Below are 226,687 nucleotides of genomic sequence, written 5' to 3'. Positions count from 1 at the left end.
CTGAGCAGACAGCGTTTATAGTTAAGGAAATGGTATATTAATATAAGGGAGACATTATACATCACTGCAGATACCTGACCTTTAATTATGCTAAAAATGTCACACTTGTCTTCTTGCTTCAACATTAAAGGCCCCATATATTTTGTTTTTATTTCAAAGTGAAGTGTTCAAATTAACAGGCCCTTTCGACCCCTGAGCCTATGCCACCCAGTTGTACCCAACTGAAGTACCTTTTGAAGGGTGGGAGGAAACCGGAGCATCCGGAGGAACTGGATCACCAGTGCTGTAACAGCTATCTGCTACGATAACCGCAAAGTAATATTCATTTTTTAAAAAATACTTATAATTCTTTTTCCCATCAGAGTCAAAACATCATGTACTAGAGGGTGCTTTTAAGTTGAAGGGGAAGGTTTTTCACACAGAGTGGCGGGTGCCTGGAACAGGCCGCCAGGAGTAGTGGTGGAAGCAGATACTTTATTAGTGTTTACATGGCTTTAGGATAGACACATGAATGTGGAGAGAATAAAGGGGATCTGGGTCATGTGCAAGCAGCAGAGTTTTAGTTTAGTTTTGGGCCATGTTTGGCACAGACATTGTGGACTGAAGGATCTGTACCATGCTGCATTCTTCCATGCTAAAAATGTAGACAGAAAATACAATATACTTAGGGAAGATTTCTCTTTACGTTTATTTACCATCAGACCAATACATCCATGGCACCATGAAGCCGATATATTGCAGGGCCTATTTATATGCATATTATTTGTATTGCTGGTCTGTGGTCGAGTTCGCTTGATTCGAAATTGGTTTCTCATTTCGGTTTCCATTTCCTGGAGGTGACGCAAAGTAAATAATGTGTCCTATAGCAACACAAGAACTGCAGCCCCCAACACCCTCCCTCTTGCTCCCTCCTCCCATATCCACCTTATGACCTGTGCCCCTTGCCCTGCCTCTCTCCTCACCATTTTATTCGGGTGCCTGCCTACGTATTGATCAGACCTTGATGAAGGCCTCAGGCCCAAAACATTGGTTATGTATCTTTATCTTCACAAAGAACACCCAATGGCACAAGGACGGCTCCTTCCCCTCCGCCGTCAGATTTCTGAATGGACAATGAACCATAGACACCACCTAATTTTTCTTGTTTCTGGACTAATTTATTTTTTTATGTGTCATCTTATAGCAATATTTGCTCTGTGATTCTATTGCAAAACAACATATTTCATGGCAATAAATTCTCATTGTGATTCTGTTGAGTTTCCCTAGCATTGTGTTTTTACTAACAATCACAGCATCTGCAGACACTTGTGTTTCACAAGAGCTGCTGGATTCTTTTGTGCACAAGGAGACACTGAAGGGCCTCAGTGGGTCAGGTATGGTCAGTGATGGTCAGTCGACATTTGGGGTTGAGACCCTTCATTGGGACTAAATGGAATACTCCCATTTCCCAGCAGCACAACTCATCCAGGTGTAAATCAGTGGAGAAGTTGTGTAGGGTGGTAATCCAGAGGTTAGGACATATTTGGATGGCGGTGACACAACTGATAGAGCTGCTACCTCACAGTGCCAGAGACCCAGATATGATCCTGACCTCTGGTGCTGTCTTTGTGGAGTTTGCATGTTTTTCCTGTCACACAGTGGGATTTCTCTGGGTGCTCCTAGTTTCCTCTCACATCCCAAAGATATGAATGTTGGTAGGTTAATTGGGAAATTGCCCGTGCTTGTAGAATCTGGAGGATGTTGGTGAGAATGTGAGGAGAATATACTGTAAATTGGGATTAATCTGGGATTAGTACAAATGGGTCATTGATGGTTGCCATTCACCAGGAGGATTAAGAGCCTGTCTCTGTGCTTCTATCTCTCTATGATCCTCATTGCTCTCACCATTCTCCCACAAACATATGTCTTTTACTCAGGGAATTGTGGGTGTCTGGAATGCCTTGCCAGGGATAGTGGTTGAGGCTGAAACATTAGGGGAATTTAAGAGACTCTGAGATAGTCATATGGATGGAAGAAAAATATAGAGAATCATGGGGTTTGGAGGGTTTCACATATTTTTTATATCAGGAATATACTGTATGGGTCAGCATAACATTGAAGGCTGAAAGGCTGTACTGTGCTGCAATGTCTAGGTTCGATGTTCTATGAACTGTGCATATGTATTGTTTGTATGTGTTGTGACAGATTATATCATGTTTTATATTGTTTATAGATATGTTTTTGAAGGAGACTTAGTGTAGGTCACAAAGCAGATCTCATTTAAAATTCCAGAACTTTGCTCAAGCCAGACAGTCCAGGCTCTGAGAGCCTTTGCAAAGACAATAAAACAGGAAGACTGCTTTGCTAAAGAATTTCAAAAGCAGGTGTAAGTGGATTATTGCTTTGAAAGCAACAGTTTGGGTCTGGTTCCAGAGAGAGAGAGAAACTGGTTTCTGCCATCATGACAAGCTGACAGGTTGTTGAAACCCCTTGTGGTCCATACAAGAGGAAATGGCTGGCTGGAGTGTTTCATCTGAAATAAGGGAAACAAGAGAAACTCTGTGGTGACCTGGAGAAGAAGAGGCTATCATTTGGAAAACCCTGACGGGGCAAGTTTCTTTGGCAAGACACTGAAGTGGCTGATCGGAGGGAATCAGTTTGTGTGTGTCCAACGAGCAACAAATCTCTCTCTGAAATCAACAAGAACCTTCCTAAGTGGTAACTATTTAAGCACGAGAGCTTGGTGAAAATTCATAAATGTTAAATTCTGTGCACAGTGTAAGAATTACCTGATACCGATGAACTTGGAGGAGTGACAAGTGAGATTGGACTAAGAATCAAAGAACTTTTCTGAACTTAGAATTAGAAGGGGGTTAAGTTAATAGTAATAAGTTAAAATTTGATCCTGTTTACATGTTTATAGATAATTAAAAATGACTTTTGCTTAAATAACCCTTTGTCTTGGTGAATTTCTATTGCTGCTTGGTTTTGGGGTCCTCTGAGCCCGTAACAGTGTGTTTGCTGTGTTTTACACTGAGGACCGGAGATTGTTGTTTTGTCAGGTTGTACGGGTCAATCAAATGATAAATAAGCTTGAACCTGGCATATCTCTCTTTAGCCTCATCCATTGCCAGGGTGGGGCTAAATGTAAATTTAAGGAACAATATATTATATTCCTCCTGGGTATCCTTAGCCCTATGGCATGAAGATTATATTTCCTATGTCAAATTCAAGCTCAAGTTCATTGTCATTTGATTGCACAAGTACAATGCGACCAAACAGCGTTCTCCGATCCTCAATGCAAAATACACAAGCACACAACAAGACTTAACGCACATACAGACAAACAATACATATGCAGGGCAAGTATTCATACATACAAATAAATAAACACATGGTTAGTGTGAGCAGTTCCTTTGGTGGTTCCCACAGCCTGTGGGAAGTAGTTTCTCAGCCTGGCAGTTCAGGCTCCTGGTACTCCTGTATGTCTTTCTCAACAGGAGTAGATGAAAGATGCTGCAGGAGGGGTGATCGGAGTCCTCAATGATTTTTTGAGTCCATCACGTCAATAGGAATCCTCTTTGCCACCCTATGGACCTGTGGATTAACCTCTGATCCAATACTCTACATCACATAATGATACAGCTGGCTAGGATGCTCTTGATAGAGCATCAGTAGTTGACAGGATGGTGGCCGGTGGCCTTGCCCACCTCAGACTTCTCAGGAAGTGCAGATGCTGTTGAATCTTCCTGACAAGTGAGGAAATGTGTGTCCAGAAAAGGTAATTTCTTAAGTGGACTCTGAGGAATTTTGTGAACCTTATACTCTCTCCACAGCTGAGCTACTAATGTTTAGTGGAGGGTGGTCATCCCTGGTGCTCCTGAATTCCACAATCATTCATTTTGTCTTGTCCACATTAAGATTCAGGTTATTCTTGCACCATTTCATGAGATTTTCCATCTCTTCTCTGTAGTGTGACTCATCGGTGTTGCTGAAGAGGCCGACGACTGCCGTGGTCATCTGATTGCCATACACAATTTGGCGGCAGCATTTTCTGCATGAGTATTTCAAAAGTCTTATTTAGAAAGCACCCTGGAAATGCCTTGCAAAAACATTTATTCCAAGTTGCAGTAACTTAAGCCCCTTTCACACTTGTAAGTTATCCCAGGAATTAACTGCCAATTGGCCTTTAAAGTATCTAGTGTGAAAGCAAAATCAGCTCAACGCCAGCATCAGATGAAGTCACCTTATGCCGGGGATTGATGGCCTCGACCCCTCGTGCAATCCCCGGCGTCTACAGACACTGGCATTGCAATCAGGCAAGTGTGAAGTTTTTGCGTGGGTGCAGGAACATGAAGGTCATGTTTTGGGCAGTGTCATAGAGCAAATTGGTGTTTCCAGAATCTTAATGCAATTGACATACAATAGAATGACTGCATAAATCTCACATACTATAACCATATAACCATTTACGGAGCGGAAACAGGCCATGTTGGCCTTTCGAGTCTGCACCGGTTCACTGATTTTGTGCGCCCTCTTCAGGCATTGGTCCCGGTAGATCTTCATCAAAATTCAGTTATCATGTTATAACTTTTGGGGTTTTTTTTGCATAATACCAGATTTTTCCTGTTCATGAAACAATTGCACCAGCCTACTGTAGCCTCAAAATCTTCACTGAGGTCTGAGTGCAACTTGGCCCACTGCAGTGCAAATGATCTTATTTTATTTCAGATGACTATGTTCACATACCCATTCTGGAACAAGATTTTCCAACTCTGGCCAGCGAGTGATTCCTTTTCTCAAAGAACATTCCCTTTTGGTATTTTTTTTCCTAACATCTCTTCTTTCTTCCTCCAACCTCTGATCCAACTTTTCATCCACATCAAATTTCATTGAAGTAGCCCAGTTGTTGGTCTTATCATTAAAGCTCTTAACTCTTCGTGGAAGTTGGAAATATTTGAATCACATGGGATTCTGTGGTTTTATTAAACAGTCAGCTTTATTTAATCTACACATGATCATGTAACATAAAATAAATTACACAAAACCATCTTAAATACATGGCAAGCTAATACCATACTTTAGAGAAGGTTTAGAAATTTTGAATACCTTTTTCATTAAAGTAATTTGCATTCCCAATGAGAGCATTGAATTCCCAGACTTAAGCTGTTCTCTCTTCTTTCCCATAAAATTCGAATAAACCAAGTTGTTTCCTGTACACTTATTTTTAATTTCAGTGGAATGCTTTCAATTCACCAAGCTACATCCTTTGTAATACATTTCCCCCGTGACCTGCATGGGTTTCCTCAGTATGATGTGGTTCCCTCCCATGTCCCAAAGATGTTTGTTAGTTAATTGGTCACATGGGTGTATCTGGGTGGCACATGTTCATGGGCCGGAATTGCCTGTATCTCTAATCCTTTTTAAAAAAACACATTAAAACAATTGAGCTGAGAGCAATGCGGTGTGGATTGTAGATAATAGGGAACACTGGTTGGGAAATGTCAGCAGTATGGGTGGGCAGGTTATCTTTGTGGGCCTCCCCGGGATTGCCACCCTAGGTTCCCCATGTGCATCACCCACAATTCCCTGTTAAACCATGGAATATCGCTGGAATTAACATTGCCAATTTTCAAAGGTTGTCTGAATTTTATATTCTTTAATACTCTTGAAACAAATAAGGGGAGAAAGGTGATTTTTCATTAATTGTTGCAAAAATATCATAAAGGTAGAGGAATTGCCTGCTGACTCTATAGTATAGAGCCAAAAAAACTGAAAAAAATTCTGAAAAGCGTTGGAAATCCTTCTCAGAACCTTAATTGAAGCTACTGATAATTATCCCCAGCAAGAGGATACTATTCTTTGCTAAACCTCCATTGTTATATGAACGGGAGGGTCCATTTAACAATGGCTGTATTGAGCAGTATCATTGCAATGTCACATGATGTGTTGGCATTAAAATGGAAAGCATTTCTACAGACTAGGCGAATATTGAGAGGAACAGCTCAGATGAAATTTTCCATTCAGCGGCACATTGGTGTCTTGTGGGTTCCTGTAAATAAGATCCTGCTAATTCTACAGGAAGCATCATGTGGAGGAAGGACAGTCACTTATAATGCAAAGTGCAATAAAACCTCAATTTCAGTTTGCTCTGCAGATTTGTTATCAAAACTGAAATTTGATTTCAGTGGCTGATACCCAAAAATATTTCCTGTTGACCAATATTCGTCCAAACTTATGGGACTGACTGGAGTGCATTATGAGGAACTAGTATGGATTTGATGGGGTGAATGGCCTCCTTCTCAGTAGAGACAATGTTATGATTCTAACTGCTAACCACAGGCAGCACGATTAACGTAGTGGTTAGCGAAACGCTGTTGCAGCGCCAGCCACCAGGATTCAAATCCGGCACTGTCTGTAAGGAATTTGTACCTTCTTCCCGTGACTGCATGGGTCTCTGCTGGGTGCTCCAGTTTCCTCCCACCTTTAAAAAAAAAGTACTGGGTGGTAGGTCAATTAGGTATAATTTGGCCACAAGAGCTCGTAATAAAATTAAAAAGGAATTCTTTTAGTCACATGATCTCTTCTCAAACTGCTGGCAAGTGTAATAGATACAGATGCCAGTCATGCAATCTCATGTTGAAGAGACATACTTTGAAAAGACAGAAAATCAATTCAACCCAAAATTACCAAGAATTACTCTGAATATTACATCTGCACAGCACCCAGCGGGCAAATATAAAGGTAACTAAAATAGGTTCTGTTTTGCCTTTCTCTTTAATAATTCTATTTATGAGGACATGAAGTTGGTGTAAAATAAAGGGCTGCTTAACTGGGTGATGCAAGATGTCATGTGAGAATTGGTAACCAATTTAAACCTTTCCATCATAAGATAGACCATTATGCAATGCAGTTCTACAAAACAGGTCATGCAGATTCTTACTTTAAGGCAAATAATGAAAAGTTACAACAGGCAGTTCAACTGCACCTGAATAATAAACAATAAATAAATTAATGGGAGCACGACAAAGTCCTTGACAGGAATGATCCATCGGCTTCAAGTGTGGCATTAGTATTGGGCAGTGCTGAAACCGATGTTCCCAACTATACTGTGACCAGCCTGTCTCTGGTTGCTTTGCAGCCGGGTTTGCAATGTTTTCAACCAAGTCTTTTTATTGCTCATCTCATCCAGCCTCAGCTCCTCGGTCATGAACAGATACGAGTTGATTGCATCCCGCAGACCCTCACTGACGGGTAACTCTTCGTCAGACTTTCTGTTGTTGTCTATCAACATGGAACTGGAAGAGAGAAGATGGGCCGTGAGCAGTTGGGCAAGGAAGGAACATTACACTGGACAAGGAGGTTTTTGCTTCCTGAACACTTTTGGTTGTATCTTATGAATTTTGAGCTGCTGATCATGAAATTCGCATTAAAATTTTCCTTTCTTAAATTATTTTTTAGATATAACCTATTTCGGTGATTTCCTGTCAGATTCTAAATCTACTTAAAGCATTCAAAATCAGTAAGCACAACGTGCCATTAAAAATTAATTTTCTGCATTTGCACTTGGACTTCTTAAGGTTTCACTAGGACATTGCGACATGGAAAAGTGGTATCAGGGCAACCGAATCCATCACTGCCGGTCGACCATTGTTGGACACTGACATGAGGGGCATCAGATGCTGAGTACAAATGAAAATCAGCAGCAAAACATTTTTAGGTCAGTTGAACTAATGCAATGTGTCAGAATCATTATGCGATTAAACATGTTAAATTCAAGAAAAGTTAATTGAATGTTTCTCCTACTTCCTACAAGATACAGCAAATCTGAAATTATCTTTGTGTTCAGCTTGAAGTTCTCGATCACAAACCCCAATCCTTTTTCAGGAAGCAAACCTTTGAAAAGAAAAAGTGCTGTCCAGTGTTATTGTACAGGGCTACACTGGAAATGCAGCAGAATATAAGAAACGGAAGCAGGAGTTGGCCGTTCAGCCCATTGCTCGCGATCCTATCAATCAGATCAAAGCTGATCCTTTCATTCAAGCCAATTTCCCCATGTCTTCGTACTCCCTTGACAAACTCAAGGACTTAGTTTGCATAACCTTCTAGAAGTATAGACCACCAAGGCTTTAGTTATTTACCAAAGGAAATGTCTTTTCAAGGAGCATGTAACTTTGATTTCATTATTTTAGCCTGATGAGTATTAGAGAAGCATAGTCAGCTTAGGGATAGTCAGCATAGCTTTGTGAAAGAAAGGTCATACATATGGATTTTAGTAAGGCATTTGACAATGTTCCTCTTGGTAGACATTCAGAAAGTCGTGAGGCATGGGATTCAAGGAACCTTGGCTTTATGGATTCAGAATTGGCTTGCCTGCAGAGAGTAGAGGTTAGTAGTAGATGGAACGTATTCTGCCTGGAGTTCAGTGACAAGTTGAGTTCTGCAGTGATTTGTTCTGGGACCCCTGTTCTTTGTGATTTTTATAAGGGACCTGGACGAAGAATTAGATGGATGGGTCAGTAAGTTGGCAGAAGACGTGAAGGTTGTTGTGGATAGTGTAGAAGGTTGCTGTGGGTTACAACAGGATATGGACAGGATGCAGAGTTGGGTGGAGAAGTGGCAGAGGGAGTTCCATCTGGATAAGTGTGAGGTGATGCATTTTGGAAGGTCAAACTTGAAGGCAGAGTATATGGTTAAACGCTTCATAGAACAGAGATGCTTGGGGTCCAGATCCATAGATCTCTCAAGGTGGCTGGACAGGTTGATAGGGTAACTAAGAAGCTTATGGTATACTGGGATTCATTAGTAGGAGGATTGAGTTCAAGGATTGAGAGGTAATCTTGAAGCTCTATAAAATTCTGGTTAGACCACACTTGGAATACTGTGTTCCGTTCTGGTTACCTCATTACAGGAAGGATGTAGAAACTATGGAGAGGGTGAAGTGGAGATTTACCAGGATGTTGCATGGACTGGAGAATGTATCTTATTTGTAACATTTAACAGAGCTCAGGCTTTTCTCCTTGGAGTGAAGAAGGATGCGAGGTCTATAAGATTATGAGACTCCATACATAAGGTGGACATCCAACACTTTTTTCCCAGTAGCAAATATCTGAGGACATCTGCATAAGGTGAGGTGAGTAAAGTTTAAGGGAGACATCAGGTGGTAGGTGCCTAGAATGCATTGTTAGGTGCGGCGGTGGAGGCTGGTACAACAGGGACATTTAACAGGGACAGGCATATGATGCATGAAAAAGAGAGGGTTATAGGTGTGAGGAAGGGGAGGTTTATATAGGTCGGCACAACATTGTGGGCCATAGGGGTTGTACTGTGCTGTAATGGTCTATGTTGTATGATGCATGAAGCTTTGGTGCATTCAGTTTTGTGCTTTAACAAAGAATGCAGAGCAGTTCAGAGAATCTTTACTGTGTGGATCCTGGAATGAAAGGATAATCTTCTGACAAATCATTGAGCTGCAACCTGGGGATGTCTTATTGCAGCATGTAAGGGCCTGAGGAAACTTGACAGGATACAAGCCAGAGAGGGAGGGTTTGGTGGTGATCTGGGCCAAACACAAGCAAATGGGCTCAGATGGTCAACTTGGTCAGTATGGATGAGATGGGCCATTTTATGCAGTAATATTAGTGCAGCATTTGGGACCTGAGAACCCACCCCAGGTTTTTCCTGGAACATTACAACAGGATCTTTCTCATCCACCTGAGAGTAAACAGGGCCTCAGTTTAACACCTCATCCAAAAGACCACAGCTCTAACAGGTCAGCACTCCTTCTGTATTGCACTGGAGCTCCAGTGTAGGTTTAAGACTTCCCCACACACTCCTGCACCACTCCATTATCTCTTCTGACTATGATTGATTATTCTTTCCTTGTCTGTGAAGAGCTCTCAGATATTTTGCCTTCAGGAAAGCCTATGCTGATGAGGGCCATCACTTTTAATGTGCATGTCTTTTATACCTGTCCATCTGGCTCCAGTTCAGCTGAGGCCTTGGCACCACAATGGGCTCTGGGTGACGCTGGATGATAACTTGCCCCTGGATATGACACGGCTCCTTCAAAGTGCAGCAGAGTCCTTCATCAGATTCTACAGGGAGGAGTAGAGAGAATGGGGTATCAGTAACAGGCAGAGAGATAAAGACATAAAGTCATGCAACCATCCTTGCCATACACAATTAACATATTGGCAAGAAGGCAGGTCAGCACTTCAGGTTAAAGCCTCTCCTTTCCCAATCGTGAAGCAGAGTTTAAACACAAAATGCTTCCCTCCACAGATGCCGCCTGACCATTGAGTTCCTCTAGAAATTTGTTTTTTTTTTTGTGTTGAAATAGTTTGTAAGAAAAGTACCTGAGTAATAGTCCACCATGTCGTGCAGAGAAGGGACGGTGAGTCGAGGTGAGATGTAGAACCAGCCATTAGGCAAGCGATTGATGCGGTAGTGTTTGATTGAATCCCAGGATGCAACATTGGATCGTCTTACAGACAATGAGTAGAAACCTGTGGAAACAAGGGGGGGCAGCACATCACCATTTTGAAGAATATGTAGACATGGAATGACTTTCATAATGCATATATATGTATTCCCTTCTAATTCTTAATCCGAAACAGGAAAGCATTACAGTTAAGTGCAATGGAAGCAGGAGATATGGAGGGAAACTCCATCTGTACATGCAGAGGTAAGTACAACTAGTGTCTGGCGAGGGACATAAACCCAGGAGACTCTAAGAACCATCAGCACACACAAACATCTTTGGGAATTTTTACTTTGACTGGATCGTGATTCACAGTGAATATTACTCCCCTTTAGAGCAGCCATTCTCAACCTTTTTTTTTTGGCTATGGCCCCCTTCAGACTCTGCTCAAAATTTATGTGTCTCCCCCCCCCCCCCCCCCGCCCCCATCCCTGTGAAGCATTCAGGTTGAGTTGGTTTCTAAAGTACTGTATTTAGAACCATAGAAAATTACAGCACAGAAAGCAGGCCCTTTGGCCCTTTAGTCTGTGCCGAGCTATTATTCTACCTAGTGCCACTGACCTTCACACAGTCCATACCCCGCCATTCCCCTCCCATCCACGTATCGGTCCATTTTTTTTTTAATGTGAAAATTGAGCCCACATTCACCACTTCAGCTGGCAGCTCATTCCACCCTCTGTGAGAGGAAATCTCCCCCATTGTTCCCTTTCAAGTTTTCCTCTTTCATCCTTAACCCATGACTTCTCTCCTACTGACTAAATTAAAAACATTAAAAAATATGTAATGATTTAGTCCGTGGACCCCCTTAAATATGGTGCGGCTGCAGGGAATGGCTGCTTTAGAGAGTCACAAAAATAAATCGTTCTAATCAAATACACTCTAATTTCAAAGCTTAGCTTCCATTGAAAAAAGACAAGGCCTTGCTTTCCTGCTGATTGCTTATGTAGGGAACCATGGCCGAGACCACACTTCAAGAAGTAAAGGATGCCATGAAACATCTTAAGTTGAACGTGACTTAATTTCAAGATGAGGCATCCCTCCCAAATTGAAATGACACCACCGCTGTAATCAAAGGGTTAACAGATTGTCTCAGGCACCTCGAGAGACAAATTGAAGCACCTTGAAGCTACAAGAGGGGCTGATGAGGGAAGGGGGGTCTGATGGAACAGTTTCCTGTCACCCGCTCTATGTAACATGAGTTTACTCATGCCACCACCTGTTCGGCAGCTTGTGGTCACACAGGTGCTGTCTTTCAGTACTGATAAAGATCTAGCAACTGGCTTCTGCACTGGTAAGAAGCTTTGATCTGGTTCCCTCCTTTTATCTATCACTACTAGGGTTAAATGCCTTTATGTGTTCAAGATTTGCACCTCTCTCAGTTTATATTTTGCTGATTCTTAATTATTCTCATTTCTTAAGGCAATTACTGCACCACATTTATCAAAGTGTGGTAAGAATTACCCATAAGGAACATACTGACAATTACTAATGGCTTAGGTTTTATATTGCTTAACATGCAGCTGCTTTGTAAAGCAGTAGAGTGAATGCAGTGACCAACACCTTCTAAGTATTATTTACTGTTATGTGCTCTTGATGTCCAAAGGTAAAATCATAGGTTCATGCACCACTTTATCCATACTGTCTGCATAAATCCTATTGCTTTATACCTGTCCTATCTAGGTACCTGTCCAACACCTCCACCACCTCTTCTGGAAGCTCGTTCCAGTTGACTACCCTCTTGTGTGGAAAAAACCTTTAGATTTGGGGTGACATGGTTGGCGTAGCAGTTATTGTAACATTGTTCCTGCACCAGTGACCAGGACTGGGGTTTGATCACACACTATCTCTAAGGAGCTTGTACGTCCTCCCCATGTCTGTGTGGATTTTCTCTGGGTACTCTGGTTTCCAGAGTACCAGGGGGTGTAATGAGTGCTACAGGCTCTTGGGCCAAAAGGACCTATTGTATGTCTAGATTTCCTTTAGAATTATCACCTCTCACCTTAAACCCATGCCTTCCAGTTCCATTCTCCCCTGTCCAAGGAATAAGATCCTGACTATCTCCTCTATCTATGCCTCTCATTGTGTTTTAACCCACTCTGAGGTTACCCCTCAGCCTTCTACATTCCAGTAAGACTAAACTCACCAATCCAACAATTATGTGGAGTCTCAGTCAATTCTACAAAATAAGAATTCTTCCAGAGCAACTTGTGTATGTGTGTATAGGGCTTATTCTGCAGACACAGAGGGCTAGCTCTGTGCAACTGGACAGTTAACAGATGAAGTAGACGAAGGAATTTTGTTTGGGATGGCACCAATAGAGCAACACTATTCCAGTGCCAGCAACCCGAGATCAAATCCGTCGCTGTACGTTTGTACGTTCTCCCCGTGTCTGTGTGGGTTTCCTCCCACCCTCCAAAACCTATGGAGGTTGTAGGTTAAGTGGCGCATTTTGGGAGGTATGGGCTTGTGGACCAGAAGGGCCTGTTATTGTGATGTACGTCTAAATTTAATTTGAAATGTAATTTTTTTTCCTGATGCGGTGAAGTATATGTCCACAGTGAGGCTGACCACAACAGTGTGACATACATGATTAATTCAAAGCAAGGTTCACAAGCTGAGTTATTTCCAGATATTCTGCCTCAGAAAGAAGGTAGCCACAAGATGATTTTATCCAAAATTAAGTAAATGGGACAGCTCAAATACATATACATAAATTATATAATTGTCCTTCCTGCAGATAAATCTGATATAAATTTCCAGTTGCAATTTTGATTAAAAAGTGAACTAACAGAGACGTATGATTTAGTATAATTCTGTTCTGATTATTTGCTGTCCCTTGTCGGTAAAGATATATTACCAATGTTTCGGGCCTGAGCCCTCGTTTATATATCTTTATCTCCTTTGGAGTTCCTCCAGTGTTTTTACTACTACAATCACAGCTTCTGCAAACTTCCATATTTCACATTTGTTCTTCCTTATTGCCTCATTTTCTCCAAGGCTCTTACCACAAACTTTCTACACCAGCCCCCTTTCTAATGAGGTTGGGCCTTCGACAATTCATTGGTCAGAGCCACACAGATTGCTTTTGGTAGATGAGGTTGGAGAATGGGCAAGCAGCAGGATCAACCAATTTCTTCCCGAACAGCAGTCTTGAGCAGCCCTGCTCGCTTTCCTAATGACAGAAATGCCAAGGTCACTCAGGTGAGATGCTCATTTCTCTTCTACTGCTTACCTTTCCTGGTTTGACTTTCTCTGATCATGAAGGCGCCAGACTGGTTACTGGGTAACAAAAGCAACTCCTCTGCCTTTTCTCTGCTGATGCCTTCAAACAACCACCTTCAGACAGCAGGGGTGGGAGGGAGGGGGGGAGGAGAAACAAAGCAATAATAAAAAAGAACAAAGTGAGACGGGTCAAAGTGGTTCCACAACTTCTGTAAATTCCCCACGCTCACACTCAGGTTTGATGCAATACAAATAATGTGTTAGCCCCTACTGGGGCATGTCTTGCCCTCCCTTACACCTCAGTGTTAGATGACAGGGAGTAAGCGGAGTTGCAAAATGTCTGGCTGTGTTCCTGAGGTTAAATTACTGGACCAGTAACCTAAAGCTAGAAGTTCAAATCTCAACAAGGCTGCTATAATATTTGAATTCAGTTAAATAATCTGACTTCTAAAAAAAAATTACCATAACAATGAACATATTAGTGGATAGTTGCTACAAATTCTATTTCAGGGGAAGAAGACAGTGAGCTTCAGCCCCCATCTAATAGGAGCAGGAGTTGATCACCTGACCTGATGAGCCTGCCCACCATTCAATAAGATCATGGAGGATCTGGCTATGGACTCAGCTCCACTTTCCTGTCTGTTCCCCGTAACCCTAAATTTCCCTGTTCCTCCTCTGATTCCCTCGAATCGGCGTTCCCAGGATGTTGGCTTCCTTGCTAAGGGAAGCAGATACTTCTTACATCTCCCTGGGTCTTCCTCAAAATAGCAGCATGGGATTCTTTTTGCCTAATGCATCCTTAATTCAACATTCCATCCAAAAGATGACATGGCATTCAAGTGTGAGCCTGAGAATGGATTCGTGTCTCTGGAGTTGACACTTGAAAGTGAAAGATTAAAATAAAATAATCTTTGTTGAACCATAGGACCTACAGTGGAAACTGAAGGGGACAACTGCTACTGATGTTAGTGTTGGCACGTCCCTAATTAACAAAAGGATTCATTTGAAAACTGCTGTCAACGAGATGGTACAAGTATTACTGTAGCCTACAACATAGAAAACTACAGCACAGTACAGGCCCTTTCGCTCCTCGATGTTTTGCCGACCCATATATATTTACCAAAAAGAATCCAAACCCTCCCTCCTTCATAACCGTCTATTTCTCTTTCATCATGTGCCTGTCTATGAGTCTCTAAATGCCCCTATTGTTCCAGCCTCCACCATCACCCCTGGCAATGCATCAACTCTGTGCTACCCCTGATGTCTTCCCTAAACTTCCCTCCCTTCACTTCGTACAGAAGTCCTCCAGTGTTAGATGAGGAAAGGATTAGATTATTTATTTACCTGTGATACACTTTTGCCACGTAATTATAAGGAATGTGACATTCTTTGCCAGTTACCATGGACACCACTTTCCACCAATCTCCTTCCCTTCGGGTTTAGAGAAAAGAAAATCATTTGCAGGTAATAATTTGCGCATTAATAAGCATGACTTTTAGACAAGACTACAAAAAATGCAGTGGCAGATCCATTATCCGTCTTCCTTGTTTCCAGAATTTTTAAATAAACAAGTGTATAAAATAATTTAAAGAAGATGAAATAAATAGAACATTTCCATTAAGGCCCGATGACTTTTATTCAGGATTAATTACAGTGACTGGGGTTCAAATCCCACGCTGTCTGCAAAGAGTTTGTACATTCTCCCTGTGTCTGCATGGGTTTCCTCCAGATGCTCCAGTTTCTTCCCACCCTCCAAAAACATAAGGGGATTGTAGGTTAATTGGGGTAGCATGGGCTTGTGGGCTGGAAGGGCCTTTTACTGTGCTGTTTTTTAAAAATTATTAACAGGCATAATCGCTGCCACACATAACACCACAGGGTAGAATGAGTGAAATGGTGGGTGGATCAGCAGGAAATCCTTGCTGATTCTTTAATGATTAGTGTCCATGAAACTTAGAGGGGTACGGAAAGAAAGGAACCATTTGGATGTCAACCACAGATTTCATTCCCGTGGAGATCCTAAGTGTGGGTTCCTGCCGTTCATCTGTAGGATTAATTAAATTTCTGTTTGGGATATTAAATAACAGGTAACAGTTTAACAAAATTATTTATTTGGGTATTTGGAAGTTGAACCCAATGTGACAAAGTATCTGCCAGCCACACATGGAGGAATACTTACTCATGAATGACGTTCAGCCTCTCACCCACATTAATAATGGGTTGACTATCAGATGATGAGGGATAATTATACAATGCGACTGCCACCATAACTTGGCTCATATCTAGAAAGAGAAAACATTGTTTTGAAAAGATTGGGATGTTTTCTTTTCTCCGGAGAACTCAGAATGAAGATAAGTGCCTACCACATTGAAACAAAATGGCTTGCCTCACACAAAGCAGACAACAAAAGGATTCTGGGAATAAATGGAGGCAAAGATGTTGCAGGGATTAACACAAAATAAATATTTGCTGCTGTTGTCACTGTGCTGATACAACCATTAGACTGTCGGTGACTGCCTGCGCCTGTCCGCGCTCCTGCACTGCCTACTTCAGGGGGCAGCCCACTGTCCCTGCAGGGAGGTAACCTGGGAGACTGGTTCCACCTACTCCCTGCCAATCATCGGCCCCACGTAAAAGCTGACGCCATCCCTTGGGCAGGAGCAGAGCACCTGGAGCCAGAAGGGATGCAGAACCTGTGTGCAGGTTTTAAGCTAATTAAAGCATGTAGTAGAGCCTTTCGTTGTTTGTACCTGTTTGTTTGCACTGCAGCACACCAAAGTCACCACCAATATTTTATCCCTCTTTATTTGCAATAATGCGTTGCATTTCTAAACTGAATGGAATTGTTGACACACAAGAGACTCCAGGAGCTGGGATCTGAAGCAAAAACGATTTTGAACTCAGTGGCCGAACAGCATCAGTGGGAAGGAAAGAATTGTTTACATTTTGGGTCAGTCCCATGCAGCAAGTAGTGCAAAAGGAGCACCGAAGTCTCTCGAAAACTTCCGCGGAGTGTATTCTAGCCGGTTGCATCACTGTCTGGTACGGAAGCACCACTGCTCAGGACAAGAAAAAAACTCCAGAGGGTTGTTAACTTGAACTGTGACATTACAGGCACCAGACTTCACTCCATCTTCAGCAAGAGGTTCTGTCTTAAGAAAACAGCCTCTATCCTCAAGGACCCCCGCCACCCTGGCTACCTTCAGGGAAAAGGGTACAAGAGCCTGAAGACAAGCACTCAGTGGTACAAGCACAGCTCCTTCCCCACTGCCACCAGATTCCTGAATGAACAATGAACCACAGACACTGCCTCACTTTGACTTTTTAATATTTATTTTGTAAGGTGGTTTCTAGAAATGTTTGCACTGTGACGCTGCCGCAAAAACAACAAATTTTGTGACATTTTCATAACAATGAATTCTGATAGTAACAAATTAACAAAATGTGACAAGAGATCAGGGAGTGGTGTATGCTAGTCAAATAGTGCAGGGTACAGTCATAAAAGAGAGTGTAAGGGCACCATCTTTTGTCAGTGTGAGATTCGTCTAAGGTCTGATAACAGCAGGAAGGAAGCTGTCCTTCGACATGGAAGTTCAAGTTCTCAAGTTCATGTGTCTTTGGCCAGATGGAAAGTTTAACTGTGCAGAAATTCAATGCAAGCTACAATGATCTAAAGGACCTGCTGTTGCATCATTAATTTGCAATTCAACATAGCTGTCTGTCTGGCTGCATTGAGTATTTTGAGAAGTAGAGGGGACATTTTGAGACCTCTCTCAACAAAATGGTTATATGGTTAATGATTCTGTTATAGCGATTGCATCAATTAACATATGTGGTTCCAGCGAATAACTGTGGGAACTACATATAAGAATTGAGCACCATATCAACAATACACAATTTAGAAACCAAAAAAAGCCATCTATAAGATAAATGAGAGGGCCATTTCACAACTAAGATTGAGATAGTTGGTGATCTGTGACTTATATCCATCTACTTGTCAGATTTAAAATTAGCACTCCACTCGTCATCAGTTGCCATTTTCAAGTGAGTTTCCAAACTTCTCACACAACATGTATGTGGAACTTTGTTCCCGAAACCCTGACTCTAATTTTTACACTGTGCCACCAGGATGTGACAATCTAACCCAAGCTGATAGGTCAGCCGAGTTTCCCAATTTGGGCACATTACAGGAGTCAACACATTGAAGTCTCCAATATCCTTGTCCTAGGAGATCAGCCATATTTCTTCCAAAAGTAAACTTTATTCACAATAAAAAAAAATATACAATGGAAAAGAATTCTAAATCTTTTCACATTCTTAGTCACATATTCATTTGTGTGTGTGTGCATATACACACATTATATATTGTTACAGTAACAGTGTTAACTGTTTTATTACAGTAAAATCCCTAGTATCTGGCACCTATGGGAATTGTTAGATGCCGGATGTGAATTTTCTGGTTGCTTGAGATTGTGTGTTGCATGATTAGCGAACTGACCACTGATGGCACTAATTTTGACCTTTCGTGTTTTTTTAATCTATTTATTTCCCTCGATTATTTTTGCTGATTGCTTGAGGTTGTTGGTCATTTGAATTTCAGATAATGGAGATTTTACTGTTATGTTGCCACTGCAACTTTGAATCAATTGGTCTCATCTTATCAGTGACATTTCCTTTGTTTTATCCATCCATTGCCCTGCTCTGCAACTGAAACAATGTGCTTTCCCTCTGGTCAGTTCTGACCAAGTGTCTCAGACCAGAAATGTGACATGATCCCCCTCCACAGCTGCTTCCTGACCTGATGAGCATTTCCAGCCTTCTTTGTTTTACTTCATTTCTTACCTGTTGAGGGTTGGTTCTCCGGACTTGATGGAATCACTGGATTGGTGAAACACTGTGATTTGCTTGGCCTACTGCCCATGCCTTCTTGAGATGTTTATCAGTGTATTAAATTGATGAGGCTGCAAAGTAAGGACCAGAGGGTAAGTGTATACAATTCAGCAAGAAAGCTCTTCAGATGAGGCAAGTGTAAGTCTGTCGGTGGGAGTCAATCCCCTCCCCACTGCATTCCTCATCCCAGCTTTCTGTTCACAGTATTGTCACCTATACATTGACTCTGTTTTCACTGACTCAGGAAATCCAACCCTGTTCTTATTCTCTACTCACCCCTTCCTTCAAGCATAAGATACGTTGAGTTTGAAATCACGCACCTCCAGACTCAATGACAATTTCTTTCCTGTTGTAAGCAGACCCTTGAATGGACCTCCCAGTGGTAATAAGACTGTTCCTTGTGTTGTTTCACTTATACATTTCTCTGTACCATGCACTTTTGTTCTGTTGTAGCTCTATGTTTTCATTCTTGCACTACCTACTGTCTACGTAGTGGTTGACTTGAGTGGAGAACATGCGAAACCCAGTGCGCGTGACTACAAACAATTCAACTGAACACTGAAAAAATCCATCACAGATTGGGGGACACATCACGCCCCACACACACCTTCCCTCAAATGTTTTTAACAAGAATATCATGAATATTTTGCTGCCTCATCCATACTCAAAATATATGACCACCAATAGGAGCATTTAGACAAGCACTAAAACCATAGTATGGCTCAGGAACAGGCCCTTCACCCCTCACTGTCTATGCCAACCATTAATTTAAATTAATTTGATCTATGTGCACATGCTCTATGTCCTTCCTTTCTTTGTCTTTTCATGTGCTTGTCTAAAAGGCTCTTAACCATTGCTATTATATCTCCTTCCACCACTTGTCTAGGCAGATGGTTCCAGTCTCTGCATTAAGAACTTGCCTCGTAAATCTAACGTTCTTCCTCCCACCTTAAAACAATGCCCTCTTAGTTTTGGAATCTTCCACCCTGGGAAAAAGACTCTGCATGTCCAACTCTCCTGGCTGTATATCAGGTCACCCTCAACCTCCTGAGGAAAAAATCCATTGTCCAGCCTCTCTTTATTGCTAATACTTTTGAATTCCTGGTGAACCTCACTGCATCATCTGCAAAGCCTCCACATGCTTCTTGTAGTGCGGCAACCAGAACTGTACACAGTACTCCAAATGTGGCTCGACCAAAGTTGTATCCTGCTGTGACGTGGCACCCCCACCTCTATACTCAACACCACGGCCAATGAAGGCAAGCATGCTGCACGCCTTCTTTATCATCCTGTTTCCTTGTGTTGTAACTTTCAGGGAGTTCTGTACTTGCACTCCAAGCTCTCTCTCTACATCGCTGCCAACGGGCAGCACGGGTCAGTACAATGCTATTATTGTGCCAGGGACCAGGATTCAAATTTGCCATTGTCTGTAAGGAGTTTGTACATTCTCCGCATGTCTAAACGAGTTTTCTCTGGACTCTCCGGTTTCCTCCCACCTACACGTGTTGTAGGTTAATTGGGTGTATATGAGCAGCACTTGCCCATGAGCCAGAAGGGCCTGTTACCACGCTGTATATCTAAATTTATATACAAAATTTCTAACTGTTTACTTTCCTCTTGCATTTGATCTCTCAAAGTGCCGCACCTCACACTTGCCTGGATTAAACAGTGCAGTAGGCAGGTAGGTTACCCCTCCATAAATTTTCATCTGCGAAGCCAAGCCAAAGAAAGAAGAGGCAGGTGGGAAGATGTCGTCACAGATTGAACTGTTGCAGGTGTGACCACATCCATAGGTCTAGCCCCAAGTGGCTGGTAAACCCTCAACCTTAGGATGTGAAGCACAAAGTTCAGGCCTGACACTAAATAGGCCAAAGACCTCTATCCTATAGAGGTTTCTGAGAGAGATCAGCTCATAGCTGTGAGACAGACCAACCAAGGCACACACTGTATTTGTCAGAAGGCACATTTGCACAGATAACGATTACAAAAAAATGACATAGGAAATTATCTACACAGTCTTGCAGCCGCAGGATAAAGGAGAAGTTGGATTAGTATGTAATGGGGAGAGGAACTTGCAGCTCGTGTGTGAGGGATGCAGGGAATGAGGAAGCCTAAACACGAGACCTCTATCTCTACTATTAATCGATATATTTGGGTCTTCCATTCTAAGTAGCAAGGGACAGAAAGGAAACCTAGCATTTCAGAGGGATGTTTTTGAGCTTGCAATATGACTGCTTTTAAAATTTATTCTGTTCTTTAATCAATGGTGAGAAATAAAAGTCAACCTGTGAAAATATTTTCTTTCTCTGTTCCTTTTATGTATCTTTTATGACATGTAACCATTTGCACAGGTTATGGAGGAAATATCTAACCACAGCTTATTGTTCAACCAGACCAAGTTTCCAACCGCAAAGTTGCACACTATCTCAGCTCTGACAGGTGCAATAATAGCAGCCAAGGGGGGTGGGGGGAGGTCTCCCCATTGCTTGTATTAGCATGCATGCCCTCCTGTTCCCTAAAGCCCCACCTGCTGTTAGCAGCACTGCTAAATGGGAGTGCGGAGAGACTCCTGTACTCTGGATAATTTGGTCTCCTTCTGCAGGTCAGTAGTGAATGAGAACAAAGTAAAGCTCAGCTGCTTCTGTCACCATGGGCATTGAAGCCTCTCGATGAATTGTTGGCTCACCATTCTAACCCATCTCAATCCAAGTGGGGGCAGAGCACAGACTAAGGAAAATATTAACAAGTCTTGGTTTGGAGTGAATTTACACAAAGGGCATTCACCTATTCATTTCTTGAAGGAAACATAGCTGGTGTAACTGAGGGGTGAGGATGGATCATCCCATTAATTTTCCCCTGTTGAATTGTTTAATGCCAAGAAACTGACTAGGGAGCAGGTTCCATAAAAGGGAAATACCGTAAATGTAGTATGTGAGGGAGAAAGAATCATGTAGATGTGATTTGATCAGGCCACATGGGGCTTAAACGCTGGACCTGCATCTGTGCAACAAGTCTATAGAAGCCTCATAAAGACAGCCAACATCACAAAGGATCCCCGTCACCCTGGTCACAACCTCCTCTTGTTGCTACCTTCAGGCAGAAGGTACAGAAGCCTGAAGTCCAGCACCTCTACATTCAAGAACAATTTTCCCCCAACACCCATCAGGCTCTTGAACCTCACCTTACTACCTTAACCCTAAACTTCTCCAGAACCAGCAAAAAATATCTGCATTATTGAAATATCGTTTTTTTAATTGCGCTAACTGCAAATGAAAATATTTATTCATCTATACTTTCATATTAAATATCTTGGCATTTTGTGGTAACTTTATTTGTACTATTGTTGTTACCTGCTTGCTGCAGCTTGGCTTTAATGCCAATCAACGAAAGGTACAGAGCAGAATATTCTTCTCAGCTCAGTGAGGAAGGAGTGAAACAAATGGCAGCAGATGCTGTGAATGTAATAGAAACACAGAAATGTTGGAGGAACTCAGAAGATCTCAAACGTCCAAAGGAGGTGAAGATATATAACCGATGTTTCAGGCCTTAGCCCTTCCTCAAGCTATGAATAAAAAGCAGACAGGCTCCTGAATTAAAAGCCTGTGGAGAATTAAAGGAAGGGCAGAGGGAGAACAGACCAACAAGACAGAATATGTTAATTGGATATGGATAGGCGGACAGGAGAGAAGAAAGGTGAGGCATGATTGGGGAGAGGGTTGGATCTGAGGATGAAGAGCTGGGAGAATGGAAACAGAGAGAGAGAGAGAGAGAGAGAGAGAGAGAGAGAGAGAGAGAGAGGAGAGAGAGAGAGAGAGAAATGGGACATGGGGATAGATTTGGGGGGGGGGGGGGGTGGTAGGGAAATCAACATTAATGCCAATCTGGTTGGAAGGTGCTGAGACAATATTTGAGGTCTTGTTGCACAGTGAGGAACGAAGCAGTTTATCGAAGCAAGGCAAGCACGCTTCAGAAGAAGAACATATGAAAGAGCTATGGAGCCTCCAACTTAATAAGGGAATGAAGCCCCAGATAGTGTTTGTTACCCCAGACATCTTTCTTCACCTTTTTTGATGTGACCTATGTGCTTTTAAGTGGACAAGTCAAGCCTTTAGGTACTGAAAGGCCATGCTGCTTTCCCCTGAGGGAAATTTTACACATGTTTCTGCAAGTTTCGAATAATCAAGTTTATTCATTGTAATATGACATCAATAAGTCAAGTTTCTGAATTATTAGCAGAGGTTAATGTACAGAGACTAAGCTCACGAAATGCTTTGCCCTCATCTCTGCCGTTTTAACCAAATGCTTTCCCCATGCACTGCCCAAGTTGCACAACACGACATGAGCAGATACTAAATATGCTGGTTCCCAGCAAGCTCTGAGAGGTTTAGAATGTGAATGAGAGTTTATTGTCATATACAATGTCCAAATGCACCAAAATTCATTGTTGCTGTAAGATACACCAGCAACAATGGTAAAAAGAGATTTCCACAAGATGTCAACACACTAAAAGAGATCATAAATATAAAAGGACAGATAAATAAATATTCACGGTGGCAGTTAGTACAAGGAAATTTAGTGATGGTTTGGAAGTGACAATGGAAGGAGGGTATTCCAATAGAAAGGCAAATTAATTTCAAGCGACAAAACTCCATTTCTGTGACAGTTGCCAATCACTGGATTTTATTGCACGAAAGACATTGCAAATCGTTATTTAGCAAGAGCATCAAAGAACATTTAACTGGCAGCATTCTTGATCCAGTAACAAGGTCAAGAACCCAGAGTGACCTGCCAAAATTGTAATGACTTTGCAAAAGAGGCTTACGAAATTCACTACCTTGATGTCATGCAAGGCTTTGCTTTAAAAAGATAAACGAACTCGGGTTAGGACATCCGTGTGACATCGCAAAAAATGGAACAAAAAAAAAGACACATTTCCCCTCGTTCAGCATTTCTTCACAGGAGCCTCCGGAGTGGAAAATATTTCACAAAAAGGTCACACCGTTGGCGACGCAGGGGGAAGATGAGATTTTGCCCCATTTATTGAAGGGCTCACATGTGGAGTTCAACCTCAGGGTTATTGACTGGACCGACCCAGCCAGCGTTGCTCCAGCCCACGGTGGGCAACATAAGTCACACATTCCACCAGTAGTTTCATTCTTGATCAAGGGGAATTGCCTCTTGAGAATCCAGGTGCCCTCAACCCCTCTCTGTTCCAACATTTCAAATGTGAATCCTCCTAATGACAATATTGGGTTTTTTAGAAGCCCCCAATGCTAGAGAAACTCAGCAATGTACTTTATAAAGAGCCCTGGGTTATGAATCTCTTTCTTCGCTGCTCTTGTTTTTGACTTCCACTTCAGTCACGGTGTCCAAGCCAAACATCCTCGCTTTGGGAGCGCAGGCAGGGTCGGGGGTAGGAGGGAGACGGGTCGCGGATCCCACGGGGAAAGGACAGGCAGCAGCGGCGCGACGCCAAATACTTACAGCATTGCAGCTCCCGGGGTTGAAGCAAGGGCTCCCTCCCACCAGATTTGTCCCTTTCCGAACCTCTGCTCCGTCCAATACGACGCCAAAGCGGCTTCTGCTGACGGAGGGGCTGGGACGAGCCTTGCGAACGGAGCAGCCCAAGTCACCTCTCAGGGCGAGTGATGACGTGCCCAGCCCCAGCAATAAAATGCTACATGTGTTCTAGCTCTCGTGACGGGGGTTCCTGTTCACGCCTGTTGTTTGCATAACACCCCTATCGAACTGTGTAACGGAATGTTCACACTACATCACAAACCCCTACAGTAAACAAATTGGATTACCCAACCGATGTTTTGGGCTTTTTTTTTGTTTGGAGGTAACACTATTTTTTTCTTCATCTGCTCCCGGGACTGATGCCTGGCTCTTGCAAATTTCTACCTTGGAGAGCATCCTGACTGTCTGGTATGGGAGGTGTCTGTGCCCAGGACAGGAACAGGCTACAGGGAGTTGTGAACTCGGCCAGCACCGTCATGGGCTTCACTCCACTGAGGACATCTACAAGAGATGGTGTCTTGACAGCAGCATCTACCATCAAGGGCCTTCAACAGCCAGGCCATAAACTCTTCCCACTGCTACTATCTGGAAGGAGGTACAGGAGCCTAAAGAAGCACACCCAAAGGAACCAAACATCTTCTTCCCCTCCACCATGAGATTTCTGAATGGACAATGAACCACAGATACTAACTCACTTCTCACTGCCACTATCAGGAATAGGTACAGGAGCCTAAAGATGCACACTGTCAGACTCTGGCTTTACCCTACCCTCAATTTGGTCTAGGTGTCGTCTGAGTCCAGCGTGCTCATTGAATGAAGAGATAGGAGAAGGTATTCGGTTTCACAATCAGTTTATTACATAGTACAAGAATAAAGCTTAACAGAGCTCTGGTTCAGTCGTCAGTTCATAGGTCACCTGCTCGGTGAGCTATTCCCCCAGACTCTCTCTTACCGTCCAGTCTCTTCTGTTTATATAGATCAACATTGTTACACTGAACAAGAGTTGGCTTTCTCTGATAGGCTCCTTGCCTAAGATTTATCTCAAGCAATTTCCTGCTCTGCAATGATATATGGTGTAGACCTCCTATCTTAATCCCCAAGACCAGAACATTCTGTTGTTTTAATCAACACCTTCCATGTATCCTTATGACTCCTCATTCCTACGCAAGTGGTTTATTTATTTTATTTGTCTCTGACATTCTCAGTCATGGTACTATTATCACTTATCCTTGCAATACACTTATCTTCCTGTCCCCCTGGCCTGTTTCAGAATAAATCACTGTCCCAATAGTTCCTCTAACCTCATCCTGTCTAACTTCTCCTATCTGCTATCCTGTTACTCCCATGTGTGTTTTTGATGTTTTCTCTCCGGTCTTGTGCTTTACAATTAGGAGTGTAACCTTGGGGATGAAAGCATTCTCTCTCTTTGTATTTGGAGGCAGCAACTTCTACACATACTATAATCAGCCAACTTTTCTTCATACTGTTTTTTCTTTGGCTTGGCTTCGCGGACGAAGATTTATGGAGGGGGTAAAAAGTCCACGTCAGCTGCAGGCTCGTTTGTGGCTGACAAGTCCGATGCGGGACAGGCAGACACGGTTGCAGCGGTTGCAGGGGAAAATTGGTTGGTTGGGGTTGGGTGTTGGGTTTTTCCTCCTTTGCCTTTAGTCAGTGAGGTGGGCTCTGCGGTCTTCTTCAAAGGAGGTTGCTGCCCGCCAAACTGTGAGGCGCCAAGATGCACGGTTTGAGGCGTTATCAGCCCACTGGCGGTGGTCAATGTGGCAGGCACCAAGAGATTTCTTTAGGCAGTCCTTGTACCTTTTCTTTGGTGCACCTCTGTCACGGTGGCCAGTGGAGAGCTCGCCATATAACACGATCTTGGGAAGGCGATGGTCCTCCATTCTGGAGACGTGACCCATCCAGCGCAGCTGGATCTTCAGCAGCGTGGTCTCGATGCTGTCGACCTCTGCCATCTCGAGTACTTCGACGTTAGGGATGAAAGCGCTCCAATGGATGTTGAGGATGGAGCGGAGACAACGCTGGTGGAAGCGTTCTAGGAGCCGTAGGTGGTGCCGGTAGAGGACCCATGATTCGGAGCCGAACAGGAGTGTGGGTATGACAACGGCTCTGTATACGCTTATCTTTGTGAGGTTTTTCAGTTGGTTGTTTTTCCAGACTCTTTTGTGTAGTCTTCCAAAGGCGCTATTTGCCTTGGCGAGTCTGTTGTCTATCTCGTTGTCGATCCTTGCATCTGATGAAATGGTGCAGCCGAGATAGGTAAACTGGTTGACCGTTTTGAGTTTTGTGTGCCCGATGGAGATGTGGGGGGGCTGGTAGTCATGGTGGGGAGCTGGCTGATGGAGGACCTCAGTTTTCTTCAGGCTGACTTCCAGGCCAAACATTTTGGCAGTTTCCGCAAAGCAGGACGTCAAGTGCTGAAGAGCTGGCTCTGAATGGGCAACTAAAGCGGCATCGTCTGCAAAGAGTAGTTCACGGACAAGTTTCTCTTGTGTCTTGGTGTGAGCTTGCAGGCGCCTCAGATTGAAGAGACTGCCATCCGTGCAGTACCGGATGTAAACAGCGTCTTCATTGCTGAGGTCTTTCATGGCTTGGTTCAGCATCATGCTGAAGAAGATTGAAAAGAGGGTTGGTGCGAGAACACAGCCTTGCTTCACGCCATTGTTAATGGAGAAGGGTTCAGAGAGCTCATTGCTGTATCTGACCCGACCTTGTTGGTTTACTGTGGCTGTTATTTAATTGCATTAATATTTCCCTTAAACCATATAATTGAAGTAAATAGTAAGTTGTTACATAGTAATGGATTAATGAATACATAATGAATAGTACATAGGCATTTTTTTTTAAATTTTTCACACCATAAATCACATTAGCCATGATATACACTATTTCTTTTTCACACGTATACAGTGACTTTTTCTCCCCCCCCCCTTTCCTCCCAAACCACCCCCCCACCCCCCCACTCTCATCCATTTTAGGTATACAATCTAGGTTGCATTAAGCCAGTCAGACAATGTTGTCATTCAACAAAATTACACCAGAAATTCTACTGAGTCCATTCTTTTCTTTCCTTCTCCTTCCATCAACTTAGGTAATGTTTGTCCCCGGTAGGTTTTCGCTATTGTATTTAATGTAAGGCTCCTATACTTGTTCGAATATTTCAATATTATTTCTTAACCTATATGTTATTTTTTCTAATGGAATACATTTATTCATTTAAATTTAGTAGCTTCTTCCTTTTAATTTGGTTATGTATTCCATTAATATTTAAAGACATATAGTTCAGCGTAGCCCTTTTATATTTTGTTTATCTTCTTTCCGTTTTTCCATCATTACCTTTCCTCCTTTTCCATTTCTGTTTTCTTATTTTCAACTCTTTATAAGACAACATTCCTACAACATCCAACATTTTCCTTATACTCCTATTTCTATCTTATTTATCCCCAATCTCCCCTTCACCTCCTGAGTTGTCCTTTATCCCTTGTCGGACAACCACATCTCCCCTCTCCATTTGGATTTGCGAATCCACTCGCAAGCGTCAACTGATTTTGCAGTGACCGCTATTTCCCCCCACCCCGCCTCCCCCAGAAAAGATTTCACTTTTCATATGTCACAAAGGTCACTCTTTTAATTCCCTCCTTATTCTCTCTATTCCATTACCTTCCCTTATTAATTCTTGTCTATACTATCTATATTTTCCTCTAAGTACAGATACATTCATGTATGCTCATTGTCTCTATTCACTCTTATACCTCTTTACCCGCATACATATCAATCGTGATCATTTTTACTCTCATTACCAGTCTTCATCCCTCAGTCTATTTTTGTCTTTACCCACATACATATCAATCGTGATCATTTTAACTCTCATTACCCGTCTTCCTCCCTCAGTCATTTTTGTAATTGTTCTGCAAATTTTCGTGCTTCTTCTGGATCCGAGAATAGTCTGTTTTGTTGTCCTGGAATAAATATTTTCAATACCGCTGGGTGCTTTAGTATAAATTTATACCCTTTCTTCCATAAAATCGCCTTTGCTGTATTGAACTCTTTTCTCTTCTTTAGGAGTTCAAAACTTATATCTGGATAAATGAAGATTTTTGGTTTGTTGCCCTCTCTTACTTTTTCCATTGTCTTCTCCAGTACTTTTTCTCTTGTAGTATATCTTAGGAATTTTACTACAATAGATCTTGGTTTTTGTTGTGGTTGTGGTTTAGAGGCCAATACTCTATGTGCCCTTTCTATTTCCATTTCTTGCTGTAGTTCTGGACATCCTAGGGTCTTAGGGATCCACTCTTTTATAAACTCCCTCATATTCTTGCCTTCTTCATCTTCCTTAAGGCCCACTATCTTTATGTTATTTCTTCTGTTATGGTTTTCCATTGTATCTATTTTTTGAGCTAGTAGTTCTTGTGTTTCTTTAGTTTTTTTATTAGATTTCTCCAATTTCTTTTTTAAGTCTTCTACCTCCATTTCTGCTGCTACTGCCCGCTCTTCCATCTTGTCCATTTTCTTTCCCATTTCTGTTAAGGTCATCTCCATTTTATTTATTTTCTCTTCTGTGTTACCAATGAGTTACTTTAGTAGATTGTGTCTAGCCAATGTATTAAATATATTGCATTACTCTACTTTGTACGCAGAATCTTTGCCCCTACATAATCACCACCTTTGCTGTCTATTCATCAAGATGTGGAGGGTGTGGCAGGATCTTTTAGTCATAGCTTGTTAGATCTCCAAACAATCAGGAGCTCAGCAACACTAACCATGTTGATTGGAAGGTCCTTCCAGAGGTACAGTGCTGCCAGAGCTCACTGAAGTGCCACTCCATCATCTCATGGGGTCGCTCTGAGGCAACTCCGGGTGATGGACCCCCCCCCCCCAAGCCGGAGCACTATTCTTGACATATAAGGTACCTGCTTCTTCCACTTCCAGTCATCCTCCTTTCTCGACCTACCATTCACTCTCAATTATACAACACCAAATACAATATGGCGGACACCAAGGTCAGGTCTCACGAGACCTCCTTGTCACTGTTTTTGGTGTGTGCCGGCACCTAAAAAATTAGCACTGCACCCCTGGGTCCTTCTACCACTAGGCATTGAGGGTCTAGACCAGTGGTTCTCTATCCTTTTCTTTCCACTCACATACCATTTTAAGTATTCCCTATGCCATAGGTGCTCTGTGGTTAGTAAGGGATTACTTAAGCAGAATCCCTAAAGTAATGTGAGGGGAAAGAAAAATTTTGAAAACCACTGTTTTAAACGTACCCAATTGACTCGTTATATGCATAGTTTCATAACTCCAAAGGAAATGGGCCAGTGAGAATTTATCTCAAGCAAAATATTTCAGTAACAATTGGGTCTAGAGCAGTGATTCTCAACCTTCCCTTCCCACTCACATACCACCTTAAGTAATCCCTTACTAATCGCAGAGCACTGATGGCATAGGGATTACTTAAAGTGGTATGTGAGTGGAAAGAAAAAGGTTGAGAGCCACTGGTCCAGACTCTCAAACATGAGAAACGAACCATTCAGGTGGTAATAGTGCTCTGAGTACAGAAAGCACTCACACAATGTTTTCGACAACTAATAACATTATGATTGAATAGCTTTACGAATGTAAAAGGAGCCATGCAGTTTGTTTTTGTATTTCCTCTATGTATTTCTCTGAATAAAATTTTTACTTTGATAAAATACCCTTCATGCAGAATACTTACCAATGCTAATGGCCAGAATAAGGAAGATCTTCAGAAAGAAGCAGAAAGGGAAAATTTAGCCTTTGGGTGTGCTGAATACAGCTGGTATGAGTAATACAGTGGAAAGAGAAGTTTTCTGGAGCACATGTTCCTCTTGGCTAGGTTGAGGGAGGAGCTGCTTGATGCAATGGAAAAGAGAAGTTATCATAGATTTTTTATTTTATTTGGGGGTATGGGGAAAAGTGCTCATCCTCCGACACTGGCATGTGTACCCATATAATTGTAACAAGATTGTGGTTAGTGACTTGAATGTTAAAAATGCGGCTTATATAGCAGATCTAGGAGGTTGATATCTTGCATGGAAGAGTGTTGCACAGGAACCGGGACTTTAACCCTTGTTGTCACACAGTACCGAAGTAGGCCTTTCAGCCCATCATGTCCATGTTGGCTCTTTCACCCAGCTACACCATTTGACTACATGAGGACCATGTCCTTCTGTGTCTTGCCCATTTATATTTCTGTCTAAATGTCCCTTAACCATTATTAAATGGGCATCATTCCACCAGAACCAGAATCAGAATTTATTCTCGCGACGTGACAAAATTTGTTGCTTTTTGGCAGCATCACTGTGCAAACATTTACAAAATAAATGAAAATAGTGCAAGAAAAAGAAAAAGTTAAAAGTAAAGCAGTGTCCGTGGTTCATAGATCATTCAGGGATCTGATGGCAGAGGGGAAGAAGCTGTCCTCGTGCCACTGAGTGTCTGTCTTCAGGCTCCTGTATCTTTTTCCCAATGGTAGCAGAGTGAAGAGGGCATGGCCTGGGTGATGGGGGTCTTTGAGGTTTGAGGCTGCTTTCTTCAGACTCTGCCTCATGTAGAAGTCCTTGATGGAGTGAAGACTGGTGTCAGTGATGCTGCAGGCCGAGTTAACAACCCTCTGGAGTTTTTTTTTCCTGTCCTGAGCATTGACATCTCCATATCAGTCAGGATGCCCATGATCAAATAAAACTTTCCTGCTTGCATTTGATACATATCCCTCTATTCACTTACTACTTGTGTATCTATCAAAAAGCATCTTAAACATTACTATAATGTCTGCCTCCACTACTACTCCTGGCAATCTGTTCACCACCCCTCCCAACACCCCCCCCCCCCCGCGTGTGTGTGTAGAAAAACTTCCACACATATTCTCCTCCAATCTTAAATCTATGTCCTCTTTTATGTGACATATTTATCATGGAAAAAATATTCTGATCCCATTCATCCACTTCTTACTTCCCTTTGTCCCTGCCACTTCTCCTTCACTCAAGCCCATCAACTACTACTTGCCCTTCAATTCTTCTGCCACTCACCCACCCTAAGGGATAATGTTCAGCAACCAATTAAACCACCAATTCCACATCACTGATGGACTAACTTATCAATGTCCCTCATGATTCTATAAACTCCTATCAGCCTCTGAGGCTGCAGGGGAAAACAACGTGTTTGTCCCGCCTCTCCCCATAACTCATACCCACCAACCCAGACACCATCCTGGGAAGGTCACCGTGCTCCTCCCTCTATTCCTCCCCGTCCCACCATTTTGTCTGGGTGCCTATCTACATTTTGCTCATAACTTGATGAGGGGCTCAAGCCCAAAATGTTGGTTATGTATCTTTATCTTTGCTACATAAAGGACACTGTTTGCCCTGCTGAGTTTCTCCAGCACTGGGTTTTTACTTCAGTCACGGAGTCTGCCGACTTTCATATTTGACTACCATCCTGGAAAGTGCCAGGAACAAACATGCATCATTTTTAAATGGATTGAGGTTTCCTGAAATGGTTGAAAACATGTTGCCAATCCAGTAAAAGGGTGACGGATATTTTGAGTTTGTAAGATAATTCAGGACACAGAAATGAAAACTACTGGACCTTTCTGCTGTATTTTATTTCTACTGACGTCGATCAGTGCAGGTAGGAGGCTGGTTTAATGTCTCACCCGAGAAAAAATGTTACTACTGACAAGATCTGAAGTCTTGATACTGGACAAGGAAAGTGGCCTTGATTTATTTGCTCAGAGTTCTGAAGTGGGAACCCAAGGGTTGGGATGCTGTAGTAATGTGTGACTCACTTCCTGACTGCCCAAGACGTTCCAACTCAACACAAGCACCAGCCAGGAATTTGATGAAATATTCTCAGCTTGTCTGGACCACAAGCAGCCCACACTACCCATTACCTGAAACATTCGTTCCCTCCACCACTCTAATTGCAGTGAGAGTATCCTCCACAAAATGCACTGTGGCAACTCACCAACGTTTGGCTGGGCCTAAACCTCTCCATGTGAGGCGCTGCCTCAAGAAGGCAGCCAACATCATAAAGGACCCATCACCCTGGTCACAACCTCTTATCGCTGATAACTTCAAGTAAAAGGGGCAGAAGCCTGAAGTCCGATGCCTCTAGTTCCCAGAACAGTTTATATCTGACAGCTATCAGACTCCTGAATGTCCCCTTTCTGCCCTAACCACAAACACCTCTAGGACCACCAAAAGATCTGGCTTCACTATTGAAAAATCACTTTTTATTCTTGCACCAACTAAAAATGTGAGTATTTATCTATCCATTCTTTTATGCTTCTTTTCTCTTTTTCTATCTTGAATTGTACTTATGAATATAACTATAAACTCTCATTACTCAATACAATTGTTTAATATGTTTATATTTATCCCCACTAAGCCATTTCAACTCATCCTTTCACAGATATTCCCTGTGTTCTATACTTCTGTCCTGAAAATCCAGTTGCATCTCCTTCCTTTCCAGTTCTGATGAAGGGTTTTCAGAACCAAACCATTGGCAGTTTGTCTTTCCACAAATACTGACTGACCTTTTGCTTTTCTAGCATTGGCTGTCTGTGATTCGAAATGTTGCAAGTGGGTTAGTGACAATGGTAATTGGGTTTATGGTATTTCTGGTAATACCATTTGGCTAATTCACAGCTTTTCTTGCAACAGAGTCTTTCACATCCTCATGTGGAGCCAGTCGGATGGTACAGTACTTAAGCCAGCAGGGCAATCTTCTCTACTGCAGCCACACTTATGCAATCAGGCCTATGGCATGGGATGTGTGCTTTCACCCTTCTGATTCAGAGCAAACAAGGTGACCACACTGATGGGTCTAACTCAAGGCTATTCCTTCCTTCACAGGATGAGGGCATTGCAGGCAAAGGCAGCATTCATTGCACCTGGGCTGAATGGTTTGCCAGGCCATTTCAAAGTCAACCATATTGCTGAGAACCTGGAGATCAATCAGCTGCAGGGGCAGATTTCCTTCACAAGACGTCATTAATGAACTGGATGGGTTTTTACCACAGTCGGAGACTTTATTCCCTGGAGTGTAGATGATTGAGGGGAAATTTGATAGTTATATAAAGTTCTGAGGGGTATAAATGGAGTAAATGCAAGCAGGCTTTTCCCACTGAGGTTAGGTGAGACAAAAACTAGAGGACATGGGTTAACGGTGAAAGGTGTGATGTTTAGGGGGAATTTCTGCACGTTGTGAAAGTGGTGAGAGCGAGGAACGAGCTGCCAGCTGAAGTGGTGAATGCAGGCTCCACTTTGACATTTAAAAAATTTTTTGACAGGTTCATGGATGGGAGTGGTCAATGGACTTGGGTGCAGGTCAATGAGACTAGCCAGAATAATTCGACACAGATTAGATGGGACAAAGGGCCTGTTTGTGTGTTATAGTGTTCTACTGTTTCAATGGCTTTATTGTCCCTGCTACTTATACCATATTTTTAAATAAAAATACTGACTTTTTTTGATAAACTGAATTTAAATTTAGGTTATTAGCCTAGTAATGTAATCACTATGCTACCATAATCTTTAGTTACATTTCAACTAATCCCCAGATAAGTTACTTATTCTGCCACACTGGCTTTCGAAATAACTTTAATTGTTTCTACTCTGATTAACACCCCATGACCGTTTGGCCCATCATACCCATGTTGGCTCTAATAAAGATGTGGGGACTCATTCTGGCTTTCAGTTTTAGTCTCATGGCACATCTAGTGTCTAGTTCGATAATTTATAAACATGATGAGAGTTCCTACCTCCAAAATTCTTTCAGAGTTGCATACTTCATTGGATGAAGCAGAAGTTTCCTCCTCTCCCCTGCAAACCTCATACCAAATAACTTAGTTCCTTGCTCTCTGGTTAGTCAACTCAGTGGCAGTTTCCTCTAGCCTTTTCCAATTTATATCCACTTCAATTAAATCTTCCCTCATCAACCTCTGTTCTAAAAAAGACAGACATTACATCTCCAATCCTAGCAATATTCTTGGAAACCTTCTATGAACCCCGTCATGCTGCACCTTCTTGATGCTAATTGATCTTTCTTTCATTGTACTCCTACCCTCTTTCAATGTGCTCTTTGCTGTTGATGCACCATCTATAATCACAATAGACTGGAGTGGTGAAACTGATAGGCTTTTATTAACCATAGACTGGAACAGCCGTCTATCGCATTGATTGATCAAAGCAGAGTGAACTGGGGAGCATGCAAAGGGCTATGGGTAGGATCAGTCTCAGGAGGTGTGTCCAGCTGGCAGTAGCCAATCATAGCATTACAGAGGTTTACCACAGCTGTGAGAGATCATCTGTCACTCTGCTTGCCCAAGAACCTTAGGTATTCTGTAACAAATAAATGTACACTTAAAATTGAGGTCCGTCAAGACTTGTCAAGTCCTTCCTGTTACAAGGTTCAAGGTTCATTTTATTGTCATGTTAAATTGTAACATATGCAGTCGTTCCTCGACTTGTGTCTGGGTTACCATCTGGAAGTGTGGATCATTATAGGTGAAATATACTCATCCATGATCCCGACACCCGACCACGGATCCTCACCCCAGCTGCCCACTCACTAGGGCTCCCAACACCTGAATGCCCACCTATCTGAGACCCTGGCGTCCCGTCCACGGATCCTTACTATCCCAACGAACTGACCACAGACTCTCTCCCAACTCCTTGCTGCCTGCCCATCCAAGCTCCCGATGCCCCGATTGCAGATCCTCGCCCCGGCTGCCCACCTACTACTGGAGGTCCCAACGCCCCAACTGCGTAACTGCAGACACTCGCCACAGTGAATCCCGAGCACCAGAGTTCCTGGAACTCACACGTATCTGTGAATGGACGTTATTCAATCGGGCGTACGTCAAGGTATGGCTGTACTTTAACATTTGGCTCCTCCAGCCTCCGCAGCCACACAGACTCCTGTTCGATCCATCGGCAGTCCGAGCTCCAGATCCAAACCTTTCACATGATCAGAAAGCTTTCCGTGGCCAAGGCCCTTTGGGAGCCCTCAGCATCCTCTCAAATCCCAGTTAATTAATCAGAATAATGAGCAGTTCTCGAGCATGACTTAACTAATATTTTATACAGTTTTAGCATGACCTTCCTACTCTTCTACTCTTATCTATTTTACTTTGTTTACCCTCACTGGTTTCTGTTTGCATTTTTGCTTTTAGAAGACACTCTCTCCACATTGCTGTCTGACCTGTACAGGACAGAACCTGACCCTTCAGCTCAACACCTCAATGCTAACCTTTTCGCCTTTCTACATTAATCCCATTTGTCCACATTAGGATCATGTCTTTCTATATCTTCCTTGTTTAAGCGTCTGCCTAAATGTCGAAGGTTCCCCGTTGAGAATGTCTGCTTTAGAAACTGACACAGCAACAGGTTTCCATTGATGTAAATATCTCAGATGAGCAGAACAGAGACACAAGAGTCATGGACCTGAGCAGCATGAAACAGGCCTAACTCATTCATAATTTCCAGGTTGGCATTCTGGGCTACAAGCCCGCATTTGGTCCATATGATTCTAAAGCCCTTCCTGTCCATAAACCTGTCCAAATTCCGTTGATCAAATTGATTTATCAGATTATGAGGCATAGATAGGGTGGACAGCCAGCACCTTTACCCCAGGGTGACAATACCACAGGGCATCTATTTAAGATGAGTGGAAGAAAGTTTAGGGGAGTCCTCAGAGGTAAGATTTTTACACAGAGAATAGTGGAGGCCTGGAATGCTTTGCCAGGAGCAGTGATGGAGGCTGGTACAATTGGAACATTTAAAAGAGTCTTCGTTTGACACAAGGATGCAAGAAAAATAAAGGGTCATAGGTGTGAGGTAGGGAAGGGTTAGATTGTGTGGAGTAGGTTTATATAGGTGGCCCAAAAGCCATGTTCTTTTTAAAGTTCACATTTATTGACATCATATATAACCCTAAGATTCTTTTACCTGCGAGCCAGGCAGAATTTCTACTTTTATTTTTCTGTGCTGTAATGTTCTACATTCTATGTTTTAAATCAAGTGATTAGCAAGAGAATAAAGTAGCAAGCCAAGATGATATTGGACAGCATATCTGTCCCCTTTCTCTCTGCCCTTGAGGGAACAGAAAGAAGCTAGAGAGGGACTCAGTGGGTCAGAGAAATGGATGGTTAATGTTTTGGGTTGAGACTCCTGCTCTTGTCCTGTTTCTTTCCTTCATCAGTTTGATGTCAGTTTATCTGGATCTGTTAGTGTACCAGAATAATAGAAGAAGGGTTTGAATGAGGGACCTGCTGATGCAGACCTAACTCAAGAATGGCCATAATGAACCAGAGCAAACCTGTTAAACTGGAAATATTTGCATAAAAGCCATTCAAGGGTAAGAAAATCGCCCTTTGCTGGTAAAGCACAGCACAGCACAATGGTTTATCAGAGTTTACACCCAACTCAAACTGATCTAATGGAAATGGTCATGTATATTAGACTTCCAATCTGTGTCCATGGACCTCTAAAAATTAGGGACTAGTTAGAAAAGATAGTTTGGAAGGCCTGAGGAGATTTCCTTTACTATCCAAGGCACAGAAGATAAGAAACACATGTCAGGACCAGCCATTCTCAATCGATCCCTATGGCACCCCTCTCCGAGAGCATCAGCACATTTAAGTAAAAGTCTTTTCACCTCACAAAACATTTTTTTTTACACACAGGAGAGAAGTATGGAAGAAACCAATACTTGACTGCTTCACAGGGAAGGAGGCCCATAAACCTTGAGCAGAATCCTGCAAGGGAGGGTGGAGGACGGGGGGGGGGGGGGGGGGGGGTTAGGGTTAGCAGAGAAAAAGGTTGAGATTGACTGGTCAATGACTGAACTATCATGAGCTATGTTGGCAGAATATGTAAATGTTGATGTTATCATTGCTACATGAGCAGACAGCAATTGGAAGAGAACTTCAACTAAATTACTTCATCCTGTTTAAGCCCCTGATTCCTTGTCAGTTTCTTAAAGCCTGTATTGGGATGAAGTCACCAAGACACAGAGTTAATGATATTTCACTCAATCAAAGAGCATTCGGCATCTGGAAGGCTCTAATATAAGAGTACAACCCAAAGGACTCATTCCCCACACTTAACCCCCACAGAAATATCACAGCGATCTTTCTGATTCATATATTATTTCCTTAATTGGAAAATATTAATTTACTGATAGTTTAATCTACTCAGTGGAACAACATAAAAGATTGAAGCTTTTACAGAGCAGCAGAGAGAAATGTGATTGAATCTACCCTCCTCTGACACAACCTCTACGCTCTTAGCTCAGTGACTCATACAATCGCCTTCGAATTAGAAGGTTGTGGTATCAAATCCCTTTCCAGGGACCTGAACATGAACTGATCATGTTCCAGATGAGGTGACAAACTGAAGTCAGGCATCTTCAGCTGTGTCTATGCTACAACTTCTGAAGGAAATCCCAAGATTAATTGCTGGTGCAAGAAATAAAGTGCAAGAGGAACTGATACATCAAAGTGACCTCTACTCCTCACCAAACATCACGGACAAGCAGATGTGGGGAATCGGAACCATGAGTCAAAATGTCATAGAGCACCAAACAGGCCCTTCTGGGTTAGTCCCACTTTTCTGCATTTCACCCATGACCTTCTAAAGTTCATTACCATCTGACTATACATGTACAACCAGATGAAACAGCACAGGGCACACACATACAGCACATAATATCACATATGTACATAAAAACATAATTTCAAATAAATATTTTAGGATGATTTATCCAATTACAGAATACTGTTCCGCAATCTCACAGACTGCAGGAAGAAGCTGGCAGTCCTGATTTTGAAGCTCCTTCTTGATGGTAGTGGGTCAAAAATATTGTGTGTTGGATGGAAAGGGTCTTCTACAATTGTTTGAGCCCTAATTAAGCAATGCTCTTGGTGAATGTAGTCAATAGAGGAAAGGGAGACCCCACTGATTTTCTCAGTTGTTTTGATGATCCTCTGTATTGACTCCCGCTCCGATGGTTTGCAGCTACCTTCCCACACAGTGGTGCAGCCAGGCAAGACCCTCTGGAAGAAGCTCCTGTAAAACATTGTCCTAGCCATATATCTGTCCAAATGTGAACATCATGTTGTACTCGCTTCTGTAATTTCCTCTGGCAGCTCGTTCCAGATACGGACCACCCTCTGATTTCACTCTCAAACCCCTCTTACGTCTTCCCCTCTCACCTAAAAGCTACACCCTCTCCTAAAATCGTCCCCCTGGGGAAAAACTCAGGGATTGAGGAGGAACGATGGGGGGCCGGGCAGATTCTTTGCTAGCCTTTGAATGGCATGTAAAATGGTAATGACCATGAGTTTATTGGACAATGTACATGCACACCATAGGTTTCACTTGCTGCAGCCAAATGGATACTTGTTAAAAAAATCAATAGCGTACATAATTGAATTAAAGAGATAATAATGACTCAGCGTCATGTTCAGGATAGCGGTTAGCGCAACGCTATTACAGTACCAACTACCCGGGTTCACATCTGGCATTGTTTGTAAGGAGTTTGTACGTTCTACCCGTGTCTGCGAGCTGGAGAAACAATGTACTTTATATGGTGGACTTTATTACTGTTTAATCTGCTGAATTTCTCCAGCAGTGCTTTGTTTTTACTTCATCCCCAGGTTTTGAAGACTTTCATGTTTTACTTCTGCTGCTCTGCATAAATGTGTTGCAACAATTAACGGTGATTAATTTCATCCAACTCATTCACATCAGACAAAAGGAAGAAATTAAGCATTAAAAGCCACAAAAGGAAAATCTCAGTGCATTTTGATTTCTTTTAAGCCATTCGTGCTTTCTCGAGCATGTGATCTGGAAAAGAATGAGCAATTTCCAGAGGACGCTGGGTGAGCCCACGGTATTTGGTGACAAGAAGGTTGGAGCCACCACTAATGAAAACATTGCTTTTCTTCTTTTTTTCTTCAACAGATTTAAGCTAAGAGGGGAAAGATTTAAAAGGGACCTGAGGAGTGACTTTTTCACTCCAAGGGTGATGGGTGTGTGGAACAAACTGCCAGAAGAAATGGTAGAGGCTGGGACATAGATAGAAAAGGTTTACAGGGATATGGGCCAAAAATAGCCAAATGGGACCTGAACTTGGCTGGCATGGATAAGTCAGGCCAACGGGCCCTTTTCTATGCTGTATGATAGTAAGTCAAATGGTACACTGATACCCAGCCAGATTTCTATTCTCTTTCTGGTCCCTGTATTACCTTAGCCTCTTCCTTCACTCAAGGCTGAAAAGTGGGAACAATATTACTTGCATGGAACATGAGGATGATGTGCAGGCTGCCTTCGGGAGAATGAATCCAAGGAAAGCATCAGGTCCGGACGGAGTATCCAGCTGAGCATTAAAAATCTGTACTGACTAACTCGCCGATGTATTCAAGGATATCTTCAATATCTCCCTCCCAGCTACCTTGGATTGCAATCTTATATTTAAGCCTTCCAGTGCCAGGACCTGTTTGCTGGTGAAACAGCATTGTGCTAACTGTGCAACCCCCTTTACAAATACAATACAAATATATCTAAATTAATTAATAAATTAAAATTAGTTTAAAAAAAAGTAACCTCCTTCAGACAACCATTTTGTGGGCAGTGCTTGAGAGGGCAAGATAGGTGCCATTACATCGAGAGGGAGAGGGTGTAGCATGGATGTTGAATGGCCTTTTCCTCATGGGTCTGAAGGCAAGAGAGGGGCTGATGTAACAAGCATTTCCAATAGGCAAAGAAAGTGGGACAAGGAACAATAATAAATCTAAATTTGAATTATAGCACAGTACAGAACCTTTGTTTGGCCCACAATGTTGTGCCATCCTATATAAACTTACAACAAAATAAACCCTCCCTACCCTGTAACCGTCTATTTTTCTTTCATCCATGGGCCAGCCTAAGGGTCTTCTAAATGCTCCTAATGTTTCAGCCTCCACCACCACCCCTGGCAATGCATTCCAGGCATCCACAATCCTCTGTGTAGAAAACCTACCTCTGACATCTCCCTAAGCTTTCCTCCCCTCACTTTGTACAGATGTCTCTGGTGTTTGTTACTCTCGCCCTGGGGAAACGGTGTTGTCTATCCACTCTATCTATGCCTTTTATCATCTTGCAGACAAGATTATTCCTCTCCAAGTCACATACCATCCTGAATTGGAAGTTAACACTGGGGCTAACTCCCTGCTTAACTGTTCTGTGAGACCAGTTACACCAGAAGAACTGCAGCTGTTCAAGAAGGTGGTTCAACATCAACCACTGAAGGACAATTAAGAATGGATGTTACTTGATACCCTTGCCTGTGGCCACATTCTGAAATAAATAAAACGTGCAGGCCTAGAAACAAGCCCTATTATTTTCGGGACACCTGCCTCCTGTCAAGGGCACTTCTCATTGTTGAGAGCTGGATATGACCTGTTGGGAGATGTAGCACCTCTTCTATTAGTTGGTGTGACCACTGACACACATAGGGTAGTGGTGGAGATGGAGTTCCATGGGCTGTCCTCAGATCTCTTCGAGGGCCTGTGCTCTACATGGGAAAACATTAGATGCAGTCTGGGAGATTGCTTTGTTGAGCACCTTCACTCTGTCCTCATCAGTGACAGAGCTTGCCCAGTGGCCAACCATTTCAATTCTGAACCCCTCTCCCATAGCCTCATGTATTGTCAAAGAAAGACCACCCATAAAATGGAAGAGCAACACTTAATTTTCCATCTGGGCACTTTCCAACTGGATGGCACTAACATTGACCTCTGGTTTCTGCTAGCCTACTCTCTGTTTCCCCTCCCTTCCTATTCCCTTTGTCTTCTATCATTTTAGCTCTTCACCCCTTCCCTCTCCATTCACAGAGCCATCTCCCTCCACCTGCTTTCTGTTGTACCCACCCTCACATCCACCTATAACCTCCTTCATTTTGGACTGCTTCTCCTCCCCATTTTGTTCAGACACCTGGCTACCTTGATGAAGGACTCAAGCCTGAAATGCTGGGTATGTATCTTTATTTTTGCTCTATAAAGTACACTGTTCACCTGGCTGTTGGTTAGAGTCCTGAAGATGAATTGTCCAGTCCTGGTGATACCAGGCCAGGCTTGGAGAGTTAGCGCCATCAGTCATCTGGAAACTCTTATCTTTCTGTACTGTAAGTGAAGACAGAAACTATAATGCAGCAATAGCTCAATGTTTTGGGGTCTGACAATGGAAATACAGCTCTCTGTTAGTCATGAATAATAAACCTTGTGCCCTCTTTCCTCTGTCACCCACTTCCCACAGCAATTGAAGATTTAGTAAGTAATTTTTTCCTGTCAGTAGCTTATTTAAAATTAACTTGGTTCAAAGTAAAGAGTCGAACATTGTACTTCATATTTAGATCAAATGATTTCAGTGGGATTTTCCAAATCTGCCTCAAGGAATGGATAAAATCAGAGGATGGCTATTTAGGATCTGTCGGTTTCGAGGAATAATGAGGCTCTGGTAAAAAAGTGATGGAAACACAACTTATGGGTTTCCTTCTCACTTTCCACCACGGTGTGGGTGTTGCTTCTTTTGCTCATCTTCCATTACCCTGTTTATTCTTGCACCCAAACCGCATGCATCACATGGCAACTCCAACTCATAGTTTTCAAAACAACCAGAAGTTTCACTTGCATCCATGATCTAACCTTAACTCCTTACTCCATGTCAAATTTCAGCAGCCGATGCAATGGAAAAATCTGGAAGGAATTGTGCACAATATTGCTCCATCCCTAGGATTGATCTCAGCTCTGCAATCAGGCCCTTGAAGAAATCCGAGGACAGCCCAAGGGACTCTATCTCAACCACTGTCCTGTGTATACCAGGGGCCACATCAACCAATGAAGAGGTGCTCCATTCCCTCAGTAAAGGTCAAAACCAGCCCACAAAAATGAGAGGTGACCTTGAGGAGAGGCAGGTGTCCCAAAAATAAAAGGGCTTGCTTGTCGGACGTGCACATCTATTCATTGCCAGGCGATGGTGTGTGGATGATGGTCTCTCCTTTACTCTTCATTAGTTCACTTTGGGTGTGATGATGGGCATTGTCCTTGAGAAGAATACACTGCCCCCTGTTGGCAAAATCTTGCATTTAGCTCATGGACCACATTTGCAACGTTGGAGCATCTTTTGTATCTCTGCAGGTGACAATAGATTATCTTTGTAGCATAAGCCATCACTAGCACCACCTCTTTATTTGGTTCAATATCACATTTTGAAAGGTTTTTTTTCTCTTGTACCAGCTCGGGGTCTTTTACCACATCATTACGCTTCAGAAATGGAGGAGAGTATTGAAGACCATGCCACACAACAGTGCTATCAATTGGTGTCACCATCTCCTGCATTGACATAGCAATGAAATCCTGGAGAAGTTCCGATCAGTGTTCAGATGTATTGTCAGAGTACATACATGACATCACATGCATTGACCAAGTTTTCAATCAGAAAATCAGATAGCAGCCATGGATGGAAAGGGTCAGTCAACGTTGAGTCGAAACCCTTATCTTGGTAAAGGGTTTTGACCTGAAGTACAATTTGACCATCCATACGCATGGATGCTGTGTGACCTTCTGAGCTCCTCCTTAATTTCTTCATTTGCTGAAGATTCCAGTTTCTGCAGATTTGGTGCTTTTATAATGCAGCAATTCTCAATCTTTTTTTTTGGCTATGATCCCTGCTGGAAGTTTATGTCCCCCATTCCCTGTGACAAAGTCATGTTTAGTTGGTTTCTTCTGTACTTCTCTCCAACCGACAACGTAAGAACAATTTTTGATTTCAAGCCATGTTCTCCACTCCCCCCCCCCCCACAAATGTGCTAAGGGGAGGTTCCATGGCACCTAGTGAGAATGTCTGCTCGAATGCATTGACATAAACTGATATCATAGTGCCCCTCTCTGAGAGTGACTTCCCAGGATGGAAAAATAAATGGTTGTTGTTGACAATTGATCTGGAACTGATTGCTACTTGTAGAAAATAATAGGAAAATTTCACCACCAGTTGAAGTTTTTCAAATAACTTTCAAAACCCCATCTCTAATTTTTAAAACCAGACCAGGGTAGATGGTTTCTCTCTATCCCATCTTTGAGACATTGTACCTTGGGTTAAATCATCCCTTAATCAGCTGATCCCAAGGACTACAGCCCCAGTTTGTGGAACCACTTAATCCATTTTATCTAGTTATACTTTCTGTAAGCCAACAGTTCTCTCCTTAGGTGGCTTCCTTGGGGAATTGTGTGCTGTCTGGTGCTATTGCCACCTCAGGGCCAGTATTCTCTTTGCCTTTTACTTCTGGTGCAAGTCCACATTGCTTTGAATGATTGGCATTCATGGAAGCTTGCATTTCTGTGAACCTGATGCAATTCCAATGAAGGATCATTGATCCCAAATATAAACTATCACTCTCCACAGACAGCACTGACCAGGGCATCTTCTACTTTGGTTTGAGATAAACACCCAATTAACCTGTAACCCCCAGTACATTTCAAACGGTGGGAGGAAACTGAAGCCAATGGGATTCAAACCCCAGTCCCGATCGCTGGCGCGGTAAAGGTGCTGTGCTAACCACTAGGCCAACCGTGCTGCCTGCAGGTTTTATTTTGTACATTTTTCTCCCTGAACTGCCATTGGTTCAAATTCTTTACCTTTTAGAATTCATGCCCAATCCAAGGTGAATGACCTCACATTTCACCTCCATAAAACTCCCCCATTCATTTAATCCATGATCCTCTATATTCCAGGAATAAAAATGTGCCATGAGAACCCTGTCATTATTCCCCTCTCTTGCCACTCTCCTTTACAGCCATGGATGAAGGCCTCTGCAGCCTCTTGCCCTTTCAGTGCTGCCCGACACAAGGTGGACCAGCACCTCATCATTCAGTGGGCACACTGCAGACCTCTGGGCACCATATTGAATTCTACAACTTCAGATAACTCGATTCCTTTATCTGTAACAGTTGACAATCTAGGATATTGGCTCAGTTTCTTCTCTTAATTCTTTTCCTCTGGGAGTGGAGGACGTGGCCAGCCACACCTTGTGCTCTGCACTTCACACTACTTATGTCAAGTTCACACCCGCTAACTGCTCCTATTCACTCACCCCCTTCTTCTTCCCCATCTCCTTCCCTCTAGTTCTGTCTCTCCCTCTTCTTTTTCACACCCCCCCCCCCCACCAACCCATCACCTTTCACAGAGCCAAAATCAATTCTCACCTTTCAACACCTTTTGGCTGCTGGTCTGGACTCCTTCCCCACCCATTCTTCCCCCTCTTTAATTCAAACACCTGCCAGCTTTTTGCTTTTACCTTGAAGACGGGCTCAGGCTCAGAACACCGGTAATACACCTTTACCTCCTTCGGCTGCTGCAAGACCTGCTGAATCCCTCCTGCATTTCTGTTTTTAAACAACAATCTCAGCATCTGCAGAATTTCGTGTTGCTCCCCATTCCTTCATTGATCAGGTAACCTTGCTGACAGCTTAGATCAACACTTCCCCCTACCCTTTTTGTTGCAGCTTAACAGGTTTCTGGTGTCTTCTCAGTTCTGACAGTCGGTTTCTCTTCCCACACGTGGCCCGAGTGCCTCCAGTATTTTCTGATTTTATTCTCGTTATTCAACCCTTGGGATACCCGGGTATATGGCAACAAATCTACAATGGAATCCCTCTGTTAACCTATCAATTCTGAAGAGCATTACACAAAAGAATCTACAGCTGGTTTGGTTTCTGACATTGAAACTTCCAAGTAATATTTTGTCAAGCTACCTCTCCGTTCTAATTAAATCAGAATCTACAGCATTTGACAAGTTTCCTCAGGTTAGGCTGATCCAGAAAATACAAATTCATGGATCTATGGTGAATTGATGGTGTGGATTGGGTAATTTGCTGGCAATAGAAGCCAGAGGCTAGTGGTGGGTTGGTGTTATCCTGCCTGGTACCCCATGACTAAAGGTGTTCGGCAGGGATTGATGTCAATTTAATTTAGGGATAGAGCACTGTCACAGGCTCTTCCAGCCCATGAGCCTCTGCCACCCAAATTAACCTACAAACCATATACATATTTTTTTGGAGGGTGGGAAGAAATCGGAGCACTCAGAGGAAACCCAAGCAGACACGAAGAGAGCGCACAAGCTCCTTACAGACCGCACTGGATTCAAACTGGTTTGTTCACTCTATAAATAACATTGCCGCCCTGCTGGGTCCTGTGGGTGTTTGGACCCATGTTGTTTGTGATGTAAACAAATGGCTTGGGTGAAAGTAGATGGATGAGAAGGTTTGCAGATAATATCAAGATTGGTGGAGTTGTAGGACAGTGTAGAAGGCTATCAAAGAATACAACAGGATGTAGTTACAGGTATGTGCAGAGAAATGGCAGATGGAGTTTAATGGGTCAAATGCAAGTGGTCAAATGGCAGGGGTCTTCAAAGCTCGGATGTGTAGAGAGTCCTAATGGTCCAGGTCCATAGCTCATTGCTCAGTAGATAGGGTGGTCCAGCAGGATTTGGTATGCTTGCCTTCACTGAGCAGGGCATTGAGTACAAAAGGAAGTCCTTTTGCAGCTAATATTAACATTTGGAATACTGTGTCCAGTTTCCAGTCACTCCAATAACAGGAGGGATGCAAAGCCTTTGAAGAGGGTTCAGTAGAGATTTACCAGCATGTTTCCCCTAGATTAGAGGATACGGGTCATGCGAAGTGGTTGGATAAACTTGGGTTGGTTTATCTGGAGTGGAGAAGCAACCCGATAGAGGTGAATAAAGTCATAAGAGCCATTGTCAGTCAGAATCTCCCCCCCACCCCCCCCACCAAGTAAAAGCATCACACATTTGAGGACACGCATTGAAGGTGAGGAGGAGATAGTTAATGGAGATATCAGCTACAACTTTTTTTTTAAACAGACTGCCATAAGTAGTGGTGGAAGCAGATACAATAGTAGCCTTTAAGAGACTGCCAGATACACACAGGAACTTGAAGAGGACAGAGAAATATCCATCAAGCAAAAGTCATTTTAGTTTGATTTGAGCATCATGTTCAGCTCCAACATGTGGGTCGAAGGGCTGTTTTATATTCTCCATGTGTGATCTTTGGGTTGATGCAAACTTTTCAAGGTTCGATTAGTCTTCTTGATGATCATTTGTATCTGGCATTTGAAGGAAGTTTCAACCATAAAGGACTCACAAAGCAAAGTGCTTCACAAGCAATGATTTCTTGGATTGCATGCAAAATAAGGCAAACTACTTCCACACAGCATCTCTATTTTAATAAATGCATGAACTGAACTCCAGCTACAAAAAAAAACATACAAACATCTGGATCCAGCAGCCATTTCCAAAACTATAAGCCAGGACTGGTTTTATTTCAATATCAGTTGATTCATTCATCTTTCGATGTGTACGTCAGCGCAAGAATCAAATGCCGGCACTTTATCACAAGAAACCAACACACGGACATTACATGCTCACACAACAGGCTTTTGTACCTGTAGAGTTTCTTTTTGTTTTTAAATATTTTGTTGAAAATACATTTTTGAGCTGGTACTCCAGACTCATGGAGAACGAAAAAGGCAGAATAAGGAAGTGCAAAGGTTGGAGACGTACTCGGATGACACCAAGAATTGGTTTGGATCACATCTGCTGTGCTTCCTGCACTCGAGGGCAGGAAAGGGGCCCCCCCCCTTTCAAAATTCTTATATCACTGAAAGCACAGGGAGGAGAGAAGCAGCGTTTTGAAGGGGGGTGTGGGGTGGCAGTAGGTTACTAAGCAAATGTGACGCTGTTTTGGGGGAAAACCTAACAGTCAAGAAGTGAAGGGTTCTATGGCCGAGGAACACACGCAGGCTGGCAGTAACCCCGGAGGCTGAGGAACGCACGCAGGCTGGCAGGTGACTGCGGTCAAGGGATTCACACCAGGCTGCGGACCACTGGACCGGCTTGAGACTGGCAGAAGGGGCAGAAGGCATCGGAACCGGGATGTTCGAGGGCGCTGAAGGGTTCCTAATCGTGTCAGAGTTTCGGATCTGGAGCTCAGTTTGCCCAGTGGCTTGGCAGGAGCACTGGAGGTGAATTCATAGATACTCGGTAGCTCTGAAGCGATTCTCTTTTGCTTCTCTTTCTCTGACTGCAAGAAGTGCCCGGCAATTTCTGCTGATGGCGAATCTGCCTGCCTTGCGGCATTAAAAAGACAATTTTGCGTAATATTACACTGTTTTTATTACATGAAAGAGGAATCTTGAATAATGTATCCCCCACACCTGCTCCTGATACCTAATAACTTGCTCGTCACTCATTTGGGTGGATAATCTCAGTAACAAAACAGTTACAATGTCAGTGCCTTTTATATATGGTAGAACCACAACTCCAAATATTGAGTGTGCAGTGTGACTTCTTCTCAATAACTAACTAAGTAATGTGGAGAAGGAAAAAAATCTACGGTTGATTAAAAAAAAATAATAATTGGAGCTTCTATACTTGCAGAGGTTACTTTGAGTCTCCAAGTGCAAGTCATTCAACCTGGGTGTTTATCTTCAACAATACTCAAAGCAGAGTTGACCATGAGCACCAGGGTAATTGGGATAGGGTTTTGGCAGGGGGGGTGGGCAGAAGGGTGGGAAGGAATACATAGCTCAATTACTTGAGCCCTACAGCACAATCGTCATGCATCACAGGAGCGGCCAGGTCCTTGGGTTTAAACATTAATGCTAAAGGACATCATACCTCCTCATAAGTCTCCACACTCTGGGGACTGCTCTATCCCAGAGCCCCAAATTGTGAGTTTAAAGCCAGCTCAGTGTCCAAATGTACCAGCTTTGTTAGCCCAGAGAGCACAATGTGACCACAAAAAACTTCCAATGAAGGATTATGAAAAAATGTTATGCAGAATTGAAAACTTCAGTGCTTGTCCATCGAGCAGCATTGCAAAGAGCGAGAGGAAATTCAGGCAGAGTCCCTTTCAATTCAGAGGTGGGGGGTGGAAGATAGGTCATCCTGGCTAACATACAGGGACCTCTGTAAAGTAAGTATGCATTCACTACTCAGATATGAATATGACAAAGAAATTAAAACAGAATCAGTGTGCCAGCATGCACTAACGATACAATTAAACAGGAAACTTGCTCTCCATTTGTTGAGTGTCTGCAGCTCAGCCAACATTGACAGAAATTTCTCAAATCAAGAGGAAAAATAAATAAATTAAGGAGCGAGTTGCCGTTTTAACAGGAGACTTCCATGGTCTGAGACCTGCCTTGCTCTGTTTCTCTACTACCAATGGCATCTGCCTGGGTCACGGTGGGAGACTGATTGCGGGTGGCGTCTCCAGATCCCACGCTTGAAGTCGAGGTGGTCCGAGCCCTGGTTAGTCTGGTCATGCTGACAGCCGGCACTGAGGGTGGGGAGAGGGGACAAAGACAAACACACACACACACAAAAAAAGATAGCAATTAGAAGTACAGCACAGGACATTGCTGGTTCAGCTCTGCTTACAAGCTTGCTGGCTTAGGGATTCCTGAGAGAAATGGTTTGGTTTCTGACATTGAAACTTCCAAGTAATATTTTGTCAAGCTACCTCTCCGTTCTAATTAAATCAGAAGCTGTGCTCCTTTGCTATCTTACCCCTTCTCTTCTGTAGAAATGGCTGTTAGATCTGATATTAGAGGATGTTAGAAGAAACACTTTGTTCTCCCTCCATTCATTCTAACTTGACCATGTAGCAAATGTGTTTGCATACATGTTCAGAATGGAAAAAGGTCCCTTTGGTAAAATTGGCAGCTTTTCTTTGGGATGACACAACTGCCTACCCTACCTCCACTGGGGAAAGGCCAGCATCTGTCACCCATCTCCAGCTCTCCCCGTGAAGCTGGTTTCTCAAATCATCATTGTAATGTAGAGAAAAAAATACAGTTGCTTAAAAAACAAATCAGAGCTGTTATACTTGTAGAGGTGACCTTGAATCTCCCAGTGTACCGAGTCATTCCACCTGGGTGTTTATCTTCAACAATGCTTAAGGTGAACCAAGGTAATTGGCATGGGATATTGTGGTGATACACCACTAGCCGACTGCAGGGGGCGATCTCTGTACCTGCAGGAAGATCACCGGAGGACAGACCACACCTGGCCGGCTGTCAATCAGCCGACCTGAATAGACCAAACTCCACCTGGCTGGCTGTCAATCAACCACCCGGGATATAATCCTGAGCTGGCCCGACCCGAGCCAGTCACTCAGGAGCCACCAGTACAGCTACCACTGTAGCAGAGACTTTTAACTGAATAAAGCCTGTTGTACAGTCTTTCTCGAGTTTTGTGTCTGCTTACTGCTGCAGCCGTGCATCACAGGGTTTGGGTTGGGGGGGGTGGGGGCGAGGGGAGGAGTGCACAGCTCAATTACTTGAGCCTGACAATTTTCCATCAGGTACTGGAACCTTGCCTTCAGCAGCAGATTGGGTGAAGTCTCCACCTCAGCAGAGACTATTTCACTAAGTTTGGAGATCAAACTGATCCTTACTGCCTTCTGTGCTCCTTCCATTGCTTTACCATTTTACATTCGTTTAAAAGTTACTCAAATCTTTCCCATCCCTCCTTGGCTTCGTTTACTTCCTCCATCCCAGTAGCCGCCTCTAACCCTTGGATCGCTATGTTCTATTAATGCTGGCACATTCCCATTTTACATCACCATAGAAACACACGCCTTCACTGGACTGGAGTTTGAGTTCCAAAAGTTGATTACCAGTAATTGTGATTTAAAAAAATTTAGAGATATAGGCGTTAACAGCCCCTTCCAGCCCACGAGCTTGTGTCGCTCAAATACACCCACGTGGCCAATTAACCTACTAACGTCTTTGGAATGTGGGAGGAAACAGGAACACCCGGAGGTAACCGATGCAGACACAAGGAAAATGCAGAAACTCCTTTCAAACAGCGCTAGATTCGACATGGGTTGCTGGCTCTATAATAGCATTGTGGTAACCTCTACACTAACCATGCCCCACTAAACCCTTCTCTTGCTCTCCTCCCAAGATCTGATAATTCAGTCACTTGTCTCTTGCTTTCCCTGGGCCTAGTCTGAAACCTTCAGGGATGCTTTTACTACTATGTTTCTATATAAATTCAGCTTGTTGGTTTCAAATTTCCATTGCAAGAGTAATGACACTGATGAAGGAACTGTACAGCAGTTCTCTTTTTTCCTTACAGGTGATGCCAGAAGGTTGCCGTTTCCATTTTCTGTTTTGCTTTTAATCCAACACTTTGATTTAGGGGTAGACGGGCAGACAATTTCAGCCCTACCAGCTGAGGCTGTGATCAAACTGTCCAACCTACATTACAGCATTTGGCTTTTGAGAATAGTCTCTCCCTCAACAAGCTCAGACCCCGCATCTGGGTCTGAGCACAGCTTCCCCAGGAGCCTTCCATTAGTGAGCATGCAAGGTCTCTGCAGAGAATCGTTGAAAGGGTCTGCCTCCATGCTCCATGGACAGGAAGGCCTCAATGAATTGTCAGACCCTGCCTGCAGCCACCTGGCTGACCTAGCATGCCAACCTTATGATGAAGTTCAGGGTTAGACCCTATTTTACCCCCTGCTTAGTAAAAAGTGCCCCTAAAATGAAAGGCTCAGCTTAATTTGTTAATATATACCCAGTGCTCAGTTTTGACTGTAAGATAGATCCCAATTTCCCAGCATTGCTTCACAATGAAAATTTCTGTTACCTGCAAGTCAATCTCTGTTTATTGGCTATATAATTGCTGTATATACTCATGAAATACTGTAGTCGAGTGGTTTGGAGCAATTTTTCAGGTCAAATTTGGGGAGGGGGGTCGTCAATTTTCATGTGGGTCAAATTTTCGACCATGGTAAGTACTTGCATCATTCAAGGCGTCAGGAGCTCCGATGGCTGGGATCCGGTGGTAAGTCGGCGCTCGAAGCATCGGGAGCACAGATGGGCGGGCGGCCAAGGCCGAGGAGAGAGAGTCTGTGGCTGGGGGGGGGGCATCGGGAGCTTCTTTTGGTGGGCAGCTGGGGGCCTAGGAGAGAGTCCGTTGTTGGGATGTCGGGAGCCCGGATAGGTGGATGGCCGAGACCAGGGTTTGCAGACGGGGTGTCAGGAGCTCGAATGGGCAGGCGAGGGTTTGCGCTTGGGGCATCAGGAGCTCCAGTGGGCAGGCTGCTGAGGCAAGGGTTTGTGGTTGGGGCGTGGGAGCTCAGATGGGCAGGCAGTTGAGGCCAAAAGTAGGGGTTGACTTTTAAATAGGTCACATGGAAAACATCCAATTTTAAAAAGCAAGTCAACTATTACACGGAATAGACTATTACAGGAGTATACACAGTGTAATATTTTCCTCATGTTTCCATAGAATGCTTGACCCAGGCCTCCTGAACATCTTCGACAGCATCCTCCTGTACATCGTCAAAGACCACATTAGTGTTAAACTGCTCCCTTATACAAAAGGCCCTGCTATTGAACTCCATCTTCCGGCTGTTCCAATATTTTACAACTTGCTTTCAAAAGTGTTTCCTCTCCTGCTTTATGATTTACAAAAAGTTCCTACAAGAAATACTATCAGCACTGAGACACAACACAAAACATTTCTTTAGCCATGTTAGTTCAGTATGCTGGAGAACTCTAGATCTTCCAATGAAGCATCCATCTCGAGGACTGATCAGGCCTTGGCTTCATGCCCCTTCCTTTAACTCCAAACCAAGGATGCTAGCAACAAACTAAACCAAATCCCTTCTATACTCACTCTGGAAACTTTACCCCAAATCCCATCAAACCCACAGGCCAGTAGAGTTCATGATGTCTAAGGGAACAAGTGAATAAAATGATATGTTTGATGTGGAAACCTCCATTCATGAATGGCAGGAGTCCATCTTGGAATGGGTGTGTAGTGAGTGACAGATGAGGACGCACCCCCCCAAAAAAAAGCAGTCACAATGTTCAGCACAGCACACAGAGCAATGGGCCATGCGTGGGAGAAGAGACCACCTCTAATGCAATGGAATGCTTTTCAGAATTGGATGGGTGGTAATCCCCTCTGCAATAGGGGATGTTTGAGTCACATTATCAGTTCACTTCCAACAGCACCTCCCCAGTTTGTCCTTAGTGGTGTTTTCCTTCCTTCAACAAGCTTGCTAGTGAGATCTTTACCCAACAGATCCCAGCACCTGCAGCTGCCTGTGATTCCCTACAGTTTGGCTACCTAGTTTTATGCTTCAAAAACATGAAACAAAACCCCCTCAACAAGACACCCATTAGGAGTCCTCTGCTGTACTACATAGGACCAAAACTTTGCTATTTGCAACACAGTGGAAGCTGATTCAGGCCATTGAAACCCATCACCCAATTACACCCAATTAACTTACCAACCCCACAAATTTTGGAGGTGGGAGGAGACTGGAGCATATAACATTTTCCTCATTATGTTTCCACAGGATGTCCATTTCACTGCTTGCATCAAAGTCTCCTAAACATCCTCAAAGCACACATCAGCGATAGACCATTTCCTAACACTGGTGGAAGTGACTCTACCAATTTCCTGGCCTTATTACTAGCAATTGGATTAGAACTGCTCTTCTTGTCTTCACCAATTTAAAGACCTGGCTTGAGAGCCAGGTTTAAATTAAATTTTTAATTTAAATTTAGATGTACACAACAATAATAGGCCTTTACGGTCCAAGAGCCTGTGATCTCTCAAATACCTATAAATTAACCTATAACCCTCATACAGGCCCCACGCAGGTCACGGGGAGAAACAGCACCAGGTTCAAACCCAGGTCGATGGCAAGGTAATAACATTGTGCTAACCGCACCACCTCTTCTTCATCTCTGGTGACCTAACTCCTGTCACAGTGGAAAATATTTGATTCTAAAAGATAGCTCTTATTAAATATATTAACAATGCAAACTGATTTTAGTAAAAGATATGGGGAAACTAAGATTAGAACCTATTTAGCCCCTTTTGCCTGCCCTGCCTGTCATTGCTGACCTGTAACTTACTACTTTAAATTTACATTTCTAAAATTGAAATGGTTTTAAATTTAGACATATAGCCCAGTAACAGGCCCTTTTGGCCCACGAGCCCATGCCACCCAATTAACCCTCAACATCCCAGTACGTTTTGAAAGGTGGGAGGAAACCGGAGCACCCAGAGGAAACCCATGCAGACATGGTGAGAACGTATAAATTCCTTACTGACAGCACCGGATTAGAACCTGGCCCGCTGGTGCTGTAATAGTGTTGTGCTAACCGCTACGCTGACCGCGCCAGAGAAAATGCATCAAAATGTCCCAAAGTGGAATTTAAACTATCTGAATGAAATGACCATGGAGCAAAACCTTAATTAACTGTCATGCCTCAATCTTTGAAGAGTGTTATTAAAATTAAAACTTTATTGCTTGAAAGCAGCCAGCTAAAATTAGGAATTGAGTGTCAAAAGATAGAATGATCAGCAACCTAAATGAATGAGGAAATATGGCCTGCATAAACATGTTCAATTGTGCTGGTTGAACAAGAAAATCAGCAGATGCTGGGGCCTCGTTCAGTATACAAATGTGCTAGAGAAACTCAGCAGGTCACACAGCATCCAGAGGGTGTAAAAGGTAGCCAACGTTTTTGGCCTGAACTTCTTATGCATGCTGTGTGACCTGCTGAATTACTCCAAATAAAAATTTATTGGCATGAGCACGTCACAAAATTTATTGTTTTGCAGCAGTATCACAGTGAAAATATTGCTATACATTAATTTCAAAATAAATAAGTAGTGGGGAAAAAATTTGGGGAAAGTGAGGTCATTGTCCATTCAGATGGAGGAGGGGAAGAAGCTGTTTTTGTAACATCAGGTGCTCGTCTTCAGGCTTCTGTGCCTCCTTCCTGATGGAGGCAGTGTGAAGTGGTAAGGGTCATTGAGGACGGAGGCTGCTTTCTTAAAATCCAGTGCAGCGACCGGGACATTGGTGGATTACATTGTGCTCATGTTGAAATGAGCTGCCTTGAACATGATTTAGTTTCAGCGCAATATACAAAGGTGCCAGGGTTTCTCCAGGACTTTTGTGTATTGCACTGGACCCCCAACGCCCGCAGATTTTCTTCTTTAACACCAATGATTTAGCGCGGAGAACGACGCAAGCTGGGGAATAAAAATGAAGGGAAAAGATGGATTGTGTGGAGAGGCTGAAGCACGATGGGAAACAACGCCCGTAAAAAGCTACCTGTGTCTCACTGTGCAGGTGGCTGAGCTGGACGTACGGGACTGGAAGCAGGTAGGGTGGGACACACAGGGAAAGAACCAGGTGATTAGTGATCATACAATGCATGTTACACACAACAGGGAGGAGCAGACAGCTGGGAGTATGTATGTTGCAGAGGTTGGAGGTGGGAAGAATATCAGAAACTAACATAGTAAATGCACACACTTGCACTCTAAAAATCTCGGGGTGAACACCATACTCCTTAATGTAGGCAGAATTCCTTTCCTATTTGATACTGGAAACCAGTTGGTTTACATTGGACCACATGCCTAGTATTACAGAGAACTGGTGGCCAGTATTTGCTTACATAGTTTTTTTTTTAAAAAAAAGAGGGTTGCAAGATTAGTGAGAAAGTTTCAATTCATTAAATTGTTCTGCACACAGTAGGGTCTTGCCTTTAAACTCGATTAAGATTCTTGCCTTTGTGCATACATACTCCCATTATACAGAGCATAAAGAAAACCAGACTAGCACAGCGGGCGGTTCAAATCTACACAGTTATAGTAACTTGTCAGTGAAGCTCTTCACGATTGTCACCAACATCTGAACAATGATCAGATGGAATACAAGCAGACCAGGTACATTCCTGTGATGTCAGCCAAAAAAAACATGGCAATAAACGAAAGGGCTGGAGAAACTGAGCAGCGTCGAAAGGAAGTAAAGACTAGTCGACGTTTTGGGGCCCGAGCCCTGCCTTTGGATTCCAATGGATACTGCGTGTCCTGTTCAGTTTCTCCAGTATGTCTGTGCACTGCACTAGACCCCAGTATCTGCAGATTTTCTTGTTTACCAAGAACATGGTAGGTTCCTTTCACAAAACTGTTATAGCCGGCTGAAAGATGACTGGGTGTTGTGTGACTACACAAGTTCTTGCATTAGCTTGGAGATAGTACACAATAAGAGGGGGAAAAAAAACTTGTTATTTGTAATTTTACTCTAATCAGTCTCTGCCATGTCAGCATCAGTCTGGGTGACGCCACATGCCAAATTTCCTGTTGACAGCCCTGAGAGATGGAATAAATAACAGTGCACAGACCTTTCAAGCCTCATTCAAGGCCCCTCTGTTGTCTTGGTCACTTGTTAAGAAATGCATCTATTTTAAATGCACTCTTTCAATGTCTTTCATGGCCTTGGGCCTCCCCATCTCAAAATATGTAGCTCTTCCCCCACAACCCTGCCTCCAGAGAGTGTCCCAATTTAATAACTCCTCTAATAATAACTAGTCCAGCCTGAAGCTCTGAGATTCATTCACCAGTAATGAATGGAAGGATGCAGATGCTATGAAGAGGGTGCAGAGGTGTTGCCTGGATTGGAGAGCAATGAGACAAGGTTAACAGAGCTAGGGCTTTTCTCTTTGGAGGGATGAAGGATGAGTGGTGACTTAATGGAAGTCTACAAGATTAAGAGGAACTTAGATAGGGTGGACAGCCAGCACCTTTTACCTCATCTGCTTAAGGTGAGTGGAGAAAAGTTTAGGGGAGATGTCAGGAGTACTTTTATTTTCTACTCAGAGAGTGGTGGGTGCTTAGCGTCCATTGTCAAGGGTGGTCGTGGAGGCTGGTACAATAGGGACATTTAAAAGACTCTGAGATAGGTACAATGATGCAAGGAAAACAAATGGAAATCTGACACAGCGTGTGAAGAATGTGCCACTAATGTAGGGTAAAACTGCCTCCAGGAGGTTGCTGTGACAGACAAGACAACTGAGACACATCAGGCCAAGTATCTCCTTCCCTGTTGTCCTCATGAAAGACCCCCTCCCCTTCCAAAATATCATCAATCCTTACCTAGATTGTCAGCTGACTTCCAACAGAGCTGCATTCATGTTACCAGTTTGCATTACTTAGAGGTAGCCTCCTGTACTGAAAGCAACATCAGGAAGATTGCAGATTTAAGAGTTAACTTCTCCACCCCCTGCTCATTCTTCCTTTGGTACAACTTTTGCCAGAACTTTAAGAGAGCAAGTGAAGGAGTGCTGGGGTGCACTGCGTGCACAGGAATTGGCAAGCAACAGAGAGGTGCAGGAGGTGGGGTTACAGTGAGTGTGGTGAAGGAGGAATCATTTCAAAAGAGCCACTGCCATGGAGAGCAACAACTCTGCTGCTCAGAGGTTGAATAGAGCGGCAAGATGGAGGTCCCGCCAGCCACAGCTCAGCTTGAAACAGGGCAACTCACTCCCTGCCAAACCGTGAAACCCCAGGGAATTATATCTGTCTACGTGCAACTTTACTCGCAAGTTCCCATCACTTTAAATTGCACCGAGAAGCTCACAACGACACACAAATTATCCAGGCTACACTGGTGGATGATACAAATTGCTTTTGACATCTCCAACCGTAACACTGCCAGAGCAGGATTTCCCAGGCCTGGCTAATGAATTTTACTTGCTGAATGTGTCCCAGCCACATACTTACCTTCGTTGGGAGCAGTGCCAGCTGCCATTGATGATGTAAACGATGCCATGTGCCGGGTGGGTGGGGGGGGGGGGGGGAATAGTGCGTATGCGCGGGAGGGTTAAACGTCAGTAATATGGGAGATAAATCTCATACGCTGGAGGAGGAGGTTGAGAGCGTCAAGATCACTCGTGTGGCAGTGAGCCAATGAGAGGGTCAGAGGAGTTCAGCTGGGTGGTGTAAGAATGCAACGTTGTGCCTAGTGAATTATAAAATGAAAGTCGACTTCACGGTGTGCTGAAAGAAATGAGTGAGTGTATTCTTTATTTGCTTATAAGCTGTAGTAAATCAGTGCCATTGCAAACATTTGGCAGCGCTTGTGGGATGGAAGATGCTTGTCGCAGCTGCGGAATTTCGCCAGCTGCTTGGATTAGCTGCAGGACCTGCGCTCGGTAGAGGTGCGAGTCACTTCAGTTCCGAGACAGAAAGCCCACAAGACATTGGCACAGAAATAAGAAATATAGAAAATAATGGTAGGTGAGGCAGTATCTATAGAAAGAGAATCTGTTAATGTTTTAAATTTAAATTTAGACATACAGTGCAGAAACCGGCCCTTTTAGCCCCCGAGCCTGTACCGCCCAATTACGCCCTACTGACCTACAACCCCAGTACGTTTTGAACAGTGGAAAGAAACTGGAACCCCATGCAGACACAGGGAGAGCGAACAAACTCCTCACAGACAGCGTGGGATTCGAACCCCGGTCCCAATTGCTGGTGCTCTAACAACGGTGAGCTAATTGTGCCGCCCTTTTAGGTTTAGGTCGAAGGCTTATTTCAAAGAGTCTTCAACCTTAAACATTAACTCTTTCTTTCCACAGATGCTACCTGACCTGCTGAGTGTTTCCTTCATTTTTTTCTTTTAATTTCAGAATTCTAGCATCTACCATTTTCTTCATTCCCAGCCATAGAAGCTCCTTGAAAGCAAAGACTAGTAGGTTTTTGCTCTCCTTTGTGTGAAGAGTTACTTGTTATCGGCCTGTAATGGTTTGGCTCCAATTTTAAGGTTCTACGTCTTGACACCTCTCATCAGAGTGCCTTCATCTTAGCTCCTTTATCACTTTAATTGTTTAATTTAAACAGAAATTAAATTTATACATACAACATGGAAACAGACCCTTTCAGTCCAAAACCCCATGCCTCCCAAATGACTCATAACCCCGTACGTTTTGAATGGTGGGAGGAAACCGGCGTACTCAGAGGCAACCCACGCAAACAAGGGGAGAACGAACAAACTCCTTATAGACAGCGCGGGATTCAAACCCCGGCCACAGACGCTGCAACAGCGTAATGTTAACCGTGCTGCCCTCCATCAAAGTGCACCCATCTGTGCCTAAGGCAACACAAATCCGTTTCTTCTCCCGAACTAAAACCACAATGCTCGAGAAATTCAGCAGGTCAAACAATATATTTTCTGTAGCAAAGATAAAGATACAAAACCATGTTTTGGACTTGAGCCCTTTGCCAATATTGATGAAGGGCTCAAGCCTGAAACACTGATTTTGTATTTTAACCTTTGCTGTACAAAGTACATGTTTCACCTGCTGAGTTTCTTCAGCATTGTGGTTTTACTTCAAACATGATGTCTGCAGACTTTCGTGTTTTACTTCTCCCAAACTAACCTTTTTTCCATTTCAATACCATGACCGAGGAGCTCTGAGGCTGAAGGACAGGTGAGGAACTCACACAGGCTGCAGGTGTCTGTGGTCAAGTGACACTTACCAGACTGCGGACTGCTGGAGACTGGCTGAAGGGGTGCCAGATATCGGAACCAAAATGCAAGGGGGTGCTGAGGGCTTCCTGATCGTGTCAGGGGTTTGGAGCTGGAACTCGGGTTGCCGATGGTTTGGACTGAAGTCTGTGCGGCTGCCAAGGCTGTGGGAGCGCTAGAGGCAAATCCACAGGTACTCAATGACTTTGGTGGGGTGGGGAGGGGGGTGGGGGGGGGTGTGGAGACTGTAAGGGACACTGGGCAAATTGTACTGATGGCAAATCTGCCTGCTTTATGGTAAACCAAAGGAAATTTCGTGGAATATATTTTTTGATATATTACATGACAATAAAAGAATTTTGAATACCCTATATTTCTAAAAAACAAATAGCTGCAAGTTCTCATACAACAGCAGCCTGACTTAGTAAGGGGATTACACAATGGAATCCGAGAGGATGTGACCATTCACTGTCCTCAGTATGGTGACGGCAGAGTGGTTAAACAATCAGACCAGTGATCCAGAGGCCAAGAATTCAGAGTTCAATCCCCACTCAAGCAGCTGTGGAATTTAAATTCTATGACTAATCTGTGACCTTGACTGTGAAAGCACCAAGATTATCATAAAATCTAAGAGGGATATCTATCCATCATCCCTAACTAATCTGGCCTACATGTGCCTCTAGACCAGCCGCTTTCAAAGGGGGCCACAGCACATTTGTGGGGGGGGGGTCACAGACTAAATCATAAAAGTCATGCTTCTCTCAGTAAGAGAGAAATATAGTAGAAACCATCTAACCATCATTGCTTCACAGGGAAGGGGGCCCATAAACTTTGAGCTGAGTCCTAAGGGGATCATAGCCAAAAAAAAGGTTGAGAATGGCTGGGATAGACTCAGGATTGGTGTTCAAATAGAGTTCCAAAGTATATTTAATTTAAATTAGGGATGGGTAATAAAAGCCAGTGCCAACCTGTTCCCAAGAAATTAATAAATTAAAATCACCTCACGCAGCCACCTATACATTCGTGAAGTAGAAAGTTGAAACATCCCGAGTTAACCAGATATAATGAGGTGAATGCATTATTCACTGAATGCTGGCATTGAGACCTTGCTGACCCTTTCTCAGACAGTCTGCACGAATGTCTACAGTCATCAGGAGAAACTGGTTTTTTTATATATATACCAGTATATACAAAAGCATTGACCACGCACCCTCCAAAACATGCAGCCAGCTACGGGCTCAGTGTCAGCAGAACATCAACATCAAATGTTTCAGAGTGCCCTCCCCTCAGGGGACTAGGGATTCACTTCTACGGCAGAGGGCAATGCTGGGGATGTAGTGTCCAGAGGAGGGAAGATCCTTGGGTTTCCATGGAGGAGGCTCTTTTTATCATTAGAAATCTGCAGCTGTACAGTGCACTTCTCTGGATTACCTTCAGATGGGCTCAAATTTGACAAATGGACAGGTATCTTCACCTTTTAAGTTAACTACATCGACTAGACAAGGTTGCTCTTTGTCACCAGCTCTATTTGCATTGGTTATTGAACCTTTAGCTCAAATGATTAGACAAGATAGGAATATTAAAGGTATTAAGGTGAAGTCTGAAGAATTTAAAATAAATTTGTTTGCAGACGATATTTTAATATATTTAACACAACCTTTGAAATCTTTGAGGAGTCTGCGCGGTACAGTGAAATATCGGGCTATAAAATTATCTGTGAAAAGAGTGAGATTATGCCTTTAGCTGAAATGGATTATTCTTTGTGTAGGCATATTGTGAAATTTAAATGGACGGATCGGATTAAGTATTTAGCTCTAAAGATAGATAGTAAATATAATCATTTATATGTATGAATTACTTACCGTTACTGTCTAAAATTAAATATGATTTGAATCGTTGGAAAGATTTACCTATAACATTAATAGGATGTGTTCATTGCATTAAAATGAATATTTTTCCTCGAATTCAATTTTTTTTTTCAATCTATTCCTTGCAAGATTCCAAAAAAAATTTTTTAAAGACCTAAATGCTATGGTGAGGAGGTTTTTTAATGGAAAGATAAAATGGTAAGGATGTCATTACAGAAATTAATTTGGAAATATGCATTCTTTGGCTTGGCTTCGCGGACGAAGATTTATGGAGGGGGTAAAAGTCCACGTCAGCTGCAGGCTCGTTTGTGGCTGACAAGTCCGATGCGGGACAGGCAGACACGGTTGCAGCGGCTGCAGGGGAAAATTGGTTGGTTGGAGTTGGGTGTTGGGTTTTTCCTCCTTTGCCTTTTGTCAGTGAGGTGGGCTCTGCGGTCTTCTTCAAAGGAGGTTGCTGCCCGCCAAACTGTGAGGTGCCAAGATGCACGGTTTGAGGCGTTATCAGCCCACTGGCGGTGGTCAATGTGGCAGGCACCAAGAGATTTCTTTAGGCAGTCCTTGTACCTTTTCTTTGGTGCACCTCTGTCACGGTGGCCAGTGGAGAGCTCGCCATATAACACGATCTTGGGAAGGCGATGGTCCTCCATTCTGGAGACGTGACCCATCCAGCGCAGCTGGATCTTCAGCAGCGTGGACTCGATGCTGTCGACCTCTGCCATCTCGAGTACTTCGATGTTAGGGATGAAAGCACTCCAATGGATGTTGAGGATGGAGCGGAGACAACGCTGGTGGAAGCGTTCTAGGAGCCGTAGGTGATGCCGGTAGAGGACCCATGATTCGGAGCCGAACAGGAGTGTGGGTATGACAACGGCTCTGTATACGCTTATCTTTGTGAGGTTTTTCAGTTATGAATCAGCACAGTTAAAATTTATTAACAGGATGTTTGAAGTGGATCAACCTTTGTTATGGGTGAATATTGAATTATCTCAGATTGGCAAGAAGAAGGTGGACCAGTTTATTTATAGATGGAATTCTCCATTATTAAGTAAATATAATTTACCTGTGTTGAAACATTTAATGGATTTATGGAGTTAAAAAAAATCATAGGTACTCAAGGTAAAATTTTGGGTAAACCCCCTTTGTTTCAAAATAAACTTTTTCCTTTTATACTTAACAATCAACTTTTGAAGGTGTGGGATCAGAAAGGCATTAAATTGGAAGATTTGTTATGAAGCAGGATATTTTATTTCATTTCAAAGAATGAAAGAGAAATTTGACATCTTCGAATACTCTTTTTGCTTATTATCAAATTAAAGCCTTATTGTTGGATAATTTTGGCTATACGTTACGGTTTACCTAAATGGTCTAAATTTGACATTTTACTTATTGATGGTGGCAAGAAAGGATTTATATCTGAGATGTATGCTTTATTACAGAATAAAATGCTTAAGCCAGATGTTTATAAGTCTAGATTAAAATGGGAAAATGATTTGTCTATATCCATTTCTCAGGATGATTGGATGAATTTGTGCAAGACAGTGTGACTAAAATTGTAAATGTAAGGTTCCGATTGGTTCACTATAATTTCCTTCATCAATAATATTAACCCCAGAGAAATTAAGGAAATACATGTTTATTTCTTCGGATTTATGTTTTAGATGTCATAAAGAAGTTGGTTCCATTTTACATTCTACTTGGTTATGTGAGACAGTGAAACCTTTTTGGAATAGATTTGAGGAACGTTTAAAAGCTATTTTTAAATTGAAAATTCCATTTGATCCTTTCGTATTTTTGTTGGATTATATTAAGTAATTGAGCTTGGAGTTAAAATTAAATACATTTCAAATTGCTTTTTTGAGATTGGCTTTAGTTGTGGTTTGAAAATGTTTGGCAATTACCTGGAAAAATGAGGCTAATTTGAGTATTCAGCGATGGCATTTGGAAATGAGATCTTGTATTCCGTTGGAAAAGATAACATATAATTTACGTAATAATGATCCTTTTTTTGTTAAAATTTGGAGCCCGTATTTGGAATAGATGGGGCTGAATTATTAATTTTCTTTCCACGCATTGATGGTGTTGCTCTGAACCAGGGCAAATAATCGATTGAGAGTTTTGTGTTATGTGATCTCCTTTTCTTTTTTTTTCCTTCTTCTTTTGGGTGTAGTTTAGAGGGAGGTGGGGAGGGGTGGGTGGGTTAGGGTAGGGGGGGCAGGACAGTTGTAGGGGGTATTATTTACAAAAATATCATGTATGTATTTTGTTTTTTCTTTTGTTGTATTTTTTATTGTATGATTTACCATGATTAATAAATACAATTAAAAAAAGATAGGCTCGAATTTAAATATTTCAGAAAGGAATTACTTAATGAAGAGCGTTGAGGAGAGGTTATTAGAAAGCTCATGTGCACAGCCACTGTAGCCTCTTCCTCTGCTAACAATTCTACACGTTAAAAACGACTGAAAGTGAAATGACGTTTCGCAATGGAGGGAGGACATTTGACCTTTGAGACTACACTACATGCAGAAGCTATCCAGCAAATCTCATTCCCAAAGTCCTGAAAATTATTCCCTTTTGAATTCTTATCGTTTTCCTTTTAGAACCCTACAAATGAATTGGCCTTCACTACCACCCGCTAGGAGTGCAGTCGACAGATAGGCCTGTTTCCACTGGGGGTTGGTGGATGGGGTGGGGTGGGGGGGGGGGGGCGAAGATATTCTGAATCTGAGACTGAAAGAACGCAAGAAATAGGGGCAGGAGTAGACCATCCGGCCCAACGAGCTTGCTCCGCTATCCAACGAGATCATGGCTGATCTGACGATGGGCTCATCTCCACCTACCTGCCTTTCCTCCATATCCCTTAATTCCCTAACTATGTAAAAATCTACCCAACCTTGTCTTAAATATACTTACTGTGGTTGCTTCCACTGAGTCACTGGGAAGCAGAATTCCACAGATTCACAGAAAGAGAACAACTTAATTGGACAGGACACCAGGAAAAAAAAGAGAATGAGTTTGGCTAAGAGGGTTACTGGTGCAATACATGACATCATTTGGATGTGAATTTGGAATCACTAAAACTACGTTAATTTGAAATCAATCTCCAGGGAAAGTCTTCATGTACCTTCTGGTTCTGGGCTGATATTCACAAACAAATCTTCAGGATTTTTGACTCCTTTAAAGATTAAATTTTCAGCATTTCTATCTACAAAGAGCCGTCCTCAAAGGAAACCCAGGGTTGCCTCCCTGTTGAGATAGCACCATTGGATCAGAGACCATGATCCCCAGAGCATGCATGCATTCCAATTCAATATTTCCAATACTCACAATGATTGCGAAACACTGCGAACAAGAGAGTAATTGGATCGTTAGTTCACCACTTCACCTGCATGAGTTGCAATGCTGCACAACTGAAGCAAGATCACCTCCTCAACACAGGCCAACTTCAATTTCCCCTGTGACTCAACCTTCAATGTGGACTCTTGACACACTTTAAGAAGTTCCCCCTCTCTCACACTACCAAGTTCCACTATGCTTGGGCTAGTTCGAGAGAACAATGTTAGTTTCTCACAGAGGTACATAAACTACTATTGCGGTAAAATTTATCCTTTAGAACTAATGCAGTTTCCATTCTAGGTAAAAGATTGAAAACAACACCATGGAACAATAGATAGAACATTACAGTGCAGACACAGGCCCTTCAGCCCTTCTAGACTGTGCCAATCCATTTTTCTGCCTAGTCTCACTGACCTGCACCCAACTCCATCGCCCTCCATACCCCTCCTACCCATGTACTCGTCCAAATTCTTCTTAAATGCCAAAATTGAGCCCGCATTTACCATTAGCAGGCAACTCGTTCCACATACCCACCACTCTCTGTGGGGAAGACGCTCCCCCTAATCCTTTCCCCTTTCACCCTTAACCCATGTCTAATTGGCCGCTAAAGTCGCCAGGAACAGGAATAGACCAATTAAACTCTCAAGTCTGGTCTGCCATTCAGTGAGATTGTGCCTCATTAGTGAGATCTCTCCATTCTCTCACTTTTGCCTCATAAAATTTGTACTTTGACGAGAATCCCTCAATTAGATTTAAACTAATTGGCTTGGTGTAACTACTGCCTGTTCCAGGCTTCTGCAAGCAGAATCCAATCAAACTGTTTCTTAAGTTCACTCCTGAAGAATTGAGACTAATTTTTCCCCATGGTAGATTCTCTAACCAATGAAAAATAGTCCATCTAATCTTAATCTCTTGAAATCTGCAATCAAATCATGGTCCGAACTGTCTGAATTCTGGTGAACACCACCCTGATTTGTGCAGTTTAACCCCTGGTGCAACCAAGATGAATAACACCCTTGCCTTCAAGTGGGATCAGCTGACAGAACAAACAAGAGAGAAAAAAAAACAAGTGGACAAAGAGAGAGGAAGTAAATTAGAACCAAGTAAGCACAGAAATGTGGCATATCTCAGCATGGCATATTCTTCCAAGGCCAAGTTTGGAAGACTCGGTCTCACTCTGTTAAACATACACCATTTGCATTTCGAGGATGGAATGCCCCTGTTGACCTGTCAGGTGCTGAGTAACTTGGACTTTGTGTGAAGGGGAATTGGGTGGAGGGCGTGGCAAGAGACAGCAGATCTGGATGCAACTCCACAATACCCCGGGGGCAGATTCCGCCATTCATTTTTGGGCTTTGTATGCTGCCGGTAAGGCCAGGATTGAGTAACTATCCTCAAGGAAGTGACGGTGAGCTGTGGCAGTTAACGTCATTGTTACCATCTCGGCAGCCAGGTGAAATTCGAAAGAGACTGACTGGGCCACCCTTGCCGTGGGTGATCTCAGTGGGTTGAGCAGCACCCATGGACGGAAGTGGAAAGTCTACATGTCAGGTCTGCATCTGGAGTGTATGAAGCAGTGAAGGGGAGAGATGGGGTAAGAGCTGGCATGCAATATTTCTTTTCAAATTTTAAATGTGTTTTAAAATTTTTTTTTAATTTAGACATACAGCACAGTAGCAGGCCAATCCATTCCACAAGCCCATGTATTGACCTATACCCCCAGGATATTTTGTGCAGTGGGAGGAAACCAGAGCACCCAGAGGAAACCCACACAGACACAGGGAGAATGTACAAACTCCTTACAAACAGTGCTGGAATCAAACCCAGGTTACTGGCGTTGTAATAGCTTTGCGCTAACTGCTACACTAACCTTAGGGGGAATCCGGGTGAGGGAGGGGTTGACTGGCAAGTCTAGTCAGATGGGGAAGTAAGGTTGAAGATAGTGACAGTGGCTGGGAGACTAGCTGCAGATGATGGAATTGGACTAAAAAGGGAAAGTGGAACCAAATAAGGCAAGGGTGTGGGTAGTAGGAGATAGACCTGGTGGGAGGAGTGTGTGAGTGATGGGCACATAGGGAAGGAGAAAGAAAATAGGTAAAGGGAGGTAATTGGGGGGGGGGGTGGTGGGAAGAAGTGGGTGGGAGACTGGGGCAGATCAGAAGGAGGTCAACTGAAATTGGGCATCTTGACTTTCATGTCACCGGATTGTAGATGACCAAAATAGAATATAAAGCAAGGTCCTTTCCATGTACATTTGGTCTCACCCTGACAGTGGTAAAGGCCAAGGACAGACAGGTCGGTGTTGGGCTGGGAAGGCGAACAGACGACACGGTTGGTGTAGTGGTTAACACAATGCCTTTGCAGCGTGGGGTTCGAATCCTACGCTGTCTGTAAGGACTTTGTATGTCCTTCCCGTGTCTGCGTGGATTTTCCCTGGGGTCTGTGGTTTCCTCCCACCATTTGAAACATACCGGGGGTGTAAGTTAATTGAGTGTAAATTAGGCAGCATGGACTTGTGGGCTGAATTGGCCTGATATTGTGCAGTATGTCTAAAAAAATAGTGGAAGCAACTGAGAGCTCCAGACAGACCACAGGTTCTCTGCAAAGCGGTCATCTAATCTCACTAATGTAGAGCAGCAGATTCCTTACCCTGAAGGGTAATTTATAGATTAAGATAGGTTTTTACAATAATGCTGTAGTTGTGTGGACATTACAGAGTTCCTTTAAATTCCATGTTATTTAATTAACTGAACTTAAATTACACAGTTTCCATGATGGGAATTGAACTTGTGCCACTGGAGTGCGATACCACCACAGCCCCAACAACAGATCCATTGCAAGACAAGGTAGAGTGCAAGAATGACTGACAGGCTTGATCGCAGCTAAAAGGACAAAACCACTTGGAAAGGCTGAAAATGTTGGGTTAGTACTTCTTGAAAGGGAGAGGAGTGTGGGGGAACCTATATAAAAAATTGAGATTTTTTGTTAGAGAGGACAGAGAGAGATGGTGTTTCCAGTGGAGGTCACAGATCCAACATGCTCACAAATAAATCTGAAAGGAATTCAGGAGAAATCTCTCTCAGCAACGAGAACATGAAATTCACTACCATGTGGAATGAACAAGGTGAAAAGATCCCTTGAAGTAGCAGCTGAATACATGGAGGCATAAAATAGAAGGCCGAGGTGATAGGAAAACGATTAAATAAATTGGGGGGAGTGTCATGTCAGCTTTCAAATCCTACACAATTTTAAGAGATTAGGATTCCAAGCCAATACATGTTGTAATCACTTCAATTCCTAGCGAAGGAATCACATGGCACATTAAATCTGCTGCTCTTCTTACAAATAAAGATAAACACTATAGGGCTGAGGTTTACTTGCAAATAAAAACAATCAGAAAAGCTGCACACGTCCATTGGAGACCATCCAAGTAATTCTAACCAAACAAGAACACCCTCAGGATATTGACCATAGTCTAAGCTATGATGGATCATCAACACTTTGCAGAAGGTTGCTTGGCTTGTCCAATGTAGGGAGCATGTTTCAAATGCTCTGCAAGGATACAGAACCTGCCCACCTCTCTAGGGTCTAATCTGGAATTCTTCCGCTGAATCACAACTTGTGCAGGGGCCACGGAGAGTAGGAGGTAAGTAATTGTTAAGCAATCCAGTAGCCAAGCAGAGTGCTGAGAAACAAACCTTTGAAAACCACTCCATTAAATAAGGTTCAAGAAGTTGTACTTACTGTAGCCCATTCCCTGCACAAAGTATTTGAAGGCTTCAGTCAGCTTGCCAGGCTAGGAGATAAACACGGGCATTCATTAATCAACATCATGTTTTTTTTTAATTTTTAATTTTTCACACTATAAACCATATTGACCAAGATACATACAGACATTTTTTCTCTTGAATATATACAGTGTCATTTTCTCCCCCTTTTTCCCCCTCCCTTCCCTCCCTCCCTCACCCCCTTTCCCATTTATTTGAAGTTCAATCTATCAGATTCATTAAACCCGTTAAACAATGTCGTCACTTTAATAAAAATAAACAAGAAATTTTACTGAGTCAGTTCTTTTTGTTGTCTTCTCCTTCTGTCATTTCAGGTGGTGGAAGTCCATGGTAGGATTTCTCTATTGTATTTCATGTATGGCTCCCATATTTCTTGTTATTTCTTAAATTATATGTTATTTTTTCTAATGGAATACATTTATTCATTTCTATGTACCATTGTTGTATTCTCAAGTTATCTTCTAATTTCCAGGTTGACATAATACATTTTTTTGCTACAGTTAGGGCTATCATACAAATCTTTTTTGTGCTCCATCCAAATCGAGTCCAAATTCTTTGTTTCTTATATTACTTAGGAGGAAGATCTCTGGGTTGGTTACGCATGATACAATATAACTGGATACACAGGCTATACATCACACCTCAAAAGTTAAATAAATGGGACCCAACAGTATCAGACAGATGTTTTTGCTGTAAAAAGGAAACGGGAACAACAATTCATGCAATTTGGACATGTGAGAAAGTGAAAAAATTTTGGGAAGATCTAAACCAGATATTAAATAAAATCACAAAATGCAATATACTAAAAATCAACATCATGTTGATGCAATCACAAAGAAGCCTTGTCAGTGGCTAGGTTTTGTTCGGAGTTTGAGGAGATTTGTTATGTCACCGAAAAATCTCGCACATTTCTACAGGGGAACCGTGGGGAGCAGTTGGACTGGTTGCATCACTGTCTGGTATGGAGGTGCCAATGCACAGGACAGGAAAGGCTATAGAAAGTTGTAAACTCGGCCAGTGCCGTCATGGACATCCACTCCATTTAAACCTTTAAGAGGTGGTGTCTGAAGAAAACAGCCTTTATCCTCAAGGAACCCCACCATCCAGGCCATGCACTCTTCTCACTGCTACCATCAGGAGGGAGGCACAAGAGCCTGAAGAGGCACAAAAAACAGCTTCTTCCCCTCTGGCATCAGATGTCTGTATGGACAGTAAACCTGAAGACACTGCCTCACATTTTTCTTTTTGCACTATTTATTTTTAAATATTATGCGTATGGAAATGTAATTTATTGTCAGTTTGCACCTGTGATGTACAATACTGCTGCCACAAAACAAGTTTCATGACATGTTCATGACAATAAAGCAGATTCTGCTTAAACAACTAATTTGAACCGAGGGGTATATTGAGGTCATTGATAACACGGACGGCTGGAGCACCTCAGTGAGTAGAGGCTGAGGACGAGCTTGATTCCACGACACAAGATCTTTGAATTTAATTAGGAAGAGTTAATGGAGACAGCAGCTAGGGCAATGAAGCGCTCCGATTGCAGGATGTGGGAAATCTGGGACAGCAAAATTGTCCCTGATGACTACACCTCCAAGACGCACATCCTGCTGCAGCTCCTGGGAGACCAAGTTAGGGAACCAGAGCTGGATGAACTCAGGCTAATTCAGGAGGCAGAGGTTGAGAGGAGCTTCAGGGTGACGATCACCCCTAAAAGTCAGGAGACAGATAACTGGGTGACTGATAGATGTCGTGGGCCACTTGGGGACCAATGACATAGATAGGAGTAGGGATGAGGTCCTGAAGAGGGAATTTAGGGAGTTAGGAAAGTTAAAAAGCAGGTCCTCAAGGGTGATAATCTCAGGATTGTTGCCTGTGCCACACACCAGAGAGGGTAGGAATAGGAAGTTGTGGCTGATGAATGCGTGGCTGAAGAGTTGATGCAGGGGGCAGGGGGTTCAGATTTGTGGATCATTGGGATCTCTTCAGGGGAATGTCTGACCTACACAAAAAGGACGAAACTGGAAAGGGACCAATATCCTGGTGGGCAGGTTTGCTAGAGCTGTTGGGAAGGATTTAAAATAGTTTGGTGGGGTGGGGGGAAGAATTAGAATATGAACACAAAGATCAAGGCCAAAAGCATGAAGCGATGTGTTCTGACTTTCTGAGGAAAGACAGGCAGGGGACAAAACACAAAGGTCGCCAGTTAGAAGGGATGAAATGAGTCTATTTCAATGCTAGGAGTATTAGGAATAAAGGGGATGAACTTAGCATGGATCAGTACGTGGAACTACGATGTTGTAGCCATTACTGAAACTTGGCTGGAAGAAGGGCAGGATTGGCTGATGTAGGTAGCGGGATTTAGGAGTTTTAAAAGGACTAGAATGGGAGGTAGTAGGTTGGGAGTAGCATTACAGTATCACAGCTACAGAAAGGGAGGATCCTGCATTGGGAGTGTCCACTGAGTCTGTGGGTGGAAGTCAGGAAGAGGAAGGGAGCAATCACTGTCGCTGGGAGAGGTCTATAGGCCCCCAAATAGCCCTCGGGACACCGAGGAGCAGATAAGCAGGCAGATTTTGGAATGGTGCGGGAAAAACAGGGTGATAGTTATGGGTGACTTCAATTTCCCTAATATTGCCTGGAACCTCATGATGGCAAGATGCATGGATAGGGCTGAGTTTGTCAGGTCTGTTCAAGAAGGATTCCTGACCTGCTGAAGTGAGAAGAGGCCATACTGGATGTAGTTCTGGGTAATGAACCTGGTCAGGTGGCGGACCTCTTGGTGGGGGAGCATTTTGGAGAGAGTGACCACATCTCCCTCAGCTTCAGCATAGCTATGGAAAAGGATAAAAGCAGATAAAATGGGTACGTGCTTAACTGGGGAAGGACTAATTACAAAGGGATGAGGCAGGAACTAGCGAGAGTAAATTGGTAAGGGTGAAAGCACAGACCTAATGTGGAGGGAGTTTAGGGACCACTTGTGCTGGGTTCAGGATAGGTTTGTACCAACTGGGACAAGGAAAAGATGGTAGGAAAAGGGAATAGTGGATGACGAAACAAGTCAGGCAACAAGTCAAGAGGAAGAAAGAAGTGTATATTAGATATATGAAGCAGGAAACAGGAAGGGCTCATCAGAAGTATATGGTAGCCAGGAAGGAGCTTAAGAAAGGACTTGGGAGAGCATGAAGGGGGCATAAGAAGGATTTTGGCGTGTAGGATTATGCAGAATCCCAAGGTGTTCTATGTGTATTGATGAACAGAAGGATGACAAAAATGAAGGTGGGGAGACAACATGTGCCTGGAGGTGGAGGAGGTCTTAAATGATACTTTGTTTCAGTATTCACAAATGAAAAGGTTCACAAGAGAAAAAGACCTTGATCAGGGTGAGGTCAGAATAGAACAGGCCTGTGTGCTGGACAATGTGGAGATTAAGGAAGAGGAAGTGTTGGATCTTCTTAGAAACATCAAGATTGACAAGTCCCTGGAGCCAAGCGAGATGTACCCCAGGTTGCTGCGGGAAGTGAGAGCAGAGATAGCTGGGGCAGTAGCTTTGATCTTTGAGTCCTCTTTGGCTGCAGGAAAGGTGTGGAAAAGTGACAGGTGGAGTTCAATCCAGATAAATGTGAGGTGATGCATTTTGGAAGGACAAGCCAGAAGGCTGAGTACAGGGTTAATGGTCAGTTACTTAAGAGTGTGGATGAACAGAGGGACCTTGGGGTCCAAATCCATATATCCCTCAAGGTCGCCGCACAGGTTGACAGGATCGTTAAGAAGGCCTATGGGATGCTGGGCTTCATTAATAGGGGGATTGAATTCAGGAGTAGAGAGGTCATATTGCAACTCTACAAATCTCTGGTAAGACCACACTTGTGTTCAGTTCTGGTTACCTCATTATAGGAAAGGTGTGGACACCTTTTTCATTAGGGACATTTAGAAGACCCTTAGACAGGCACATGGATAGAGCAAAAGTGGAGGGTTACGGGGTAGGGAGGGTTTAGCACTTTTTTTTAGGAATATATGGGTTGGCACAACATCGACAGATGAAGGGCCTGCACTGTGCTGTAGTGTTCTATGTTAATCAAATGCTGTGTAGTGTAATAGATAAAATCCTTTTATCCATTAAAAATGCATCAGAAGCAGGTGGATCAATTTGCACCTTGTCCACCATGCCAAGAATATGAAATAAGGTGCTGTACTTGGGATAACTCAGAAGGTTACAACCTTTAGCCAGCTCGTTCTTAACCCTACACAGCGGGACACCAACTCGCTCAAGGTCTGAAGACAAAGTTTCTAGGTGCTGTACGTTACAGACCAAAAGCCCTCGTTAGAATCACCCTCTTTGTTACCTCTGATGTGGAGCTGCTCTCAGCAGCTTGCCAGGGTCTTGACTTCATCACTTAGGAGGCCAGGCTGCCACCCCAATGCAGCCCACATCTGCACAAAGGACTTGTTGGCTGTGACAGTCCTCTGAGTGACATGATCACACGACAGAAGAGCAGAAATAAGCTATTCAGTCCATCGAGTCTTTCATTTTAATTATTTTTTTAATTTAAAAAATTTAGACATACAGCATGGAAACAGGCTATTTCAGCCCATGAACCCATGCCGCTCAATTACACCTGAATAACCTACATCCCTGGTACGCATTTGAACAGTGGGAGGAAACCGGAGCACCCAGGGAAAACCTACGCAGACACAGGGAGAACGTACAAACTCCTTACAGACAGTGCGGGATTCAAACCCTAGTCCTGATCGCTGGCGCTGTAAAGGTGCTGCACTGGCCGCTACACCCCAGTCTATTTAATCATAAGTTGATCCATTTTCCCACTCAGGCCACTGGCCGGCCTTCTCCACATTTGACTGGTTAAACGGGGGAGATTGAACTACAGCCTGTCACCAATTAAATCAGAGAATGAAAGTAGGGGGGATAAAATAATTGAAAACCATGACATTTGGGGAGAGAAATATTCATTTCAATACAAGCTGCACAACTGCTTCAACTCTTAAATGCCTTATTCTCAGAGCTAGAAATGTTTGGAAGTGGTGGGGGGGAGGGGGAGAAGCGGGAAGAAGGACTTTGCAGGCAGTAAATATCTGTCCCAAACATGAGGAGGTCATTTGAAGAACTCTTAAACTCAATTACAGCAAAGAATGACGAGGTAATACTGACTCCACTTACCTGAACAACCTGGGGTAACCCTCCACAATCTGCCATCTGCCAATAAAGTGGAAGAGATACATAACTGAAACAAGGAGAACCTGGTTTGAACCTTTCCAGGTAGTTAGAGGCAGTACGTGTATTGCTTAAAGTCTATTTCAGTTGCCTTCCTGAATGGTCATTAACATTCCTGTTATTTCAATGAGGGACATTCTTCCCACAGGAGTAATATTATCCAAAACCTTCCGGTAAAGTACTTCTCCTGTTGAGCTAGATAAGGCAAGCATGGGGCAGATTATACAATTGTTAAAAGGTCAACAAGATAACCCTCCAATTAATGTCTGAAGTCTTAACTATGAAGCTGGTTGCAGTAATTGGAAGTCATTCATTGAAGTTTAATGGGGTGGAACGGTGGGGCAGTTAGTCGAGGCGCTGCCTTGCAGTGTCACCAATCTTGACTTCCAGTTTGAGGGAGCTTTAGAGGATGGTCATAAACAAAGGGGACGTAACTGTGAGATAGAAGGCTGATCATTTAAAACAAGGGTATGTAGAAACTTCTTCTTGCAGAAGCTGATGAATCTCTGGTATCATCCAGCCTATCAGGTGATGGAAACTGGATCCTGAGAAGTGGAGGAGGACAAATGTTTGATGAATCAATGAATAGAGGGGTCAGGAGAAAAGGTTGAGGTCAGAATAGATCAGCTGTTAAACTGTAGGGCAGGCTTGAAAGATCTAATGGCAAACTGCTCATTGGTTTTATTTGAGAGGTCAAATGTGCAGTGACTGTTATTGCTCTCTGTTTTTTTTCTTGGATGTTCTGTAATAAAGACCACGTTCTTCTTGGACAGAGTCTGCTTTTGAACTCTAGGAGGAGATTCTCTGCCAATGTGAGGAGGAGTTTCTCTACCAACAAGGGGTTGAAGCAGATCCTTGTGACAGCATTGTCTGCTGCAGTCAGCAGGGAAACCCCCAACCATATTTACCCTAAAGGACTCGTCTCCTTTCTTTAAAATTGACATGATTATCCACACAGTTCCTTCGGCAAAGTTCTCACCTTCCGAGATGAAGTCTTGAACTGTGATCAGTTGTCTCCGCCATGTTTTAATGCTTCATTCAGGATTAGACTGACTCCAGGATACTGTTTGAAGGCACATCCAGTTCTTCCACCAAAGGCCTCCTGGATCTATTTAGTGTCCTTTATAACATGGATATCAAAGCAGTAGAGAATGGGCAGGGCCTAATGAGATCAGCCCAGCAATGGAGATTATTCTGAGGGTTTCAGAGGGTTAATGCTGGGTTGCAGGCTGCATTGGCTCAGATGCTGGGATCAGGGTTGGGACCAGGAGGGACCAGAGGACATACTTGCCCTGGACATTTTGGCTCAAATGAGCTGGAGTGGAATTTCTAGGGAGCTGTCTTAGAACAAAGGGCTCAGGCAGGCATTCTCACCTTCAATAGTGTCGTGTTCGTCGGGTTTAGCCTGGAATTGCACTCAACCTGAAGTCAAATGGACAAGGTTTGACAACATTAGCAAGGAACACAGTTGCAGTTAAATACATATAATTGGTTTCAATACATGCCATCTGTACCAGAAAGAAACATTATCAAGTTCACATTATTTTCTGGCGACTCAAATAATACCTGCTCTTGCTTCTACCAATGTTATCATATTATTTCTTTGATGAAGATCTGCAGCACAGCCAGTTTAAAGTCAAATTACAAGTGAATGCATATCTCAGCAAATGAATGCAAAACAGCACCAATTTTGCATCCTGCCTTTAAAAAGACACACTTCTCTGCGCTCGCCTTGAATTTTGTCCTCCGAGCTTGGGCCATTGCCTCTGCTCTCCTGTCAAAAGCAGTTTTCCATTTTCCCTTCATCCTTTCCATGCCCCATACTTACATTTATTTAGCCTCCAGCTTCTTCCAGCTCTGATGAAGTGCCCTTGATCTGAAATGTTGACTGGCTATAGTGAAAGCTGGCGACTCATCTTCTCTGATAGCAGAGATGTGGAATAGCTGACTACACAAGAAACTTGCACACCCTCACTCACATATACTTGCACACCCTCACTCACATATACTCGTGCACACGCTGCGACATTCCCCCCTCCCCCCCCATTTTTCAGTTCATTTTATTTATGTGGGACTATCCCCTTTAAGAGAACAGATTTAATAACCTGCCTGCAGGATTTCAAGTGACTGTGAAACGAGCAGCAAGCTTTGAAGACCTCACGGTCCTAAATGGATACATTTGAAGAGAAGCAAGGCAGTGTCTCTGAAACCCAGGTTCAGAGACCATGTTACCAACAGATTAAGACTGAATGCACACGAATGGCTGGAGGCCATTTTGAGGAAGCAGCTCAAGAGTCAACAGCTCTTTGAACTCCTTTGTGGGAATGAGAAACCCACTTGGCTTCATTGTGTGGTTATGGACAGAATGTCAGATTTCTTCCTTTTGCTTGCAGAGGAATGAGAGACCACTTCTCATGACCCACCGAAAGGGGTTTTTTAAAGTTGCAGAAGAAAAACTGCGCTCTTCTCTACTAACACACAAAAAAGGGTTCCAATTGCTGAAGAAGGTACTTGTCTGAAAAGGATATTTCTCGGAAGCACCTCGACCAGGGTGTCGTGAGTAACCAACATTCTGTCACTCCCTAGTCTCTTTCACCCACTTCAGGAATTACTAACTTCATCTTGAAGCCTGCGTGTCTCACCATTCATCTAAGGCCTGTGTGCCTCAACAATCTAAAGCCTACATGTTGCCTCAATTTCAAGTCCACGACGTCACTGAATTTCTGAACTTTAAACTTGGAACTGCCTTTCAAGAATTGAGCCTTAAGCTGTAGTGCCTTGGGTATTCCACACACACACACACAATATATATTCGCACATAGTTAAGTTAAAGTTAGATAATTGTATACAAATTTAAGTTTAGATAAGTTATTTAAATTAGATTAAATGTTATATAATAGTTGATTAATAATTAATTACACCGTCTGGGCTCATCTTTCATGCTGTTCTTGTTTATGTAACAGCACACACAGACATGCACTCGCGCGCACACCCACACACGCTCAAAAATTGCAGAGAAAACTGGGAATTAATTTAAAACAAATGTCAGATCCAAATAATAAATAATATAGCTGCCAGATCACATACCACAGCTTCCACTGCAGGAGAAGTGTCACCAACAACCAGCAAAGCAGGGCACCTAAAATACAAAGGCTCAGTCTTACTTGCCAGGCTCCATCCTCAAGGTTTCAACACAAAAGTTAACACTGATGTTCAAAACCAAGGGAGTTTTTTAAAATTACTGAACGGAACGAGGCGAAGCACAAAGGTGGGGGGAGGAGGGATGATAACAAGGAATTGCTTGATGTCAAGAAGGTGGAAAAGAATTACTGAAGTTTCAGTACAGAGCAAAAACATTTCAATTCTAATGGAAAGCCATGATTTAATAGACAAGGCTATTATTCCAAGACTTGAAAAACTGTAGCACACAATCAAAGAAATGTGAAAAGTTTCAACATTGAAGGATTCTGATTTTAACAGGATGTCATTAATTAAACATTAACCAACAGAGGCTGGCAACAGAAAATAATGGAGGCACAGTTGCTGAAATACTGCACAACTGGCTACCAAGCTCAACACCATTAGTCATTGTGTTCCACGGATTATCAAGTGCTTCATAGTTAAAATGGCTCAGATCCCTGCCCCTGAACAATATTGACCTTAATACAACTTTAAGACCACAAGGAGCAGAATTAGCCCATCGAGTCTGATGTACATTTTCCTTTCATCCCCATTCTCCTGCCTTCTCCCCATAACCTTTGACATTCTTGCTAATCAAAAATCTATTAACCTCTGCTTTAAATATGTCCAATGTGCTGGCCTCCAAAGCATCAGTGGCAATGAATTCCATAGATTCATCACCCTCTGGCTAAAGAGATTTCTCAACTCTGTTTTAAGGGATGTCATTTTATTCTGAGGGTGTGCCCTGTGGTTCTAGACTCCCCCATGACTGGAAACTTCTTGTCCACGACCATATTATACATTAATGGTACGAAGCAGTGACAGGAATATGACAAGACCATAAGACATAGGAGCAGAAATAGGCCATTCAGCCCATTCTGTCTGCCCTGCCATTTAATCATGAGCTGGCCCATTTTCCCACTGAGCCCCACTGTCCGGCCATCTCTCCATAACCTTTGATGCCTTGGCTAATCAAGAACCTATCAATCTCTAGCCTTAAACACACCAACGACTTGGCCTCCACAGCCATCTGTGGCAACAAATTCCACAGATTCACCACCCTCTGGCTACTTCAATGCTGTGTGACCACACAAAATACTCATTATGATTGCAGGAAACTGCTTAGGATGTACCTAATTTGGCATGTACGTACTTAAACCTGCTTGATAATTAATGTTACTCACTGCAAAGTTTTAACCGTTGTTTCATTAATCCCGATGACTGGTCGTTCAATCTCCAGGTCTCTTCGACTGCAAGGAGGGAATAATAAATATTTCAACTAAATTATTGCACAAATAATCAGCAAATATAGTTTGATTGCAAACCACTATTTCCTGCTATCAGAATATTTGGGTTAGATTTTACCAATACAAATGACTACATCACCATTTCTACGCATGGCCATCCATCAAGGTTGGATCCTACCATTAGATGGTTGTGTGGATTATGTTCCCACAGTTTCATCATCTTTTGCCAATGGAATCAAAAGACTGCAATGTCTCAAATGAAAGTTGATACAATGGCTGGGAGTGTAGTATCACATAGCTTGAACGGTCACCTTGACACAGCTGTATAAATGCTAGAGATAACCTGCTAGTCTGTCCACAGAAGAAACCTTCCACACAAAAATCTAAACTGAGATAGAACCATAGAGCACTACAACATAGAAAACAGGCCCTTCAGCCCTTTTAGTCTGTGCCAAACTATTATTCTGCCTTTTCCCTCTGACCTGCACCCAGTCGAGATCCATATAACTATATAACCATTTACGGAGCAGAAACAGGCCATGTTGGTCTTTCGAGTCCGCACCGGGTCACTGATTTTGTGTGCCCTCTTCAGGCAATGGTCCTGATGGGTTTGGCCCTCGAATTCCAATTTCAGTGGCTGAATTCTTCCGTTATTCCACCTTGGCAAACTCCAAGAGTCTCGTTTGCAAAACGTTTTCTGGCCCAAATGATCATGATTTTTTTTTTGCTACCACCAGTGCTATTTTGATAAATGAGATTTGATATTTGGTCCATTTGTCATTTATTTCCATTAAATTATCTAATAGATATAGCTCCAGGTCCCTCGTGAAGGCCACTCCTCTTATCCTGGTTAATTTTTCTGTGATTTCTTGCCAAAATTGTCTCACTTTCACACACAACCATGTGGCATGTAAAAAAAAAAGTTGCTGTCTCAGTCCCACATCTAAAACATCTGAAATTTTGGCTTTTGACCCTTCATATCCCTCCCACCCCATTTAACTGTCCAAATTTTTCTTATATGTTAAAATTGAGCGCACCTTCACCATTTCAGCTGGCTGCTTGTTTCATACTCCCACTACTCTATGTGAAGAAATTTCCCCAAAACTTCTCCCCTTTCATCCTTAACCCTTGTCCTCTGGTTTGTATCCAACCTAACCTCAGTAGAAAAAAGCATACTTGCATTTACTCTTTCTATAACTATCATCATTTTGTATACTTCTATCAAATCTCCCCTCATTCTTCTACTCTCCAGAGATTAAAGTCCTATCCTGTTTAATCTTTCTCTGTAACTCAGTTCCTCAAGTCCCCGCAACATCTTTCAATCTAGGTATAAAATCTAGGTATTCTGATTGAATACATACCTAATCCTAAATGTAGCAAAATTCTGATGCCAATGTTCAGAAATCCTGATGCCTCAACACCCAGCTCACCAGGGCCACTCATTCAATGCCATCTTTAAACTCATTGAGAAGGCATCATTCACTTACAGCATGTGGCCAAAAGCACTGGAAGGTCATTCAAACACATCTCATGTCCACATGAGTCTCCTCCCACATTCCAAAGACATACAGGGTGGGGGGGGGGGGGGGGGTGGTGGTTAGTAGATTACTTGGTCACATAGATGTATTTGGCAGCGTGGACTGAAAAGATATTGTGCTATATCTCTAACCACTACAGTCCTTAACCCTTTGGACTCCATGTCCCTGTTTTCAGGGACTAACAAGAAGCACATATACTTGTGTCCCTGTTTTCAGGGATAACAAACAAGTTGTATAAACTCCGTGTCCCCATTTTCCGGGATTGGTTGTATATCCAGTGGTGTTCGTCATGAAGTTTACCCATGGACACAGACTTGAGTATATATTATGAAAGGTTGAAAATGGCCAGAATCCAATGCTTTAAGGATTAAATTATGACAAATCGTTTGAGATGGAAATTCAGGATTTTGACCCAGGACCAGTGACAAATTCCCATCAGGATGGTGTGTGGTATGGAGGGCAACTTCCAGGTAGTGTTACTTGCCATTTGCTGCCTTGTTATTCTGGCTGGAAGAGGTCGTAAATTTGGATAGTATCCAGGAATCGTGCTGAGTGAGAAAAGACCTGATATTGCTGTTTTTTTTAGAATCTACCACCTCAGGACTTATCACACTTTCTGATTACAAATGCGGTAACATTTTATAACTCCATCCATACCTATTGTATGCATTGACAAAAAGGTGCAGGTTTTCCTGGTTGATATCCTGGGAAATGTGGAGTCGATAGGTCTGGATCAGCTCCAAATTGTTTTCCAGCTCCTCCTGCAGGAGACAGTGGTTTAGGAAAGAAAATACAAGAGTAGTCATCCAAATGGATACAAAGTTGATCTCTCAGTAACCTTGATGGCCACACCACACAACCTTCCTGCTGAATGTATTTGCTGCTTTTTTGCTACGTGATGACAGAGGCAGATCACCAAGATATAGAAGTAGGCCAATCGGCCCATCAAGTCTGCTCCACTATTCTATCATGAGTTGATCTATCATCCCACTCCGTCCCACTCCCTGGCCTTCTCCCCATAATCCTTGATGCCTTGACTAATCAAATACCTGTCAATCTCTAGCCGCTTTCAGGTGGAATAGCTGGGAGAATGCAGCTCCGGAGCCGGCTGTGGGTGTGTGCAATGCGACATTCAGGTGGCAGTGCTGAAGGTGCTGTTCTGGCACCTGAAAGGTCCACAGAGGGGAGAGGCACCGTGGAGCAAACGCCGGCTCCTGTCGACTGTGGCTGTAGTCCTGCCTGTTTCAGATGCCAAGGGGGAGCGCTCGGAAGCGGAGAATACATCTACCCGAGGAGGGTTGGGTAAGTACTCCTCGGGTCAGGGTTCTCCACTTTCAGGTGGCCTCCCAACAGCCGCATTTGCGTATTTTAGGCGGCTTTACGTTGGAGTATTCTGGCCACCTGAAAGCGGCTTCGGCCTTAAATACACCATGCTTCCACAGTCGATGATGATAAAAACTACCACATTGACATTTATAATAAAAAAAAAAGGATCTCATGCCACATACCATATAGACAAACGTAATAGTCAATACCATGCAAAAGCTACCCGCCTTCCAGAGCTCCCAATTCCCCAACTGCAGACTCTCACCTCGGCCCTGCCCGCCCGCCTTCCAAAGCTCCCAATGCCCCGACCGCAGACTCTCACCTAGGACCAGACTGCCTGCCCATCCGAGCTCTAGACCCCCCCGAATGTGGATTTACCACTCGGTCCTGGCCGTCCACCCGCCCATTCGAGTTCCTGACACAAGTACTTACTGTGTTAGGTGTCTAAATAAGAACTACATTTCCCAGCATGCAATGTGCATGGTTGGGCAGAAACAGGAGATGACATATGGCAGCGCAAGGAAAATAAAGTCAATTAAGTGTTAAACCTACATAAAGTCATCATTCTTGCAAGAACAGGTGTCAGAAATGTCTGAGGAGTATTTTGTTACAAGTTTTTAAAAAAAATCACGTTTGAGAAGTTAAAGTTTTTCTCCTGTGACCAGAAACAAGGTATGAGCTTTGACCACTACTTAGCCAAGCTTCAAGTCCTGTGAAGGTGGGGATTTGAAAAATTCACTCATTAAAGACACAATCGTTTGCGGAATCCAAGATAAAAGATTGTTGTGTGACAATGATTTGACTCTGGAAAAGGCTGTAGAAATACGACATGAAAATAATCTGCGCACCAGGTAAATACATGCTTGCAGCTGGTGCACTGTCTCGAGCAGTTGACAAGAAAATAAACAGCGACCAAGAGGTTAATGCAGAGATCCAGGCCTGTGTTGACATGATTGTCACCTCATTTCCAGTGTCACGGAATAGAACAGAGCAGATCAGGAAAGCGACAGAGACAGATGAAAGATACAATACAGAAAAGATGGCCGACAGCTAAGAATGACTGTCCAATAGGTATTCGGGATTACTGGGCATGCAGAGATGAACTGCAAGTTGTGAAAAATATAGTCTTCAAAAGGAACAGGTTTGTGATTCCAATGTGGACAGGCAAGGAAATGCTCTAGAAGATATGCGAAGGACATCTTGGTGAGGAAAAATGCAAACGTCGAGGAGATGTACTGGCCAAGAATGAACCAAGACATAAGCCAGTCCACTGCTTCATGTGAAATACGCTTTAACTATAGGGCAAAGCACCCAGCAGGTCCGCCGACACCACACCCGTACCAGATAAGCCAGCCTTCAAAGTTGGAGTAGATTTGTTTGACTGTACTTCCTATGGATGCTGCATGACCAGCTGAGTTTCTCTAGCATGTTTGTATATTGCACTGCAATCGGACATCTCCATTCAGGAGAGGAGTTAGGGGCAGGGGATAAATGGCAGGCTCATGGGTAACACCTACACATCCGCAACATGGTGCCAACCACTCCATTGATTAGGCAGGAAAAAAAAAGACTCCTTGATGAACAGTGACATGATCGTAACTGATATTCAAAGCATCAGATTCAACTCACACTGCTGAAATGATGAGCCAGAACAATGTCATCCAAGTTAGTGGTCCATCCTGAAAGCTGAAAGGGAATAAAAAAGGTAGGTTATTTCATCAAGAAACAAAAAAAAGCACTGCAAGAGCTAATATCTCCATGAGACACAGCTGCCTAAAGACCCCGCTGACAACTTTCGACTCCGGACCTCACGTTACCCTGTATCCCATTTCTCTATCCATGGTTCACTGCAGAGCTCTTTCTTTTTACCAACAAGAAGAAAGTGAATTCAAACAAAATTTGCTCCTTGTATAAAGGATCTTCAGTGGATAACACGATCAAGAAAGCAATGAGGAACTCAGTAAAGCAGGCATAACAACATTGAAGTGCAGGAATGGGGCTCAATTCTCACACTCCTCAGGGCTCCAAAAAAATCTGTCAACATCATCCTTGAATATACATAATATGAACATCCACAGCTCCCTGCAGTTGACAATTCACAACACTCCATGAAGATGTAACGGTAAAGGTGTTTTCCCATCTCCATTCCAATTCCTTATTGCAAGAGTAGTTTTACCAAGTTGGGTCACAGATCAAATATAATTTTGTTAGATAGGATTAAAAGGAAACAGAGCAAAGACTTAAAGGAGTGCTTGAAATCTCCTTGAAAAAAAATTGCATTACCTCACCAATTCTTGGGTAACTCTGGGCCACGACCACTTTATAAATAGAGAAGGGGCTTTTGGATTGGTATGGAAAACCCCGTTCATCCATTGGGAATGTATTGAAGCCCGTGTAAACAGCAGAAGGAAGGATTTTCTCACAACCCAGTCACCCAGCACTCTTCCCCATCAGGGCACTTGCTGCTCTAACTGGAGGGGAATCTACTGTTCACACAATGGCCTCAAAACCACCTCAGAACTGAAGGGGAGCATGTCATCCTCAATCCCAATCAGCAGACGAAGGAAAAAAAAAAGCAGTGAAAGGAGCAGAGGAATCGAAGGGCCAACTCTTGTCACTGCAAGACAAAGAATGTGAAGGAAATTCCTGCCTGCTTCCTACGACCTTACCTGACCTTCCTCCAGCCCCCCACCCGTGCCAAGGATATATAGAATCAGGATCAGAATTTATTGTGAAATCCAGTGTATCATTGTGCATTCATGTTGTGAACCATCTTCCAACAATTACTATTTAAAAAAATTATTGTGCAGCTGGGTCCTATCCCTCGGAATCCCCTCCAGTAACTTTCCCACTACTGATGCTAGGTGCACTGGCTGGAGTTCTCGGGCTTGTCCGTGCAGCCTTTAATAAATAACAGTGCAACATTTACCACCCTCCAGTTTCTGGCACCTCACCCATTCTTAATGAAAAGGACACCTGCATCGTTATTGAATGAAGATCTACCGGGACCAATGCCTGAAGAGGGCGCACAAAATCAGTGACCCGGTGCGGAATCGAAAGGCCAACATGGCCTGTTTCTGCTCCGTAAATGGTTATATGGTTATATATGGTTATATGGGTGCAAGAAGTTTGTAACACATAAAGGCAGTAACAATAGTTACTATATTAACTGTTACTGAGATTTATAAATGTGACATAATGAAAGAAAGAATATGGACTAGGTGGGAACATGGAGTTCAGAAGTTCGAGATGTACATGAAAACATTTGCACCAAGGGGGACCTGTTGGATGGATGGTTGCACCTCGAGAGGTCTACAAGATTATGGTAGATAAAGTAGACGTCAACACCTTTTGCCCAGGGCGGGAGGAGAAAACACCAGAGGACATCTGTACAAAGTGAAGTGAGGAAAGTTTAGGGGAGAAGTCAAGGGTTAGTTTTTTTAAAAAAAACACAGGGAGCTGGGGGGTGCTAGAATGCATTGCCGGGGGTAGTGATGGAGGCTGGAACAATAGGGCCATTTAAGGCTTTTAGACAGGCATGTGGATAAAAGAAAAATAGAGGGTTATGAGGTAGGGCAGGTTTTTTTATTTTTGGTAGGTATATATAGGCTGGCACCACATTATGGGCTGAAGGGCCTGTACTGTGCTGTAAAGTTCTATGTTCTAATTAAGAGGAACTCAACGGGCCAAATAATCCCTGCAATGGTGTATCCATCTTGTAGGATATGCTCAAGGGCCTGATGGCTTCTCCCTGCTCTTTATGGTCTCCAGGGACCCCTAACATTTACAATTGTGCAGATCCAGCAAGGTGTTGTAACAGGGCAGAATCACAGAAAGAGGCAGCACAGGAGGCTATTCCACTGATCAGAGAATATTACAAAACAGAAACAGGCCCTTTGGCCCTTCTAGTCTGTGCCAAACTATTATTCTGCCTTGTCCCATGGACCTGCAGCCGGTCCATATCCCTCCCATCCATGTATCTGTCCAAATTTTTTCTTATATTAAAATTGAGTCCATGTTCACCACTTGCAGCTCGTTCCACTTACTGTGTGAAGAAATTTCCCCCTCATGTTTCCCCTAAGCTTCTCCACTTTCACCCTTAACCTACATTCTCTGGTTTGTATCTCACCTAACCTCAGTGGCAAAAGCCACTATAACTGACAAAGTTCTTTCTACAACATCCCAGTTAGTTCCAGGGCCTACCTTGGGATATAGCTCACTACCCCCACGTGTTAATCAAAGCATCTTTCATGAGGGTTGGCTTGTTCCCCTCCTGCCTCCTGCCTCAGAAGTTACAAACTGAACAGTCAAGACAATAAGCCAATACTCTCCGAAAACTGTTGAAATAATTTATATTTTGGGTCCATGACCAGATTCTGATGCAAGATCAGCAACCTGAAATGTTAACTCGGTTTCTCTTTCTACCAATGCTACTTGAACTGTGAGTGTCTCCACCATTTGCTGATAGTATTTCTGATCTCCAGCACCTTGTTTGCCAATGCTCACTGCCAGGGCACAGAACCAAATTTTTTAGTGCAAGATATTGTGACAGAGAAGAGAGAATTAAAGATTAAAAAAAAAATATTCACACCTGCAAAATGTAACTCTGAAAATTTCTTCAGGAGGAAGGCAAAATGGGGACTTTCTTTTGCTTCTTTCTCTCATACCGTAAGGGGCGCCAGGCAACACCAATGGCAATTCCTTAAGGGAGGCAAAAGTTGAGGTGTGTCGTGTATATTAGATTTTTAATGTGTTATAACATGACAAAAGGAACCTTGCCTGTTTAAAGTCATGTTGCAGTCAGTGGGAGCTGGCTACATGCAAATCTACAACCGTGGTTCCTACGTTATCTGAAACGCTTTTCCCTCTTTCTCATCACTTGCTGCACCTCAGGCGTGGAGTTAAGAACTAATGGAAAAACCACTCAATATAGAGAACATCCAGAGTCACTCATTCAGCACTTGTTCATAAGAAGTTGAGAAATATCCGTTTGTTGGTGGCTAGTCATGAAAACTGTGTCTCTGAAGGGACTTTCTTTTGCTACCCTTTCTCTCATACTGTAAAGAGTGCAAGTTGTCACTAATGGCAATTCTTTGCCTTATGTCAGGCAAAAGTTAAAGTATATCATGTATGTTACATTTTTAATGTATTATTACGTGACAATAAAAGGAACCTTGAACTGATATATCATTTGACAAAACCAACCTTCGATGCAGCCCAGTCCATCCATCCTTTAGCACACGGGTCAATGTTGATGAGGACAAGTCCCTCCACAAGATTTTGCTGACTCAGCTGGAAAAGAGAACATGCCGCAATTAAAGATCAGCCACAGTTCAAGATGCCCTGCGCTGTCAGTGTCAACCACATGGCGTCAGGAGGTTTGCGGTTCAAATCCCACTCCAAAGCCTGCCTCCCTCCCATCGATATGATCATCTGGAATTGCTCTCCAAAGGCGGCTCACAAAATCAATGAGGACCCCTTCCACCCTGCATACAGATGTAATTGCCATCTTCTTTAAAATTTTTAAAATTTAGACATACAGTATGGTAAGAGGCCATTTCAGTCCACGAGTCTGTGCCACCCAGTTTACACCCCATTAACCTACACCCCCGTTATGTTTTTAACAGTGGGAGGAAACCGGAAGTCCCAGGGAAAACCTGCACAGACACAGAGAGAATATACATACTCCTTATGGACAGCGCGGGATTTGAACCCAGGTCTGGCCCCAATCACTGGCGCCGTAAATGTGTTGCACTAACTGCTACGCCAACCGTGCCGCCCATTCCAACAACTGTGGTGAACCAAATGAACTTTACAACAATTTGGTAATTTCCTGAATACCATCAATAGATCAAAGCAAGAAAGTCTGCAGATGCTGTGATTTCAGCAAAAACCCCAAACCGTTGAAAAACTCAGCAGGTCGCACAGTGTCCGTAAGAGGTAACAATATAGAACCGACATTTTGGACCGGCTTTTACATACCTTGAAGAAGTGCTCAGGGCTGAAATGTTGGTTATATATCTTTACCTCCTATGGACATTGTGTGACCTGCTGATATTTTCCAGCATTGTTTATACCAGCAAAAGACTGTTAATTTAGATTTAACATTTTAAATATTCAAGCTGCCGGAATTAACTCAATACAGATATACCCCGTCTTCCAACTTATGATATTTCGAAGTTACGGTGATCAGAATCAGTCTTGAATAAAGCTTAGTCAGGGTCCACCTATATGGCGCTTTGATGGACCCAACGCCATTTTTTTTAAAAAAAGGTGATTTGAAACGTATGTGCAGATTGCCAGCACTGGAGAGGGAGAGCGATGGCAATCTGCGCGTGCGTTCCAAATCACAACGTAGGATGCGAGGTAACACTACTGCCCTAAGTTACCCGGCACCATCTTGTGCTCCCGGCAGGAGCGGGGACGTTGGTCTCCCACCGGTAGTACCGGGGACATCAGCTTTCCCAGCAGGGACAATTCAAAATTCTACCAGTACAGGTAGACCCTGATTTACAATAATTTCACCTTATGATGCGAGTCCCAGAACAGAACCCCATCGTAAGTCGGGGTCTACCTGTAATGCAGAATTCTGAACTAATCCTCCAACGATTGGTGTTGCACCAGATGATTAATCTAGCTGCTTCAATACTTACTGCAAATCTGGTAAGGATGTAAGCGCCAGCCCCCACTCCAATACCGATCACATTCTGAATGCTGCAAGACAAATCAGACAAGTCTTAGTGTTCCTAACTCCCATGGCAGATTGGGGGGGGGGAGGGAGCAGAAAGGTTGTCATTGGGGCTGTACACTGAACTCACTTTAAGTGGGTTAGAACTGCAGACAGCATCTCAGCCAGATCATCCATGGTTGGATATTTGTATCTACAAAGCCAACAAAAATAAAAGGAAATGCAAGTCAAGAAAAGTCCAATGCAACACACGGAGCTAAATAATCTGCATGCTCCTGTACATCCTCGTCACTTCTATGCAACAACAGCAAGAGAAGCGAATATGGTGGCTTCTAAATAATTCTGAAATGCTTGCTCATCCTCAAAATGGGTGAAGGCTTGGGACCACTACAATTCTAATAGTAGCACCCTTCCCATTTTCCTGTTCCCATCTCTCTTACCTCAAGACGCGATGGTAAAACCATCACCTATCGCATGCGCACCACCAGACACATCTTCTCCTCTCCTCCCCATCCACCTTCAGTAAGGTCTGCTACTTCCTCCATTCATCCCTTCCCACTAATTGCCCCCTTGGCACCTTACCCTGTGCTGCAGGAAGTGCCACAGTTGTACCTAGCATCCCCTCCCCGTCGAGTGCCACCTCCCCCCGGCACCCCTGAAACATCAGTGCAGCACTCCATTAAAGCACCGACTCACCATCTGGCCCACGCATGGTAAAAGGCTCCCCCCCCCCCCCCACCTCAGGATAGCCTATTCCCTGTTCTCCCTCTCTTCCTTGTACCTCTCTCTTCTTTACTCCTGCTCTCCACCCCCCTTGCTTCTCAGAGCCTTCACCCTCCCCCTATTTGCTTGTGCCCATCCTCCCACATCCACCTATTACCTCCTGCTTGTGGGACTGTGCTCCTCCCCCTCTCCCCCATTCTGTCCGAGCGCCTGCCGATATTTTGCTCATACTTTGATGAAGGGCTCAAGCCCAAAACGTTCGTTAGGTATCTTGCTTGACCTGCCAAGTTTCTCCAGCGTGGTGTTTTCACTTCAATCACGGGGTCTGCAGACTTGTGTGTTTTACTCACAGGAAATACCCTTCTATGACTCAATCATTTCTCACAATTCATGGGCATTTAAAATACTTGAATAGAATCTAATGTGACTGCACCTCAGACAGAGATTTTTCAAATTCTTCCCATCAAAATGAAGGACAAAATATTGAACATGTGTTTCCAGACCGGGAACATCAAGGCTTGAATGGGAAAACAAACAGTTCCTCATCTTTCCTGTTGATTGCTTATATTCTATACATATATATCTTGGAAATAAATTTTCTTTTGAAAGAAGCTTAGGACAGTTTTAATTCAGTTTTGATAAAGCATCCCGTCCTGATACGTTGACAGACATCTCTCCCCATGGATGTTGACTGACCCGCTGAGTTTCTTTAGCAACTCACAGTTTGCCCAAGATTCCAGCATCTCTCAGTTTTAATTGCCTCGTTCGTCTGTCACTTCCTGATCACTGGGATTTTGCCAGTGCTGCATTAAACAATTTTCCTCAGCGGTTCTCTTTCCGGTACATGTTCCTTGCCACATGCTGAGCTATCACAACCACAGCAGACTACAACCCTTCTAGTCTGTGTTGAACTATTGTTCAGCCTCACCCCACCAACCTGCACCCGGACATATCCCTCCATACCGCTCCCACCCACTTACCTGTCCAAATGTTCCTCTCATTTCAAAATTGAGCCTGCATTTACCAATTCAGCTGGCAGCTCATTCCACACTCACTCCACTCTCTGTGCAAAGAAGTTCTCCGCAATGTTCCCTGTGAACTTTTCCTTTTTCACCCTGAACCCACATCCTCTAGTTTTTTAAAAAATCTCTCCTAACCTTAGTGGAAAAAGCCTGCTTATATTTACTCTATCAATACCCATCATAAACAAATTCTCTTTACCTAAGCCTCTTTTAAGTCTACAATCTGAGCAATAACCCAACTCAGATATGCTTGGTCCTGCATTTGCTAGACAATCAGGGGATGGGGTTCATCTACTATGGACTTCGCTCCAAATGCGACCGTCATCTCACTGCTAATTCTACATACAGCCATACCACGTGAAGGGCAACCGACACATATGGGACAAGGGAGTGGGCGCTACACTGTGCCTGTGGTCCAGGATGACAGGAATATAGACAGGGGATGGAGCGAGAAAAACGTGACCTCCATTTGAGCTCCATCACTTCCAAACCACCGGCAGGAAGGGCCACTGGCAGGACAGGGAAGCAAAGAAGAGCAAGGCAATTAAAACTGAGAGGCGGCAGAGTCATGAACAAATCATAAGCTGCTGGAGTAACTCTGCAGGTCATGCAGCACCCACGCACAGGAATGGTCTTCAATGTTTCTAGACGAGATGCTTTATCGACACTGAATTAAAACTGTGTCCTACATTTCTGTCAAAGAATTTCTTTATTCCCAAGATATATAGAAAATAAGCTATCAATAGGAAAGATGAGGGAATGTTTCCTTTCCCTTGAGTGACCATGAATTGGTAAGAGTTACTGAAACTTTGATGCTCCCAGTCTGGGAACACATGGCTTTGGAAATGCAGATAAGAAAGATTAAAGAGATATCTCATGGCAAGTGTAGGAAAGAATTTTGGAACAAATCTGTTTTTATGGAATCCAGCTGGGCCCGATTCCGTGCTGTATGGCACTATGGATCTTATTGATTAGTGGGACAGTATTAAGCAGCTGAATGGCCAACTGGTGTTCCAATGTTGATAGATAAGACAACAACAATCCCTTACCCTGTTGGGAAAGGTGGAGCTCCCTCCTGGTGTCCAGGGGCATCGACGTGACACACAGCAAAGTGGTGCGTGATCTCTTGCATGTCCTCATAGTTAAACAACGTGTTGAAACAAGATTTATCTGTGGGAAACGAGGAGGTGTTAACGGAGCGGCAGGGGGATGGAGACAGAGAGAGAAAAACATCATCACACCCACTTATCATTCTTCCATGCTCACGTTGAATTTACTTAATATAGCACGGTAGAAGGCCCTTCAGGCCCATGAAGCCCATGCTGTCCAATTAGACCCATTTGACCTACCAACGCCGTTCATTATGGAGGGTGGGAGGAAACCAGAGCATCTGGGAAAACCCACGCAGGATACAAGCAGATTACTAGCAGTCAGCGTCAGATTCAAACACGGATTTGCTGGCACCTCAGACAAACATTATATTCTGCTCTCTTCAAACTTCAAGCCAGTCCACTCTGCACTCGCTCCTCCTTTTACTGGACAAGTACATTCTACTTTTGACAATACTTCAATGGATGCAAGTTAACAATCCCAGTAATTTCATCTCAACCCCTTATTGCTGGTTTTCTGAGCGTACACAGCTAGGTGTGGAAGCAGAAACGGTAGTAACACCTAGTAGACAGACGCATGAATGTCCAGGGATTAGAGGGATATGTACACATGCAGAAAATTTGTTTAATTTTGGTGCAGACATTGTGAGTTGAAGGGCCTGTTCACGTTCCAGCCTCTGCCTCATCCTGGCCTCTCACCTCTTGAACCCTGGGACATCTCCCCTCTGCATTCTCCTGAAGCAGAGTCTCCACCCGAAATGTTGGCCTGTCCTTTTGCCTCCCAACCTGCTGAGTTTGTCAGTAGATTGTACATTACTCCCAATTTCAGCATTTTGTGTTCTCTTGCATCTCCTGACCTTGACTATTGTGACAAGCAATGACAAAGGACAAGGAGGTTCTCTTTTACTCATGTAAAAAAATACCACGTAAAAGTTGATTCCCCCTATTTTTGGCCCCAAAATCAGGTATTTTCCATATAGCTCCTGTAAAACTCTACCCTAATCTCTCACCTCAGTCCCAGCTGCCCGCGGGCCAGAGCTCCCGCCGCTTTGGAAACAAACTCACACCTTGGCCCCGGCTGCCCGCCCACTGGAGCTCCTGACAGCTCGACCACGGACTTACCACTCATTTCCGGCCACCCACCTATCGGAACACCTGATGCCTCTGACGCGGTGCAGTGCTGCCGGAGGTCACCAGAGCGCCGCTCCAGCATCTCACCAGGCTGCTTCAGGACCGCTATGGAAAAGCTCCGGCACGTCATGGCAGCAGAGGGAAACCCACCCCTGAAATCTTAACAAACCTGCTACTTTCATGACCGGTCATTCTACTTTGCAGTTCTACAGGTGGCTGTAAATTATACTGAGCCAAATACGAAATGGCGGCCACCAAGGCCGGGTCTCGCGAGACCTCCTGGTCGCTGTTTTGATGAGCTCTGGCACATAAAAATTTACCACTGCACCCCTGCTCTGATGACACAGATATTTACGGTATTTATTAAAGTAGTATCCAAGTAATATTTGACCCCATAAATTTAACATTAAAAAATGGCCCACAAAATTCGACATTTACATGAGTGTATATGGTAATTGAAGATGAATCTTCTCATAAAACCATAACTCTGATCAAGACATTCACTGCTTCGGTGTCATCTTAAACACCACCAATGCTTTTAGATTTCTTATTGACCCAGCTGACCAACATAGATAACCCATTGTATTGAGATAGCAATCCATGTCAGTCCAGAGGTTGGAATGGAGATGATCCGTGAGTACTGGAGGTTGGCGGCAAATAAACAGATCAGGATAAATTCAGAAGACGAGGACTTACGGTTGAGGCCAATGTCATGGTAGGTCAAGATGACAGGTCTGTTCCCCTTCGGGGTCCCGCGCATGGTTACGTGGAGCACCCCATGCGCAGTTTCGATATCATGTTCCTGCAGGTGGAAGAGCTCAACATTACACAGAGGCAAAAACCCAACACCACAGGGGAAAACAAGGAAACCTACCTCAGTGATACTCTGGCGGTGTATCTAAACACACTCCCCTGCACTTTTACCAGAACTCTCAGTTTTTTTCCACTTGCTAAATAGGCACTCTTTAAAAGTACAAAAACTACAACAGTATTCTTAATTGAATTAAAAGGGCAAAGAGTACAAAAACAAATTTGATTCTGCTTTAGAAAAAAAAACCCAGACTAGTTAGCATCAAAGCCAGTGCCAAAAACTCCAAGATCAGCCAATCACAAGCATTGCAAAAGGTCTGCACCAATAATAAGGTTGAGGCCTGAAGGTTCAGAGCAGTCAGGGCAATCTACAGCAAGCTCCCAACATCCTCAATGCCTCCCTCATCATCCTCTCAGCGAGAAACTTCTCCATCAACTCTCCTCTCATCATTTGAGAAACTATTTTGAATGTATACCCCCTCAGGGAAATAGGACCTTCCCCTTTATTCGATCCAGGCTCTCAGTTATGTTTCCCCTTGGTCCCCTCTGTCCAATACAAAAACACCAGCTTAGCTAATCTTTCCTCATAGCTAAAATGTCCCAAGCCTGGCAAAATCCTTGCCAATCTCCAATCCTGATGGTGCGGGAAATGCAGGGCTGTAGTTATGGGTGATTTCAACTTCCTTAATATTAAGTGACACCTGCTGACTGCAAGAAGGATAGATGGGGCTGAATTCGTCAGATGTGTTCAAGAAGGATTCCTGACACAGTATGTGGACTGGCTTACAAGAGGAGAGGCCATACTGGATCCGGTTCTGGGGAATGAACCTGGTCAGGTGGGGGAGCATTTGGTGAGAGTGACCACAACTCCCTTAGCTTCAGCATAGCTACGGAAAAGGATATAAACAGTCAAACTGTGAATGCGCGTAACTGGGGAAGAGATAAGGCAGAAACTAGTGAGAATAAATTGGAAACAGATGTTTACGGTGAAAGCACAGAAGTAATGTGGAGGAAGTTTAGGGACCACTTGTGCAGGGTTCAAGATAGGTTTGTCCCACTGGGACAAGGAAATGATGGTAGGAAAAGGGAACAGTGACTGACGAAACAGATCAGGCAACAAGACAAGAGGAAAAAGGAAGTGTACATTAGATACAGGAAGCAGGAAACAGGAGGGCTCATGAGAAGTATATAGAGCTTAAGAAAGGGGGCACGAGAAGGCCTTGGCATGTAGGATTAAGGAAAACCCCAAGGTGTTCTGTGTGTATGCGAACAGAAGGATGATAAGAATGAAGGTGGGGCCATGTTGGAACCAAGGGGTTAAGTAATCATAGAAAATATGCCTATTTGTATTTTGTAATCATTAATCCAGTACTATGTAACAATTTACTATTTACTTCAAGTATACTGTTTAAGGGAAATAGGAATGCAATTAAGTAACAGCCACAGTATGTAGCAAAGTTGGCTGAGTATAGTACGTGCAGAATTTGCTGTCTCCAAACACAAAAGAGCGAAAATGTATGAACCAATCTAGGAGGAATGCTAAGACATGAGGAGATGTTGAGTAGAACAGAAGACTATGGCCAAACGAGAACAAAGAGTACCATGACTGAGAATGTCGGAGACAAAGAAAATGTATAAACCAATTCAGTAGGAAGGTTAAGGCATAAGAAGGTGTTGAATAGAACAGAAGGCTATGGCCAGATGAGAACAAAGAAATAATTAGAAATATATGGGGTATGAATTGATTTCTGATCAAAACAACAGGATGTTCTGGCCTTGAGCATTAAGATGGGAGGTCTACACCCTAGATAACTGCAGAGCAGGAAATTGCTTGAGATAAATCTTATGCAAGGAATCTAGCAAAGAAAGCCAACTTTTGTTCAGTGTAATAATGTTGATCTATATAAACAGAAGAGACTGGACAGTAGGAGTCAGTCTTGGGGAATAGCTCACTGAGCAGGTGACCTATGAACTAATGACTGAACCTGAGCTCTGTTAAGCTTTATTCTTGTGTTGTGTAATAAACTGATTGTTGAACCGAATACCTTCTCCTATCACTTCATTCAACGAGCTCGCTGGACTCAGACGACATATAGACTAAATTGAGGGTAGGGTAAAGCCAGAGTCCGACAATTTGATGACACCGACGTGATGAAGATGGAGAAGTGATGGAAGAGAAAGAGATGAAACAACGGTCGATTGTGGTGTGGTGATAACAACAAGTGGCCACTCAACAAAAGGAGGTAAGCAGACACCTGTTTAAACGAAGTTCTGCTATTGGCAACGATAAAATTGTGTGTTGTCACTATTCTGCAAAAGTCCTAGTAGAAGCCAATGAATAAAGCTTAAAAATCCAGGGGTTAGAGTCCCCTGGAGATACCGGGGGTTAGAGTCCCCTGGAGAAACTAGGGGTTAGAATCCCCTGGAAAAATGGGGGTTAGAGTTCCCTGAAAATCTGGGGGTTGACTGAGGGAGGAAGACGGGTAATGAGAGTTAAAATGATCACGATTGATATGTATGTGGGTAAAGACAAAAATAGACTGAGGGATGAAGACGGGTAATGAGAGTAAAAATGATCACGATTGATATGTATGCGGGTAAAGAGGTATAAGAGTGAATAGAGACAATGAGCATACATGAATGTATCTGTACTTAGAGAAAAATATAGATAGTATAGACAAGAATTAATAAGGGAAGGTAATGGAATAGAGAGAATAAGGAGGGAATTAAAAGAGTGACCTTTGTGACATATGAAAAGTGAAATCTTTTCTGGGGGAGGCGGGGTGGGGGGAAATAGCGGTCACTGCAAAATCAGTTGACGCTTGCGAGTGGATTCGCAAATCCAAATGGAGAGGGGAGATGTGGTTGTCCGACAAGGGATAAAGGACAACTCAGGAGGTGAAGGGGAGATTGGGGATAAATAAGATAGAAATAGGAGTATAAGGAAAATGTTGGATGTTGTAGGAATGTTGTCTTATAAAGAGTTGAAAATAAGAAAACAGAAATGGAAAAGGAGGAAAGGTAATGATGGAAAAACGGAAAGAGAAGATAAACAAAATATAAAAGGGCTACGCTGAACTATATGTCTTTAAATTTTTTTTTTTTTTTTTAAATTTTTTATTTTTCACACCATAAATCACAATAGCCATGATGTACACTTTTTCTTTTCCACACATTTACAGTGACTTTTTCTCCCTCCCCCCTCCCTCCTCCCAAGCCACCCCCCCACCCCCCCCCCCTCATCCATTTTAGGTATACAATCTAGGTTGCATTAATTCAGTTAGACAATGTTGTCATTCAACAAAAATACACCAGAAATTCTACTTAGTCCATTCTTTTCTTTTCTTCTCCTTCCATCAACTTAGGTAATGTTTGTTCCCGGTAGGTTTTCGCTATTGTATTTAATGTAAGGCTCCCATACTTGTTCGAATATTTCAATATTATTTCTTAAACTATATGTTATTTTTTCTAATGGAATACATTTATTCATTTCTATATACCATTGTTGTATTTTCAAATTATCTTCCATTTTCCAGGTTGACATAATACATTTTTTTGCTACGGCTAGGGCTATCTTGACAAATCTTTTTTGTGCATCTTCCAAGTCAATTCCAAATTCTTTATTTTTTATGTTACTTAGGAGAAAGATCTCTGGATTCTTTGGTATATTGTTTTCTGTTATTTTATTTAATATCTGATTGAGATCATCCCAAAATTTTTCTACTCTCTCACATGTCCAGATTGCATGAATTGTTGTTCCCCTTTCTTTTTTACATCGAAAACATCTATCAGATACTGTTGGGTCCCATTTATTTAACTTTTGCGGTGTAATGTATAGTCTGTGTAACCAATTATATTGTATCATACGCAGCCTCGTATTTATTGTATTTCTCATCGTTCCAGAGCATAACTTCTCCCATGTTTCCTTTTTTATCTTTATATTTAAATCTTGTTCCCATTTTTGTTTAGTTTTACCATTTGTTTCCTCATTCTCCTTTTCTTGCAGTTTAATATACATATTTTTTATAAATCTTTTGATTAACATTGTATCTGTAATCACATATTCAAGGTTACTTCCCTCTGGTAAACTCAAGTTGCTTCCTAATTTATCTTTCAAGTAGGATCTCAGTTGGTAATATGCCAGCGCTGTATCTCCAGTTATATTGTACTTATCTCTCATTTGTTCAAAGGATAAGAATCTACTTCCTGAAAAACAATTTTCTATTCTTTTAATCCCTTTTTTTTCCCATTTTCTAAAGGCAAGGTTGTCTATTGTAAAAGGGAGTAGCTTATTTTGCGTCAATATTAGTTTTGGTATTTGGTAATTTATTTTATTTCTTTCTACATGAATCTTCTTCCATATATTGAGGAGATGGTGTAATACCGGAGAAGTTCTATGTTGTACCAATTTTTCGTCCCATTTATATAATATGTGTTCAGGTATCTTTTCCCCTATTTTATCTAATTCTAGTCTCGTCCAGTCTGGTTTTTCCCTTGTTTGATAAAAATCTGATAGGTACCTTAATTGTGCGGCTCTATAATAATTTTTGAAGTTTGGCAATTGTAAGCCTCCTTGTTTATACCATTCTGTTAATTTATCTAGTGCTATCCTCGGTTTCCCCCCTCTCCATAAAAATCTCCTTATTATTTTCTTTAACTCTTTGAAGAATTTTTCTGTCAGTTGTATTGGCAATGCCTGAAATAAGTATAGTATCCTTGGAAAAATGTTCATTTTAATACAGTTTATCCTTCCTATCAGTGTTAGTGGTAGCTCTTTCCAATGCTCTAAATCGTCCTGTAATTTTTTCATTAGTGGATTGTAATTGAGTTTATATAATTGGCCTAGATTTTTGTTTATTTGCACACCTAGGTATCTTATTGCCTGCGTTTGCCATCTGAATGGGGATTCCTCCTTAAATTTTGAGAAATCCGCGTTATTCATAGGCATTGCTTCACTTTTATTTACGTTTATCTTGTATCCCGACACTTCTCCATATTCCTTCAATTTCTTATATAGTTCTTTTATTGATAGTTCTGGTTCTGTTAAGTACACTATCACATCATCCGCAAACAGACTGATTTTATATTCCCTGTCTTTTATTTTTATTCCTTTTATATTATTATCTCTTCTTATCGATTCTGCTAGTGGTTCTATAGCTAGCGCAAACAATAATGGTGATAGTGGGCATCCCTGCCGCGTTGACCTGCTTAAGTTAAATTGCTTTGATACATGTCCATTTACTGTCACTTTCGCTAACGGTCCCTTATATAATGCTTTAATCCAATTAATATACTTCTCCGGTAAACTGAATTTTTGCAATACTTTGAACAAGTAATTCCATTCTACTCTGTCGAAGGCCTTCTCTGCGTCTAAAGCAACTGCTACTGCGGGTGCTTTATTTCCTTCTACTGCATGAATTAAGTTAATAAATTTACAAATATTGTCTGTTGTGCGTCTTTTTTTGATAAATCCAGTTTGGTCTAAATTTACCATTTTCGGTACCTGTTCTGCTAATCTGTTCGCTAATAGTTTAGCTATTATCTTATAATCTGTGTTTAGCAGAGATATTGGTCTATATGACGCTGGTGAGAGTGGATCTTTCCCTTGTTTTAGTATCACTGTAATTATTGCTGTTTTACATGAATCTGGTAAGTTTTGTGTCTCATCAATCTGGTTGATTACATCCAGGAGGGGCGGTATTATTAGGTCTTTAAATGTTTTGTAGAATTCTATTGGGAGTCCATCCTCTCCTGGTGTCTTATTATTTGGTAAATTTTTTATTATCTCTTGTATTTCTACTGTTCCAAATGGTTCTGTTAATTTATTTTGTTCCTCTATTTGTAGTTTTGGTAGTTCAATTTTAGTCAAAAATTCATCTATTTTCCCTTCTTTCCCTTCGTTTTCGGTTCGGTATAATTGTTCATAGAATTCTCTGAAGTTTTCCTTAATTTCTTTTGGATTATATGTAATTTGTTTGTCTTTTTTCCTTGTTGCCAATACCATTTTCTTAGTTTGCTCTGTCTTAAGCTGCCATGCTAAGATTTTGTGTGTTTTTTCACCTAGTTCATAATATTTCTGTTTTGTCTTCATTATATTCTTCTCCACCTTATATGTTTGTAATGTTTCATATTTTATTTTTTTATCCGCCAATTCTCTTCTTTTGGTTGTATCTTCCTTTATTGCTAATTTTTTTTCTATGTTTATTATTTCCCTTTCCCACTGCTCTGTTTCCTGGTTATAGTCCTTCTTCATCTTGGTTGCATAACTTATTATTTGCCCTCTAATGAATGCTTTCATTGCGTCCCATAGTATAAACTTATCTTCCACTGATTCCGTATTTACTTCAAAGTACATTTTTAATTGTTTTTCAATAAATTCTCTAAAATCCTGTCTTTTAAGTAGCATGGGGTTTAATCTCCATCTATACATTCTTGGAGGGATGTCCTCTAGCTCTATTGCCAATAACAGGGGTGAGTGGTCCGATAATAGTCTAGCTTTATATTCCGTTTTCCTAACTCTCCCTTGAATGTGGGCTGATAACAGGAATAGGTCTATCCTTGAGTATGTTTTATGTCTAGTCGAGTAGTATGAGTATTCCTTTTCTTTTGGGTTTTGTTTCCTCCATATGTCCACAAGTTTCATTTCTTGCATTGATTTAATTATAAATTTGGTTACTTTGTTCTTCCTGTTAATTTTTTTCCCCGTTTTATCCATATTTGGTTCCAAATTCAGATTGAAATCCCCTCCTATTAGTATGTTCCCTTGCGTATTAGCTACCTTCAAAAAGATATCTTGCATAAACTTTTGATCTTCTTCGTTAGGTGAATATATATTAAGTAGATTCCAAAGCTCTGAATATATCTGACATTTTATCATAACATATCTCCCTGCTGGATCTATTATTTCCTCTTCTATTTTAAATGGCACATTTTTGCTAATTAATATAGCCACTCCTCTTGCTTTTGAATTATACGATGCTGCTGTTACATGTCCTACCCAATCTCTCTTTAATTTCTTGTGCTCCAATTCAGTTAAGTGTGTTTCTTGGACAAATGCTATATCTATTTTTTCCTTTTTCAGTAAATTTAGTAGTTTCTTCCTTTTAATTTGGTTATGTATTCCATTAATATTTAGAGTCATATAGTTCAGCGTAGCCATTTTATATTTTGTTTATCTTCTCTTTCCGTTTTTCCATCATTACCTTTCCTCCTTTTCCATTTCTGTTTTCTTATTTTCAACTCTTTACCAGACAACATTCCTACAACATCCAACATTTTCCTTATTCTCCTATTTCTATCTTCTTTATCCCCAGTCTCCCCTTCCCCTCCTGAGTTGCCCTTTATCCCTTGTCGGACAACCACATCTCCCCTCTCCATTTGGATTTGCGAATCCACTCGCAAGCGTCAACTGATTTTGCAGTGACCGCTCTTTTCCCCCACCCAGCCCCCCCCAGAAAAGATTTCGCTTTTTATATGTCACAAAGGTCACTCTTTTAATTCCCTCCTTATTCTCTCTATTCCATTGCCTTCTCTTATTAATTCTTGTCTATACTCTCTATGTTTTCCTCTAATTACAGATACTTTCACATATGCCCATTGTCTCTATTCACTCTTATACCTCTTTACCCGCATACATATCAATCGTGGTCATTTTTACCCTCCTTACCCTTCTTCATCCCTCAGTCTATTTTTGTCTTTACCCACATACATATCAATCGTGATAATTTTTGCTCTCATTACCCGTCTTCATCCCTCAGTCTATTTTTGTAATTGTTCTGCAAATTTTCGTGCTTCTTCTGGATCCGAGAATAGTCTGTTTTGTTGTCCTGGAATAAATATTTTCAATACCGCAGGATGCTTCAGTGTAAATTTATATCCTTTCTTCCATAAAATCGCTTTTGCTGTATTGAACTCTTTACTCTTCTTCTTTTTTTTTTTTTTTTTTTTTTAAATTTTTCACACCATAAATCACATTAGCCATGATATACACTATTTCTTTTCACACATATACAGTGACTTTCTCTCCCCCCCCCCCCTTTCCTCCCAAACCACCCCCCCACCCCCCCCTCTCATCCATTTTAGGTATACAATCTAGGTTGCATTAATCCAGTCAGACAATGTTGTCATTCAACAAAATTACACCAGAAATTCTACTGAGTCCATTCTTTTCTTTCCTTCTCCTTCTATCAACTTAGGTAATGTTTGTCCCCGGTAGGTTTTCGCTATTGTATTTAATGTAAGGCTCCTATACTTGTTCGAATATTTCAATATTATTTCTTAACCAATATGTTATTTTTTTTTTCTAATGGAATACATTTATTCATTTAAATTTGGTAGTTTCTTCCTTTTAATTTGGTTATGTATTCCATTAATATTTAAAGACATATAGTTCAGCGTAGCCCTTTTATATTTTGTTTATCTTCTCTTTCCGTTTTTCCATCATTACCTTTCCTCCTTTTCCATTTCTGTTTTCTTATTTTCAACTCTTCATAAGACAACATTCCTACAACATCTAACATTTTCCTTATTCTCCTATTTCTATCTTATTTATCCCCAATCTCCCCTTCACCTCCTGAGTTGTCCTTTATCCCTTGTCGGACAACCACATCTCCCCTCTCCATTTGGATTTGCGAATCCACTCGCAAGCGTCAACTGATTGTGCAGTGACCGCTATTTCCCCCCACCCCGCCTCCCCCAGAAAAGATTTCACTTTTCATATGTCACAAAGGTCCCTCTTTTAATTCCCTCCTTATTCTCTCTATTCCATTACCTTCCCTTATTAATTCTTGTCTATACTATCTATATTTTCCTCTAAGTACAGATACATTCATGTATGCTCATTGTCTCTATTCACTCTTATACCTCTTTACCTGCATACATATCAATCGTGATCATTTTTACTCTCATTACCCGTCTTCTTCCCTCAGTCTATTTTTGTCTTTACCCACATACATATCAGTCGTGATCATTTTAACTCTCATTACCCGTCTTCCTCCCTCAGTCTATTTTTGTAATTGTTCTGCAAATTTTCGTGCTTCTTCTGGATCCGAGAATAGTCTGTTTTGCTGTCCTGGAATAAATATTTTCAATACCGCTGGATGCTTTAGTATAAATTTATACCCTTTCTTCCATAAAATCGCCTTTGCTGTATTGAACTCTTTTCTCTTCTTTAGGAGTTCAAAACTTATATCTGGATAAATGAAGATTTTTTGCCCTTTATACTCCAGTGGTTTGTTGCCCTCTCTTACTTTTTCCATTGTCTTCTCCAGTACCTTTTCTCTTGTAGTATATCTTAGGAATTTTACTACAATAGATCTTGGTTTTTGTTGTGGTTGTGGTTTAGAGGCCAATACTCTATGTGCCCTTTCTATTTCCATTTCATGCTGTAGTTCTGGACATCCTAGGGTCTTAGGGATCCACTCTTTTATAAACTCCCTCATATTCTTGCCTTCTTCATCTTCCTTAAGGCCCACTATCTTTATGTTATTTCTTCTGTTATGGTTTTCCATTGTATCTATTTTTTGAGCTAGTAGTTCTTGTGTCTCTTTAGTTTTTTTATTAGATTTCTCCAATTTCTTTTTTAAGTCTTCTACCTCCATTTCTGCTGCTACTGCCCGCTCTTCCATCTTGTCCATTTTTTTTCCCATTTCTGTTAAGGTCATCTCCATTTTAATTATTTTCTCCTCTGTGTTGTTTATTCTTTTTCTTAAATCCTTAAATTCCTGTGTTTGCCATTCTTTAAATGATTCCATGTATCCTCTAATAAGAGCAAGTATATCCTTTACCTTGCCTCTCTTTTCTTCTTCTATTTCACCATACTCTTCCTCTTCTTCTTCCTCTGAGTTGACCATCTGTTGTTTCTTTGTTGCCCTTTCCTCCTCTTCTATCTTGTTTCTATTGTCTTCTGTGGTCTCTTCTTGCTGCAGGTGTTCTGCAGCTGTCGTTGCCGGCTGTGGAGATCGATTCCCCAGCTGGTCCCCCCTCCCGTCGGTGTGTTTTTTTTCATTCGCATCGCGCATGCGCGAAACTTCGCGCATGCGCGTTTGCGCACTTTTGTTCGGCTCTGCGAGCCATTTTTGTAGTCCATTATTTACCGACCTGAGGGAGCGGGTTTCTCTCTCCGCAGCGGGCCTCTTCGGACAGGTAAGGCCTTCACCTTTTTCCTCCTTTGTCTTCTCTTCCTCTCTTCTTACCGTTGCTTTCGACTTTTCTTTTTTTGTCGCCATCTTCTTTCCACCTTTATACTCACTTTTCTGTAACTTTTATTTCTGTGCCTTTGTGTTTTCTCTTGTTTTTCCCGACTTTTCTGGAGAGGGCTGGAGTTCACCGTCCGGCCACTACTCCATCGCGTGACTCCTCTCTACTCTTTACTCTTCTTTAGGAGTTCAAAGCTTATATCTGGATAAATGAAGATTTTTTGCCCTTTATACTCCAGTGGTTTGTTGCCCTCTCTTACTTTTTCCATTGTCTTCTCCAGTACCTTTTCTCTTGTAGTATATCTTAGGAATTTTACTACAATAGATCTTGGTTTTTGTTGTGGTTGTGGTTTAGGGGCCAATGCTCTATGTGCCCTTTCTATTTCCATTTCTTGCTGTAGTTCTGGACATCCTAGGGCCTTAGGGATCCATTCTTTTATAAACTCCCTCATATTCTTGCCTTCTTCATCTTCCTTAAGGCCCACTATCTTTATGTTATTTCTTCTGTTATAATTTTCCATTATATCTATTTTTTGGGCTAGTAATTCTTGTGTCTCTTTAGTTTTTTTATTAGATTCCTCCAATTTCTTTTTTAAGTCTTCTACCTCCATTTCTGCTGCTACTGCCCGCTCTTCCATCTTGTCCATTTTTTTCCCCATTTCTGTTAAGGTCATATACATTTTATTTATTTTCTCTTCTGTGTTGTTTATTCTTCTTCTTAAATCATTGAATTCCTGTGTTTGCCATTCTTTAAATGACTCCATGTATCCTCTAACAAGAGCAAGTATATCCTTTACCTTGCCTTTCCCTTTATCTATTTCACTGTATTCTTCCTCTTCTTCTTCCTCTGGGTTGGCCATCTGTTGTTTCTTTGCTGCCCTTTCCTCCTCTTCTTTCTTGTTTCCATTGTCTTCTGTGGTCTCTTCTTGCTGCAGGTGTTCTGCAGCTGTCGTTGCCGGCTGTGGAGATCGACTCCCCAGCTGGTCCCCCCTCCCGTCGGTGTGTTTTTTTGCATGCGCATCGCGCATGCGCGAGGAGTCGCGCATGCGCGGTTGCGCACTTTTACTCGGCTCTGTGAGCCATTGTTGTAGTTCTTTTTCTACCGACCTGAGGTAGTGGGGCCCTCTCTCCACAGCGGGCCTCTTCGGACAGGTAAGGCCTTCACCTTTTTCCTCCGTTGTCTTCTCTTCCTCTCTTCTTTCCGTTGATTTTGATTTTTCTCCTTTTGTCTCCATCTTCTTTCCACCTTTATACTCACTTTTCTTTAACTTGTATTTCTGTGCCTTTGTGTTTTCTCTTGTTTTTCCCGACTTTTCTGGAGAGGGCTGGAGTTCACCGTCCGGCCACTACTCCATCACGTGACTCCCCTCTTGTCTTTAAATATTAATGGAATACATAACCAAATTAAAAAGGAAGAAACTACTAAATTTAAATGAATAAATGTATTCCATTAGAAAAAATAACATATAGGTTAAGAAATAATATTGAAATATTCGAACAAGTATAGGAGCCTTACATTAAATACAATAGCGAAAACCTACCGGGGACAAACATTACCTAAGTTGATGGAAGGAGAAGGAAAGAAAAGAATGGTCTCAGTAGAATTTCTGGTGTAATTTTGTTGAATGACAACATTGTCTGACTGGCTTAATGCAACCTAGATTGTATACCTAAAATGGATGAGAGGGGGGGGGGTGGGGGGTGGTTTGGGAGGAAAGGGGGGGGGGGGGAGAAAAAGTCACTGTATATGTGTGAAAAAGAAATAGTGTATATCATGGCTAATGTGATTTATGGTGTGAAAAATAAAAAATAAAAAAAAAAATAAAAAAAATCTGGGGGTTAGAGTCTCCTGGAAATCTGGGGGTTAGAGTCCCCTGGAAAAACGGGGATTAGAGTCCCCTGGAAAAATGGGGGTTAGAGTCCCCTGGAAAATTTGGGTTTAGAGGCCCCCTAGAGGAATAGGGGTTAGAGTCCCCTAATAGAGACATAGTTTAAAAGTTAAAGGTCTTGGCCATTTAGTTAACATATCGTATAAGAGTTATTTGTTTTAGTATTGTACAAGAGTTATTTGGTTGAGTATTGTGTTAAGTTTTTCTTTTGTGGTTACGAGAAAGCGTGAAGGTTCACAGTAGGTTGAAGGGCGGCAAAATTCTACCAGGTGAGAGACTCATTGAATTACGAGGTCTGAAGGAAAAAAGATAGGAACGAAAGATGGAAGGAGAATTAGGGGAATGTCAGAAGTATGGGGGATGTGAATGGATTCCTCCATCTGTAAACCAGCAGTGGGAAAAAACAAGGAGTCAATTACTGGGAGGACTACCGAAGGGAGAGGAAGTAAAGGCTATGAAACGGTACAATCAGATATGGAAAGAGCTGCAGAGTGAGGGGAAGGTGCCGCTAGGATTAGAAAAAAATCAGGCTTGTATGGTATCGAGAAGCCGAAAGGGAGGTGACAAAGGAGGTACAGGAACATGAGAAAAAGGGACAAGGGTCTATCTTGAATAAAAGAAAATTTAAACAACAGAAGGAAGCGAAGGAACAGAGGAGGGAAAATTTACATAATATGACATTGGCTTGCATGGCTGTGGAAACAAACCTTCAGCATTCTACTAAAAAGGCATCCCCTATCCAAAAGGAGGAAAAGGGGAAGGAGGTGACAGGGAAGGTTAAGCCATCAGCCCCGCTCTATCCAAAGTTACCAGAGACGTGGCCATCACCTTATCCAATTCCCCAGATGCCAGTGATGCAGATAAATGAGGGATTAGTGAATGTCACTGAACTAACAGGACAAGAACTTCAGGAGGTGAAGGAGAGACTTAAAGTAGTTGTGCAGGAAAGTGTGGAGACAATAAAGGAATTGACGAAGGGAATACAGAATGATGTATGTAAAGTAAGGGAAACTAGTATGCGAATGGAAAAGACAAATGAGAGAGAGCAAGAACAGACACTTGAGAATGCCTTCTCAGTAGGAATGTCAGAGGATCACTCCACCCCCACTCCTCACAACTGAGAACAGGGAGAAGAGGAGGCAATGAGGGGAGGTGACCCAGTGAGTGTACAATGGCAGCGGGAGAGAGTTCGGGACAAGGAAAGTGAGATAGCGAGTGTAAGTGTAGAGAGCAAGGATGAGGAACAGCCGGTCACTATTAGGGGAAGAATGATCACACACAAAAGACAGGGTCAGGGAAGCGCTCGCTCCCCTTCGGGATATGAGTTGCGAGGCCGGGAGGAATTACGTCTCCCAGAAAGGTTTAGACAGATGCCGCTAATTTATAAGGGACCACAAGTTGGGGAAATGTATCAACCCTTCTCGTTCACCGATATGAATTGTGTTTTGGATAAAATGCCACCTCCTACTGAGCGTGGATGGGAAAGTTCTGCCAACATACGATGGGACATAAGATAGCAATGGGAGACTGGAGAGCATTATTAGGCAAACAGCTTGGGTTGTGGGAAATACAACAGGTAGAAATGGTCGCAGGAACCACTGGGTGCCCTGATGCCGAACCATTTGCAAAACATGCTACGGCACTAGGAGGTGCAATGCGGGAGAAGTTTCCTGTTCGCCCCGGTGTCATGCAGTCCCTGACATTTTCCATTCAGGAGGATGAGAAGATCTCGACTTTTTTAAGTCAGTGTAAAGAGAGTTGGATGGATAAAGCCGGAGTACACCCAGCCACAGGACCCTTGCAAACTACACTATTTAGGTCTGCCGTAACGAACAGGTTGCTAGCTGTAGTCAGGGAGGTATTAGAGAATAACCCTGATATTCCTGGTTGCTCGACTGAGCAATGGGAAAAACATTTGACCCATCACGTGAAGCGTTATAGGGGTAAGCAAGAGGAGGACAAACAAATTACGGAGTCTGCACAAGTGCAACTCCTTAAGCTCCAATTGGAAGAGGCTAGGAAAAAGGCCAATGAGGCAAAAAAGAATCCCTCAAAGGGTGCGAACCAGATGATTCAGCAGCCACCGCAGCCACCACAAGGGAATAATACGTATTGGCACCCGGCCCCAAATTGGGCACCGGGTCCCACCTATGGGGGCAGGACTGGAGGTACGATGGGGGAATTCCGAGTAAGAGGGAGAGGTCAGGGTGTTCCACGAATGCAGCCAGCTGTATGTTTTGGATGTGGTCAGCCAGGACACTGGAAGAGAGATTGCCCCCTAGCATGGGGTCCTCAGGGCACTGGGGGAAGGGGATATGGACCACCACAATATGAGCCTTGGGTTCAGCCCCAAAGATCGTCAGTGCCACCCCCGGTACATCAGGCACCCCATGCGGCTCTCGCTCCGACGAGACAATTCCCATTGCTGACGGAGGAGGAGCAATGTTACCAGCAGTGACGGGGCCCGAGCACCCAAAAGCAGGTTAGGTTGGCAGACCCCTTCCTGCAGATTTAAAGTGATGGACATGGAAGTATCCTTTTTAGTGGACGTGGGTGCCAGATTTTCAACACTTACCGGCGCTGAGTTTCAATCTAAAAAAATCATCCTCTAGCGTCCAGTTGATAGGGTTCTCAGGTACACCAACTAGTCACTTCTGTGGCAGGACAGACTTTCACACATCAATATATTCTGTTGGCAATATGCCCTACTAATCTGTTGGGCAGAGATCTGCTGGTCAGGTGTGGAGCATCGATCCTTTGCGGACCTAGCGGAATAGAGGTCACCTTTCCAAATGGATATTCAGTGAACTGTTCATTAACTACGCTTTGTTCCAGTTCTCAGATGTTGTTGTCAGCCGCTGGAGGATCCGCGTCTGAGGGACTAAGGGCTGACATTTACTGGGGACTGCTGGAACCGGAGAACCCAGAGAAGGGAGGGCTGCTAAAGCTTTATAATCAATGGAAGCCGTGGATCCAAACGTTACACCCATATACCCCTCCCTCAGATCCCCTCCATGTTACCCTCTTTTACGATAGAGATGGGGATGAAATTTATCAGCATGCCTTTTATGAAGAGGTAGAGGGCATGCAATGGGAGATTAATTCGGACTACATAATGTTAGGAAAGGAGGGAGTAGCCGTTACGGTTGCACTGACATCTGAGCAGCTGGAGTGGTATGTGATGGCCGGTGAGGCCATTCCTCATATCACTCTTGCAATTGGCACTAATCACCAGGGAAAAGATTTGGGACCAATGTGTCAGAACTTGATGTCCTTGAAGGACTGGTCCGATACTCAAATACCGACAGTGCAGTTTTCTTCATCTGGTCAGGCGTACAGAATTTTGTATCCTTCAAATGATTGGGTCCTCCTTGAGCATAGGCAGATTGAATGCTTTCATGGTAGATAAAAGATGGATCATCCCGACTCTGCTCCTATGTTAGATTCTCTTCCTGAGGACCTTTGGTCAGTGGGACAAGCAGACGTGGGTTTTTGCCAGCAGGTTGATCCCATAACCTTTGAACTTTCAGATTATACTCCCATTTGGCAGACACAGTATCCCCATAAACCCGAGGCTGAGGTGGGTCTGGCAGATACCATTGATGGCCTAATGTATTCAGGGGTATTGGAGCATTCGTGTTCGAGTTGGAATACACCCATCTTACCTGTTCCAAAACAGGACACGGGCAAATATCAGATGGCCCATGACTTAAGGCGTATCAATGGTATTGTACGAAACCCACAGTTCCAGTGCCAAACGCATATACCGCCATGACTGCTTTAACTCCGGACCACAAGTGGTTCTCTTGTATAGATTTAGCAAATGCTTTCTTTTGTTTGCCGCTGGCAGAACAGTTTAGAGATGTGTTTTCCTTTACATATAGAGGTATAAAGTTACGTTATACTCGACTCCCGCAGGGCTTTATCTTATCTCCAGGGATTTTCAATCAGGTTTTGAAAGAACAGCTGGGGGGGGCTAGTACTACCAGGTGGGGTAGTTCTGATCCTGTACGTAGATGACATCTTATTGGCAGCACCTGAGCCTGTCTCCTGTTTGGAGGCCACAAGGCTCCTGCTAATGCAGCTGTTCAAGGCAGGTTTTAAAGTCTCTCATTTAAAGTTGCAATGTTGCAGACAAGTGGTCTCCTTTTTAGGAAGAATGGTCTCAGCAAAAGGTACAGGGATATCCCCTGTGCATCAAACAGCGATACTACATCATCCAAAACCAAAGACAGTTAAGGAAATGCTTTTATTTTTGGGCTTGACAGGTTATAGTAGGCAATTTATCCCATCATGTGGTGAGTTGACACATCCACTGTGAACTTTGGTGAATGAGCAGGGGATGAGGAATCTGGGGGCTACACTTGATTGGACTCCACAGGCTGAGATGAGTTTTATTCTACTTAAGCAAACTCTTTCAATCGCTATAGATTTGGCAATTCCAAATTATAGAGACCCTTTCTTTTTGGATGTTTCTGAAAAAGCACACACAATTAATGGTGTCCTTTTTCAGAAAAAAGCAGGTGGAAGATGTGTGCTCATGTATGTGAGTATCACACTGGATCCGACTGAAGACAGACACCCACCATGTACGAGACATGTAGCAGGGATAGCAAAGATTTTACAAAAGGTGGCACACATAGTGATGGGACATGCCCTGACGGTATTAACAACACACAGTATTGTAGCATTTGTGAGCTCGACAGCGTTTACAATGACGCCACTGAGGCAGACGAGACTGGAAAAGATTTTTAATGCTCCAAGTATTACGTTTACCCATGAAGGCATTAACATGGCAGACAATATGGGAGAGGGAGAACCACACTGTTGTGAAAAGAGGGTTCTAAGGGATATTAAAATAAGACCTGATTTACAGGCTACACCCTTGAGAGAACCAGATGAAACCTTATTTACAGATGGTTGTTGTTACAGACACCCCACGGACGGATTAAAAGCCGCCTATGTGGTAGTACGGAAAACTACAGAAGGATTTGAAGAAATTATTACAGGGACAGTGAGAGGAAAGGAGTCAGCACAACTGGCCGAACTACAGGGAATGATAGCAGCATTAGAATGGGCAGAAGGAAAGGAGGTAAATATATATACAGATTCAGCATATGTGGTAGGAACATTACAGGTTGAGTTTAGTCAATGGATTAGAAGTGGGTTTTTAACAGCAGCAAGGACCCCAATTAAACACGAGAAGGATGTTAGGAAATTGGCTGAGGCCCTCCTGAAACCGAGGGCACTAGCAGTTATTGAATGTAAGGGCCATGATAAAACAGATACGATGGTAGCTCGGGGAAATCAGGAAGCGGACACGGCCGCAAAAAGGGCAGCAGGGTACGGCCCTCAGTTTATTATGATGCGGGTAGATAGAATGTCACATGACTTATTGCCACCTTGTGAGGTAGGAGTAATAATTCAGGAACAAGCGAAGGCATCACCCCAGGAAATTATGGTATGGAAAGAAAGGGGAGCAAACGAAGATCAAGGACTGGAGATCAATGGACGGTAGGCCAGTATTACCATCTGGACTCATGAAACCCCTCCTGGAGGAGGCGCATGGGTTAACCCACTGTGGGAAGAAACAGTTAATGGTATTTGATACATTGGTGGCAACCCTTCCTGCCGGCGATGGTGGAGAATCATATCAGAGAGTGTAAGGTATGTATAACATATAATGTCAAGGTGACTGTGAAACCTCACGAAGGACAGTTCCCGTTGCCTAAGTTACCAGGGTAGGAAATTGTAATTGATTACACAGACATGATAGAGAGGGCAAGGGGATATCGATACCTCTTAGTAGCAGTAGATGTGTACACAGGTTGGCCGGAGGCAATCCCTGCCAAAAGAGAAGATGCAAAGACGGTAATTAAGTTCCTAATCAACCAGTATATTCCTATACACAGATTTCCTAGGAAGATCAGGTCGGACAATGGGAGTCATTTTAAGAGTAAAGATTTACAGGAGGTAGAAGCGATGTTGGGGTTAAAACATGCCTTTGGAACGGTGCATCATCCACAATCCCAAGGAAAAGTGGAGAGAATGAACCAAACAATAAAAGGTAAGATCAGGAAAGTGCAGGCACGGACCAAATTAAATTGGGTGGATGCGCTGCCCCTGGCTTTGATGTCAATAAGGAGTTCGGTAAGTTATGTGACAGGATTTACTCCGAATGAACTGCAAACGGGGCACCAGTTTCCGGGACCTAGAGCCGGGATTCATACCTCAAAGGAAGAGGTTAGTCCAATGAGATGTAAGGTTTATTATGATAAACTAACGGCTCTGGTATCAGCTTTTTCACAACAGGTTACAAATACCGAACGGAAAGGTGAAACCCCGATACCATCCGTTGCGGAGTGGGTTCTGCTAAAGGTGATCAAGAGAAAGTGGTCGGAGCCCAGGTGGACAGGACCCTACAGAGTGGTGGAAAGAACGTCCCACGCGGTTCGACTACTGGGAAAAGGAGAGACGTGGTATCATTGGAGTCAGTGAACAGCAACGGACCCACCGACACGGACACTGGAACAGATTCAAACGGAGATGACTGGGACTCTGTGAAGGAACCACGGACTAAGAGTTTTTTAACGGGTCCCTTTAAAGAGACTATTGGATTACGGTGACTGTATATCAGTATTTGAAGTGATACATCTATATTGAAGTCAACAGAATTTAGGGGGCTGTGATGAACACCATGTGGGGACTATGGGCAATGTTGTTCCTAGCCCTTGAAGGGTCTGGAGAAGGAAACAACTGTACAAAGTGTTTGCGGTCAGCCTGGGGGGCCCATAACGAACCAGAACAGTACTTTGCGGATTGGACTGACTTTCCTGAACACTGTGTTGGGGCCCCCACTGGACTGAAGTGTGTTCATAATGGCCAAGTTTATGAGTTTAAGTTTAATAAGGGGTCGTGGATGCCGGTTTTTGCCAAAACTCCTGAGGTCCCGGTCCCATAAGTTAACGGGTGGTTTGGTTGGTCTCATTTTCATGAGACCAAAAGGGGGACTGTTGGAACCAAGGGGTTAAGTAATCATAGAAAATATGCCTATGTACTATTCATTATGTATTCATTAATCCAGTACTATGTAACAATTTACTATTTACTTCAAGTATACTGTTTGAGAGAAATAGGAATGCAATTAAGTAACAGCCACAGTATGTAGCAAAGTTGGCTGAGTATAGTAAGTGCAGAATTTGCTGTCTACAAAGAAATAATTAGAAATATATGGGGTATGAATTGATTTCTGATCAAGACAACAGGATGTTCTGGCCTTGAGGATTTAGATGGGAGGTCTACACCCTAGATAACTGCAGAGCAGGAAATTGCTTGAGATAAATCTTACGCAAGGAATCTAGCAAAGAAAGCCAACTTTTGTTCAGTGTAATAATGTTGATCTATATAAACAGAAGAGACTGGACAGTAGGAGTCAGTCTTGGGGAATAGCTCACTGAGCAGGTGACCTATGAACTAACGACTCTGTTATGCTTTATTCTTGTGTTGTGTAATAAACTGATTGTTGAACCGAATACCTTCTCCTATCACTTCATTCAATGAGCACGCTGGACTCAGACGACACAAAGACTAAATTGAGGGTAGGGTAAAGCCAGAGTCCGACAGCCACTAAAGGATAAAGAGACAACATGTGCCTGGAAGTGGAGGAGGTTGGGGAGGTCCTGAATTAATACTTTGCTTCAGTATTCATAAGAGAAACGGACCTTGATCAGGGTGAGGTTGAAATAGAACAGGCCTGTGAGCTGGACAATGTGGAGATTAAGGAAGAGGAAGTGTTGGATCTTCTTAAAAACATCAAGATTGACAAGTCGGACGTGACATACCCCAGGCTGCTCTGGGGCAGTAGGCAAGATCTTTGAAACCTCTTTGGCCTCAGGGGAAATGCCGGAGGATTGAAGAATGGCAAATGTAGTCCCCTGGTTTACAAAAGGTAACAGGGAGAATCCTAGGAATTATAGACCGGTGAATCTTACATCAGTGGTGTGTAAACTAACGGAGAGGATTCTTAAGGAGAGGATCGTTGAGCATTTGGAGAAGTACAGACTAATGTTACGGGCCCAGAGGACCCCAAATCCCAGCAACAATAGAAATTCACCAAGACAAATGGTTACTTAAACAAAAGTAGTTTTTCATTTTCTTTAAACATGAAAACAGGATCAAACTTTAACTTATTACTATTAACTTACTTAACCTAACTTAACCCCTTTCTAATTCTAGGCAAACATGTATGTAATGTGTGTACAAGTTCAGAAAAGTTATTTGATTCACAGTCAAATCTCATTTCTCACTCCTCCAAGTTTACCAGTATCATGCAATTCTTATACTGTGCACAGAATTTAACATTTATGAATCTTCACCAAGCTTTGGTGCTTGAAAGGCAAATGGTTACCGCTCAGGAAGGTTCTTCTTGGTTTTCAGAGAGATTTGTTGCTCATTGGACACACAAACTGATTCTTTCTGATCAGCCACTTCAGTGTCTTGCCGAAGAAACTTGCCCCTTCAGGGTTTTCCAGATGATAACCTCCTTCTTTCAGGTCACCACAGAGTTCCTTTTCTGTTTCCCATATCTCAGACGAAACATGCCAGCCATTTCCTCTTGCATGGGCCACAAGGGCTTTGACCAGGCTGAACAAAGAACTCACAACCCATCTTCAAAATGGGGTTTCAAACAAGCTTCCAATAGCCACTGCAGAAAACTTGCACACACTCTCTCTCTCTCTCTCTCTCTGCTTGCAAAACCACATGATCTTCCTAAAAACAATAAACTGCCTTCAGACAGATGGCGGCACTGGACCCAATCTTCTGAATCTGTTCATCTGTTGCTTTCCAAAACAATAATCCATTACTCCACAGGATGTCTAATTAACACCTACTTGTGAAGTCCTTCAGCAAAGCAGTTTCCATTACTGGGAGCCTGGACTGTCTGGCTTGAGCAGAGCTTTGGCATTTTAAATGAGATCTGTGTTGTGAAGTGTTTAAGTTTATTTGTGACCTAAACTAAACCACCCCCCCCAAAAAAAATTATCTCCTTTAAAACATATCTATATACAATATAAAATATAATATAATCACCACAGGCTTTATGAAGGGAAGGTCGTGCCTCACGAGTCTAATTGAGTTTTTTGAGGAGGTGACAAAAGAAATTGATGAGTTTAGGGTGGTAGATGTGGTCTACATGGATTTTAACAGGGCATTTGACAAGGTCCTCCATGAGCAGCTCATCTAGAAAGTTATGAGTCAGGGGTCAGTGGAAAATTATCTGTATGGATTAAAAAAATTGGCTTATAGGAAGAAAGCAAAGAGTAGTAGTGAAAGGAAAGTATTCTGCTTGGAGGTCAGTGACCAGTGGAGGGCCGCAGGGATCTGTTCTGGGACCCCGGCTCTCTGTGATTTTTATAAATGACCTGAATGAAGAGGGGGATGGATGGGTCAGTAAATTTGTGGATGACACGAAGGTTGGAGGAGTTGTGGATGGAGCTGAAGGTTGTCGTATGTTACAAAATGATATAGACAGGATGCAGAGATGGGCAGAAAAGTGGAGATGGATTTCAATCCGGATAAGTACGAGGTGACTGGTGATCTCCTGTAAGTCTGCGAACAAGTGGGCAACCAGTGAGTGCACAGTTATCAGTAAACTGTAGCTCGTGCGCCACAATGCCCCAGACTTTTGTTTTCGCTCTCAGTCTTGCGAGGTCGAGGAGCCCGTCATCAGCTCTCATTTGTAGGGCAGAGGACCTACGTACAAAGTTAAGGAAGGGAACCTTAGGGGAGTTATTAGAGATTAAGCTTTTTTTAAAAAAAACACAGAGTTGTGGGTGCCCGAAATGGTTTGTCAAAGATGGTGGTGGAAGTGGAAACACTGGGGGAATTTAAGAGACTCTTAGACAGACACATGGATGAAAGAAAAATAGAGGATGATGGGGTATGGAGGGTTTAGTACTTTATCTTAGGATGGCATATATGGGTTAGCACAACATCAAGGGCCAAAGGGCCTGACCTGTGTCTATGTTTTGTTATGTTCCATGTGGTGACCTAAACTCTTCATTGCTCAAGGCATACTTCAGCGGCATAGTTAGCATGTGCTCTTACATTCAATACCTACTATTCAGTGCCAAAGGGCCAGATACAAAGCCTTTTATTTCAATTATAAGATGATTTCTATTTAAAGGAATATTAGCCTAGCTAAGTAAGTGACAAATTTTACCATCTTATCTGCTTAAAATTAAACACCCCAAGTACGATGAATTGATCAGCCAATTGATATTGCACAAAGCAGCTTGCTGAGTCATTTCAGATGTTAATCAAAAGTGGTACAACCAGAATCGCATTTGGCCAATCCAGCAAATCCACAGGGTTTCCACTGTAAATTATGGCATCTTCTTTAAATTACAGGCTTATATTTTAATCATTATAATTTAAATTTCCCACTCCTCTCTTCCAGATAATTAGTTCAAACCTCTGATTTACTGAAGCAGTAATAATTACAATTCCCCTGCATATTTCAGTCATGTGTGAGAACACAAAAACAGGCCCATCAGCCCAACTTGTCCATGCTGACCAAACTGTCTACCTAGCCTAGTCCCATTTGCCCATGGAGTGAGACTGTTACCATGCTGTATGTCTAAATTATTATTTTTTTTATTTACTACTTTTTTTTTAAACTTTATTTATTCGTTCAAAAAACAAATAATATGACATATACAGCAATTAAATATGAACGGTTTCCAGAATGGAGGACCATCGCCTTCCCAAGATCGTGTTATATGGCGAGCTCTCCACTGGCCACCGTGACAGAGGTGCACCAAAGAAAAGGTACAAGGACTGCCTAAAGAAATCTCTTGGTGCCTGCCACATTGTCCACCACCAGTGGGCTGATATCGCCTCAAACCGTGCATCTTGGTGCCTCACAGTTCGGCGGGCAGCAACCTCCTTTGAAGAAGACCGCAGAGCACACCTCACTGACAAAAGGCAAAGGAGGAAAAACCCAACACCCAACCCCAACCAACCAATTTTCCCCTGCAACCGCTGCAACCGTGTCTGCCTGTCCCGCATCGGACTTGTCAGCCACAAACGAGCCTGCAGCTGACGTGGACATTTACCCCCTCCATAAATCTTCGTCCACGAAGCCAAGCCAAAGATGATATATATATAAAAAGAAAAGAAACACCCCCTCCCTTCAGCCAACTCTCTTAAGGAGAGCCATAAAAAAAAGAAAAAAGAAAGAATATTTTTAAAAAGTTAAATATACATATTAAAATCTAATCAATATAAATTGAAATGTAAATATTCTGAGTATAACAGCCACTTATTAATTAAAAAATTATAATTATCATGCGAAACATACGTAATTTTTTCCATTATTAAACAATATTTCATCTCATTATGCCATCTATTAATATCAATCATATTTGTATCTTTCCATGTACTAGTAATACATTTTTTTGCTACAGATAAAGCTAAATATACAAAAGCAAGCTGGAATTTATCCAATTCCAAGCCTTTCAGAGGTTGCAAACTACCCAATAAAAATACTGTTGGATCTAAAACTATTTTAATCTTATACAGATATTCTAAAAACAATTGAATTTTCTTCCAAAAAGATTGTATATGTGTACAAAACCAAACAGCATGAAAAAAAGTTCTAACCATATCACCACATCTAAAACACAAATCTGATTCAATAAAACCATATTTTAAAAATTTTTTCAGTTGTCATATATAATTGATGTAAAAAATTGTAATTAATCATTGCATAACGTGCATTTATCAATCTAGTTACACTGTCATAACAGATATCTAACCAATCCTCTTCAGAAAAAGTAAAACCAGTATCCGCTTCCCATTTAATTTTAGATCTATCCCAACCCTTTTCATCCATACCATCCTGTAATATTTGATACATAAATGAAATATAATCCTTCTCTGGTACCTTCATAAGAAAAGTCTCAAATTTAGTCATTTTAGGTAAAATCATATCTCTACCAAACATACATTTTACCAAAGATAGAATTTGATAATAAAGAATTCTTATCAATACCAAAATCTTCCCTCATCTGATTAAAAGACAAAAACTTACCCTCTTTAAAACAATCTCCCAAATTTTTCACACCTTTAAATTTCCAATGCAATAAACTTTGATTGAAAAAGAAATAAGTTGATTATTATACAATGGAGTCAAAGCCAATAATTTACCCCTAGAGCCTATCATTTTATTTTTCTTTATCCATAACTTCATTAAATATTTAGATATTGTTGTAACAAATTTATATTCCACCTAAACAAAAATTGATGTATTTTAAATTCAGAAATACTTGCCATCTCAATAAAATTGAGCCCAACTAGGAGGCCATACCAAATCCATCAATGAACTAATAAATTTAAATTGGGCTGCCTCATAATAATTTTGAAAATGTGGTAAACGTAGTCCCCCTAACTCATATTTCCAAGTTAATTTATTCAAAGCTACTCTCAAAAATTTCCCCTCCATAAAAACTCCCTAACCATTTTATTTAAATCTCGAAAAAAATTTTATCAAGTAAATACGGAATAGATTGAAACAAATATTGTATTCACGGAAAGATATTCATCTTAATTGTATTTATCCTTCCCATTAAATTAATAGGTAAATCTTTCCATTTAATCAAATCCGTTTTAATTTTTTCATTAACGGAGCATAATTTAATTTATATAAAGATTGATAATTAACATTCAAAATTATACCCAGATATTTAATTCGATCAGTCCACTTCAAATTAATAATATTCTTATAAAGTGAATAATCTCCTTCACTTACCGGTAATATTTCACTTTTTTTCCCAATTAACTTTATATCCAGAAAGACATCCATATTGTATTAAACACTCCTTCAAGTGTAAAAGTGACTGAGCTGGGTTTGTTAAATACACCAATACATCATCAGCAAATAAATTAATTTTATACTTCTCATCTAAAACTTTCATACCTTGTATCTGTGCATTTTATCTTATCAACTGTGCTAAAGGTTCAATCATTAACGCAAACAAGGCCGGTGATAAAGGACAACCTTGACGAGTTGATCGAGTTAACTTAAAAGATTCCAAAATCAAACCATTCGTCAATACTCTAGCTATCAGTTTATTATATAGAGCTCTAATCCAACCAATAAAAGAAGGACCAAACTTAAATTTCTCCAAAACTTTAAACAAAAAATTTCATTCAACTCTATCAAATGCTTTTTCTGCATCTAAGGATATTACCATCGGATGATCTAAGGAGCATCGAAATCTATTAATCAAACTACTCACACGCAAAATGTTATCTGAAGCATATCTATTCTTTATAAAACCTGTTTGATCAATGTGAATCAACTTTGGTAAAAATTTAGCCAATTTATTCGCTAATATTTTAGCTATTATTTTATAATCTACATTTAACAACGAAATTGGTCTATATGAAGGTATTTTCAAAGGATCTCTATCTTTTTTAGGAATTACTGTAATTAAAGCACTAGAACAAGACTCAGGTAATTCATAATATTCTCCAACTTGATGTAATACATCCCCAAACACTGTAGATAAATCATCATAAAAAATTTTATAAAATTCAACTGAAAATCCATCATCACCAGGCGATTTACCGTTCGGCATTTCCAGCATTGCCATTTTAATTTCCGAATCAGTAAATGGTTCTTCTAACTCCTGTATATCTCCATCCTCTAATATCGGTAAATTCAACTGTTTTCCTTCAGATGTATATAACTTTTGATAAAATGAATAAAATTCATCATTAATCTCATGAGGTTTATAAGTAATTAGAGAATTCCGTCTAACAGCATTAATAGTCCTCGATATCTGTTCTTTTTTTAATTGCCATGCCAATAACTTATGTGCTTTCTCTCCCCATTCATAATATCGTTGTTTAGTCCTATTAATCACACATTCAAATTGATAAGATTGCAAAATATTATATTTCAATTTCAGCCTAGATAATTCTATTTTCTGATCTTCTGTAGCATCTTTCTGAAATTCCTTTTCTAGTTCATCGATTTGTTTCTCTAATTCAAGACTCTGATTTAATCGATTCTTTTTTATTTTAGAAGTATAACTAATTATTTGTCCTCTCAAATTGGTTTCATAACATCCCATAATACAAATTTACTTTGAACAGAATTAGAATTTTCTTTAAAAAAAATTAATTTGTTTTTTCAAAAAAATCAATAAATTCCATATTTTTTAACAACATTGTATTAAATCTCCAACGATAAGCTATTTGAATTTTCTCAGAAGTCTCATATGTAAAATATAACAGAGAATGATCTGAAATCACCCTACTTATACATTCCACTTGTTGTATTTTCCCTTGTAAATGTGCCGATACTAAAAAGAAGTCAATCCTTGAAAACAATTCATGTCTAGATGAATAAAAGGAAAAATCTTTCTCTGTCAGATTAAGACGTCTCCAAATATCTACTAAATTAAGATCTTTCATCAACGTTTGGACCTGAATTGTGATCTTGGATTTTTTAACTTTCTTCGGAGATTTATCTAATAAAGGTTCCAAAACACAATTAAAATCACCTAAAATATTATCATTAGCCTGACCCAAACATAAAAATGCATCCGAAATAAACACTTCATCATCTGCATTTGGAGCATAAATATTAAGTAAAGTCCAAAATTCTCTAAAAATCTTACAATTCAATTTAAGAATACATCCTGCCTTTTCCTCCATTGATTGTAATTCAAAAGATAAATTTTTTATGTATCAATATTGCTACACCTTTAGCTCTAGAATTAAATGAAGAAGAATATACATGCCCAACCCAGTCCCTTTTTAATTTCACGCTTTCCTTCACATTCAAATGTGTTTCTTGTAAAAAGGCAATATCAATTTTCATTTTCTTAATATACGCCAAGACTCGCTTACGTTTATTCGGACTGTGTAATCTTCGAACATTAAAAGTAGCAAACCTCAACTTTGACATACCTATTATTATTACTAAATACCAATAGTATCTTTATATAAAAACTCAAATCAACGTATATAGACCCTCCAAAAAAAAAATCACAAATTAAAAAAAAATACAAAATAATTTTAAAAAAAGAAAATCCCCCCCCCCCAAAAAAAACTACCAAAAGGTAGTAATCCCCTAAACAAAAATTGGGTGTGGGTCACCCACCAGTGGCTGATGACTAGTAAAGAACTTAGTGCAGATCTCCCCCTCCCCAGCCAAACAATCAGTAACATCAAAATATCATAATAACAAAAGATAAAATAGAAGAAGAAAATTCTTCTTTTCATCCAGAAGATTCCAATCTTGAAGATCCCATTTCAGAAGGTGGTAGACTCTTTCCATTCCCGTTTTTCCCATTTCTGCCATTTCTTCCGTTTCCAGAGCAACCAGATTTTTCTTTAGGAGATAATAGTGGACTACGTCTTTGTCCTCTTATATCTGGCAATGAATCAGCAAAAATCATTGCTTCATGATCAGTTTCAAAAAACCGAAATTGATAGTCTCCATAAAACACCTTCAACACTGCAGAGTAACGAAAAGTAGACTTATAACCTTTACGCCATAAAACTTCTTTAACTGGATTGAATCGACGTCGACGTTGAATGACCTCTTGACTTAGATCAGGATAAAAAAAAGACTCTGCTATTCTGAATCAATAATGGGGTTTGGCGTTGTCTCGCATTTTGTACTGCAAGTCGAAGTATTGCTTCTCTATCCAAATAACTCAAACATCAAATTATTACCGGTCTCGGGGGTTGACCAGCTGAGGGTGTTCTTCTTAAAGCTCTATGGGCTTTTTCCAGTGCCAATCCCCCAGAGAAAAAATTCTTGCCCTAATATTTGCGGAATCCAGTCTTTAAAGAAACGAAGAGGATCTTGTCCTTCTATACCTTCTGGCAAACCAACAATTTTCACATTATTCCTTCTGCTTTGATTCTCCAAATAATCTATTTTTATTTCTAGCTCCTTCTCACATTCTCCTAATTCTATGACTGATTTTTCCACCTTCAACACTTTTTCTGTGTTAGAAGTCACTTGTTGTTTACAGTCCAAAAAAGCAGTCTGAATTTTAAAAAAATTCTTCATAAGATGGATCCACACGTGTCTTAACCATATTTAATTCTGAACTTATACCAGCATTCATATGAACCTTTTCATTCATTTGAGATGTCAACAAAGGTTTTATAACAGCTTGAATAATTGCATTCAATTGCATACACTGTAAGTCAGTAAAGCTCAGCTCTGCTCTCTCTGACATAGTGGCAGAACAAGGTAACTGTAGCTCCTGCTGCAACTCAACAGAAGGCATTTTAAAAGTTTTACTGCGAGTCTGGACTCCCAGCGACGGCACCCCAACTTCCTCAGGGGGTCGCCGCTGGTCTCCCCCCGTATCTCGTTGTTTTTTTCATCAATTCACGAAGAAAAACGATTTCTTCAGTTTGAAATGCTACCTGATGCATTTCCAACAATGGAGTCATCTTCCTGCGTGCTCCCTCCATTGAAATCGAAAGGGTTTCCAAATCGGGGTCCATTTCTTGGGAATACACACCTTCTTCCGGAGAACGGGTAATTCCAGCGCCATCCTTCATTTGGTGAACAGTAGATTTTTTTTTCAGCCCCCACAGACGACCTTTGGGGTTTAGACAATGAAGAGATTGAGCCTGGGGCTATATCAAGTTGTCTAGGCCCCAAATCTTCAGCACTTCGAAAATGTAACTTCTTATGAACTTGAGGTTTAGTCTTTTTACCATTAGTGGCCATAATAATTCCTTAATACTTTAAACTAAAATTTAAAAAGTTTAAACTTGAAAACAAAGGGTTAAAAAAAATGGGTATTTAAAAGTCTGGCCAGAGAGGTCGAGATTGCACATCTAGACTCTACGCCATCTTGCCACGCCTCCAAAATTTACTACTTCCATTGGCAGCTCGTTCCACCCTGGCCATCAAGATCCCTTTTAAACCTTCTCACCCCCCTCTCCACTCCACTCTATGCCTGTTGACATTCATGATTTTATATACATTTATGTCACCTTTCCGTCTCCTTTGCACTGGAGAAAACATTTCAGGCTGATCCAATGTCTCCTTATAACTCAAGCCCATTAGCCCTGGTAACTTTCTTGAGAATCTATTCTGTATCTTTTCCAGCATCAGTCCTACAGTTAAAACTGCACATAATACTTCAAGTCTGGTCTCACCAATGTCTTGTACATTTGTAACACTTGGGTGAACCAGTGTGTTTATTTAGAGGCTCATCATGACTTCCTTACTTCGTTGTTAAAATCTGCAGGTGTTGGGGTCAAGTGAAACTCAGCAGGTCACACAGCACCCATAGAGAGTAAAAGGTCTAAGTCCTTTGTCGTGAATAAGAGAAAAACTGGTAGATGCCTGAAATATAAAGGTGGGGAGAGGAGCGGGAGGGAGGAAGGGGGAGGACCGCACTAACAGTTAAGAGGTTGCAGGTAGATACAGGTGGGAGGGTAGAAGAGAACAAAACCTGAGAGGTGATGGGGAGAGAGCAGAGGACTGAGAAGGGTGACTCATTCAGTTTATTTTTCTCTTATTTTCAACTCAGAAAATGCTATTTCCCCAATTAACCTTCCAAGCATGTACATTTTTGGAGGATTCACCTATCACTACCTGACCTTTATTTAATTAAAAGTAGGGGAACAGTCATTCATTGCTCATTCATTGTCCCGAGCCCTACTGCAATACCAGACTAGATCACCACAAAAGTTAGTCCATCTTTCACCCTGTCTACAGTTCTCTACCCCCACCACTCCTGCCCAGCTGGTTACCATCTCATGACCCCCCACCCTCAGTGCAGGATAGGGAGGTGCTTAGTGCTGCTTTGCTCAATAGTGCATGGACGTTGTGACGATGCAGAGCGAAGTCCTGCTGTATCGTGGCAGAGAATAGAAGAGGCCTATGTGGAAAATGAGCAGCTTCTCTGTGGGGTTTCACCCTAAGAGACAAGACCCAGTGATTTGCCATACCTGGTAGCATGATGAGGCTGCTCAGTCAGTCTCAGAACGGAATATACTAGGGTCTTTAAATTTAGACATACAGCACAGTAGCAGGCCCTTCCAGCCTGCGAGCCCAGGCTGCCAAATTACACTCAATTGACCCGCAACTCCGGTACGTTTTGAAGGATGGGAGGAAACTGGGGTGCCTTGGAGGTAGCCCACACAGACACGGGGAGAATGTACAAACTCCTTACAAACAGCGCCGGATTCGAACCCTGATCATTGGCGCTTTAACAGCACTGTGCCGACTGCTGTGCTACCTTCAGAGAAGGATAAATGGAATCAGTCAGGGCTTAAGATTCCACTCACTATCCAACAGCTCCACGCCCCACCTCAGTGGAAGGCAATGGAGTGTGGGCATCAAGTGAGGCCTCATTTCAACCGCCGATCAGTTTGGCATCTTTTAAGCATAATTCTTGCATGGATTATACCTGCACATTTCCAATGTATAAACTTCCTGAGTTAAGATCCTGTTTGAAAACCTGTTCTTGCAGCCACAGCTAAGGCCAGCTGCTCTTTGTTGTTTTCGAGCCAGATTATAATACCTGCTGAATATGACAACAAACCTGAGCGTCAGCACGTACTCCAGTCCTGTCACAATCCATTAAACCCCCAAGCCTGGGATTAGTGACCTTGTGCTGCTTTACTCAATGACGAGCATTGTGTGCCGCTCGTCCTGGCAGGCTCGCTTTGCTTACTCCCATTTACAGTATTGTTGCAGTAACAAGTTGTATCTGCACAATTTTATAATCTCTAGAGCTAGAATCAGAGAGCACTCAGACAATTAAGCCCACTGAATCTATCCTAACCACTGAGCCACCAGCTACACTAATCCAGTTTAATTCTCAAGATTCCTTTACTGTCATGTAATAGTTCAGAACGTAATATAACACAAAATTTCCTGCTGCCAGTTGTAAGCCAAAGAATCGCCATTAGTGTTGCCTGGCGCTCCATACAGTAAGAGAGAAAGAGAAGTAAGAGAGAGTCCCTTCAAAGTGACTGGGTCCATGGATTCACCGCCAGCGCTCCCACAGCCTCTACAGCCGTACAGACTCCAGTTCAATTCATTGACAAACCGAGCTCCAGATCCAAACCTCCAACGCGACCAGGAAAGCCTTCAGCGCCCGAGAGGTCCTTCAGGAGCTTTCTTGTCTTCATCACCCCCTCAATCTCAGTTCTGAGACCTGCGTCCCAATGGCCAGTCTCCTGACCAGATTGCCTGCAGCTTGTGGGGGGGGATCCTCAGCTGCTGAGCCCCTCACTGATTTGCTGCGGTTTTTCCGTCAATTCCACCCAGGTTCTAACACTTACCTGCAAGGGTGATCTAGGGTTCAATAAACCTTCCGGCATTTTTATTGGGGGGGGGGGGGGAGGGATGCTGCGGGGGAAATCTGAGCACCAATGGGGATCCCACATAGTCACAGGGAAGCACACAGCGAGAAGCAGGCACTGAGCCCAGGACAGCAGCTGAACCACTGCACTGCAAAATACTCCAGTGCAATGGATTTGTGAACTTCAACAGAAAGTGTGCAGACACTAGGGTCGAGTACAATAGGCAAACATGCTGGAGACTTAGCAGGTCATGCAGCTTCCGTACAAAGTAAAGGGTTTCCAGCGTTTCGGACCTGAGCCCTTCATCAGGTACAAGAAGAAAAACAGGTAAACACCGGTGGGGTGGGGAGGGGGGGAGAGAGAAGGAGAGAAGAAGGAGGAAGTAAGGGGGAGGATCACAGGCAAACAAACAAGATAAAGTTGGGAGCATAGAAAAGAAGAAGACGAGAAATGGTGGGGGTGGTGGTAGCTCTCTGATAAGAGAAGAGGGTGGGGAGGTGGAGGAAAGGAGACAGAGGAATAAGGAAAGAGAGACCCGGGGAGGGCTCTAACAATTGATATTAATACTTTCTGGTTGGAGAATGCCCAGACAGAATATAAGGTGCTGTTCCTCCAAATTGTAGGTGGCCTCAGTTTGGCAGGGCTCGAGGCCATGGATGGACATGTCAGTGTGGCAATGATGTGTGGAATTAAAATGGTTGGCCATGGGAAGGTCCTTGCTATGGCAGCAGACAAAGCAAAGGTGCTCAGCTTTCAGAAATAGCTGATCAATTTAATGACCAATGTATCCATTTGAGAATGGTTAAAGGATGACCATCAGTCAGGACGGCGCCTCGTGAATAATGTGGAATATTTTACATCTGCACAGAAGGGCAGATCAATTTAGTGCCTCATCTGAAGGAAGGCACCCTACTCATCACAGCACTGTGGAATGTGGTGCCAGAAGTCATTTTGAGGATCTTAGTTGATTAGTCCAGTGGCTAATGCTGGTAGAGCAATGGATGATCACCATAATGTCAGTTTTCATCTCTGAGGTGGCACCTACACAGTCTTTAAGGGTTGGAGAAAGTCATGGAGAGAATGAGGGAAGAGGTCATGTCCTCTTCACTTTACTACCATCGGGAAAAAGGTACAGGAGCCTAAAGACGAGCACCCAGAGGCACAAGGACAGCTTCTTTCCTGCTGCCATCAGATTCCTGAATGAACAATGAACCAAAGACACTGCCTTACTTTTTGTGCACTATTTTTATTTATTGTTGTCAGGTGGTTTATATGAATGTTTGCCCTGTGATACTGCTACAAAACAACGAATTCCATTACTTGTTCGTGACAACAAATTCTGATTCTCAAGAAACATTTTTAAGTTGAATGCCAGCTAGGATGAACTTGGGGGGCAGCTAGTGTGACTTGGAACATGATTAGGTGTGGATAGCTCCAGACTATGCCAGTCAAGTATTCACAGAGAGTGTTAGATTGGTAGCGTGGCAAAGGCTTTGCAACGAATGAGCTGGCCCAAGGTTAGAGGTGGGAGGCATTACAGAGGTGAGAGCAGGTCGTCTTTTGTAATGAAGTGTGATGTCACATGATAATCCAGAATGAGGTGCTTGGGAACATGGTAATCAATTTACTTGTTTCTAGCAGTGGCCTGGATGGTGTCTTTCTGACACCTACTGTAGAATGCAGGAGGGTGCAGGTGAGAGAGGTGCAGGAGCTAAAACTTCAGGTCATTCATTGGGTGTCCCCAATCCCACATTTGTGGGCAATGTCACCAAGACATTTTTATTGGGCGGAGGTTTTACAAAATAAATGGCCAGGGTGAGAGGTGCAATTAACAACACGTACAAACTCCTTATAGATAATGCCAGTGACCCGGGTTCAAATCCGGCGACGTCTGTAAGTAGTTTTTATGCTCTTCCTGTGTCTAAGTGCAGTTTTTTCCTCCAGATGCTTCAGTTTCCTCCCACATTCAAAAGACATATGTGGTTAGTAGGTCAACTGGTCACATGGGCTTATTTGAGCGGTATGGGCTCATGGGCTGGAAAGGTCTTGTTACCATGTTATATTCCTGAACTCTAAACAAAACATCAAGGAGAAGAGAACTGACAGGAAGTGTTTCCTGCTAGTTATGAAGCCAAGCCTTGGAGAACAGTTCTACACACACACACACACACACACACACACACACACACACACACACACACACACACACACACACACACACACACACACACCACAAAAATGTGTAAATCACTTTCATAAACAGTAGGTGGTGTGTGTGATCAAGTGATCATTTTAAATCCAGGACAGATAGGCTTTTCATAGATTAGGTGGTGGGGGTGGAGGAGGGAATTGTATGTCTGGATCACTGTTCAACTTCACAATGAGTGAAGGAACAGGCACAAGGGGCTAAATGTCCCAACTCCTGTCTCAGGAAAAATTCAGCATTTTATTTCTGTTTTAGACCAATGGTTTTTTAATATAAGCTCCCTTGAGAAGTCATTTATGGCAGTTTCTAAATTTTTCAGTCGAGTTCTTGCAAGCGGGGGCAGCATGGATGGAGTAGCGGTTAGCGCAATGCCTTTACAGCACTAGCGATCGGGAGTAGGGTTCAAAAACCACGCTGTCTGTAAGGAGTTTGTAGATTCTCCACGACTGCATGGGTTTCCTCCGGGGGCTCCGGTTTCTTCCTACTGTTCGAAACATACCACAGGTTGTAGGTTCATTGGGTGTAAATTGGACAACACGGACTCGAGGGCTGAAATGGCCTGTTACCGTGCTGAATTTTTAAAAGTTAAATCTGAATTGTGCTTTCTGAAAGGGAGATAATTCAATCATAAATTTTTTAAACAAGTGGGAGATACAACATTTTTTTTTAAAAGTAGTGTTTTCTAGGCAACATGGAAAAGAACCAGAGAACAGGACCAATTCAACAGGATAAATGGCCTCTCCCTATACAAGGAATACTTGGATTACCTAGGGGTGAGGAAGAAACTCATGCTGGTGACCTTTTGACTTGGATAGTCATAGGCAGATCTAGGGTAATGGCAGCTAGGGTACATACCCTGGGCGCCACTTGTAGGGGATCATCACTGACCTGATCTCGCCCGCCCAATATCTAAGTCCTTAGCCCAACAATGAATCTCCATCCCAGGGATGCAGTGCTGCCGGGGCTCACTTGAATGCCGCTCTGTCACCTCAATGGGCCGCTCCAGGCCGGCATTTCGTTGGTCTACTTCAGCACCTCATTCAATGCGGGATCAATGGGCAAAATGGCTGTCTTCCTTACCCAAAATACCCCAGCACCAGAGAAACCAAAATGGTTCCAGCTGAGTGGGGAATTATGGACCTACTTTACCTAGATACACTACTGTAGATAGAGTATTGAAGTGGAGCCAAGAGTCGGTCATCCCACCTTGTGGAGGGAGAGAGTATCGCGGTGTCAAAGAGGACAGGAGAAATCTAGGCACATTGCCACTTTGATGTGACAAAAACAAAATCTCAAACAGGAGATTCAAAGATGACTTGAGTCGCTCTTCTTTACCCAAGTCTAACCAACACCAGTTGACTATTTCCCAAACAAACAAGGCCCCGATCAGGTGTTATCTCCTCAACTCAAAAGATGCTGGTCAGCCGGACAGGCAGCAGAGAGAGAAAAACAAGATCTGTGACTCGGGTTTACCCAAGTTGTTCCATCTCTCCACCAGTGACATACTAGGGCAAGGTTTCCTCTGCTACTGACTTTCCACATTATCCACAAGTACAATACTCCCTCTGACTTTCCAATCCCTTGGGGTCAAGCAGGATCCACTTGGAGAGGAGCTTCATCATATACTATTTATTGCTCTCTATTTACACAATTGCCCCCCCTGTGGCACCTTGACCTGGGATCGAGTTCATTGCTGTCTGAAAGGAGTTTGTACATTCTCCCTGTGACCTGCGAGAGTCTTCCCCAGGGGCTCCAGTTCCCTCCCACCCCCTAAAACATATAGGGTTCTTAGTGTCTGTGGATTTGCCTCCAGTGCTCCCACAGTGACATACAAATTGTCTCCGACTTACAATTTTTCCAAAGTTACGATGGTTCAAATCTGTACTGTACTTCAAATTTTGGCTAGGCTATGATGTTCAGTATCTCCTGACAGCACGGTATTAGCTCTCACACTAATCCACTGCCCCACTCTCTCCTGGCAGCACTGTATCACTCCCCACACTGATCCCACTGCCCTGCTTTCTCCCCACAGCCCTGTGTTTGTCTCCACATTGATCCCACTACCCTTTTTCACCATGATTTTTTCAACATGATTGGAGTTCCGGAATGTAAACCCATCATAAGTCGAGGACTACCTGTTTTATCAATCCCAACATTTCTGTATTTACTCATTGGACTTTGCCTTGGTGCAATCTGCTGTTGAAGTTCAGACCTAGAGACACCAGCCCAAATGATCCTAGCCTGTGAGCACACATTGCACACCTCGTGAATGTTTAATCTTAGTTTTAATGATACAGCACAGTAGAAGCCCATTCCTTCTGTGCTGCTTAAGTATACCAAATTGGCCACGAACCCTATACGTTTTAGGGGATGGGAGGGAACAGAGCTCCCGGGGAAAACCCTCACAGGTCACAGGGAGACTGTACAAACTCCTTACAGACAGCACCGAATTCAAACCCAGGTCAAGTAAAAGACAACATTATTCTACTATACTTGCACTGAACAAACTTTACTTGCATGAATATATAAACCTTAAAAAGAATTTAACTTTATTTTCAGTCATATTCTTTGAAAATTTAACCATCACTGCATCTGCCGGTTCCTCCCCCTCCACGGCGAAAGCCAAACAATAACATTATAGATAATTAACACCCCCTCCTCAAGTTTACAGATAAAGCCTCTGACTAAGGTGACTCTTACCAAGCAGGGATAAGGAGATATTTTAAGAAAATCAGTGAGCCAGCTCTTCATCCTGGACGACGCCATTGCTGTTTCACAGAACTTTATTCAAACAGCTACCATGATTAAAGCATGACCCCCAGCGCACTCCACTGGCTGAATATTTCATCCCATCATCACCAAAGGTTTATGTGTTACCTCAAAGAACATTTACTTTTGCAATTTTAAATTTGCCTATTTTTTTTTAAACCTATAATTTTTTTTAAAATTTATTTTCCTCATTTGTTTTTGCTGATTGGTTGAATTCTGGATACCAGGGATTTTACAGTATACATGTCCCGGATTGGTTGTGTGATTGTATGCTTTGCACCAAGAACTAGAAGATGAAATGAAGTGACCCAGTGTGTAAAAGTAGAAGACACAAATTTCTTGTTTATTTTCATTGTGTGATGACATCGTTTAATGGGTTTAATGTATCATATAGGTTGAATGTTGAGTGGGTGGGGAGGGGGGGTGAAGGAGGGAGGGAAGGGAGGGGGGAAAAGGGGAGAAAATGACACTGTGTATATTCAAGAGGGAAATGTTTGCGTGTTATTTGGTCAGTATGGTTCATAGTGCAAAAAATTTAAAAAAAATTTAAAAAAAGAACTAGAAAATGTATTGTCGATAATTATACTTGAACTTGAACTTGAAACTTGAAGAATCTGGAGGGATTTTTAAAAAATAATTTTGTATGAATAAAGTCTATTTTCTTTTAAGAAAAATTCTAACGCAGAACACTGCTGCTGGAACAGTGTTGCGCTATCTTTGCTGCCCGGGAGACTAATCCCCTTGTACGTGTCCAATGATGGATTAAAACAGCCCAAACGAAAAGCACAGCACCACAACCACTTGGCCAAGTGATACAAAGGGGACTCACCTGGCAGTCAAAATCCTGGAAGTTCCGTGCAGAGTTCTGTGGAGAAAGGAAAGGAGGAAGCCATTAATAACATGATTCAACGCCAGCCAGTCAATGCCTCAGACAATTGCCCAAGACTTCACAGATGTGACAGCTTGCCGGTGAGATCATCCCACAGGATTACGTGACCAGCAAAGCGCACACCGTTACGTACTTGAATTCAACAAATGAATGGAAAATTGCAGAGAACGTCAAGTGACCTTTGCATCAAGGAGGAGGCAGCTGGCCTCTTATTTTCAAGGAGAGCATCTAGAAAGGTGAGGTGAGCAAGTGGACCTTTTGGATTTTAAACCCGTGGAGAGCGGGGAGTGGAGACACAGTGTTCCCCCCATGGGGTCCAACTGCCCAGCCCCACTGCTGATGGCCCTGTGCAGGCTTTCAATGGCCTGTTAAAGAGGCCAGCGGTGTGTTTTATTTCAAAGCTTGCGCCTGCGGGGTCTGAGCCCAAGATGGCGGCGCCTATGTTCGGCAGCAACCCCAAGGGGTTGCAAACTTTGGGGAACAGCGGTCTGGCACAGGGCACCAATAATGGGCAAAACATCCCCCGCTGAGAAGGAGAAGCAGAAGAGACAACCCCAAGGATGGTGAACAGCGAGGGTCACACACAGGCTGCAGGTGCCTGGCTCGTGAGAACCAGAATTCGAGAGGGCGCTGAGGGCAAGAAGGGCCTCCGAGAGGCCCTGGGCTCTGAAAGCTTCCTCATCGTGTCGGAGGCTTGGATCTAGACTCAAGTTGCTGATGTTTTGAGCTGAATTGGAGTCTTGTTGTGAGGCTGCAGGAGCGCTGGAGGCAAATCCATGGACACTCAGATACTCTGAGGGGACTTGTTTGCTTCTCTTTCTCTGACTCTAAGGGGTGCCAGGCAATATTACACCCGTTTTATTACATGACATAAATAGTATCTGAAGAAGCCCCTCTCCATAGATCTTGCTTGGCACGGAGGGATTGGAAAGTGGCACATGTGAATAATGTGGGAAGTCAGAAGCAGTGGAAACCTTGCACTCGTTGACAAGGATGTAGGAGATGGTGCCTGCTGCCTCACAACTCTAGGGATCTGTGTTCATTCCTAATCTTGGGATTTGCCTATGTCTGATGTACAGTTTGCATATTTGATGTCTTATTTGATGTACTATGTATGAGATGTCAACTGGTCTGCTTGCAAAACAAATCTCTCATCACTTCATTGTGCTACATGCAATTATAAACTTGAACTCCCACTGAATGCATAGGTTCCCTCTGCCCCCACCACTCCACCATGTTGGTAGGTAAATGGCCACTAAATTGCCCCCAGCATAAGTGATGACAAAGTATCATTGAGTGTGGGGGTGGGGGGGGGTGGTGGAGGAGGGAAAGAGCCAATTGTGACAGGGAATAGGTTGAAGACAGATGCGAGATGATGGGACTGATGGATGCGGTCAGAGTGCTGCCAGGGACCTGATGGGCCAAATAGCCTCCTTGTGTGTTTTAAGGGATAAGATAAAAGGATGACCTGAAGTTAAATCTGCTCAGTAGGCTATTTTTTTCAATGATGAAATCAAGGGACTGAATAAAACGATTTGCATTTCTATAGCGACCTTCAAGGCTTCAGGTTCGTAGCGAACAGAATGCTTCAACACTGCTGTCACCATTACAAATGTCAGAATCAGAACAACCAATTTAGACAGAGCAAGTCCCCGCCACATCCACAAGAACACCAGGCACAATTCCCTCCCCATCCTTGGAAACGTCGTGATGGGATTATGTAGGGGTTAACAATGGGATTTATCTGAAGAACAGGACCTCAACCAGTGCAGTGTCCCCTCAGAAATGCACTGAGGAGTTATCATGGGGTGTGAGAAGGCTGCTGGATATAGGGGCTCGACGTCTCCGCAGGGATTAGCTTTCCTTGGCACCCCTTTTCACGGTGCCTCACTACACGAGACAATCTTTTCTTTTCTTTTCTTCTTCTTCTTCTTTGGCTTGGCTTCGCAGACAAAGATTTATGGAGGGGTAAATGTCCACGTCAGCTGCAAGCTCGTTTGTGGCTGACAAGTCCGATGCGATCCAGGGTGGGAAAAATCACAAAGAGATTTGAACTTTTCCAACACAAGCAAAGGCCGTTGTGTCTATGCCAGATAATTAAAAGAAACTTTACATCCTAATCCCACTTCCAGTACCAGGCTCCTACCATGCAGAAGTATATGGTCAAGTACCTTTTAAACACAATGAGGACATCCTCCCCAATCATCTTTGCCGGTTACAACAAGTCCCTTCTCGTTATTGAAGTCAGCCATCCCCAACATTACTTTTGCTACGGCCCCCTTAGGACTCTTCTCAAAGTTTATGGGCCCCCTTCCCTGTGAAGCAAGCAAGTTTAGTTGCTTTATCACCCCCCCACCCCCTACCCCAGTATTTCTCTCCTACTAGCTACATAAAAAAACAGAAAAAAAAATGATTTCAGTTGTGGCCCCCTTACATGTCCCAAGGTAGGGGACATCTGGCCCCTGTTGAGAATGGCTGATCTAGAACCCTCAATTTTGTACCTCAAGTCTCTCTTCAGCCTCACTTGAACAGAATGTCAGCCTATTCAATCTTGCCGCATGGCCAAAGTTTCCATTCCCAATTATCATCTTTTAAACTCTTCACACACCCACTCTCGTGCAACCACATCTTGGTCATGTGGCTATAACAGAGGTATGCAGTACCAGAGATGTGGCTCTACGAGTGCAGTGTACAGTTCTAGCATAATCTCCCTGATCTCACATTGTGCATCAGCTAATAAATATTTAAAACCATCTCAATGATCTGCCCAAACTTCTGACTCACAGACAAGAGCACTTATCTGAGCCAAGAATTATGGGTCGCCAATCAAATATCAAATGTGGAAATTCTTTCAAAATAGCAAAGCTGGAGTGGCCTCTCCAGGGCACAAGCCAGGCCAAAGTTGATGTGGACATCTGTCTGTGTCCATGCAGTGGGATTCCCCCCCCCATCTCAATGCTAATGACAGGTCCAAAGAATGACGACAAAAGTTAATAGAGTTTATTGCTAGCAGCAACACAGGAGTTGCCGTGCCGGTGCTGGGTACAGCAGTCGGCCACCATCAGGACTCCAACTCAGGATTTTCCCCCTCAGCCTTTCACGTAAGTGGGTATAGCCACAAGGCAGCAGAGGTTTGAAATCAGAGTTTTCCCTCTCCTAGATGAGTTACCCTCCATGGTTAACGAGCCCCATTTACCCAGAGCAGCTGGCTTTAAAGCACCAGAGACCCACCTTTGTCCCTTCTCCTGTCAGTGAGAATGGTTCTGCCGGGCATAAGAACGATGCCACGGGTGAAGACCAGGAGTTGGACTTGGTTGTCAGAGGCTGTTTGAGATGCGCGCCATGAAGAGCATTTGTGTAGCAGTGGGAGCTCCTCCCCACTCCCACTCTTCGGCTATGACTACTTTTAGAAATTCAAAATAGACAATGCATTAAAGGAATAAAATGCCCATAATTCCAGAGAACTGGGATAGAAGAGCCCACTTCCAACCTCGGAGTTTAATTCCACATGTTGAACAGTATTAAACAAGATTAGGAAAGGTGCACAAGACTAGAATCAAAATCAGGATTTATTGTAATGAACAAGTCATGAAATTTGTGACAGCATATCACAGTGCAAACATTCATATTCTAAACATCTTACAATATTATGGTAAAAATAATAATAATAATGCAGAGAAGTGAGGCAGTGTCTTGGTTCATTGATGATTCAGGAATCAGATGGCAGTGGGAAGAAGCTGTCCTTGTGCCACTGAGTGCTTGTCTTTAGGCTCCTGAACCTTTTCCTTGATGGTACCAGAGTGAAGGGCGCCTGGCCTGGGTGGTGAGGAAGTTGAGGATAGATGCTGCTTTTTTAAGACACCACCTCATGTAGATCTCCTCGACGGAGTGAAGTCTGGTGTCTGCAGGCCGATTTAATGACCCTCTGGAGTTTATTCTTGTCCTGAGAGTTGGCGCCTCCATATCAACCAGCCAGAATGCTCTCCACAGTACACCTGTAGAGGTTTTCGAGAGTCTTCGGTGACATACTGAATCTCCTCAGACACCTCACAAAATATAGCCATTGGCCAGTCTTCTTTGTGATTGCATCAACATGGAGACTCCAGGACAGATTCTTGGAGATGTCAACATCCAGGAATTTGAAGTTCTTGACTATCTCCACTACTGAGCCCTCGATGAGGACTTGGTCGTGTTCCCCTGACTTCCTCCTGAAGTCCACAATCATCTCCTTGGCTTTGCTGATGTTGAGCGCAAGGTTGTTGTCATTACGCCATTCAACGAGCTGATCTATCTCCCTCCTGTAGACTTCCTCATTGCCGTTTATGATTCTGACCACAACTGTGGTGTCGGCTGTGTCAGGACAAATACCAACACAAAAAAGTTCACAAGAGGTCAATCTGACTACTGGCATGCTGAGGATTTCTTTTTAAATGTAAAGTTCATTCCTGGATTGCAGATTTTACTTTTGGAATGAAAAGTTTTGAGTTTTATTCTCAATTTTTGCTCATATTTTAAGTTTGCTTTTTTGGAGAAAGATTTAGTTACGATGCGCAAGTGAATAATATATTTCAGCAACTGTATAACCTTTTTTTGTTCTCCGTTCCTTACATCAGCTATCCTAAGGCTTCAGCAACTCAGATTCATAGTGCCAGGAACCTAAGCACACCAAGGACAGTTGGTGCAATGTCTTTACAGTGCCAGCGATCGGGACTGAGGTTCAAATTCCGTGCTGTCTGTAAGGAGTTTGCACGCTCTCCCCGTGTCTGCATGGGTTTTCCCCAGGAGCTCCGGTTTCCTCCCACCATTTGAAATGTACCAGAGGTGTAGGTTAATTGGGTATAAATTTGGCAGCACCGACACTTGGGCCAAAATGGCCTGTTACCGCGCTGTATGTCTAAATTTAAATTTTAAATAAATTTAAATTTTAAGAATCGATTCCAACAAAGCAAAGGACAAACCCTCACCCCTCCCCTCAATGTCAGCACACTGACAGAGCTAACTTTGTAATTCTGCAGCCAACCACATCTACACGGTCTTCGAAAGAAAATCTACTGATCAGTGTTCAACTTCCACCCCGAGGGCTGACCAGTGTCAGAGTATATACTGAAAAGAGAACATCTTCATCTTCTCATCAATACAAGTGTCAGTCATTCCATCAATTGGGGAGTCACGTGATGGAGTAGTGGCTGGTCGGGTGGAAACAGCCCTCTCCAGAGAAAAGAAAAAAAGTGTGAAAATGCAGAGCTCAATAAACATAAAACACAGGAAGAGGAAAAGAAAGTTACAGAGAAGAGACAGAGAAGATGGCACCCAAAAGGGAGGCCCCAGCAGCGGGTCGACCTGCAGCGGGGGGGCCCAGCCGCGGGGGGGCCCAGCCGCGGGGGGGCCCAGCCGCGGGGGGGCCCAGCCGCGAGGGGGCCCAGCCGCGAGGGGGCCCAGCCGCGAGGGGGCCCAGCCGCGAGGGGGCCCAGCCGCGAGGGGGCCCAGCCGCGAGGGGGCCCAGCCGCGAGGGGGCCCAGCCGCGAGGGGGCCCAGCCGCGAGGGGGCCCAGCCGCGAGGGGGCCCAGCCGCGAGGGGGCCCAGCCGCGAGGGGGCCCAGCCGCGAGGGGGCCCAGCCGCGAGGGGGCCCAGCCGCGAGGGGGCCCAGCCGCGAGGGGGCCCAGCCGCGAGGGGGCCCAGCCGCGAGGGGGCCCAGCCGCGAGGGGGCCCAGCCGCGAGGGGGCCCAGCCGCGAGGGGGCCCAGCCGCGAGGGGGCCCAGCCGCGAGGGGGCCCAGCCGCGAGGGGGCCCAGCCGCGAGGGGGCCCAGCCGCGAGGGGGCCCAGCCGCGAGGGGGCCCAGCCGCGAGGGGGCCCAGCCGCGAGGGGGCCCAGCCGCGAGGGGGCCCAGCCGCGAGGGGGCCCAGCCGCGAGGGGGCCCAGCCGCGAGGGGGCCCAGCAGCGAGGGGGCCCAGCAGCGAGGGGGCCCAGCAGCGAGGGGGCCCAGCAGCGAGGGGGCCCAGCAGCGAGGGGGCCCAGCAGCAAGGGGGCCCAGCAGCGAGGAGGCCCAGCAGCGAGGGGGCCCAGCAGCGAGGGGGCCCAGCAGCGAGGGGGCCCAGCAGCGAGGGGGTCCAGCAGCGAGGGGGCCCAGCAGCGAGGGGGCCCAGCAGCGAGGGGGCCCAGCAGCTAGGGGGCCCAGCAGTGGGTCAACCTGCAGCGAGGGGGCCCAGCAGCAGGTCGACCTGCAGCGAGGGGGCCCAGCAGCAGGTCGACCTGCAGCGGGGGGGCCCAGCAGCGGGGGGCCCAACAACAGGAGACACAGCAGCTGGAGGCCCAGCAAGAGAAGGATGAAGATACAAAGATACAAAGAGAAGATGACACAGACATAGATACTGACACAGAAGAAGAGGAGGAAGAAGACCAAAAATTTCAAAGGGAAGAAGAAGGTAAAATAGAAGGACAAAGTTATTGTTATTAATTATATCTTTTTTTTTAGAGATAGTTCACACCCTAAACTGATCAGAAAAAAATTTTATGATATATTTTTATTCTGTAATATTATTGTTTAATATCTCTGTATTAATTCATTACTTACTATGTATTTTTTTTATATCTCTTTGAACTGTATGTGTTTATAAATTATAATAATAATAAAAAGATTGAAAAAAAGAGAAACGGAAGAAGGACAAAGTTTAGATAAAGCCTTTTAATAAAGAATAGTGGTGAGAAAGAGAATGAAGGGGTGGAAGAGGGTGAGCGGCAACGGGGCAACTGGCTGGGGGCCCAGCAGAATAAATGAGGTCATTAAAAGAATGGCCATCATTAGAATTTAGTTCAATCAAAAGAAAAATGAAAAGAGCTAAAGACAGAATGAAAAGCTTAGAGTTGGTCATGACTGAAATAGGGAAAAGAGTAGAAAATGTGGAGGAATGAGAAATAGCTGTAGAAGTGGAGATAAATGATTTGAGAGGGAAGTTGGAAGTTGGAAGAGAGCGAAAAAAAATTAAGGAGACACAAGATTTATTGTCACAAAAAATTGACGTATTGGAAAACTAAAGTGGGCGAAACAACATAAAAATAGTTGGCCTGAAAGAAGGCAAAGAAGGGTCAGATATGAAGGAATTTATAAAAGGATGGATCCCAAAGGTGCTGGGAATGACAGATTCACATGAGGAAATAGAAATCGAAAGGGCATATAGAGCACTAGTACCGAAACCGCCACCACATCAAAAACCTAGATCCATAGTGGTAAAATTTCTAAGATATACGACAAGAGAAATCATACTGGAGCAGGCAAGAAAGAAGGTTGGAGAAGACAATAAGCCGTTGGAAGACAAGGGACAAAAAATATTTTTTTACCTGGACATAAGTTTCGAACTTTTAAAGAAGAGGAAGGAATTCAACACGGCGAAACCAATCTTATGGAAGAAAGGGTATAACTTTATATTAAGACATCCAGCGGTACTCAAAGAATTCATTCCTGGGGAATGGAATAGACTGCTCTCGGACCCAAAGAAAGCCCAAGAATTTGCTGAACATTTGCAGGACAGAAGAGGAGGAGGAGTGACAAGAAGGATGACCGGCAAGAAAATGTACAAAAATATGTAAAAATATAAAGTAAAGATAATGTATATATAAAGATTTAAAGATGGATAAGAGAAGGGGAAGAAGGGAAAAAAAGAGAGAGCTTTGTTATAAGTATAGGAAAATAGTGTTCTCTGGGGGTGGGAGAATAATGGTCACTGCGAAATCGTTTGACGCTTGCGAGCAAGTTCGCAAACCGAATGGAAAGGGAAGTTGTGATTGCTGTCAAGGGACAGGAGGCAATCCAAGGAGGGGAGGTTCATTTGAGATTAAAGAGTTATTGCTTGTGGGGAATGTTGGATATTTAATGTCTTAAATGGGTTGTCATATGTTGAGATTAAAAAGGAAAACTTAATAAACAGTAATAGGAAAAAAGGGATGGAGGTGGAGAAGAGGTGTAAAATAAGTGAAAATAAAGATATAACATGGCCACGTTGGACCATATGACTATAAACATTAAAGGAATATATAACCAAGTTTAAGTGTATCCCATTGGGAAAAAAAAAATCACATATAATTTAAAAGACAAAGTTATAATGATTGAAAAAACCTGGGAACCACATATGGAACATAACAGAAAGAGCAGGCCTAGGACCACCACCACGTAAAATAAGATAAACACAATCAGATTTGATGTGAATAAGTAGATGATACGTCTTCTTTGTTTGTATTCCTTTTGTATAAAGATATTGTTTTATTGTATTTTATATGTTCAATATTTACTGTTTTTGGAGGGGGATGAGAAGGGGGAAGGGAGAGATGGGGGGAAAAAGAGAAAATGTCACTGTGATAATTTAAAGATATGCATTTGTAAATATATCTATAAATATATTTATCATAGTGTTTCTTTTTCTTTGGCTTGGCTTCGCGGACGAAGATTTATGGAGGGGGTAAAAAGTCCACGTCAGCTGCAGGCTCGTTTGTGGCTGACAAGTCCAATGCGGGACAGGCAGACACGATTGCAGCGGTTGCAGGGGAAAATTGGTTGGTTGGGGTTGGGTGTTGGGTTTTTCCTCCTTTGCCTTTTGTCAGTGAGGTGGGCTCTGCGGTCTTCTTCAAAGGAGGTTGCTGCCCGCCAAACTGTGAGGCGCCAAGATGCACGGTTTGAGGCGTTATCAGCCCACTGGCGGTGGTCAATGTGGCAGGCACCAAGAGATTTCTTTAGGCAGTCCTTGTACCTTTTCTTTGGTGCACCTCTGTCACGGTGGCCAGTGGAGAGCTCGCCATATAACACGATCTTGGGAAGGCGATGGTCCTCCATTCTGGAGACGTGACCCATCCAGCGCAGCTGGATCTTCAGCAGCGTGGACTCGATGCTGTCGACCTCTGCCATCTCGAGTACTTCGACGTTAGGGATGTAAGCGCTCCAACGGATGTTGAGGATGGAGCGGAGACAACGCTGGTGGAAGCGTTCTAGGAGCCGTAGGTGGTGCCGGTAGAGGACCCATGATTCGGAGCCTCACCAAAGCCTTCGACACAGTGAGCAGGAAAGGGCTTTGGCAAATACTAGAGCGCATCGGATGTCCCCCAAAGTTCCTCAACATGATTATCCAACTGCACGAAAACCAACAAGGTCGGGTCAGATACAGCAATGAGCTCTCTGAACCCTTCTCCATTAACAATGGCGTGAAGCAAGGCTGTGTTCTCGCACCAACCCTCTTTTCAATCTTCTTCAGCATGATGCTGAACCAAGCCATGAAAGACCCCAACAATGAAGACGCTGTTTACATCCGGTACCGCACGGATGGCAGTCTCTTCAATCTGAGGCGCCTGCAAGCTCACACCAAGACACAAGAGAAACTTGTCCGTGAACTACTCTTTGCAGACGATGCCGCTTTAGTTGCCCATTCAGAGCCAGCTCTTCAGCGCTTGACGTCCTGCTTTGCGGAAACTGCCAAAATGTTTGGCCTGGAAGTCAGCCTGAAGAAAACTGAGGTCCTCCATCAGCCAGCTCCCCACCATGACTACCAGCCCCCCCACATCTCCATCGGGCACACAAAACTCAAAACGGTCAACCAGTTTACCTATCTCGGCTGCATCATTTCATCAGATGCAAGGATCGACAATGAGATAGACAACAGACTCGCCAAGGCAAATAGCGCCTTTGGAAGACTACACAAAAGAGTCTGGAAAAACAACCAACTGAAAAACCTCACAAAGATAAGCGTATACAGAGCCGTTGTCATACCCACACTCCTTATCATAGTGTGATAAATAAAGAATTACAACAAAAAAAGTCATTTCATCAATTGAACAGAGAGGAAAATAACATGTATCATACTTCCACAATCAAATTTATTTCTCAGAATAAAACAATACCTCAATACCTTTTCCCCCAATTATACTCAATGCATCAATGGGAATCCCTGCTACCCCTTTGTCAGGGGAAGACAGTCTGGCACACAGAGGGAAGCTACAGGTGTGTATGCAAAATCGTGAGCAAGTGCCAGTATACTAACACTGGGTGAATTAGACAGAGGCTCTCAATGCTTCACTTCCCTGCTGTGTTCATTGCACAATGTTTAACATCAGAAAACACTGATGTCCTGAACTAAAAAAAGCCCTCCTACACTTGCTCTGTGTGAGTTCAGCTAAACTAACTAACAGCTGCATACAGCGACAGCCTTATTCAAGAAAGAATGGGTATGATTGGGTAATGTTATCGTTAATTAAACCTTGTAACTCCATTGTTACAAGTGTTTGACATTGAATTGATACACAATATGCATTAAACACCTTCACTCCCAGAATTTCTGGCTGAAACAAAACTTTGCTCAGATCTCGCGAAGCCGCTGCAATTCATTTCACGTTCTAGAATATGAAGGTGACCATACTTTGAGTAACTTTGCTAGCCATTTGATAAGCTATTTGGTCAGGCCAGATGTGTACTCATGCACATTCCCCACATCCAAGCACTGGCTGACACCATTGTCAATTGTGAACCAATCAGGTGACTCATTCACACTCCCTCTTGTTCTCTCCAAATATTTCCTGCACTGTTTTTATTTCAACAAATTCAGCACTCATCAGGTTTAACTAAAGATCTTCTTAACTCTACCACTTGACTCAGATTTATATGCTACAGGCATTAGTGGGGTTGTTTACAAGTTTGGCACGGTGTGTTAAAGCTCATTAATCATTGTACAATTGAAGATTTGGATTTGTGACGAGAGCAACTGGCAGTTCCCAACATATTAGTTGTGTATTTTACATTCTAAAGTTCTGATCTCGCATGGTTTTCCTGGGAGCCTTTCATGGATCTTTAATTATTTTTTTATTACCTAGGTGTAATACATTCTACTGCTTTGCAGGCTCACGTCAGAAAGGAGCCATGGAAGAACCAGGTCGATAATAAGACCATAAGACAGGAGCAGAACTAGGTCATTCAACTCATCGAGTCTGCCCTGCCATTTAACTGTGAGCTGATCCATTTTCCCACTCACCCCCACTGCCTGACCTTCTTCCCATAATCTTTAGATGCCCTGGCTAATCAAGGACTCATCACACTCTGTCTTTAATACACCTAATGGCCAGGCCGCCACAACAAATTCTGGCTGAAGAAATTCCTCCACATCTCTAAGTGGACGCTCTTCAATCCTGAATTTGTGCCCCCTTGTCCTAAACTCTCCCACTATGGGACACAACCCCTCTACATTTTCTCTGTGCATGCTTTTCAAATAGGCTTCAATCATACCGGTCGGTGCCCAAGAAGAGTGCAGTAACCTGCCTTAATGACTATCGACCAGTCGCACTTACATCAACAGTGATGAAGTGCTTTGAAAGGCTGGTGTTGAAGAATATCAGCTCCTGTCTGAGCGGTGACATAGAGTGGATCAGATCCATTCTCTCACTGGCTCTACACAATGCCCTGGAACACCTGAACAGCAAAGATGCATGTATGAGGATGCTCTTTATCGACTACAGTTCAGCATTTAACATCATCATCCCTCAAAATTGATCAAGAAACTCCCAAGACCTGGGAGTTGACACCCCACTGTGTAATTGGTTCATGGATTTCCTCACCTTCAGACCACAATCACTGAAGATTGGGAAGAACTTCTCCACAATCTCCATCAGTACCAGAGCACCACAGGGCTGTATTCTTAGCCTCTGCTCTACTCACTTTACATTTATGACTGTGACTCGGTACGACAATAACACTAACTACAAATATGCCGAGGATACCACAGTAGTGGGTTGTTTAAAGGAAGGGGATGAGTCAACAAACAGGATGGAGATTGGAAACTTGGCTGAATGGTGCAACAATAAAAATCTTGCACTCAATGTCACCAAAACTATGAAGCTGATGGTTGACTTCAGGAAAGGAAAGCCAGAGGTATCCAATCCAGTGATCATTGGGGGATCAGAGGTGGAGAAGGTGAGCAAATTTAGGTTTTTGGGAGGATCTTTCCTGGACCCAACACACCAATGGCATCATGAAGAAAGCATGTTGGTGCCTCTACTACTTCAGGAGTATGACACTAGAAACCCTGGCAAATTTCTACAAAGGTATGGTGGAAAGTGTGCTGACCAGCTGCATCATGGTCTGGTATAGGAACACCAATACCCCTGAGCATAAAGTCCTCCAAAAGGCAGTGGACACAGCCCAGGACATCACAGGCAAAACCCTCTCCACTAATGAGAACATCTATAGAGAACGCTGACGTCAGAGGGCAGCAGCAATCATCAAAGACCCACACCACCCAACATATGCTGTTCTTGCTGCTGCCATCAGGAAAGAGGTACAGGTGCCACAAGACTCTCACCACCACGTTCAGGAACAGCTGCTACCTGCCACCATCAGACTCCTCAACAACAAACTCAATCAGAGACTCATTTAAGGACTCTCACTTGTGCACCTCATTGATTTTCTTTGTATTGCAGTCAGTTTGTTTACATGTTTACACTGTGTCAGTTTAATTTTTTGCACTACCAATTAGTGGTAATTCTACTGAGCCTGCAGGAAAAATGAATCTCAGGGTTGTATGCAGTGTCATGTATGTACTCTGACCATAAATCTGAAATTCTGAATCCTTCTGCAAGTGAGGTCTCACCAGTGCCAAATGGATGAAGTTAAGGAAACATATCAGGTTTCCTTCTCTGATTCAGCTAAAGAATTGGTGTTTAGATAACAATTGTCTGCTTTTTTAAATTTCTAGCTTTGTAAAATACAATTCCCAATTTCTCACAATTAAGAGCTTTTCTGCTAGTTCGGTAACATAAAACAGACCAGCTTCTTACCCCATCTGTCAGAAGTGGCTTAATCTCAGTCAGCTGGACATCTTGGAGTTCATCCATCACTACCAAGTTCTACAAAAAGAACAAAATGTTTGCACGTTAAACCCTTGTTCAGAGGAATACTGTACAGATAAGCGTGACGCAGGAAACAAAACTGGCAATCACAAGGTAGTCCACTACATTAGAGCCACCAAATAAAATTAATTTTGTAAAGTAGCTCTTCTCACTTCTAATCATTCAATTTTTAAAAATGGATCAACCATTTTAAACTTAAACTACATCAAATTTGATTATGAATAAACAACTTCAACTCTGAATGATATTTTGAATCAACTCTTGAAATTAGCAGTTAGAGGAAAGCAATCAAATTGAAAATGACATCAATTATGATGTAAATAATAATATAAATTACATGTTGAATTACCAGAAAAATGTCACGGACTCTCCTCTAAGTACAATGCTTCTCTGTAAATGTACTGTGACCTGTGTGTGTATCGGTGTAGCTCACCCAAGACATATTTATAAAAAAAATAGCTTAACCTAAATATTAATATTAACATTATTGCCCCTCGAACAAGTCTTTGAAACACCCAGACACTTTGAAGCATTATGAGCCGCCAAGGTGAGGTAAATGGGGAAAGTACAATAAAACCCTCACATATCTCTAATATGGGGATTGGAAGATGCCAGATAACTGAATTTTCTGGTTACTTGAGATTGCTTATTGCATGGATTGGCAAACTAACCACTAGGGGCTTCCAATTTTAAACTTTGGTATCTTTATTTATTTTCACAATTTTTTTGCTGGATGCTTGAATTCTGGATAAAGGATTTTATTGTACATGGCATAAAGATGATTTGTTTTTGTGTTGTACAATTTTGAAACATATAGAATTGTTAAAGTAGGTGAGCAAAGCTTGTTTAGAGGCAAGGATATTGCTGGACCTGTAGAAATGAGTTACAGGTGTTACAAATGAACCGACCTCTGTTAGTACTAACACAGGAACAGCAATGAAAGACTCAACAAGCAGTGGTAAATTCAAAATAATAGTTTTTATTAAACTATTAACCACATAACAGTTCTCACTTAACTCTAAACCTATTTAACTCTAAACTTAACCCCACTATGCGCGAATGTAATTGAATTAGTAAGTGTGCATATATCAAAGTCCAAAATATTTCAGTTTAAACTTGAGTCTGAAAAGTTAATTTTAAGGCCCAGTATTTTAAAATCTGGATGAACTTGAAAGTCTGTTAAATTTTAGTTCAGAAGTGATAACGAAACATCAAGTTCTTTTAAATTGTAGCTTAAAGCAATAATGAAGTGTTTGTTGACACTGATTCAGTCCTTAGACTGTTCAGACTTATTCAAATGTTTAAGTTTCATTTCTCTTGTTCAAGAAGCCTTAATTGCTTTTAAGAACCATAGGTTGTATGAGTTTTAATTAAGAACACTTCTGCTCCATTTATAGCTCCGTCTTTCTAGACACGACAACTCTGAGAATGGACTCTCCTCTAAGTACAATGCTTCTCTGTAAATGTACTGTGACCTGTGCTGTGTGTGTATCGGTGTAGCTCACCCAAGACATATTTATAAAAAAAATAGCTTAACCTAAATATTAATATTAACACAAGGGAAGGTTAAACAGGTTAGGACTTCATTCCCTGAAGCATAAAAGAATGAGGAGAGATTTGACAGAGGTAGACAAAATTATGGTGGGTATAAAAATCAGTAAATCCAAGTGGGCTTTTCCACTGAGATTACAATTGGAGAACATGGGTTAAGAGTGAAAGGGGAAAGCTTACAGGGAACATTAGGGGGATCTTCTTCACGCAGTGGGATGTGGAACTACAGCTGAATTGGTGAATGCAGGCTCAATTTTGTCATTTAAGAAAATTTGGACAGATATGTGGATAGGAGGGGTATGGAAGGATATGGTCCAGGTGCAGGTCATGAGAAGAGGTAGAATAATAGTTCGGCACAGACTAGAAGGGCTGAAGGTCCTGTTTACTGTTTACTGTGCTGTAGTGTACTATGGTTCTATCTCAGTTGAGACTTTTGACACAAATACCTAAAACAGTGAGAAGGATCCTTCTGCAGACAGACTATTGGAATATCTCTAGCATTTAGACAGCCAGGTCAAGGTGACCATCCAAGTTATGTGAATATTACACTCCCAGCCTTTGGTGAAGAATTTGTGTTGAAATGTAGGGAACACTGCATCTAATTTGCACACAAGATCCCACAACTAGCTGCAATGACCAGATGTTGTGCCAACCTATGTAAATCTACTCAAAAAAACCCAAAACCTTCCCTATCTCAGAACCCGCGGTTTTTCTTTCATCTTTTGAGTCTTTTCAATGTCCCTAATGTACCAGCTTCCACCAATATCACCCGGGCAATGCATTCCAGGCCCCCACTATCCTTTTTCCCCCACTAACCTTTTTCCCCCACTCACATACCACCTTAAGTAATCCCTTACTAACCACAGAGATCTAACCACCGAGATCCTATGCTATAGGTGTTGTGTGGTTAGTAAGGGATTACTTACGATTATGATTATACGTGAGTGGAAAGAAAGGTTGAAAACCACTGGTTTATCAGGACAAATTGCAACCAGACACCTGAGTTACCCTTGAAAGAAACTCTAACACCTTTTGTACTTGCTTGAGTTGGGACTTGGGTTATCACCACATCCAAAAGATGGCTCCTTTGACAATACAGCACTTCACCAGTTCTGCACTGAAGGCTCCATCTAGATTTATGTTCTCAAGCAACTGGAGTGGGCATTGAATCCACAACCTTCTGAACTGGAGTGCTATCCAAGGAGCAGATAAGTGATTGGTGTGGGGGGGAGGGGTGGTGGAGAAAATAAAAGGCAAAACTACATTCTCCTTTGTGAGTGGGATTCAAGAAAAAGGATCGAAGTTAGCACAGTGGCCATTGATAGAAAAAACAACAAATGAGGTAAGTATCAGAGCTAGGGATTTTCTCTTTGAAGGACGAGACATGATTTAATACAGGTCTACAAGATTATGAGAGGCATAGATAGTGTGAACAGCCAGCACCTTTTTCCGGAACAAGAGGAGGAAACACTCGAGGACATCTGTTCAAAGTGAGGGGAGGAATGTTTAAGAGAGGCATCAGGGATGCACTTTTATTTTGCACAGTGATGGGTGAGGGCCTAGAATGTGTTGCCGGGGTGGTGGTGGTGGAGGCTGGTACAATAGGGACGTTGAAAAGACTCTTAAACAGGCAAATGGATGAAAGAAAAATAGGGGGTTCTGAAATAAGGAAGATTTAGTTTTTTTTTTAGCAGGTTTACACAGGTCAGCACAACATCATGGGCCAAAGTCCCTGTACTGCGCAGGAACATTCTATGCTCTATATATACTATGCAAAAATTTGTTGTATAAAAATAATTAACATGCAAACAAATCTGGAGACACCACGAACAGACAAGCAGCAGATAAAGACTGGCAACAGATGGAGAAATTTAAGGTGTTGTAAACTTGATCAACGAGAAACTGAAGAGGCTTATATAAATTTGTTCAGCACCAAGACCAAGACTCCATGGATAACTTGCTGTATGCCCTGATTTGTATCAGTGAGAATTGTGTTGCTAACTCTCTGTTGACCATCATTGGTTTTCATTCCCATGTTTAATGACCTCAGAGCACAACACAATTCGAAGCAGGTGCAAGCCATTCAGCCCTTTGAGCCTGCCCTACCATTAACCAAGATCATGGTGGATCTTCTTCCCACATCTCCCTTTTCCAACACTATTAGGGTGACACATAAGCACACAGAGGTGCTGCAGGAACCCAGCTGGTCTCGCAGCGTCCATAGGAGGTAAAGATTTATACCGATGTTTCTGTTCTGAGCCCTTCTTCAAGGTATAAACAAAAGGCAGACAGGCTTCTGAATAAAGACTGGGGAGAGAAAGGGGGAAAAATAGAAGAGAGAGGAGTTCAAACCAACAAACAAAAGATGTTAATTGGATGATAAAAGGAAAGGTGGGTATTGATTTTGGCTGTGAAAGGAGAGAGAGAGAGACAGAACTAGAGGAAAGGAGATGGGGATGAAGAATGTGTGTGTGTGTGTGTGTGTGTGTGTGTGTGTGTGTGTGTGTGTGTGTGTGTGTGTGTGTGTGTGTGTGTGTGGGGGGGGGGGGGTCTTTATAGAAACTGGAGAAGTCAATGTAAATACCATCCGGTTGGAGGGTACCCAAATGGAAAAGGAGGTGTCATTCCTCCAATTTGTGGGTGGTCTCAGTCTAGTAGTGCATGAGACCATGGACATACATGTCAACAAGGAAATGGGGAGTGGAATTGAAATGGGTGGCCATCAGGAGATCCACATTATTGTGGCGGACAGAGCTGAGGTGCTCAGTGAAACGATCTGCCAGCTAATGGCACAGCTAGTAGAACACTGCCTGATCTCGCTAGCAACCTATGTTCAATCCTGACCTCCAGCGTTAGGCGGAGTTTTCACCTATAATGACTTAAAGCTTGATCAAAAGGGTAGGGTTAAGGAGCACTTTGAAGGTGACACATTGAGAGGTTTAGGAATTTCTATGCTCCGGGTCTTGGCAGCTAAAAGGCAGAGCCACTAATAATGGAGCAATGGAATAAAATGGGGTTTTGTGTGATGCCAGAACTGGAGGAGTATAATTCCTGCTGCGTGGGAATCCATCTACCAACATGTAGCCTACTTGCTGTTCTGTAAATTCCCTTCCACAACCAAATTCACTCAAACAAGCTAAAAAATTTTAACTTGGTAATGTGTCCCAAGCGATTTCACAAAAGTGCCATTGAACAAAAACTCTTCACTACCCAGCAAAACAAAGCTTATTGTCACGTGTGATAGTTTGTTTTCAGTACAATCCAGCTAGATATCTCATACATAGTCCAGCAAGGAAGATAGTACAAAAATGCAGAGACGCTGAGAAAAGGTAACAGTTTTAGGGTGGTACGCTTAGTGCAGTGGTTAGCGCAACACTGTTACAGTGCCAGTAACCTGGGTTCGAATCCGGCACTCTCTGTAAGGCGTTTATACATTCTCCCCATGTCTGCGTGAGTTTCTTCCATGTGCTGCAGTTTCCTCCCACCCTTAAAACGTACCGAGTTTGTAAGTCAATTAGGTGTAATTGGGCAGCAAGAGCTCATTGGCCAGAAGGGCTTGTTACTGTGCTCCATGACTAAATTTAAAACTTAAATATTTAAAATGGTAATATTGAGGGATCTTTCAAGAGTCTGATAACAACAGAATAGAACTGTCGTTGAATCATGATCGAACAGCTTAGTTGTAAGGCATGACTTAGAGACGAAAGGACTAAAAGATATTTAGTGAGGGAATTTGGAGACTGAGCACATGCCAATCAATGGCAGAGGAAAGATATTTGGGAATGTGCAGACTTAGAAAGATTGATATCAAAGAGAAGTGTGGGAATAGGAGCTTCAAGAGATGCGGAAAGTAAGGCTAAAGACATTTAAAATTAAGGCATTCCTCCAGGTGTGGCTGAAAGTCAGAAACCTCAAGGGCAAATACATTCGAGTGTCTGTTGTTAACTGAGCCAATAACTCACCGCACAAGAGAGTCGTGCATGGAGCCACATTGAACAGCAACTGTAATTTATCGAGATCCAGGATTCAAGCCTAAAGCCACGTTATTTACACTACAAACTAACCCGATTTGGTACACAAGCAGTTTACATTGCTCAGTGTTGAGAGTAAAAACTGCTAGGGTGTGGGCTGTGCTTGCTGTTGCCAGCTTTGTCAGAAGGCAGCTTCAGTTACCATGGGATCCCTGACACCATGTGAAACCCACATCACAAGCGATGGTGTTTGTTTTGGGAAATATTGGGCAAAAACAGTGTCTAAAAATGAGCTGTGCAATGAAAATCACTGCAGGCCAAAAGGATCATCAAGAATTAAATACAATGCATGTTAGAAGCAGCGGAGAAATGTAAAAAGAAAATTGTGGAAAACTCTCAGCAGGTCAGGCAGCATGAGCAAAGGGAAACAAACTTAATGACTGAAGCACACGCACTTTTTAAACTTTGTTTCTGCTCAGCAACTGGAAACATCACTTTAATTCTTTCCACTGAATATTTGCTGGGATGTCAAGGAATTTCCAGCACAGAAATAGACCATTCAGCCCAGATGGGCCATGGTGGGGCCATGATGCTCCACAAAACCTCCACCCTTCACATCTGCATGTTCTGTGCCTCTTTCCATGCACCTAGTCGAGTTCTCCTTTACCGCATCGACGCTAGACTTCTCGTGCAAATGGTGGCAAATGCCTGACTGTTAGGACCTAATAGCACAATTTCAATTTCTTAATCAATGCTGAAAAGCTCCCTGGTTTGGACTCCTCCAGCCAAGGAAACAATTTTCACCTGTCAGCAGGCGTCTTTTCAAATTTAAAAGCCAATCCCTCATTTTTCAGTAAGATTATCTGATCGGTCCCTCAGTCTACAGTCCTGCCTACTAGAGAACCATAGAACAACATAGCACAGAAAGCAGGCCCCTTGGCCCTTCCAGTCTGTGCCAAACTATTATTCTGCCTAGTCCCACTGACCTGTACCCAGTCCATGCCCCTCTCTACCCCTCCCATCCATGAAGATTCTTAAATGTTCAAATTCAGCTTGCGTTTGCCACTTCTCTGTGTGAAGAAAAGTTCCACCTTAAACTCTTCTCCTTTCAACCTTCACCCATGTCCACTGGTTTGTTTTTCACCTGACCTCAGTGGAAAAAGCCTGATTGTATTTATTCTGTCTATACCCCTCAGAATTTTGTATGCCTCCATCAAATCTCCCCTCATTCTTCTACGATCCAGGGAATGGAGTCCCAACCTTCCCAATAACTCATTTCCTCAATCTTCTCTTCATTCTTTCAGTCGTATTGATATCCTGATCACTATTCACCCCTTTGCTTATGAAGTGAACCCTCCATTTCCCTTGCATTCCAAAACTCTACTTCTTATGCCCCTTGAGAAAGAGAGTTCCAAAGACATTCAATCCTCTAAGGGAGGGGAAAATAAAAATCCCCATTTTCAATGGTTAGCCTTTTTTAAGAGCAATCCTTTTTTCCAGATTCTCCCACAAGATGAAATGTCTTCCCCATCCTGTACAGATTCCTCATGGTCTTGTGTTCCAGTCAAGTTCCCCTTCTCCTTTTCTGAACTGATCAAATTTTCCACCCAAGGCAACTGATTGATCCACCAAAGGTGTCAATCAAGTACCCTTGTTCCAACTCATTTAATCATATTTCTTAAAAATGTTTGTGTTCTTCTTTGGAAAACATCACAAGCCCTTTAATTTGGAAATCCTAAGTAGAAAGAAACTCTTACTGTTTAAATGCGTGTGTCCCAAGACCATTGCAGCTTAGGCACGATTCTGGAAAGTAAATCCAAAGTCAGTCTTACAAATCCAGTGTAAAATCTATTTATTTATTTTTCACACTATGAAACATATTGACCAAAATACACACAAACATTTCCCTCTTGAATATACATAGTGTCATTTTCTCTCCTTTTTCCCCCTCCCTTCCCTCCCTCCTTCCCACCCCCCTCCCCACCCACTAAATGTTCAACATATACGATACATTAAACCCATTAAACAATGTCATCACACAATGAAAATAAACAAGAAAATTGTGTCATCTACTTTTACACACTGGGTCAGTTCGTTTCATCTTCTCCTTCTGTCATTTTAGGTGGTGGAGGTCTGCAGTAGGATTTCTCTGTTGTGTTCCATGTACGGTTCCAAAATTTGTTCGAATACTATGATGTTATTTCTTAAATTATATATTATTTTTTCCAGTGGAATACATTTATTCATTTCTATGTACCATTGCTGTATTCTCAGGCTATATTCTGATTTCCAGGTTGAAATTTGTCCTTCAAGTAAGTTTTCAGTTGGTGGTATCCAAACATTGTACCGTGAGTTATACTATATTTGTACTTCATTTGTTCAAAAGATAATAATTTATTTCCAGAAAAACAATTTTCTATTCTTTTGATCCCTTTTCTCTCCCATTCTCTAAAGGAAAGGTTATCTATTGTGAAAGGGATTAGTTGATTTTGCATCAATATTAATTTTGGTAGTTGATCATTTGTTTTTTTCCTTTCTACATGAATCTTCTTCCAAATGTTGAGCACAAATCCAGTGTTGACACAAAGACTCTTGAACTGAGGCAAAGAAGTAATCACAAAGGAGGTGGGAGACTCCGAGTGACCAGACAGTTGAAAACTTACGGATTCTTGTCGTGTTGCTTCCAGAGCTCTTTCAGCTGAATGGTTGTCACAACTCCCCTTTTCCTTTCGTAAGGGAAAACAAAATGTGTGACTTTCACAGTTCTTCTAGAACCCAAGCATGGGTCAGGCAAAATGACTATTACAATGGTCACAATCCAAAAGCAGAAATTCTCCTGCTTCCAAAAACCCAAATACCGGTCAATCAAAGTGACCTTTCTTTTTGTCATGGCGTGGTTCAATAATACCCCTTCAAAATTACTGTTCCTTTGGCCACGGTGGGGTTCAATAATCCCCAACAGGGAGAATCAAACAAATTGTCCATAACCAGTGTTCATGAAAGAGCTGCTGATCACAAAGTGCTGTTCCTTTAAAATGGCCACATGACTCTCTCCACCTGTGTCCCGGGGACAATTCCTCTCTCCTCTTTAAAGCACAGTCCATACCCGATTGTTGCCACCCCAGTCTCTCCAAATCTGTGCAGGTTTGCAGCTTGATTTGTTAACTCTTAAAGTGACAATCCCATTCAAATAAAAATGGAAGCTTGTAATAGTGGTGTCCTTTTTCAATATTTCTTTATGGCTGCTCTCAGTGGTGGAATAGGCTAGAGTGGCAAATGGCCTACCCCTGCTCCTAATTCCTGTTCTCATATTAATGAAAGCAGCAAGACCATTGAGAGACGAGCTTTAGGAAAATGAATAAAAGTGACTATTTGATCAATACACATTGGTGTCAGTGGGATCAGTTATCGCGAGCATTTCACTGTCATAAATAGTTTTGGAGGCCTCCAAAATGGTGACGGCATGATAGAAATGGGTCTCTTTTTTTATTCACTCAATCAAAAACAGCCAAAAAGATGCTAAAATTGGCACGGGCTCCCTTGGGTTGCAAAGTGGAAACCTCGGCAATAAAGACTGCATTTTAAGAAGTGATTAAATGACTGCAAAGTTCTTTGGGGACATCCCAAAGTCACGGAAAGCTCTGCATTCTCCTTTTTTTAAAATCAAGAACACACATTCAGTACCTGTCCCTTTCCGCACATTCAGTACCTGTCCCTTTCCGCACATTCAGTACCTGTCCCTTTCCGCACATTCAGTACCTGTCCCTTTCCGCACATTCAGTACCTGTCCCTTTCCGCACATTCAGTACCTGTCCCTTTCCGCACTCGTACCTGCCTGGAAACTGGAAACAGGCTCTGTTTGTGGGCGGACAAAATCATACCAGCTCCCAAGACAGTGCAAGCTGAGAGATTTCACCTCTCCCAAGAATATCAGCAATCTTAACAGTGCCACTCTTTCTGTCCCCCATCCAGTTTCTTCCAAGGATAGATTGCATAATTAAACCGGCGGCAAATTAGAATCCTAACAGGTTCAAGTGCACATTTATTTCTCATCTGATTGTAACAGTACAACCTGACAAAACAGCATTCCCCAATCCATGGTGAAAAACAGGCAAACACACAACCAGACATAACACTTATACAGAGAGGTTCTATACATGATGTATTATAAACATATATTAAAATTAAATATTATTAATAAATAGTAGTCATAGGGAGTTGTTCAGCATTCTCACTGCCCGTGGGAAGAAGCTGTTTCTCAGCATCTCTTTGCTGATGGCAGTAGCTGGAAGATGCTGTGTGCGGGATGGTAGGAGTACCCACTAATTTTGTGAGCCTTCTTTAAACAGCAATTCCTGTGCATCTCATTGATGGGGAGGGGGTGAGGAGGAGATGGGGGTGGGGAAGGAGAGTCCCTAGGGATCCTGTCTGCTGCTTTTAGGGTCCTGTGGATTGACTTCTGATCTGATGCTCCACAGCAAATGCACCACACAGTGATGCAGCGGGCCAAGATATTCTTGCAAAAGCTCCTGTAGAAACTTGACAGAATGCTGACCGGTAGTCTTGGCAGCCTGAACCTTCTCAGGAAAGGCAGTCCCTGCGCGCCTTTCTGACAAGTGAGGAGGTGTTATGTGTCCACAATAGATCAGTTCTTAAGTGGATTCCAAGGAACTTGGTGCTCTCCACTTTCTCCACTGTTAATGCTTTGTACCTGATGTCAGGGCTTCCATGCTGTGTTATCAAAGTCACTATTACATTTAGAATATTGCTCCAACCCCTCTCATCCAGAAAGGGGTAAACATAGCCAAGTCTACCATTGGCTCTGACTTCCTGTCCTTTAAAGACATTCTGTGAGCCACTGCTTTAAGTAGGCACCCAACATCACAAAGGACCCTGGTGAGCAACAGAAACCTGAAGTCCCCCACCTCTACGCTCAAGAACAGTCTCCCCACCAACCACCCACCCCAAGCCCTCAAGCTCTTGAACTTCCCCTCGCTACCCTAACCATAAACTACTCCAAGACCACAAAATAAATCTGTCTCCCCCTATTGAAATATTTTTTTATTATAAAAGTAAAAACAATGCTGGAGAAACTCAGCAGGTCAAACAGTGTCCTGTCTATTGCAAAGATAAAGATACATAACCAATGTTTCAGGCTTGAGCCCTTTGTTTTTAAAATGCAGTCAGGATTGTTGTGGAGAGAGGAGAGGGCAGAGTATTCAAAGGAGGTGAGAGTGGTATAAGAGAGGGGAGTGGTGAAGTTGAGACGGTTGACGACTCGGCGGCAAAAGATCCTGAGTGGGCAGCTGGCCAGGTCAAGGTGTCCAAGAGGAGGAAGAAGGCTTAAAGTGGGTCTTCAGTGGGGAGGGGGGGTGGAGAATCCTGGTCGTGAAAGTGGGCATGGAGGTTCACAATTCTGGCTAAAGAAACTCCTCTTTTAAAATAGACACCCTTCAATCCAGAAGCTGCACCAGAGACTGCCCTATATTTCTTTGTCCAGGCCTTTCAACATTCAAAATGCTTCCATTAGGTCCCCCCTGAACTCCAAGGAGTACAGTCTAAATTCCAGAACTCCCTGCCCAACAGTATCGAGAGAGTACCCTCACCAGTCAAGGTAATTGGTCACCACAAGGGCTTTTAAGGATGGACAATTATTCCCATTGCCTCTGAGGTTCAGATCACTAAGAGTAAACAACTAAAAATAAAATTATCCCTTGCAGGTACCAGATGACCTGTGCATGGGCGAGAACACAATATTGGCATAACATGACTAATTATTCCTCTCTCGGAGAATCCTCTACCTTAGCTGGCAATCCAATCTCTATATTTTTTTATAGAAAGCGACCCCCATTGCCTGATAATCATCCAGAAAATGCATGCCCACTGACCTCAATCCAGAATACCACTGACAGTGGTGTAACACCTTTATAATGATAGTTCTATGTTTCAGTGTTGTGCTTCTTCTGTGACAAGCTCCCTCCAAGACCATGCAATTTAAAAAAAATCTCCATTTCATCATCAATAAAGTGCTCATAGCTGATTAGTTATCCTGACTTTTACGCCCATCAGTGAATTTTAAGGAATCATAAAGTCAGTTCTCTCCTCTGTGCAGACGCTAGCTCTTGCAGAATAGATGAAGATCTTGCCACCTCCCCTCTCTCCACAGCCACGGAGGAGTCTCGCTGCTTGTTATTTATATCCGCGACAGATGGAGCATAATTTCAGTTTCAATAACTCGTTAAAGTGGGAGAGAATAAGATGCGCCCGATTCAAAGAGGAATTAAGCAAATATTTTTGTCTCTCCTTCCTGAAGACATAAATAATCAAGAACAAAGTGTCTACCAGAGGAATTTAATACTGATAAAGGAAAAAGTGACTAAAAATCTTGCAACCAATGGCTTGTATCTAGGGTTTTAAAAGCAGCACAGATAAGACCACTGCACAGTGATAATTTTTTCAAAATTCCACAAATTCTGGATTAGCTACAGTGGAATGAAAACTGGCAAAAGTATCGTCAGCAAGTGCAAAGAAAAGTGAAATTGGAAACTCAAGACTGTTGGCCCAGAATAAAATGTTGGTAACACTCAGCAGGTCAGGCAGCATCTGTGGAAGGAGAAACGGTTTTGTGTTTCAGTGGCCTGACTCTTCAGCAGAACTGGAGAAAGAAAGACAACCAGTTCTTTTAAATTGCAGAGGTGGGGAGGGATAGGCCGGGGCCAGAGTGGTTGTGGGGATTCATTGTTAATGGGACAGGTGATAGGTGATGTGCAATGTTACAAGTGTATGGGTTTGAGCACGGTGAATGCAGCTCAGACCATCACACAATGTTCCACTCCTCCATCAGCACTTCCCACTGCCTCAGACTGCAGGCATCACCAGATTCAAGAAGATTTTCCCCTCTACTATCACCATTTTAATGTGTCAGAGGTTTCAATCTGAGATTAGGTTGCTGATGGTTTAAACTGAACTGGAATCTTGTGCGGCTAAAGAGGCTGTGGGAGCGCTGGAGGCAAATCCATGGATACTCAGTAACTCTGGGGGGGGGGGAGTTATCTTTTCCCTCTCTTTCTCAGAGTGGAAGGGGTGCTGGACAATGCAAATAGTAATGGCGAATCTGTCTGCCTTGTGACAGACTAAAGGCAATTTTGTGTAATATTACACTTGTTACATGACAATATATAGTATCTGATCTGTTATACCTTTGATATGCATGATAATAAGGCTTGAAGCAGCAAGTCAAGATGCACTAATGAAGCTATCAGAATTTATTGTCATGAACATGTCACAAAATGTATTGTTTTGTGGCAACATTACAGGTGCAAACTTGCTATATATTACATATTTAATAAATGAGGTAGTGTCTATGGTTCATTGTCTATTCAGAAACCTCATGAAGCTGTATTTATATAGCTGGGTACACGTCTTCAGGTTCCTGTACCTCTGATGGTAGCAGTGAGAATTGGGCAAGGTCTGGGTGGTGAGGATCCTTGAGGATAGAGGCTGCATTGTTGAGACACCGCAGATGCCCTTATTGAAGTGAAGACTGATGCCCATGGCAGAGTTCACATCTCTCTGTAATCTTTTCCTGTCCTGTCCATTGGCACCTCCATACCAAACAGTGATGCCACCACTGTTCTCCACAGTACACCTGTCGAATTTTGCAAGAGTCTTTGGGGACATACCAAATCTCCTTGTGAAGTATAGCCACTGGCGAGCCTTCTTCGTGAATGCATCGACATGGAGGCCCCAGAACAGATCACCAGAGATGAAAAATACAGCCAGTATCACAAACAGACGACTTACCACAAAAACAACAGTTCTGATATCGATAGGGAAAGTGAGACATCAGAAGTTAGAGAATTCGATACAGGAGAACAGAAGGTTGCAGCATACCCAGATGTAAGACGAGCATCAGGCCTCATTATAACAACACAGGAAGTCACAGACACATAGGTCAAAATGCAAGTGGGTTTGAGATATTGTGGTGGGCAATAGGAAACTCAGGGTCACCCCTGAGCCCCACATATAGATGCCCTGTAAAGCAGTGACCCGATCAGTGTTTGGTTTCACACTGTGAACACCAAATGAATACCAGATCACAGGAAATGTACACATAAGACCTGGAATATCTGGGTCCAGGGACACAAAACAGTTTCAGGAACAGAACCTAAGCTTCCCGAAAGCCACCAAAAACAAAATGTTAAATTCTTGCACAAATATTGGCAATTGATCTCAATGGATTGAGTGAAGGAAGTGATTTTTTTTTTGCAGATTCACAAGAGAAGTGTTCCATGGCTTTATGCCACACAGGCTACCCGCAAATTGGAGGAACAATATTCCTTCTGGGCAATCTCCAACCTGACATCATTCACATGGACTTCTCCAATTTCCATCAAACCCCTACCCCGAGACTCTTTCTTCCCCATCCCTCTACATCTCCTTTCCTCTAACTCCCCACCTGCTTCCCTCTCCTATCAGAGAGCTACCTCCTCCTGTTATCACTTCTCTTCTTTTCCTCTCTTCTACTTTCCCACCTGCATCCATCTATGACCTCTTGCGTGTCAGCCTGTGCTTCTCTCTATGTCCCTTCCTACCTCTTCCTCTCTTCTCTTCCCTGTCCCCCTACATTTTTATTCAAGTCTTTTGCTCATACCTTGACAAAGGACTCAGGCCCAAAACGCTGGTTACCTTTTACTTCCTAATAGAAGCCTGCTGAGTTTCTCCTGCACTTTTGTGTATTGGTGCAAACGGATTGTTCCTGTGGTGTAAAGTTCTGTGCAAGTTCGCTTGTTAATTTCTCTCAGGAAGCTAAAGTTCAAGACCAAAAGATTAAACCCAGCCAGTTTGCAAATGGCTGCCTCATCCAACTGAACCAATAACACCCCTTGCCTTTCCAAGTCCAGTTACTGGTTCACAAAGAGAACAATGCAGAAACAAGTCCGGAAGTGAAAAAGCAAAGCCTTTTAGATGCATAATCACTGGCTACATTAATGATAAGTCAGAGAATGTGCTGCTTTAAGAGGAGAGGATTTGGAAAATATGTTATTAAAGTAGATCCTTCATTATAACTGTGGGCAGAATAGTAACGCCATTACAGCGCCAGTAATCAGCTTTGAATCTGCTGTTGGCTGTAAGGAGTTTGTACATTCACCTACCTCTTCTGGTTCCCTTCAAAACGCACGGAGTTGGTAAGTTAATCAGGTCTATTTGGGTGGCACGGGTCAGAAGGGCTTTCTACTGAGCTGGATCATTAAAATTAAAAACATAAAAAATTATTGTCTCCATTTGAAACCCCACAGACCAGATTCTTTTGACAAATACTACAAAAACAGCATGCAGCTGTCAACACCAGCCCAACTTGTCCACACGAACAAGCTGTCCATCATAGCTCATCCCATTTGCCAGTACGAGGTCCACATCCCTCTAAACCTTTTGCACCAGTCCAAAGGCTTTTTAAACATTGCAATTGTACCCGCCTCCACCATTTCCTCTGGTCATTCATTCCAGCTACCCACCCGACTCTACGGAAAACATTACCCCTTTCACCTTTAATCTTCTGGTATTAAGAAAAAGACTGTGACCGTTTACGTTATCGATGCTCTTCATGACGTCATACACCTCTGCAAGGTCATCTCCCCCACCCCCCGCAGTACAGAAACAAAAGACACTCTCTATAGAGTGTTTCCTTACAACTCAAGCCCTCCAACATCCTTGTGAATCTTTTTTGCAGCCTTTCCAACTTAATGAGATCCTTTCTAGAGCATAGCAACCAGAACTGCACTGATTTGATTGCTTTTATACTTTCTACAATAAAATAGTGACACATTTACAACCATTTCGCTGTCTCAATCCAAAGAGTGTGAAGATAAATTAAAGTACAGCAGGGAAACTGGTCGATGTTATGAATAGCATGAGGTAATGGGATCAAAATAAACCAATGGAGACTTGCAATTTCTGCACACACCGAGGTGTTTAGTCCCAAAGGCAGTTGGATGAGTGCCATTGTACACTGAATCATGTCTGGAGCTTTAAAAGAAAAAGACTTCCAAATCTGAGCCTGTCAGAGCGAGAATTGAGAATTATCCATCAAGGAGCTCAAGTGCGGTGGGGGTGGTGGGGGGGGGGGGGTGCTTAAACCTCAGTTGGGGCACCTGATACAACTCCAGTCTTAGAGGGGTCAATGTTAATGCAAACTCAGTGAACACAGAGGTGTCGGAGTGAAGCACGGAGGTCTGCGGACACTGTGATTGTAGTAAAAACAGAAAAATGCTGGAGGGACTCAGCAGGTCTCACAGCTTCCATGGGAGGTAAAGGTGTCTGAAATTCAAGCAACCGGCAAAATAATGCACAAGTTTAAAGTTGGCGCGCCTCACCACTAGTTCACCAATCACACACCACTTAAACAACAACCAGGCTCTGAAGATCTACTTATGATGGTAAGTACAGTATACTATTTTTGTCTTTTAAACTGTTTATTCTTAATGCAGGTGTATTCATTAGCATAGGTGCCAGATACCAGTGGTTTTATTGATTAACCAACATTTTAGGCCTAAACCCTTCTTCAACGTAGGATGGATAAACGTAGAGGTGACTTCTGCTCTTTGACATCATAGTGCGCCAACAAGATTTTTGTCTTTTTTGCCTGCTTAAGCTGTTTACTTGTACTTATGGCAGAATCAAATATTGAATTGTTTACATGACATGTACCAAGATAGTAAAAACATTTGCTTTGTGTGCTATCCAGTTAAGTCAACCCATACTTAAGTGCAGGAGAAAGAGCAAGGATAAAGTGCAGGGTATAGTGTTACACCAAGTCAAAATGTGCAGGGCATAGTTTTAGATATTGAAAAGGTATCGTTTTTTTTTAAAAACGGGCAAGGGTTTTTTTTAAAACCAAAGAGGTCTAAATAGGAATCTGATAACAGCAGGAAAGAAACTGCCCTTGAATCTGGAGGTTACATGCTCAGATATTTTCTGTACGATTGAATGAGGAAGAGAGTGGAACTAGGGTGGATGAATAATTTTATCTGCTGGCATCCTTCCGGAGACCCTGGGTGGTGTAGATGGGACTGATGGAAGGCAGGACATTATGAGACAGAATACAGAAAGGAGGTCGAGTGGAATGATGCCAATGCAATCGCTCTTTCAACACAAGTCAAAGGTGCTGATGACAGACTTTGAGAGAGGCTGTAGAGCAGGCTATCCTGTCCACATCAATGGTGCTGAAGTGGTGATTAAACGTTAAGAAAAATCTCCCATTGCCTGACCTGGACCATCCACAGTAATGACACAGCCAAGAAACCATCTAACACTTCTACTTTCTTAGAGGAGTTTGGCATACTTCTTAACAACTTCTTATAGGTGGACGGTGCCACTTCAAAAGAATGCTTGCTGGACGTATCACTGCATGATATGGGAGCTGCTCAATGTTGAAAGAAGCTACACAATGTGGTGAATGCAGCTCAAAACATAACGCAAACATCTGCACCTCTCACTGTCTAGAAAAGGAAGATCCAACTTGCCACAGGTATACTCTATTCTCCTTCCTCACATTGGGGTGTGGGTTGAAGTGTGTGCAATCGTTCACCAACAGGCTCAGAGACAGATTCTTCCCTGCAGCCATCAGGTTTCTGAATGAACCCCATAATTGTGCTCTCACAGTGCCCTTGCTAAGTACAAACTAATGCTTACACTATAACTCTGCACTCTGTAATTGTGTTCATCACTCTTCTTTGTATGGCTGGATGCATGTTAGCGATAACCTGCTAGAATGCTCAGGGAAGAACCTTTCTCACTGTACTGAGTATGAACTTGGTTTGCCTGATGACTGGAGAAGTGATCACAACTCTTTGCACTTTCTTCCAACCTTGGGCAGAGCCATTCCTATACTAAGCTACAATGTATAGTAAAACCCCTGGTGTTTGGAATTCAAGCAACTGGCAAAAATCTATAATCATCATCTTTTGGGCATCTCCGTGGAGGGAGAGGAACCTGCAGATGCAGCGATGGTTAAATGTTTTCAGGGAATGTGACTGAAAATAAAGTAAAATGCTTTAGGATTTATATATTCATGCAAGGGATTTGTTCACTGTAAATACAATATAGTATTTTTGTCTTTAAAACTGTTTATTTTTAATGCAGGGTTATTAGTTAACCATTATACAGTGCCCTCCATAATGTTTGCGACAAATACAATTTTTTTTCCTTTACTTGCGCCTGTGCTCCAGTTTTAAATTTGTAATCAAACAATTCACATGTCATGAGAGTGCACATTCCAGATTTTATTCAACATTATTGGAATACATTTTGGTTTGTCCATTTAGAAATTGCAGCACTTTTTAATACATTGTCCCCTAATTTCTCAGCAGCATAATATTTGGGACATTTGGCTTCACAGGTGTTTGTGATTACTAGGGTATTTCTTAATTGCTTGATGGTGCAGATATCAGAAGGTTACGTTTGCTTTTGATCACTTTTTGGTGTCCGTAGTTGCCTTTTTTCAACTAGAGAGTTGCGCCAATGAAAGTCAAGAAGCCATTATGAGGCTGAAAAACAAGAATAAAACAGTAAGAGACATCGGCCAAACCTTAGGATTACCAAAATCAACCGTTTGGAACATCAATAAGAAGAGCTCAGTAATCGCAAAGGGTCTGGTAGGCCAGGGAAGACCTCCACTGCTGATGAGAGTACCTCTCATCATAATAGAGAAAAATCCCCAAACGCCTGTCCAACAGATCAGAAACACTCTTCAGGAGGCAGGTGCGGCTGTGTCAAAGACTACTGTCCGCAAAAGACTCCACGAAAAAAAATACAGAAGCCACTCTGCAAGTTGCAAACCACGAGATAGCCATAGAAAGGATGACCAGATTACAGTTTGCCAAGAAGAATTTAAAAGAGCCTGCAGAATTCTGGAAAATGGTCTTGTGGACAGATGAGACGAAAATTAACTTGTATCACAGCAATGGCAAGAGCATAGTGTGGCGGCGTGAAGGTACTGCCCAAGATCCAAAGCAAACCACCTTTTCTATGGTTTGCATCTTGAAGCATAGCCTCTATTTCTTTTCATGATATCTTCTGCGGACAGTAGTCATCGACTCATCCACACCTGCCCCCTGAAGAGTGACACTGATCCGTCGGACATATGTTTTTCTTCATTCTCGTGAGAATTCATCGGTCATCAGTAGTGGAGGTCTACCTTGGTACATCAGTCCCTTTGTGATAACTGAGCTTTCTTCTTAATGATTTTCTAAACTGTTGATTTTGGGAATCGTTGATTATGGGCCATGTCTCTTACTGTTTTATTCATGCTTTTCAGCCTCCTAATGGCCTCTTTCACTTTCATTGACACAACTCTGGTCCTTCCGTTAAAATGACAACTACAGACTCCAAAGGTGATCTAAAGCTTAGAGGCAAGCCCAACTCTCTTGTACCTGCACCAATGAAGCAATTAAACATATCAGAGTACTCACAGGAGAATGTACAAACTCCTTACAGACAGCGCAGGATTTGAAGCCAGATCGCTGGCACTGTAACAGCATTGTGCTAACCATGACACCGTCTTAAGACACTGAGCTGCAATGATTTAAAGGAAAGAGACAAGGGATGAAAATTCAACAGCATCTTTCAAAAAGGAGCTGCACAAAAACAAGAAACTTGCAGGGCTCTGAGTAAGGGAGTCTTCATGTTTACTGTCATCTGCACCAAGGTTCAGCAATGAAGTTTGATTTGCAAGCAGTCCAACTAATATACTCAGCTCAAGTAAGACAATTCCAAAGTGCAGAGTTACCGGGAGAGATCAAATGATATAGAGTCAAGGCAACATCAGAGTTAACAATCTTAAAAGCATTCGAGCGGGGAAAAGGAGAACAGCACAGTTGCAGAGCATGAAAGATGATCTGCTCCTAGCAGATCATAAACTATCACCAACCTCAGTGGTATTTTTTGTGAGATAAATTAGCTCATCTTCATTATGCAAGCAGGATGGATCAAGTACCAGTAAATAAGCCCTTGGAAAAGAATGAAACTGTTTTATGAATTGAAGTATCTAGCATAAAATCAAAAGGAAAATGCTGAATAGCTTATGGTTAAATGAGAGTTGGGATAAAATATCTTGGTTAAAGGGCCCTGCTTTTGGAAAGAGACAAAGACAAGAGGAATTTGTAAGAGGGATTCAAGAAGGTGACATCAGCACTGAGAGGTGCTTATTTTATGAGGAGCTGTTAATAAGATGGATGATCTTTACATCAAAATGAAAGCAACTAAGAGAAATTTTAAGGTCAAAATTGTGAAGGGCTCTTGTAAGATAAACAAGTTGGTAAATTAGTAGTGGGAGATAAATTTAAGATGCTAGCCAGGTTTTTAACATTTATTATGATGGAATGGAGCAGATTGGCAGAAACTGCATTGGCTGCAGAATCCAAACAGCTTTTAAAACCAAGCGGAAAATTAAACTGAAAATGTTAAGGGCATGGGGAACTAAGAGGCGCAATGATGTTGTAACATTTTATGATTCCAGGAAAGAGTGAATTTTAACTATTGTCCCTCGTGGAATGCTGAGGATCACCGAAATGGATTTGTCGTGAAGAATTAATCAGCTGGACAGCGGAATCCGTTTGGCAAATTGGCTCAATAATATAGGAGGCAACGTTCTTGAATTCCACCCTTCCCACTGGCTGCGCTCATTCGATGGGCAAGGTGCTAAAAGCTGTTGGAAATTAGCCTGACGTTGCTGAGTATTTCCATCAATTTCTTTGAGATTGCCGGTACAATCCTTCTCCAAGACCATTTCCAAATGACACACTGCACCAGATGGTGATGGATTGCACCGGTCAAGTCATTTACAGTTTATCTGCACTAATTAATTACAAGACTAGAGCAGTTAGGTTCATGTTTGAAGCCAGCCTTCACGCTATCAAGGACATCTACAACAGGTCGTGCCTTAAGAAAGCAGCCTCTATCCTCAAGGACCGTCACCATCCAGGCCCTCTTCACTCTGCTACCATCAAGAAAAAGGTACAGGAGCCTGAAGATGAGCACTCAGCGGCACAAGGACAGCTTCTTCCCCCTCTGCCATCGGGGATCACAGATATTACTTTACTATGAATTTTTCTTGCACTATTTTAATTTATTTTGTAAGGTGGTTCATATAAATGTTTGCACTGCTGTGAAATAATGAATTTTGTGACATGTTCATGGCAGTAAATTTGGATTCTGAATGTTCCATCCTGCTTGTATTGGCTGTTGCACCCTCCTGACAAGTGAGGAGATGTGTGTCCATGATAGCTCTTTACATTGCAGAGTTATTAATGTGTAGTTGAGGGTAGTCATTCCTGGTCCTCCTGACCATCTCCTTCATCTTTTCCACCGTTGAGACTCAGGTTGTTACTCTTGCACCATATCAGGAGATTTTCCACCTCTTCTCTGAAGTACGACTCTGTGGTGATGTTTCCTCCACTGTATATAGTTATCATTGTCGGTTGTATATATGGAGCTGGCCCACTCATGAATAACTCATACCCTATGACTCCTCCCTCATGGTCCTGGGCCATAAACATCGAGCCACCTTTCCCTGGCCGCCATTCCTATCCTGGGATCCAGGCCAGCAAGGTTCTTCTATGTATTAAAGCCTATCGTTTCCTCAGCTTGTCTCTGTGGTTACTGGTAGTGCCCTACAGACTCCTTGTTGTTGTTAATGGTGCATGTGGTGCAATGGACAGACCCGAGTGACACAACATGATATGCGAGACACCCATCATTTCAAATTGATCACACTTCCAAAGTCCATGGGTTCAAAGTTCAGATTTATTGTCAGTGTATATACATGACCTCACATTCTTTTTCCTGCGGGCCAGGCTGAATTTCTAATTAGCAGTAACTGCACCCTGTACTCAAGAAAGAAATGTAAACAGAGGGGGGGGGGGGGTGGGGGGGTGGCTTGGGAGGAGGGAGGAGAAAAAGTCACTGTAAATGTGTGAAAAAGAAAAAGTGTATATCATGGCTATTGTGATTTATGGTGTGAAAAATAAAAAATTTAAAAAAAAAGAAAGAAATGTAAACAAACTGATGTTGCAAATACAGAAAATAAATATTCACATTAATAATGAGCTAAGTAAGAGTCCTTAAATGAGTCTCTGATTGAGCTTGTTGTTGATGGTGGAGGAGTAACAAATGTTCATGAACCTGGTGGTGTGAGTCTTGAGACACCTATTCTTCAGCCCTGAAAGCAACAGTGAGAACAGAGTGTGTGCCTGTGATGTACTGGGCTGTGTCCACTATATTTTTCAGGGCTTTCCACTCAAGTATTGATGTCCTTATACCAAGCCATGGTGCAGCTGTTCAGCACATTTTCCCCTACACATCTCCAGAAGTTTGCCAAGTTTCTGATGACATCTGAGTCTCCACAAACCTGAGGAAGTAGAGGCGCTGAAGTGCTTTCTTCAGGAGGGCATAGGTATGATGGGCCCAAGGAAGGCCCTTCGAGATAGTTAATCTAGGAATTTAAATTTGCTCACCCTTTCCACCTCTGATCCCCCAATGATCACTGGATGGTATACCTCTGGTTTTCCCTTCCTGAAGTCTACAATCAGCTCCTTGGTCTTGGTGATATTGAGTGCGAGGTTGTCACTGGTGCACCATTCAGCCAACATCCACCCCTGTGAATCTCACAGATCTGATGGCACAATTCAAACGTCACTCTTCTTTGCACTAATTGCAACCATATCTATCCCATTATATACTGTATATAGCTTATTTTCTGTCTTGGCATATTGTGATAATTTAATGAAAGCTATTGCAGGTGTATATTTTGTATACCTGTATGGCTGCAGCTAGTAATAATTTCCATGCATCTGTACATTGTGTTTATGTAGAATTTGTAGATGATAATAAACTCTCTTATCATACAAACAGATTGTTTACAAGTACCCCACTTCCAAACTGCTATCAACAAAAGTAAAAATTAAATTACCCTGTGAAAAAAAAAACTCCATGCAGGGGCAGCATAGTTAATGTAACAGCGCAATGCGAAATAGTGTCAGCAAACCAGGACCGAATCTGTATTTCTCTGTAAGGAAATACACCTTCTCCCCACGTCTGTGTGGGTTTCCCCTGGATGCTCCAGTTTCCCACCCTTCAAAATGTATGGGAGTTGTAGGTTGATTGGAGTATTTGGGTAGCATGGGCTTGTGGGACAGAAGGACCTGTAAATGTGCTGTACGTCAAAAAGAATTTTTTAAATTATTAGAAACGGATAGGGGTATTACTACATAGTAGTTTTTTTTTAAAAAAAACTAAGTACCTGTTGGCAAACATCCTTGAATCGTTTTTTTGATTTACAACTTTCTCATAAAGGTTTATTATTTCTTATTTATAATAATTTGCTTGATACAAGAATAGCCTCATTAGTTAAAATCAAGAACAATTGGGAATAGGATTTGAATCTTTCATTCTCTGATGAGATTGATACTCAATTTTTAATCTGATTACTATGACCTCCCTTTATGCACAACACTGTTTGTTGCAAATTAAAATGGCCCATAGAGTACACATGTCTAAAATTAAATTGTCTCATTTTTATTCAGATATAAATCCTCTGTGACAAGTGTAAAACTGGCGATGCTTTCTTTGATCCACATGTTCTGGACTTGCCCTAGTTCAGAAAAATTTTGGAAAGAGATCCTTCAAACATTATCAGTGATTCTCAAGTTCAAATTAGAACCTTGCCCTTTAATTGCTCTATTTGGCTCATCTCAATATGATATTTTACTGTCTCCAACTCTAAACTGAATTTTATCTTTTACTTCGTTGATGGCCAGATATGCAATTTTCATTAAATGGAAAGATAATACCCCGCCTACACATACACAATGGTTAAGTGATATTATGCCTTGCTTAAGTTTAGAAAAAAAGATATTTTTGCCATTAAAGAGTCAAATAATAACTTTCAAAGACATGGAGCCCATTTATGGACTATTATCATAACCTAAAAAATTCAGGTTGTTCTGAAGTTCTGGTGCTGTGTTGTTCATCTCCAGGTTGTTGTCACCTGATTCCTATGTGTCATCTTTTAACCTTGCTTAGTGATAGGGTTTCTGAATAATTATTTTTCCTTCTCTTGAATTTAACAATATAACTGTACTGTCCAATTGTGCATAATGTAAATATCAATAAAAATATTTTAAAAAGGAAGTACCTGTTCAGCTGCAGCAAGAATTTTGTACAATGTATATGTCAATAAACTCATTAACCAAGAATAAAAATCAGGGTCAAGTTTGTGCATGACACACTGTAGTTAAACACTCCTCAGTCTCACACCATTGAAGTACCAAGCTGAGCTGAAAAAGGTCTCTGAAACGATAGAGCATTTCTGCAGAAACATCCCTCTCACAAATGAGACCAACAATTGCACTGTGGATGCAATTTGGCTGGTCAAGAGTTTCCAATATTTGCATATCTTTATGAGAGTGAGCAAAAGCCTGATCATGGAAGTATGTTTTATAGAAAGAGAGGAAGTGGAAACAGTTTAGGGAGGAAATTTTGGACAGGAGCTCATAGAGCCATTGATGGAATGGGATAGGGAGGCGTACTTCTGATCTCTTTCCAATCAATGGCTTGATGCTCAAGTAACAACAAGCAGTTTAGAAGTTCCAAGACACTCCAAGATCTCTTGGATCAGATGCAAATTGGCTCCAAAACACCATCAGAACCATACTTCAACATGGGGCAAATGAATGAACACCAAAGTCTGCACTGAAGACACCATGGTTGAAGTAAAAACAATGCCAGAAAAACTCAACAGGTCAAAGAGTGTTCTTTATATGGTAAAGATAGATACATAACCAACGTTTTAGGCTTGACCCTTGAGCCCTTCATCAAATTATAGTTTTTGATTTTTACCTTGAAGAGCTTAAGTACGTATTTTTATCTTTGCTATATAGAGGACAGTTTGACCAGCTGACCTCCTCCAGCAATCTATTTTTATCCCTATTCCTTGATGTTTATGGCCACCTGCAGCACAACATTTTTATCTTACCTTTTGGTGACATTATTAGTTGCCCCTCTCCCCGAGGGGCAACTCATAATAAGACTAAAATGACTTTACGAAATCTATTAACAAGTGTGCGCAAGAGTTAGAAACCAGAGGTTAAACCTTCCTCTCTGCTCCCTCCCAAGGTCAAACTGAATTAAGTGAAACAATTTGGGCTTGATAGTGACTCCACAAACATTTCTATGGGAGTCACTGAGATTGACGAAGTCCATAATCTCACCTTGGGGTTTGCAAGATGAGCGATGGCAGCGAGAGACCCCCGGATACACAAGGGTGCAACTGGATGGCACCGTCCTTGACAACTCTCTCCTGCCAACGTCACGCAGGAGGTGGAAAGGAAGGACACAATTTGTGTCCGCACTCAAATGCTGCCTGGATCCGATCCAAGACCTTACGTGCACAACATTGCAGCGAGGTCTTCGAGCAGTTTGCCTTGCACCTTCGGCGTTCGCTCGGCGCGTCGTATTGCCCCCTGCCTCTTGTTAATTTCCGAAAGAAAATGAGGACGAGCGCAACTGGAGAGGGGTGTTCGACACCACAGCAGTATCAAATCCGCCACAAAATCTGCCCCGGATACCCCCTTCCAACAACCTGTCCTCTCTGCAACAAAGATCACATGAGCGAATAGTTGTGAATAGGGCAAGAACACACAAGGTATTAATTTTCACGGAGCGTTAAAGTAACCGATTCAAGCCCCTCCCCTATCGATTGGTGATCTATCTGGGGCACCGCTGAAATGTCTTTGAGATATTTTTGGCCCAAAGTACTTTAAAGTCGAACGTTTTCCGTCTATTCAATACAGACACCCGGTTAGGAATATCAGGGAGCGAATGTTCCACGTGCGCAATGTAGCCACTCCGCAACATTCCAATATATCCAAATTGATACAAAAATGTATCGAGTACTCACTGTCAGCGGCGGCACGTCCCTGGGATAGAGCCCGAGTTGCGCTGTTACTGTCTTTGGTCCCCGCTACTGGAAGCTGAACTGCGGCGTCACAGCTCCGCTAGGAGATCAATGGATAAAATGGGGAGGGAACACCAACCAACGAACGAACGAACCCGCATTGAAGGAAAGCGTGAGTCACTTTGGGCAACAGGCTGCAGAGATCTGCTCCGCCTCTCTGTGTATCTATCTAGCCCCTGGAAATCGGCGAGGAGTTGAGAAGACGGCAGTGGCTCCTCCTCCAAACACTGCCCCGATCACGCAACAAAAACTCTGTTCCATTTACAAAAAAAGGTTTCAAATGGAAAACGAATCTGCGTAGAGTAGATGAGAAAGAACTCGGTTCCATGCTAATTAAAAATGTTAAATTATTGGAAAATATCTCACTGAATATTTTTCCCAGCGATGGGCTTAAATTTGCATAGAGCTATACAGCTCAGAAACAGGCTCTTCAACTCAACTCGTTCATGTCCACCAAGTTACCTACCTCAGTTAGTCCCATTTGCCTGCGTTTGGCCTATAATCCCTCTAACCACACACCCATACCCCCCCACCCCATCCACGTAGTCCATTCATATACCACACCTCCTCTGCAGCAAACGGACGTTAATTACACTCCAGATTAAGTCATTTTTTTCCAATAAGTACCTTCGTTACTTTACTCCAGTTTACATTTCTAGTAACTACTATCACAAAGCCCAGGACATCCCAAATACGCTCAAAATAATATCCTGACTTAAACGATGACTATATCTTCTCTCCACAGACGCTGCCTGACCTGTTGAGTTCCTCCAACTTCTCAAGATTCCAGCATCTGTTCTTCTTGTGTTCTTCTTCATCTCAAATACTTCACAGACAATTGATCGTTTTCATAAAATAGAAAGTTCATCTTTTCTGTGGTTTAAGAAAGAATGAAGGGATGAGCATATGAGGAACATTTCACTATCTTGGACTCTGTTCCTTGGAGTTCAGAAGGATGAAGGGCTCCTCATTCAAGCCTTTAGAATGTTGAAAGGCCTGGATTGAGTAGATGTAGCCAGGGGAGTCTAAGACAAGAAGGCACAACTTCAGGACTGAAGGGTGCCCATTTAAAATAGATGCAGAGGAATTTATTTTGTCAGGGGGTCATGAACCTGTAGAACTTGTTACCTTGGGTGGCTGTGGAAGCGAGGTCGTTGGGTGTATTTAAGGCAGAGATTGACAAGTATTTGATTAGTCAAGGGTTACGGGGAGAAATCGAGGGAGTGGGGCTGAGTGGTAGGATGGATCTGCTCATGCTTGGAATGGCAGAGTAGACTCGATGGGCCAATGGGCCTACTTCTGTTCATACCTCTTGTGATCTCATGATTAACATATGAGAAACATTTGACGGCTCCTGGATTGTACTCCTTGGAGTTCAGATGAAATGGGAAACAACCTGGCTGCATCTACTCAATCCAGGCCTTTCAACATTCTAAAGGCTTGGAAGCATTTCAAATGTTGAAAGGCCTGAACAGAGTAGATGTGGCTAAGTTGTTTCCCATTTTCAGGTTTGAAGGGTATCCATTTAAAACAGAAATGCATAGGAATTTCTTAAGCAGGAAAGGGGTGAACCTCTGGAATTTGCTACCATGGTCAGCTGTGGAGGCCAGGTTGTTGTGTGTATTTAAGGCAGAGAGTGATAACTTCCTGAATAGTCAGGGTGTCAAAGATTATGGGGAGAAAACAGGGCAGTAGAGCTGAGTGGGATCAGCTCATGATGGAATAGCAGAGAAACTCAATGGGCCAAATGGCCTACTTCGTTCCTATATCTTATGGAACGCTGGCCAGAACATGGAGAGGATTCACCTCTGTCCTTAAAAAAATATGAAGGGATATTTAACACTGACACATTTTGGATATTTAATTAGAGACAAGGGTGATGTGATACTTGTTCAAATGAGTTAATGGAAAGAAACAATTTTCTTCAAGCATGTGCTCAAACTCTTCTTGAAGAATTGCAAAATCCTTACTGACTTCTTGTAATTTTTGGTCCATGAACATGAAAGTGGAGAATGAGCATTCAGGAATAGGAGCAGAAGGCCATCTGGCCCATGAAGCTTGCTCCACTATTCAATAAGATCATAGCTAATAAAGCCACTTACCCCACCCTCCATAGCCCCATAAGCATCTCAAGATGCTTGACACAATAAAAGGAGCACCCTCATCTCCTATGTCAGAGGGGCGGATGATGTTAATCCCTCCTCTCTCCCCCCCCCCCCCCCAGCAACAGGTAGGTTCTAGCTAAAACGAGCCCCCCTCTAACACTCAGTATAGCGCTGACCCTGTTTCTCATTGAGTTAGTACGGTCAGTTGCCTCAATTACAATAATGGAGGATGACTACTAGGGAATATCAACTGGTATCAGACACATCTTCAGTTGTATTCCCTGCTATCTATAGGTGTTTCAGATTTTTAAATACAAGACAATAAGTAATGAAGAGTTAATATTTAAAAAATGAGAATAACATGGCATTGCATTGTCACATATAATGAAGGGGTTAGCATATGAGGAATGTTTGTCAGCTCTTAGACTGCATTCGTTGGAGTACTGAAGGATGAGGGGAGACTTCATTTTGATGTAGCAAGGATGTTTCCAATTCAGTAGAGTCTAAGACAAGAGGGCACAACTTCAGGATGAAAGGGCGTCAATTTAAAACAGATGCGGAAAAACTTCTTTAGCCAGGGCGTCGTGAGTCTGTGGCATTTTCTGTGGAAGCGAGGTCAGTGTATCAAGGATGATGGGGAGAAGGCTGGGGAGTGGGGTTGAGTGGGAGGATGGATCAGCTCATAGTAGAATAGTGGAGCAGACTCGATGGGCCAATTGGCCTAGTTCTTGTCAGACAGCAGAGAAACTGGCCCTTCGGAGCACTACCTACCTCCACTCATCCACATTTTGTCAGCATTAGCTCAGTCGTTTCTATGCCTTGGTACATATTGCATACTCTTGATTTTGTTTGTGAATAAACAATATTTTGAAATAATAAAACTCAGCTCAGTGAATTATTCCCTCTGGTCTGCCCAGAATTTACCATGGAAGGTATTATGCACCACCAAGGGGCGCTAAGGTCCAGGACTGTGCTGATATTAGACTCAGCACTGAAATAGCAATCTGTTTATTCCCTCCTACCACTGCACACTGTGTTAAAACCCCATAAACTAATCACCCAAGAGATTTTAATCTATAACAATAATGCTAACCTTATGTAACTATGATTGGTTGGGATGTTCTGCATTAAATGCATTTGAAATCTTTAAGAATGAAGTATATTTTTAGGAAAATATTATTTTTCTTTCTGTATGAGTATCTAGGGTTACAAATTCAAGGCAGACTTTACCCATACCTGACCTCTGTTGATAATTTTAGTAACAGGTCGACTATTGTTTTAGTAAATCTAAGGAAGAATGGGGGGAAATATATCAACAGTCCCTGCTCTGAATCACTGTCTCCTAAGCTCCTGGGGGAAAGTATGCATAGACAGATATCTCTGCAATAGCTCTCTGTTACAGCATCAACACTCACCGTCAGCAGAAATCCTCGGCCTGTATACTTGCAAGATGTTACTCTGACTGGGTGCAAGAAGGCTTAAGTTGTACTCCCAGTAAAGACACCATCTTCAGGGTAAGTGAGGCAGTGCATGAAAATATCAATCTGTTTCTTCATTACCATATCTATATTTCTTACCATTTATCCCCATGGCACAGGAGGTGACCATTTAGCCCATCAAGTCTAAACTAGATCTGAGAGCCCTTCAATCCCATTCCAACAATAGCCACCGCTAGTATCTTTTCTGATCAAAGGAATTGTTTGCTTGCTAGGCATTACCAGTAACCACAGAGACTAGACTGAGGGAACGATAGGCTTTAATATACAGAAGAACCTTGCTGGCCCAGATCCAGGTATAGGAAAGGAGGGATGGGAGAGGTGACTCGACCTTTATGGCCCAGGACCACGGGGGAGGAGTCATAGGGTATGATCCATCAGTGGGCGGGCCAGCTCCATATTTACAGTCGTCAACAATAACTATACAATGGAGGAAACATATCACCACATTGCTAAACTGTTCTCGAGCCTTCCAGTGTTATTTGAATTTACACAGGGGCATCGCAGCCCTTTAAGTGGTCAGCCTTGTCAATGATGAGCACTTTATCACCTGCAGAATTTTTGTGTGGCATTCAGATGCCGAAGAGAATTTATTGTCATGAACGTGTCATGAAATTCATTGTTTTGTGACAGCATCACGGTGCAAATATTGCTATAAAGTTACATTTAAAAGTAAATAGATTAGTGCAAAAATAAGAGTAAATAAAAGTAAATAGATTAGTGCAAAAATAAGAGGAATAAAAGGGAGGACCCATGTTCTTAATTCTTGTCATCTTTGCCCAACAGATCAAATCAGATCTGATAAGCTATTAAAATGGATTTAAGTCAGGCAGACAGCTATGTTTGAAACCTTGGACTAGAGCAATGTTTCAACTGCAGCAGTGTTGGAGAACTCATCAACCATTATAGCAGTTAATTCTGCAGCATTTAATCGTAGGGTTTTAAATTGGATGATTATGATGTTTACACATAGTTTGAATGAAGAAAACAGACCAGATGGAACATTCAGCAAAGCAATTTCTTGAGAAGCTGTATCTCTGCTGAGTCATTGATAAACGTTCACACTGGAGGTGCAGGTGGATCAATGAAATGTTGTATATAAACAGGCCACACGCCTGTATATTCTTTATGGAAATATTAAAACATGGTAGTCTGCAGATGCTGTGATTTTAGTAAAAACACAGAGAAATGCTGGAGGAACTCAGCCGGTCTCACAGCCTCCATGGGAGGTAAGAATATATTAGCAAAGTTTCAGAACTGAGCCTTTCTTCATTCCTTAAAGAAAAGCCCCAGGTCAGGAAATCTAGTAATATATCTGCAGTTATTTTTTCAGTATCTTAAAAAAATTACTCATATCAAGCACCCCATTCTAATTTCACAATTATCATAAACTTGTCTCAGTCGGTTATGGACCATCTATCCCCATAACGTTTTCTCCCTATCCACTCCATTAAAAGCTTTCATGAAGTTTGAGCACCTCTGCTTAATTTTGATTTTATCTTCTCTGCTCTCAGGGACCGTTCCCTGCTCTCCCAATCTCCCCATATAAATGCTGTTCCTCATCCCTAATACTGTGATAGTCATGGCAGTGGATTAACGAGGGGCTCGGTGGCTGATGGACCCTACAGGCCGGAGATCAGCAACGGGCTCAATGGCCAAGGGACCCACACAGGCTGTAGGCAACTTGTGGCCAAGGGACCCACATGGGTTGTGGGCTGCTGGAGACTGCCTCATGGAAACCAGGCTTAGGAGCTGGGAATGCAAAAGGTTCTGAGGGCAAGTAGGGCTCCCGAAGGAGCTCAGGTGTTGAAAGATTCCTAATCACATTGGAGGTTTTGATCTAGAGCTCAGGTTTCTGATGAATCAAACAAGGGTCTCTACTAAATTTAATTTACCAAATTTTCTTTTTTTTTCCAGATATTTGCAAATTAGGGAATTTCTCCATTCCCAATTATCAAACCTTTCCCAGGTTCCTGTTATGAATTTGATAGAAACAATTTACAAATTTCAACCATCTCAGAAATACACCATCTGTTGTGTATGACACTTCATTGAAATCAAGGCAAACCTCATTTGGACAAATTTAAAAAGACATGGGAGCTGGTCCTCCATATTTCAATTTCTGAACATTCTTAGAATTCTCTTTTTTAAGTTGATTAATACATCTTCTCTATGTGCCCGTCACTCACTACTACAATTTAAAGTTGTGCATAGAGCTTATTTATCAAAAGTTAAATGAACTTGTATTTACTGTAATATTGGCTCTCTTTGTGACAGATGTAAGAATGAGGATGGTTCACTAATTCATATGTTCTGGTCTTGTCCTACCATGTCAAATATTGGGAAGAGGTTTTCCATACTTTATCAATAATTATTAATGCAAACTTAACACCAGATCTATTAATAACCTTGTTTGGGATGGTTGAACAGAAGGTAGTGAAATTGTGTTCATCTCAACGTCATGTATTTGCTTTCACTTCTCTTATTGCAAGATGAGTAATTTTGATCAGATGGAAAGACACTGTCCCACCCACTCATAATCAACAGGGGTTACATGATATGATGTCATATCTAACTTTGGAGAAAATAAGATGTTCAACAAGTATTTTAAATTTACAATTTTCTAATCTTTGGGGGTTCCTTTTTGAATTCCTTTCAAAACCTTTAATGGGAATGATAATTATGAAACTTGTGATTCTTGTGGATTTGTATGTCTTCTTATTTTTACTAGTAGTGTACTTTTTCTTTATATTGGCATGCAAATTTGGAATGGTTTAGGGCTTGGATTATATACTCATTTTTAAAAATTTCTCTCTTCATTTGTTTTTCTTTTTTTCCAACGTATCCTTGAATGAATAATGTTGTATAAGGTAAAAAAAAATCTGTTAATGAGTTTGCTGATATTGTTACAGCTGTATCAGAGTTATGCATCAGTCCTTTTTCTGTATGTAGGTATTATTATATATAAACTTTATAAAAATATTGAAAAAGAAAAGAACAGGAGTCTGTGCGGCTGCGGGAGTGCAGGAGGCAAATCCACAGACACTCAGTGACTCTGGAGGGACATTCTTTTGCTTCATTTTCTCCTATTGTTAGGGGCACTGGACCATGCTTATGGTGACTCTTTGTTTGCCTTACAGCAGGCAAAAGGTGAAGTATCTAATGTACGTTACATTTTTATGTGACAATAAAAGGAACCTTGAGTCTATAGTTAACTCCCTTCAATCATGATGGTTTATAATGGCAAACTAATCCTTCACTGGGTTTATCAGATTGAGATTAGAAATTAGTGTGATAATCAGATTTTCACTGCATTAATATAATTCTATGCACAGATGTGCTATCTCCTGTTAAGTCTCAACCTATAAATGATTGTTGCTATGAGTCCAGCCGAACCAATGAAACCATTTTTACCAGAATCAAGAACTTTAACCCAGTCTTGACTTTCACACCTGTTTCACACATAATAATTGTTTACAGGAAGAAACAAGCTAATATATTTATAGTAATTTTAAGAAGAAAATGAAAAAAATATATATATACTTACTTTTATTAAAGAATAGTCAATATTTCAAACAATAAACCAGATAGAGGAATCAAATATCATCAGTAAAGGTCCTTGGTGAGGCTGCACCTTGAGTACTGTGTGCAGATATGATCGCTTAATCCGATTCAGAATTTTACAGCACAAAAGCAGGTGCTTTGACTCATCTTGATCATGCCAACTAAGTTGTCCAAATGAGAAAGTTTCATTTGCCTGCATTTGGCCAATATCCCTCTAACCTTTCCGATAATATAATGAGTTTATTGTCATATACATTGTACAACGTACATGTGTACTGAAATTCTTACTTGCTGCAGCTGAACAGGTACTGTTATGGGTTGTGCGCGAGTCTCCGAATAAGGGGGAGGATGGAGGTGAGAAGAGGAATTTAAGAGAAGATGTACCGATGTTGGACAGGGTTCACAAGGATGATTCCAGGAATGAAAGGGTTAACATAGGTGCAGCATTTGACTGCTCTTGGCCTGTATTTATAGGAATTTAGGAGAATGGGGGGGAAATCGCATTGATTTTTTTGAACGTTGAAAGAAGTGGACAGAGTAGATGTTGAAAGGTTGCTTCCCATGGTGAGAGAGTCTAGGGCAAGAGGACACAACTTCAGGATTGAAGAGCATCTGCTTAGAACAGAGATGCAGTGAAATTTCTTCAGCAAGAGGGTGGTGAATCAGTGGAATTTATTGCCATTAGCAGTTGTGGAGGCCAAGCTATTGGGTGCATTTAAGGCAGAGATTAATGGCCTCTTGATTAACCAGCGCATCAAAGGTTATGGAGAGAAGGCCGAACATTGGGGCTGAATGGGGAAATAGATCAGCTCATGATTAAATGGTGGGGCAGATTTGATGGGTTGAAAAGCTTATTTCTGCTCCTATGACTTATGGTCTAGTGGTCTTAAATGTCTTCACTTGGAATCATTGGAACTCTGCATCCTAAAGGTTTGTGGAGGCTCAGTCATAGAGTTTATTCACTCATAGTGTTTCTGGATATTAGGGCAAGAGATAAAGAGTGCAGGAACCGAGCTAAAGCTTGACAAAAGGTCCAACAGACTCGATCGGTCAAGCAACCTATTATTATTTCTTTTAGTTATAATTATCCATTTTTCTTTTAATTTAAAGACAATACTGCTTTGACTGTTAGTTAAGATTTTGTTTTACTGCTTTGACTATTAGTTTAAAATTTTGTTAAGGGAAATAATTCCCTGCTAAGGACTGCCTGAGGCACTGAGTTCAGATAATGGTCCTCACTTTGTAACTAAGATAAATGAAGAATTGTATAAGGAATTGGGGATCTTGCAGTGGTTCTACTACTCCCATTAACCCCAGGCAGCAGGAATTTTAGAATGTGCACAAATGAAACATTAAAAACTAAGCTGGCAAAATTAACTGATGAAACAGGGCTAAAATTGGCTAACAAGCGCGACCCCTAGCATTGTTTAAATTAAGGGTGACACTGCAGGCTAAGTCGGGGCTATATCTGCTGCAGAGATTGTAGGGGTGGATTTATTATCATTAGGCGATAACATGAGTAAATATTTGAGTCATCTAACTAAATTTTTTTCAAGCAATGCATTCACAGGTACATCAAGCCCACCTAAAGGAAGGGGATCGAACAGATCGATGCGGTGAATATCCTAACGTTGAACATGAAAATTACGTCCTCATAAAGAATTGGGATCTCATGGGAAGGGTTCCTTTAATAACACTGACTGCAGTAAAGCTTGAAGGACAGCCTCACTGGATACAACGAACAGAATGAAGGAAAAAAAATCTCACCTAAAGACTGAGAGAAAATAATAAAGGCCCACCAACAACATGAGAACTTTATTGATATGTCTTTTTATCACCATGACTTTTGAACTAAATACTGGAGTTGTGACTGAGAAGAGGAATTTTGGGTGGCAGCATAATACTTTTTAAAATGAGTCTTACTTATATGTTGATAAGATGAATGTTTTATAGCTGTTGAATCTATTCCCATATTCTAATCAACTTAATAGGAGATATCCCCTCAAGACCCAGTCCCTACTCCATACAGGAAAGGATAGAATGGATTTTGAGACAGAACAGATCACAGACAAGTATAAACATGTGGAGGACAGCAGGGTATAACATGACATCTTTTATTAAATGATCTTTGGCTTGGCTTCGCGGATGAAGATTTATGGAGGGGGTAAATGTCCACGTCAGCTGCAGGCTCGTTTGTGGCTGACAAGTCCGATGCGGGACAGGCAGACACGGTTGCAGCGGAAAATTGGTTGGTTGGGGTTGGGGTTGGGTGTTACCTACGGTTATATAACCATACTAACTCTGGGGGAAATTTGATTTAGAACTTTTACTGTATTCAATGAGACTTATTTTAATTTTTGACCAAAGGCATATCCATGGCTGACTGCTAATTGGATGTGGTCCTGTTAATTGGGATATGTGGTATCTTTTTACATCATGTACAGAAGCTACAGTGATACCCTGATTGGCCAGATGTAACCAGGTTCAGGACAAAGAGAGGTATCTCTAAGATGGAGCAGGTCTTTATGTTTCCTCTTTTATGGTACGGGAAAGGCATCCAAAGTGCTGATTCGCCATCTCAGCGTTGGAGTGATTGGCTAATGAAATGGCTAAGAGGCTCCAAGTAGCTGGGGAGGCAGCAGAGATGGTTGCCATCTGTACTGTGATGACCCAGAACAGAATGGACCTTGACTTTATTCTGACTGCTCATGGGGAAACCTGTAGAATTATAGGTCGAGACTGCATCGCTCTGACAACATTACTAAATTAGCGAGCCACATCCAAAAAGAAATACAGGACCTACGAGAAATTGATGCAAAATGCCTGACTACTATGCCTATCCCTTTGCCCAATGCTTTGGCACTGGATAGATCCCATTATGCTCCAGCTACCCTATCCAAGTATCCTCCACAGTCTTTTTAGTGATAAAAGGAGGGACCGTAGAGAATTGTGGGGCTCTTGCTGTAGCAAGCAGGCTAACAAAATAGTAATTAAACCCCTTTAATAAAGAGCTTAGTAAGAATGTTTTAGTAAAATGGCTGACTAGAAAGTTATGCTTTGAGAAAACCATAGAAAGTAAATTTTCTGATGATAAGGAAAGAAGTCACATTAGTCACAAAGCTGCAACCATAATTAAAAGAGTTATTCAACTTGTACCTTTTGTTACGCACAGAAATATAGTCATGCAATAGGAGCCTTTAAGATTATAAGATAAGCAGGAGCAGACAGTTTCTCCATGGACTTGGTTAATCAAAAAATAGCTGACAAGCGAAAATATTGAATTGCCAAAAAGTCAATAATTTGTGCCAATTAGTAAGCATCTTGAGCCAAGAACCTCATAGAACTGCACGTAGACATTGGTCCCGGTTTTCTATATAAATCAGGTATGAAACCTGTGTAAACTAAGTGGATGCTCAGTACAGAGAAAAAAGTTACTGAACTCTTCCTTGTACTTCCTCACTCCCATTGGCATTACTGCAGTTGAAGTAATAAACTGTTTGGATTTTAAACAGGTTCTGTGCTTCTCTGCTGTATTCTTTATTCACAGATTTATTCACTGCATTGGCTGACTTTAACACAAAGAACAAAGAAAACTACAGCACACTACAGGTTCTTCTGCCCTCAACATTGTGATAACCCATATATTCCTTTTAAAAAATGTAGTAAACCCACCCCGGTAACCCTCTATTTTCCTTTCTTCCATGTATCTGTCTAAGAGTCTCTTAAATACCCTTTATGTTTCAGCCTCCACCACTATCCCTGGCAAAGCATGTGCCCTCCCTTCACTTTGCCCTCTGGTGTTTACCATTCCTGCCCTGGGAAACAGGTCCACCCTATATTTGCCTCGCATAATCTTGCATGATAAAGCTAAGCTTCATTTCCAAAAGTCAATATTGAAAAGTAGAAGAGTTATGTTAAACCTGTAAAAGTAAAAACACGACGCTGGAAAAATTCAGCTGGTCAAGCAGTGTACTTTATAGAGCAAAGATAAAGATACATAATCAATGTTTTGGGCTTGAGCCCTTCATCAAGTAACTGTTTGACCTTTCTCCACCATTGTGTTTCTACTTCAACCATGGTGACTGCAGATCTTCGTGTTTCATTAGAACACACTTAAACATAGACCTCAGCAAATCCGCACAGCAGTGGAGTTCAGAAACCCCTCCCAGTCACCAAGTGCAATAGATCATGTTTCAAATCGCTGCATTGCTATGTCCTTCCCTAGTATATAACTATGGTTGTTAAGAGGATAGAAAAGGCAAACAAGAGAAGAAACATTAAAATATAATAAAAACATTTAACTATGTATTTAAGCTTGTGTTCATTAGAAACAACCCAACATTCAGAAGATTTAATTTAATTTGGACATACAGGCCCTACCAACCCACGAGCCCGTGCTGTCGAAATACCTCAATTGACCTACAATCTCTGTACATTTTGAAGGGTTGTAGGAAACCGGAAGACCCGGAGGAAATCCATGCAAGCACGGGGAGAACGTACAGACAGTGTCAGATTCGAACCTGGGTTGCAGGCACTGTAATAGCATTATACTAACCGAAATGCTAACAGTGCTGTCCAAAATATAGTGGGGGAGTGGGGATTATGGGATTATTGGATTTTTATCCATCACATGAGATTATGAGCATCCAGTGAATGCAAGCAGGAGCATAAGATTGAGAATGCTGTCAGCTCAAGGCGATCAGAGACCAATAAAATGTCTGGATCATATAGTATAGATAGGTGTCTAAATTCTCTAATTCCACATCTGATGTTGATGAATAGATAAGGAAACCTCTCTCCCCAGGGTGATAGCTATAAATCATTTGAATGCTTTATCACTAACACTCACTGAACATAAACACTGCATTTTGCCAACTAGAGGAGAGGGCATATGAGAAATGGGAACAGCTGTGAGACAGAAGAACAACATTTTACCTTATGACACAGAAGGATTACCCACCCATGCAGCTGCCCAGGCCCCCTCTGACTTCAAGCACAACAAAGACAGGATTCCCCTTGTCCTCATCTACCACCCCACCAGCTTCCACATCCAACATATCTTCTGCCATTCCTGCCACCAGATGCATCTCCCCCCTCCCTTCCCCTCTTTGCCTTTAGCAGGGGCTGCTCCCTCTGTGATTCCCTCATCCACTACTCCCATTACATCAATTTCCCCCTCTGTGACCACAAGAAGTGCTGCACTTGCATCCACACCTCCTCCCTCATCATCATTCTGAGCCCTGAACAGTCCCTCCAAGTGAGGCAACACTTCACTTGTGAATCTGCGTGGATCATCCATTGCATCTGGTGCTCCCATTGTGGTCTCTTCTATATTGCAGAGACTGCGCAGAGTCTGGGAGATTGCCTCATTGAGCACCTTGGCTCTGTCCACTGCAATAGCATGGATCTCCCAGTGGCCACCCACTTCAATCCCCCGCTCCATTCCCTTGCTGACATGGATGTCATTGAACTGGAAGGGATGCAGAAATGCTCACGAGGATGTTATGGGATAGGACAAAGGAGTGGCTGAATAGGTTGGACTTTTTCCCCTGAAGATGGGAGTGGGGGAACCTTATAGAGGTTTATTAAATTATAGATAAGATACATAGTCATAGTCATTTTTCAGAACAGGGCTGTGTTAAACTGGATGGCATTGATTTAAGATTAGAGGGGAAAAATTTTAAATCTACCTGAGGGGCACCTTTTTCCACACAGAGGATGGCAGGTATTGGACTAAGCTGCCTGAGGAAGTGGTAGAGATGGACACAATTGCAATGCTCAAAAGACATTTAGATAAGTACATGGATAGGAAAGGGTTAGAAGGCTTTTACCCTGAGTGTATCAACTGTGGCTTGTAATTCTCGAACAAATAGACAAATAAGAAAAGCAGTTAGAACAATGCCTTTACAGCACCAGTGATCAGGACTGGGATTTGAATCCAGCATTTGTCTGTAAGGGGTTTGTATGTTCTCCCCATGTCTGCGTGGGTTTTCCATGGGAGGCCCCGGTTTTCTCCCATCGTTTGAAAGGTATGGGGGGGTGGTGGTGTAGGTTAATTGGGTATAAATTTGGCGGCACAGACTCATGGGCTGAAATAGCCCGTTACCTTGCTGGATGACTATATTTACATTTTTTTAAATTAAAAATTTTTAAATATAAAATGTAATTCTTATTGAACATGTAGGAAAGAAGAAAACATGAATGTACATATATCTAAAAATGTTTTAAAAGATTCTTTGACCACAATGGTTTGCACACATTGATTTGTTAGTATCATCTCAAGCACATGAAAACTTCTGTGCCCCCCCCCCCCCAGAAATGTGCTGTGGTCCCCGTTGAGGACGGTGAGTTGAGAGGGAGAGGAGCCAAACACATGCCAAATGGGACCAGCCTAGGTTGACAACTTGGTGAGATCGGATGACTTGGGCCGAAGGGCCTGGATCTCTACTTGCCCAGATTGGAGAGCAGGCCTTATGAGGATAGGTTGAAGGAAATTGGTCCTTTCTCCTTGGTGAAATGGAGGATGAGGAGTGACCTGATGGAGTTGTGTAAGATGATGTGAAGCATTGATCATGTGGATGACAAGAGGCTCTTTCCTGGGCCTGAAATGGCTAACATGAAGGGGCATCATTTGAAGGTGATTGGGAGTAAGTGTAGGTACATTGGATGAGGAAGAGAGGGAGAATGGGGAGTGGGCTAGCAGAAACCCGAGAAGTTGATGTTAATGCCATTTAGTTGGAGACAGGTGTAATTGCTCCTCCAATTTACATATGGCCTTGATTTGGCAGTTCATGAGGCCAAGGACAGACATGCCAGTGAAGACTGTGGCACAGAAATGAAATGGTGACCCCGGGAGATCCCTGTCACTGATGCAGACAGAGTGAAAGTTCGCAGCAAAGTGAACTCCCAGTCTGCGTCCTGCCTCTCCAACGTAGAGAAGGTCGTAACGGGAGTGCCGGATGCAGTAGATCACCCTCGCGGATACACAAGTGAAATGTTGCTTCACTTAGAAGGAATGTTTGGGGCCCTGAAGAGTTTTGAGGGAGGAGGTGTGGGCACAAGTGTGGCCCGACAAACAAGTCCTAGTAGAAATGTGCAATTTGTTTGGGATACAAATTGCACCAATTTAGCCCTATTCAGAGGCCTGCCTTCATTTTGCTCATCCCTTGATGAAAGGCTCAAGCCCGAAATCTTTGCTGACTGTATAAAGTATTTGACCTGCTGAGTTTCTCCAGCGTTGTGTTTTTGCAGTATTAGAATAGGTTATAAGGTGGGCACAGCACTGTGGGCCGAATGGCCTGTTCTGTGCTGTCGGTTTCTATGCTCCATGCAAACTTCATCTGCAATTGATGGGGTCCTGTCCACTCGTCTGATTTGCAGCCAGGCGATGTGGTGCCTTGAAAGACAGCTGAGCCATTGCGGAACCGGGTGGAGAGCGCGTGTAGTGCGCAGGCGCGCCACCGAGGCGAATCTTCCGGGTCGGGTGACGCGGAGCCCAAAGCGTTTGGAGGCGCACGCCCATCATTCGTGCCCCCCCACCCCGTGCACACAAGGCAATGCACGGTCTATTTTATACCGCTGGCTTTTACCTGGTCACCATTGTGGGTGGCAGCAATGCAAACGGCAAGGAAATTCAGGCGGAGGCGATGGCTCAGTACAGGTCAGTGTTGCATCCGTGCAGGGAGAGCAAGTTCCGTTTGAAACCCTCTCTCTCTCTCGGAATTAATCCCCGATTTGCGACATCAACTTGAATCGAGTGGGAAAGAAGGAATGCTTTTGCAATGTTGTCGTATCATCCCAGTCTCTGACTGAACTAGAAGGCTGACCTGCAGCTATTATGATGTCTATGGACATTTGGTGATAGCCCCAAGTAATCCAATGGACTGTTTCTGACCAAACATTTGGCCAAGAAATGCACGCTTTGTGTTACAATTCCCATCGGACTGGCTGGTTTAAATTGCCACGTGTTTATAATGAACTGGGTGGAACTAGAGCGACTGCAGATGCTAGCAAACTGGAGAAGCGCAGAACGTGCTGGAGACACTTAGTGGGTCAGCCAGCATCCGTGGAAGGCATTTCGGCCTGAAATCCTTCAGGAATAGCAAGACGCGAGCAGATGCCCGAATAAAGAGTATTTTTTTTTGCCAAATAGAAAGTTACTGGAAGAGGTCGAATCAGTTTGCCTTTGAAAGGGGGTTCCTCGCTCCAATGGGGTATGTCCCAGCCAGCAACTTGAACAGCTTTGAAACAGTGACCATTTTTTTTTCTCTCATTGATGCTTCATGATCTACTGAGTTACTCCAGCAGGTTTGATGCTCAAAATTCGAGCTTCTACTCTTAAGAGATGACCATTTTGGTTGATCTGGAGTTGCATTAAGACTATAGGAGCAGAAATAGGCTATTCAGCCCATTGAGTCTGCCCTGGCATTTAATCCTAAGCTGATCTATTTTCCCACTCTGCACCATTGCCTGGCTGCCTTCCCATAACCTTTACATTGGCTAATCAATGCACCCAATGAACTGGCCTCCACAACTGCTCGTAGCAACAAATTCCACAGAGTCACTTCCCTCTAGCTAAAGCAATTCCACTGCATCTCTGTCCCTGGGCCAACTGTAAGTATGTAGATTTGGTAACTAATTTCCCTGTAGAAAGTATATTAAGCCAGTGGCTCTCAATCTTTCCACTTTAAGTATATGAGTGGGAATAGAAGGTTGAGAACCACTGCTCCAGACCCAATTGTTACTGAAATATTTTGCTTGTGAAAAGTTGGCCATTTACTTTGGAGTTATGAAACTGTGAACATAACAAGTCAATTGGGGGCGATTTAAAAACAGTATTTTTCGAATGTTTTTCCATCCACATACCACCCTAAGCAATCCCTTACCAATCACACACTGACCGCATAGGGAATCTTGGAGTGGAAAGGAAAAGGTTGAGAACCACTGACTATACCATCACCTATATCCTCTTGTTTTTGATATCTTTCCAAGGGAAAACATTTCTGACTTTCTACGCTCTCAGCATCTTTTACTTCTATCAAGTCATGTCCTGGCTTCAGGGAAAAGAAGTTAACCTATTGAATCTCTCCTTGAAACTACCCATTCTATGCTCTCAGCATCTTTTACTTCTATCAGGTCATGTCCTGACTTCAGGGAAAAGAAGTTAAACTATTGAATCTCTCCTTGAAACTAAACTGCTCCAGACCAGGTAACATCCTGGTAAATTCTCTCTGCACTCTGTCTACAATGCCACTTTCAAGGAACTATGGACATGGATCCCACAGTTTCTCTCTTCACTTTGGGGTTGTTGATGAAATGCAGCATCCTGCTGACTCTTGGCAATCTCTGAATGAGAAAGCCTTTATCATCTGGGATCCTTACCACCCAGGCCATGCCCTCCTCTCACTGCTACCATCAGCAAGGAGGTTGCTGGAGCCTGAAGACGAACACCCTACAGCAAGAAAACAGCTTCTTTCCCTCTGCAATTAGATTTATGAATGGACAATGAACCACAGGCACCACCTCACATTTCCTCTTATTTTTCATCAGTTTATTTATTTTCAAATGTAATGTTAACCAGTGCTCACTTATCCAGAAAATGTTAGGATTCCTGGATGTCGGAATACTCACAAGATGAGGACATTGGTGCTAACACTGACATTAATTATCCATAACTCTTTCCTAAAGTGTTGACCATTCTTGCATACAAGAAAACTAAGATGGCAGATTTCCCACGCTTAAAGGAAGTTTGTTAACCATATGGGCTTGTATAACAATTTGACCGTTGTGTGAAGTGTTTTTTCTCTCCTTTCCTCTTATATCCAAAAACATCTTTGTTTGTTGGTCTGGACTCCTTTGCCTTTCTCTCTCAATCCTTGTTCACCTCCCTGCTTTTTGCTCATACCCTGAAGAAAAGCTCAGGCCTGAAATGGTAAGATATCCACTAAGGACGCTGCAAGACCTGCTGAGTTCCTTCAGTGTTTTTTTTTAACTACAATCTTAGTGTCTGCAGACTTCGGTGTTACACTAAATTCCATCTCTACCTTGTCTAATTTATTGTAGAGCTGAACTCAGTAAAGAGGGCATTGACGGTAACTTACCCTTGTCTGAACTATTTCCTATATTGCCTTGGTTCTACAGCATTTGAAAGGTCTCTAAGTGTGTGTACTTCCACCCCCCTCCCTCACCCCACAGAGAGAGAGTTAAGGAAATGTTTTATCATGCCTACAATAACTACTTGGAGAATGCATTCCCCTACGATGAGCTGCGACCTTTAACATGTGATGGTCAGGATACCTGGGGAAGGTGAGTAGTAAACCTTTTAAGGCCAGATTTAATGTGTTGTCAATTTTTAAATTAAAAAAAAATTAATGAATGAATAGTTTGTTTTAGAATATTATTTCCATAATTGTTGGATAAAAGAATTAAGGTTTGAAACATATTGTAAGAGTGAGGTTCTGCGAGATGCCTTGATGTGTATGGGCTCTGTATTGTAGAAATGTATGGACAACTGCAACTTTTACTACCATGTCTAATTCTGACCTGAAAGCCATTTCCTTGTCCCTTTATAGCAGGGGAGTCAAACTCAAATTCACAGAGGGCCAAAATTAAAACCTTGGACTAAGTCGTGGGCCAAACTAAATATTTATTGTAAATTTTCAACAACATCTGCATGTTTTCTCTTCTTTCAACATATGTAATGTTAAACTTTTTCTTATTAAAATAAATGTTTAATAATAGTTTTGGTTAAACTCTTTCCAGAAGAAGCATTAACAAATGAGAAATATTCAATAAATAATATTTCTCTATAGCCTTTAAGCTCCTTTTAAATGTATTTTTTTTCACAAGCCAACAAGTCAAAAAAATAACAACTTGCTTCAATGACAAACAGGTTTGTCTTTTAAAATGATGAACATATAGTCTGTCTCCCACCTGTCTTGAAACATCCTGTTTTCTGTCTTTGGTTTGGCCATTTTTCGTAAGGGGTTTATTACGTGTGAGTTGGGCGACAGGTCACAGATGGTAATGAAAGTAAAGAGAGGAGGTGGGGGCGATTAGTGGGCTGATGGGCCGGCGCCAACGCATTTGCAAAGCATTCTGGGATTTGTAGTATTAGCTGTGCATGCGCTATACTGGCGCGGCGGCCAGCGGGCCAGCTCTAATACGTATTTGATATGATCTTGCGGGCCAAATATAATTATATCATGGGCCAAATTTGGCCCGCGGGCTTGAGTTTGACGTGTGTGCTTTATAGTGTCCAAGAATCTATCCCACCTGTATTTTGAATTGTCAAAAGTGACTAAGAATATACGGCCTTCTGGCAGGAGAATTGGGGTTTGCAACACTCTGAGTAAAAGATCATTTCCTCTTGGTGATTTGAAATATCATTCCATTTGGTTTTCACTCTTCCTGTGTTGTAACAAAGGGTTTTCTGACCTGAAAATGTTAACTGTAGTCTCCATCTGTGGGTGCTGCACAAATTGAATGTTCTGTTTTCACACATTCATGCTGATTTAGCTATGGCAGGTAAAGCTTGTAAACCTTCAGTGAAAAATGTGAGGAACCAAATGGTTGTTGCTTCCAGAGCAACAGCCCCTTCAGCCGATCTAGTCCATGCCAAGCTACTCATTCTGCCTGGTCCGATCATTCTCTACTATTGCCCTCCTCACTCCTCCCATCCATGTACCTATCCAATCATCTTTTAAATGTTGAAATTGAACCTGCATCCCCCACCTCCGCTGACAGCTCATTACACACCCTCACCACTCTGAGCGAAGAAGTTTTCCACCTGATGTCACCCTGAAACATTTCCCCTTTTACCCTGAACCCATGTCCTCGAGTCCTTGTCTCACCCACCCTCCGTGCTCTTATCTATACCCCTCAAATTTGATACCTGTATCAAATTATCTATCATTCGTCACTGCTCCAGGGAGCAAAATCTGAACCTATTTAACATTTTTCCTATAACTCAGCTGTTCAAATCCTGGCCACATCTTTGTCAGTTTTATCTGCATTCTTTCGATCTTAATGAATTCTGCCTTGGTTTAATATGCTGGGGAAAATGGGAAAAATCTCTTGTGATTAAATATACTTTTATTACATTCACTAAGTGATTTAGGCATTAAATGTTAATTGTATTCTCTGCACTTTGCAGTTTTTCTCTGACCTTGATTGATGCCTTGGACACTCTCCTGGTAAGTAGCTGTTCATATTTACTTTAATTGGACTCTCTCGCCTGCTGCAGATTCTGTCCCAGCTACTTTTCTCCAATTCTTTACTGGTATTCCTCCTTGTTTGAAAAGTGTAGCCTCAAGGATCCTGTGTGCCATCTGCCTGCTTTTCTGTCTGCAAGGTTTTGGGCCCCTCAAGCTCCAATTCGCACCTGTTCTTTTCTCCCCCCCCCTCTTCACAGACCGTGGTCTCCCTTGGGAGATTGTGGTATGACTATTCAGGAGGACAAAGGTTGACTGTTCCCAACTACACATCTACTGCTCCATTGAAAGAGAGTGGAGAGCTCAATATTCCTTGGCATGTATATAAAGGATGACCAATCTTGGGCTCGCAATAGCTCCTCATTGATCAGTAAGCCCCTAAGGGCAAAGCTACCAGCCCCCATCCTGTCACCCTTTTTCAAGAGCACAATTGAGTCCGTCCTGTCTGACTACATCAATGTGTGGGGCAGTAGCTACAAACTATCAGACTGGATCATTAAAACAGCAGAGAGGATCACTGGGGTCTCCTTTTCCTCTATAGACAACAGTTACTGGCAGTGCTGTCTAAAAGGGGCTCAAGGAATTGTAGAAGACCCTTTCCACCAAGCACACAGTATCTTCAACACATTACCATCAAGAAGGTGGTACAGGAGCATAAATCAGGACTGCCAGGCGGCGGAATAGCTTCTTCCCGCAGGCTGTGAGACCAAAAGACTGTGAAAATCATCCCAAATATTTATATATATCTTGATTATTTATGTGATCATTATGTACTGAGTTTTTGTGCATGATCTGTAGACTGGAGAGAGATGCTGTTTCATCAGTTTGTATACGTACAATGAGATGATAACAAACTTGAGTGAAAGGTGTTGCAGAATTGGCTTCCAGTTGGATTTAATTGCATAAATCAAAGCTACGTTGTGCAAATGTGCTCTGTTTCTCATTCATATTAAGAAATTAAAAGAACATCCGGGCCATTTACATGGGACCAGCTGTAGGATGTCGTCAGAATTTGTCTCTCCAAAAATTACTTCCTTGGCGTTCAATGGGTGGAAGCAAGCTTCCCATTGGCCCTTGCTTGGTCTTCAAGTTCCAGTTCTTGCTCCAAGTGTTTTATTGGAAATGCTCTTCCATCCGAGCAATTGAAAAATTATTCCCTGTAAATTTTCTGGGGTGGGAAAAGTGAGAGATGAGAGGTTTGTATGTGTCCATTTATATTTAAAAAAAAGGATAAATGAACTGCTGATGATAAGCAGTTGGGACCTGAACTGCACTCCAGGTAAAATCCATAGAGCTGAGGGTCATTGGTAATTCTCTGATATCGAACCTGCCTGAAATACATTTGGTGGCCATTGTAAATCAATTTCTTTTGGGTGAATGGAATAAAGTTGTTGTTGGGATTGGGAATTGTGCTCAGTGAAAAATCACTGGTAGTAATTGGGTCTGGAGGAATAGCACTCATCTTCTGTCTGGGCAGCCTTCAATCAGATGGCATTAACCTTGACTTCTCCAATTTCTGCCCCACGAATTAATACCCTTTGGTCTCCCTTTTTCTTGTATTTTTGCTTATACCTTGAAGAAGTGGTCAGGCCTGAAACATCAGTAATATATCTTTACCTTCTATCGATGCTGCGAGATTGGCCGAGTTCCTCCAGCATTTTTGCTTCAATCACAGAGTCTGCAGACTTTCTTGTTTAACTCTTAAATAAATCCCATGTGGGTATGTTTTCTCTCACGTTCCTGTTTCTCTGATCATCTGACCAATGTTAACATGTGTAACTTAACTGAATTTCTGATCATCTGCTGTTACAATTGGTGTTTAGGTGCTGGGCAATGTGACTGAGTTTCAAAGAGTTGTCCACATTCTTCAGGATGGAATGAACTTCGACATCGATGTCAATGCATCTGTGTTTGAAACCAACATTCGAGGTAAGAACAATGCACCCATGACTATTGGACCGTGCTTAATGCTGCCTTACTGGATGGGGGAAGGGCCCTTGTTGATCAAGAGGGTCATTTTGGAATAGTACAATGGCAAACCTTTTTTTGGGGAGGGGAGCATTTGTTGTCCAGTTTTATTTGCCTGCAAGTTTTCACTTTGTGTGCTTGTTCCTTCCTCAGTGGTGGGAGGCTTGTTGTCTGCTCACCTGCTCTCCAGGGAGGGTGGAATCACGGTGGAACCTGGGTGGCCATGCACAGGGCCTTTGCTCAGACTAGCGGAAGAAGCTGCTCGGAGGCTGCTGCCAGGTGAGGATCCCAGAGAGATCATCTCACCCACTGCCCTCCATGCCTTCCCTCTACACCTCCTGCAAGCCTGCAATCCACTGCTTTGTGGGTTTTCTCCTCTTCCATCCACCCTTTCTCTCTCTCTCTCTCCCCCCTCTCCACTCCATCCACTTGTTCGCTCCTTGGAGCTACTCTACCTGACAAAGGGCCTAGGCCAAAAACGTTGGTTACCCTCGACTTCCTATGGATGCTGTGTGACCTGCTGAGTTTCTCCAGAATGCTTGTACGGTAAAATCCCAGTTATCCTAAATTCAAGCAACTGGGCAGCCTCAAGCAACAGACAAAAAAATTATGGAAAATAAATAGGTGTAAAATACCGTACATGCTGTTGTAAAGGATGATCCTCAAAACTTAGAAATTTCACCTTAAAATCAAATACAAAGGGTTTGGAATTCTTCCCTTGATGGCAAAATCTCAACACTGCCTCCATCTCCTCCTGGCTCTGATGTTATCTTGCCCATGCCCTGTTCGTCATTTGCCAAGTCTCAGCCAGTGCTTCTCCACAGGGTCCATCTGCCTGGTCCAACTGCTGTTGGCTCTGTACTGGCTTTTTTTTCTTTTTAAAATATTTTTATTGTTTTTAATAAAGAACGTGTACAAACAAAAAGGGTGCACATCAACAAGATAGGATGGACAGTTACATTAACTAAATAAGATATTCTGTATATCACTAACGTACATAAATTGTAAATCTTATCCATAATTCATATTCTAAATAGTATATACCTTGTACATTTTTTAGTGGGAAAAAATAATATTTTTTTTAAAAAGAAGAAAACAGTAGAGAAAAAAATTCAAACCCCTTACATAACCTTGTTGCCAGATGCTATATATGACTGGTATCAAAAAAATGAAGGCTTTTATATATTTTTTAAAAATTAATATAAGGAATGTGGAAAAGATACAAGTCAAACAATTTGTTTACATTGAAGTAAAATTATAAATAATATAATGAGTCATAAATGGCCCCAATACTGCCTGGAATCTTGTATCTGAATTATTAATTGAATAACGTATCTTTTCCATGTTCAAACAGGACATGATGTCACGCAACCACTGATCATGAGTAGGTGGGGGAGTATCCTTCCATTTAAGTAAAATCGCTTGCCTCAACAAAAGAGAGGTAAAGAAAATGGCGCGATTCTGAACTAAAGAAGGATCATTCCCTCCTGTTGTACTGAAAAGGGCCACCAAAGGATTCAGTGTTAAATCTATATTGAAAATGTTTGACAAAGTATGGAAAACCTCTCTCCAGCATTTTTCTAGACTAGGACAAGTCCCGAACATTTGAATTAATGACACTTCTCTGCTCTTGCGCCTGTCACACCAGGGAGTCATAGCGGAATAAAAGCGAGACAATTTAGCGCACCAGCTTTAAATGGCCTGTTACAGGAGCTGACAGTGGCTTATTATGTGATCATTTGTTATTAAACTATTGTGACTTGCTTTTAACAGCATCCACTGGTCAGCAGTAAGTGGCAGATTTGGGGTCGTCTTATACCCAGGATATTGCTCAAAACCAGCATTTGAGGTGGAAATTACAGGGTTATCCTATGCAACAGCATTTACGGTATGAAAGTTTAAAATTGGCACACCCTAGTGGTTAGTTCACCAATCAATGCAATATTCAGTCTCAAGCATCTGGAAAATTCACTCAACTGGCATCTGCCAATCCCCATAGGTGCTGGATACCAAGGGTTTTGCTGTATATTGCACTACTCAACCTGCTTTGTATCTGTTCCACTCCACTTGCAATCCACCTATTATTTTCCCTTTTAGTCTTGTGAAGGGAATGCAGCCCAGTTTGTGTATTCACACCTTGTAATTTGTTCATGGTAATATTCTGAAAGCCTTCCTAAGGTGTGGTGCTCAGAACACCAGATGTGGTCCAACCAGAGGTGTAGCAGATTGAAACAAAAGTTCTTCCCATTCCAAGAGAAATATTTGGATGAAAATCTGAAATGCCGTTATCTGCAAGGAAAGAATTGACTGATGACAGGTGTGGCTGTCGAGCAGTGTAGCTAGTTGAGCCTGCTGCTGCCTCTGACCTCCATTGGTCTACGTCTGATCCTGACCGCGGACACTGTCTACGTTGAGTGTGCCTATTCTTCCCGTGGTCACTGGGGTTTCCTTCAGGTGCTCTGCTTTCCTTCTGTGTTTGCAGGCCAGTAGGTTAATTGACACCTAGTCTGTAGGTGAGCAGGAGAATGTGGGGGAACCTGATGCGATTTGGACAGAATAAAATTGGATTATTGGTGTTAACAGGTGCTTGTTGGTCAGTGGGGACTCTGTGAACAGAAGGGCCTCCGTCTGTGCCATATGGTCTGGCTCTGTCTCTACAAGAGGCTGGTGCCTTCATTCAAATTGAACCCCTTCAAAGCAGAGATGTCCTTCCAATGCCAAGTTGCTCAGTGCGCCACATGTGGTCTCACCAGTTGTGTCCCAGGCAGAGACAAAAAAATCTTCACAACACTGAAAGTACCAGTATTGAAATGCCAAACACTCGTTCTCAATATTTTTTCAGTTGACGCCCCCACCCCCAAAATCAAAGGACTCTGCTCACAGTTTATGGGCCCCTCACCTTTTGGTTTCTTCCATACTTCTCTCTTACTGACAGCATAAAAAATATTTGTTACGTGATAAAAATAAATCAAGGCTTTTACTTGAAGGTGCTGCGGCTCACCCAGATCAGTAGGGCTTCTGTTGAGAATGGCTGATCGACAAGGCAAGGGACTAGAGCTTTGTACCTGGTGATTTTTCCTTTACTCCTCATAAATCTTCATGATTTCTGCCTTCATTGCAGCATCAGCAGGCTCTGCAGTAATAAAGAATGCTTCCCGATGGCACGAGGAGCCACCTAGTGGCTACCAGTGCTTTTTGCATTGAACCATTTTAAGGTACTTTGGTGAAAATAATGTCTTCTCTTCCTGATGACAGGTTCTTTCCATGGATGCTGCCAGACCTGCTGAGTTCCTCCAGCAATTTTGTGCATTGCCCAGTGTCTATCACCATTTGAGATTCATCCATGATCAGTAATGCGAATGGTGCTTGTATATTTTAGTTTAAAACATGGTAGATGCCGATTCCGGTTATTGAAACCCATGTTGCCCAATTAACTTGCCACCCTGTATGTTTTTGGAGAGTGGGATAAAACCATAGCACCTGAAAAATGTGGGGACAGTGCTGGATTTAAGCCTGGGTGCTTCTGGTGTGTCTTGCTGCAATTTGCTGGTCTTGTGCAATTTAGCAGTGCCGTTCTTTTTAGTCTGAAATCAGTGGAATGGATCATTAGTTGACACATTTAGTGAAGTGAATTTCTTGGTAATTTATCCACCTGCTTTCCTCCAAAAATAATTAATTGGAACAAAAATCCTTTTTTTTCAGTCCATTTTTGGGCAAGGATGATTTATTGCCCAACTATAGTTGAAAAGACTATTAATGCTTCATGGACCCTCCCAAAGTCTTTCTTTGAAGCTCTGTCCACGTCTGCTGCAGGACATTTTGTGTTCAGCAAGTTCCCATCGCCAAAGATGTAGCCTGATGTTGGTTGATGAAGGAATATGGTTTAGGGTACAAGAGAGCACTCCATACCTGAAGAGGTCAGTAAATTAGTGTCCTCGTGGTTTGTTCCGCTTGCATAGCAGATTATTTGGCCAGCCAGCAGCACTGATGAAGGGGGTGTGAGGAGTCATGGAGGGGAACATGGATCTCGGCTTCTGTCTAACAGGAAGTGGTTTCAGAAAGTTGAGATGGGTTTTCAAAACAGTATTGAGTCACAGCTCTGCACTCTGTGTTACATCAGACCTTCATTCCCTTTTTATGCTGCTGTAATATCCATCACACTCAACAACATCCAAATATTTTGCTTTATTCATTCTTCTGCATGAAGATGTCACAGTTGGACATAGGAATCTGAATGATGGTTCGGGACCCCAGACACAAGTGTGTTTCGAGGGTAACAAGACAGATCTTTATACACAGTATCACACGTGTGTAGCTCTGATTGTCAAATTTTTTCTTAACGCTCGCATACTGCCTTAAGCAATCCCTTACTAATTACAGAGCACCTATGGCATAGAGATTAATTAAGGTGGTATGTGAATGAACATAAGAAATAGGAGCAGGAGTTGGCTATCCAGCCCATCGAGCCTACTCTGCCATTCATTAAGATCATGGCTGATCTGTTCATTGACTCAATTCCACCTTCCTGCTGTTCCTCCATATCCTTTAATTCCTTTTTTAATGTAAAAAATCAATCTAACTGAACCTTAAATATATTTAATGAAATAGCCTCAACTGTTTCCCTGGGTAGAGAATTCCACTGATTTACTACTCTCAGGGGGAAAAACAGTTTTTCCTCATCTCAGTCTTAAATAGACTCCCCTGGATCTTGAGACTGTGTCCCCTAGTTCTGGTCTTACCTATCAGTGAAAACCATTTTCCTAACTCTATCCCTTTCATAATTTTATTTGTTTCTATAAGATGTCCTCTCATTCTTTGGAATTTGAGTGAGTATAATCCCAGGTGATTTAGTCTCTCCTCAGAGGTCAACCCCCTCGTATCTGGGATTAACCTGGCGAACCTCCTCTGGACTGTCTCCAAGGCCAGTCTATCTTTCTCCAGTATGGAGACCAGAACTGCACACGGGACTCCAGGTGCAGCCTCACCAGTACCTTGTACAGTTGCACCGTGACCTCTCTGCTCTTGAATTCAATTCCTCTAGAGATGAAGGCCAACGTTCCATTTGCCTTCTTGATAACCTGCTGTGCCTGCAACCCAACTTTTTGTGATTCCTGCACAAGCCCTCTGAAGTTTGAAAACCACTGGTGTATCTCGTGTTGCACATTGTCTTTAGAAGTATATCGTGTCTTGACCTTGGAGCCACATCCATGCAAAGCAATTAACTGAGTCTTTCCCTTCCTGGGGAAGGCTCTTGACAAAAGTTTCTCCTCTCAAGGTGTCAACACAACACTTCCAAGCATAGCAATTGCAAGCGTCATTAGTTGTGCAAGTAAAAATGTGCTATATTTTAAACACTGTTTGCCTGCTACAGATGTTGAGTTTAGCTGGAAGGGTGTCATTCAAGCAACTTTATGAATGGTATAAGGTTTCAATCTGTGCTAATGTCCTTGCTGTCACACCAGCAGTAAACCAGATTCAATCCTACCCCACCCCCACTGCTACCTTTGACTCTCGAGTCGGTGGGGAGTGAATGTTTTCAATGTCGCTCTATTTCAAGCTTTCCAGACTCCGACTGGAATGCCATTTGGGACGGTGAATCTCTTGAACGGAGTTGATCCCAGTGAGACGCCAATCACTTGCACTGCTGGAATTGGCACTTTCATCTTGGAATTTGCTACTCTGAGTCGTCTGACGGGTGACCCTGTGTTTGAAGAAGTGGCGAGAAAGGCATTGGACGGGCTGTGGAACAGCCGATCGGACATTGGGCTTGTGAGTGTTTCTTGACTGTGTTTGGACTTGCAGTTTTTGGTTTAATTTTGGTTCATTTATTCAAGCTTCTTTTGCTGTCATGTAATGAAACAAATGTAATAGTACACAAAATTGTATTTAGTCTGCCAAAGGGCAGGCAAAGATTTGCCATCAACAGAAATTGCCTGGTGCCCCTTGGATAAAAAGAAACAAAAGAGAGTCTCTTCAGAGTCACTGAGTGTCCATGGATTTGCCTTCAACGCTTCAATTGCCACACAGTCCAAATCATTGGCAACCCGAGCTCCAGATCCAAACCTCCAATGCAATCAGGAAGCCTTCAGTGCCTGAGGCCCCTTGGGTGCATGCTCTTGTAGCCGGTTCCAATATCTGGTACCCCTTCAGCCAGTTTTGAGCCAATCTGCATCTTGGTGCGAGTCCTTTGATCGCAGTTGTCCTCGACACACACAGATACCTCGCCTCGAGTCACCAACCGGCTGCTGCCTGTGTGTTTTTCAGCTGCAGAGCCCGCAGTAGTTCACCACACTGCAGGGTTGTCTCCTCTGCTTCTCCTTCTCAAATCATGTCCTTAACAGAATCGAACAGCTTTTCATTTTGGAAGGATCCATGATAACTTGCAATTGAATTGGCATTGACAGCAAATAAGATCGACACATTCAACAGTTAATGCAGTGACTTTATTAATTCAGCTCTTCCTCTTTCCACCCCAGCCCCCCCCCCCACCCCCCAAAAACCCCCACACAGGAGTCATCCTGTCATGTAACCTCATAGATGGCCCACAAACAAATATATTCTAAGCACAAACTGTACTTGAAATGCTACATCTTCACACAATGCTCCATTGATATACAGTCCCATCTGTTTGTCACAAGTAGTGGAGGCAGAGGCTCTCAGAATATTTATGAAGTATCATAAATTGTGTGTGAGACTCTATGGACCAAGTACTGGCAAATAGAATTAATATACCTGGATGCTTTTAGATTACTTTAGATTTAGATTACTTACTTGTCGTTTACTGATACACAAAATTTGGCAAGTTTTGCCTGCCTAAAAGCACAGAAATAGGTGCCACTAGAATTGCCCAGTGCACCCAACAATAAGAGAAGCAAGAGAGTTTCCAGTAGATCAGGTAGATGGGTGAGCTGGGAGACCCCAGTGATCCTCTCACGATTCATCATTTCTGGTGCACACTGATGCCAGAGTGGTCTAGTGAGGGAGCTTGTGAGTGCTTGGTGTGGTTGATGCTGTCTTGTCTTGGATAGTGGGGAGCTGTTTGTGTGTTGATGGAACACACTCATCCAGGTAACTGGATACCATACATTAAAGATTCCTTGTCATGTAATAATACATAAAAATGTAATAAACTTCAGCTGTAGTCTGGGGAAGGGCAAAGAGTTGTCATGAGCATTGCCCGGTGCAACCATCTGCTGACTGGTCAATGGTAGAAGGGCCACAGAATGCCCAGCCCCTAACCTGGCCTTGAAGCTGACCTGTAAGTGATTGGTCAAGTTGAGTGGGAGACTAAGTAGTGGTCATGTCATTTATTGTCAAGGCTAGGGGGTAATTAAAATGGGAGGTGCTAAATGCAGGCAGCAAGTCCTTCTGATGAAAGGTCTTTGACCTGAAGCGTTAACTGTGCTTCTCCCTCCCTAGATGCCACCTGACCTGCTGAGTGTATTTCCTGATTTGAAGGTTTTCAGTACCTGTGATTTGGGGATTTTCATTCACTGTGGGTGTTGAGATTCCTCGTTGTTGGAGGTGGTTGTTGTCTGGTGTTTATCTGGCGTGGATGTTACTTGCCAATTAGTGCCTGAATGTGTAGATCTTGTGGCTTTATTCGTTGAATGGTTGCAAATGGAATTAATCAACACTGGCAAACTTGAGTGGTTACCATAGAACATCGGATCAGAGGTCAAGTGAGAGAACCACAAAAGTAGCAGAGAGGATCACTGGGTCTCCCTTCCTTGCCCCCAGTTGATGTGATTTTTCCAGGATCTTTGTCTGAAGAGAGTTTGCAAAATCGGGAAGGACCCCTACAACCCGTACACAGCTTCTCCCGTCAGGAAAGGGATACAGAAATATCAAACCACCAGCTTTTTCCCATGGGCAGTGAGATTGTTGAATGACTGCTAAAACAACTCTGTGACTCTACTGTGATTAAGAATGTTTACTTTAATTCTTGCACATGTGTAATGTTTAAATGTATCATTTGGACGTATGCGTGTACATCTGTACACCTGTTTTGCTCTGTTCTGCACCATGGACTAGATAATGGTGTTTGTCGGGTTGTACTGATATAATCAAATGGCAAATAAACTTGAAATTGAGTTGTGTCCAGTTTGGGTTACAGAAATTAATCCATGCTGAATTTAAAAATCGCCATCTGTAATTTAAGATGTGGAATAAAAATTCTCTTCCACTGAATCTGTTGGGGTGGGGGGGGGGGGGGGAGTGTGTATCATTTTTTTAAAAACTTGTGTTTCTTGATGCAGATGATGTAACTTTGTGGAAAATCATAAAACCGAACCAGACCAGAGTCTGTTTTAACTTTCCCCCCCCACCCCCCTGTATTTCCCTCTTCCCAACCCAACTTGTGTTGCACAGGTTGGAAACCATATCGATGTATTAACTTCAAAGTGGGTCGCACAGGACTCCGGGATTGGCGCAGGAGTCGACTCCTACTTTGAGTACCTGGTGAAGGGAGCCATCCTGTTGCAAGATGAAGGCCTCATGTCTTCTTTCCTTGGTAAGATGTGTGCTTTAATTAAACCTGGTCTTCACTGCGCAGCCACTGCAGCAGATTAAATGGATGATGATGGGGAGGTAGAATTACCTGCTGATTTTTAAAAAGCATTTTGCATTTTCCCATTGGTGTACTCAACCTGGTAATCCCTTTGCATTTTCCCATTGGTGTACTCAACCTGGTAATCCCTTTGCATTTTCCCATTGGTGTACTCAACCTGGTAATCCCTTTGCATTTTCCCATTGGTGTACTCAACCTGGTAATCCCTTTGCATTTTCCCATTGGTGTACTCAACCTGGTAATCCCTTTGCATTTTCCCATTGGTGTACTCAACCTGGTAATCCCTTTGCATTTTCCCATTGGTGTACTCAACCTGGTAATCCCTTTGCATTTTCCCATTGGTGTACTCAACCTGGTAATCCCTTTGCATTTTCCCATTGGTGTACTCAACCTGGTAATCCCTTTGCAGACTCTCTTGTGCTTTGCTCTGTATGCTATGATGACATAGGTGTATAACAACCTTTGGCCGAAGGCCCTGTGCTGTTCTCTGCTCTACCATGAGTTTATTGTCCTAGACACAACAGTGAACATGTGACTGAAGTTCTTGTTTGCTGCAGCCAAATGATAGCCATTAAATTGCTGTATGTAGAGATTTAATAAATATCAAGGATAGATGATATTCATGGCTACAGTAGTGCAAGGAAAAGGGTGATCTTTCAATACTGCAGTCAGGGTTTTTTGTGGTGTCAGAGAGGTTTATAATTAGGGTGGTAAGGGCAGAGCCTAATTTTGGGCTTTCGGAGGAGTCGTTCATTGACATGATATCAGTTTGAATTAGTTTTAAGAAATTTGGATGTGATTTAAATCACGTAGTTTATATAAAAAGGCTTTCTATTAATAATTGTCCACACACCACAGGACATGGGTCAGGATCAAATTCAAAATTATCAATGCTAATTGAGAATATTTTTAAATCCTATTGACTCTTTCAATTGTCAAACAAATCTCTGGGGAATGTGCTTGGTTCATCAAGAATTTATCCTGTCGTTTAGTTCCTCTCAATTAATTTATTTCTCTCTTTTTGTAGACTATGCGAAAGTGCTTAAGAAATACACCAAGTTTGATGATTGGTACGTCTGGGTTCAGATGTACAAAGGCACCGTCACCATGCCTGTCTTCCAGTCTCTGGAAGCCTTTTGGCCAGGACTGCAGGTTGGACATTGATAGCCTTGTTAGTGCTTTTTCTTTTGTGCCATTGCTTTAAAATTTTTAATTGGCTTAAGATGTCCTCTTCCTAACCATACTTGTTAAGACTTGGACTGATGAGGTCAATGGATTCTGTTTTAAGTCGTGAGGAAAAGCTTGAACAGATCACTTCCAATTCCCTGGGCCAGTTTATTAATCTGCAGTATGAGCATGAGAGTATATGGAGCGAGTGTGCTGCTTTTGAGGAGACTTTTAACAGTAGTGTACAAAACCCGGCATGGCTAACGCATTTTACAGCGCCAGCAATCCAGGTTCAAATCCGCTGCTGTATGTTCTCCGTGTGACCTGCATGGGTTTTCTCCAGTTTCCTCACACCCTCCAAAATGTAAGGGGTTGGTCAGTCGTTGGGTGTAAGTGGGCAGCACAGTCTTCATGAGCCAGAAAGGCCTTCTATAATGATATAATTTTTAATTTTTAAATTGAAAAGATTGCTAGAATTGATGAGAGAAGAGCTCAGGCCCGATACATTAGTGGAGGGGCTCAGGCCCAAAACATCAGTAATATATCTTTACCTCCAATGCGAGACCAGCTGAGTTCCTCCAGCATTTCTGTGTTTTGGCTAGAATAGATGAGACCATAGATTCACAGGAGTCCAGAAACAATCTGGGTGGAACACCAGGAATTGTTTCCCTACCAGTGAATCACAGTAGTTGCAAAAACAGCCAAGAAGCAAGCCTTACGGCCCATCGAGTCCGCACCGACCAGCTGGCTCACATTATGCACTAATCCAAACCGAGCCCACTGTACTCCCAACACTCTGAGCGTTTGACTGTTGTGGGCTCAAGTCCCTCTGTAGAGGCTAGAGTTATGAAGATGTGTACTGACACTACTACTCCAAGCATTATGGGGGCTGGCAGCACCAATTTGGGTGCTTATTTGTCGTAGAGATGATAAACTGAGGCTCCATCTGTTTTCTGCCTTAAAACCTTTCCCCGACATTTCTTTATAGCTTCTTGATAAGTAGTGCCAGATTTAGGCATAAGGCTCACAATCTGCATGGGCCTCAAAAATATATTAATATATGTTGAAACTTTTAAAAGTTTCCAGGCTATACTATATTATAATGATAAATATGTAATCAGTAAATGCATTCATTGGAAATCATTTGTATTGGTTTTTTTTTTTACAAGGAGTCTCCAAGTTTTATGTAGCTTAGGGCCTCACCAAGTCTAAATCTGGCTCTGTTGGTAAGATGGGCACTTGAAGCTAGTTGGATGATCTGTTCAGCCAAAGATGCTTTAAAGTTGCAATCTCTTGTTGAAATCATGGCTCCAGTGCTGTTTGCGTAGTGTTTGTATGATCTCCCTCACGCCAAGTGAAATGCCACAGGTGCCCTAATTTATTTCCTCCATCCAAAATGTGCCTGGGTGATGGGATAATTGTACGGTAATAACACTGTTGTACGGTAATAACACTGTTCAACATTTTTTAAGGGTTTACTTCCTGGAAAAAAAAATGAGGGATTATGATAGACAACTTCAAGCTCCACACAAGCATAATTTCAGATTTGCTGTATTACATAGGAAGTTGGGGAAGGGAGGAAGGAAATTAAGTTAACTTTTATTGAATTTAGCATGTTTAATCTCCTAATGATCCTGACATAATTGCATCAGTTTAACTGACCTAAAACTATTTTGCCACTGATTTTTTGTGCGTAGCATCTGATGCCTCTTGTGTCAGTGCCCAACAATAGCCAGTATTGATGGATTCCAGTTACCCTGATAACACTTTTTCATGGTCACAAATATCCTGGTGAAACCTTTCACTGACTGCACCAAGATCAGCGGGGAAGATGTCCAAGTGCAAATGCAGAAATTTAATTTTCGATGACGCTGCATTTCATGGTTTTGCTTGAAGTAGATTTAAAATCTGACAGGAAATCACAAAAATGGGTTATATTTTAAAAAAAACATTACGTGATTGGAAAACTTTAAGGTGATTTTCATGATCAGCAGCCCAAGATCCATAAAATACTCCCAGAAGTGTTCAGGAAACAAAATCTTTAGTGTCCAGTGTAATTAATGGAGAGTTGGCCATGTGAGGGAGACTGTGACGAGGAATATGACTTGACATGTTGTGAAAGCTGGTATGGGCTCTATGGGTTGAATGGCCTCCCGCCATTTCACCGGGAAATGTGAATTAGGAAATGAGATGCAAGAGTTTTGAATGAACTTATGGAGAGATAAAGAATCACTTGAAAAACAAAACGGCAAGAAGTTGTGGAAACTACTGGCTCCCTTATTTTGAACTTCCCTCTTATGTTGTTAATGGAGTTGTGGTGATGTGCTGGCGATCTGAAGGCTTCAGCAGTCTGCAGCATTGGAACCTCTGATTGATGTTCTTGTTGGTCTTTTTCCCCTTGTAGAGCTTAATTGGCGACATTAATAATGCAGTGAAAACTTTCCACAACTACTACCAGGTTTGGAAGCAATATGGAGGACTCCCCGAGTTTTACAGCATCCCTCAGGGTTCAACTGTGGACAAACGAGAAGGCTATCCTCTTCGACCAGGTAAGCAAAGAAGAGTGTTGCCTGAAACCAGCACTGCCATGTGGCCTTGGGATGTCTGAAAGCAATTGTCACTCGATTATTACTTTTCTGTTAATGTCAGAGAGTGTTGAGGTCTACAGCATGGAAACAGGCCCTTCAGTCCAACTTGTCTCTGCCATCCACACTAGTTCCATTTGCCTTCATTTAGCCCTTATCACTCTAAACCATTCCTATTCATGCACTTGTCTTTATATCTTTTAAATGTCTTACCAAGCATCTTGGATGGTTGAGGAGTAGATGAGGTCTGCCTGTCCATGTGTTGTTATAGTTCAACAACGTAGCAGTGTACAGGATGTCATTGAAGTACATTACATTTCAGCAATTGCTTCTGTGGTGCTACAAGGCAAATGTTAAAGTTGGGAAATACATTGTAGTTACACCAAGAGCAAATAAAATGGATAACAAAGTAAACTGTTTGATGCCACGTCACAGGATGTTCCCTTCCACATTCCACCTCAAGAAAATGAAACTTTAATTGACGGACAAAAAAATAAAATGCGAAACATTACAAACGTACAAGGTGGAGAAGAACATAATGAAAATAAAGCAAAAGTATTACGAACTGGGAGAAAAAACACAAAATATTAGCCTGGCGACTTAAAACCGAACAAGCTAAAAGAACTGTATTGGCATCAAGGAAAAAGAACAAACAAATTACATATAACCCAATAGAGATTAATGAAAACCTTAAGGAATTTTATGAACAATTATACCAAACTGAGAACAAGGAGAAAGATGATAAAATGGAAGAGTTTTTAGCTAAAATTGAACTGCTGAAATTGCAAGAAGAACAAAACAAACCGATAAAACTATTTGAAATAGAGGAAGTACAGGATATATTAAAAAAGCTGCCGAACAATAAAAAGCAAGGAGAGGATGGATTCCCAATAGAATTTTATAAAACATTTAAAGAGTTATTAATTCCTCTTCTCCTGGAAGTAATGAACCAGATAGAAGAAACACAAAACTTGCCAGATTCATGTAAGACTGCAATAATTACAGTAATACCAAAGACAGGGAAGGATCCATTAACACCAGCATCACATAGACCAATATCTCTACTTAGATTATAAAATAATAGTGAAATTATTAGTATACAGATTGGCCGATTGTGTACCAAAAATAGTAAAACTAGATCAAACTGGATTTTTTAAGAAAAGACGAACAGCGGATAATGTCTATAAATGTATTAATTTAATTCATGCAGTTCAAGGAAATAACAAGCCAACAGTGGTTGTTGCTTTAGATGCAGAAAAAGCCTTTGACAGAGTGGAACTATTTATTTAAAGTATGACAGAGGTTCAATCACCCAGAAAAATATATCAATTGGATTAAAGCATTGTATAATGGACCATTGGCGAAGGTAACAGTAAATCGATATGTATCGAGCCAAATTAAATTAAGTAGGTCAAATAGACAGGGATGTCCATTATCCCTCTCATTGTTCGCCTTAGCAATAGAACCTTTGGCAGAACTGATAAGAATAGAAAATAAAATAAAAGGGATAAAAATAAAGGAGAAGGAGTATAAAATCAGCTTATTTGCAGATGACATCATAGTATACCTAACAGAACCAGAAATATCAATAAAAGAATTACATAAGAAATTGAAGGAGTATGGAGAAATATCGAAGTACAAGATCCACGCAAATAATAGTGAAGTGATCCCAATGAGTAACGCGGATTATACAGAATTTAAAAAAGAATCACCATTTAAATGGCAAACACAAGCAATCCGATACCTAGTTATCAGGTTAGATAATAACTTAAGCCACCTGTACAAATTAAATTATCAGCCACTAATAAAGAAATTGCAGGAAGACTTGGAACATTGGAAAGAATTACTGCTAACGTTGATAGGGAGGGTAAACTGCATTAAAATGAATGTCTTCCCAAGGATACAATACTTATTTCAAACATTACCAATTCCCTTAACAGAGAAATTCTTTAATGAACTAAAGAGAATAATAAGGAAATTCTTGTGGAAAGGGGGGAAACAGAGGGTAGCATTAGTTAAATTAACAGAGAGGTATAACCAAGGTGGTTTGCAGTTACCAAATTATTATGGAGCTGCACAATTAAGGTATTTATTGGATTTTTATCAGACAAGGGAAAAACCAGACTGGACTAAGATAGATCTAGTTAAAATAGGGGAGAAGGTACCGGAACGTATACTTTATAAGTGGGATGAAAAGCTTATGCAATATAAAAGCTCACCAGTACTGCATCATTTACTTAATATATGGAAGAAGATCCACTTAGAAAGGAAAAAAATGAATTACCAAATTCCAAAATTATTATTGACACAAAATCCACTAATCCTTTTACAATAGATAACCTTTCCTTTAGAGAATGGGAGAGAAAAGGAATCAAAAGAATAGAAAATTGTTTTTTTGGGAAATAATTTATTATAATTTGAACAGTTGAAATACAAATATGGAATAACTCATGGTACAATGTTTGCATATCATCAACTGAAAGCTTATTTAAAGGATAAATTGGGAAACAGACTGAGATTATCTGAAGGAAGCAGCTTTTGAATGTGATTACAGACGCAATGGTAATTAAAAGATTTATACCGAACATGTACGTTAAGCTGCAAGATAAGGAAAATGATGAAATAAGCTATAAACCTAAACAAAAGTGGGAAGAGGATTTAAATATAAAGATTAAAAAATGAAACATGGGAAAAGTTATGTTCTGGAACCGTGAAGAATATAATAAACAAGGTTACGCATGATACAGTATAATTGGTTACACAGGTTATCTATCACGCCTCAAAAGTTAAAAGAATGGGATCCAACATTATCAGATAGATGTTTTCGCTGTAAGAAGGAAACGGGAACAACAGTACGTGCAATTTGGGCATGTGAGAAAGTGGAAAAGTTTTGGGAAGATCTAAATCAGATATTAAATAAAATCACAAAAAATACCATACCAAAAAATTCAGAGATCTTTCTTTTAAGTAACATAAGAAGTAAAGAATTAGGCCTCAAATTGGTTAACACGCAAAAAAAGATTCATTATGATAGCCTTAGCAGTAGCAAAAAAATGTATAATGTCAACTTCGAAAATGGAAGAGAACCTGAGAATTCAGCAATGGTACATGGAAATGAATTGGTAAAAATAACATGCAATTTAAAAATTAAAGTCACATTATTTGAACAAATTTGGGAATCATACATGGAACATAACAGAGAGGGCTTGTCTCAGACCTCCACCCCCTAAAATGATAAGACAAAATGACTTGATCCAGTGTGTAAAAGTAGATGACACATTTTTCTTGTTTATTTTTCATTGTGTGAAGACATTGTTTCATGGTTTTATTGTATTGTATAAGTTGAATATTTATGGGTTTTGGAGTGGGGAGGGAAGGTATGGGGGGAAAAAAATGGAGAAAATGCCACTGTGTATATTTAATGAGAAACGTTTGTATATATTTTGGTTGATATGTTTCACAGTGTGAAAAATAAAAAAAATTTTAAAAAAAGAAACTGAAACTTCCATAGCATTTTCTCGAGACCTTTTAGAACCTCCCAAGCATTTGTAGCTCATGAGGTACCTTTCATAGTCTGTTCTGCACATAGTTGTTACTTTACCTCTTCAGAAATACTTGATGCTAAGATTATGAATATTTTTGCTTTAATAATGTGAAGTAATTTTGAAAAGATACGTTGTCCTTCTGCTTTAGAAAGGTGGATATGGACAGGCTTGATGAAGTATTACTGCAGAAACACAAACTGCAGATCCTGGAATCCCGGGTGATCATTGAGAAACTGGAGGAACAAGTGGATCAGTCTCGATGCAGTGACTCGACCCGGCATGTTGACTTTACCACTTCCATCCACCGATGCCGCTCGGCCCACTGAATCCTTTCAGTGCCTCTTTGTGCAGTGTTTATGTGGCATTGGGTTCGCTTCAATCCATGAAGATAAGCTGACCATCACAGTGGAACAGAATTGGACTTTGGTTGAAGCCTTGCCTGAATTTGATAATGTAGCAAGTTGCAAGTCAAAGTCCTTCCCCACGCACCTCCATTTCTCATTTTCTTTTTGGACTCTTGCAGACTTGCTAGTTGGTGATGGGACAGTTTCAAAATTCTGTCTTTTGCTTAGATTTCTTCGTTCCTTAAGATGTGTCACAGAATATTAAATAACACAATTTTTTTTCCCCTCCTCGCTATTAAAGTGAGCGAAGACTTTGTGGATGTCCAGTTTCTTCATTTTAATAGTTGCACTCCTTGTAACCCAGTGACAGCTTCTCATTCCTCTGCTGTGTTCCGGGTTATTTGATTATGCAAAAGATGAGTGAATTCTACCAGTTTTGACTGGTTCTGCTAACAGCTGTGGTTTGTTGTTCCAGAGCTAATAGAGAGTGCAATGTACCTGTATCGAGCAACGGGAGATCCAACCTTCCTGGAACTGGGCAGGGATGTTGTTGAAGCCATTGAGAAGATAAGTCGTGTAGATTGTGGCTTTGCTACTGTAAGTATTACATCAGTTAAAGGAAATGTGCTCCTGTTGGGTGTAGTAAGCATTGCAGTGCATCTGAACTTCGGTGTCATTGGGACTGGAATTTTTTGTTACTTTTCCCGTGGTTCAGGATTGTTTGGTGCATTCGGTATTTATAGCTATTTTGATCATTTTAGGCGCGTGGATTAACTTGCAGCCACGAGAATTAATAGTGACCAAACTGTGTTGTCCATTGCTGCCTGTGTTTTTAACTCCATGCTAACCAGCCACATCGTTAACCAATGAAACATGAAAGTCTGCAGATGCTGTGATTGTAGCAAAAACAGAGATGCTGGAGAAACCCAGTGGCCTCTCAATCCATAGGAGGTAAAGATGTACCTTGAGGAAGGTATCAGTCCCAAAACATCACTAATATGCCTCCCATTGTCGCTGCAAGACTGGCTGAGTTCCTCCAGCATCTGTTTTTACATAATTGACAAGTATCCATAAACCGGATTGGCCAGTGATCCTTGCATAATATGAACATTTCAAAAACCACACATTGGAGTAAAATGTGTGATTAACAATGGAATCAATGACATTTTGTGTTGGCATTTAGTATGTATATTTGTATTTTTTAAAATGAGCTAGATCTTTGGGTTTAATTTCTTGTTTATAGGTAAAAACTGAGAATAATTTGGTTGTTTGGTGTTGGGTGCTCTCAAGAAAAGATGGTAATCCTGTGTTTCTGGACTAAAGATGCAGAGGTTGGAAATACAAGTTCTGGGAACTTTCAAATTGCTATAAAAATGTTTAAATGCAGGCATACAGCGTGGTAACAGGCCCTTTTGCCTCTTGAGCCCTTGCTGCTCAATTACAGCCAATTATTCTACAACTCCTGGTACAATTTGAACAGTGGGAGGAAGCTGGAGACCCTGAGGGGAAAACTCACGCAGACACAGGGAGAAAATACAAAGTCCTTGCAGAAACCGCGGGATTTGAACCCTGGTCACCGGCACTGTCACTGCTTTGTGCTAACAGCTACACTGACCTCGCCACCCTATCCTATAAATCATCCTGTGAGCTATGTGATTTTTAAGTAATCTGGAATTGAAAGTTCATTTCACCAATTAAATGCTCACAAATGTCAAAACTCTCCTACTGCTGTTTGACCAGAACTGCACACAGTTCTCCAAATACTTGTCCTTAATTTTTTTTTAATTGATATTGAGAGCCGGATTGCTGCATTGAGACTGATACATTTGTTCCTCCAGCTTTTCGTTGATCACCCGAGATTCCAGGATCTGCAGTTTGTGTTTCTGCAATAACATTTCAACAAGTCTGTCCATATCCACCTTGCTAAAGCAGAAGGACAGCATATCTTTTGAAATTACTTCACATTATTAAAGCAAAATACCCATAATCTTAGTATCAAGTATTTCTGAAGAGCCAAAGTAACAACTATGTGCAGATCAGACTACGAAAGGTACCTCATTAGCTACAAATGCTTGGAGGTTTGGAAAGATTCTGACTTGGTAAAGAGGGATCTAATAGAGGTTTTTAAACCATGAGGGGAATGTGTACAAGGTAAATAAGTCATGGTCTTTTTCCCAAGAGTGGGGGAACCTAAAACTAGAGGGTACAGATTTAAGGTGAAGGTGTAACGATTTAAAACACAGAGTAGTGGGCTTATGGAACTAACTACCAGAGGAAGGGGACGTTGTAACATTCAAAAGACTGACAGATGGCTAGAAAAGATTTGGAGAGATGTACCAAATTGCAGGCAAAATGGGCCTTGCTTAGCCAGTGTGGATAAGTTTGGTGGAAGGACCTGTTGATTTGTCCAGAACTTGATCTTTCTTTGGTATTTAAGGTCCGGGACCTCCGTGATCACAAACTGGACAATCGCATGGAATCTTTCTTCCTGGCGGAAACTGTGAAGTATCTCTATCTGCTTTTTGATCCCGACAACTTCCTCCATAACGACGGGACTACCTTCTACACCGTTACCACACCTTATGGTGAGTGCGTGCTGGGAGCTGGCGGTTACCTGTTCAACACCGAGGCGCACCCCATTGACCCTGCGGCCTTGCACTGCTGCAGCCAGCACAGGGAGGAGCGTTGGGAGGTCGAAGCGCTGATGCAAGACTTCCACAGCGTGCGGCACATCAGGACGGGACTGCACGAGGCAGGTTCTTCGCAGAAGGAATCCCAGCAGAGCAAGTGGACAACTCCAGATGAGAACAAAGCAAAACGAAAAACAAATAAGAATGTAGTCCCGGTTCTGAGCTGTCCAGGCCAGCATTTCAGCTCCAAACTTGCTGTGTTAGGTCAAGTGTTTACAGACTCTTCCTAGTTTACACCTTGGATCTTTATGAAATTGAGTGGAATAAAGTTTCTGTTTTCCAATTTTTTTTTTTAAAAGGTTGGGAAGAACAGAATGGCCGGAGATTCAAATCACTAAGCAAGTCGTATGATTGTGCAACAGTTCATTTATAATTTAAAAAAATTACAAGAAGGACCACTATGGGTGTACAGCACAGGCTTTTGCACTCCAGATATCCTCTAGCATATTACAATTATTAAATCCAGAATTATTCTTGGATTTCTAAATCCAATAGCCACTTTAACATTGTACAGTAATCCCGAAGAGTCAAGAAATTCTCCAGTGCAGTAATTAAATCTCACTGCATCCATAAGGGCACTGAAGAACATTGGACTGTTATGAATAATGTCATTGTATATTTGCTGGATTTTCTGTTTAATGTCTCATTTGAAAAACTGTACCTCCAGCAACTTAATTCTCCCTCTCTGCTGAATCATCAGTTAACTCAAAAAGACTAAGGTATGGAAATATACGAGACTTCGTTAATGTGATCACTGTATTATTCTGCTTGAAAAGTTCACAGCATTTAAGGACTAAAGCGAATTTCTGGACGTAAAAGGTTACTGTGTCATTCCAACACAGATGACTGAAGACTGCTCTCAAGAAGAGGGGCTAAATTTTGTCCATGTGTTCTGTCTCTCTCTTCCCCCACCCCAGTAGGATGGTAAATAAGGTGTATGGCATGCTTGGTATTGAGTATAAAAGTAAGTTATTGCAACGATATAAAACTTTGGTCAGGCTACACTTTGAGTACTGTGTGTAATTCTGGTCACCCCATAACCCAGTAGTTTTCAACCTTTTTCTTTCCACTCACTTATGATTTTTAGTAATCCCTATGCTATCGGTGCTCTGATTAATAAGGGATGGCTTAAGGTGGGATGTGAGTGGGAGGGGAAGGTTAAGAATCACTACTCCAGACCCAATTGTTATTGAAAGATTTTGCTTGAGAAAAATGGTCATTGGCCCATTTCCTTTGACATTATGAAACTGTGCACATAATGAGTCAATTAGGTACAATTAAAACAGTGGTTTTCAAACTTTTTCTTCCCACCCACATACCACTTTAAGCCATCATTTACTAATCACAGAGCACCTATGGGATAGGGAATACTTAGTGGTACGTGAGTGGAAAGAAAAAGGTGGAGAACCACTACCATAACCAGAAGCATGTGGAGGTTTTCAGGATGCTCCCTGGATTGAATGGTAGAAGGTAGTGATCACAGCCCAGGATATCACGAGCAAAGCTTTCCCCACTATCAAGAAAATCTACATTAAACTCTAGAGTCACAGAGCAGCACCAATCAAGGATCTGCGCCACCCAGCACACACTCTGTTCGCGCTGCTGCCATCAGGAAAGGGCACAAGACTCACACCACCAGGTTCAGGAACAGCTGCTCCCCCTCCACCATCAGACTTCTCAACGACAAACCCAATCGGGGACTCATTCAAAGATTCTTACGTTGCAGATTATTTATTATTGAATATTTTTCTGCATGTGGACACTTTCTTTATATTTCTTTTGATTACCATTCTTTCTCTTGTATACATTCTCTTGGAGTTCATTGTAGAGTTTTGGATAATCAGAAATCTTGCCTGGCCAGCAGGAAAAAGAATCTCGGATGCAAGTGATGTCTTTTTTTTTATTCATACAGCACAGTAACAGGCCCTTTTGGCCCAATTAACCTACAACCCCCGTATGTTTTGAAGGGTGGGAGGAAACTCGGGCACCCGGAGGAAACCTCGCATGCACAGAGAGAATGTACAAACTCCTTACAGATAGTGCTGGATACAAACTACAACCAACTGTGCTGCCCACTCTGACAGTAATTTTGAACTTTGAGGGTATGTGCTATAAGGAGAAATTGGACAAACTTGGGTTATTTTCCCAGGGGTGTTGAAGGCTGAGGGGAGACCTAATTTAAATGTATAAAGTCATGAGAGGCATTGATAAGGTAAACTGATTTTTTTTTTCCCCACCCCTGGAGTAAAAATGTTAGGTATCAAATGGTGAGCAGGGTAAAGTTTAAGTAGATGTATGGAACAAGATTTTATTTGTGTGGTGTTGGGTGACTGGAACGGGGTATTGGTGGGAACAACCACCATAATAGGATCTTGAGCTTTTAGATAGGTATGAATAAGCAGGGAATGGAGGTTTAATTTGACATTGTGATTGCCACAGACCTTGTGGGCTGAAGGGACTGTTTCTGTATCATACCTTAGTATGATACAGAGACAGCAGGTTGCCTCTTTGTAAGTAATCGTTTGACTTGTCATAAAACTTTGGGTGTTTTTTTTTAAAAATCTGCACCCCCACACAACCATTTTCTTTTCCTTGTTGGTTAGTGATCATTATTTTCCATCTTCAGTTCTGGTTGAGTGCACACCCCCAGATTAGTACCACTTCTGCCAAACTGAGACCTCCTGCAAATTGGTGGTCTTACTTTTATACTCCTTACTAAGCATGCCATACACCTAAATCTTCCGGGCACCAACCAGATGGAATTAACATTGACTTCTCCAGTTTCTGTTAAAAGCTTCCCCCCTTCTCTCTGCGTGCGCGTGTCGCCGCATGTCTCTCATCCAATTTTGCTTTTTGGACTGGATTCTTCCCCTCCTATTCTTTCCCCTTTCTCTCTTCACTCTTGATCCAGACACCTTCCTTTTTTTTTTGCTTATACCTTGAGGAAGGGCTCAGGCCTGAAATGACAATAATATAACGTTACCTCCTATGGATGGTGTGAGATCGAGTTCTTCCAGCATTTCTGTGTTTTTACCGCCTCTGCCTACCCCACAGGTACTAATAACCTGCTGGGCCTTTCGGACATTTGTCGTTGCTTCTAATTTGAGCCTTCCTGGTGGGTGGGGAGGAGGGAGGGAGAAATGAAACTCTACAGTAACTGTAGGTCCATCTGAGGAGAGATGAGCGAAAGATTGCAGAAACACAAGGGGTTTCTTAATTTAAGTACTGACGTTACATGTAATTGGGCTGGTACGCCAGCTGAGACACAGACAGGAGGGTTCCTGCTGAATATGAAACATGGTCAGGAAGTGAATGCCACTGCAATCTAATCCAAGTGATAGCTTGGGAGGAATAATTAAGCATTTTGTTATCTGCTCTCAGAAATTGAACACTTCAATGCATTACAAGGTGATGGCTATTTTCAGGGGACAGTGCTCAATTTCTTTGTGAAATCTCCAGCCTTCCAGCTGTTCATTAAGATAACATCTTTCATTTTGTGTAATGGAATATATCAATCTATATTTTTAAACAAATCTCCATATTAAGGTTGAAGAGAGGGATCTTGTGTTTTACTCAATCCTCCTTATCGACAATTTCCCCCTCTGTTTTATCAACCTGTATCATTTTTCTGGCAATAGTATCCATTTTTTTAACTTTGTTCTCGGGTGCAGTGGTTCCAAGTTATTAATCTTCAGGGGTAAGCATAATGCGAATACCTCTCCATTAAGAGCATCCCACTCTCTTTTTGCCCCTGAACTGTCTGAATTACAGTGATGGGAAATTTGTTTGATTTTGTTTTTCCCCAGATTGGGGTCCAGGGTAGATTTTCATCATACTTGCAATATAATCCACTTCAAAATTCAAAAACATGGAGTGTAATATGCCTCAACTGCAATATAGGCACTTTTAGTGCCTGTGGTCACTGGCCTTTGCAGGGTCCGTCATGCACCTCACTCTAACCCCTCCGAGACTTTCTCAAAGATCCACATTACAGTCTTGCCCTCCTGTTCAGCCTGAGCTATAGTTCAAAACTCTGAGGTCAGCTTCTACCTCTGTAATGCTTGTAACTGAGCCTCTCCATTGGTGTGGTTACTGTACAAGATTGCCTTTGACTGGGCTTGTTCTCTCACAAATGTGCCCATTATTGGATGGCACGGTTAGTGCAATGCTGTTACAGTGCCGTCGACCTGAGTTTAAATCCCGCCCTGTCTGTAAGCAGTTTGCACATTCTCCCCATGCCTGTGTGGGTTTCCTCTGGATGCTCCAATTTTGTTGCACCAGTCAAAACCTACAGGGGCTTGTAGGTTAATTGGGTGGCATGGGCTGAAAGGGCCTGTTGCAGTCTAAATTTAAAATTATCCAGTGTTGTAGCTAATGCCCTAACTTGTTTACCTATCACTGTGTGTGAACTTCCTCCCAATGATTCATGATTAGCATATCTCAATTTTAAAATGCTTTGTTTCCTTCTCCCTCTGGTATCATTCTGCCACCTTGCTTCATGGTGGATTTAATAATTTGGGATGCGAAGGCCTGTAATTAACTCCTTGTGTCTCCAGTTCTGGAAAGCAAAAAAAAAAATCAGATGCTGAAATTGGGGAAAAAAAACTGGAATCCTCTACAAGAAGAGGTTATGTCTGGGGAAAATTAATTCTTCCCATATCTCTGACTTGACCTGCTGAGTATTTAAACAACTCTCCAGTTGTTTTAAGATGCTACCTACCAACTTAATATTGATTGTCCATTTGGTGTAACCTACCTGTAATGGAAGTCCAGCCAATGTCCCAGTTGGGGGAGGTGGAAAAGCTGCTACGTGCGCCCTGACAACCTACTACAAGTGTGCAGTTGTTGCCTCGCTTCAGCAGTTGGAACCAGTCCAGGTGTTGATAAGTATAGTTGGGAAGGGCTTGCATATTGTAGTTTGAAATCAGCTTTTGAATTTGTAATAAACATTTGTATAAACTGAACTGCTCTCGGTGTGTGTGTCTATTTTCTTTCGGTAGCTCAAACATTGTGACCAATCTAAAACGAACAAAGTGAGAGGTATAAGTTTACCCAAGACTCTACCCTAGTGATTTGTTGACTTATTGTTAACAAAAGGCTATTAAAAAAAATACAAATGTGTTTGTTTTTAAAGAGTCCTTTGTTTGTTCATTGAAATATTTCCATAAATAAGTTGGGATTGCTATTTTTCTTTACCTCCACCATTAAGACTACCACCCCTACTCAAGCAGCTGTGTGTTTGTCAGAGTGAAACATGAAAGTCTGCAAGGCTGAGTCTGACAGAAGAATCAGAATTTGTCATGAAATTTGTTATCTGACTGCATCACAGTGTAAATGACATTTCAAAAATAAATAGTGCAAGAAAATAGAAGAAAATGAGGTAGTGTCTTTGGTTCATTGTCCATTCTGAAATCTGGAGGGGAGGAAGCTGTTCTTGTACTCCTGTACCTCTTGCCTGGTGGTAGCAGGGTGAAGAGGGCGTGACCTGGGTGGTGGGGGTCCTTGACGATAAAGCTGCTTTCTTAAGGCACTGCCTCTTGTAGATATCTTTGATGGATTTTCCCTCTCTTGTGCATTGGCACCTCCATACCAGACATGAATGCTCTCCATGGTACACCTGTAGAAATTTTCAACAGTCTGTGCTCCTCACGAAATGTAACTGTGGTGAGTATTTGTGATTGCATTGACCTGGAAGCCCTCGGACCGATCCTCAGAGACGTTGACACCTAAGAATTTGAAGTTCTTGACCCTCTCCACTGCTTGGCCTATAAAGCACAAAAATTGCTGGAGGAACTCAGCAGTTCATGCAGTGTCCATTACAAGTAAGGTACATAACCAATGTTTTGAGGCAGCCCTTTGTCAAAGTATGAGCAAAAAGCAGGCAGGAGCCTGAATAAAACTATGTATGTCATCATGCAACAACCATGTTAATTCCCATGAACCCACCACCCCTGTACATTCTGGCTGACAAGGTCTCAACGTTAAGGTCTTCCCTCCTCATGCTGGCAAAACATCCAGGCTATAACTCCAATCATGTGCAGAAACATTGTGGCCCTGTTGGGATGGTTTGTTGAATTGTTCACCTCCTGGCGTAAAAGTGTCTGGCACTGCTAGTTGAAGGGAGATTCTGAGCAGCATTTTTTTGCATCATAAACGTCCATGACTGGATGAGCATGTTCCACCCCCCGAGCCCTGAAGGTTCATTGTCGAAACCCCTGAATTAATGCATTCCCTTGACTGCAGCGGGGAGATCGCGGCTTTGAGTACCGCAGTAGTGTGGGTCTCCCGGTAGCCCAACCCTTTCAATTCCCTGTCGCATTCCCTTGACTACATGCCTGTCCAGGGTGTCGAGCATTGCCAGATTGAGACCACCTGCAAATTGGAGGAACCACCCCTCATCTTCTGCCTGGTGCCCTCCAACCGGATGGTATTAACATGGACTTCTCTGGTTTCTGTGAACCTACCCCCCCCCCCACCCCCAACCTCCCAATTCTGGTGCTCTCCCCTCCTTCCCTCTGTCTCCTTTCACAGAGCCAAAATCGATTCTCACCTTTCCTCTTGTCCTACCCACTTAACACCTTTTGATGTGGACTGCTCCCCTCCCATTCTTTTATTCAGATGCCTCCCAGCTCACAGGGCCCTGAAACATGGGACTTGCTCTTTTTAACCACAGCGTCTGCAGGCTTTCAGTCGGGGGGAGGGGGGGGGGTTGGGGACCAACACCGAATCCCAGCGAACAGGAGTGAGGAGCCGTGCAAATGTAAATTCTCGCCCAGGACGCTGATACTCCTTTCATCCTCGGATTGCTTTTTTTAAAAATAATGTGAAAGAATTTCAAAAATGATTTTTTTTTAACCCGAAATAGACTTTATTCATCATAAATTGTTGACCCAATGAAAAGGGTTGATTGATTGAGAGTCTCTGTACCCTCAGTGTCCTGTCCAGAACATTACCATCCTCGCCTCTTCTCTTGCTGGACGCAACATTGAGTTGGTGGGTAAAACACGTGCCCCGTGTGAGGCTCGAACTCACGACCTTCAGATTATGAGACTGACGCGCTGCCTACTGCGCTAACGAGGCTCTGAATAGGGCTAAAGCGAAGTGGATTCAGAGAGTGGAAGCGATGCTGAGTGGAGGTAAAGGTCTGCGGCGTCTCAGGGGCTGGGCGATGCAGGCTGGCTGGAGCTCGGTGCCCGGCCGCCGCGGAGCCCTGATCCCCGGGCGGGGGGCGGGGATGATGCGGTGGCCGGGTGAGGCCCCTCCTGTTGTGGCAGGGACTGACGGAGCCTCCAAAACAGAAGGGAGCGAATGGAAAGGGAATCAAATTGGATAAGGAAGGGGCATTGGGAAGGGAAGTGGCGCTGATGAGAGCGGTGGGTGGGGGGATGCAGGAAGGTGACTCCAGGGGAACGTGGCACCACGGAATGAGGGCACTGGAAGAGCCCGTTAAACAAGAAAACCTGCGCTCCGCCAAAGTGCCGGGGGAAACTCAGCAGGTCACGTCGGCTGCTGGGCGGGGAGTCCCCGTTGCAAACGGCCTGGGTAAAGCAGGAAAGTGCCGCGGAGAAACTGCCTTGTCTCCTCCTAATCGTCCTCGAAGAGGGTCCCGACCTGAAAGGTGAACTGTGCCCGCAGCCCCCCCTCCAGATCCCACCCTCTTCTCCCGCAGCCCCCACCCCAGATCCCACCCTCTTCTCCCGCAGCCCCCACCCCAGATCCCACCCTCTTCTCCCGCAGCCCCCACCCCAGATCCCACCCTCTTCTCCCGAAGCCCCCCCTCCAGAATCCACCCTCTTCTCCCGCAGCCCCCACCCCAGAGCCCACCCAGCATGTGCATTCTCTTTCCACAAGACGCTGGGCTCATGCTACAAACGTGCCTGAACTGATGCTGCGAACCCAGGTTTCCTTCTTGTGCCCTCATTCAACGGCGACCGCACACCGTTGTGCCACATTCCCCGGAGTAACCTTCCTGCATCCCCTTCCTTCAGCGCCTCTTCCTTTCCCCTTCCTTGTGGGTGAAACGTTACTCTCTGCTCATTGGGCTACCCACGATAAAACGAGTGCCTCGTGTGAGGCTCGAACTCACGACCTTCAGATTATGAGACTGACGCGCTGCCTACTGCGCTAACGAGGCTCTTTTGAGCTGGACGACTCAGCGGGTCAGGCAGCAGCCATAGAGGGCAGTGGACGATGGATGTTTCAGGCTGAAACTCTGCTTCAGGGCTCCAGCTACCCTTGGTACCCTCGTACTTTGGTCCCACACACAGCCGGATGCAGTCACACACAAGGTTGGTCATAGGATGAGGGCCACATTGGGTCCCCCCTTCCCCTGCTGTCTGGTGACTTTCCATCTTGAATCCCCATATGAACTGGAGCAGTGGTCTAATGACCATCAGGGCAGAGGTGCAGGGGGTGGGCCATACCTGCAGTATAGCAATATCGAGAGCATCTAGCACCTGATGACCAGATTCTTCCCTGTTATTGCGCCAACAGGCGCAATTTCTTGTGGACCTTTGAGATTCACTCTGACCAATTTTTCTTGCACATCTGGGCCCCTCCAACACCTTCAGGTAATCTGATCTCACTGTTAAAGGTCAGACCAGTTACCGAAGAGCATTGCTTCACTCTTCCAGTTTATCCTGGCACGTGATGCAGACTTAAAATGGCCGCAGAAGTTGATCAGTCTGCGGACTGATTGTGTGCAAAATGAAGAATCAGATATAAATGTACAAACCAATAGATTGCTCTTCCAATCTCTTTTCATTCTGCTCGCATATTTAGGGGAATTACTCATTTTGGAGAATTAGGAGTTGTAGAGAAGGGGTTGTTGGTAGGAAGAGCTAAGTCCACAATCAAATCTGCCATGAGCTTATATTATGGTGGAACAGGCTTGAGAGCCAAATGGCCTACGCCTCCTATTTCTTATGTTTGAAACTGAACATGTTAAAGAGTTCTTACCAACACCAATACTTTCTATGCAAAGCACACTTGCTTCACAGGAAAGAGAAGCAATATCATACCCTAACCTTTCTCAGACTTCATGAAGCGAAATACTGCTCTGCAGGATGCAAACCACGCAATAGCCACAGAAAGGACGGCCAGATTACAGTTTGCCAAGAAGCATTTAAAAGAACTGTGGTGCGCTATCGGATAGAAGCAAACACACAAAACCTAAAGTCTGTACAACAGGCTTTATTTGACATAAACTTCCACAGAGCCAGCTGTGAGGAGAGCTGCTATAAACTCTGAGAGTGTCTTCGAAGGGCCGGCACAGACTTATAGCCCAGAGGGTGATTGACACCTGACCGGGTGGGGCTTGGTCTATTCAGGTTGGCTGATTGACAGCCGGCCAGGTGTTGTCTTGTCCCCATGCTCTTCTGCAGGTACCACCATAAGAACATACAGAATTCTGGAAAAAAAAAGTCTGGTGAACAGATGAGATTAATATTAACCTGCATCAAAGCAAAGGAGGCGTAAAGAAACTTCCTAAGATCCAAAGCAAGCCACCTTTGCCATGGTTTGCATCTTGCAGTGTTGCTTCTGTATTTCTGCTCATGAAGTCTTCTGCAGACAGTAGTTATTGACACATCCATACCTGCGTCTTGATATGATGAGAATCCTTCTGTCACCAACAGTGGAGGTCTTCCTTGGAACACCAGTCCCTTTGTGATTACTGACCTCATCAACATGCTCTTGTTACTTAATGATTTTCCAAACTGTTGATTTTGGTAATCTTAAGGCTTACCCAGAGCCCTCTATTTTTCTAAGCTCCATGTACCTCTCCAAAAATTCTCTTAGAAGACCTTACTGCATCCGCCTCCACTATCGTTGCCAGCAGCCCATTCCATACACTCACCGCTCTCCCTGACATCTCCTCTGTATCTACTCCCCAGAACCTTAAACCTGTGTCCTCTTGTGGCAACCATTTCAGCCCTGGGAAAAAGCCTCTGACTACCTGCATGATAAGATCTTCATCTTATACACTTCTGTCAGGTCACCTCTCATCCTTCGTCACTCCGAAGAGAAAAGGTCGAGTTCACTCAACCTGTTTTCATAAGGCATGCTCCCTAATCCAGGCAACATCCTTGTAAATTTCCTCTGCACCCTTTCTATCCTTCAAGCAGTGAACCGAGCAGAACTGAGCACCGTTCTCCAAGTGGGGTCTGACCAGGGTCCTTCATAGCTGCCACATTACCCCTCAGTTCCTAAATTCAATTCCATGATTAATGAAGGCCAATACACTGTATGCCTTCTTAACCACAGAATATTCAGGATGTACTGAAAACCACAAGGCCAACCATTCTGAATACACTGAGGCTATTTATTAATGGGGAGAGCACCTAATTTCATAAGCTAACTACCTCTTTCATATGTGAAAGAGTCTGGAGTTCCCACATTGGTCTTATTAGCCACCTCAGAACCTCAAATAACTGGCGTAGAAGGAAATAATTTTCAATCTCAGTTTAAGTTAAAATAACAGCACTGCGTGTTATGGGATGCTATGAAAGCTTATTTGAGAGGACAAATAATTAGTTATACTTCTAAAATAAAAAAGAATCGATTAAATCAGAGTCTTGAATTAGAGAAACAGATTGAGTTAGAAAAGGAATTTCAGAAAGATGCTACAGAAGATCAGAAAATAGAATTATCTAGGTTGAAACTGGAATATAATACTTTGCAGTCTTATCAATTTGAATGTATGATTAATAGGACTAAACAACGGTATTATGAATGGGGAGAGAAAGCACATAAGGTATTGGCATGGCAATTAAAGAAAGAACAGGTTTCGAGGACTATTAATGCTGTTATACGGAATTCTTTTATCACTTATAAACCTCCTGAGATTAATGATGAATTTTGTTCATTTTATAAAAAGTTATATACATCTGAAGGAAAACAAGAAAATGGATCGATTGATTTTTTTTATCACAGTTGAATTTACCGACATTAGAGGATGCAGATATACAGGAGTTAGAAGCATCATTTACTGATTCAGAAATTAAAATGGCTATGCTGGAAATGCCGAATGGTAAATCGCCTGGTGACGAAGGATTTTCGGTTGAATTTTATAAAATTTTTTATGATGATTTTTCTACAATGTTTGGAGATGTATTACATCAAGTTGGAGAACACTATGAATTACCTGAGTCTTGTTCTAGTGCTTTAATTACAGTAATCCCAAAAAAAGATAGAGATCCTTTGAAAGTATCTTCATATAGACCAATTTCGTTGTTAAATGTAGATTATAAAATAATAGCTAAAATTTTAGCAAATAGATTGGCTAAACTTTTACCTAAGTTGATTCATATGGATCAGACAGGTTTCATAAAGAATAGATATGCCTTAGATAATATTTTGTGTGTGATTAGTTTGTTTAATAGATTTCGACAATCTTTAGATCACCCGATGGTGATATCTTTAGATGCAAAAAAAGCATTTGATAGAATTGAGTGGAATTTTTTGTTTAAAGTTTTGGAGAAATTTAAGTTTGGTCCTATCTTTATTGGTTGGATTAAGGCTTTATATAGTAAACCGGTAGCTAGAGTATTGACGAATGGTTTGATTTCGGAACCGTTTAAATTGACTCAATCAACTCGTCAAGATTGGCCTTTATCACCAGCTTTGTTTGCGTTAGTGATCGAACCTTTAGCACAGTTGATAAGACAAAATACACAGATACAAGGTATGAAAGTTTTTAGGTGAGGAATATAAAATTAATTTATTTGCCGATGATGTATTGGTGTATTTAACAAATCCAGCTTAATCACTTTTGCACTTGAAGGAGTGTCTGATACAATATGGATGTCTTTCTGGATATAAAGTTAATTGGGGGGAAAAAGTGAAATATTACCGGTAAGTGAAGGAGATTATTCAGTTTATAAGAATATTATTAATTTGAAATGGACTGATCGAATTAAGTATTAGGGTATAATTTTGAATGTTAATGATCAATCTTTATATAAATTAAATTATGTTCCATTAATAAAAAAAATTAAACTGATTTGATTGAATGGAAAGATTTACCTATTAATTTACTGGGTAGGATAAATACAATTAAGATGAATATTTTTCCGAGTATGCAATATTTGTTTCAATCTATTCCGTATTTACTTGATAATATTTTTTTTCGAGATTTGAATAAAATGGTTAGGGAGTTTTTATGGAGAGGTAAATTTTCAAGAGTAGCCTTGAATAAATTAACTTGGAAATATGAGTTAGGGGGATTACATTGACCACATTTTCGAAATTATTATGAGGTAGCCCAACTTAAATTTATTAGTTCATTGATGGATTTGGAACGGCCCCCTAGTTGGGCCAAAATTGAAATGGCAAATATTTCTGAATTTGAAATACATCAATTTTTGTTTGATGGAATATAAATTTGTTACAGCAATATAATGTGCCTATATTAAAACATTTAATGAAGTTATGGATAAAGAAAAATAAAATGATAGGTTCTAGGGGTGAATTATCGGCTTTGACTCCGTTGTATAATAACCAACTTATTTCTTTTTCAATACACAATCGAAGTTTATTGCATTGGAGATTTAAAGGTGTGGAAAATTTGGGAGATTGTTTTAAAGAAGGTAAATTTTTATCTTTTAATCAGATGAGGGACAGTTATGGTATTGATAAGAACTCTTTGTTTCTTTATTATCAAATTCGATCTTTGGTAAAACATGTGTTTGATAGAGATATGATTTTACTTGAAATGACTAAATTTGAGACTTTTCTTATGAAGGTACCAGAGAAGGGTTATATTTCATCTATGTATCAAATATTACAGGATGGTATGGATGAAAAGGGTTGGGATAGATCTAAAAGTAAATGGGAAGTGGATATCAGTTTTATTTTCTCTGAGGATGATTGGTTAGATATTTGTTATGATAGTGTAACTAGATTGATAAATGCACGCTATGCAATGATTAATTGCATATTGCAATGATTAATTTTTATTGGGCAGTTTGCAACCTCTGAAAGGTTTGGGATTAGATAAATTTTTACTCTTATTACATGTCTTCATCTCGCTGCTTGTTTTGTAGTTGTTCTGCAAATTTTCGTGCTTCCTCTGGATCCGAGAATAGTCTGTTTTGTTGCCCTGGAATAACTATTTTAAGTACCGCTGGGTACTTCAACATAAATTTATATCCTTTTTTCCATAAGATCGTTTTTGCTGTATTGAACTCCTTCCTCTTCCTCAGGAGTTCAAAACTTATGTCTGGATAGAAAAAAATTTTTTTGACCTTTGTATTCCACTGGCTTTTTGTCTTCTCTTATTTTCTTCATTGCTTTCTCCAATATATTTTCTCTTGTTGTATATCTTAAAAATTTTACTAAAATGTATCTTGGTTTTTGCTGCGGTTGTGGTTTCGGGGCAAAATTGCAATAAATTATACATAAGAATAATATTTAAAAATAAATAATTAGTGCAAAAAGAAAAAAGTGAGGAGGTGTCTTTAGGTTCATTGTCCATTCAGAAAACTGATAGCTGTTTTTGTAATGCTGAGTGTGTGTCTTCAGGCTCCTGTACCTCCTTCTTGATTGTAGAACTGAGAAAAGGACTTGGGCGGTGAGGATTCTGGTTGATAGAGGTTGGTTTCTTGGAACACCGCCTCTTACAGATGTCCTTAATGGAGTGAAGGCTAATGTCCATGATTGTTTTGGCCGAGTTTACAACCCTCTTTTCCTGTCCTGAGCTTTGGCACCTCCATTCCAGACAGTGATGCAACCAGTCAGAATGTTCTCCATGGTAACCCTATAGAAATCTGCAAAAGTCTTTGGTGATGGACCAAATCTCCTCAAGCTCCCTATGAAATATAGCTGCAGGCAAGCTTTCTTCATGTTTGCGTTGGCATGAATGGCCCGCAATAGCTCTTCAGGGATGTTGACACTCAGGAATTTGAAGATGTTTACTCTCTCCCTGCTGAGCCCTCAATGAGGAATGGTTAATGTTCTCCTGATTTCCCCTTCCTGAAATCCACAATCAATTCCTTTATGTAGCAAAGATAAAGATTTTGAGCCCTTCATCAAGGTAGGAGCGAAAGGAGAGCTGGGGGAAAGGAGACAGAAGGATGTGAAGAGATGGAGACAGGGGAGTGACTTGAAAGAAACCAGGAAGTCGATGTTAATGCCATCTGGTTGGAAAGTGCCCAGATGGAACAATTCCATGCCCCACTATCATGCCGACATGTCTGTCCATGGCCTCATGCACTGCCATTCCAAGGCCACCTGTAAATTGGAGGAACAACACCTAATATTCCATCTGGGCACCCTCCAACTGGATGGCATTAACATCAACTTCTCTGGTTTCTGTTAGACCACTCCCATCTTCCCCATCCCTCTGCCTCCTTTCCTGCAGTTCTCCACCCCCTTCACTCTCCATTCAGAGCTATCCCCGCCTCCATCACTTCTCTGCTTTTTGTTCCCGCCCTCCCACCCACATCCACCCATGACCTCTTGCCTATGGGCCTCTGCTCCTCCTCTCCCCCCTTCCCCACCATTTTATTCAGGTGCCTGTCTGCTTTTTGGTCAAATCCTGATGAAGAGCTCAGGCCTGAAATGTGGCTTACACATCTTTATCTTTGCTACATAAAGAATACAGTGTGGCCTGCTGAGTTTCTCCCGCATTTTTGTGTAAACTCCAACACAGTGTCTGCAGACTTGTTTCGAACCAGTGTTTTGTTAAGTTAGAACATAATGTCCAAACGTTACATGCTACTACTATGAAGGTAAGTATGCCGTACCCCTTCTTCACACTCTGCCTATCTGTGCCTTCAGACATCAACCCCAAGGCCTCTCTTATCATCAACATTATTTTTTTAAATGTTATTTGCCACACGGTAGATACCAAATCCAGCCATTGAAATCCATGCCGCCCAATTGGACCCAATTAGCCTATAGCCCTTGTACATTTTGAAGGATGGGAAGAAACTAGAGCATTAGGTGAAACCCACGCAGACCATAGAACCATAGACAAATACAGCACAGAAACAGTCCCCTTCGGCCTTTCTAGTTCATGCCAAACCATTTTATTTTGCCTAGTCCCATTGACCTGCACCCAGTCCATAGCCCTCCATACCTCTCCCATTAGTGTACCTCTCCAAATGTTTCCTCAATGTTAAAATTGAGCTTGCATTCACCACCTCAGTTGGCAGCTTGTTCCACTTCTCTGTGTGAAGAAGTTCTGTTTCACGTTCCCCCTAAACTTTTCCCCTTTCAGTCTTAACCCCTCCAATTTCTCCACTGGCCTCCTTCAAGGAGTGAATATCTTGTAAGGCCCTGGGGATTTATCCACCTTTATTTGCTTTAAGACAGCAAGCACTTCCTCCTCTTTAATCTGTATAGGTTCCATGACCTCACTGCTTGTTTTCCTTACTTCCCATATCTCTGTGCCTGTTTCCTGAGTGAATACTGATGAAAAAAAAAATTAAGATCTCCCCCATCTCTTTTGGCTCCACACAAAGCCAACTACTCTGATCTTCAAGAGGACCACTTTTGTCTCTTTCTATCCTTTTGCTCTTAATGTACCTGTAGAAACCCTTAGGATTTTCCTTCACTTCGTCTGCTAAAGCCACCTCATGTCTTCTTTTATCTCGCCTGATTTCTTTATAACCATATAACCATTTATGGAGCGGAAACAGGCCATGTTGGCCTTTTGAGTCCGCACCGGTTCACTGATTTTGTGCGTCCGAGGTATTTCTTGCATTTTTTATACTCCTCAAGTCTTTGTCTTGTCTTTGGCTTGGCTTCGCGGACGAAGATTTATGGAGGGGGTAAAAGTCCACGTCAGCTGCAGACTCGTTTGTGGCTGACAAGTCCGATGCGGGACAGGTAGACACGGTTGCAGCGGCTGCAGGGGAAAATTGGTTGGTTGGGGTTGGGTGTTGGGTTTTTCCTCCTTTGCCTTTTGTCAGTGAGGTGGGCTCTGCGGTCTTCTTCAAAGGAGGTTGCTGCCCGCCAAACTGTGAGGCGCCAAGATGCACGGTTTGAGGCGATATCAGCCCACTGGCGGTGGTCAATGTGGCAGGCACCAAGAGCTTTCTTTAGGCAGTCCTTGTACCTTTTCTTTGGTGCACCTCTGTCACGGTGGCCAGTGGAGAGCTCGCCATATAACACGATCTTGGGAAGGCGATGGTCCTCCATTCTGGAGACGTGACCCACCCAGCGCAGCTGGATCTTCAGCAGCGTGGACTCGATGCTGTCGACCTCTGCCGTCTCGAGTACTTCGACGTTAGGGATGAAAGCGCTCCAATGGATGTTGAGGATGGAGCGGAGACAACGCTGGTGGAAGCGTTCTAGGAGCCGTAGGTGATGCCGGTAGAGGACCCAAGATTCGGAGCCGAACAGGAGTGTGGGTATGACAACGGCTCTGTATACGCTTATCTTTGTGAGGTTTTTCAGTTGGTTGTTTTTCCAGACTCTTTTGTGTAGTCTTCCAAAGGCGCTATTTGCCTTGGCGAGTCTGTTGTCTATCTCGTTGTCGATCCTTGCATCTGATGAAATGGTGCAGCCGAGATAGGTAAACAAGTAAGCCACAGGGAAAACGTATGAATTACTTTCAGACACCGCTGGATTCGAACCCATATCACTAGCACTCTAATAGTGTTGTGCTAAGTGTGCCGCCCTTTAAGATCCTACCATTTACCTACCCTATTTGACTCAACCAGTAAGCAAAAGTTCCGTCCTACTCCGAAAAGCATCATCAGTGAATTTTGAAAACCAAAAAAAAAATTTGATATCTGACGCAAGGTCACAGAAACTCAAAAATCTGCAGATGCAGCAAGTCTGGAATAAAATCCGAAAATGCTCCACGTTAGTGGGCATCTCGGTTAGCATAGCAGTTAGCGCAATGAACCTGGGTTCAAATCTGGCACTGTCAGTAATGAGCTTGTTTATTCTCTCCGTGTCTGCATGGGTTTTCCCCAGGGGTGCTCCAGTTTCCTCCCACCGTTCAAAACGTACCAGAGTTGGGTGTAATTCGGCGGTATGGACTCATGGGCTGAAAGGGCCTGTAACCATGCTGTATGTCTAAATTGAAATAAAAACTCCTACCTAGTTTAGAGCCTTGCCAGCATTCCCTTTTTATTGTAATATCTCCCCTAGTCATTGTGAGACAGTGCAAGTAGTTCGGCACCAGTCTATCGTTTAGTGGATTGAAGCACATGGATCAATGAATGCAGCTTTTAAGCTGTTGCCTCTTCCTTCAGGGATGATGTCACTGTAAGTCTTAATCACTGAAATGCTTTAAAGGAGTTTGATGCAATGCAGTGCAACATAAGCACAAGAATTGAGTAATTAAATGTGAAAGTCAAAAATGGAATGTGGTGCAAAACACAATCTACTGAAGGAACTCAGCAGATCAAGAAGCATCAGTGGGAGAAAAAAAGACTTGGGTTGGAACCCTCCTTCAAGTCCATCGAGGATCTTTGCTGCTTGTCCTGTTGATTTCCTTCAGCAGGTTGCATTTTGCTGCAGATTCCAGCATCTGCAGTCTCTCGTGTGTATCCAGATTAAACATGTAGGTGGATACCACAATTATATCACTGTTTGACCATTTATTTTGTGGTTAGGTGTTTATTTCTGTCTCAAGTTTCATGTTATTTTTCAGGTGAATAATTGATAATACGTTACATAGTCTCGCTCGTGTGTATTAGTCACTTCATTCGCATTGTTGGGCTATAACTAACTATTTCATCTAGTGCAACTCTTCTTTTCTTTGGCTTGGCTTCGCGGACGAAGATTTATGGAGGGGGTAAAAAAGTCCACGTCAGCTGCAGGCTCGTTTGTGGCTGACAAGTCCGATGCGGGACAGGCAGACACGATTGCAGCGGTTGCAGGGGAAAATTGGTGGGTTGGGGTTGGGTGTTGGGTTTTTCCTCCTTTGCCTTTTGTCAGTGAGGTGGGCTCTGCGGTCTTCTTCAAAGGAGGTTGCTGCCCGCCAAACTGTGAGGCGCCAAGATGCACGGTTTGAGGCGTTATCAGCCCACTGGCGGTGGTCAATGTGGCAGGCACCAAGAGATTTTTTTTTTTTTTTTTTTTTTTAAATTTTTTATTTTTCACACCATAAATCACAATAGCCATGATATACACTTTTTCTTTTCCACACATTTCCACCAAGAGATTTCTTTAGGCAGTCCTTGTACCTTTTCTTTGGTGCACCTCTGTCACGGTGGCCAGTGGAGAGCTCGCCATATAACACGATCTTGGGAAGGCGATGGTCCTCCATTCTGGAGACGTGACCCATCCAGCGCAGCTGGATCTTCAGCAGCGTGGACTCGATGCTGTCGACCTCTGCCATCTCGAGTACTTCGACGTTAGGGATGTAAGCGCTCCAATGGATGTTGAGGATGGAGCGGAGACAACGCTGGTGGAAGCGCTCTAGGAGCCGTAGGTGGTGCCGGTAGAGGACCCATGATTCGGAGCCGAACAGGAGTGTGGGTATGACAACGGCTCTGTATACGCTAATCTTTGTGAGGTTTTTCAGTTGGTTGTTTTTCCAGACTCTTTTGTGTAGTCTTCCAAAGGCGCCATTTGCCTTGGCGAGTCTGTTGTCTATCTCATTGTCGATCCAACTATTCCATCTATAACTAACTATGCTATGTACTACGACCACATGTAACTGCTGCATTACCATTAGTGCTCCAGAACTACCCACTCATTAATAGTGGTGCCAGCTGGGGTCCTCATCTCACCATTCCATCATCGATGCCACTGCCAAAAGCAACTCTGTTATAAGTGACGGCGCAATAACTTGGCCATGTCATTACCAGAGGTAATTATCTCATATTGGTGCTGCTGTATAACCAGACACTCTGTTAATGCTGTTCTATCCAGGGCTCCATAGCTAACCATTCCATTATGTAATAAATCACATGTGGCAACCCCTTTACCCATGGTAACCTGTGAACTGCCCTTCCATTCCTAGAGATGCTTTTAAGTCTGCATTTGTCACAATTTTTCCTTAAAATAGAACAATACAACACAATAAGCCCACATGTTGTGTTAACCTACTCTATGTCCATCTATACCACATCAATCTAACCATTCCTTGCAGCCCATTACCCTCTATTTTTCTTAAATCTATGTGCATTTCGAAGAATCTTTCAAATGTCCCAATTGCTTCAGCTTCCACCACCACACCCAGCAATATATCTCAGGTACCCA

General features: G+C 42.4%; 3 protein-coding genes, 1 long non-coding RNA gene and 2 other non-coding genes across 15 annotated transcripts; 1 reads left to right on the top strand and 5 right to left on the bottom strand.

Moving 5' to 3' along the window:
• Window positions 1-4,959: 4,959 nt before the first annotated feature.
• sla2b (Src like adaptor 2b) lies at window positions 4,960-24,249 on the bottom strand. 2 transcript variants are annotated; one of them, XM_069884274.1, is made up of 9 exons: window positions 24,059-24,249; window positions 21,925-22,026; window positions 18,527-18,645; window positions 15,864-15,966; window positions 15,029-15,115; window positions 13,695-13,798; window positions 10,338-10,487; window positions 9,950-10,076; window positions 4,960-7,277 (listed from the first exon to the last, which is right to left on the bottom strand). In XM_069884274.1, the coding sequence occupies exons 3-9, from the start codon at window positions 18,603-18,605 to the stop codon at window positions 7,049-7,051; spliced, it is 879 nt and encodes a 292-aa protein (XP_069740375.1). In that variant the 5' UTR covers window positions 18,606-18,645; window positions 21,925-22,026; window positions 24,059-24,249; the 3' UTR covers window positions 4,960-7,048. The 2 variants fall into 2 exon arrangements, with proteins under 2 accessions (XP_069740375.1, XP_069740374.1); XM_069884273.1 differs by lacking the exon at window positions 21,925-22,026 and having other exon boundaries at window positions 24,059-24,248.
• A 22,148-nt stretch (window positions 24,250-46,397) lies between these two features.
• Window positions 46,398-170,819, bottom strand: LOC138735810 (protein NDRG3-like). Of its 9 annotated transcripts, XM_069884263.1 has the most exons (19): window positions 167,222-167,452; window positions 166,533-166,912; window positions 163,779-163,936; window positions 141,674-141,742; window positions 128,813-128,848; window positions 91,445-91,550; window positions 89,558-89,678; window positions 86,894-86,956; window positions 86,729-86,789; window positions 85,281-85,367; window positions 81,705-81,761; window positions 79,407-79,510; window positions 77,149-77,214; window positions 75,872-75,923; window positions 74,159-74,206; window positions 72,731-72,766; window positions 67,502-67,553; window positions 63,749-63,763; window positions 46,398-48,536 (listed from the first exon to the last, which is right to left on the bottom strand). In XM_069884263.1, the coding sequence occupies exons 3-19, from the start codon at window positions 163,911-163,913 to the stop codon at window positions 48,367-48,369; spliced, it is 1,278 nt and encodes a 425-aa protein (XP_069740364.1). In that variant the 5' UTR covers window positions 163,914-163,936; window positions 166,533-166,912; window positions 167,222-167,452; the 3' UTR covers window positions 46,398-48,366. The 9 variants fall into 9 exon arrangements, with proteins under 9 accessions (XP_069740364.1, XP_069740365.1, XP_069740367.1 ...); XM_069884264.1 differs by lacking the exon at window positions 166,533-166,912; XM_069884266.1 differs by lacking the exon at window positions 63,749-63,763 and having other exon boundaries at window positions 167,222-167,451.
• On the bottom strand, window positions 159,528-160,828 carry LOC138735811 (uncharacterized). The gene is made up of 2 exons (XR_011339951.1): window positions 160,737-160,828; window positions 159,528-159,812 (listed from the first exon to the last, which is right to left on the bottom strand). It is a non-coding gene; the product is annotated as an uncharacterized lncRNA (long non-coding RNA).
• An 11,094-nt stretch (window positions 170,820-181,913) lies between the features above and the next one.
• On the top strand, window positions 181,914-212,487 carry edem2 (ER degradation enhancer, mannosidase alpha-like 2). The gene is made up of 11 exons (XM_069884262.1): window positions 181,914-182,103; window positions 184,638-184,748; window positions 186,598-186,637; window positions 188,479-188,584; window positions 188,777-188,902; window positions 194,181-194,392; window positions 196,994-197,135; window positions 198,220-198,344; window positions 200,764-200,908; window positions 205,309-205,430; window positions 207,271-212,487. Exons 1-11 carry the CDS (start codon window positions 182,000-182,002, stop codon window positions 207,751-207,753), a joined length of 1,716 nt encoding a protein of 571 aa, XP_069740363.1. The 5' UTR covers window positions 181,914-181,999; the 3' UTR covers window positions 207,754-212,487.
• Window positions 212,488-214,530: 2,043 nt separating this feature from the next.
• Window positions 214,531-214,603, bottom strand: trnam-cau (transfer RNA methionine (anticodon CAU)). The gene has a single exon. It is a non-coding gene; the product is annotated as a tRNA-Met (tRNA).
• Window positions 214,604-215,584: 981 nt separating this feature from the next.
• trnam-cau (transfer RNA methionine (anticodon CAU)) lies at window positions 215,585-215,657 on the bottom strand. The gene has a single exon. It is a non-coding gene; the product is annotated as a tRNA-Met (tRNA).
• Window positions 215,658-226,687: the final 11,030 nt, after the last annotated feature.

Source organism: Narcine bancroftii, chromosome 6 (genome assembly GCF_036971445.1).
Source record: "Narcine bancroftii isolate sNarBan1 chromosome 6, sNarBan1.hap1, whole genome shotgun sequence".
In the NCBI taxonomy this organism is placed as follows: Eukaryota; Metazoa; Chordata; class Chondrichthyes; order Torpediniformes; family Narcinidae; genus Narcine; species Narcine bancroftii.
Note: the sequence above shows the minus strand (reverse complement) of the source record. Positions and strands in the feature narration are given on the sequence as shown.

What these genes read in the sequence shown, in the direction of transcription:
- LOC138735810 (XM_069884263.1), bottom strand. Translation starts at nt 163,913, where the DNA reads ATGTTGGCTGAATGGTGCACCAGTGACAACCTCGCACTCAATATCACC. An exon ending in TCCAGGATTTTGACTGCCAG is followed by an intron (nt 91,551 to 128,812) that starts GTGAGTCCCCTT and finishes TTCCACCTGCAG; the next exon opens with GAACATGATATCGAAACTGC. An exon ending in TGGCTCATCATTTCAGCAGT is followed by an intron (nt 79,511 to 81,704) that starts GTGAGTTGAATC and finishes TGTCTCCTGCAG; the next exon opens with GAGGAGCTGGAAAACAATTT.
- sla2b (XM_069884274.1), bottom strand. Translation starts at nt 18,605, where the DNA reads ATGGGCAGTAGGCCAAGCAAATCACAGTGTTTCACCAATCCAGTGATT. An exon ending in AGGCTGAACGTCATTCATGA is followed by an intron (nt 15,116 to 15,863) that starts GTAAGTATTCCT and finishes CTAAACCCGAAG; the next exon opens with GGAAGGAGATTGGTGGAAAG. An exon ending in AGAAAGTCAAACCAGGAAAG is followed by an intron (nt 10,488 to 13,694) that starts GTAAGCAGTAGA and finishes TTGTTTCCACAG; the next exon opens with GTTTCTACTCATTGTCTGTA.
- edem2 (XM_069884262.1), top strand. Translation starts at nt 182,000, where the DNA reads ATGCACGGTCTATTTTATACCGCTGGCTTTTACCTGGTCACCATTGTG. An exon ending in GGTCAGGATACCTGGGGAAG is followed by an intron (nt 184,749 to 186,597) that starts GTGAGTAGTAAA and finishes TGCACTTTGCAG; the next exon opens with TTTTTCTCTGACCTTGATTG. An exon ending in AGGCTATCCTCTTCGACCAG is followed by an intron (nt 200,909 to 205,308) that starts GTAAGCAAAGAA and finishes TTGTTGTTCCAG; the next exon opens with AGCTAATAGAGAGTGCAATG.